Source organism: Filicampus tigris, chromosome 15 (assembly GCF_054856515.1).
Source record: "Filicampus tigris isolate MCC_2025a chromosome 15, RoL_Ftig_1.0, whole genome shotgun sequence".
NCBI classification, from domain to species: Eukaryota; Metazoa; Chordata; class Actinopteri; order Syngnathiformes; family Syngnathidae; genus Filicampus; species Filicampus tigris.
The window spans coordinates 15,004,664-15,248,456 of record NC_141231.1 but is presented as its reverse complement, the minus strand read 5'-3'; the positions used below and the strand labels follow the sequence as shown (position 1 = coordinate 15,248,456).

At 41.8% G+C, this 243,793-nt stretch overlaps 9 protein-coding genes and 2 long non-coding RNA genes across 19 annotated transcripts; 6 read left to right on the top strand and 5 right to left on the bottom strand.

Moving 5' to 3' along the window:
• Positions 1-3,781: 3,781 nt before the first annotated feature.
• On the bottom strand, positions 3,782-59,130 carry rimbp2a (RIMS binding protein 2a). Its single transcript, XM_086052901.1, has 27 exons — positions 58,747-59,130; positions 58,166-58,491; positions 57,012-57,173; positions 56,316-56,459; positions 53,090-53,227; positions 32,729-32,818; positions 29,861-29,983; positions 27,623-27,703; positions 25,834-25,884; positions 24,161-24,368; positions 21,772-21,929; positions 21,561-21,646; positions 21,378-21,487; positions 19,264-20,082; positions 18,398-18,421; positions 17,593-17,744; positions 15,777-16,520; positions 15,528-15,683; positions 15,152-15,298; positions 13,584-13,686; positions 12,386-12,514; positions 10,473-10,636; positions 10,143-10,311; positions 9,962-10,062; positions 8,958-9,029; positions 8,308-8,472; positions 3,782-5,570 (listed from the first exon to the last, which is right to left on the bottom strand). Exons 3-27 carry the CDS (start codon positions 57,138-57,140, stop codon positions 5,346-5,348), a joined length of 4,488 nt encoding a protein of 1,495 aa, XP_085909027.1. The 5' UTR covers positions 57,141-57,173; positions 58,166-58,491; positions 58,747-59,130; the 3' UTR covers positions 3,782-5,345.
• A 150-nt stretch (positions 59,131-59,280) lies between these two features.
• Positions 59,281-64,432, bottom strand: noc4l (nucleolar complex associated 4 homolog). Of its 2 annotated transcripts, XM_086052902.1 has the most exons (15): positions 64,188-64,408; positions 63,996-64,116; positions 63,800-63,906; positions 63,617-63,724; positions 62,959-63,108; positions 62,747-62,849; positions 62,646-62,680; positions 62,512-62,562; positions 62,295-62,406; positions 61,763-61,823; positions 61,233-61,343; positions 60,980-61,143; positions 60,815-60,897; positions 60,112-60,225; positions 59,281-59,560 (listed from the first exon to the last, which is right to left on the bottom strand). In XM_086052902.1, exons 1-15 carry the CDS (start codon positions 64,338-64,340, stop codon positions 59,441-59,443), a joined length of 1,593 nt encoding a protein of 530 aa, XP_085909028.1. In that variant the 5' UTR covers positions 64,341-64,408; the 3' UTR covers positions 59,281-59,440. The 2 variants fall into 2 exon arrangements, 1 of the variants encoding a protein (XP_085909028.1); XR_015089760.1 differs by lacking the exon at positions 59,281-59,560 and having other exon boundaries at positions 60,160-60,225; positions 60,980-61,162; positions 64,188-64,432.
• Positions 64,433-65,127: 695 nt separating this feature from the next.
• pus1 (pseudouridine synthase 1) lies at positions 65,128-67,877 on the bottom strand. 2 transcript variants are annotated; one of them, XM_086052903.1, is made up of 6 exons: positions 67,539-67,877; positions 67,254-67,468; positions 67,040-67,177; positions 66,448-66,550; positions 65,420-66,120; positions 65,128-65,349 (listed from the first exon to the last, which is right to left on the bottom strand). In XM_086052903.1, the coding sequence occupies exons 1-6, from the start codon at positions 67,600-67,602 to the stop codon at positions 65,317-65,319; spliced, it is 1,254 nt and encodes a 417-aa protein (XP_085909029.1). In that variant the 5' UTR covers positions 67,603-67,877; the 3' UTR covers positions 65,128-65,316. The 2 variants fall into 2 exon arrangements, with proteins under 2 accessions (XP_085909029.1, XP_085909030.1); XM_086052904.1 differs by having other exon boundaries at positions 67,556-67,877.
• Positions 65,863-69,923, top strand: LOC147135717 (uncharacterized). Its single transcript, XR_015089761.1, has 3 exons — positions 65,863-66,055; positions 66,905-67,189; positions 69,124-69,923. It is a non-coding gene; the product is annotated as an uncharacterized LOC147135717 (long non-coding RNA).
• A 2,202-nt stretch (positions 69,924-72,125) lies between these two features.
• atp2a2b (ATPase sarcoplasmic/endoplasmic reticulum Ca2+ transporting 2b) lies at positions 72,126-91,808 on the top strand. 2 transcript variants are annotated; one of them, XM_086053002.1, is made up of 24 exons: positions 72,126-72,813; positions 73,103-73,120; positions 73,203-73,285; positions 75,874-75,978; positions 77,728-77,866; positions 80,732-80,812; positions 81,561-81,646; positions 82,473-82,628; positions 82,721-82,862; positions 82,996-83,162; positions 84,350-84,438; positions 84,535-84,637; positions 84,728-84,859; positions 84,967-85,086; positions 85,170-85,388; positions 85,538-85,661; positions 85,847-86,058; positions 86,157-86,377; positions 86,481-86,683; positions 87,391-87,476; positions 87,593-87,726; positions 87,853-87,970; positions 88,273-88,393; positions 90,414-91,808. In XM_086053002.1, exons 1-24 carry the CDS (start codon positions 72,696-72,698, stop codon positions 90,425-90,427), a joined length of 2,991 nt encoding a protein of 996 aa, XP_085909128.1. In that variant the 5' UTR covers positions 72,126-72,695; the 3' UTR covers positions 90,428-91,808. The 2 variants fall into 2 exon arrangements, with proteins under 2 accessions (XP_085909128.1, XP_085909127.1); XM_086053001.1 differs by having other exon boundaries at positions 72,127-72,813; positions 88,273-90,106.
• A 573-nt stretch (positions 91,809-92,381) lies between these two features.
• bcr (BCR activator of RhoGEF and GTPase) lies at positions 92,382-174,139 on the top strand. 5 transcript variants are annotated; one of them, XR_015089783.1, is made up of 25 exons: positions 92,382-94,627; positions 135,306-135,490; positions 141,863-141,967; positions 143,044-143,229; positions 149,220-149,327; positions 150,750-150,810; positions 150,908-150,960; positions 151,344-151,484; positions 159,708-159,829; positions 160,669-160,834; positions 160,915-161,034; positions 161,506-161,581; positions 161,664-161,768; positions 162,085-162,159; positions 162,383-162,480; positions 163,961-164,092; positions 165,667-165,726; positions 165,894-166,003; positions 166,198-166,337; positions 166,425-166,559; positions 166,644-166,749; positions 167,668-167,830; positions 168,833-169,929; positions 171,553-171,606; positions 173,591-174,139. XR_015089783.1 is itself a non-coding variant. In XM_086053110.1 (23 exons), exons 1-23 carry the CDS (start codon positions 93,055-93,057, stop codon positions 168,920-168,922), a joined length of 4,110 nt encoding a protein of 1,369 aa, XP_085909236.1. In that variant the 5' UTR covers positions 92,382-93,054; the 3' UTR covers positions 168,923-174,139. The 5 variants fall into 5 exon arrangements, 1 of the variants encoding a protein (XP_085909236.1); XR_015089784.1 differs by lacking the exon at positions 171,553-171,606; XR_015089781.1 differs by having other exon boundaries at positions 171,553-174,139.
• Positions 157,714-161,111, bottom strand: LOC147135715 (uncharacterized). Its single transcript, XR_015089785.1, has 3 exons — positions 160,720-161,111; positions 159,677-159,809; positions 157,714-158,890 (listed from the first exon to the last, which is right to left on the bottom strand). It is a non-coding gene; the product is annotated as an uncharacterized LOC147135715 (long non-coding RNA).
• A 2,240-nt stretch (positions 174,140-176,379) lies between the features above and the next one.
• Positions 176,380-181,073, top strand: adora2ab (adenosine A2a receptor b). The gene is made up of 4 exons (XM_086053111.1): positions 176,380-176,612; positions 177,648-177,779; positions 178,477-178,580; positions 179,925-181,073. The coding sequence occupies exons 1-4, from the start codon at positions 176,413-176,415 to the stop codon at positions 180,749-180,751; spliced, it is 1,263 nt and encodes a 420-aa protein (XP_085909237.1). The 5' UTR covers positions 176,380-176,412; the 3' UTR covers positions 180,752-181,073.
• Positions 181,074-183,296: 2,223 nt separating this feature from the next.
• On the top strand, positions 183,297-185,933 carry snrpd3l (small nuclear ribonucleoprotein D3 polypeptide, like). Its single transcript, XM_086053480.1, has 4 exons — positions 183,297-183,394; positions 184,653-184,792; positions 185,021-185,213; positions 185,726-185,933. Exons 2-4 carry the CDS (start codon positions 184,667-184,669, stop codon positions 185,788-185,790), a joined length of 384 nt encoding a protein of 127 aa, XP_085909606.1. The 5' UTR covers positions 183,297-183,394; positions 184,653-184,666; the 3' UTR covers positions 185,791-185,933.
• An 819-nt stretch (positions 185,934-186,752) lies between these two features.
• On the top strand, positions 186,753-202,732 carry camkk2 (calcium/calmodulin-dependent protein kinase kinase 2). 2 transcript variants are annotated; one of them, XM_086054201.1, is made up of 17 exons: positions 186,753-187,072; positions 189,682-189,982; positions 190,737-191,054; positions 192,777-192,824; positions 194,396-194,449; positions 195,581-195,632; positions 195,711-195,844; positions 196,030-196,066; positions 196,206-196,227; positions 196,328-196,416; positions 196,872-197,071; positions 197,207-197,260; positions 197,343-197,416; positions 197,506-197,593; positions 197,737-197,868; positions 198,469-198,566; positions 199,844-202,732. In XM_086054201.1, exons 2-17 carry the CDS (start codon positions 189,746-189,748, stop codon positions 199,914-199,916), a joined length of 1,710 nt encoding a protein of 569 aa, XP_085910327.1. In that variant the 5' UTR covers positions 186,753-187,072; positions 189,682-189,745; the 3' UTR covers positions 199,917-202,732. The 2 variants fall into 2 exon arrangements, with proteins under 2 accessions (XP_085910327.1, XP_085910328.1); XM_086054202.1 differs by lacking the exon at positions 192,777-192,824.
• A 1,054-nt stretch (positions 202,733-203,786) lies between these two features.
• Positions 203,787-237,454, bottom strand: nsmfa (NMDA receptor synaptonuclear signaling and neuronal migration factor a). Its single transcript, XM_086054203.1, has 14 exons — positions 237,126-237,454; positions 225,735-225,796; positions 224,585-225,496; positions 223,403-223,469; positions 216,921-216,973; positions 215,230-215,319; positions 212,288-212,418; positions 210,680-210,763; positions 210,573-210,606; positions 208,783-208,853; positions 208,356-208,435; positions 207,943-208,045; positions 206,890-206,965; positions 203,787-205,911 (listed from the first exon to the last, which is right to left on the bottom strand). Exons 1-14 carry the CDS (start codon positions 237,194-237,196, stop codon positions 205,814-205,816), a joined length of 1,932 nt encoding a protein of 643 aa, XP_085910329.1. The 5' UTR covers positions 237,197-237,454; the 3' UTR covers positions 203,787-205,813.
• Between the last annotated feature and the right edge of the window lie 6,339 nt (positions 237,455-243,793).

Genomic DNA, 243,793 nt, shown 5'->3' with positions numbered 1-243,793 from the left:
ATTAAATGACACTGTTGCTTCGATAGGCCGAAACGAGCGTTACACGGGCAATCGGAGCGTTTATGGAATATTCGGAAAGGGCATGGGGAAGATGGATGTCTCCTGGTGTCCCACTCTGATGGTGGGCGAGGTGGCAGGTGAATGATGGAGAGTTTACAGCTGGCAAGAATTTTAAAACTAGACCCTCCGGGGGGTGGGGGTGAGGGGTGGGGGGGGGCGGGGGGCACACGAGGATGAAGAGGTGGGTGCAGTACGGAGACACAAGATGCAAGAAAATGAAAGCTAAAGCCAAGGTGCTGTTACAAGTTCTTCATTTTAGCAAGGACAGAAGGAGCGAATTTTTTTTTAAATAATTATTTTCTCCATAATGGTATAATGGTAGCTTCTGTTACATCAGGAGTCTTCCGAAAGGGGAAACCACTGCTGCCCCCTTGAGGTCTGTGAAGTAACTGCATAGGATAAACAAACATTAATAGCGACAATCTTTGTATAATTGACACCCATTATAAATAAATGCATTGGGGAATGGATGGATGGATGGATGGATGGAGGGAGGGAGGGAGGGATGGATGGATGGAGGGAGGGAGGGAGGGATGGACGGACGGACGGATAGATAGATAGATAGATAGATAGATAGATAGATAGATAGATAGATAGATAGATAGATAGATAGATAGATAGATAGATAGATAGATAGATAGATAGATAGATAGATAGATAGATAGATAGATAGATAGCAGGTTGACCAAGTGCATGTCTGCCTCACAGTTGTGATGTTTGGTTCAAATTTCAGTTCTTCCGGAGTTTAAATGCATCTAAGCAATATTATAGCAGATATACGTAGTTTTTTCTTTTTACTTTGTTTTATTTACGCTTTGACATTTTTTTGTTTGGTGGTGTGCAGTTTCATGTATGTGCCGTGACTCAGTAAAGGTTGTCAGTCTAATTCTTGAGGTATGTGAAAATGCAGGATGCAGTGCCATCATGTGGTGAAAATGACAAACTACAATCTTTCAAAACATCCAGAGTGACCTCTGATTAAGGAAAACCAAGAGTCATAGTTACAGCCAAAGAGTTATAGTACACTTGAGACCGCTTTTTCTTGTCTTGTTGAAATTGGGCTAAAGGGGACGATTAGTCAGCTATCTTCGCATTAACCACACTGCTGAGACTATGGGTGAGCGCTGATTCGGTTACCATTATGACAGGCGGTCTATATGGCACATGCAGTGAAACAAGGTTAAAATAGTTTGAAATAGATTGGGATTTTTAATTATAGTTCGTTTTTATTTCATTTTGACTTTTTTTAAAATTGTTTTTTTTTTGAGCAGGTTTGTTAGTTTTTAACTTTTAAAAAGGCTCGCTCAGTTGAATTTTTATTAGTTTTAGTATAGGTTTTCATTTTTTCAACATATGGGGGTATTTGATGAGTGCAAGATAAGAAAAAAAACGTTTCTAAGTATTGTCTAATAAAATAAATTACAATTCTCAAAACACAGTTTGACCTTCCTTCTTCTGTATGGACGTACCGCAATACTGAAATAAAAACAAAACTCGGGTATGATATTGATTAAAAAAGAAGGACATTTTCACTATAGTTATCATTACTTTTACAAATGTAAGATATGGTTTCACCTAGTTTTCTTTTTTTTTTAAGCATTTTTGTTTATTTTATTGACAATTTTTTTTTTCCTTAACAATTTTCCTTAATAATTTGGAGGGAACACATCCCCACCGCAGCAACGCCTGCAGATGCTAGCGCTATATTAACAAGACGAAACACCAGTATTTGGATACTAGAAAAAAAATTATAATAATAATCCAGTTTAGTAAACCACAGACAGCTTACACAAACAAATGCAAACATTTTACAAAATATCAAATTTATTTAGGTTATAAAAGTCTGCTTTTTTTCACATGCACACCCACACAATCACCATAAATACTGCCCAATAATTTCTTGTTTTTTTTTTCTCCGCAACTTTGATCACAAAGATAGCACATACGGTGGACTATACATCTGATTTCAAAAGACACTATGAGAATGTTTGCGATTATTATTATTTTTTTGTCGACTCAGTGCACTGATAAAAGGCTGTCATAAAATCAAGTAGAAACATTTTAAAATGATCTTCAAATGGATCTGAGTACAAAACAACTACAGCGTTCACACCAAAACACCCATTCGTAAGTAAATGATTATGATAACTTTTCTTTTTTATACTTTGTGGGCCACTAAGTGAGATGGAACAAATCAATATGTTGAATTTTGCTCTAAAATATTCATGAGTGGGTATGATTTTTTTTTTCTTTTAATCATTATTACTTGGCAATGATCTTGATGAGTTTTGGTCATTAACTCATTCATTACCAGACATATTCAGACCCTCTTTTACGCTAACGTTTGAAAAAAAAAATTGAAAAAAGTACAAATAAATTCCTGGGATTGAATGCCTGGACTGTGAAAAGACATAAATACGTCTTTGGGATTGAATGAGTTCATCAATCAGTCGATCATGTTTTTTTATGTAGATGCTACTGTCAAAAAGCAGTAAGTACAATAAGTAGGTAAAATATTTTTTTCGACATGAATACAGTAACCTCTGCGTTATGTTGTGGAGGATTAATCACTTTCAAATTCGTACATTTGGGGGGAGGATTTCAAAGGTCGGTACTAGTTTGAAAATTGAACTTTGTTTTCAGTACACAAAAATGATTAAAGCAACAAGTAGCTAAAAGTCACAAAATGAATTTTGCTCTGGGGCTCCCCCTACAGTTGCTAAGTGCAATTGACTTTCACGTCACAGTGTGACAAATCCAATGGCATTACTTGAAGTTTGTTTAGCCAAGGCAATGAATATGCGTGCTAAATGTTATAACATCATGTCGTGAAATAAACATTGTCTGAGCATTTTAGTGTGCGTCACACATTTGCACAAGCGCTGCACTCACGCGAAAACAACACTCGAGGTGTCCGCTACAGGTCACCATGGCGATGGCAAAGACTAATATTTTTATTAGAAGGCAGTGAGCCATCCAAATTTATTTGAATGTTTTTTTTTTTTCAAGGTCAAACTGCACTTTATGATCACCGGAATAAAGAAGTCGTGTAAGTCCTAACGTGTAAGTACGCACATACATGACCTGTACATACTGTAAATATCAGCTAGAAAAAGTTCACTTACATAAAAGAAGTGATTTTTTTTTGTTTTTGTTTACTCACACAATAACCAACCCTTTTGATTTGTCCCTTTTAACGAGGTTTTAAAGTGGCCTTCTGCTTATGGTCTATATTCTGCTAATATTATGACAAATGAATTTGTGATTGCTACGTCACATGACCACATGAGCAGAGCTGGGCATTCCGTCTATGTGACGGACCGGTCCGTCTATCCATCACTGACGCCCAATTCTTAGTAAAATGCCCAGCTCCGAACATGAGCTCTCGATTTTAACGCGGAAGTCAACCCAAACATATTTTTTTCAAGTATATGTTCCCAGCAGGCCCACAAGTTGAAACAAGGCATTCTGATAAATATTGCGTTTGTGGAATAAGAGTTAATGGGCCTCTTTTTAGCCATCTCAGGGGGCGGCCATTTTGTTGACTGAAAATGACATCACAACTGCTCACGACGACCAATCAGGGCTCAGATTCAGAAAACAGGTCAGCCGTGATTGGTCGTCGTGAGCAGTTGTGATGTCATTGTCAGTCAACAAAAGACAAAATGGCCGCCCCCAATGATGGCTAAAAAAGGGGCCTATTAACTCTTATTCCACAAACGCAAAATTAATCAGAATGCCGTGTTTCAACCAGTGGGCCTGCTGGGAACATATTGTTGAAAATATGTTAGGGTTGACTTCCGCTTTAAGTGGGGAACAAAAAAAAAAAGGATAAAAACAAAAAAGGTGCAAGACATGAGTGTATCACATCAAACAAATATTACTTTCCAAGCGTCATACAACTTTGTGCAACAAAAAAAAAAAAAAAAGACATTTTGCTTTGAACAAGACGTGCCATTCCTTCCTTTGACATCAAAAACAGTTTGGTCCAAATTTATCCGGGCGATGAATACGCCGATGTCATTGTTCAAATAATTATGGACCCAACTGATGTGATTTGAGGTTCAAGGATGAAAAATCAACGCAAACGAGGAACGTCACACTTATGCTGTTTTGGTAAAGGCCACTGAGAGGCTCGCCTGGTGCTCCAAAAGCTCTTTTTGCATGAACGCTTCATGATTAAACCCATTTCTAATCAATCTTTCCATACCACATCTGCTACCGCCTCTGTACAATATTGCACTGAATAAAGCCTTTGGACTCTATTTTCGTAGACGGTGCACTTGCGCCTTGGCGCAAATGACGGCATGTCCTGATTTTTTCGTATGAGCGTGAGGCCTGTCTGCCAATTTGGCAGACCGGTTTTCCACCAAGCTGGGCGAAGCGAGAGCGTGTCCTTGGGGATGTGCCTGGCAGAGGGACAATTTGATGGCAGAAAGTGCGACTAAACGTATGCCCGCTCGGACCGCGTCGAAATCCTGGCGCAGCTGGTCGAACGTGATTTTGGTGAAATTGTCAGGGGACACTGGCATATTTAGAATATGTGAACAGCGGCGATCAAACCCTCTTGAATCACCGACTAAAATTCATGGAAGGCATTATTATGACGACTATCGTCGTTATTATGTTTGTTTTTCTTAATCACGCCACCGGTCGACACAGATTTTGGGTCGCGCATGAACGATGCGGGGCGAGGGCAGTGTCCGAGCGCCCACTTAGCGGCGCAAATTTGCTTCAGCCTCGTCGAAAGGAGCCGCTCCGATTGGACGTGATTGGAGTCGACCGTGACCGCACCCGCTCTGGCGCGGCCCTCCCCGTCGCAGATCCGCCGGGCCCGCGCTCATCTGCGAAATTGGCTTCTGCGCTGGGATATGCCACCCGCCGCGCTGGATTTACGCCGCTGACGAAAATAGAGCCACTTGTGTTAGCAGCTTGTATCACTCCCGGCGTTGTCCTTTTCAACCTGTTCTCATCCGAAAACATACAGTACAAAGTATGCCACCGTTAGCAGGTACCCTGCGTGAAAGAATGTAATAGTTTCCACAACAAAAAGATTCAACTACACTTGATGAAAACAATCGCGATTTAAAATACATCACAGTAATGTTGTTGTTTTTTTTTTTGTTGTTGTTTTTTGTTTTTGTGGTCGCTTCTCTCTTGATTTTGGCACTATACAGAACGTCATTGATTTGGATCACAGAGGAACTGAACCGCACTCAGTCCGCCTCGTACGGTCCCGGAGAAAACATCAGAATGTCGAGTGGCTACACTGTACACGCCGGCTTTTATTTGGCAGGGGAAAGTCGCTTGAGTAACTTCTTCCCCTTGGAGAGGAGTCCTTTCTTCTTCTTGTTTGCTAAATCTTGAGGGTTGCGGGGTTCCAGGGGAAGGCTGGGGGTTCCCCTTGTCGGGCTGAGGGGTCTCATGGTGCCCGGCAGCAGCGGGCGGACGATGGGGGACGGCGCGCGGACGGGTGCCACGTCGTTATCGACGAGGGTTTCCGTGGCGATCTGGGGAGAGAGGCGATGGGGAGGGAAGCAAGGAAGTTGTTGGACAGTAGAATGTTGTCTCCTCGGGAACACAAGTTGATTTCCTTATAGGTAGTGATCATTTTTAAGACACGTCTGCAAGATTTACAGAAACATACAAATATACAGAGTGCACATAGTGACTTCAGGTTTGTCGCGTCCACAACACTTCCAGCTGTGAATTTTCCGTATTTATCGCTGGAGCCCGTCCCAGCTGACAAAGAGGCAGCGTACACTCTGGACAGGTCGCTAGTCAATCGCAAGGTACATATAGACAAACAATCATTCACACCCATATTAAACTGTGGGCAATTTAGAGTGTAAAATGAACCTTGCTTGTGATTTGAAATGTTGAAAGAAAGGTGACACTATTTTTTTTTTTTTTTTTTTTTTTTTTTAAAGCGGAAGTCAACCCAAAAATATTTTTTTTCAAGAATATGTTCCCAGCAGGGCTCACTACTTGAAACAAGGCATTCTGATAAATATTGCGTTTGTGGAATAAGAGTTAATAGGTCCCTTTTTAGCCATCTCCAGGGGCGGCCATTTTGTCACTTCTGCCAAATGAAAATGACATCACTACTCGCCGAGGGTCTGTGATGTCATTTTCAGTCGACAGAAGTGACAAAATGGCCGCCCCCAGAGATGGCTAAAAAGGGGTGGATTTTGCTGCATAACTCATATTCCATAAACACAATATTAATTAAAATTAGAATGCCTCGTCTCAACTAATGGGCTTGCACAGAACATATTCTGGAAGAAAATATGTTTGGGTTGACTTCCCATATTTAAAGATAGATATTTTGAGATGTTTGCGTATTGGTAACAGAACATTGTGCCAAACACAAAAAGGTAGGATTTATCAAAATAAATATCTTAACAAAAGTGTAACATTAATGGTTGAGCTAGACAAATAAAATTATATGGTGGTTTATTTCCTAATGTAGAGGGGCCAAACTCATTTTTTCCGTGGGCCACATCGTAGTTATGACTTCCTTTGGAGGGACGTTACGAATGTGAACCCGAATAAATGTATGATCGCCTCATATTACAAATAGACAACAAAATTATGAATAAAAAGTTTTGAATAAGAGGCCATTAAAAACAGTTTGTTCAAATATTATTACATGCATTAAAAAGAGGGATTTGGTTTCAACAGTGTTCAAATATTATTACATGTATTAAAAAGAGGGATTGGGGGAAAAAAAATTGCTTGCAATATCGCAACAATTTGCAATTTTCAAATTTCAACTACAAACATGAAGTCGATGCACATAATCTGCTTTCGCGGGCCAGATTTGGCCCCCGGGCCTTGAGTTTGACACCCACGATATTTGAACTTGAACCGTTTTCTTTCACGTTTTAATGTGCTAATTACGATACGGCTGTGATTTGGGACGCACCTGCTTGTTTGAACAAAAGGAAAATGTACAAATGCGGTAGAAAGACCGAGGAAGAAGTTGAGTTGGACAGAGCCAGAGGAGTCCACCACCAGTCGGCCATGAGGGAACATACAGTAAGAGTACAGGTCTTAGCAAGTACAACACCCAGGGACACAACTATAGATACCAGGCTTGTATTCTAATGCGTTAGCTCGACGCACTCTTTTGTTTGCACTATTTTGAAGTGAGACAGTAGTACATTGCTGTTACTAAAAAAAAATAAATAAAAAAAATTAAAAAAAACTTTGTGAGTTCAAGCTGGAGCGCATTAGAGCTGCTAGTTTGGTATCTCAAGTTGCTGACTTACTCTACGGGGCAAATGGTGTGAGATGAACAATTTTCCTCCGTTTTTTTTTTTTTTTCTTATTGTTGGACAAGCGGGGTGAGGGGGGTAAAATGAAAAAAAAAAAAAAAAAAAAAAAAAAGGAAGAAAATGTAGCAGCGTAAGTCACCATCAGAAAGAACCCACATACCACAACGCACCACAATGAAAACATTGACACACACAACAACACAGAGAGCACCAAAAGAAGGTTTTTAATATCCAATTTTTTTTTCTTTTTTCTTCTCATTTCTTTTATTGTTCCTTTATAACAATACACTTCGGATGTCTCAGTGCTGCAGTTAATTTTGGCCTCAAACAGAGCTGGAAAATAGATTGATGTGTGTGCAACATACATAAAAGAAACAAAGCCTCTTTTCGGGAAACACAACAGTCAAGAGTCATTAGAAAATGGAACCATTATGAAAAAGGCATGCTTTTTTTTGTGTGTGTGTGTGTGTTTTCCTCCAATGCTTTTTTTTTTTTTTTTCTCAGTGTAGCAGTTAGGTGTTATTAAAGCACTTGTCATTATTGTTGCCATACACAATAACCACGATGAGATTTTTGTGTTTCAGTGCAAAGAGGAACAAATGGAAGGAATGAGTTGAGCCTCCTCAAGCATGCAAGAACCCCCACTCCCCTTCCCCGCAGAGTCTATCCTCTCTCTGTCCATGTCAGGCTTTGCTTCTTCCTTTCTCTGAGACTCAGAAAGGTGTTACACTCGATTGTTTTTTTTCGTTTTTGGTCGCCCCCTTTTTTCCTGACGGTGACGGAGCAGGGGGGAGGAGTTGTTAGTCAGTCACCACAGCCACCACACGGACAATAAACACACACGATGGAGAGCACACACACGGCAACGTGGAGCAAGCGAGAGGCGGAAATCAAGAGAAAGAGAGGAGACGGAGGAATGGATGAGCACAGGGCCTTAGCGCTGGGAGCGGCGATGGTGATGGTGTACCCGTTTGCCCTCCGGGACGCTGGCGGCAGAGTTGGCAGGGGGCCGGTTGGCGGGCTCCTCGCGGGGGAAGTGGGAGGGCGTATCGGTCAGATACACCTCCACGTCGTCAGGCACTTCTTCCAGGAAGTTGGAGGGAACCAGACCGCGGTGACCGTTGATCTCACCCTGTGGAGAAGATGGAAGAGAACGCCTCAGAGGCCGGAGTTTGATCGTAAGAATCTGATTCCGAATGCCCGTCATCGGGTATGTGGAAAGTGTTGGGTTGTCTATTTCGGAGTAATTGAGAAAAATATCACGGCTAGCCTGTTTGCTAACATGAGCAGGCAGTGCTATGCTTCCCGTGATTAATCCCGCCCCCCCCAATATTTTAAAAGACCCAGAATCAAGAGGAAATTTGTACCAGTGTCCAGCAAAAAAAAACCACACAAATATTACATTCTTCTCAGCACTAGTGACGAAAAGTAAGTACATTACCTGAGCTCGTATCCTGCAGTTGTAATTGTCCGTATGTCCGAAATAGACCATTACATAGACGGGAAAAAAATGAGCTTCCGATTATGCTTAGTCCAACTATTTTTTTTTTTTTTTAAGTTTCCCCGTCCATCGCCAACAAAATGGGCGTCCCTCTGACGATTAATGAGGACACTCACATAATAGAAGCCATCTTCATCAATATCACCAAACACTGCAATGATGTCACCCGTGCAGAAGGTGAGCTCAGCCTATCGGAGGAGGGAAAGAGTTACTTGATATAGAGTAAAAAGTGTTTTTTTTTTTTGTTTATTTTTAATACAGTAACCTATGAGGTGTCATTCCAGAATTGGGGGACATTTTGAGACATTTTTATGAGTACATGCACGAAATACAGAAAGATAACTTGAGCAAATTTTCCTGAGACAAAATGTAGGCTGTGTGAATGTAGCACCAACTAAAATGGCTAATTTCTCATCTTGCTCCCCCTTGATGGCCAACTTGCATATCAAATATAAAAGAGACATTGCTTTTTAAATCTGATTGTTTTGGAATTATTGTGTTCATATGTCTCCCTTGTAATTGTTAAACCACTTTGTTTTATCACCGACATATTTTATTTTTTGCTTTGGAATTGTGGTTAGTAAGTCAACTGAGTGAAAATTCTATAATCTGTGTTCCATTTTTTTTCCCAATATTTTCTAATGTAATAGTGTGACTCAAACAATGCAACACAATTACAGGATTCATATTATCAGAAAAATGTATTCACATCAAAGATTTTCTTTTCTAATACATAAAGTTTGTTCTTAACTAGTTAGCATAGCAGCTAACAGCTAGCATGTACTCTTCAGCAGAATCTCTACCATTGGTCTTCATTTGCAACCCTGTAACTAAAATTAAACTTGTATTCAAGTACTTTATTTCATTGTAAAGCATTTATTTGGCAATATTGTTTAAATATATGTTTTCAGGTGCATGAGTATCTGCAGCAGGTTTGTACCAAACAACAAAATACCTTGAAAAGTATACTGCTGATGGCTGAGCTAGACGAAGCAAATTATATGGTGGTTGATGAACTGCATTTCTTGAAAACATAAAGGTCAAATTTCCCAAAAAGTTGGTGCTTAAATTGCCCTCCAGTTGTGGAATGACGTACGATGTTGCTGCTGATTTGTGATACCTCGACGTCGACATTCGGCGAACTCTCTCTGGGGTCGTAGTCGTACAGAGCCACCATCCTCCTGGAGGCCTCACCTCGGCGGAGGCCTCTTCTGTTCTGCTCTGAAAACCATGATAACTGACTTTCAGAACATCCATCATTTAGCCATCACTTCAGGCACAATTCATTTTATGTTCAGTACCTAATCTGTCCACCGGGGTGCTCAGAGGCAGGAAACCTTGTTTGATGAGCTGATCCATGGTTTCGTCATCCTCCGCTCGTATTTCGGACACCATGTTGCACGGGATCAGCCCCATCCTGCCCCTAACTTCACCTCTGTAGAACCCGTCTGTGTCTTTATCACCGTATATCTGGAGAAGAGGAGGCAGCAATGCATGACATGTGTAAAGATAATTATACAGTATATGTACACATTTGTCATTTGTATTATTTCATTGCTTTACCGAATGAGAGTCGATAAGGAATTGGATGAACACTTAAGTCAGAGCGTGTGTGAATCTGAAAGTCTCACCCTGATGATTTGGCCCTCTTTGAAGGGCAACTCCTCATCGGCTGCGTCTGGGTTAGGGGACATGGACAGAGGGTCGTAGTCAAAGAGCGCCACAAATACCCGGAAGGCTTCCTCTGGCTCCGACTCATCAAAGTAGGTGGGGGAGTGGCGATCCCTGTAGCCATCTTGAACACACAAATATGAAATAAAATAGTGGCTGAAAACTCAAATGAGATGGAGTAAAGTTGACAGCACTGGAAAAAAATGTATGCATTTATGAAGAAATAAAAGTGCAATTTGACTGACAATGTGATTTGTTTGGGCCACGGGCAAAATGATTGGAAATTATTTGGGACAAAAAAAAAAAAACAATGGCATACACATATCAATGTTCTTCAATGAACTATTGCGTAACAGCTTGTCAGCATGCTGAAAATTGCCATTACCAAAGTGCACAAACGGATTAAAACACACATTGATCACATATTTGGTAGTGTAACGGACAAACAAGGAGCATGACAGACCACGGTGCAACACACAGGAAATGACACACAGACAAGACACAACATCATGAACACACAGTGCTCCGACATGCACGCAACATAAAACGACAACTGGAACTCATCAAACATACAGTACATCAACATATTAACACAATATCCTAATGCGTACAACTTCAGCAGTATAGTCCACACAGAACTTGTCAAGTCATTTCTTGGCTATGCCTAAAAACTCAAAGCATGATCACTCCCTAGGTATGCCTATGCCCCAAAAATTAGGTTGATTATTTTTGACCCTATCAACATCAATCCCAAATGCCCAATCAAACTCAAAGGTTCATGCTATAATGCTGCCAAAAGTGTCACGAGGCCTAATAACGCAAAGAGGGAGGGTCTCAGCAGGCATCGGGATCTCAGTGCAGTGAGGGGAGCGCTCTCAGTGCAAACAGTCAATTACGGCGATCGCCAACTGTGAACAACCCAGAGCACTTGAGTAGTGGGTCCGCCATATCTGTGCAGTGCAATCATGCCATTCAACTGCGTGAGTATAAGAATCAAAGAGGAGGAGCCACTCGCTTCTAGGGTTGCAAAATTCTGGAATTTTCAAAGTTGGAAGCTTATACAAATTATTAACGTACCATATTTCATAAAGGTACCTTAGGGTGATATTGACTCTAATAATACATCATTCAAATGTTATTTTATATATATATATATATATATATATATATATATATATATATATATATATATATATATATATATATACATATATACACACATATATACACATATATATATACCCACGTATATATACATATATATACACACATATATATATATATATATGATTAATCACACAATTTTCTGTTGGCGCGATTAATCGCATTTTCCTATTTTCTACAAAGCCTGCAGCAGATAATTTACTTGAGTAAAATCGTGGAATTAATGTATAATCATCAAATAGACAGTATATTTGGATTCAAAGACTGTTCAAATCGCCTTTTTTTTTATACTTGAATTCAGTTCTTCTCCTGTAAACTACAACCGATGAACAAAACTGACTCATACTCACAGTCATCTTCCCTGTATTCTTCTCATAGAAAGAATTGTCAAAACTTCTCGCTTACAGGTTTAGTTCTGCCCTCGCGCACCACACTCCAGCAGCATTGATTTGCAAGACCCCGTGGAGGTAACTTGAGCAGGGTATTTTAAAATGAATTCCATATGTTCTCATCAGTACATTCACAATGTAAAGTTTCCAACTTGGAATATTTCCAAAATCATCCCAAAAATGGCGGGAAATTTTCCGTCCCTTTGCAACACGACGCGTAAGTGTCTCCAGCTCCTCCTTGCCATTTGCCAACTTGCTCATGGCGTTGTGCTTGGCGTGCTGTGGTGGCATCAGACAGGACTGCAGGCTGCAGCACGTACCATGGGGAGACCTGGTGCCGCCCCCGTGCCTGCGGGAAGACCTGGTCCTGAACCGAGCTACTCTGCCACAGTTATTCTCCTCGGTGACGGGGGACATGTTTCCCTCACTGTTATTCTCAGAGGTTACTTCTACAAGAAACACCAATCAGAAGGTGCCGGGGTTACAATGTCAACATAATTCCATCCAAAAGGTTAACTGGACATGAATGTAGGAAGACAGAATCATGTGGAAAATAGAAAGACATTTAGAAAGTTCAGGCGGTCGGTCAAGGTTATGAGCAGACGTCATCACAGAACGAGGACGAGAAGCAAAAAAATGATAAATTAAAAGATGTATTTATGTATGAAGTATAGATAGGTTGGTATCAAAAGTGTATTCATTTAATATTTGTACAGAAATACTATCCTATAAATGTAAAAAAAAAATTTTAAAAACATTTTGGGTATGTGTGGCAAGAAACAGTGGATTTAAAAATTCTGCACACCCTCTTCTAAATGTTTTGGGTGATAAATGACAAAAAAAATATACCATAGATATTTCTTTTCAAAACATTAACGTGAGCTGTAGAACTAATTTTTAAAAGATTTTTTTTTGTCAGCATTTAAATTGAATAGAATAGAATAAATGGCCCGAAATAAATTTGTAGCAGGCTTTCCTGACATTTTTTCCCTCTTTCTATAAAAAGCCTGGAGGTTTTGTGGTGACTGGTATTTATTTGGAACTCTTCATAATTCCCTCCACCTTGATTAAAGACCCATCTGAAAATAAACAGCGTTTGCGACAAACATGCCTTTTGTAATTATTGTCAAAAAAAAAAATGCAACCTTGCTTTCAGCAGACCATAACCCATTTTCCCAAATTTGGGACATTTTAAGTGTGTTTTTGAGAAATGTTGAAACCAAAGCCCTGCTATGTTTATTTATAATGAAAAAAAAAAAGAAGCTGATGTTATGTATAATGGTTGCATATTTACAGAACGGATGTTGTAAATACTAGTTACACATATTTTCATTTAAATTAAAAGATTGGAGGAGTTGAGTTTCTGCGATCTCCAAGGCAAAAAAAAAAAAAAGATATATTTTGTACCACCTTTTACATTTACACAGCATGAAACATCACCAACCACTTAACAATGATGTCCAGAATCTGAAGCATGGAACCTTGGTGGAAACATAAATGAACCCAGGTTATACTGACCGATGGCAGGGACCATCAGAGGTCGTCTCTGAGGCTGCGAGCCACTTTGATGAATCCTTCGGCCGCCATCCCGGTCGTGACGGCCTCTAGAGGGAGTGTTTAACTACAATGCAGAAGACAGGACCTATTCACACGCCGGCCACAGACAGAAGTGAGCTCACTTCCCTACAGTCGCGTTTGTGAACAAATACACGGTCATGTGCATTGACGTACTCCAACAAATTGTATGTAAACAAACTCATGCAGCGCTCGCAGACAGGCACACTGAAACACAGACACGCTGACGCACACGCAAACGCACACAAACAAGCCCACGAGAAAGTGTATTGTTCCAAAACGGCAATTCTAATCCTTAGGTAGGAGTTGTGAAACCGACCAAGGCTTTGTTAAGTGCCTCCTTCAATGTTAGCCCCTGATTTTTAATCGTTTTTACACCCCCTCACTTAGGACCGATGCAGTGGAACATCCAAAGTCGAACGGCACACAAGTGGTGAAAGTTGGAGGCTAAGCAAAATTCTCTGGGAGCTCCAAAAATCGAATGAGACCAGAAATACATATAGAGCGCAATAAGAGCAATACAATTAATAAACACACAAATTAATTCTACCAAGTAGATGCTAATGCTCAGTATAATGATCCTATTTGGAGATAAGGCCCAAAAATCCAACAATCCGGAGTAATTGACAGCCCCCAAAAATGTCATTTCCAATAGATGCAACAAGATGGCGGCAAAGCACTACATGAAGCTCCCGAACGCACTACCTTCGACAGAATTCCTTTTCAGCCAACAATGGAGAATAGATTAAAAAAAAAAAAGAAATGTCAGTCAAATGTCACCCCAGTCATCAAATCTTCGGACCTTTCAACCACTAAATGGCGGCAGCAACCTTCACAACATCCAGCCGCCCTCAATTCACATTTGTTTCCTCACAGTGGAAGGATAATATCAGTCGGTGGCGCTAACGTACCGTTAAACTCGTTTGCCTACCAACAATAAATCACACAGAAGAAGAAGGAGGACGGGCAATCCATTAGATAAATTTTCCGTATTTGCAGGTTATGTGGAGAGCTAACTGTGTTTTTATACCGTGCAACACTGATGAGGGCATTTTTTGTTGTTTTTTTTCAATTAAAAAAAATGTCGGTAAAAATGAATTTTGTTGCTTTAACTGGAACGGATCATCTGCATCTTAATTCATTTCAATGGTAAAAGATGATTTGCGGTATGAGAGTAAGCGCGGGGCAAATTAAATTAGTCCGTCGCTAGTTTTACGCTATCCTAGATTGATTAAACGTTGTTTACGTTGTCGGCGGCACCGTTTTCAGCCTCGAATAGTTCCTGTTTTGTTTTGAAATTCTAACGTCGGCGTCACAGAACGCTTTGTGTTCGACTTTGGAGGTTCCGCCGCACTTCATCTACACTCAGCGCACACGCTAACAACACATATCAAATGCAAGGAAAGGCAGCAGTGAAATATCTGCGCCTGTGCAGTTCGCTCAAACCAACAGTAAATTTGGATGCTCACGAGTCTCTCTGCTTTAAGTACAGCAAGTGCAAAGAACTGCACCTTGGGTGTGTTGTGCGAGTTGCGTCGGCGTCCCTCGTCCAGCTGCATCTCTGAGTACAGCTCCTCCTCATCCTCTTCCATGATGTCAGACAGGTCAGAGCCGCGGCTGCTCTCGCTGTGATAATCTTCATTGTGACTATAGTGAGGCTTTTGACAGTCACACACAAACACACAGACCCGCTTGTTTAAGTCCACACACATACAGACGTGCACACGCGCCAGACACGCATGACGGATGAACGCACACACAGTGACGCCGGCACGGCCGTGTTTGCATGCAGCCAGTTTTGCACTCACGCTGGCGTAACGGACTTTGCGTCTAAGCTCGGGCTATTTCAACGTGATGCCGCGAGAAGGCCCGCCGCGTTTCACATACCGGCCTCCCGAGCTCAGAGCCTCGGAGGAACTCGTCGACCGAAGGGCCCCTTCGTCGGCGGCGCGCCGACCCTTCCTCGTCCTCCTCTTCCTCATCCGAGTGACGCTGGTGAAAGGACTGACCCTGTTCGCCGTAGCTAACAGGTCTGCGGTCCCCCTGAAACGTGAGACGGAAGGGTACCGTTGACGCGTCGCCGTGACAACCGTGAAGGGCGCCAGCGCCATCGCCTTCGCCGCGGCGTGGTCAGACCTTGCCGCTCTCCGCCGCCACCCTCTGCGCCGCTTCCCGGGCGATGGCTTTGGCCACGTTGTCCGGGATGAGAGTGCCCCTCGGCTGTGGGAGAATCCTCTGAGGGGAGGGGGAACGTGGATTGCCGGGGGGAGGGGGCTCAAGGGTGTGGCCCTGCATGGGCATAGGCGGCTGGGACGAAGGGGAGCGTGCGAGGTCCCAACCGGGCGGGGCGGCGGCCCCGTGGTGGCCGGCTTGCTCTTTGGCATCCAGGTCTCTGGCACTTACTGGTCTCTGAGGTACGGGGTGGGGATGGGCGTGGGGCTGCAGAGGCAGTCGGTGCTGGGGCCTGGGACCTTGGTGGAGGTGAAGGGCCTGCGGATGAGGATGGGGCGGTCGACTCTGGTTTGGCTGGGGCCCGCCTGGGTGAGGGAGTCTTGGGTGGGGTTGAGGGTGCGCAGGATGGGGATGGCGTGGGAGCGGTTGTCCGTGGGCTTGGGGTGGAGCAGAAAGCTGCGGGGTGGCGTGAGGGTGGCGGGGGGATGTGAGGTGGGGCTGGCCGAGGGGATGGGGGTGCATCGGCGCTGGCAGAGGAAGGGGAGGTAGAGGCACGAGCAGGTTGTTTGGAATGAGGGCCACGTGGGAGTCCTGGGACTCTCCCTGTGCGGACAGCGTCCTGACTATGACCTCCCTGGCCTCCAGGCACTGTATCCTCGTCAGTTCCACGGTCACGTAGTCTGCCATTGGGAACATCACCTCCGCGATCTAATTTCAAGACACGCACAAGCGATTGGCAACGGCAAAGAAAATACTTCGGACCCCATCTTTCTCATCCGATCCATTATCCGACAAGATCATTCTCAGGGATCATCGGTGGTGCGGGGTGTGTTAAGAGTGATTTCCCTTCCCTATCGTTTGTGAAACGGTCAGGCAGACAATCGTAAACGTTAAACCCGTTTAATGTTCACGTGAACAAATCTTTATGTGTGCGGTTAACGCTGATTTCAGACGAGCCACAGACTCCGCCATTGCGACATGAAACGGAACGATAACTAGGACGCGAGCAGAAGCTCGTCCGCCGTTGCCCGGCATAAATCGAGAAGGAGTGTTTGTGCTACATCCATCCCAAGTTGTTGACCACAATAAATATAACAAGGTCAAGAGTTTGCGACCACAAGGTACACATCACATTATTTGACAGTTAGCCTAGCTCTTTCTATTTGCTCTTCGATTACTATCATGTCTTCTTCTCTGTATTTTATGGCACTATGAATGTCCTGCGGTACCATGCTGCCCCTCACAGGTCAATGTCGGTACTACGACAGACACCTGGTTTAGGGGAGGAGTCTCCTAATCGATATTGTTATGAAAGAAATGTTCACAGCACATTTGCTGATTAACAAACCCTTTTCATGTGTGGAGTCTATCACATTTAAAAAATGGAGAAGCTCCACGCCTAACGAATGAAAATGTGCCGATAACGGTCATTTTTGTTTCGGCCACTTTTCTATTCGGTTGACTGAAGGGATCCGGCTGACGAGAGAAGGCAGACTTGGAACCGCGCAACAAACTAAAGGAATACACGAAAGAAAGAAAAGCATCTTTTCAAGTAAATGGTTGAGTCAGTCTTGTCGTCACCAGAGGGCAGAAAAGGCTTTTCTAAGTAAAGAGACCAATCCTAATACTGAATCAAAAATGTTACAGTACAGTAAAGCATTGTTGGGGTTGTACGAGCATTAGGAATACAAATGGACACACTTGGACACAAATCCTCCCAACACTGTAAGGAGAGTCCTACATGACCAGGGTATGGGTAGCAAAAAAAAATCCACCTCACCTTCTGTCCTTTAGTGCAGACAGCGTAGCCAAGGACATTGGCACCATTGGATGTGCCTGTGGGGGACAACAGGGGGGGCTTCCAGCGGACCTGTAGGACCCCAGGTGCCTGCCCACAGAGCACCTGTACGTCTTGCGGAGGCAGGGGAGGACCTAGGAAGTAAGAGAGGACGTGTCACGGTGATTTTCTCTCGTATTCAATCTACCGTAGGTGACGTACAAACAAGAAAATGGCTCTAAAGCATTCCCCAAATGCATCAACATGCACGGGAAGGGTGTGATGTGGTTGCGGAAGTCTCAAAAGAAGTAAATGGGTTCATTTATAACTGCATGCTGCATAATAAATGTGCAATATGGCGATCATGTGACACCGCCAGTGCGCTACATTCACGTTAAAACACGGCTGCGTGACACTAAATATGCGATGCGTCAAAATAACAAAGTTGTATCATAGTAGTACTGTTGCTGTATCTCAATCAGAGCGCAGTCACACAGTAGTTTTAATTTGCATGCAAACCTGCATTTATGCAGAAACAAATGCAACACAACACTGCCGTTCCAGCGAGTCGCTGTTTTAAATTACGTAATGGTTAAGCCGGGCGACGCTATAGGCAAGGAAAATGACTCATCGGGATAATAAGCGATCGTATCTGGTGGTGCTTGGTTTGGTGCTAATTAGTAATGTGCCTCGAGGAAAGCTGAGTAAAATTGCACAGCGATTTCATTTAGTGAATAGAAATGCCTTCGATCATTCGGGAGTGAGACGTATGTGAAACCCAGCTCGGGATTTGATATTTGATTCTGACCTGTTCTGCAATAGGGTGTCGGACCTAGACAAGATACAATACACAACAATGGCACAGTAAGGACAATGTTGGACCCGCACGATATTGCCCACCCACCAGTCACAACATCGGGCGCACGTGCTTACTCTTATGAGCGTATTTTTAAAATCCTCCTTCACAAAGACAAGTGCAGGCTTCCAACAAGGCCAAACGCCTGTATTCCCAGTTTAATTAATGAGCCAGCGCTTTTCAAAGTGTGGCAGAGTGAATCAGTTAGTGAGGAAACAGCTGTGCCCCGCCCCCGCCCCCCCCCCCCCAGCTCAAGAAAATAAAAAAAAATGTTCCTTTGCCTCCTGTGATTGGCTGAGATCGGTCCAGGGTGCCCGAAGTCAGCTGTGATAGGCTCCGCCTCCACGTAACTGTTAACCGTATAGAAAACGGGTAACTTTCTTTATTTTTCTCGAGCTGCTGTGCCTTCCCTTCTCTGGCGCAATAAATGAAATCAGTTGAGTAGTTTTTGAGCTGTGCTAGTAGTGTGCCAGTGATGGGAGTCCTTGGCTACCACAGCAGTCATAACAAAACTGGGACAGTACGTAGATCCGAACAACATTGTGGGTCAAATTGAGCATTACTATCTCTGTAAAGGTGAGATTATGGCTACAGAGCTTGTATTGAATCGCATTGGGATGGTTTACCTAATGTTGTGACTGGTAAGCGTACACACAAATTGTTATTGTATTAGAACCAGATAGTAAACAGAAATATGCATACACAGCTATCTAGAGTATCCATCTGTTCTAAATCCTAAATAGAAATATTGACAGTCTATTGGGGACTATGAAGCTATGCATACATTATTGATACTGTCTCCATGATGCGGTGCTGACCTGCAGCCTGAGTGCAGAATTCCACTCCCGCTTCCTTCCTCTCCCTCTGCTCCAGAGGCAGTTGCCATGGCACCTGGTGAGGCTGTGCCACCACCGTCACTTTGTACACCGTCAGCGGCTTTAGGTTGAAGAAGCGTAGTCTATACCTCCCCGGCTTCAGCACTGCGTGCTCTACTCCGTCCAGGAAGACGGTGTGACCATAGTTGCTGTTACTAGGCAACCAGGAGAGCTCGGCTGTGTCCCGCTGGATGTCATCCACCCGGAGGCCGCAAGGCGCCACCACCACGTTGGCTCCCACCAAAAGGGTGCAGCGCAGCTCGTCCGACAATCCCCTGTCGGTGACGCTCTGCACCGACACGCGGTGAACGCATCCGTCCAGGTCCAGTTTCTCCAGCAAGCATTTGGTACGCCCGCCGAACTGTACGCTGGCCCGCAGCTCGCCGTCCGCCAACACGTTGTAGCCAGAGATGTTCCCCCAGCCCAAAGGCACAACCGGAGGCTCCCAAGCGACGATGACGCTCCGCGCCAGCTGCTTGATCAGAGTGATCTTTCGGGGATAAGGCACAACGTCTTCAGCCAGGTCGTCCGGGTCCAGGGGCCCCACGGTGCCGTTGCTACAGGGTACCAAGGCGTTCGCCGAGCCCAGGAGTCCATCCTGGCCAGCGCCTCCATCCGCGGGCATCAAGGCTAGGGGTGTATGCTCGACTGGGCCAAGATCTTCTGCTCCGTCTCCAGCTTGAATGGACAGCTTCTCCTTGTCCTGGACAAACTCTACGAAGTTTGATGGCACAAGTCCTCGTTGGCCATCCAGCAGCTCACCTGTGATTAAGAAACAAGTCAAGAGCGATGAGTAGAAGTTGCGTCTGAATTAGGGGTTGAGCAGATTAGTCGACTAGTTGGGAAGTCGACTAAAAGATAATCAAACGGATTTGGCATCGCATCGCTTCCAGTCGGTCAGTTTGCAGGGGACTTTCAACTCGGACTGGGAGACAGGGAGAGCCAAAGCTAGCGAGGCAAACCGCTATTCTCATCCAGATCCGTACTCTCTAACCTGCGCGGACCTAACCCAGATCGGTTGTCAACTGGTTTTACACCAGCGGCACAAACATCAGCTCTGTGAATCCAAGCTTCTCACTTGATGCCTGTCCGTTATCCAGCCTTTTCTACCCGTCCGTACCGCCATACTTCAAGTTGGTCCTAGTCATCACGGAGACCTTATAGCTGACTATGGCCACGATGGACTCTGTCTGAGGTGGAAAGGAGGGCAACTCCATATTGTCTTTGATTGTACTGTGTAATAGCAAGTGTGTGCTGGTACTTTGGTCCATGAAATGTACCGCTTGCTTCCATTATACACTGAACTGGACCTTCAGTTCACAGCTTATTCAAGGGACACCTCTTGGCGAGAATATTTTTTGTCATTGGAAAAGCTCTCTATAACCCTGCCACTGACTCGTTGAGGCCGCGCGGCCGTGTGTGTGTGGGTGGGTGTGCCAGCGTGTGCGTGTGCTGATGATTAAGGCGAGCCCAGCTGGATTAGTCATCAAGCTAAAAGGAACCAAGGTCCCATCTTGACAACAGCTTGGTCTGCTGCCTGAGTCTCTCTCCTTCATGATAAACACACATCGCCTCCTCCACGCCGCCATCCAAGCCCACCGCCCCCCCACCCCCCCACCCCCTTCCAGCTTTAATGAGTCAGTGCAGCTGAGCGCAACGGCGTCTGCGGCATCCTGCGCTGGCCCTGAAGGCTTGCTCGCTATTGGGGATTAGCATTGCGCCTGATTGAGAGGCCATCATAAGGCTTTGGAGATTTGATAGCAAATCTCTCCAGTCAGTTGTCAAGACAGAAAAAAAGAGGGTAAAATGGATCGTCTCCTCAGGCACAAGATGCACGCGTATACTCCGACAAGTTCAAGAACAGAAAGCAAAACAAATACAGCATCGATTGTGCGTACGGTCACGAAAGTACCCTAAGGCCCATGGCCCACAAAGCGATGCAGCCGAGCACGACTGAAGAAGACCGTTGCTAAAAAAAAAAAAAAAAAAAAATTACAGTCGGCGATTCTTCGCCGCGCGCTAAGCGACTGAACGCCAGAATTGATTTTACATCTCACCTTCATAGAATCCGTCGTCATCCATGTTGCCGTATACGTATAAATACTTCCCAGCCACAAGTGGGAGCTCCGCTTCGGGATGTTCGTTTGGTCCATCGTAGGGATTATAACTACAAGAAGAAATGGCAGCTTTATTGATGGATTCCAAACAACAAAAAAAAGGAAGAAACTGAGGCTCCTCACCTATATCGGGCAGTGCAAAGGCGGACCTGGCCTGTGTAGCGAGGCTTGGACCGGGGTGATGGGCTTGGTTCATCCTCCATCTGCGGCTGGACAACAAACCCCAAAAGAAAGTCACCAGTAACTTCCCAGCATACAAAGATCCGAATAGCTCAGATGGATCAAATCGACATACTTCCTTGACACCGGTCGAGCCCAAAGTTCGACGACTCACCACTGATGGGGTCAGCCGCTGAGCGCAGCTGGCGACTTCCGTTTTCACGGCGCAGGATTTGACGGACGGCCAATCTGGGCTTTCCCCGTCTCCAGTCTGCTGTGGGCGCTGCAAGAACTGGGAGATCAGTGGCGGTGCGTTTGGCGCTCTCTCATCGCCTGGGAGAAATTGATTTCCATCACAATTAAAGAGCAACTGTCATTCCTCCTGCAAGCCATTTGCGTCTCATTGCACGCCTATTGATCTCCTGTTAAAGTGAGCGAGCAGGCAAACACCCTCCGCGGCCCAGGCCGGTTCGGCCCCGTCGACGAGCGCATGCAGCACATTTGTCCTTAAATACCATCAATGTCCTCGGGGCTAAGCACATGAAAAATGCAGGGAACACAAATTGTAGTGTAAGGGTGCAGACAGATGAATGGCCGGAGGGAAATTAGAGCTGGTAGACAGCACTGTATCACTGAGCTCTTGTGGTCAGCGTGTGACTAATGCGATGCATTTACACAAACGCTACTTAAGTGTATCACCACAGCGGTGCCATTTGCAGTGCGTATTTTTTTTTCTTCTACATATTCTAAACCGGGTGCGAAGGCCGGCAGTCTATAACAGCGTACGTTAGAATAACATACGGCAGCAACGTCATTAATTAGAACGTGAAGAATTAAACAGTTTGAGCATCGTGATGAATTGATTGCGGCTCCCTCCGGTTTGCGCGGCTTGACCATCGGGGGCAGTGTCACATGGTCACGCGGACACAAAGGAAGAAGAGTTTCACAAGTACTTTAAGTGCTTCAATGTCAACGCACCAGTTGTACCATTTGGGCAGCTGTTTGAGCATTTGTTCGATAACCTTGACACAATAAAATCTTACGAGCAAACTACTGTGTTTGTAAGCCTACTGATCAAGGATACCTTGTAAATGTCCACACTATGGCTACGACTACTGGAACTTTTTTTTTTTTTACACAGTTTATATAAAAACAATTGTGGATCTTAGATTTACATACACTGATATACTGGATTTTAGCATGTTACTGTAAATACATTAAAGGTGTATAATGTCAAAGTGGCCCTTGCTTTTTCTGTTTGTGGCCCTTGGAAGAAAAATTTTGGACACCCTTGGTATACTGTAACAATGCAAAATGGGAGTTTTCAAGATTTCAAAAGGCTTTTGCAGTGGACCGGCTCGAACAGACCTACATTGTTGATCTGCTGGCATTGCAGGTTCCGCTGTGTGTTTTTAGAATACTAATATGTTCAACCACATTCAAGTCATACAACAGGATAGTGATCAATTAGGGTAGATATTGATCTGGGGCATCGTGTATATTTGCATTGATAACATGCATCTGAAGAGGGAGATGATAGCCAAGTCAAGTGGGCAATAATTCACGCATTTTATTTTGTTCAAATTTCTGCTCTCATTTAATATGGGCAATGTGTTCAGAATGCAAATGCAAATTGTTGCCATGACGTTGGTAGGAAGAAATTGCCTTGAATCACAAATGTACGATAAAAAAAAAAAATCAGATAAAGACAGAACTAAAGATTGATTATTTGACTGATTAAGAGTTGTGTCCCAAGACTTTTGTCAACGTGGTGTCTGTGGCAGCAGATGGGCCACTTAATTTGTATGCGTGTTTTATGTAGACTGGCTGTGATTTCCGCATATAATGACAGAACACATTTACAGATTAGAACAGTGGCCCACTGAGTAGCACTCGCCAAATCTACAGCGTGTACCCACCATAAAGTGTCAAACAAGGTGGCGTATTTGTGGCGCTACTAATAGACACCAATTTCAAATATCACAAGAAAGAAGGCAGAATGCGTATTCTAAGAAAAAATATATATAATTTTACAAGAATGACGTTAGAATATTCTGTGAATAAAGTGGGAATAACGACTAGAAATAAGTCTTAAAATACAGTATTTTCCAGACTATAAACCGCTACTTTTTTCCTAGGTTTTGAACCATGCGGTTGATATAAAGGTGCGGCTATTCTGTGGATTTTTTTTCCACCGCTAGGGGTATGCTAACCGTAATTAGAATCAAAATTAAAAAAAAAAAAAAAAAATCAATGCAAAGAAGAATACGCTACTTATTTCATTTTTTTTTTTTTATGTCTTATGTAAAGGTGTGGCTTATAGTCGAGAAAATACAGTAATAATAATTCTGGAGAAAAAGAACAGTTTCACTTCATAACATCAGAGAATCTCGTCAAAATATGATGAATAATTAATAGGGAAAAAGTTTTAATAAAGACATTTAGATTTTACACAAGTCAAAATATTACAAGTAAAAAGTCGCAATTTGACAAGAATAAAGGCCGAATAGCAAACAAATATCATTTCACTTTTCAATTATTTAACTATCAGAAATTGAGCCTACCTGCTTCTGTCTGGGTTTCAAATCCGACAACGACTTTTGGGAGCTGCTCCTCCTCCGCCGAGAGGAGATTGGAGGATTTGGAGGGGGCTTTACTCAGGACGATCTCCACAGGATGGGATTGTAAACGGAAATTCAGCAGCTCCTTGGACAGCTGATTGAAGCGTTCACTCTGTGACCTGCATGTCTGCCCCAGGTCACAAATATGGACCTTTACAGACAAAGGATGAGAGGAGGGCGTTAAAGGGCAAAGCACTTACCCATACATCGGGATTGAGTATACACACAATTGACACCTATGAGTCTTCTAAACAGAAAGTTACAAATCTGCCAATGTCAATCCAACAGAGAAGCAATTCGAAAAAATGTCCTTCAAGAGCCGAGAGCAGCATTTTGTGCTGAATCCCACCGCAGTCTAATCAACATATGTGAATGTGTGAAGTCATCTGCACCGCTGCTCATATACTGGATGACGCAACTTACATAACATTAAGCGCCGCTAAGCGGTAACTGCATTGTGTAACCTATAGACTTTAAACAATTCATATCATAAAGCTACTTTCAGGAAGGTACGGTTCTAATGGTTTCGTTTCCATCAATGGATCCTTTTTCATATGTTGAAAACTCACACACAGAACTCGGAGGCGGAGATAAAACTGATCGCAAGAGGGAAAGAAATAACTGAAACATTCTGCACTGATTGTTCTGCTCGGAAAAAAAGAGGGGGGGGGGGCAAAGTAAAGAATGAAAATGAATTAAAAAAAAAAAAAAAATCATGCAGAACGTGAACAGAAATGAATGCAGTTGACGAGGAATAAAAGTCGGTTGAAATGAAAGCAAAAACATTGCATCGTGGGATCAGCAAAATGTACAACACTTAAGCATCTGCATGCAGATGGGGGAGGCTTCTATTAGCGGGAATTACAATGCTTGTCAAACAAATAAGTCACGTTCCGGAACATCCATTATCATAATGCGTAACACGCAAGATTTGAAGACACGTTTGAAGTCAGATGTGAGATTATTTTTCATTAGTGGCGCATAACCTTGATTTTTGACTGATACACTTTAACGGAAGGGCATCGGGAAACGGCGTAAATTATGAGAAATAAGAAAAGCAAAAAAAAAAAAAAAAAAAAGAGGGTAGCGTTAATAAAGCGTAACAGGCTTTATAAAACCGGCTCATTTCTTTACATCCTATTTTGCTGTGTTTTGTTGTAGTTTGCATACAATACAGTTCTGGTTACCTCTAATAAAAAGAGCCCCAAAAAATGTTAAGAAAATAGGATTTTATAAAAACATACAATCATCTCATAATTATCTAGAATGTGAAGAATTAAACAGTGGATGCATCATGGTGAATTCATTCCTTGGCCACCAGGGGGGTCGTATAACACAGACGTATGGATATACACAAAGAAAATGGTCACAAATGCTCAGTAAGCTGCAGTATTTTTCTTTTTTTCACAGAGGATAAAGAATATATGCACGTGAGTGTTGTTATATTGTCATATGTTGCTGCGTCATTTGTGTTGAAATATTCACGGCTTAAATGGATGTGACAACTGATGATAATCGCTAGCCCGTCTATGGCGTTTTGCATTGTGCATCAGCATTAAACTCGTGGACTTACCAGAGGCAAAGTTTGACATTTTTTTTTGTTACTGTTACTGTACCTCTAACAGTTGTACGGCTTGGTCATGGTCACGGTCAGCTTGAAGCCGGGCCTGGAAGAAGGAGACACACACTGACACGTGACACAATAATCAAGATTCGTGGGCTTAAGAGGACAACACACACCTGACATGCTGTCAACTCTGTACACTCAACAAGACTCACCACAGAGACAAGCTTGTCTTGTACTGTTTTAATGAACTGTCGCAGATTTGTTTGCCGGCATAGTGGCGAGTACACCAAGTCTAAGTGGGGTATAACGGATTTAAACCGTAACAAACTGCTTGGAAAATGCTTTTCCTCACTTGGCTTGAGATCATTTTTAAGTGTGAAACTTTTCATAAGATGTGTCTTTGGGGGGGGGTGAGGAACACACTGTACAAATGGATAATGGTTTGGAATGGTCACCCCTGTTCAGTGATCCCATAATCCCAGTGGGGCATTCACAAATTTGCCTATTTGCAGATTTTTGTGCTTAGGCCTTTCAATTTGTTGAATTGTGGCTATGGCGCATGTTTAAATATGGTCAGTTTAAAGTCATACATTTCAAATTCCACCACTATTTTAAAGACCTAATCACGCACAAAACTTGAGTTTAAACCGGTGTCATGCAGGACATCATATGAGGTCTGTGAGCAACAGAGAAATAATTCTTCGTGGGGGGTATATAGAAAGAAAAAAAAAAACGATTGCAAACAGAAAAGATTTAGATGTGAGTGCACCAAATCAAATTGAATCGTTCCACAAAAATAATATAAATATAATATATATATATATATATATATATATATATATATATATATATATATATATATATATATATATATATATATATATATATATATACATATATATATATACACATACATATATACATATATACACATATGTATACACTACACATCCTTCTGTATGCTTCATTGCATTTGTATTAAGAGGAAAATATAGATGAAATATATTCGCACACTTAGTATCCACTATAAATTGTCCCTTGCTATCAGGGACGAATAACAATGCGGTCAAGGTTTAACATCTGCTAAGGTATACTTTACATCTATGCAGGTGCAATACAGTGCATTATTTTCCGCTTTGAATACTCATTTGCAATACCTTAGTGAGTCACAGCACATCAACAGAACATAATTAACTTAAGCAACTGCGCCCTATAATTATACACGCCGTAGGTGGCTAAATCTATCGCAGTTTACATAATGCACAAGCAGATTCATGTGACAACATCTTAACACACTCGAACACCTCCAAATTCAATTGTGATTCACTGAGTATCTACTGTGTGTCTGAGGATTATTATTATTATTTTTTTTTACATTTCCATCTGCATACGATGCAGAAATAAGCAATAGTAAATACTGTCGAGCTGAGTGAAACGTGCAAATACGCTGAGAGTACTAAACGCCATTCATTTTACAAATCAATGATCACCAGGAGGATTTGGTTCATTGAGTACAACATCTTAAAAGATAGGGGGGGGAAAAAAAAAGTGTGTAGGCTGCAAGAAGAAGAACTTGAAAAGAATGTAAATTTAACAACAAAAAGGACATTTTTAGCAACCCAAGAAGTAGAAGCGATGCAGCAACAAGCTTGTATTTTCTATCCGAGACCAACTGTGACTCAGCACAAACAATCGGTCCTAATCAGGAGGACCAACGTCATACCATCATTAAGACGGATTGTTTTAACATCGCAGGTAGCTCTACCAACACAGAATTTTAACATTAAATCCAGCACAACTCTGATTCCACCATAATCCCGTTTCTACTTTTCCCATACCTTTTGATGGATCTCCTTCTGCTTGGCCTGCTCATGCTCTGTCTGTGGCCGCTGCTTCTCCTTGACAGTCTCGTGCATATGCTGGGAATGTGTGAGGAGACCAGAGTGCGCATAGAAAACACGCATAAGCACAGGGAGAACGTGCAAAACTAAATACAGTAAAGTCCGAGCCGCGATTCAAACCCCGAACCTCAAAACTGAGAGGCGGATGTGCTAACCACCATACTTCCAGTGACTATTCTAATGAATATAAGTGTTGACGGTTTAACTTCCATATACACATCAACAACTGAGTATTGGGATGAATTTGATACTTAAGCAAGATATGCTACACTCTTAAAAGTGGGGGTCAAAAAGGTCAAGGTTTTGATCCAACCGGGGGGAAAAAAAACTACCCATTGTGATGACTTAAAGCTACGAAGAAATGGCTTACCAGGTTATCAATACGGCTGTGGTTGAAAATTAAACTAATTTGACTAATATTATCAACATCTCCTAAGCAAAGGTTGCAACTTGGCCTTGTCAGGGGTCACTCACCTGATACGTTTGGCGCAGTTTTTACAGCGGATGTCCTTCCTGACACAACCCACCCATACCCAGATCTCTGTGTGCAAATAATTTACCTAGGAAAAGTAACGCAAGCTGCTCAAAATCCAGAGCTACCCAGTGAGTGGGGTTAGGCAAACAACCGGGCATTTTTTTAGTTAGTATTGCGTAATATGTTAGCAGGACATCTGGCACGTTTGGTATTGAATTCAAATGGGAATATTTATTGTTAAATATTTTAGCTAATTTGTGAAGAAAGATTTGGATCAAAACAAACAAAGAAAAAACATAAAATATGCAGTGGCCTGGCACGCAGCTTTATTTGAAGCTGAAACTGAGAGGAGGTCTTGCACATGTATGAATACTTGCAAACACAATCGAGGATTTAGCTTTGAATACACTGATGGATTTAACGCTTTCCTACAATTTTTATCGTCTTTCAATCAGTTCCAAACGTGTATATCCATCCTTTTTCAAGTTAACCAAGACTTAACAGTATTTGGCCACTAGCTCGTCATGACAGTTCAGTGTTTCTTTCTACCTAAGAAGGAAAGAAAGCAACGGAAGCTGTATCGTTCCTCGTTTTTTTTTTTTTCCCCCTCTCTCTCCAAAAGCCTTTTTCGCTCTCAGAGTGGCTCGGAGGTGCCCCCGAACGACAGCAGGCAGCAGCCGCTTTGCATAATCGCGGAGAAGCTCTAAGCTACAGAGGGCTGCAACCGCTGAGGGCCAGTCTACAAAGCCTTACAGAAAACTTGTATTTCTCTTAACCCCAGCACGATCACAGCATTGGCTCCCGCCGCATGTTTGTGGCGCAACACAACAGCAAGAGATGCTCGCTTCATCGATTTACCGTTCCGAGAAAGATGTTTTTTGCGTCTGCCATTTGAATGGAAGCAGCAGCTTTCCTGTCACCGACGCTTCCGAGCCGGACGGGACGTAACGCCGAGAGCAAAGTGAATCACATTTGGCATCATGTGGGAAAATGATCTTTTAAAGATCTTTCTGTTTCAGTAAATGGAGCGATATATGATTATTGGACTGCCAGGAAGGCGGCGCACCCAACAAGCTGTGGCAATACAGGACTGCACGATACAAGAAGCATTCGCATTAGTGCGTGCGTAAGTCTCCTTACCCGCAAGTGTGCCAAAAATGTCCACGGCACCTAATTGCGTTTCCATTTCTTAATAGATTTGAATGTAATCACTTTGCAGAGAATTGCATTGAAAAACTGTCTTTGCACTTAAAAAAAAAAAAAAGAGTCCATGGTAATTATCACCTCATATAATCTTTTGTTTTAGCGTGAGGATAAAAAAAAGTAGGCCTTGTGCCTATATTTATCGTCCATGAGTCATTTTAGAGGCGCTTTGCTGTTTTCAATCATGTCGTGTTTCCTCCGCTTCTCCATCCTCATCGTCCTGAGCAATTTTCCTCAAAACAGTCACTTTGTCTTCAAAATCAATACACAATGAGAAAGTGACAAAGCTTTTTTGCCGTACCGGGGAGCAGGTGATTTTTCAAGGTGGAAATAAAACCTAATGAGCAAGACATGGAAAAGGAACACAAGGAAATGACCTAACATAAAAGTAAAGTAAATGTAATCTAAACAGAAACAGATTGGGACAGCGCGCATAAAGAAGAGCATTCACGCCTATGGGTAATTGAGAGTTTATAATTGTGGACGAATGAGCTCACCTTTAGAACCTGTTCCAGGTTCTCGACTTTGCCTTGAAGTTGGCTGCGCTGCTGTTGGGCCGCGTCTCTCTCCTGGCTCACCACAGCAAGCGTCTCTTTCAGCTGATCGAAGTCGGACTGCACCTACATGTACAACATTGACGTGAATCGTGAAAACGTACCGCCGAGCAGAATTGCAATCTATGGCTCAAAGACCTAAAATGATCTTTTATTAAAAAAAAAAATAATTAAAAAAAAAAAAAAAAAAAAAAAAAAAGAGATTATTTTTCCGCCGTCCGTCTAATCCGCCATTTTGTTCGGTCGGAACAAATGGTAATCGCCTATAGGCCGGTCCGCCTAGCATTTTAAACGGGCTTCCGCTACCGTTTCCGTCTACAAACTTCGAAGCAACTTTCACTCAGCAGCAGGTGGATTTTTTTTTCTTAAAAGTCATAGCTATAAATTACAACGCCTGGTAGAGTCCGTTTATGCTTTTATAGGTCAAACCTAAAAACCAAAAAAAATTAAATGATCTCAAAAACCTAATTTGCTCAAAGGAAAAAAGTTTTTATAAACGTTTGAAAGCTGTATCACTTTAAATTAACGTACTCTTTTAAGGAGTTTAAAAATATAGTAGGTGACTAATAACATTATAAAGGTACTACTTTACAATATAGGCAACCCGATAAAGGGTTTGTAAATAGGTCACTGTACACCCTGGTAGATCATTAATTAACGTGTAAATCTACATATTACAATTTAATGGTTAACTCAAACTAATGTATAGATATACCGTGTTTATATGCCCGCTATAACTAGCCAAAGGGAGCTTTTTTTGTAAAGTGTAAGAAATCAACGACAATGTTGAACAAATGCGGGCAAAACAGTAGCGCTAAGTGCAGGCTCACTATTCAGCAAGTAAGACTTTTTTTTTTTTTTTTTTAAATCTCATGACATTTAACAGTGAATTAAGACAACAGATGACAATTAATAACATCATGTAACCAATTAAGGGGAGCCTTATTGAAGTGATACCGAAATAATGAACTTGAACTCATTTATTTTGATCTTTTCTGTTTCCAGTTGCGTAATTCATCTCTCTTGTGTTTTAGTGATTGAATGAGAACTAGCAAGTGATTAATACAATGTCCGTCCCCACTTGTTCCAATTATTAAGGGAGGCAGCTTTAACTTTTGACTGCGGGGTTGATTGGGGGTTCACAGTCGGGAGCAGGAATTCATCAGCACATTTCCATTTCGCCTTGATGAGAGAGCGCTGCTGACGTGAGCACTAAGTCTGCCTCCCTTCATCACTCAGGCGCCTTAAGCCACGAAGTTTTTCTATAAACGTGGCCTCGTAGGATCCGTCCCGACTCTGTATGTCAATCATCTCATTAATTAAACGAGTGCATGAGCCCACAAAAGATAACTCCGTGTATTTGAAGTGCACAAAACTTGCGGGGAGAATTTGCTCACTGACTCTTCAAAGTTATCTCATAATAATTATGGAAAATTCTCCAAATGGGCATAATAAAACAGCCGTAATTATTTGAGCTGTTTAACTAATTGGACACACAACCCACACAAATCTTCAAGCCCGATATGCAGACTTTACCAATAATATATCGTTGGCATTGGGCTAAAAGCTTGTACTCCCGAAATAGCGGCTTTTCGGGAGACCCCAAAAATGGTACGTTTCTTCAACTATGAGCATTGTGTCGTGAAAGAAAGAAAGCTATATTCAACACTTTAGTTTGGTCGATTATGTGTAAAAGCAACACCCACGTGTGTGGACTGACCAATAGTATCGATTTTTGAAAACATTTCAAATTCACCAAAATGTGACTTATGAGGTTTTGCCCGACGCCAGCGATAAACTTGGGGAGTAACGAAAATCGATTTGAATCGGAAAATCCGTTTTGATTTCAAAGATGGGAGTGCATTAAATTGAACTGAAATTAATAGTTACCCCGCCTTTAGCCCCACCCTCGTGGCATCATGCCAGGTGAATTATGTTACTTCCGGTCCCGCCATATTTGGGCCCCTTTGCATATATTTGAGGTCAAGTTGCACCTGTTTCCCACCCTACCCTTCACCAACTTTCAAATTAGACCAATTATAAAAAATCCCATTAGCAAATACTTAAAGAAATTTGGTTTGAAATGTCATACATAGCCATTTTGACTGCAGAGGCTACAGTCACCTTGGGTCAAGTTGGTGATTTTAAAAAACGTCAAAGAACTAAAACGGCGCTGAGTGTCTTCACCTGTTTCACACTCTACACGGCAGTGAATTGAAGTATTTTTCAAGAAATACTGGAGTTTAAAAAAAAGAGTGTGTACACGAACGTGCGTCCACACACTTCATCTGAGATACCGTTTACATGCTTCAGTAGGTGCTGCTGTTTTCCGTTAGCAATAGAACGAAGAATGTGATCCAAATAAGCTTTTTGCCAAGGGTCAGAGGAATTGTCCGCGCTTTCCATTCATGCAATCTGCCAGATTGGCAGGATGTTGGCCCTGCCTTCCACCTTGTTTGTGCACAGATGGAACCTTTTTGTGGAACAAAACACTCAAGCGCAAACCCTTGGATGGATGTCAAGCGCAACCCTTTTGTGAAACACACCAGCCAAGCTTATCACAGATCATCACAGGTGGTCACTGTCTCTTCTTCACATGGATGAATAATTCGAAAAATAATCAGAATAACATCTTACTCAGGCTATTTGAGCAAATTAGTTTTGTCAGATGTGTGTCTTAAACTGCTAGCCTTTTGCGTTCATCGGTATCCAAGAAGTAGCTCTCGATTTCAAAAAGGTTGGTGACCTCTGATGTACATATGTGTGTGTGTGTGTGTGTGTGTGTGTATGTATTTCGAGTGGAAACATCACCTGGTCATATTTGGATGCCTTCAGGTGACGGCCAATCAGCTCGAGGTTGAGACGATTTTTTTCCTGCAAAGCAGTATGGAGATTTGCTCTCTGTAGAGGAAAAGGGAAAATAAAGTGTGCTGTCAGCATTTCCGTCCAACGACATACTGCATGTTGTTCATTATGAAGACTCGACGAAATCACGCATGCTGTGTGCGACTCTGTCTTGAAATGTCTTATGTAAGCGACAAAGGAGGCTCAGGTTCCTTCTGCAGGGGAAGTGCGCCTAAGCTTTTCTTTCGAATGAGGCCTTGATGACAAAACCCCATAGCAGGAATGGAAAGAGGCAGCGAGAGCAAGGCGGTAAGGATGGGGAAAGCGGCGAGGAGAGTGACGGATGGTGCGGTAAAAGATTTGGTTACTTGGATGTTTTTAAGAGAAATTGGAAAACTTTGAAAGGATTATAAAACAAGAACAGCTCAGGCAGGAGATAAATGACATGCTAGGGAAGGACTATTCGGGCGAAACATGTCAAGTCAGGAGGGAAAAAAAAATTGTAAAGTGACAAGAATAAAGTCGGAATGTTATTTTATAAAGTTGTAATATTCTGAGGGAAAAAAAAATCACAATGGGATAATACATTTGGTTAAAGGTGTATCATCACCATTCTGCTGGTAATATTATGACTATTATTTTTTTTCTCATGATATTAGATTTAAATTCTCTTAATAGTCTAATATTATTCAATATTGAAGTTTATTATCGTATGCACAATGAAAAAATAGATTCAAAAACAAAAATTCTTATTTGCACGCATCCCTTCATAAGAATAGAAATGATGAATAAAAATACAAAATAATGAAAGAAACAAATCATCACAATATTAAAAGAATCACACAATTTTGATTGTCATATTAGAACATTTATTCTCATTTATTCAACATTGCTGTTGTATAATTGAAATTGAAAGTACAAACTAGTATTTTAATACCCGACACTATCGGATTGTTCTCATAATAAAAGTTTTATTTTGTAGTTCAGGCTTTATTGTTGTAAATCAATTCTCTTGTACTGTTCTGACATTTTACTTGTAATATCAAATTATTCTATATGGATTATGCTTTTTTTTTTCAATAACATTTTGACTTTATTCATATATAATAATTACCGGTACTATGTTTTGGTTTTTTTTATCAGGTCTTCCATCCATTCATTCCTAGTTTACTTTATTGCACTTTATTCTAGTAATACAATATTATCAGTGTGTGTGTGTACATATATATATATATATATATATATACATATATATATTTTTTTTTTTTTTTTATGTGGCCCTAATACTCTATTGTACAAACCATAAAACTAAATGAGGATGGTGATATTGTAGAGATAAATTTGTGTATCACAGGAAAGAGATGAGCCACTTTCTGTCTGCTCTCTGCACTGCTCACATTCATAGCCACAAGTTGTCATGCCGCTGGTGCTGCAGGTACTCAAGCATTACATAATTACGCCGGACTCAAACTAGGGCAATGCTCTCCTCCTGTCACAGCTCGGAGCACTGCAGAGTGATTTCAATGTGACTGTCCGGTCATACTGTATCCCGGTACGGTAATGCAACTTCGTGTAGGTTCGAGAGGCTACAAAAACAACGACTCACCATGCAACAGGAAACAACAACACGATGTCTCCTGACAGTGATTAAACTGCAGAATAATGCATTAGCTTCCAGAATTAGCTTTCTGAAACACAAGGAACATCAGGGGAGGCAGAAACTCATCTGCATGTGAAGAATTAAAAAAAATAATAATAATTACATGAAATTCTGTTTCATTTCAGTTTTCTGGTCTTTGTTTTCTATTGATTTTTTTTTTTTTTTTTTTTGTCTAATAATATCCATACCTTCATCATTAAATTTGCTGAATTTGCATATTTCCTCTTCATATACAATCCCTCACAAAAAAAGCAGAAATATTACAGTGCAACACCACCATCTACCGATAAAATGACTGTACTACTACCGGAGGAGGCGATTGGCAAGTGCCTGTTTGCTCTCTTCACATTTCCAACATGTTTTCAGACCCTTCTAATATGCTTTCCGTTTGTCCACAGTCAGGCTGACACATTTCATATTTGCGTGTTATGTATTTAGTTTTGCTGCTCTGACTAAACGGCAGATGAAGCACAAAGTGAGGCACACAGGATTCTGCCTCCGCATGGTGGCAGGCAGCCTCCTTCGGTGTGAATGTCAAGGCCACGCTATTTCATACAGAGGCAATATCGTGTAATAATCAATATCAATACCAATCAGCCTTCCAAGAAAAAAAAATGTGAGATGTAGGAACATCGCAGGTGAGGCTCATCAATCTCTTAGCGTGGAGAGCAGAGAGACAAGCAGAGAGCAGACAAGGACAACAAGACATGGGGACTGCTGAGCGACTTTGCTTCTCTTTTGGTGTGCCGCCGCCCGCACGAAATCTCTGCGGAGTGAAAGCAAAGCGCCTCGAAAACCACACCTCACTATAGCCAATATCGGTCTTGTTCGTTTAACCGCTAATTAGGTGATCCGGGCTAATGTCCCGGGACGTAAGGAAAAAGGAAGGAAGGCTTCTTCTTAAAGGCCTCGGGAATAGCGTACGTCTGGCCTCTCGTTCTCATTTTCCAGCGAATCACACTTTCACAGCTCGGCTCAACACCCCCGGAACATCTTGTAAACAAATCACTGCGCCGCAAAGCTGAAGGACACACACTGGACGTAGTGCCAATTTAAGCTATAATTAATACACAGACGCACAAATAAACAGAGTGATGTGGTTTGCATGTATTAAAGGGCTGCTAATGGCATCTTGCGCTTAGTAATTCATTTTGACGAAGGTTTTTATTCTTGCTTCCTCTATGGCCCTGTCACCTCTATAACAGCCCATTTTCTCAACTCATGCTGAGTAACATTTTCTTGCTGAACAAATTCATTTAGCCTCCGGCCCTAAGTCTGTTCACATTAGCCAGCACCTCAGCAGGTGTGCGAAGTTCACTCAGAATCCCTTTGTCTTAATTTAGGTTTACGTAAAACGTGTACACAAGGGTCCTAATCCCCATAATGGCTCACAGATGTAAAAAGTTTGATTTCAGTGATCAATTAAGGTCCGAAAGAAGGAGAAGCAACTTTTTTTTTCCCCCTCCGTTAACGACATTTACACCTAAATCTTCGGCTCAAAAACGAACAAAAATGGAAACGATCAAAACAAAACCACTGCTGGTCAATTGAGATAATATTATCGTTATAGTTGTGCATCGATCCTGTGTTCAATAGTACTAAATATGCAACCCCTGCCCTCTCAGGGAAGCTCATGAGGAAATCTTTATCAAGCATCCTCCAACCGGCAATTACACTCACACTCGGATACTACATGAAGGTTTGTGTCTGCACCCTATTCTTATCCGACCGTATGACTCGATTTATTTACGGACTAATTCATGTTTTCATTCTGCGGCTGCGAAAGGTTGACTAACGGGAATTAATTGCAACACTGAAATGAACATGATCTTGGATTAGTGTAAATTGGAAACCAGCGTGTGTAATTACAACATAACCGGAACAATAACGGAGTTCAAATAAGCCAGCAGCTATTCGGAATAACACGGGCCGTATAAAACCCAACCGCCAAATGGTGAAATCTCATTTTGTGTCCATCCCACAAGGCCAAATAGATTGAAACGTCAATTAAGACATAAATAGACGTACATAAACGGAGGCCATATTGCTTCTAATTGCTTCCACCGATATACCTGCGTGCGTGGTCTGCACTTGTGTGATTGCAGATGGAGCCCAATGGAGCCAGAACCATAACTCAGCCCTAATCACTGCAGCGGCATCGTCTTCAGTCCTTTCTAATGACGCTTTCGCGCATAACGTGACAACAGGACGGCTATACTGTGAAAGGCCATTATTCCCAACGAGCTGCGTAAAGCCAGTCAGACACTTAAGACACATCAGCATCAAGCCATACGGTATAGTTTGCAACAGTGAACCCTATTCTGGCTTGTGTCTCCGTCAACGATGACAGCGGTGAAAAAGTGTGGCGGTGTCACCTGGCAATGAATTTGATGACAAAGCAGATCAGAACACAGTAAACAAATGAAGCGCGATCATTTTTTGGTTCATCGGTCAACAGACCGCGGGCTAGGTAAAGACTTGACTACGCCGCATTTAAATGGGAAATCGACTCAAACATATTTTTTTTCAAGAATATCATCTATGCAGGCCCACTAGTAGAAACACGGCATTCTGATTAATATTGCTTTTGGGGAATACGAGTTACGCGGCAAAATCCACCCCTTGTTAGCCATCTCCGGGGACGGCCATTTTGTCATTCCTGTCGACTGAAAATGACATCACAGTTGCTCAGGTAACAACAAATCACGGCTCGGCTTCAGAAAACAGAGAGCCGTCATTACCTGAATCCTGCGCAACTGTGATGTCATTTTCAGTCATCAGAAGTGACAAAATGGCCGACCCCAGTGATGGTTAAAAACTTATTCCACAAGCGCAATATTTATCATATTGCCTTGTTTCAACTAGTGGGCCTGCATACAACATATTCTTGAAAAAAATATGCTTGGGTTGACTTCCACTTTAAAGCTTGAACCCGACTAATCGCTGTGTTTTGTGTTTTAGGCAGGAGTTGTACGTTACAACAACCAACACTGCAACACTTGTGACGCTTTACGACACTGAGGTATACTGCCGATATGATACAAGTTCATGGAAATATTTTATTAAAATGAGACATTACAAAATAGGCAAAACTCTTATACAATCAAAGTGAAACACAAACACGGAATACGTTTTTCTTAGCCTGTGTAAAGATTCTCTGCGGCTTTTCTTGATCTTGATTCTTATCAGTCAGTCATAGCTTTTAATCAATACCTTACACTGAACCTCAGCTGTGTAGCTGCTGTTAATTTATACATGAAGTGCCGATTTATTTATAACCTTGTGTACCAAACCTACGTTGCTTACTCGCAAGGTTGCTTCAAGACAAAAGCAGGCACCAATCTCAGAATGCAAAAAAAACAAGCAAAGTTGGTGATTGTATGCGAAATTATGAAGTGATCTATAATTCATTTGCTATCTCAATGGCTTTACGTGATCTGCATTATGAAAATCAATTCAACTTGACAGTTTGAACAAATGCCAGCAACGCCAGAGGTTAATGGAGATGTTGACTGCAAACTCTCGTGTTAGACATTCTTCCTTTCTGCAAAATAACGCGCCACTATGTGATTAACACATGCGCACAATTAATGCGGTGCGCCACGGGGTGGATTTTAACCGGTTCTATCGGCGCACCAACACCCTAATGTCACGGATAGATAATTCATCATTAGTGATTTTACTTGTGTATAGGACTAATGTGTCTCTACAGGTGCTCATGCATTAAACATTAATAAGGGGTTAATCCGGTTTGGAAAGCAGCACAAGGGTCTGCATGGGAGCGCGGGTGGCTGTGTAAATAAACGTACATATATATATACACTCGGCAAAAATATAAACGCAACACTTTTGTTTTTGCTCCCATTTTTTATGAGATGAACTCAAAGGTCTAAAACCGTATACACAATATCACCATTTTGCTCAAATATTGTTCGCAAACCAGTCAAAATCTGTGGTAGTGAGCACTTTTCCTTTGCCAAGATAATTCTTGGGCACTCAGAAAACCTGTCAGTATTGACTGGTTAGTTAGTAATAGTAGTCGTAGAGTAGTAGTAGTAGTAGTAGTAGTTAGTAACAAAAAAAAAATGCTAGCAATGTCTTAACGTTATTAAAAGTGAAGACAATGTTCAAAAGGGAAGTAGAGTGGCCAATTTTGTCATTTTTAATTGAAGTGCAGTAATGAATAGAGAAAAGGGATGTCTCTTAGGCGAATACTGGTCTAAATCAAGGTCTTGCTGCAGGCTTGGCATATAGGGGGCAGCCCATTGTTTGGCTCAGCACTTTTCCTGATTCATCAGTGCAACGGGGAGCCAACATCCAAGAAAGGGAGGTTCAAGGAAGACGTAAGTGAAGGCCTTTCGTTTGGTGCCAAAACATCTGCATGTTGTTATAAGCCAATGCGATGTATCATCTTTTATTGATGAAGTTGGTGGATATTTGGATTTAGACCACTATTGCAATAAACAGTTTATTTAATCCTAATTGAGTCATTTTTCAAAAGAGTGAATTGAAGTTACGGTTACAATCCACTCTAGCTTTCAGCGGATCAATTTTGGTCGAGATTACAGCAAGAAATGTGAGGCGCACACACAAGTTCATAAAATGATGTGGTGGGCCAGATCTAGCCCCCCGGACCTTGAGTTTGACACGTGATCAATAAGATAATTTTTTTGTATGGCTGCTAATCCCATTGTACACTGTACAAATACAAAAGAGGCATTCCATTCTATTTTATCAACTTTGTTTTTCCACTCGATATGGCCATAATGTTGTCCATATACGGTTGGGATTTTCGTTTTGCTTTTTGTGCAAAATCCCCTAAACATACTCCTTGTGAGATCAAAACGGGACTCAAATCCGTACAGAAACCGAGACGCCTCTTGGATATTTATTTTCTGCGGTCACGCTTGCTTTGAATGCTCTTGTTTTGTCCACGCCCAGAGAGTGTGCGATGTGAGTCTGAGACAAATCAGTCTTATGGGTTAAAAGGTGACAAAGGAGTGGCAGGAAGAGGCCGGGCGCTGGCGTCAAGAGAGATTAACTTCTCCGCCACGTATAGCGCGCGCATCGTCATTCGCCTCACTCTTCTTCAGCATACCCCAGTGAGTCATCCCCAGCTCACTTCCTGGAACGTTTGTCAGTGTGCTATTCATTTTTTTCCTTTAATCCTCCGCTGTCATGGTCACATGATTTGATTTTCTCCTGTTTGCCATTGAATTCCCTTGATTCTCTTTTATGCTAATTGTTTTGTATAATTAATAAATTTCAGCGATTCCTTTTCAGGAGCGTCTTGGTGATCCAGACACTGCGAAGATTTTGGGAAGATAGTGAGATGAGGATCACGGGTAAACGGTAAAATACAGTGGTGCCTAGAGATAAAAAGTTGAATTTGTTCTGTGACTATGCTTGTACTAACTCAAATCATCTTTTCCCATTGAGATGAATGTAAATGTCATTAATTCATTCCAGCCTCCCGACAAAAAAAAAAAAATCTAACAAAACTAAATCAACATGTTTTTTTGTTTTTTTTTTTATATTGTGTTTCTTTAAGAGAAATAACACTCTTTATATAAACATATTGTAATAATTGGTGACTGGTCGTTACCTTTGCCCTGAGTAGTTGTGATGTCAAATTCAGTCGACAGAAGCGACAAAATGGCCGCCTCCTGAGATGGCTAAAAACGGGTGGATTTTGCTGCTTAACACATATTCCACACACGCAATCGGAATTCCGTGTTTCAACTAGTGGGCCTGCTGGGAACATATTCTTGAAAAAAATGTTTTTCACTTGATTTCCCCCCCCCCCCCTTTAAATTGGGGGTTTTGATCTAGATCACGTGTAAAGAGGCCACGGATGAGAGACAAACATGTGCATAACGTCTGAGCCTTCATGTGATGTGTATACGCTGCAGCTAAACTGTATGTGGAGCTACCTCAGGCTAAAACGTTGACCTCTCTTGGGAATACAAATGCCTCCCGGGAATACGAGGGCGCAGGAGTACCGGTATCTATAGTGACGTGTGTATGCTGTATGTACTGTACAGTATGTCACGGACGAAGACTATGGAAGGAGTCGATGTGTGTGAAAGAGCGAGACAAAGCCTCCAGTCACATTGACGGCAAAACGCTTGATGTGAACGGAACCTCGCGTTCCCCTGAGCCGCACAAAGCACATCACAGGGCGGTTGAAGTAAGTTCGGAGGAAGATCAGTGTAATGCTAATGAGGAGCCCAAAAGCTGGTTAGGGATTACACGTGCTTGGATGGACCTTCATGCGTGCTCACAGAATGCTTGGGTGGCCTCGGATGGGCTCTCATGCTCAGAACGCACACACACACCAACAGGCGATGGCATCTCAATGATCGAGCGCACACAAAGCCAGGAAATCATCTCGCGCGCAAAAATCTTCAGGCCGCTTTACACAAGACTCTGCGGGTTCACATAGAGAGCCACAATCTACAAACACACTGGCGTGACCCCAATTTTCTGCGAAACATACGACAAGCATTCACAGGAGCTAAATAATGTACGCCTGACCCCATTGCACAGTTGCTAAAATGCAAAGCCTGCTTGAAATACACACAAAGCATCCAAGCATGGCTTTATTTTTTTTTTCAATGGTTTTCTGCAATCTGGATCCAAACAGACGAGTTTATTTATCTTAAACAGCAGCCGTTTGTATATCAGCATATGAGTAAACATGGAGAAACAAATCTGCAATGCCAAGTAGTGGAAAATGTGAATTTCGTCCTTGCTTTATATTGATATTTGGCAGAATAGAATTGCGATAACTGATTAATTGTCCGGTTATTAAAAATATATATGAAAAATGTAATATCTTATTTTTTGGTCCCCTAATGCTTATAACAATAAAGATATCAATTACAGGCAGAACATTTGATTATTTTACAATACGCTACTTTGTCTTTAACAAAGAGAACAATACGCAAAAAGAGGCTGATTTGGGGGGGGGGGGGGGCGTTTTCATTACCTTTGTCGTATGATAATAGATTTAATCTATTTTGAAAGGGCTAATGTTGGCCAATTAAATCGGCCAGTCGATTACACTGTCAGGCTCAAGTTAAAACCAAAGAAAAAGCAATACTTTCTGTTGGCTTTTAATGAAAGTGGTGGTAAATTTACAAATACAAGTGATGCCTTCACATTAGTGCAGTCAAGCAATTCCATTTTTTTTAAAACTAATTAATCGCAAAATTGTCCATAATTGATCGCGATTAATCATATTTTTCAACTACAATTTTTACAAAGCTTGGAACAGATATTTACTTGAGTAAAATCTTTGAAATAATGTGAGAAAAAAAATGTCAAAAAAATTTAAATTCAAAGACTGTTCTAATAGCTTTCTTTGATCTTTGAGTATGATTCTTTTCCTGTGAAATACAACTGTTGAACGACACACCAGAGACGTACAACTATATATATAACTAAATACGGAATTTGAATTTGTCTTTGCAAAGTGCGCAAATTATTTCTGAGTTCTCCAATGAGCTGTCGAGCAACTTGCTCAAGTAAAATTACGTAAAAGTCTGTCTTTGCACCAGTGACTCTCCTCTAAGTTTGGCTGCAAAGAGAACACAGGTCATCTGCCACAGGAAGTAAATAAAACGGAGTTAATTTATTTCAACACGTTATAAAATGTAAATTAATCTCCATAGTTAATGCTTTAACTTTGACAGCCCTATTTGAGATACAACTCTAATTAATTCTGTGACCAGGTCATAACTCCAAACACTCATACCTGAAATCATCTTTCCCCGTTGAAATTAATGAATATGCCAACCATCTGTTCCAGTCTCGTCTTTCTCGGGTTAGGGACTCGCAAATAGTCCGTCTATTTGGGTTACCTAAAGGGGCCAAGGGCTACAACACCACCATATTGAAGCAATGAGTTACCACGCCGTTGTGTTGTGCATTGTTTTGTTAGCATCGGGCTAAATGAACTCGTTTTGAAAATGTGTCATTTTCTTTCATTTATGTTCTGTGCCAAACTACGACTTGTTGTGAAGTGAGTTAAAAGTTGAGTTGACTATCTTACATTTGATTTGACTTTGATTTATTTCTGACGCAAGAAATGTATAGACAAAGACGGTGCCAAAAGGCTGCGACATAAAAGTGGATAAGACATCATAGAGGGAAGCTCAGGTGTTCAAGCCCCAGTGGCTCGGAGCAAATAGGTAAGCGTTACAGCAGAACAAGAGCTGTCATGTCACCTGGAACAGACGGCTCCGTGTGACATTGTGAACTCCTCTCTGCCTCCTCCCCTCAATAGATGCCCTTTCAGCACTGTTCACTCCACTAAAGCCTCCAACCGCAGATGCTATCAAGAAAGACCGAGCAGCAAGACAAGTAGGAGTGAAACAAAAGCGCCTGCGAAGAAACACTAAAAGGGGAGAAAAATTAAATTACCAGGGGACACCCGATTAGTGATGTGGAATTAACAGATCTTCTATCAGCATGTGTCTTCCCTAAAGGGTTCCTCTCGCCTGGCGTGGGGAGATTATGTAGCAAAACAACAACAAGAAAAGTTATAAGAGGGCACTTTGAGCTGTGGCACGATGCTGTGCCAAATAATGCAAGAGATCGTATCACTTCGGGGTCACTGAGGCTTTGAGTGATCCACGGGAGTCTCCTCACTTTGAATTGATTCTCTGTAAGATGATGACGCCGTACGTCCAAAGAATCACATTTGTATCCACCCACTGACTGCTCAGAAGCCAATCCCAGGGAGCGTAGACCAGTGATTCTCAAAGTTGAGATGTTGAGTACGAGTACTGCTACTGGTAGATGGGCTCCCTCTACTTTTACGCCAAGGAATCACTGAATTTTAGATACATACATATATATAATTACATACATATACAGTATATACATACATATATATATATATATTTTATACACATATATACAAAACTAAAATGAAGCCTTAAAAAAATAAAAATAAACAAATTAAAAATGAACAAACCCGTTCATAAAATGAAATCTAACTAAGTTTAAAAAACAAAAGTCAAAACAAAATAAAAACTAACTACAATGACAAATCCAAAACCATCATAACCCTGGTCCACATGCTAGCTTCTCAGACATTTTTCCCCTGTTGCTCAACGGCCTCTCTCTCCGTGATGCGCGCATACTCACGGCAGACAACGTGGCGCTCTAAAGCAGTCACGGATGATGCATTTTCGGCCCCAATTCAGTTTTATTACTGACTTTCATCCAACAACCACTCTCTTTCGGCCCCGCCCGCTTCCATTTTCCTCCCGCAGTGCTCCATCTCCCCTTTAAATATGTCTTGTGTGCATGTTGAAAAGCTGCCAGGAAACGTGAGGAGGAAAAGTTGCTTCAATTTCATTCCCTTCCGTGCTCTTCCCGCCGGCTAAATGCGTCGACATTTATGGCGTGTACACTGGCAATCAATATGGCACTCGCTCATCTTCAGGCTCAACTACGGGAGCTTCACATGTTGCATGGACACACACGCAAAGAGGGGTTGGCCTACGGGGAGGGAGGGGTGAAGGGGTTGCTATAGAGACGGTTCTCTTGCAGGTATCTGGATGATAGAAAGCAACATTTGACATATCTGATGCTCTTTTATATGGTTCAAATTCAAGCATTCCAAACAAGGCTTTGAAGCGGCTGAATGACTCACAGAATGTTTAGTGTTTCAACTCAATACATGACACCTTCTCTGCATGTGTATTTTTAAAAATGTTTATGTAAATATGTCCCCACTCCGGGGGCATGGATACATTATCCGTGTCAACAATTTGCAGCATCGCGCATGTGACAAACAAAAAAGACGACGCCATTAATGCTAGCCATGAGACTCTTTTTTTTAAATTGTTGTATTACAGTATAAGTAATTAAAGCTAAAGGAGCAGTGAACTGGCATTGCACCCCATTTTTAATGGCCAATGCTTGGAATGATCATTAACGCCATGCTTCACCCGCATTAGACACTGTAGGCAAAATAGATTTGCAATTTAGCGTCGCCCATATGTCAAGCATGCACACTTCGGATTGGGGCTCAAAATCTCCCTCCCAACTTTTATTTTTAGAGCACTTGAGAAACAACATCGCTTAAGCAATGTGCTGTCCGTAAATAAAAATGGAATGTAAAAGATAAGACGATTGAGCATAAGATTAGATGAAAACAAACGTGGCACTAAACTAAGGGCTCAAGTCTCATGCTGTATTGAACGCCAAGGAATAAAAATGGGTTTTAAAGCGCAAGTCAACCCAAACATATTTTTTTCAAGAATATGTTCTATGCAAGCCCACTAGTTGAAACAGGGCACTGTGATAAATATCGCGTTTGTGGAATAAGTGTTAATCCACTCGTTTTTAGCCATCACTGGGGGCGGCCATTTTGTCTTCTGCCAAAAAGTTGGGTCGCTCCCTTTTTGACCCACATTGAGTTATTTTGATCCAACTATTTCCATTCCTTAGGTCTCAGTCAGCAAAATGTGATAGTATAAGACACGGAATAATCTTGTAAAAACATCGACTATTGCAGAAAAGCCGTGAGCGGAGCCTTTGTGATTCTGTGACAAATGACATGAATGTGCAATGAGAGCATACAGTGTGCATGCGTGTAAATAATAGAGTGAAAACGTGTGGGTGTGTGTATGAAGAAAGCCGCGATGTGGAACGTGTGCAACTGTGTAGTGCTGCCGCAACCTGCGACTGGACCGCAGTTTGATAGTAACTGCTACAAGTTTTTAAATATCAATCATATTCTCTCCTTTTAGCCCTAAGGCCAACCACATTTAGATGACAAACCACAAGGCGGAAAAGAATGACGCAAGAGGAACCTTGGGGAGTTACAGCATAGAAAGAAATCGAATGGATAAAAGCAGAATGAGGTGCCATTACTCATGCAAAAATAAAAAAATTTCAGAAAATACCGCAATATGAGAAATCGGCAAAGCTGTCGGCACAAGCTTTCTTTCTCACTTCCCCGACGTACTTCTTGTTTGGCCTCTCAACCGCCCACGCAGCCATCAAGCATATGCACTGTGTAAGTGTTTAAACTCTATGTGTGCTTACCAAGCACTCATCAATAAGTCTTTTTTTTTTTTTTTTTTTTTTTTGCTGCTGCTGACATAATCCATCCATTTTCTGTATCTGTGTCTTCATTAGGGTTGGGATTGAGCTGGAGCCTATCCCAGCTGACTTTGGAAAGGGTCGCCAACCAATTAGGGCACATACGGTACGGATAGACAAGCATTCGCACGTAAGGACAATACAGAACCTCAGAACTGTGAGGCGGCCGTGCCATCCGCTACTCGATCACTCTGCTGGCAGCTTCCAAAATGACGCTGATGAATGAGGATGAAGCGGAATCAACAAAAGTTCCTTCCAAAATGTCTTCATGACAACCCTAAAAAGCTGCCGTGTCTAGCCGTTCCTAATAAAGTGAGAGTAGTGCGATTGTGGGAGTCATGAGTGGGAGAGACAAGGCTATTATGGTGAAATAACTGGAACTAAAATTGAAAAAATATTTTCATTGAGAAAATAAATTGAAAAACAATAGTGTTTTTCTTTTTTTGTTTTTTTTTTAAGATAACTGAAACAACAGCTTGGTTTTATAAAACTAAGTCAAACTAACTATAGTTACCCGGAAAAAAAAAATTGTCTTTCATACATGAGCTTTTGGGGTTTATTTTAAATGTATACATTTATTATTGCAGTCGTTTTGTAGTTTACTTTATTACATAATAATTAGGGACTCTTTTTTATCCTGCAATCCACAAAATACTTCATATATTAAAAAAACTCAACTTAATACAGAAACCAATAAAAATTCAACTAAAACAAAGCATTTTCAAAAAATAAAAACAAATAGACCTGCTCTAAAACCTATTAAAAGTGCCTGAATTTAAAAATAAAAAAAATTTAAAAAGGCAAAATTAACTATAACGAAAAATCCGAAGCCATCATAACCTTGGTGAGAGAGACATGACATTTGTGAGTTAAAACTCCCAACACCTGCCAACCTCGTAGCATGCGGGAACCAGGAAAAGCTCAGGTTACTAAAGACAGATCACGTCAACGCACACACACACACTACGCCCACTACTCACACACACACGCACGCACGCACACACACCCACACCCACACAAGATCAATTTGTTTGACAGAGCGGCCACGCATTTTCCCCTGCATGCTTGTGAACGGAACGTGTACGCATGTTTCCATACTGATAACGTCACTCCCTCTGCGTGCGCAAAAGAAAAAAATACCTAATATGATTACAGCTAAAGACAAACCCCACCCCCTCGCCTTAAACACACACTGCACACACCCACACATCTCCAAACAGGTGTCTCATCTTAAGTCAAGAAACACAGACGCTGGCTATCGCCCCCCCATACCCAAATGGCACAAATGCAGACTTCTTCCATCTGTCAACTGGACGTCCCTTCCTTCCTCCTGATCGCACATGCAGTCAGGTTGCTCCCGTGCAGCTGCCGGGCTATGCTAACCCTTCATCACTATAAATAGGAGGCAGCTAGATGAACCACTTGAGAACAATGATGCGGAGCAGCAGTGAAAAGACAAGCGGAGAGAGCTCGGTTGATATTTACCGCGCGAGGCTAACAGCGGCACATGTTGACAGAAGTGTCCTTTCCTTCCCCTTCCCTTTCCTCTCCTTTCCTTCTCTGGGTGGGGAGTCGTCACACGGCTGTAGCATCAGCAGCGGCATCAGTGCCAGCTCCAGGGCCTGCGTCTTTCTCCCTCCCTTCCTCTCTGTCTCTCTCACTCTCTCTGTCTCTCTCTTATCTCCGCCTCCTTCGCCCCCCCCCCCCCCCCCCCCCCCCTCCTAAACACCCTTCCTCCATCGGTTCTTCCCCTTCACTCTTCCTCTGTGCTCAATTTCCTCTCCTCGTGCTTTTGAATGATAATCAGCAAGCCCCACCGGTGGGCTTCTTCTTTGGATGTACCGGCAATATGCCGCAAATAAGGAGGACCCGACTCTCCCTACGCTCTCATTAGCGTCGAGCCTTTCGGCGTGACACTAACTGAGCATCATCTAGATTGATGCCGCATTCGCTTTATTACTTACACAAAAGGCGTCCTACACTGATGACTCTCTGTGGTATTATTAATAGAAAGAAGATCCAAGCCCATCTCCAGATTTTAGAGGAGGCAGATTTGGCAGATACACAGCCAGAGTGCTCTTAATTTACTCCGAAATGTGAACCCAGCTCTTCGCGATAATCGAATACAGACTTCAGTGTAAAACCCTTCAAAGAGATTCAATGAGACAAAAGATTATAACCCTGTAAATGCAGAATTATTGAGCAATAACAAGGCACCGAAATGAGGCATTACCGCAAAGGACATTTCGTCTACGTGGCATTTTTTTTCCCTAGCGAACAGAAACAGGTTTAACTATTGAACTTCTCTAACCCTGCATTCAGTTTGAATTCGGCACCATCGCGCACGGACATGTGCACTCTGGGCGGAATGCGTTCTCCCAAGTGCCCGCTTCACAGATTTGTGATCTCCCTAGTCAACTTTATATCATCCGCACGTCAAGGTCTGTTTGCAGTTCCTTATAAACATACTTTGCGCACCTTAACCAGCAACAGGATAAAAGCAAGTCATTTTTTTTCTGAATGAGAGGAGTCATTTGGGTAGGCGGCTGTGTTCATTCCCACAATGGCGCAAACCTCCTTTTTTTAATGTTCCACAATGTGCCTGCTTGCAGGGCTCTGCAAAAATACCTCAACTTAGTCTAACCCGCCCCTGCACACATTTAGACCACACCTCGCACCAGATTTGCACTGGGCACGAAAATAGGGCTCATAGCATTAAACATCTTTTCATCATTTTTGTGTGACTACATTTTGGTGGGCGTGGCTAAAACAGCACCCAGTCACACACTTGGGTCCGATATAGGTCGCCCCTCAAGCACAACCTCAAAAATACTTGGCTCTATAAGTGATATCATACCGCACTCAAATAGAGGAAAATAAATTCGTACTTAAGCAATTGCTTTGCACAAACAAAATTATTGAAAACAAACTGGATGCATATTCAATGTTGTAAATTGTAGTTGAGTAGAATATTCTAGATTAAGATGTGTTTCCTCAAGTGCTTTTTATGTTGACACTATGTCTGTTTTGTAACACAACAAAGCTCAAGCCTAAACTGCGGCTCAGCTGAAGCCCAGTGTGATGACTTTCTGTTTGTTCCAATTGTTAATCCTCACAGTTTAACAGTTTGTAGCCCTCAACGACAAAACAGAGCACACTTGCTATCACACTGCCTACGCCGCCTTGTTATAATGACTAATTACATCATATTGACATCAGTTTGTGTGTGTGTGGGGAGGAGGGGGGGGGCTCATAGATGTTTTTGGGACGTGTAGATCATGGTTGGTCCCTAAAATTATATAATCCAGTTAATAGGATTTCACATTAATCCAAGATGATTATTGTTGCCCTATTTAAATTACAATATGACAAATGTGGAAAAAAAAAAAGAGAGACCCAAATGCAGATTCACATGTTTTTTGAGAAATGGGAAGAAGACTACGAAGAAAAAGATGAAGAAGAAGACAAAGGGAATGGGCCACGGTTGGAGATCCTCAGCATAACGAGGAAACACAGGGGCAGGAAGGAAATCTTTTCAAACAAGAGGAAACGATCAGATCTAGCTCACCCGTGATGCTAACGAGGATAAGTGGGACAGAAAAGGGATGGACGGGCGGATGGACGGACGGTTGAATGGACAAGCGCATGGATGAGTGGATGGACGGACGGCAGGTTGGAAGAATGATTGGATGATGGCTGGATGGACAGATGGACGAGTGAACGATGTGTTGGTTGGATGTATTGTTGAGAGGATGGATGGATGGACGGACGGATTGATGATGGTTGGATGGAACGGGTGGATGAATGCACACAGGGAACACGTTACACACAGTATGCATTTTGACACTTCGTACTGTAAACAAAACAGCCTCGCCTTGCCTTGAAACTTGAAGCCAGATTCGTCAGGTCGGACTTAAAAGTCCGTTGAAAGTATCAAACAGAACATGTTGTCGCGGGTCAGGGAAAAATGTCCAATCACTAATACACTGTGTGTAGTAAGCAATAATATATAAGATAATGATCAAAGTGTGTACTTGTTACTGTGGTTCTGTGCTTGCGGCAGTGACAATCGAGTTCCATTCTATTGTATTCTAGTCCGCCTGCACTGGAGCCACAGTCGTGCTGCAACAGAAAAGTGCCCTCCTGATTCATTCATTCACCAAAGCGTGCCCATTTCGCACATTTCCCGAGTAATAAAAAAAAACAGCGCAAGCTGACATAATACTGACATTTAAAGAGGATCCTTTTACCCGGTCAGGATGAAAACATACTGTTGCCACACAACTGCAAAACCAATATCGAGATTAGGCGGCCAGAGGATACCCGGGCTTTAATTTCAGACTGGCAGGAATCACTCTGATTTACTTCGCATCAAGTTAGCTTCTATCAGGCACGAAGCTGCGCAGGCCTCACCGAGTGACCTCAGACCACCCCCCTCTGTCTGAATAGGAGCTACAGGAAGCAAGAGGAGGGAGGGTAGACCAAATAGGCATGAAAAGTGCTGTAAATACATGGGAGCGAGAAGAGGGTAGGAGCGGAAGAAGCAAAAAAGCTATATTTGTAAAGTAATTGGGTGTTCAAATCAAAACAGAGCCAGCACGCCTCACTGTGTGGCGCACATACAAACACGTGATTTCTCCCAGCCAATCGGTCAAGACAATTTAGGGCGCCTAATAGTGTCATGATAATGATATATCGTGAAATTGTAATGATAAAACAAAAGTCATGGAAGTGAATAGGTCATTTAAAAAATGTCATTTTTCTTTATTTGTAAATGCACGAGCTTGAATTGAATGTTTTGCAGCCGCACAGCATGACACATTTTGTTGGGTAGTTTTGCTCACAATCAATATCATATAGCACTGGTTCTCAAACTTTTTACACCAAGTACCTCTTGAAAACATAGTTTGCTCTCTAAAATATTACCTAAATTAATATTTGGAAACAAACAGTTTCAAAAAATTAAATGCAACTGTATTGTACTTGAAAGTTAAATACAATGGAACTGTACCTAACAAATACACTGTTCTGGATTGAAACAAAAAAAAACATGTTTCAGCCATTATAACATTATGCACGGTGTGGACATTTAATTCAGCGTGTTGTTATTTGTTTATTAACTTATTTTATGATGTGCAATATTTTACATCTGCAGAGTGTAAAGCTTCTTGGATAAATGTTCTTTTGTCTGGCTTTTTTTAATGTACTTACTTATTTCTACATTTTATATGTATTTGTTTATTCATGTTTAATATTGTGTGGTAAAATTGTTTCAGCATAGATTGATGTATTTTTCCCACACAGATTAGCTCAATTTTAGGTCGCAATTATTCAATACACTTTTTTTCCATCAAGTTTGTTACTCTTTTATGCATGTGTTTTTATTTGCTTATCATTGGTCATTTCCTTTATTTCGTTTGTTCTTACCATGTTACACTTGCATAGCATGACTCACTATTTATAACGTCGCTTTGCTTGCAATCTTAGCTAAAACCAATCCAATAGGTGCTTTTCAGTCAATTTTAGCCTTCGTGGAAGAACAGTGTGAAATGAATCCAATTAAGGAAAGAATAGTGTGATATCAGTATTGCCTCCAAACGCCGACTTTCCCAAATACACTGTGGGCGGTGACGATGTCAGCAGTGGCATTCATGTGATGTGTGCTGCAATTGGAAGCTAAGGACTATTATTAAACTCAATAATTGTGTGAAAATCTGTTATCAGAGGGAGTTGAAGCATATATTACTTGGTGCGCCAGGGTAAACAACACAGCTATCGAGGATTAAAGACTAGACTGTTATTCCGATTTAATGCAGAACAACCCATATGATCACCAGGTCTACTGTATACGATCGTTGCCATGGAAACATCATCCAGGGTGACAGCTGTGGCCTTTTAAGCAGCGGCCGCACAAAACACAGGTCACCTGATACAACCAGGGTACCTTTCTCTAACTGTCTATCACTGATTGTTTCCAGGCAACCGGTGCACAGATTCTGTTTTCTTTCCGGGAAACAGTCGCTTTTATATGGTTCTTTGACATTTACAACAAGACAGTACATTGGTTTGAACAAGCGCAGATACAAAAATCTAATTGCTGTGCCCAAACTGGCCTGCAAGCCATGTTCACTGGTGCATCTTTTCTCTGGAGAGTGTTCATTTGTTTGCCTGACCAGAGGCTAAAAAGCAGAATTCATTACATGTACATGTACTGTACATAAAAGGATCTCAAATTGTATTTTTTGTTAAACGGGAAGTCAACGCAAACATCTTTTTTTCAAGAATATGTTCTATGCAAGACCGCTAGTTGAAACAAGGCATTCTGATAAATATTGAGTTTGTGGAATAAGAGTTAATCCACTCGGTTTTAGACATCTCTGGGGGCGGCCATTTTGTCACTACTGTCGACTGAAAATGATATCACAACTACTCAGGGCTCAGGTAACGATCAATCAGGGCTGACCCGTTTTCTGAAGCTGAGCCGTGATTGGTTATCTGAGCCCTGGGCAACTGCGATGTCATTTTCAGTCGACAGAAATTACAAAATGGCCGCCCCGAGAGGGCTTAAAACGGGTGGATTTTGCTGCTTAACTCTTATTCCACAAACACAATATTAATCAGAATGCCGTGTTTCAAATAGTGGACCTGCTGGGAACGTACTCTTGAAAAATCTATGTTTGGGTTGATTTCCACTTTAAGTTTGAAGCTAAACATTCTTAACAGAAATTCACTTTATTCAACTAAATTTAGTGAAGTTAACTGCTCCCATAAACAGCATGGCCGCAAACAGAGAGGAGCTAGTATACAATGTGGCCTGTTGTGTACATTTAGACTTAAAGTCACCAAATATGGTTCCTTGCCGTAGAAAGGTTATTTAAAAGCTACAGTAATTACAATTCCACTGTGAGTAGTCACAACTACTGTAATGTGAGGGGATGTGAAAAGTTATTTGAGCACCATCCAGTGGCAATTAAAATTACAACATTAAAAGTCAATATTTACTTCCCATGCACAGTACATACCCGCCCACTCACAAAATGCATATTTTAAAATAACTCAAATGTCAACAAATATGAGTGATTGTGCAAAATGGTTCCAGGGGCACAGTCTGTGCCACACAGATATACACGTATGATTGATGTAGAAAACCGGATATTACTGGGTCAGCTTTTGCATCAGTGTCAGCCATCAAGCCGACTTCCCCTCCGCCATCCAGCGTGCGCTCGAATGGGCGTGTTGCCAGGGCGACCGTTCACACGCCTTGCCATCCGAGACCACCTGGGAGAGGCCTCTACATGCACCAATGCGCGCGTGAACGTACAGTACTAACAATGCCAACGCGCCCACACACAGCTGTGCACAATAGCCACTCCACCACATTTCCATCCACATCTATAAATAGGCACGCAGATCGCAAGCACAATGCAGTTGATTTGGTTCAACGTGCGAAAACAGAGATTTCAAAAAAGCTGCATACCAAAGTGAGTTGTCAACAAAAACTTAACATTGCATGGCAGACGTATTAACTGCGAACAGTACTTTACCAGTTGGCGGTACTGCAGCTTCTCTTGGCGGAGAGCAGCCACTTCTTGTCTCAAAACTCGATTTCTCTCTTCCAGGAGGCGAAAGCGACTCACATTTTGAATTGAATAGCCGAGCTGGGATGACACCTCTGACTTCGACTGGAAGAGAAGAAATAATATGAGGTAAAAGTAAACAAGGTCATAATGCAAATCATGTAGTATGAGAAATGCTGTCATTAATTGGAAAATAACAAAATATATTTCCAATTAATATGGCTGCAGAAAACAAACACTGTGACCAGTCCCAATTGTGTCATCCACATTGGAGACCTCATCCCTTATACCGAAGGAAACAAGCAAAGCTCTTCTGACAGGAGCTGCGTCAGAGTTGGGCAACAATGACGTGCTCATTCTCTTTGCGGTCATCACAAGTACTGACAAAGCTAAAAGCGAGAAGGGAGATTTAAAAACAGTCAAAAAATGTATACATTTGCGCATTGCGGGCCGATCAACTATATGAGCAATGGTTGTGAGGATCACATAAATAATAACAAATACTATTGGATTTACATACAGACAGGCTAAAATTCAGGTGATCAAAAGACATTATTGAAATTCTATTTAAGTCAGTTTAGTGTAACATTGTTAATCAATGTTTAAAAGTAAGTAAAACATAATAAAATTACATTTGCAAAAAGGTTACACCCATGGAAAATTAGATAATTCACACACCTGGAATTCTGAAAAGACGCCATTAGAGGAATGAAGTTATAATATAACGTGGGGGGAAAAAAGTATAGTATGGGAATTAAGTAATATAATGAGAAAAAAAAACATTTTTGGAAAAAAAATCTAATTTTACAAAAAATGAAGCTAATGAAGTGATGTCATCATTTGTGTAAAAAAAAAAGTCAATTCTACCAAAATAATTTTAAAAATTATTATTATTTTGCAAAGAAACCTAAACGCAAGGGTTCGAGAGCAGCAGCTCAATTTGCATAAATGATTTTTATAAAGACAATCCTGTTAATGATTAAGACAAACGTTAGATCCATCGGATTTATCCCCCGAGGTAATCTCAGTCTTGACTAGGAGTCATTGAAATAGATCATCATATCGCCATCTGGTGAGTGAGTGATACACTTACTTGCATCACTGCCGCACCGAGGCTGAGCACATTCAGGCAAAGGCGAGAGCATTCATTCAATCAAACCCATAAAGCCTTGACATTCTAAGAACATCCTCACTCTGAAATCCTTCCTCTTGCTGTTCACTCCCTCTCGTGGGTGCTGCTCCCCTTTTAGCCACAACGGCGCCCAGTGCATGAAGACAATCCACGGTGCATCCTGAATGAGGTAGTGCTGCATAATGTGATGCCTTTGCTGATGCAGTGCCTACCTTACAGGCCGCGGTGCCGCCCTCGACTCGGCTCCCTTTCCCGTCAAGTCAAAATCTGGCACATGATGGGGATCTGTGTGTGTGTGTGTGTGTTTGTGCGGTTACGAGACCTCTCTAATCTGCAGCTTTAATAGCGTGCCGAGTGTGTGCAAAGCTGTAGCTGGCTGCGAGTCAGTGTGAGCAAACACACTTGCAGTGGCTTCATGTCACTGTCGCTGTCACACACGCAGACATTCCCTCAGCCCCCCGTCCCTGCATGAGTAATTGGCTCAAACTCGCTTGCTCCTTTACCCAGTTTGGGCTTGAACGCCCACTCGCCCCTATCGCACGGCCCTGTTGAGCTCTTGCATGCATACAAGTGCATGCCATTCTCAACCGACCTGCACGTGGAATAAATAAATAAATAAATATTTATATATATATACACACACACACATACACATATATATACACACACACTGAGAGCATGAGTTGCTGTTGTGTCAGTAGTCCTTGATGGGACCTAGGAGAGGACAGAGGGAAGGAGACACTACAGTGTGCGTGAGTGAGAAGAGGAAGCAGGAACGCACGATATGTTCCACTCTGTTACCTAGCAACACTAGCCGGCCGCCTGTTCCCTTTCCTTGCTCCAGACGCATTATCTTCAGGCATGACACAGAGCCGTGAGAGTCGGGATTTAGGAGCAGATGGAGAGCCGGATTGGCGGGGAAATACGCCGTGAACCCCTCGAAGTCGGGAAAATGTCAAGGGCCAAGATTCATTTAACCAGGTCAGCCTGGTACATTAGCCTCAAGTGTTGACCTGCACCCTAGCTCAACTTTGATTGGAACACTTGGCAACTGAATTGTGCCCCTCTGAGTCATTCAACAGGAACACTAAAGCCTGCCTCTTGAAAACACTAAAATCAATAGACAGGATATTCTAACCCGCGTGAAAAGAGGACTTCCTAGGGGGGGGTTAGATTATATATATCCATTTTGTCTTAAGTAAGTTTGTTTAAGATAATCTATTTTAGCATGTGTTTTATTGCTATGACGAGAGTAACAAGCAATAACTTGCCCGTGATCCAGGGGCGCAGCCATGGGTGGGCCTGAGTGTGCACAGGCCCACCCAGATTGACAGACTGCCCACCCAGTGAGATTCATGAAAAGAATATACTTTCAATTTTTTGTAAATGACGTTATTTTAGAATTTGTGTTTTGTTGTGTTTTTTTTATTGTATTGAATATCTAAGAATGGCATAATTGTGGTTGTTTAAGGAAGAGCTGAACTTCATATTATTCACTTTGTCATTTTATTTGAATATACGATGTGGCAGGAAAAGAAGACTGTGCTCAGTGAGAGGAATATTCAGGCCCACCCAGATTTTTCCAGGCCCACCCACTAGCCACGTTTTGGCTCCGCCCCTGCCGTGACCTATTTATCTAATTAATAGAACTGTTATTTTACATATTAGCTATTTTGAGGCATTCAATGCAGGCCCACTAGTTGAAATAAGGCATTCTGATTAATGTTTCGTTTGTGGAATATAAGAAATCCACCCATTTTTAGCCATCTCAGGGGGAGGCCATTTTGTGATACAACTGTGATGTCATTTTCAGTCGACAGAAGTGACAAAATGGCCGCCTCCTGAGATGGCTAAAAGCGGGTGAATTTTGCTGCTTAACTCATATTCCACAAACACAATATTAGTCAGAATGCCTTGTTTCAACTAGTTGACCTGCATAGAACATATTGTGGGAAAAAATGTTTGGGTTGACTTTATCGTTAATGCAAAGGTGGCCCCCTCTAAATTATAGCTTAGTGGCGCTAAAATTGAACTTTGGCCTGCATTAATGCGGATCAGTACCTTTGCCTTGGGGTGCACGTGGTGATGGCGTGTTTTCCTGGCAGCGATCATGGTCAGCTGTCTCTGGATCCACTGTAACTCCATCTGAGAGTGCCTCAGCAGCTCTTCCACATTAACACCGGATGTGTGATCCCGCATTATCACCTGCACAACACACAACACCACCAAAAATATACACACGTGAGTCACCATGCAAAAGGTGTCATGACAGCAGCATACAAGCACATGGTTGTTGATTAAGCAAAGGATGCGTATGCATGTTTTGTTAACATCCAGGTTGTTTGTTTATATGTGCCCCACAATTGGCTGGCAATGAGGGCGTACCACACCTCTTGCCCAAAGTCAGGCTGCATCGGGTCACGCGTGAGCTGGCGCCTGATGAGTAAAAGCGCTGTTGAAAATGAAGTGCTGATTCATGAAAACAAAAAGTAAAATTACTTTTTTTTTTTTTAAAGTTATATAATGGGGGCAGGGGGCAGTTTCTAATAGAATGTGTACATGGTTTTGTTTTGATTTTTAAATAGTGCTGACATGGGGGAAAAAAAACTACTCAATGTAATTAGTAGTTTGTGTCAACTATAGGCATAAAATTAAAAAATTAAAAATTAAATTTCGGATTTAGTAAACATGCAGTGCCGGTAGCTCCTGTCACTTAACTCTAGAATTCCTGCACTTTCTTTCATTAAAAGCACATACCTTGCTCTCTTTCAGGCACATAACAAGCATCCGTGACAGGTTGTTCACTTCTCCGTTGAATGTCTGGGTCAGATCACAAGTGCGCATTTGAAGAAGCTGACTGAAGTGATTGATACGATGCACCAACATCCATGCATGTGTTGAGGGAGAGGCCGAGCTCCACTGCGGTTATATAAGAGAGGATTACAGTAACTCTCTCAACACAATTACAATAACATTTATCTGATGCTGCTAAATCCCAGTTTATGTCATCCTTCTTTTTACGTCTGCACGGACACTTACTTCAATTTAGGGACTCGCCGTCCCCAACAGTGTACTTATTTGTGATTCTTGTAAGTTTTCCATCCGTCCATTTTCTACAAGAGGGGGCCATGGTATACTAGTGATGCATCAGGGATGCAGCGGTAAATTATTCAATTTCACTTGTCTGAAAAGTATATGACAAATCTACATCTGTTCACCTAAGTATGGCGCCAGCATATTTTCAATAATGGCAACGGGTACAATAAACCTATGTCTCCACTTGTTGCCATTCATACAACATACAAGTGAGTCAATAGACAGTAGACAAGCAATATGATCCTAAGAAACAAGAGAATTCATATTAAATTTTGGTGTATCTGGATGGACATGGATGCAGATTTTTTTTTTTCTGATGATGCAGGAATCTTAACAGTTGCTGACATGCAAAATTAGGTTTGGCATAAAACCATAATCAGGGTATTAGTTATTTCTTTTTAACATTCCAAAAGTTAAATCTGTACATTCAGTAATCAAGGAAAAAACTCTTTTCAGCAGACCTATTCCTACTTAATTTCAATAATAAAAAGTTATTGCTTTTTTAATATTGTAATAGCTTGAGATTGAGAGAGTAAATTGTGTCATCAAAATACTTTTTTTTTTTTAAATCACTCTGTAGGATACATAATGAATCGGACAAATATGAGTTTCACTTGGATGAAACTACTGAAATTATTCAAGTATTCCAGTTTTCCACGATATTCAAAATTGATTTAAAGATGCTCCTGTAGTCATGGGAATTTTGCTTATATTTACACAGTGTGTGAATGACTTAAAGCTATTGTCACGAGGATGAGGTAAATAAAAGAGTAAGCTTGCAAACATGAAAATGTAACAAGATTTCAAACACTTACCTTTCAAAGGATCTTCTGTGGTTGCCTGCATCATGTTAAGCAACGCTGCATTCGTCTGGCACCTCACCCTCTTGATCTTGGCACTTGACCATCTTCTATTCCTCTTTATGCAAAACCAATATTAAAAAGCGATATAAACTCAACACACAACGATGCCTTGTGCTGCTGCTGCTGCTGACACAGCATGACTAGAAACGCATACATCCCGCGAGCAGTTTTTGGACGGCGTCTCCCCGACGACTTGCTCTTTTGAGACCCAAGTCCCAAATTGTTTCCCACAGTGTTCTTCGGCCCAAAGGTTGCCTGCTGCGTGGCCATATGGCACACTTAACAAGGAGAGGGATACAAGATGGGGAGAGGGGCATTTGAGGTTGAGCTCACATGTCAACAGAAAGTTAAGTTATGCTTGTTAAAATGACCGAAAGGCCTTTAAACAAATATGATATGCTTCATTACTTTTGTTTTATTTTGGGGCATGTTATCCCACTGTTGCTTGATGGTTGCTGTTTAAAGCGGCACTGGGCAAGAAATCGACCTTAATAACATTTTTTCACAACTCTTTTGATGAAACATTGACTTACAAGTACAGTAGTGAATGGGACTTCATGCCCTGAGGGGGTCTGTATCGTTTTTACTGGCACTAAGCAATTTTGAGGAGGGTAGGCTATAAACTGGCACACAAAAAAATACAAATGTCCTGAATTGCTTTACGGCATACTCACTTCCCCCTTTCGCTATAAGGACGGCTCAGGATTTCAGACACTACGCGCTGGCACGCATGGGAAATGTGGTTGATTTTTGTCAAAACACTACCGCTTTTGTCCACATGGCACCGCCATAATCAACAAAAACGGACATATGACCCAGTGTTGCTTTAAATGGTAAAACAACAAACATGTACTACAAATAGTAAGTAACAATATAATATGCTGATGTTTTGAAGTGGAGGGAACAATATGACATATCTTACAATATATGGCCAAAAGTATGGGTTCAAGACGAAGTGCATGCGTCCACCCATTCATTTGTGAAGTCATTTCATGGTGTTTCATGGAGTTAAGTTAGAGATCACGATAGAAAAATCTGGAGACTGTGATGAGTTGCGTAAAAAAAAAAAAAAAAAAAAAAAAAGAAGATTTTACTGATATGAGACACGTCAGCATGTCTTTGCATCATGCTGGTCTTTACACTTTTATCGAAGCAAAGGCATGTTCATGCTGGGTTGCAATGAACCTGTACATATTAAACGGTCGCCAGTATTGATCCAAAACTCTTTCACTCCAGACAGAAGTGCTGTCCCATCACATCTTTGCCAACGCTCAGCAGCTGCGTAGCAGTTTCAAACTCCAGTGGGATGCTCTTGGTCGATGTCTGCTTCAAGTCTCGCTCCATCAGCTGAGTGCACAGAGAACATTTATTGTGCTGCTCACATGGCAACGGGGATTAAAAACAAGATGTTAAGGTTAGCAGCAGACAACAAAAAGTGTGAGATATGGTTCCGCCTCCATCTGATACTTGAAACTTGACTTGAATCACTTGAAATTTACATGGAAATAGATCATGTATGGTGGTTGACGTCTTTACGAGCCACCATCTTTAAAGCCGAAGTTGGTAAAAATAAAAATGTTGCTAACCATAACCGTTGCTGACCATAGTTCACTTAATATAACGACCACCATGTGTGGTGGTAGATGTCATTACCACGGCACACACCGCCTACAAAACAGACATGCCATCTGTGAAGCTGAAGTTTCGTAAATGTTGTATTAAAAAAAAAAAAAAAAAAACTGTATTACATGTATTGTCAATTAAGAACAGCCACAAAAACCGACTTTGAAAGTAATTCATTCCTTACCACGTGATCATTTCCACGATATTAAAAAGTAGACGCAAATTATTTGTAATGGTTAACACAGACATAAAATGAATAAAAATAGCTACATCACCTCAAATGTTGTTATCTCAAGCAACTCACTAATGTCGTCCTCCTTTTGTGACAAGGGTGTGTTGATTAACATGGCAGTTTTGGCCACATCTGGATGGTAATGCCTCTGCAGTGCCTGCAGAAAAAAAAACAGAAGGAACATGACAGACACTTAGATTCAGCATTCAAAGTAGCTCGTCAACCCTCGCTATTCACAAGCGTACAGGGACAAAGCCCGTCTGCGAATAGCAAAAATCCACAAACGATTAAAAAGGAGTTTGTAATTGGGTATAGAAGTCAAAAGATTTCAGGAAATCACTTAAACCATCTGAGCATGAACACGATCATTCAACACTAACAAACCACCTTCGCAAACTGACCTGGCAGTATACAAGGGCACACAAATTTGTGCATAGCACTTTAATATTTAGTCATCAAACTCACCTTTTGGCATTTACAGAAAATAATAAATGCTAAGGCAAATTTTAACTGCAAAGTAGACTATAGAGGCTATTTGGAAGCTGCATCGAAAGAAAAGCAGAGACATACTTTCAGTACTTTCAGAGCATGAGATGCATTCAAGAGCCGCCAACAAAACATGAAATCTCATACCCAGGCGAAAAAACACTATCAATGTATTAAACCTAACGATAACAACAAGATTTCATTAGATGGCGCCATAGTAATACTTTGCAGTCAGTGTCAGGGAATGACAGCTTACACACCTTAATTTCCCACAGGCTACTCTCTACGGCATGGCACTGAGCGGGATCGTCCTCATCCATTAGATATGGGTCTTCCAAAGGCTCTGTCATTGTGAAACACATTTTACACACAGATAGGAGGCTGCTGCGGGCTTTTTCCTATGCCCTTCATATATAAGACCATACCATCTTCTGCGCTAGGCTTGTGAATGAGGACCCGACACGACGGGTGGCGGCGGATCAGGTTGTAGATCAAGGGCAGCACGATGAGGAGCGCGGTGGGCGGGGCTGTGAGGGCCAATCGGGCCAGGCGTTTGGCAAAAGCAGCCACGAGGTACACCGGCAGGTGGCTGGAGTCGAAATGTATCACTAAAGTTCACGTACGGTTTCATTTAATGAACTTTCATCACAGTCATTGGATGGTGTATGAAGACTTTACCTGGAACTAAGGAACAGGTTGGCCAAATGGAAAAAGCGGGCTCTGTACTTGACATGGAAAATGGAAGGTTCAAGGAGATTATATAATTTCTGGTAGAAATCAGGGTAATTTCTGAAACACATCAAACCCAGAAAATGTAAATATGGGATTCAACAAACTCATTTGGCACAAAACAATTCTGATTAATATTACGTCTGTGGAATATGAGTTGAGCAGTAAAATCCACCCGTTTTTGTCCATCTCAGGGGGCGGCCATTTTGTCACTTGAGCCGTGGCTGGTCGTTACCTGAGCAACTGTGATGTCATTTTCAGTCAACAGCATGTGACAAAACGGCCGCCTCCTGAGATGGCTAAAAACGGGTGGATTTTGCTGCTCAATTCATATACCACAAACACAATATTAATCAGAATGCTGTTTTTAGACTAGTGGAGGCGAATAGATAATATTATCAAGAAAACATTTGGGTTGACTTTCCATTTAAAACTTTCTGACTATTCAAAATTTTGATAATAATGCATATAATACTCACAGGTTATGCTCATGCATGAGGACAAAAAGTCCATTGAGCGCCAACAGGCTGATGGCTCCACCTATTCCAAAAAGACAAATAGTATGTTTTGCATCATGGTGACCTTACACATGCGAAAAACAATGTGAGGGTTTTTTCTGCGTATGGTTGGATTCATTAGCTCAACATTACAAGCCCTCTGTCACACCTGTTCTACGTGCAATTATGTGTGATGGAGGGTTGAAGTCGACCTGCAATTTTGCCGGCTTTCAAAATAGTACGAAAGTGTGCGTGTGTGAGGAGAGTGTGAAGTTTACCATCAAAGACCCACAGCCCATTATATCGAAAACAATTGACGTTGTCCGCGCTGACGTCATCAGGCTGCGAATTATCTGAATGTGTGACCCCGCAAAGGCAGCGCAAATGCACAAAGGATGCCGCACCGTGTTGCTAAAGCGAATTCCGTCTTCAAGCGACTGTCTACCATTACGCATATGATGCACCAATTTACTGGGGGGTCGTGTGAAAGCGAAAGAAAAAAACAACAACACACCAACATCATAGGCTGCAGTCAAGAAGTCAATCATCAACGTGGGTTTGCTCATGTGGGGCAAAATGGAGTCATGGAGGATCACCAAGACCTTTTTGTACATGTTACTTGGCAACTAAAATATCACAAGAAACAGATGTGACGGGTAGAAAAGTTGAGTCAGCGTCATAGACGTGTACGCACACAAGGCGAATTTGCTCAGTGCCACATTTCACGTTACCTTATACTTGAGGAAGCCGAGCCACATCCTCTCGAATGTCCGCATGTGTTCCTGCCATGAAAAAAGAACATGAAACTCTTTGAGACAATTACAACATGGGCAACAATGTTATACGTCAAGAAAAGCCTACGTACAATTAGTTTAGCAGCTTTCCAGTCCTCATGTTTAGCTGAAATGAGACACAAGACAATCAGTGTTTTTTGAATGAATAACAGAATGAGAAAGCCAGTCTCACCTTCCTGTTTGACCATGAAGTTGGAAAGCTCTGACTCCTCCCTTGGCATGCTGATGTTGGACATGAGAGTGAAAACGTTGTGTTGATATACAGACATCACTTCCTGGAGCGGGAAAAAAAAAAAAAAAAAAAAAAACACCAGACACATTACTTTATTGATACTCTCAGATTGACAATAAAAAGTACTGTAATACACCGCAAAGTTGTCTCACCCCTTTGCTTTTGTCCATGACTTTTCCCATGTTCTCACGGATGGAGCTCATGACGTAATAGCGTACATCATCTTTCTCCAGGAACTCATGGAATCGAGATATCAGCAGAGACGTGTCCATCGTTCGGGACAGCAGTCTGTCCACTATCGCCTACACAAGACATGCAGAAAATAGAGCTCCTTATAGAAGAAGTAAGATTTGAGATTATAAAGGGGCAAAATGGAGGACACATTAAAGTGGAAGACAACCCAAATATATATTTTTTTCAAGAATATGTTCTATGCAAGCCCATGTGTTTGTGGAATAAGAGTTAACCCAACCGTTTTAGCCATCTCCGGGGGCGGCCATTTTGTCACTTCTGTCAACTGAAACTGACATCATCGTGTCTCAGAGCTTAGGTAACGACCAATCACAGCTCACCTGTTTTCTGAAGCTGAGCCATGATTGATGTGTGATGTCATTTTCAGGCGACAGAAGTGACAAAATAGCCGCCTCGTGAGATGGTTAGCTGCTTAACTCATATTCCACAAACGCAATATTAATCAGAATGCCTTGTCTCAATTAGTGGGCCTGCACAGAACATATTCTGGAAAAAAATATGTTTGGGTTGACTTCCGCTTTAAGAACACATTACACAAAAAAACAAACAAAAAAATACCTGCATCAGTTCCCTAGGGAAACTGTAGTGTTCACTCCAGTCCAAGTCCTCAAGGGGATGTTGTCCTTCTCCTGCCGCAAACTTCATCAGGCAACACAAGGAAACTTCCTATGTTTGAAAAAGTATTTGTCAGAAATAGTCCAACGATTTGGTTCCTCAATCTTCCCTTTTGTGCCAACTCACCTGGACCGCATGAAGTTCATGACAAAGGTGTTCAAGCAGCATCTCCACGCAGTTATTGTAACGGTGTCTCATGAAGATGTGGTATTTGTCTTCAGCACTATAATCACCTAGTAATGAGAGGAATAGGAGTTTAAAATACAAAGTCATGACAATATGCAGTGGAAAATGTTGTAAGCCTACACACGCATAGACCCACCACTTAGCGCGTCGTCTTCTGCTGGCAGCTTGCCTTGAAAGAGCTCCTTTCTTTCCAACAATGTGCAAAATAAATTGCTGCACGCATCGACAGCCTTGACAACATCTTTCTCCTTTTCTGACTACGAGAAGACATTCATCAGATCATAGCTTGAAATAACAGCGTGTTTGCATAGCAGTGTGATACACATACCTGAAGAAACTCAAATACGTCGAAAACGTCATTGGCGTGTTTTTTACTCTCAAGTATTCTGTCGACTTTACTGTTTAAGTCAATTTTAGCAGTTTTAACACTTTGTTCTGCACCTTTCGCCAGCTTCACGTTGCGTTTCTGGGAGGGCGCCATGTTTGTGTAGGGAACGGGGCTGTCGTTCTTCTTCTACTCACTCTTCAGGATAGTACACTGCTGCTCCCCACAGGCCATTTGTAGAACGTTTTTGAGCAGCAGTTAGGAGTTAAACAAATGTATTTAATCATTTAAATGTAATGTAACGTTTCAGTAATTTAATAACTATGTACATTGATAATAATAATATATCAATAAACAAATGTTTCAGTAGTTTAATTCAAACATAAAACATCTTTATAATGAAAAAAATGTTTTATGTAATATTCTAACATCTTGAAATTGTGGTTTGGATTCTCGTTATGAACTATAATAATCAAAATCGTATTAAAAATCATTTTACTGCCTGTGTAGAAAACCTGAGTTTTGAAATTACGTTTCTACTTTACAGTACTGTACTCTAATTTGAGCGGCACCTGTATTTATGCAACAACCCTGCCTATAAATTGCATCCTTTAACCTTAATAATCCAGCCATCCATTTCCATACAATTTCTCCTCTGCAGGGCCACAAGTTGATTAAAAAATAAATAAAAAATTAAGGTGTTTATAAATCTAATACAATATGCAAAATAAGCTCCAGTGCCATGGAAACCGCCATCAGTATGTAGCACTCTTTTCTTCATCGTGTATTTAAACAGTATTATATTGAAGCATCCTGACACTAATCCATATACTGTCAGTCTCCCATTTTATGCATTTTATGTTGCTCCGCATTGGAAATTTTATCAATAATCAACATTTTTAGGAGGTTCATATTGGCATAAACTGTAATTAATTGGCCATGGTGGAGTAAAGAAAAGTGTTTTTATTTTTATTTTTTTTGTGTACAGTAATTATGTAATCTGTGTGATAGAAACCATAAACAACATCCCAATGAGGAAACCTAACTACTTAAAAAATATAATAAAACTGAAATACAAAGTTTGTAAGAGGATTTTTTTTTATGGGAAAAAAAAAAGTCTGTAGGTTTCTTCTTAATCAGAGTCATTTGCAATACCTGCATCTTCCTGGAAGAAAAGAAGCAATAATTAGAAACGATAAATGCACCCAAAAATATTCCTAAGTATTCCGTGATACCTCTTTCTGCTCTTTATTGCTCTGTGTTTCATTCGCTGTGCCTTGAAAGTCATGTATGGGCAGTGTGGCCATCCAGCTGCGCATGGAGCCCTCCTGACACTCCGTCTCCACAATGGTGGGATAAATATGAGCCTCCTTGAAGGCCTTGATGGCTTCCTCTTCACCGTCCCATTCGAGACGCTCGTGTAGACCGTCCCCTCCGAAGCGTTTGTTATACCTGTCGAAGTGGACTCTCTCCAGGACCAAGCCGAGTCCCGGAGCTTTGGGCACATCCACTTTGTCTTCTTCCCAACTCCGGTCCATGACGTTTTCTTCCGCGTATCCCTTAATGATGGCGATCACAAGGCCGATCATCTTCCGGATTTGGTGCATCATAAAGCTCTGGCCTCGCACCTTGATGACGGCAAATTCGTTATTACTGAGGATAAAAGGCTCTCCGCAGGACATCTCTGTGATGTAGCGACGGGCACTGGGGTCCTTTGGAGCCTTCTGGGAGGTGAAATTGTGGAAGTTGTGGGTTCCCTTGTATCGCGCAAACAGAAGGTTGACCCTCTGAAGCGTCTCCGGATCAAGGCGAAAGGATGCCGTGTCACTCGTGTCGTCGTCTTTATGAGAAAAGCCCACCGTTGGAAGCAGGTAAGAGTATGTGCGAGCGTCACAGTTGTTTTTGGAATTGAAGCCTTGGGTCACTCGTTTCAGACCTTCGATTGGAGGGCCAAACAAACATTGCTGTTAAGATACGGGTTTAATTCATTCTGCGGTCATTCATAACTGAAAACAACTAGACCAATTTCACAAAATCTGGCAACAATCTTTAATCCGCATTTTTGAAGAATTGTTCAATATCTGTGAATAGCCGCTTGTGAAGTGAGTTGAGTTCGCTACCACTATAAAGCGATCGGGAGGAGTCTCCAATTAAACACTCAATATGAATAAAACAATGACTTGACCTCCAACATGCCGGTGTGTGGCATCTCTAATTATTATAATATACTCTGTAGAGATAAATAAATGAAAACATTTCTCACCAAGGATTCGGATTTGAGGTGGCAGATGCTTGTTGATTTTTTCAACAATATCTTCAATCAACCACAGCTTCAGAGACACCACTTGGCCTGCCGCTGACACACCCTAAACAACATAAAATAGTAAGCAGGTCCTGACAAATTAGTAATCGATCTCATTTCAAATACAAGTGCTATAATGTGCAGCAGGGATGCAGAGAAATGTGTTAAATTTGTTAGGGAGTTTTATTAATAATATCAGTGTTAGAGGACAGTCATGCGAAGCAGGTCTGCCAAGTGGTTTGCCCGTCTGCTTTCCAATTTTGAGGCTCTTCGTTTGAATCTCAGCTGTGGCCTTCCTGTGTGGAGTTTAAATGTTCTACTCTTGGGTAATCCAGCTTCCTCACACATTCCAAAAACATGCATGTTATTTGTGAATGGAGGAATTTGTGTTAAAAGTGTGTTTGTGTCTATGTGGCAGATACAGTAGGTGGCAAGTAGTCCAGGATGTACAATGTCTACGGGCCAAAGTTAGCATGGATAGGGTCCAGCTCACCCGCGACCTGTATGAGGACAAGCACTGTCGAAAATGGATGGATGGAGATGACAGTCCTACCTTATCAGTCCTGGCACATCTTTGGAAAGACATCTTCTTCATTTCATCGCCATGGTTTTCAGGAATGCAGCCTGATTTGATAAGAGCTGCAACGAGATCATCTTCTATTGTCCTGAACTGAGTGTTCCCAGGATTTCGCTGAACAAAAATGTAAGGAATTAGGGCGGGCGGGGGCTAGAAGTGCTCATAGTTGGGAGTGTTGGGTTGTTTTTACCTGCATTCCATAGTACCCCTTGCCACAGTATGCCATAAGGAGGATGACTTTCTTTTTGGGGTATCGCCTTTCCTCTGCTGTGTTGTCTCCCTCAGGTTTGGCTCGTTTTGTGGTTTGAACAACCTCATTTTCTTCTTTGGATCGTTTCAAGAGATTGGCAGCCGGTGCGTTTTGTGACGCTTCACTCATTTTGGAAAGGAATTTAAAAAGCCCACCTGGAGGACGATGCATTCAAACCTTTACAGAGGTGTGTGAAAAGTGAAGTTACACTGTGGAAAAGCTTACCGTTTGTTGCTACTAACCGTCTATTGGCAACTAAGGCGCTCAGCGGCAGTATGGTTTTGAACATGTCCCCTAAACCATTTGCGGGAGACCACACAGCCAAAGCGATACGATGCAAGGTGAAGGGCTAACGCGGAATAGCACAAGACATCGTAATAAAACCAAATTAACTGAGAACGAAGGAAAAACTTTTCAACGTGCTACGCCGGAAAACGTTTTTTTTTCCCCACCACAATTCAACGTTTTTTCATGTTCAATAATTGAGGAATTCTATTATACATCTCCACCATCCAGGCACATGGAAAATATCAACTTTGACCCCGGATGTAAATATCGCGGGAATTGTTTTATCGCGCGACGTGACTTAAGCCTCTCTCGAACATAGCGTTTATTCTTGCAAAAAACAAGCTCTTACTTATTATTAATTACTAGTTTTTATCGTATTGTGCTTGATTTAAACGTATGATTCACTTAATACTTTTTTATCATAATACGTTTTATTATTTTAATATTAATGTCAACATTTGTATTAAAAAAAGTTATATTCTTTCGCCAAATCTACCTTGAACTGTATAGACTATACTATATTGTACATTTCATCCATTGTTTAATGAGGGTATAATCAAACATCCTTGCCTTGACAGTTGATTTAAAAAAAAGACAACTTAATTATTTAAGAGATGTTGTAATCTAAATTTATTTCAATCAATCATAAAAAAAAACCTTAACCAGAAAACAAAAATTAAAAATACAATGATTTGGCTAAGACTGTCACAACACAAATGTGGAACATTTACAAAGTCAAGGTCATTCCAGGACTAAGGGCCAAAGAAAAGTAGGCTTCTCTTACTGGCCTCACTTAACACGGACGACATTTTAAAACGCACCCTGGTGCCGTAGCTGAGATTAGTGATTGATTTGATGACGGTTGTACAGTGTGTATCATTGCCCAGTGCTCAGAGTTGGGAATAAACAATATATGCAAATGAAAGTTACAGTACAATGAAGAGAGAGACCGCACACTTGAATATACGAGTACGAGTACCGAAGTATGGAAATGACGAATGGGTGACCACATAATATAGAGAGTGTAAATGATTTTTTTTCTATCACTCAATGTGCAGCTGACTGAGCTAAAAGCGTTTGTGAATCTGTATGCAGTAAACATTTTATCCACTGGAGCGCAGCAAAAGCGTGTAACACTGCTTGAATCCGACTTGTTGCTCTACTCCAAAATGTTATTCGTATCATAGGGCTCCTGCATACTGAAATAAAATTAATTAATCATTAATAATAACCAAGAAGTTTTTACCAAGAAGTCCAGCACATTCCAAACAGAGAGGTGTCTATATTGATGTTATTGATGTTTTAACTAATTGTTTGCCAAGAGGCAGAATGTAAACCTGTTTCCAATTTTCTAGGGTTTACACTTTCAATATGTTACTACACTTACATGAGCCAATAAACACATGAGCCAATAAACTCAACAAAATCAAATGAATCTCCTACAATGAAGGTTTATAATAAATAGACGGGTTTTAGGAGGTCATTTAAGATTAATTTCCTTGTCTCTCCGTACTGCCTGAAGGTGTTCGCTGATCAGCTAGCTCCAGTTTCACTCAGATCTTCACTGTCCCATCCTACTTCAAACGCTCTGCCATCATCTTACTCATTAGGAAACCTGTAATTTCTGAACTAAATGGCTACAGGCCTGTCATCCTGACATCTGCATCCATCAAACATTTTTATAAATTGCTTTTTATTAAAATGGCAATGGCCCATCACAGCTTCCAGTGCAGAGGGCTCCCTCAGAAAAAAAGAATACTCAAAAACGTATAATAAATCAATGATAAATAAATATTAATAACTAAAAGCTTAATTTAAAAAAAAGTTTTGAGCTTCCTTCTCTGCGGAGGTGCTCTTGCAGACTGTCCCACTGACGGGACCGTAAAACTGATACGATGCTCGACGTGTCTTGACTTGAGGAATGATTAAAAGGCCAGAGCCAGATGACCTCGGGGTCTGCGTGGGGCCATATAGGCTAAAAGCAACTCTGAAAGATAAGAAGGCCCAAGACCATTAGGACACTTATAAACCACAAAAAGAACCTTAAAATTGATTCTGAAACACATGGGGAAGCAATGCAGTGATTTTATAATCTGTGTAAAGTGCTATCTCCGCCTGGACTGTCAGTCATGAAGAATTGAAAGTTAACATTGTTTAACGTTTGTTGAACATTTGTGTTCATGTCCTAAATGCATATTCTGTTATAGTGGCTTTTTGCTGTAATTCTCGAGCAGCTCCAACTACAGAGGATTTGACCTGTATCTTGTGTTTTAACATACTGGCCAATAAAGGTAATTCTGATTCAGGTTCATATGAATCTCACTGAATTAGTCTGAGTGTTTCCTTACAGGCCACATCGAATATAAACAAAAATGAGGATCAGCAAAGTGACAGCAGAGGAAGATTTTCCACATCCTCAAATCAGTAACCAAATTAGCAAGGGCAGAAGCTTTCTGCCTCTTCTGCCTCCTCAAATAACCGAGATAGCAGATAACAGCTGTTGCACCATGCAAACAGTTCTTCTTCAACTGAGCAACTCAAACTCATTAAGAACACAGGTAGGAAGCATGAAATGAGATAGGGAATTTAAGATTGCTACATTTTCAGACATAAAAAAATAATACATGTTGACGACATTTTTGTTCTTGAATTAAAATAAGTGATGTGACCAAATATACTCAAATGAATTCCTCAGAAATACAAGCCCAGTTAAATTAAGAACAAATTTGCATTGTCATCAAGAGTGAAGTGATATTTTTGGCTGCTACTGCAGTATGGTAGTGCTTGGAGGTATGGATGCTGTTTCGGGGCATTTGATGTGCCCCCTCTGTCATTACTTAGGATGAATATGAATTGGAAATACAGCTGGATAGAACAAGGTTCGAGAGGGGACAGACAGAAAAAGCAGACCAGAGCAAAAACATCAGAGAGCAACAACACCAAGTATACACAATAACATTGTAAAGGAGATTAATAGTGAGAGGACAGAGAAAAGAGAGAAACCAGACCACACGCACACACGCGCACACACAAAACAAACACTAACACTGTAACAACAGTGAGAGTACAGTTCGGGAAGACAGCATACCGTCATCATATGAGCTGTGTAAAGCAATCACAGTGGTCCCACACCAATCAACTAATTCTCACAGGCATTAGTCAAGGGAGACATAAATAGTGATATTCATTATGCTGTTTGCCACTAGATACAATCACTAAAATAACCCTTGGATTTTTGTTGTGATATGCACAGACTACAGTAAATGAGAATCACCCTTCCACATCAGGTCTTGTTGGTATAATGGATTTACTTTTTTTTTTTTTAATGTGGTTATTACTTTTTATTCCATGTATTTCAGGACCTTTTTACACTGCCTATCCCTGTCAGCAACCCACCACATGTCGCAAGTCGCTACATTACCCAGACTGGAGAAATCTGAAGATAATTTATCTTTTGGATAGGCATCAGACAATATAGGCAGCATAGGTATCTAATTTGCAGGTTTTTTTAACGATAGGTATATATGTTTTGAGAACGTCTTCTGAAATTAAAAAAGAACCTAACGTGTTACATTAATGTACATACTCTGGAATCATTTCAAATGCAACTTTTGAAACAGTACTGTACTGCATTTATGACACCCTGAAGAATATTCGAGGGCAAGTGATGCAAGTTATGCCATTGGCGCTACTTACAATTCCAGTACTAATTGAAACATTATTCTTTTTCATCTTTTTGAGGTTTTTTTTCTTAATGGAGAAAAATATGTTTAAACTCCCAATGGCATTTCACAATTAAATCATTTGGCCTACAGTATTATAAAGTAATTCAAGTATAGTTGATCTGTTGAGTGTTGTTGATTAAAGGGCTAGTGATATGAGCATAGACAACAACTGTGCTTAGTTGCTAACCTCCATATTTGTTTAACAGTAAATGTTCCTATATTTAAGTGACATGTTAATGTTCACGTATGCATATGTCTTACAGTCATACTAAATACTGTTTTTCGGAAAAAGGTCTCAGTATGATTTTGATGAACACTTGGGCCTACTATGCAACTGTATAGTTTCAGGTGTCATGTTTGATTTCATGTCTTATTTATTGAAATATATTCTTTGTGTTTAAATATTGTTACCATGAGTGGTAACGGAATACCATTCATTCAAGAGCTGCTGTCGGCTACAACTCACGCCCACACACCAACTAACTTGAGCCGACGTCAAGCGGCAATGTTCCTCTGTTCTTTCATTTCTTGCCAACGTCACAATCCAATTACTCTTCAATTACCGCCCACATGTATTCACAATATCTTTGTAAAAAAAAAATGTGAGCAGTAAATCGTACTTTACATAAATAAGGACAGGATTTGTGTTTTATTAGTGGATCAATTCAAATTCGGCACCACAGACAACAAACGGTGGAGAGTGAGGTATTTTATTAATGTTTTTTTCCCCAAAGGAAATTAAGATGGCGAGTGAGGGAGTTCCGGTTTGAGTAACCAATCGGGAAAGAGAGTGTTCTGGTTTGAGCAACCAATCAGAGGGTTCCACATGCGGACACCGAACACCGCATTCGACTCACACGAAGGCTGCGGCGGACAAATGCAATTGATAGCGAAGAGGACGCTGGTGAATCCGCAATAATACACAGGCAAAGCAGGCTAGGTCTGAGCTACATAACAACCGCGTGTTTCAAGAATTCGACTGTGTATGTTTTTTCTCGAGCTCCGTCGTTTATACAGAGGGAGGCGTCATTTACGGCGGTGATGATATGAATTATCCGTTGGAGGTTTCTCGGGAGAGCGAGCAAAGCGCGACCGGCGAAATCAAGCCAGAGCTGAATTGCTAGCTTAGCTTTAGCGGCTATCTATTCGTTAGCACCTTAGCCGCTAATTCGGCCCCTCTAAGCAGACACCTGCTCACTGTTTTGTTCTCTGTTTAAGTAGTTTATACGCAACACCACAGCGATAGGCCGTTTATTTTGTATTTTTAATTTATTTTAACACAAAATACAGTAGTGTAGAAGGAAGGACCGTGTCAGGTCGAGGTCGGGACCAGCAGAAGCAAACGGGTCTCCTCGAGTGGCCGTTCACCATGGACAACGCGCACACAAAGACGGTGGAAGAAGTTTACAGCTTTTTTAACGTGAACGAGAGCACCGGCCTGAGCTCGGAGCAAATCAAGAAACAACGGGAACGCTACGGACCCAACGGTAAGGCTTGTGGATTGTTCAAAGCGCTTGTCGTGGCATGTAACGTTGTCTGGCCCGTGCCACCGGGCTTGTTAACGGACGTCACGTTTAACAAAAGTAGGTTGACGTCACGCTGGCGTAATGAAATGCTATAAACGAGCAACGGCCTGATACGCATTATGAATAGTCATTGTACAGTAAGAATAGTCATTGTCCAACTGCTGTACGATAGCCTATTTCTTATTGTATACTGTCTGACCTCAATTTATCTTGCTTTTCCTCACTGGGTTTCCTTCATGATGACGTGCAGAGTTGCCAGCAGAAGAGGGTGAGTACACAATTAGTATTCGTTTCAAATAACACGTTGCGAAATGTGCTTAATTTAATTGTAACTTTTTATCTCTTGAAAGGCAAGTCCCTTTGGGCGCTGGTGGTTGAACAGTTTGAAGATCTGCTCGTGCGGATCCTTTTACTGGCTGCCTGCATATCCTTTGTGAGTATTACTCTTTTAACTGCTCTTTTTGGAAGTGAACGGAATACAACAATTGATTGTTGATATATTGACAAAAAGAGCCACTATGGCATCCATGTTTCAGAAGACAGGAAATTTGCGCATCAGCAAAAAATGTAAGAAAGTGATGAAATATTGTTCTGTAGCCCGCATTAGTCATCTGGTTATATTTGTGATAAATCCAGTTTGTAGCTGGCCCTCAGCCAAATGAACAGAGATATTTTCTGCTTCACTTGTAGATTGCATTCATCTAACACCATTAAAACTGTCAGGACAAAACATAATGAAGCACACATCTGTCATTTTGTAAATGCAAAGGAAACCATGTTCCGTTAGCCAAGGTGGATGAGACGTAGGCGAGTCATGTCTCTTTACTCTGCACAACAAAACTGTTTTTATTATATCAGGCAGGCAGCCACTCCCTTTCGACCCTTTGTATATCAGACTCTTACTTTGAACCCACAAATATGTCGTCACTCTCTTAAAATAATGGCCTAAGTCATATTTTGACAGAAATAAAAAATGTAAACATACAACAACGCCAGGGAATACAAAGCCAGTTTGTGGATGTAATCCGCCGTAGATTTAAGAACATGCTGTTTAGTAGAAGAGCAGACAATTTTGGTTTAAAAGCAATTTCGTACTCACGAAGAGTGCAGTGCTTTAAAATGTATTACAGAAATGATTGTTTCCAGTCCCCTAAAATACCAGTTCCATTTGGTGAAACAAGAAAAACCTTTGCAATTTACACTTAAACTTGTTACTGTGTGCACAAGCCTGCAGTTGGAGAGAACTAGTTTCTTCCTAGGACATCACAGCCCAATCCAATGCTAAAAATCTGGTTTAGAGAGTTGGATGTCTGACAACAGCAAATACATTTGAGTCACAGTCCACCACTTTTTATTAACAAACATAAATCCTTGTGGATTAAGCGCGAGTGCTGCAGAGTGTACTCGAAAGGAAGAGTTTTCTTGCTCTTAATGCAAATCAAACATAACTATGTCCTCTCTGAGCCTGTGTTGTCTCACAACAGAGATGTTAACACAACTCAAGTCGGGGCTTTTGCGCTTGGGCGCGCGTTGTTAATCAGTGAACAGATGAATATATCACCTATACATGTCACTGAGATTAACAGCCTGTTGATATAAGGGCCATTGAAGCCTTAAGGGGGAAATGCTTAGGTAGTACTCTTGAGCATTGGTAGACTGATACTGTATAGTATAAATGAAAAGGTGGCATACAGTCATTGTGATGGTTTAGCCATCACCAACAAATAAAGGTTATTTGTTGTCATGGGACGATTGTGGAGAACACGGCCCGAAATGTTTCGAGTGCTTCCTTTTTGAGGGATTGCCATCTTGTAACCTCCTAACTGCAAGACTAAATACACAATAAGGGAAATTAAACATTGTGTATACTGACACAAACAAGTATTTCATCTTGCAAACATGTAGTGCTATTTCTGCTAGCTTAATGCTCACGAATAGCATCAATGCACTGTATAATCCTTTTAAAAATAATTTATTCAAATCTAAACATGTAAGAACAGAACACATCTTATCTTAACTCCGCTTTACATGGCACTTGAAAAGAAAAATAGCGCACAAAGAGCTGTCCAGAGAGATCAAACATAAAACAGTAGATAATCATAGTAATAATGATAAAGTAATAATGATAATACAGAACATTTTTTAGTACATTTATTCAGATTTGAAAAAGTGTTTTGTTTTGAAGAATATTTTGTGTGCAAAAGGAGTGTTCAATTTTTAAACTTCTTTGGTGTCGAATAAAGTGTTATTTTTAACAATATTTGGTTGTTTAAAGAACGTTATTTAAGTGAAGCCTATGCCATGTCCAATAAATTGTTCTTTTTAACAATATTGTTTTAAAGTAAAATATTTTCATCACAATGTGAAAACAAAATGGCATTATCACGTATCTGTACACCATCAGCGAGTACTCACCTAAGTAATTGTACTTGAAAAGTGATATCAATACACCCCTATATTGAAGCCAGCTGTATACTGTGTGTTGTGACTCCCGTTCACACATGCAGATATATTCACAAATCCTCCCTTGTGGACCAACGTTTTTATTTTGTCACAGATGTAGCATAAACCTTTACTTAAATGAATTGTAAAAATTGTATTTGACTCTGTGCTGAAATAAATTAGTGTAGTCTTTGATTTCCTCTGATGACGTAAATGACAAGTCTTCGAAAGTGGTTATTATCAGTCACTGATGTGACGTTCTATCGCACTTAGCCCAGTTTCCACCACCTGTTTCAAAATGTCTGCATTTTTTTTTGTAATTAAGGCAGAGAAGTGACTCATCAAATACTTGAATTGCATCCTGGTAAATTGGTATGACGTAAATCGTGCCTTGTGTCAGCTACAGGAGGGAAATAAGAAAATAGACGAACCTGGTTTTATGTACCTGAATCACATTTAACTACTTCACCTAATTACCAATTCAGACACTGCAGTGTCTCATCCCAACGGGCGATTTCAATTCAAGTGGTTCTATGCGATTTGTCACTGCATTTAATGCAAATGTTTCCTCTGTTCTAGGTTCTGGCCTGGTTTGAAGAGGGAGAAGAAACAGTAACAGCTTTTGTGGAGCCTTTCGTGATTCTGCTTATTCTTATAGCCAACGCCGTTGTTGGAGTCTGGCAGGTAAAAATACACAATCAAGTCATAGACTGCATTTGCATGCAGCCAATAAACCGTTTTAAACCTGAATATTGGCAGTATTCGGGTTTTTAAAAGCCATGTAAACGCGTGCAATAACCCGAATATGCCCTTATTCTGGTTTTGAAAATTCCGAATATCATGCCTGGGTTACTCCCTTCGTGCATTTATACGGCACTCAGATTATACAAAATTCACGGGACACTGCGCATGCTCAACCGCAAGGAATCTTGTATTTTGTAGTAAAGGAAGTGCTTGTATGCGCACCGTTTGGCACGCAACCCACCGGAAACAAAACGTTTAGTGATAAACAAAACATGGCGAAAGCTAGAGTAAGTACGACACCACACTTAAAGCGAGGAGGAAACTGACTGCTCCATTCATGCGGTGAGTGACATGAATATAATGTGTTTTATTGACGGAAGCAAGTAACAAGCGGTGATGACGTAAATTGCGAAATGCCGTCCGTGCGTCGCCGTTTCAATAATGTTATCTAAATGTGGGGTGGTAACTCTCTCTGCTCAAGCCATGTTAACGGGTTTTTCCGAATGAATCAGAAATCGGAATTTTGACCTTAGCCCAAATATTGACTGAATGTAAACGTAGACATACACCCTTTTAATTACAAATCATGTATATGAACAAATGACAGTGAGACGGCACCATGTCTGACTTTTCCTGCCCTCAGTAAAATCTTTCACATCACATTTTCAGTTCCATAAAAGAAATGTTTTGATGACCCCAAATATGTTGACACTGTTGACGGAGAAATGTCAGCCATCCAGGATGAATGTTTGTATAGAAACAAAAGAAAGCTAATGCATTCTGTGTTCAGTGACTCCTCCTGTATTCAGTCAGAACAGCATAGAAAAGGGCAAAACTTGAGTCGTTTATGACAGATGGGTTGATGGTGTGATGTGTCTTTTTGGTGTTTGGTTACACCCAAACCAGTGTGGGTTACAATGAATGTCTAATGCTTGTCATTGTAACACCTTTGAGTAGAGATGGGCCAATATATTTTTTTCAGGGCCGTTACCGATTTATTAGTGGTCAAGGAGGCCGATAACCAATATTTCGGGCCGATATTCATTTTCAACAAAAAGGAAAATATTGGTGTCAAAATATAGATTTTTTTTTTTTAAACTTTTGACTTTGTTGAAATCTTTAAGCATAATGTTTATTGAACAATTTTTCAGAGCTGCATAGTGTATATTTTTTATTATTATAAATGTTTGCCAATATACATCTTTGTTATAGTATTCTAACAAGTGAAGCTCCCAGGTTCAGGTGGAAGTGATGGCTTGACAGTTTTGCAAAATCAGCTCAGGCTGGGTTGATCACGGTGATGGCTTATTTTTAGTAATTGTACCCCCCCGCCCCCCCATTTTGGAATACACAGCAGCCATTTTTTGTGCTGCTGTATTTTAAACTCTCTTTCAATCACACAAACCAGCTCAACTAGTGCCATTAATTTGAGTGACTCTATTGATATCACATATAAAAAGTCCCTGTGTGCCTGTGTGCCTTGGCAGTTTGCCTTATCTTGATGTGTTGCTTACTTGCCTGTCAGATGAGATGTTGCTCCTAAAACTGTATCCTAGTATTGTGATCCGCAAATCACTCAAAGGAGTCTGAAGTGTCAATTATTTTCATAACATTTAAAAGTTTTTATTTTTTACAGGCTTTGTGTACAGGTGTCAACCATCATAACTTTGTCCCAATTTCCCCCATCAGGAGCGAAATGCAGAAAATGCAATTGAAGCCTTGAAGGAATATGAGCCAGAGATGGGAAAGGTGTACCGCCAGGATAGGAAGATTGTCCAGAGGATCAAGGCCAGGGACATTGTACCTGGGGACATTGTGGAGGTTGCAGGTAAGATTCTGAAAAAGAAAAAAAAAAACATTCTTTATTCTATGCAATATTTGAACATTTTGCCTTGGGATTTAATACGTGATCAACAGGGAAATGTACTTTGTATACAGACACATACACACACGCAGAGCTATTCCTCTTCAGCGTTTTTACTGTCAGAAATGTGTCTGTAAATAGAACAGTTATGTAATAGATTAACATGTCCCAAACTCCTGGCTGTCCATCCCACTCCTGCATATTCTGCTTTGCCCGACAATCGTTGCTCCGTTATTTGAATATGCTGGCGTTTTACTGACAGCACCGTTTATCATGTGTGGGCTGGATTGTGATCTTTCCATTCATGAAAAGGGGACAAATAGTCTCTTGAGGGCCTGAGTGACCCTGTGAAAGGTCATTGAAGGCTGTCGGCCTACGTGCTCGTTCTCCACTCCAGAAAGCATCATGGAACAAAATAAAAAAAAATAAATAATTCCAGTCGCAATCTCAGTGGAGTGCGAACCGCGCCCCCTCCCCCCAGCACCCAATGCTAGGAAGTAGGTGGATTATTTGTAGGAGGGAGATGCAAAGTGTGCTCTTTTCCATTAAATTATGTTTTTATGATCATGTTATTTTTGTTTTGACAGTCCGGCCTGGCGACGTTCTCAGTTTTGAAAAGACCTGAACGATTCGCAATTTGTCTTATTCCAGGGATAAAACCAAAGATAATCTGCTTTGTTCACATTGGGGTGAAGAAAGGTCCTCCTCCTCCAGGCCAACATGTTCCCAGAATAAGCCAAGCTAAAAATATATCTCCAAAGTTTTGGCTTACAACATCAAAGTTGGTTTAAGAGAGAAAACGCTGTATACACAACGATAATGAATTGTAGTGTAATTCCTCGTCGTTTCACTGGCTGTGATTGTGGTAGCTTGAGCTAATCTAATCGGAACCCCAATGCAGATTTGTGTCTTGACAGATGCCTGACAGCCTTGTTTGTCTTTGACTGTGTCCTGTCTGTTCAGGGATCATCTCCAAAGTAGTTTGAAGGTAGGCAGGCGGTGATGAAGAGCTTCTGACAGCGTCCAGTATAGCAGCAGGCCATATTTGGTAGTTCTGATGCTACTGTCTTGTCTCAAGAGTTTTAAGTCAAAGAAACTCTGCATTGGCATTTTACAGTGGTGATACTTTAGTAGCACTTCTTAATTGTTGTTTCTTCTTGTGCTATAGATTTTTTTAATTTAAAAAAAAAAATAATACTCACCCCTTCTATCACGCCTCATGAGAATGTTGGCACGTGTGCTAACAAAAAAATTAGTCCTGCCCCTTCAATCCACTAGAACATTTGCAGCTAATCAAAATAGTTTTCCCATTTTTGGATGTGCGTTTTGCGGGACTCAATCGAGTCTCATTCTTGTTACATCCTCCCTTCCCCCTCCCACTGTCTCCTCTGGGTACTTGAGAGGCTCAAGGGTTTACATGTCTGTCTTCACTGTCCACACTAGAGTCTGTGTTGCCTACAAGATTACAATTTTATATTGGCCCCTTGCTGCCACTTTTGTGATATTACCGTAAGATGTCGTTTTTCCCCCTCCCAAAAGCCATCCCTTCATCATGTGACGAAAAATGGCACAAAGCACTTTCTGATCTGTTTGATCAGGCTGCTACACAATCACTGTCAAGTGTCAGTATCTCTTTCCCTTGCTTGCTGTACTACTTTCTATGGATGAAACGCTCAGGGATTTAGTGTATGTTTACGTTTAGATTTACAAGGAACGGCTGAACTTTATTGTGGAAAGGATGCGTAATGGATTTGGGTCCTGGATGGTTCATTAACTCATTCACTGCCAGACATTTTCAGACCTTCTTTTACCCTAACGTTTGAAAAAATAAGAAAAAAAATATAAATACCTGGGATTGAATGGCTGGACTGTGAAAAGAAAAGAAAAGTAAAGTTGTCAATGGCAGTGAATGAGTTAACTTAAATTGTACTTTGACTTGGCTTATGGGTTTCGTCTGCACATTTGACACAGTTTTCTTCGATCACTTTTGTAGAAAAGATCTGAATGCTGATTGATTTAGCCACATTAAAAAAAATAAATAGATATGTGGTCAAGATCAAACCTATTTTCATGTATTGAGGTGGAGAATCTCTGAATGTTCTGAACTCCCGCCAGCCTCTCAATTCCACTTTAGTATTGAGCAGAATATGCTCTCGAGAGGAGTTCTGTGTCGAGGTAGCTCAGCTTCCTATAGCTGAGTTAATGCACCTCTTTAGACAGCACAGTAATTGTGACTATTTATAACATTTTGTCTCGGGTGTTTTGTCTCAACAATCTGTTCCACACAATCAACTGCATTAACAATCAAATAATCCATTATTATGCCCATCCGTTTGTGTTAGCTGCAGATTAGAGCTAATAGGCGGGATTGAATCATTGGTCATAATTTGCCAATCGGATCTGCAAAATAAGACATTGCAGCAAACACAATCTCGTCCACTCCAAGTATGTTCTGTGTTGCCATTGTTAATAATGCAAGGCTTCTCAGCATTTACAACTGGATGTTTTTTCCCCCCAATATTTTAAAATGCTTTTCGGGGGGGGGGGGGGGGGGGTCGCCAGTCCCAAACCCCTGCAAATAGTGTGCTGTGCTGTAAATAAACCAAGAGTTTAAATAGAATGGTACATCTTGTGATCGGTTTGGTTATATTTTATTTGATTATTTTTAAAAATATTTTACTTGCCATCTAAAGCCTACTGCAGATGACTAAAAATTCTGAACAATCTCAAACTTAAAGCATCCTCACTCGGATAAGGTATTTTGCCGATTGAAATTGAAAAGTTCCTTATGCATGGAATGCTGCAAATGAATTTTGTTTTTGTCCATAGTTGGTGATAAAGTCCCCGCAGACATCAGACTGACCTCCATCAAGTCAACCACGCTGAGAGTTGACCAGTCAATTCTAACAGGTAAAAACAAATACGTAGACTGTTTCTTGGTTTCCTCACCTAGATTTAAAAATATTCTTGTATAACTGCTAGTTCATACAGATCTGATCAAGAGCCAGCCCCTGACCCCATTTTCAAGCTAAAACACTGATGGGGGGGGTGGGGATTGTGGGGAGGATCTGCCTCCCTTTGCCGCACATCCCCCGTAAACCATCTTTGTAGTTATGACTACGCAGTCAATACAAAGCAATCAAACCTGAGAGATGTGGATGAAAGGAATGCTAAATGGAGGAAGCAGTGGGTGGATCATTTGGACAGCATTGGAAAATATTCAAATGATGTATGTGGATGGATGCCGCACGTGAGAGTAGTTTTATGTGAATCAAGGCCTTAAATCTCTTGTCCTTCTCAACTGCCTTAATTGGTCGCAAACTCCACTGGGTATTTTTAGTGTTTCAGCTATTTTCCCCTCCGCTTCTCTTTTCCCCATTCAAGGCCATATGGCCTTCAACCACTGCCTGTTGCACCCTATCAGAACATGTACAAGACCTTGCTGAGTTGATCATAACACAGTGCAGCGACTTCATCAGCGGCCCTCCCAGCTATCATGTATCCCCTATGAAAGGCACCAGTTGATAGTTGTCATGCCTGCTTAGACAGCTGGAAAGACTTTTCCCACACTCTACAGCGCTGCTAAAGTGTCAACAAAGCTTCACAACTCTGCACATGTGACCGTTCAGTGCCACTTCATGTTCTTTTATCTGTGTAGGAGAGTCGGTGTCTGTTATCAAACACACTGACCCAGTGCCAGACCCCCGTGCAGTCAACCAGGACAAGAAGAACATGCTCTTTTCTGTAAGTGACCTGCGCGATCATTTTTTTGGTCTCAAACATCTAATGCTATGAAACCTCCCAAGTTGATGCTCAAACTGTCACCGTCATAAAATATATAACTAGATCAGCAATGTTGAAAGTCTAAAAATGTTTTCCTAAGCCATACTAGTTAACCTATATAATGTGCTTGGTTAAAATAAAGTATGTAATTGACATTTAATAGTCTTGCTCATATTGTACTTAGCAGTCAGACTCTTTTCTCGAAAAGCAAAAGACACCTCTGCACTATCATCTCTTTAAATTGCTCATTTGGGACAAGTTTGTTTTAATTTCCCACTTAATTTGTGTTTTTCCAAAAATCTTTGGTTGTATTAAAACTTGTAACACTTTTGGTCCAATACTAGTGCACACATCTGATTTTTTTTTTTTTTCTATCCATATTGTTGCAGCAACTTTTGTTCCTGGTTTAGGAAACGAATTGTTTGTATAGTTGACTGTTTTCGTGGTCCACACTAGGGTTGAACCGATTAGTCGACTAGTCCCACTAATCACAACAACCTCATTCAGCGTAATGATGCATTTTTTTTTCTTTGTTTTCTTTTTTAAAATGTGTTTATATGTCGGCCTTTTTTAAGTATATCTGTGAAACAGATCTGTGGCGACAAAAAAGTTGGGTAGCATTCCACAAGGTTCAACTTTCATCACATTATAATCGACTACGGCACGTTATAGTCGACTACAAAAAATCCGTAATTGTTCAACTCTTAGTCCATATCTCAGTATAGTCGTCCATCCACTTTCATGCTTCCACCCCGGAACCTAATGTGTAATTTACCTTTCCTCCTAGGGCACCAACATTGCAGCCGGTAAGGCTGTCGGTGTGGTGGTGGCCACAGGTGGAAACACGGAGATCGGTAAAATTCGCGACGAGATGGCTGCCACGGAGCAAGAGCGCACACCACTGCAGCAAAAGTTGGATGAATTTGGACAGCAGCTATCCAAAGTAATGCGCTTATGTCGTTCAGCGATGCACAGTTTTGATTTCTTACTACGCACGTAAGTAACATTTATGATTGCTTGCTGTTTATGTACCAGGTCATTACACTGATCTGCATCGCTGTGTGGATCATCAACATCGGACATTTCAACGATCCCGTCCATGGAGGCTCCTGGATCCGTGGGGCTGTTTACTACTTCAAGATTGCTGTGGCGCTGGCAGTGGCGGCGATCCCTGAAGGTAAGTCATGCCGTTTTTCGAGGTAATCAGGCCACGTGTGAATCAATCATAATGGCAAGTTTTTGATTGCCTGACATGATATTACTGTACTGTCTTTCTGTTAATGAATCCCCCCCATGTTGTTGCCCTTCAGGTTTGCCTGCCGTCATCACCACTTGTCTGGCTTTAGGCACCCGCCGCATGGCCAAGAAAAACGCCATCGTCCGCAGTTTGCCCTCTGTGGAGACCCTCGGCTGTACGTCTGTCATCTGCTCTGACAAGACTGGCACACTGACGACCAATCAGATGTCTGTTTGCAGGGTACGGAAACGGCGGCACACTGGGACACACCATGAATTGGAAGCCTTCGCTGTAGCTTGGTCAGACCTCCATGTTTTATACTGGAGTGTGTTGTGGTTTCTTTTCGAGCTTTAGGCAAGAGGAAAAATAGTTTTTTTCAAAATCATTTCCTAATATTCGTGTTACGAATCCTGACTCAGTTTGACCAAATCAGTGTGGAAAGAGTGAGAGTATTCCAACAATTCGAAGAGAATTTCCCAGAAAAACTATGTAAAAAGGTTCAAGACAAGTTGAAACCTTTTCACTGGAATCTTACGAAAACCTCTGGCTCACCGGCTGTATCAAGCAAAACTCTTCTCACTTTGTGTAATCTGTCTTTTTATGAGTTTACTTGGATTAGTTGTCAGTAGTAGAATTGTCAATGTTTGTTTCAATCGAATTAGCACTATTTTCCTCAAGACTTGGTTTTCCCCCTATAATTCACTTTATTCATTTATATACTGAAGTCATGTTTGGATGCTGGCCCCCGCCCCTGTCTTTTTAGAGTCCCCACCTCTATACTTTCCTCTGCGACATTCTTTTATCACCCGGCTCCCCATGCACGGTCAGACAGGATGTTGATCAGTATGCGGGAGTTCGTCACTTCCAGCACAAGTGGCAGTGAAGTTACATAATTGACCTTGTGTGAAGAGAGGTCCCTTCTTCCTGCCTCTCTGGCTTTTTCTTACTCACCATGTCCGTCAAAAAAAGAAAAAAAAGGAAGGCGAAATAGATAGAATTGTGACCACGCAATTTTGATCATCCAAATGCTGTTTAATGGCGCTTCTAAGGGCACAGCACTTTCCTGTTATGTCCTTAATTGTGGGGAAATGTGCTGGTATCATGTTATCACTTTTGTGGTCAATACACAAATTCAAACCTCCGTATACAGTTTGAGAATATGCCAGACTGTGTTACTAAAAATCTAAGATGAAAATGTATTTTCGGCACCACCGTGCTCAGTCTACTACAGATCTGCTCATGCTGTGGGGTCTTAAAGATGGCTGCTTTGCTTTTGTGGCAATGTTGGTAGACTGCTGCCATCTGCTGGATACTGTCAGTCCCATTTTCCTGCAAAACCCCCACACGTCTGATTTGTATGATTGAATTACTCCGTTGTTAATGTGACATGTTAATTTTTTTACCTTGACAATGTTTTTGTTTTGCAGATGTTTATCATTGACCAGGCTGATATTAGTCATTGTTCCTTAAAGGAATTCACCGTTACCGGCTCTACATATGCTCCAGATGGACAAGTGTGAGTCTTAAGTCTTTTAAATACATGAAAGTCGTCCTCTTGACTATGTTCAGGCCTAGTTGGTAACTGACCGTTCTGCCTTGTGTGTTTCTTTAGGTACCAGGACGGCAAACAAGTCAAATGTTCCGAATATGATGCTCTGGTGGAGCTGGCCTCTATCTGTGCTCTCTGTAACGATTCCTCATTGGACTATAATGAGGTGAATTGGCATATGAAAATGCACGTCTACACTGCTGTTGGGTGATGGCCGATGTGATTTGAATATTTTTTTTTTATCTCCCATTTCCAGACCAAAGGTGTGTATGAGAAGGTTGGTGAGGCCACTGAGACTGCGCTGACGTGCCTGGTGGAGAAGATGAACGTGTTCGACACAGATTTGAAAGGCCTTTCCAAGATCGAGAGAGCCAATGCCTGCAACTCTGTATGTAACATTTCCATTTCCTTGATTCAAAATACGGAAGATGACGGACCAGCTCTGTTGCGTTGTTAAGTGAAAGCACATGCGCTTGACTTGTTTTAAACATGCAGGTAATCAAGCAGCTGATGAAGAAAGAGTTCACGTTAGAATTTTCCAGAGACAGGAAGTCCATGTCTGTGTATTGCTCCCCTAACAAAGCCCGCTCATCTGCAGGCAAGATGTTTGTCAAGGTAAGTTAGATACAAATAAAACCCATTTGTACCCGACTTTTTAGACGTGCGCAGATTTAAACCCCGTGTGCTCCTCTAAACAGGGTGCCCCCGAGGGAGTGATTGACAGGTGCACGCACGTCCGCGTAGGCGTCACCAAGGTGCCCATGACCCCCAGCATCAAGGACAAGCTGATGTCTGTGATCAGGGAATACGGAACTGGCCGGGACACTCTGCGCTGTCTCGCTTTGGCCACCCGAGACAACCCCTTGAACAAGGAGGACCTGGTCTTGGAGGACTGCACTCGCTTTATCGACTATGAGGTAAATGCAACTGGCTTTTAAACGTTGGTATTGCCATCTTAGTGGTGGAATTTGGTTTAGCCTCTCAAAACTATTTAATCGGCGGTATAATACTTCTATTTTTTTTCTTCTACTTCTATAAAAGTTCGATTTTGTCTTTATTATCTCAGACCGACCTGACCTTTGTGGGCTGTGTGGGCATGCTGGATCCTCCCCGGGCGGAGGTGGCGGCTTCCATTAGACTCTGCCGTCTCGCAGGCATCCGAGTAATTATGATCACTGGAGACAACAAAGGTATGTAGCGAGTGCTTTGTTACATCCCGTGTCATTCCTGAGCTATGCATTGTCCCTCTTTAAAGTCAGCTAGCGTATGCAAAATAAAGAAGAGTTATTGTCACCGTTTACCATTCCTACAAATCGTTGTTTTTCTTCCTCAAAGCCCCAAGATGTAAATGATATCCTCCCGGTGGTCATTACAGGCACGGCAGTTGCAATTTGCAGACGCATCGGTATTTTTGGCGAGGACGATGACGTGGCCAGCATGGCTTTCACGGGCCGAGAGTTTGACGATCTCACCCCTTCTGCACAACGCGAAGCAGTGGTCAAGGCCCGCTGCTTTGCTCGCGTGGAGCCGTCGCACAAGTCCAAGATTGTCGAGTACCTGCAGTCCTATGATGAGATTACAGCCATGGTAAGAAGGGCTGACTTTTGGTGATCTCCGACGACTGTCAAAATTTGGAGGTTTGTCGATTACTGCGGTTCTCACGCGCCACGACTGTTTCATTTCAGACTGGTGATGGAGTGAATGACGCCCCCGCTCTCAAGAAGGCAGAGATTGGCATCGCCATGGGCTCCGGAACGGCCGTCGCGAAGACGGCCTCCGAGATGGTGCTGGCCGACGACAACTTTGCCACCATTGTGGCGGCAGTCGAGGAAGGCCGGGCCATTTACAACAACATGAAGCAGTTCATCAGATATCTCATCTCCTCTAATGTGGGCGAAGTTGTCTGGTAAGAGGGCGCACACAATCTTATTTTTCCTCCGCGCGCGCGCAGTAGCTGTTTTGAATTGGATTCTATTTTTGTTGTTGTTGTTTTTGCACGTGTGTTGTAGCATCTTCCTGACGGCGGCCCTCGGCTTCCCCGAAGCTCTCATTCCAGTTCAGCTGCTTTGGGTCAACCTGGTGACTGACGGTCTGCCCGCCACCGCTTTGGGCTTCAACCCACCAGACTTGGACATCATGAACAAGCCCCCCCGCAACGCTCGCGAGCCCCTCATCTCTGGGTGGCTCTTCTTCCGATACCTTGCCATTGGATGTAAGTCAAGCATTGTGTAGGTGGAATGAATGCAGAGTGGTGTCCGTGTAAAATAACTAACAACAACCACCATGTCTGTATAAATTACCTGTCAGTATCTCTCTGTGCTTTTTCCAAGTGTGATAATGTTCCTCCACACATCGACCCCCACTCTTAAAATAATGGCGTATGTCATATTTTGACTTCTTTTTTGCCTTGAACTTTGCCTTAGAATTCTGCTAAAATCGGCTACATTCTAACATTCACAGATCATTCAATTCTATTTGAGGAAGATTATTGGTATTCTGAAACTATGATAGATAAAGTGGGTCTGTAAGTACCGTATTACGTGTTGGACATTTTGTCCCAATTATTTGCTGGGAGTGTCAAATGTGTCCTTTTTGTCTATAAATATAAAAATATGCTTTTTTTTCATCCCAGGATAGTAACTATTAGTAAGCATGCAAAATGATCTTTCAGATTCTCTTTAGTGTTGAGTCTTACGTTCAGTATGAAAGATGACATTGCGCTACATGGAGGCGTCTTTTCTGGCAGTTAACCACCCAGCAGACTCTTGACAGATGTTGCGTTTGTTCCAAGTTTATGTTCTGTGAATCTCCTCGTCTTTTAGTCAGTCTGCCTCCGGTTCCGCCGTTTCCCTGCACTTCCATTTCCTCATCAGAGCCGGTATCACAATGTTGTGCATGTGCATGTCTGTGCATCACCAGGTTATGTAGGCGCCGCCACTGTGGGCGCCGCCGCCTGGTGGTTTGTCGCCGCAGAAGACGGACCAAGAATCACATTTTACCAGCTGGTATGAATGACAAGCCTAATTTCTATCATGCCAACTCAGTGCGTCAACATTCTGCCTTAATTTCCAACTACAAATGCAAAATCATTGCTCTATTATTATTGTTTTTTTGCTTACAGAGCCACTTCCTGCAGTGTGGGCCAGAAAACACAGACTTCCAGAATATAGACTGTAAAGTGTTTGAGTCCCCTTACCCGATGACCATGGCCCTGTCGGTGCTGGTCACCATTGAGATGTGTAACGCTCTCAATAGGTTTGTTTTGTTTTTTGAATTGAGCTTTGTCACAACAATTCCATAAACATCTGGTTCAAAAGGGATTGTTTCCTTTTTCAGGGTAGCTTTTTAAGATTTCAATGAATGTCTTGCTTTATTTTTCAGCGTGTCTGAGAACCAGTCTCTGCTGCGCATGCCTCCTTGGGAGAACGTGTGGCTGCTGGGAGCAATCTGCCTTTCGATGTCCCTCCACTTCCTCATCCTCTACATGGAGCCTCTTCCGGTAAGAAGGACATCTTTTCAGGGCGTACTCGGGGGCTGCACCTGTAAAGTGTTTATCGAAGAGAGTGTTATGAAAATTGGTTGAGTTATTGAATCCAGCGCATGCAGGTATTATTTTTGTCTGTTTAAGGATAGCATCTTCACATTCCACTGTCGTCTTTGTGAGTTTGAGTGTGTATGGCTTTAAAAGTGACGTAGGAGTCAGCTAATGAGTGTTTGGAATTTGCACACACACACACACACACAATTGGTCATGCGACTTCTATATGCCACTCACACGGTTTTCGCCTGTTACCCTGACAGATAATCTTCCAGATCACTCCCCTGAATCTGACCCAGTGGCTGGTGGTGCTCAAGATCTCACTGCCGGTCATTTTACTGGACGAGGTGCTGAAATTTGCGGCCCGGAACTACCTGGAGCCGGGTAAAGAGCTGGAGAAGTCCGCCAGCTCGGAAGGTTGCTGCCTGGCTGCATGCATGGAGGGCATCTCCTGGCCCTTCGTGGCCCTCTCCCTCCCCCTGGTCCTCTGGATCTACAGCACCGACACTAACATGGCCGACATGTTCTGGTGCTGACTGACTTGAGCACAACCTCGACTTTCCCATCACCACCCACCCCGCCCCACGCCTCCCTTTCGCTCCACCCCTCCCCCCATTCATCCCACTCTGCCCGCCTCCACGTGCGTAGCTTGTGTGTGTGTGTGTGTGCGTGTTGTTTGTGGAGTTAGTGTGCGTGTATGAGGAGGAGCAACTGTAACCCATGAAGTGCAACGATACTCTAAATTCCCTTTTGAGAAGTCACCTGATTTGAGTTGGCCCAAGGCTTTAGCTGACCATCACTCACATAGACGTGAACTAGATTGTTTTGACAGTTGCCATGTTTCACTTTTACTTTTAACATTAATCTCAATGCCTTTTTAAGATTTATCCTTTCGGTTTTCTAAGGGTGTCATCGGTCCAGCGGCACTACAGTAACTATTATTTAGCGCAACTTCCCTCCTTATGTAAAGAAAGTTGGGGACTCAAGAAAATTGTGGATCTGTACAGAGATTGAACACTATTTTATGCAATTATTATTTTTTTTTTTTATGGCTTTGTAAATTTGTTGGACCAGCGTGGCTTAGACGTACTGCCTTGTTGTTTTCTTTTCTAATGTTAACCATTGTGTCTTCAGTGTAAACGTTTTTCAGAGGACAAGCGGCGTGTGGCAGACAAGAACGGGTGGGGAAAGGTTTGGGAGAGAATGTTGGAATGCTCCGACTAGATGATGTGGGGGAGAAGAAAAAAAAAATCCAGAAAAAAACTAAACTGCATGTCCTGTGACCAAGCATGAACTGTATGTGGTTGCTCATTTCTAATTTAATTGTGTGCCCCTTCTACTCTAAACGCAAGACGAGAAATTAATGTCATGGATTCTTTTCTTTACTTCTATGATTGAAATAAGTCATTTTTTTTCTGCACTGGGAAGTTCACAGCTACCTCAATGTGATACAAATGTTTTTTGTTTGTTTTTCTGTTAATCTCTGGATGCTTCCCCACAGTCTTGCTCAGCTGTAACATCTGAGGTGTGCCCCTTGGGTTGCTTGTGCAGAAAAAGGAACAGTCTTACTTCCCTCTAACCATTTTAGAAAAGATTCATTTTGCGTGTGTTTTTTTTTTTTTGTTTTTTTTTTAACATCCATCTTCTTGAGACCATGTAGTTTGTGTACATAACCGTCTTGATGGCAATTGATTCAAAGGACAATAATATAAAGAACCGATAAGTATGACTCAATATGGTTTCAAATGAATACCCCAGTTTTTTTTGTTTTTTTTAACTTCAAAGAAAAATACAGTTATGAATCCTTTGAATCAAAGTGTTTGTCATTATTTCATCTAAGGAACATTACCTGTGTGCGCAGAGTATGCTTGAATTTCACATAAATGCTTGGCTTTTAGATTAGTTTGGTTCCAAATATTGACCATACTTGGTGTGAACATGTTTGAGTGGTCGTCCAGTTCACTGCATTAACACTGTGGAAAAAGACATTGAAAGCATGCTAGTGGTGATAGAAGCCTGAATGTGTTTGTGTACCACTTGACAATATGGTGTGCTTTTCTTCCTTCAATGCCCTCCACTGGCTCCCCTGTCACGAGAGTGAGTATTTCTCGTTTCTTCCCCCAGATTTAAAGTTGGCAGAATAACTCAAGACCAAAGTTGTCAACGTCACGTTTTATTCCGTCGACAAAAGTTGATATTTGCTTAGCCTGAGGCGCGCTTCTCGCTGATAAAGGGTGCCAACATGCGATTTGTAATAGGAATCCACAGCTGTGTCGCCCACATGCTCACATTGTGAATGTCACTTGTGTGCCACCCCTCTCCACCTGCCCCCAACCCTTGCTTTCGTGAAATGATCCATATAAACATGAATAGCAATGATCTGACATCGCTTCTCTCTTCCTAGGTTGGCTGTCCTAAAAATCTTGAATACTTTGAGAGGACCAAGCCGTCGTCATTCATTCCGCACTCCATGACAACTATGTATGTACACTGAACAAAAATACTAAAGCAACACTTGTTTTTAGAGATGACTTTTACTGAGCATGAACTGAAAACATGGACTTTTGTCAGAGTACACAAAAGACCCATTTCTCTTTCGCATTTTTCAGATAACTGCCTGAATCTTAGTGGGCACTTCTTTGCCACGGCAATCCATTCACCACACAGATGTCTAATGTCAGGATGCTGATTCGATACCATAAATATTGCGCAGGTGTGATTGGGCTCCCCACAATAAAAAGGTTGACCACGTACCGTTATTAAAGCCCTGCTGCATTGTCAATCATATTTTTAATTCAGCATTGTATTTCTGACCGCGCCCCCAGATTGACTGCGAAAACGCAGTTGCCACACCTGTGAGGCGGATGAATTAATTCGGCAAGGGAGACATGCTCACTAACATGGCTGTAGACAGATTTGTGAAAACTGAGAGTAATGGGCCTTCTGTGCATATAGAAAAATATTCACCTCATGAAAATCTAAAGCAAAGACAAATCTGATGCAGTTTATATTTTTGTTCAGTATGTGTGTTCGCGCGCGCGCGTGTGTGTGGTTTTGGTGCACAGGAACATTTTCACAGGAAAGAGACCAAATACATGAAGCATTTAATATGCTATTTATTTTACATACACTTCCATTTTAGTGTACAGGGACGTTCAACACCCTCAACATGTCCCTCCCTTCAAGCATGAAGTTTTTCCTTCCCTTCTTCCATGATAGTTTTGACGTGAAGGGACTCCTTAACATGGGTGCATTGGTCTTAGCTTGCATTTTGTGTACAAACATCATGCATGCCTTGCAGCTGTATGTAGGCTTTACAGTTTCTAATTATAGATTATAATGTATAAATACTATTACATTAAGACTTAAGGTTTTAAGATGGTTCTAATCTATAGTAGACTTTTTGGAAATCACTGATTTTATTGTAACGTTTGCACAATTAGAAATGACACTCATCACAATGAAATTGGCTGTGCACTTCTTGAGTTGTAAGCCAATCCATTTTCTGTCTAGTGATTTATTCATTTGTAGAGGACATCCCTGCAATACAACAGTTTTCCTGTTTTTCTTTTTTTGAATTGCCTCTATAGGTCTCTGTGATCCTGTATGTTTGGCAACTGCTGTAAAACTGTGATCTAATAAGAGGCGTACTGTGCGGTCCCTTCAAAGGAACCTGGGTTTAAAAATATATGTATATTAATCATCTGTAAAAATGACTATCGTTATTTAATTCTGATAATGATTGTAGATGCATTACAGAGGTTGTGTTTTCAGGTAAATAAAAGATATTTGAACTTTGTGTATGGCTTCTTTACATTTCTGTTTTTAAGGCAGGTGAACGACTACACTGTCAGTGAAACCCCACTAAAATTTCACCCAGAAATACTACAAAGATATGAGAAAAATTAGTTGTGTGAGCTAACGTTATTTCAGATATTTGGTATGGCCACAGAAGACATCAAATCAATTGACCCCTGTTCTCTCATGAGCACATTGTTATCTTGATGTTGGCTGCAATGACTCATTCATCCAGTCGGTGGCAGTGTTGAATTAAACACGCCAAGAGAAGAAACGCGTTTAGTCTTTTGTATGAAACCGCCTTGCCGAGACCCGTTCATTTAGAACCTTTTGACTAGCAAGTTACGATCCTGCAACGAAAAAAGAGTAATCGTAATGTCATCAAGTCAAGCTCCGACAACGAAACAAACATACTTGAAATGTAATTCATACGAATATGTAAATAGTACTTGAGTGGGCGGGGAACTAGACGTACATGCACTGTCTCTTTAAGCAACTGGATCGGTGTCACTGGCCCCGCCCACTCCCGCAGCCTCCGCTCTCTCTCTCTCTGTGTTCACTTGCGTGAGATGGGAACGAGCACAGCCGCTCCATCACGGCCCAGCAAGTACGACCAATTTGCCGGGGGAAAGGCGGACTAAAAATATCATATTACCACAAACACGGGGTAAGAAAATGAAGCGACTAACCGAACGGTTGACTCCCACCGGACCGCCGCCTCGGTTTTTCCTCAAGTCCGATGCCGCGTTTGCTTGCGTTCCGTCCTTGTGATCCTTTCTCCGTACGCTCTGCCGGTACAAAGGCGCAGCAGCACCTGAGATTGGAGCCGAATGGTATGCCAAGAGTGAGCGGACCTGTCGGTGTTACCATCTCCGGACCTACCGACACAACGCCGGCAAACCAAGAGACGTTTTGTTTCTTTGACATTTTCTTTCGGGATTCGTTTCGAGCTGACACTTGGACATAAAGGAAGATTTGTTTCAATTCCTTCTTTAAAGTGACATATGCCGGAATAATGCCAGTGGGGAAAGACAGCTTTTTCTCTTCCATTATGTCTCATTCCCCTTCATCCAGTCCTCCTCATGAACAGCCGCTGTGTTGTCCACAAATGGATGTGTTGCCCACGGCAAGTGTCATCAATTTGTGTTGGTGAGCAGGTCAACTAAAGGCCTGTTGAAAACACTATTTAACCGCAGGTGAGCCGTTGTTAAGAACGATTGTGTAGGATTGGACAAATAAGCCACAATATGGTAGAACCAGTGGGATTCATCGAGGCGTGGAAGGCTCAATTCCCAGAGTCGGAGCCCCCCAAGATGGAGCTGAGGTCTGTGGGAGGTATTGAACACGAGCTGGAGAGATGCAAAGCATCCATCAGGAGATTGGAACAGGAAGTGAACAAGGAACGCTTCCGCATGATCTACCTGCAGACCCTCCTGGCCAAGGAGAGGAAAAGCTACGACAAGCAGCGCTGGGGCTTTAGGAAAACGCCTCTCAATGAGGGGGTGGACCCCGCTGCCTCTCAGGGGGCAGAGTCTCAGCAGCCACACATGCAGGAGACCGGCGGGGTGGGTTGCGGCAGCGGCGGTTACGGTGCAGCGCCTATTGTGGACAGAAGCCGCTACCAGCCTCACGGAGATGGAACAGGCAGATCCAAACCGAGACCCCCGCCGGCAAGGAAGTCAGCATCCCACGGAGACGGACTCGAGTCGGCTTTCGAGGCCCCCCAACAGGCCGAGTCGACGTCTTGTGACAACCTGGATGGCCTCTCGCCCTCCAAGCAGAGGGGGGGCGTCTCCGCGTCGCCCCGAAGGCCGGCGCTGCCACCCCCGGACAAGGATCTGCCCTGCGACCCGAAAGACAAGCTTGGGATGGGCCTTGGCGTGGCTGCTCTAAGATCAAACTTCGAGAGGATCAAGCGGGCCAACTCTCACTGTGTGGGCGATAAAGGTCAAGAGAAGCAGCCGCCGCTGCCGCCGCTGCCGCCGCCGCCTTTCTACACCAACATGGAGTTCCACCACGACAGGGGGCTGGTTCGGGTCAATGAGCGCGAAGTCTCCGACAAGATCAGCTCCCTGGGGAACCAGGCCATGCAGATGGAGCGGAAGAGATCCCTGCACTCGCTGCCTGGCAACCTGGCAACCGTGGCGGGGGAGCTCCGCGCCAGACCCGTGTACAGGGGTCGGTCCACCGAGAGCACGTGTGGCTACGATGCCGAATACGAAGACGGGGAACCCAATCAGAGGCATCAACGATCCAACGGCGGTAAACCTCCGCCTCCGCCTTGGCAACCTTCTGATTTCCAGGCCTACTCCAGCGTCTACGTCGGCGGCGTGATGATGGGCGAAGGTGGCGGTGGCGACGGGCGAGGCGGTGTCCAAATGAGAGACCACGGCGGGGGCGACGACCACCTCCTGACGTGGCCCCGCCGCTCGTACTCCCCCGGCAGCTTCGAAGACGTCGGCGGGGGTGGCGGCTACACGCCGGACTGCAGCTCCAACGAGAACCTGACGTCCAGCGAGGAGGACTTCTCGTCGGGCCAGTCCAGCCACGTCTCGCCCAGCCCCACCACGGCCTTCCGGCGGCCCTTCCGGGAGAAGAGCCGCTCGCCCTCGCAGAACTCCCAGAACTCGCAGCACTCCTTTGACAGCAGCAGCCCCCCGACGCCGCAGTCGCAGAAGCGCCACCATCGGCAGCAGGGGGGACACGTGGTCATGTCGGAGGCCACCATTGTAAGCGTTCGCAAGACCGGTCAAATCTGGCCACCTGCCGTACATCACGCAAGAACCTCGCACGATAACAGTTTCCATGGAGACCACCTCGGTGAGTGACCTATGTGTTAAACATTTCGCTCGTGAATGCAAAGCGTGTGCAGACATACCGGGTAGCCTCTTCCTCAGATATTAGCCTCGCGTGGGAGAAAGATCTCCTGCTGCTTATTGCCGGAATGTCACTCGGGTGGGAGAACAATGCCGTCAGTCTGTGTTGAAGCAGACTTTTCTCACATGAGATCAGAGTCTGGAAATTCAATCACAGTAGTCTGTCCGACTAAGCGAAGCCTTTGGTTCAAACTCAGTATAACTTCTGTGTGATTGTTTCTGCGAAATACACGTTTGTTGGCTTCCACTTTAGATGTTTTTTTTTTTTTTTTTTTTTTAATTATTAGTGATGGGAGTGGGGTACATATAGAGTAGACAGATAATCGGGCCTAAATTGAGCATTCTCCCCCTTGTCTGACCCAAGTTCGCAAAGGCCAAATAATGTGATGTCTCTAAAAAAAATTATTCTGTGGTGCTGTATGTGTTCAGAGTGACTTTTTCTCCCCAATCAATTCAGAAAACTGTTGAGATTGGCCATCATAAATGTTAGCTCCTTGTGTGTGGTTTACACCAGAGGTGGGCATTCGGTGACGGTCCGTCAGTGACGGACGCCCGTTTTGCTGGCGATTGCCGACAGGACACATTTTGAAATCGACGGACTGCCGAATGATGCAACTGGGTTTTCATCCTTCGGTGTAACCGTCACTGACGGACGCCCGTTTTTCGTAACTGATGGACTTAAATGACGGACTGAGTGACGGATTGATGGACTGACCATCGCAATTCCGTCCCGCAAGAAAAATGACGGACCGATGAACGGCGGGACGGGTACCCTGGCCGCTGAATCACGGACCAGCAAAATTTTGTAAAATACCCCCCCCCCCCGGTTAACACCAAGCTGGGATTCCAAGGTATGTGACGTGAGACAAAACGATAGCTAATTAGGAAGCGAACTTGAGCTCAGGCTGTCGCCGGACAAAATGGAGAAGTGGCAATTACGTTGAGTGTTTGCAAAATGGGTCGCCCAAGTCATTCACTCCAATATAAATGACAAGCAGAGATTACAACTACAGCCGTAGATACGCTAACAGATAGCCTAGCTTAGTTCTATGACTACTCTTTTTTCTTTTATTATATTCCCCGGCGGTCTTGATGACCTTTTGGCATTGTGCTGCCCCCCGCAGGTCAGTTTGGTACTACCACAGAAATTTGCTTTTGGGAAGATGTCTTTCCTTGCGATTGTTGGTGGAAATATGTGTGTGTGGTGTGCTCTACTGGTCATCTGGAGGACACCGCACACAAACCTTTTCTCTTCTATGAGGTCTCACACGATTAAAATATCGCTTAAGAAGTTAAAAATCATTGTGTGTATCCCGCACTGGAGGTAAGAATTGATCACTGTCTTGTATTATTGTTCTGCCCCGGTGGAGTTTCACGCCGGTCTGGGTGTTTCATTATCTTCATTCCGACTTTTAAGTGCTGAATTTCGTTACATTATGCAGCTGCTGTACCAAATGCTGTGTCTATCTTTGGGTTTATTGATAATGAGGGGCACACTTTATCCTAATTCCAGAGTGAGTGCATATTTTTCACATCGTTATTCTGGGATGTGTTACAGCCTGAAATCAGATAGCACTCATTGCCTAAATTTCCCGCAGACGAGTCTCCTGTCTGTGCATCTATAATTCATTGATTTGAACTGAGGTGCTGACATTGTGGCCCTGGATGAAATCAAATGTGAACGTTTTTTTTGTTGCTTTTTTTTAAAAATTTGTGTGTGTGTGTGTGTGTGTGTGCTTTGTTTTGCTCCCCCAGGCAGGATGTGATGGGCAGAGTAGTACAAGAGCTCACATCCTGTATGGAACATTTGCAGTCAATGTGAAAGATGTGTTGAAGTGATTTTCACAGGAAAAAACATTGCCACAACCATTAAGATTGTGCACAGTTAGCAAAAAAACAAAACACAACAGCAAATGGAGCTCGGTTACAGCTGCTGCGTTGAGGATTATCACCGCGCTGTCTGCTCTCTTTGTTTTAGCATCTTTTCCACCACGATGAGCCCTGTGGGGAGGAAGATGGAGGCTTGGGTGGGTGTGGTGTGGGAAGGGTGGGGATATGTGTTTCAGACTGATGTATTTAGCGGGATTATCTAGATTGGTGAATAAGAAGTTGGATAGACACCCTGCAGAGTCGGACCCAGCTTTCTCCCATGCATGTATAAAGCTGACGAGGGCCAATGGGCATCGTGTTGACAGCGAAGGTGATGATGATAAATATTGCATCATTTCAGGCCCTGATGTTGCCTCACCGGAAGGCTAGCAGTACACTTTGAGCGCGCGAGGCAGAGCTGTCGTCTCTCGCTCGGCTGGTCAAGAGAGGCCCAGATGGGAAGATCTCGCCCGTTACGTAACGGGAACACACACACACACGCGCACCAACACAAACAGAGCGAGAACAAGACACGCGTTGTTTGCTTGAACACCTTGAAGCCGCTTGGCCCTCAGCGGTAGCTGTGCAGGTCATTAAGATGAGTTCGCAGGCGGCAGGGGGACGCCGTCACCTCTCTTTTTACACGTGTGCGTGCCGAGGATGGGTAGCAGCGACATAATTAGGGTGAGGGGATGTTGTCAGGCACGTCTTTTGTGATAATGACAGATAGCAAGAGAGCAAAAAATGTAAGGAAAGAATTTATAAGTGTGTCATTCAGCTGGAATGCTTTGAATATAAAGACAAGGAGTAACAAAATAGCGTGGAAGAGGCTTTATGATGTATTACGTCGGACATGGAATGAGATTTGTTCTTTTATACTACATGTCTGGGACTTTCAACCTGTTCCGTCAGGGATTGAAAGGGCAAGTCACTTGCATGATTCGTTTGGCACAAGCCACCTTTTTTTTGGGGGGGGGGGATTGGGACCAGCAGTGGTTGGGCATCGGAAGATCGGCTGGGAATCAAACCTTGGCACTGCACTAAAGACAATAGTGTATATGGTAATATAAGGTAGTAAAAAGCAGATAATAAAGAGGAAATGTCCCTTAGGAAATGATGGAAATACAAATCAATGGCGTCTTCACGTAACGACAATGACAACATACGGCGTAACAAACAACACACAACAAACTAGATCACACAATGGCCTAAAAATACATCATACCGGTTTCAAAAAGTCATAATTTAAAAACCGCTCAAACTTTATATCATTGATATGAGCTGTTGCAGCTTGTCCCTTTCCCAGCGTTGGTACTAGCAGTCAGTGAGTCTTACAAATGTTTTCCTTATCAATTTTTTCGGGTGCCGCAGCTTCGTAGAGGAAGGTTATTATATTACGCTGTCTTCAAATAAACATTTGCAACCAGCTACAGGGGTTAGCGTGTCTACAATTGCTGATATAATACTATAGACTCGCTACTGAGGCAGATAGCATGGCTAACTAGCCAGGCTAACATAGGTCCGTTTCCATCCTGACATTGCTTCACAAGCGACTAGTAGAGTCGCATGTGTTCTGAAAACGTTGTACTTTTCCGCTTACATTTTGATTTTATTATATAGAAATGATTATATAGTTGTATAAATTAACATTTTCAACTAGCTACGCGAGTAGTTTGTCTACGATTTGTGAAATAAATGCTATTGCCTTGCTACTGAGGCAGGTAACAAAGCTAACGAGCATGGCTGACATCAGTGTGTTTCTGCTCTGACCTTACTTGACAAGCAAAGAAGTAGCTCCTAATTTTCTGAGAAATTAGTACTTTTACTGTTACATTTAGAAAAAAATTTTTTTTACATTTACTTACCTACAGAGTAGGTAAAAAGCGGAAAACTAGTTATTTACTTTAACATTTCAGAAAAATACATTTTAAAGAGTAAGTACTAGTGTACAAAATGTGTATGAATGAAAACAGGCTTTACTCATTTTAGTCTGACAAAATTTTTGATTATTTGAGTTCAGATGCTATCATATCATTTCAAAATGATGTCAATTTTTTTGGAACACTTTGTACACGAGATTTCTAAAAGTGTTTTTCCCCTAATATTTCCTGGGGTTAATTTATGTACGGGTTAAATTGCAAAGTGATGTGCATTTGGCTAAACATGCGTTCAACAAACACAAAGCCAGCATTTCAGGAGCATTTCAATGTGTGCCGGGAAAGAAGATGAGATCAGATTTGTGGAAAGGTTGAATGAAAGTGATTAAGCCTCGGGAGGATTAGTACTGTTAGCAGGCCTGTCCACCGCTATTATTTTGAAACATGATGTGACATGGACCTTTTAGCAATATTGCTAGTTGCTAAGAAAGCCCACTGACTCTCTAGTCTGTTGTAGTGAATCAAGTGGTCACTCCATTCATGTTTATGAAAGGCGTCCTAACTGTAAGCCACCTGTGGCATTGCGTGTCTCCAGGTGAGCCGAATAAGCTTTGCTGTTTCAGCATTGCATTGTTTTTGCATTTGAATTGAAGCAGCTGGGATAGGTTCGTCGTCAGCCTAACCCTAATGAGCATGACCGTGATAGAGAATGGATGGATGGACCTCATGTTGTTGTTCTTTCCACACCAAACTCAAGCCTCTGCTGTTAGTTTTCACTTCCTGTGTCCAGATATTTTGTCCTTAAAGTGAAGATAGTGCTAAAGAAAACCAGAGCTGCTTGCGTGTGTATCTGTCTCCGGGGTGTGAGGGATTTTCTCCACAAATCCTGTAAGAAGCTAGCGATGAGTGTAGGTGACTGGTGACTGGCTGGCTGCCAGACTGGATCGCTGGAGGTCTCCTGGCACTTCTTCCCTCGGAGATTTACTTTGTTTGTCTTGTGTGTGTGTGTGTGTGTGTGTGTGTGTGTGTAAGTCCATTTATGTAGGGGATAAAATCAACATTGACTACACACTGAGACAGAGCCAACGGGAACTCCAGCAACAGCTCCACGTGCATTGCCGTAGTGGCACAATGACCCTCTTGTCGCGCCAATGGAGGATGGGGTGAGGTGTGCAGCGAACTTGGCACCGAAAGCCTCCCGTTACCTCCGAGTGAGACAGCATTCGGGAGCTGCTGCGTCCATTCGCGAAGCAAAAGAGTGGCAAAGCACGGCTGGGTGTGGTGTGTTGTGACTTTTAAGATGAGGAGTTGTAAATTGGAGGGCCGGAATGCGGCTCTCCTTGCCAGCTGGGCGCCCAGCTCAGCCTTTTATATGGGGCCACTGCGAACCTGCTCATACCAATTGTGCTAAAAACAAGACCGTCTGTTCACCTTCATGCTTGGATCACACATGGACACACTGCGCATCATCGAAAAGAACACCATGCAAAGTCAGTGTTAGCACAGGACCTTCAGGCTTGACAGTTTGGCCTGAACCTGATTTTTTTTTTTTTTTTTTTTTTTAATCCCCAAATTCCTATGGGAATTTATTATTATTATTTTTTTTTAACCCAAATACTGTAAATTCATCAAACAGGCTGGAACATATTGTGTTTTACCTTCGATGTTTCACCGTCAGAGGCATGGCAGTTTCGAGTTCACCAATGTTTTATAGTACCCGTAGTTGAGGGGTCCGGGAAAAAAACCACCCCAGCAAACCTAGGGAGTATTTATTGGTGATAAGGGAGAATGGCAGAGTGCAAGGAAATAATCATCACAGGAGAGTAGCGACATGCCACGCCGAGTCTTCCAGTTAATAACTCCAGATGAAATGGACATTTTCTTCTCATTTTAGCATCTGCCTGAATATTGGTTGTGATGGACAGCCCTTGTCGTAAAATGCACTTGGAAAATCCCTTCTGGTAACTCACCGCAACCCCCTTCTTTCTTCTCCTTCCTTGCCCACCTCATATCAGCTGCTGAGTTTATGTGGACTGATCCACCGCGGGCCTTTTGCTGTTTTTCAGATTTTCTGTGTATCCTTGGTAAGATGCACAGGGTCGTAAAACACAGCCAGCTCTCTAAAGGCATGGGGGATGGTGTGGTGTGCAAATATGCGTGTGCGCGTGCGTGTGTATGTGTGTGTATATAAAGACCTGCTTTATTTACGGCACAGATCAGAAGCTGTGATGGCTTCTTATGAAAATGAATAACCGATTGCGCCTCATTCGTCTTCATTATCTGCCGCTCCTGTCTAGACATTAAAGGGGCATCCTGCCTATTTCACATGCAAATTTACAGCATGTCGGCAGCTTGTGAAAACTGTTGTCGGGTCTCTGAAGCTTTGTCAAGTGCGGTGGAACCTCCCAAACAACATTTTGATTTCGCAGGAAGTATTGGTCCGATTAGAAGTCAATTCATTTGTTACAGCCTTGCCATCGTAAAACAGTGTTTTGATGAACAGTTTAACACCTAACTGTCGTACGAATGTAGAGAAGGTAATCGCCGAATAATAAAACTAGAGGTAAAACCGCTAGGGATGGAGGCCTACTGATATCGGTATCGATGGGGGTTAATTGTGATGGATCAGGAAGGTGGTTGCACCGCTGCTATTTATGTTAGCATCTGCAGCTCTTCCTTTCCTAGCTTGGCAGTATGGTCACGTTTCGAAAAGGTGGTTATTATAATGTCTGCTTTTTGCCGTGATCGCTATCCTTTCCCCTGCTATGATCATTATTTGAAATTCCAGTTTTGTTTAACTTTTGAGGCAAGTATTTTTTTCAGAAGACCTTAGTTGGACTCCATATTGTATCACTAGGCAGAAAGGCATAAAAGATACACTAATTGGACATAAGTAATTTATGCACTATACTATAATGCAAAATAGAGTGCATACTAATTTGCTATCAACATAAACAGTCAATGGATTTGTCGGCTTCAGTTTGTTCAGCAAGTACGTAATTTAATGATTAAAGTAATTCCAACGTAATCCACTCATGGACACGAGCAGTCACTGCTGTGACATACACGTCGCCCACATGTTGTCTTCTGGATTGGGGCTGGAGGCGGGGCGGTCAATCCAAAAGCAGTCTAGTCATGCGAACGTGTAAACTTTAATCTGCCCCCTTTTGTCTGGGAATTACAAACTAATTCCGATTAACATTAGCCTTTCGCCTCTCTCATGTAACACACCATGCTAATGCGCCATGTCCTATATATTTCACATGGGATTAGCACCAAGCGGCTAGCTTGTGCCAGCGTGCTAAACAACTGTTTGCTTGCTTATGTGAGGTTAACAAAATACACTAAAAGCATACTGGAACTAAGGTCAAATAAAGGGATGGATTTTCTCTATCTATCTATCTACGGTATATCAGTTGATTATGACAAATCGAGTTTGTGTTGTTTCCAGTTCATGTACAATGTTGCATCTTCATTGTTAAATTAAGGTGGAGGTCAACCAAAACATATTTTTTTTCCAATAAGAGTTAAGCAGCATAATGCACCCGCTTTTAGCCATCTCAGGAGGCGGCCATTTTGTCACGTCTGTCGTCTGAAAATGACATCACAGTTGCTCAGCTAACGACCAATCACAGCTCACTTGTTTTCTTAAGGTGAGCCATAATGACCAATCACGGCTCACCTGTTTTCAGAAGGGGAGCCATGGTTGGTTGTTAGCTGAGCCCTGAGCAACTGTGATGTCATTTTCAGTCGACAGATGTGACAAAATGGCCGCCCCCTCAGATGGCTAAAAACGGGTGGATTTCTCATATTCCACAAACGCAATATTAATTAGAATGCCTTGTTTCAACTAGTGGGCCTGCATAGAACATAATCTTCAAAAAAATGTGCAGCTTGACTTCCTCTTTAACCATTTATCTCCATCAGAAACACAAATGAGATAAAAGCTTGGCGAAAACATAGCTTTACAAAGTCACCCTTGCGCCTTCATTTACAGCTTAAAGGGTGTGAGGGGGTGGGAAAACCAAGGAGAGATCAAACTCACGACCCCCCCTACAGGAGCGCTACAGGGCTCCTAATGGCCCGGTGGGGGTTTAACTGCAGAAAGTCTATAAAGCCACATGATCAATGGCAAATGTCAGCAGTAGCAGGCTACTTTGTTACAGAACAGCTTGGACCGGGTTGGGTGGGTGATGGTACTGCACACACCTCCGATTTACTTGGTGACACAAAACACTGTGCTCTTTTAACCAAAACACAGCTTAGAGGCATGGAAACACAAACATCCCTTTTTTTATGGTCATTGAACACATCGTGAAATATTGAAAAGGACTTTTTTTTAAAGCATTTGGAGCTACAAAACACCTTAAAGGGGGAGTCAATCCAAACATATATTTTCAAGAATGTGTTCTATGCAGGCCCACTAGTTGATACAAGGCTTTCTAATAAATACTGCATTTGTGGAATAAGAGTTAATCCACTCGTTTTTAGCCATCTCTGGGGGCGGCCATTTTGTCGCCTGTTTTCGACAGGCTGAGCAGTGATTGGTCGTTACCTCAGCCCTGGGCAGTTATGATGTCATTTTCAGTCGACAGAAATGACAAAATGGCCGCCCCCTGAGATGGCTAAAAACGGGTGTATTTTGCTGCTTAACTCATATTCCACAAACGCAATATTAATCAGAATGCCGTGTTTCAACTAGTGGGCCTGTTGGGAACATATTCTTGAAAAAAAAAAACATGTTTGAGTTGATTTTCCACTTTAAGGATGATGTTTATTTATTTGTTTATATAGCACATTTCATACACAAGGCAACTCAATGTGCAACTGGAACAGCTTGTTAGCAAGACTGCCTCTCCAGTCCAAAATCGGTGACCTTTTGCTTGCCAAATGTTCACTAATAATAAAAGAATTCCCACGATTTACTCCAAACTATTTATAGAAAGTATTCCTAGAAGAGTTGAAAAGCAGACTAACTTCATATTTTCACTTCCTGTTGGTATCCAGGTGTCCGGATACTACTGTCAACGCAGCGTACACATTGACGTCACTGTGGCCTCGCCGCGCTCCAATCTAATTCTCATTGTGCTGTGTTTGCTGTTGGAAGCTTGATGGCTTTGCTCAATAAATAGCAGTTGTTAATCACTGCCGGTGCTTTTTGTGTGCGTGCGCGCGAGAGAAGTGGTGGTAGCGAGACTGCAGGATAAAGTAGCCATGCTGTAAAAATAAAAAACACATTATCTGGCTAATGAGCAAAGTGGCTGGCTGTTGGCAGCCGACTGTGTTCCTCTGGCGAGTGCAGTGGAGCAGAGTTGGAGGAAAAAGGATTCAAAAACAACACTGTAAAAAAATGATTGAACTACATTTGTTCCAGGCTGGGCACAGAATTTGATTCCCGCTGCATGTCGTAACTGCATAGTTTTACTTTAAGAGGCACAGAAATGGATAAAGATGATACATTTCGATACAACTGATACAAGTCAGTTTTGGCCTGACTTTTTAAGTTATGAGGATAACTTTCACGTAATTAAAAATGTAACCACCAAATTGTTTCCTTTCCGGAGATGCTTTGTCAAACCTTCACTGCTGCTACCTTTCACTTGCATCTTGTTTGTCCGTCTCGCTGCCGTCGCATGCCTCAGTATCTGAATTGAGATCAGGCCTTTGACTTGACCATCAAAGAGGATAGTACTTAATTTCTTTTCCTTCCAAAAGTCTTAAACTGTTTTCAGAGTATGTTTATGGTCATAGTGTAACCAGGGTTGAACCGACTAGTGGACGCCCGGACCTCTCCACCCGGCATTGACGCATAGCACTTGAGTCGACTAATCGCCAAGCACGTCTTTTGGCATAAAGCAACAGGTGTCGGTTCTGCGCAGCAAGCTAACAGAAAGTGGAAATATTTTTTCTAAAAATGAGGCCGATAGCATGGTCACGTTCAAAATATTCGCGTCTAAAAAGCACAAGTGCTCTATGCATGCCATCTGAAAAGGCGCCCGCTAATGCTAGCTGACCGAGAGCCTAAATCCTCACATCAGCTGTCCGTTAGCAAATTCACAAAAGCCCTCCTGCATGTAACAGTCAATAGACTGGCTAAGTGTAATCTGCCTTTCATGTACTTAAATGTTAACAGTGTATTTTCAGTTATAAAGACATTTCCTGGTTGGTTTATTTATTTATCATCCACTTTTGTTGTCTTATTGGGAGTTACACCAAGGACCTTGTCAAGACTTTTTGAAGGAATAGAAATTGAATAATCTTTAATGGGCAAACCGGTTTTCTGTTGTCTTAACCCCCCCCCCCCCCCCCCCCCCCCACCCCCTATACTCACTGACTATGAACAAAAGTGAAGGCATCAAGAATCACAAACAAGCAGCAAGTGAAGGTGGCTGCAGTAAAGGCCAGAAAAAACATTTCCAGGAAGGGAGGGACGAACTCTCTGAAAGCTGAAAATCGTAAACGTCCCATTAGTTGAAATCCATTGTGGTGGGGTATAGAGGAAGAATCATAAAAACCAATGACTTCTGGACCTGACTGTATAATTAATGCAATTTAGTAGGAACTAGCGGTGGAGTAAATTTAGACTTCAGGGGACAGCGTCTGTTGTTTTGGTTGAGCTTTAGTTGCCTACACAAACAACCAACGTTGGCGTTCAACGAATAAACTAATGATTTTGCTTTCAAAAGCTCTCACGTTTTGACCTGTTTTGAAATGTTTTGTGTCATTTAAATGAATGGCCAAAACGACACGGTTTTTAATGCATTTTCACTTAAAAATAGTGTCGTGTAAACAGTCTCGACCACAATCTGGTCTTGGCGGCGGTCTGCCCACTACTGAGTGCTCTTGTTTAAATATTGTGAATGAAGAAGGCAAGTCTGCAAAAGTTATTATGGTGGAACCTTAAAAAGTTTCCTGGGTAATTTACGGAGCAGATCAGAAGAGGAGGAAACAGTGTAAGTGGAAGATTCTTCTGAAGCAGAGCGGGATAGATGTTGAGATACTTATTCAGTCGAAAAAAAAAAAAAAAAAAGATCATTTAAAGTTGACATTTTCATTTGTTTGGTATTTGCAGCGCTTTTGCTGTAGAGGGAGTGGATAAATGCGAGCTCCTGGGGAAGATCAGATTTCATGTTGTGATCTGCCTCCCCCCCATCTGTTCGCTGAATGGACTTGGGTAACAACCATCCTTCCTTCGGCGACATCTCTTTTATGTCACTTTATACGCTTTCGTCATTCCGCCTCCCCCTTTTATGTTTGCCTCTTTTGGCTCGTGCACTGCCTGCAGCAAACTTTGCAACAAAAGATGCAGATTTCAAGCCAGATTTTCCAATGACAACTGTGAGAGTTCACTTCAAGAAATGGCACTTTTGTGTGACATACAAGACACTTTAGGAATAATTATCATTTCCGGCTGCACAATTCAGATGGAAATGATGAGTATTTGGTTCATTTTTAGGCTTCTGCAAAGTTCAAGTGTACTTTGAGCAGGTTAAGAGAAAAGGGAATGGAAGTCACTTATCTGCAATCAGTCATTAATCGGGAGAGTTTTAAAGGCCTTTTATCCCAAAATATATGGTCTCTTAGTCTATTGTTCTCTGCTTCTTGTCAGACAGGCAGCAAAATCTGAGCCAGCGGCTTTCGGGCTTATTTTTCTTCTTACCTATCTGGCAGCAAAATTGAGATAAAAAAAAAATATGGATGGATAAATCCCTTTAAACAGTCATCGTTGAGCGGATAATTTCCACTATTTAACTTTCAAATGAAGGACAAAAACCTATGCACTCTGGAGAAAAATATTAGTGATGCCTAATTTATTTTTCCATAAAGGGTTCTTTACAACGTCAAATGAAAAAGTGATAAAAAGTTGAATAGTTTTGAACAACAGTAAGTAGATCCATTTTGCACCTTTCCCACTCTACAGTACTGACTCAGCTCATCTCTCCTTTGTTTAGGGCGGCCGGTTTTCCACTTTGAAAAAATTCTGCCGTGGGATATTACACAAAACAAAACTGCAGTGAACACATCAGTCAGATCGCTAACATACAACAACAATTGAATCATACAACTTTCAAAATGAAAGCGCCCACATTTTATGTGGAGATACCAAAATTAAAATTCAGCAATCTATGGTGCAAAATACTGCAGATGAACACATCACTAATATACATTTTTAAATATATGATATATTTATACACTTTGTTGTGACTGATTCATTTCCGGTCGTCAGGCATGTCTTGTGTGCCTAATTTGTAGCTGTATTCTTATTTTCTCTCATGGTGCTAAATTTATCTGCTCACTTGCTGTTCATAGTTGGTTACTCTCCACTGTAATGCGGGTCAGATTTCTATTAAAGGTGTACCACCGAAGCAAATTATCTGGGTTTTCGCTGCTCTACATTTCACGTTAGCTTAGCGGTTAGCATGGGTTGTCTGTCTCATTTATGTGATTTCCTCTTTCTCGGAGTGTCGTATGCAGCACTTCTCATCAACCTCTACTGATGATACTTGTCAGAAGTGTCGCTTCATTGCCGCCACGGAGGCGAGGATTAGTGACTCAAGAGTAGCCGTGGTAGGACGTTGTTTAGCCAGTCGCAGCTCGTGTGGAGAAAGTTAGCTAAGTTAGCCAAGCATTCCTTCAGTTGTCCCTGAGCAATGGGGAAAGCGGCAAGGATGGGTGACTGACTGACTGTTTGATGCGGGTTGTTTGAAAAAAAAAAAAAAAAGGGCGCTGGCATCTTTGTGGTCAGACATGCTTGTCGCCATTTTCGCACGGGGCAGATGCAATGACATCATCAACAAGTGCTAACGTGATCGGTCGGTTGAGTCTGAATGCATAATGTGATTTGTAGTCTATTTCTGTCCATTTTCCTGGATGTGTACTGGCAAAGTGTACTTTATATTTGTATCCATGGCATTTTGTGAACAGACGGCAGAACGAGCCAACTCAGTCTAAATGCATCGCCCCGCCTCTATTACGGAACACTGGAAAGCTATTTGGCATCGTTTTATCTGGCGTCGTTCAGTGTAAACAAGCAAAGTGGTGACGATGACGTTTTTGTGTTATTAGGGAAAAGACGCCTTTGGTGTTAACCCCAAAATATTAAGGCCATACACAAGGTGCATGATGTTTGCAATTGTTTTGGGTTGTCTTTGAGTCATATAGTTGCTAGCAGTAATGTCTGTTTTCCCAATAGGCTCACTTTTAGACACCCTCTGATTATGTTTTATGATGTGATTCTGCGTGTGATTCTTTATTGTGGGATTCCACACTTCCTGCCAAGTGTCCACATGGTGTCCACATGGCCAAAATGGTCTCATTTTACAGAGTTTTTTTTTCCTTTTCCTTCTCTTACTCTCAATTCGTCTGCGCCTTCCATCAGTTCAATTCATGTTTTCCTCCTCTTGTTCTCCGATATCTTTGTGTGTCACTGTCTCTCATTTGGCCCACTTTATGAGCCTATAAATGGCAGCACTTGCTCAAGGCTAATTGCTTTTGACGGGACCCGGAGACATTTTCTCTGTCACATCTACGAGGTACAGTAGTGGCTTGTCAAATTGGCGAGGGTTTTCCGGGACTGCCCACGAACAAAGAAGCCTTGGGGAGGTTGGAGATGTGAAACCTAAGACTGAATGCCTTTCTCTGCCATTCATTATTGATGCTGCTCCACTAGGATCTGGCTGTTGCAACATGGGGTGTTGAATTCCTGCTTTGCGCGGCGCACCCCTGGGTCACGCTGGCGTAGTAGCCCGTGTGCCTACATTCACACGTTACACAATATCGTAGAAACCGAAGCAGAAAGTCATTTGGTTTTCAGCGCAAACTGTGCACGAAGGTAGGCTTTAATGCATTTGCATCAGCAAATATTACATTTCGAGTTTCACTTTCTGAATTTGAGAGCTGCAGGCTCGCACTGTGCATCACAATATAACTCGAGGTTCAAATTGTTCAAATGTCAACAATGAGAAATAGTGGTGAGCTTGTCTGCGATTCAGGTTTGGAGCTCATTGGAGTTCCTGTGCTTGCGTGGGTTTGTTCTGTTTATCCCAAATTGCCCATTCCTGTGAATGGTTGATGTCAAAATCTGTTGTTTTTTTTTTTGTCTGCAAGGAAGAAAGAGTGAAGATGACTAAAGTAACTGGCTGACTGCTTCATCCAGCATATTGTTTTCCACGGCTCAAAAATTGGTTCCGATGTAAGGGTGATATGGGAGCACTGTGCTGGAGAAAGAAGTGACTTCAGTATGAAAGCTGACCCAGCTGACTTAGTATCATATATCATCATTCACAACGTTGCATAGTGTGCAAAAAAAAAAAAAAAACAGGAATGATTTGTCCCACAAAGTATGTGAATATTTAAAATGTGTTATGCAGCTGAAATGTGCAGTTTTCAGATGAAATAGCCCACAACATGATATTAATATAACTATCACTATTCCATGTAGTGTATCAGTTGTTTTGTTTTCTGCTCTTCTGCATTTTTCTAACATTAAATAGTGAGGCATCGTCACTTCAGTTTTTTGGTTCTGATTGATAATTGGTCCTCAGCCCTAACATTTCTCTCTTAGCTGATAGTACCTCTAATATAGTGGATATAAAAAGTCTTCACCGACCAGTTTAAATGCCAAGTTTTATGATAGTAAAATGTGGTTGTACAAATGTGCACAACATCCTAACTGATGTGACAGTCTTCGGAATTAACCAATGATATCGCAAACGGTTGAAAGGGACTCAAATATATTTTAGCTGTTGTAGACTTTTCCTGACATCTTTTTTTAAAAATCACTTTCTAGCAGAAGCCTGAAGTTTTTGTTCCAACACCAACTGCAATTTTGAACTGCTCATACTTCCGCTGAATTTGACAAAGGTCCCAGTTCCGGCTGAAGAAAGAAAGAAAGAAAGAAAGAAAGAAAGAAAGCACGATACTAGAAATTGAGTCTTAGACAAGGTGGAGGGGAATTATGAACAGTTCCAAATAAGAGTGTTAGCACAGAAAAACCTTAAGGCTTCTGCTAGAAAGCAAAATAACTGAGATGTATTAATTATGATCAGCTAGCGGTGCACGATCTCAGTTGTTTGATTTTGCTCCCCCCTCAAAAATATGTACAAATGTGTACTTTTTAATTGACTTGAACAGGCTATAAGCCATATTAATACTGGGAAAAAGTTTTGAAATCTTGATCACATTTTTTCCCGTCCTAAAAACATGGATTAGAACAGGGGTGTGTAGACTTTACATACAATATACAGTGGATATTGTATTATGCAATGGTCTGCAACATAGCATGTTTACCATGCAAACAAGGCATCCAGTAAGCCCTATCCCGTTTTCACAACTCCTTATTTAGCAGTGAACAGCAAAAAGAAGGAGCCTGTGACATGAGGCCACCATGAGTCACACGGCAATACCTGGGAGTCCGGCTGGAATTCTCGCGCTGCGGGGGGACGGTCGTCTGCTTTAGTCTGACATTCGAATCCATCATGCGCGAATAACAGGTCACACACGCCTTCGCAGCTGATTCAAAGCTGGATGGCTCTGACGCTAAGCTGTAAATGTGTCGTGTTTACAACCAAACCGTCACCGTGCGTAGTGGCAGCATATGATTCCACAGTCGTTTAAATCATAGCTTCCCAGCCTTTTTGATGGCACAGAACCGTTAGGAAATGTCAAACCTCTCGACGGACCGGAGAGAGACCTCGACTGAGTCGTACTGTCGTAAAAATATGCTTGGAGTCAAGTAAAACAAACATTTCAACTTGAATCACTGTACAATATGGACAAAAATAAATACTGACTCACCGTTAGTCTGTGCCCTGAGTTTTGTTTTCCGGTGAAAGGGTGGTCATAGCTTGGTTCCGTGTACAGGAGGGAATATCTCAACATACCATATACGGTATGGTACCGTTTTTTTTTTTTTTAATAAGTCATTCAATACTAGGTTTTTAGGATTGATTTTTCCGATGTTGTTTTCTTCCCAAATAAAATAAATACAAGGATCGGCATGTAATTTAAAGGAAACCACTAAGTCATGCCAAAATATGAAGTAATGATATAATATTGAAAATGACAAAATGAGCCTATTTCACGTTCGAGTTAAAAGGGAGATGTGTTCAAACATTTCACATGACTTATTCCCATCACATTTCTTTATTCCTAATATTACATTATGTAATTTACCCAAATTTTTTTCGCAAATGTACACTTTGTTTAGGTAAACAAACACTTGATCCGAAGTAAAAAGGCCATACTGTAGTCACTTCTGTCTAAAAATGCTCGTGCCACCTGCTGTTGAAAATTTGTTAGGCGTGAAAGTCTGCTTGTAGTTAAAGCGTGCGTCTACCACCAGGTTGACCTCGGTGAGACAATCTATAGCTGCAGTGCAACATTGTCTGCGCCAAAGACTAAAAGAAAATTGAATAGCTGCATTACCGAAACACCACGGCAACAAATATTCATAAGTGTATTGATCGTTTAAGTGGATTCATAGCGAGGTCGGCCATCAGAAGACCTCGATGAATCTATCAGCAGAAAGAAGACGGCGTGGCCGTTGCGGGCGGAAAGCTTTCACTTTCATGTGGCGCACCCCCACTCCGGCGATGGTATTACAGCTGAGCTGCAAAAGAGAAATCCCTTCACGGATCATGAATTTGCAAAGGGAATCTATTTTTACACCATGTGACTGGACATTAAATGGCAAATGCATGTCACGTGCAAGAAATGAGCAGTGCTGAATGAACGTCTAATTAAATCTGGCCTTGTGGTTGTGGCACTGTGCTCATGGTGACTTTTATATATCCAAGTCTACATGAGCATTCAGAGCGAGTGCATAAAAAAAAAAAAAAAAAAAAAAGTAAAATAAATCTCATGAAAATCAGATGGCTTCATTTTATCAACTCCAGCAGGAATATTATGTGTTCAGCATTTGTGTGTTAGTTGGTTAGCACGATTGAGCAACTGAAGACCATTTCATAATATTTGCAGACAAAGGGTACTGGGTGTACTGATATACTCAATGATTTACCTAAAAAAAAAAAAATCAAAATTACTCCAGTGCACAGATTTTATATTACCAAAAACTAACAAAATAGCTCAAACTAAAATTGAAAGAATAAATAAATAAAATTGTTTGCAAAATAAAATATATATTTTTTAAAAAACAATAACTAACTTAAACTATATTTTATGTTTATAAAACAAAAGTAAAGTAACTACAGTATAATCATAAATGAGATTTGGGGGTTTGTTTTAAATGTATTTATTTTGATATTACTTTATCATACAGAAGAAAGAAGGTTGCACAGTCATTATGGGAATTGTAGTTTGAATGTACTTTACTTTATTTCATAATACTTGGTGACATTCTTTTTTTATCTTAAATTCTACAAATACAACATACATACATATACAAATAACTAAAACTAGCACCAAAACTAATTAAAAAACTAAACTAAAACAAAGCCTTAGAAAACACCGCAATCCAACTCTAAAAACTCATTAAAACTAACTGAATTTAAGAAAAAACCCAAAAGTTTAAAATGAAAATAAAAGCTAATAATAATGAAAAATCCCAAACTGTTTTGAAACCTGCCCCAGTGCAACCTTGGAGGAGGATAAATGGAGTGACCGTCATAAATATTTGTACAGCGTAGCCACTTTTAAAGGGACAGACAGGTAATCAATCTCCATCATCGGCTTTGTGGAGGGCATTTTCTCACAAGTATGTAAAAATGTTTTGCTTGGATTGTCGTTGAGTAATTTAGCAAAACTAGCTAGCTAAAGCTCTAAAGCGTGCTATTTTACCATCAGAAGAGTATGCCTCTTTTATCAACAGCCACATCATTCTGAGCGGTGATTAATGCAACTTTTGTGGTTCCCCTAAGTGGGAAACCACCCACCCAAGCCAGTTCTGTATCGTGTAAAAGCGACATTTGACACAGCGTTGTTGTCATGCTAGCAGACACACATGTTGAGCGCTGTTAAGTGGAACATGCACATTGCTGGCATTTTTATGGGTCCACATTGTGGAAGAAGAATGTCCTTCTGTATTCTGTCAATGGAAAACATGCCGGTGGCAGTCTCCTCGCATACCATTTGAAAACATGTGACGGGTAATTGTCATTTATAGCGTCACTTGCGGTATCCCATGGTTACAGGCGACGCATTTGGGTGCGTTAGCTCTATGGTGTAGCGGTTCAGGATGAGGCCTATGCACACACGCCTCAAACATTTGGACTTTTGGGACTTTTCAGAGAGAACACGCAGATATGTTTAGCTCTGACAAGGCGTCAGATTAAAACTAAGGTGGCATCTTTCCACAAATACTGCTGGAGCCTTTTTCTGTCAGCCTCAGTGTTGTGATCAGAGTGACTAAATCTTCACCACCGCCTGTGAGGATGTCTGGGTGTCGTTTAAGGACTACGACTTTTAGATGATTTAGCTAAGAAACCGGTTTTGAAAATGGAGTATGGAGCCTGGAGTATATTCTTGAATTCTTGAGTTATTTTGCTAGGCATCATTTTTTTTCACCCCATAGTTATTCCCATCTTTGGTCATTATTTCACGCTCCCACTGTCATTCGTTGCTCATCAAGTCTTGCGAGATTTGCAGAAGTCTCTCCTGACACCAGTGTTTTACTTCTGAATCATATTTTCAAGAAAATGTTTTTCAGTTTCTCAATTTTACAAAATTTAAGGTGTATGAATGTTGAGGTTCCACTTGCTGAAAAGTCTTGCGAGCTTTTGCAGCTTTTGAGGCATATTTCCATCTGAAAATGTTGGTCTTTTTCCAGAATGCAAAAAAATTTCGATTGTTGAAGTCTCACAAAATTAGTTCCATTTTATATGGTATTTTCGGTCTTGGTAATAGAAATGTAAAGGTTTCTGCAGTGCACAAACATGCTCAGATGAACATTTTACCCCCCCTTTAGAGCCGTCTTCATCTCTCTATTCACTCTCTCCATTACTTTACTTTAAAATTCATGTCCCTGCTCAGCATCTTACGTAAGTGAATTCAAAAGCAATGTAGTGCTTCATTCTTCTCGGCCCGTTTGTGTTGTGGGAGTTCTCTCCAGCTGAGGGAGCGCGTCTGATTTTGGCCGTGAATCCGCATGTTTCGGACATGAATCAGCATAACCTTGATGTGAATTCCCCCGTCCCAAAAATGCCTTTGATCAAAGTGAGACTCGGTGCTGTAAGACTTGAGTGTTTGCGTGTGTGGACTCAAGCACTTAAACGGGAGGTCACATGCTACTAAGAATAACCCTACTGAAACATTCATCGATCTCTCTGACTTAACAGCCTGTGTATTTTAGAGCAGCCAAGGTTAAAGTGAATGAAAGTGTGATCGTGTGCAGGTTAAAGGATGCTAGGCTACTCAGTTTGGATAGATTTGTATCAACTGCGGGACACTGAGGGCTGATCTTGCTCCTTCTACTTACTTTTAACATCACTTTAAGGGGAGGATTTGAAAGAATTATAAATTTGACCTTTTTTTAAAAAAAAACAAAGATAGTCTATTTGAAATGCCAGAATAATAAGCTGATATGTGTTAAATTTGAGTTCTCGGCAAGTTCAGTTGTTCCTACCTCCAACCTCTACGCAAACTTCCAAGGCGAGTGACGTGTGATGTCAAGCGGGGAACGTGGGCAAAACCGAATTTAACTTTAACACATCAGATAAGCAATGACGGGCCGCAAAAAGCCACGGGAGCCGCTCGCCATAAAGGGGAAGTAACAATGTGGCATTTGGAGACGAGTACACACCACATAGCCCAGCATACTAAAGACATGAGCCTCTAGTGATGCAACAGAATCCAATTAAATCCCATGAATAGTGTCAGAATCTAGACAAGAAATGGGACGCCATAATGATGCTAAACGCTATAAAATACAGTACGTTACCCAAAATATAATTCCTTGCCGAAGTATCGGCCAAACAAAAGTTTTTGCGATAGAATTGGTGATGAAGATGCGCTGAAGCTCATGGCACTTTCCCACGACCTTCTCTATTACTTCCAGTACCTCCCTTACTCATCACATACTCACCCACACACACACACACACACACACACACACACACACCTACACTCCAGCTGGATTTTAGTCGTCCCTAGTTTTGGGTATCAGTGGTCTACCATTGGTGAAAAGTGGGTCACTCGCCGGTCTTGGCCAGCTATTATTTGTTGTCACTCGAGTGTAGCGAAGCCCCGCTGGCCTTTGTCTCACTTCTCAAAGGATAATGGGCTCCCTCTCTTTGTCACCCACAACCCCCCTCCCCCCCTCTGGTCGTTCGTCCTTGACCACTACCGCCTCGGGCTCACTGCCAAGGGCTTGCTGTTCAGTGCTCTAAGGTGAATTACTCCGGCACGGTGCTTTGACAACACTTTCAATTTGTGCATTTGTGTCGACTTGCACGGGCTTGTATGCTAATTTGATTGACTTCCTAGTAGGGGTGAGGGATGAAGATGAGGACCTTTTTGGGGGTCGGGGGGGGGGTGGTTGTTGCAGCTTTTTTCAGGGATTGATTGTTTATTGTAGATTTCAACGTGGAGCTGTCATCATATCATTCATCTAAAAACATGTCATCATTGTCATTAAAGAAGAGATTATTGTTCAGTGTAAGTCCATCCATCAGTTAGTCATTTTTCGTGACGAACCGAATTGTTATCGTCAGTTCGTCAGTCCATCAGTCCGTCCCCCCCGCAGCCCCTAAAAAAAACGTCAGCAAAATGAGTGTCCGTCAGTGACGGAGAGACAGACTGATGGACCGGTCCGTTAGTCTGACGGAATGCCCACCTCTGAGTATAAGCATATATTAGTTCTGGATGACACACTTGTCAAGTCAAGTCAAATGTATTTACATAGCCCTTAATCACAGGAAAGTCTCAAAGGGCTTCACATATGCACCAGATCATATACACGACATCGCCTGATCTTAAAACTTAAAACAACTATGGTGGACCACAGTTAAGACAGATCTTCAGTGAAGTGTACATGCCTGTAGTGTGCATTTATTTCCATGTACAGTACTAATGCAGAGGAAGAGTATTGAAAAGAAAGACCCAGGAGGATAATCAATGAATCTATTAGCTGATCATTAATAATTCTGTCAGTTGTGGACTGTACTACATGTGGTCCTCTATTTGCGGTGGACTTTGGATCGATTTGCCAACCTATTGTAACTTGGCAGTAAAATCGCAAATTTTGTTAATATTTGATCGGAAAACAGAAGTTTCAGGAGTAGTGCCACTAAAGGTATATTTTAAACCCAGACGTGAAACAATGTGATTTCTCATTCATTGAAGTCCAGACGTTCCACCATTCTCGTAGCGGCGATGCTTGTGGCTGCATCACCATGACAACATTACTGCTCCCAATGCCCTGAGCATCCGACAAGGAAGAAGGTAACTAAATACAAACGAACCGAGGAGACAATGAGGAACAACTGGACAAGACACGAGTGGCTGAGATGATTGGTAGACACAAGGGACGATGCTCAAGAGTACGGAAGCGTGGAACTGCCATATATGCAAATACCTTCAAACTTATATGCAAGTACGTCAGAATATATATGCAAGTATGGTCAAACATATATGCAAGTACGCTCGACTGTATATGAAAGTATGTTTGAACGCATATGCAAGTACATTCGAACGTATTTGCAAGTACATTCGAATGTGTAAGCAAATACGTTCAAACTTATATGCAAGTACGTCAGAATATATATGCAAGTACGGTCAAACATATATGCAAGTACGCTCGACTGTATATGCAAGTATGTTCGAACGCATATGCAAGTACATTTGAACGTATTTGCAAGTACATTCCAATGTATATGCAAATACGTTCAAACTTATATGCAAGTACGTCAGAATATATATGCAAGTACGGTCAAACATATATGCAAGTACGCTCGACTGTATATGCAAGTATGTTCGAACGCATATGCAAGTACATTCGAACGTATTTGCAGAAACGTATAATTTTTCTCCATAATGCCACGGGGCATTGATTAGCGCATGTGCAAGTAAAAAAAAAATAAAAAATAAAAAATGCTGTTTTTCGGCACCCAGCATTTGACCGTCATTGTGCATGACTACATTACAAGTAAGTAAACAATTGTAACATGTAAATATTGCATGCGGTACACTTTAAGCACTAATTTGAGTTAATTGTTTCCATGCGCCCGGCTTCCTCTCTTGCCCTCGCAGTTAAAACGCAGCGTGAGCCGGATATGGGTCTCCATCTCCTTTGACGTGCATTGTGTGAGTTTTAAAAGTACGTGCGGGGTGGCGGACTGATATCTCAGCAGTAGTGAGGCGCTCTCTGCTCTTTCTGCTCATTGTCAGCGAGACACTCGCGCTATTTAGGAGGCTTTTGTCTGCAGATAGGAGCTGGCTCCCATCAAGAAATGGTTGGCAACTCTGCTATTTGGGTGGAAACATGGCAAACCACTTTAGCGTGTGTCATCATGAAATATTCACGTTGCGAAGAGACACTTGGCCTCTCTGTTCTGCCCTTTGGTAATGACCCTGTTTGGTTTTATGACATTGTATCTGCTCATGGAGATGTGTTGTCACTTTTGTGTATAAAGCTCTGAGCACATTTTTACATTTTCTTGGTCCTAATGGGCTCACACTGCCGGCAAATGACTACGGAAGCGTTATTACGCAATAAATTTGGGGTCTAAAGGCGGAATTTTGGACTACTAGAGAAGTGTAGAATGGTCTGTGTTAGCCTAGCAAAATACGGTCCCAAATTTACCATTTTTTGAGTTCTTTTTTTTGGAGTCGGCTGTTTGCTGAAGTGGACGAACAGTCAGTGCACAAGTTATTTGGTCAAACCATTTTAAGTTGAGGCCAGACCCTGTGGGGACACATTATATGAACAAATAATGCTGGCACATGTACAGTACATTCTTCCCCTTTTGTCTCCTTCCTGCTGCCACCCTTCAGACGCTTCAGCGGGCAGATTGGTGGACTGCACAACACCCGCAAGGGAATAGTTGCAGTTGTGGTTGTTCAGAGTTGATTTGAGGACCTTCGGGAGTCTCGGGCTTTAATTTGATTTTTTTTTTTTTTTTTTTTTTTTTTTGTTCTTCGGGCCACACTGCTATTTTCAGCCAGTTCATGATTTCTTTTGCTTGCCTTCAATTTATCCTCAAAACGGCCTTTTGCGCCCGCTGCAGCGATGTTGTGGTCGAGTCGCCCATGTTGCCTGGAAAAAAAAAAAAAAAAAGATTTCATTCTAGCCACAACTTTAAGCGAATGGACTTTGTAGTCAAGTCAGGTTTATTTATATAGGCCTTAATCACAAAAAGAGTCTCAAATGGCTTCACAAGCCCACCCGTGTCCTGGTCTACTCCCCCCACCCCACATCCAGTCATGCAAAAACTCAGAGAAAACCTATTTGGGGGCAGAAAAAACCGAAACCTTAAAAGGGATCACAGATGAAGGGATCCCCTTCTTTTCCAGAATGACCAGACTGCAATGGATGCAGTGGGTGACATTAATCACACGATGGGTTGCTAGACAACATTCGTTTTAAACAACATGAGAGTCAATTTAAGTAATGAAAATAATGCCCTGGTGAGCCGATGCAGAATCGACCACAGCAGCAACCTCAATTTGTTCACGGTGGTCCCTTCTCGGCTGAAAATGTAGAGGGGAGGAAAACGGAGAAGCGACAGCAAAACAGGCCAAAATCCTGACATTGGAATGGATTAATGGCATTTAGTATTTATTTGCTACACAAGGAAATTAATTGCCTGGTCATGGAACAAGTTCAACTTGAAAGTCAAGGTTGACCAAAAAAAAAGTAAGAGAATTATTAAAGCGCCTGGGAAGTGTTTTAAATGGTGACAAAATGCATAATGCATCATGTGCAGGGATCATCAGAGAAGATGCTAAAAATACTTCATCCCATCCCGCTGTGCGTTAGTCTATCTTGTTTGTTTACCTTTGTGCATACGCTTGTGTCAGCTATTCAGGCGTACGGAGTTTGCCTCTGGGTCGTACAAATGTGTGCTTCCAGCTTAAATGGCTTCGCCTCTCGTGACAGCTTAATGCTCTGAATATTGACACTCGCAGGAGAAAAATACAGTCCGCCTATCTGCTTTGCAAGTTAAGCGGGTTGACGGAAAATATGGCGCAGAAAACCGCCGCGCGGGGAGAAGACACCTATGCCCTGTACCATAAAAATCCCACAAATGTTGTTGTCGTATGATGAGCCGGAAAGGGAATCCGGGTATGAAAAGGGGGTGTGGCTGCTATAACGTTACTCATCTACTAGAAGACGGTTTGTGACCAATATTTTTAACATTTTTTTACATGTTGTGTATTTTTTTGTACATTATATTACTTTTTTTGTCTGTTTTTTTGTTTTTTTTAATTCTTATTTCATTTTCGTCAGGTATTTTAACATTATATGTTTGAAATTTTTGTATTCCGGATATTTTAATATTTTCTGTAATGTTTTTTTTTTTGCCCTATATTTTTTGCATTTTTACCAGTTTTTTTTACGATTGAAGGATTAATATGTTAAGCGCTAGTGTACCTCATGTTTTAACCCTGGTATGGCGTTCGTGTTTTTGTGACTCAGCCAGTGTTGATGGATCAGGTGGACCCGCTTAAAGTTTTGGGTTTTCAAAACAACACAATCAAATCATTTTCTGTTGAAAATACTCAACAGATGTTTACTACATCCCAATTGCAAGTCATGTGAACAGCAAACATTGTTAATATTCACCCTTTACCTTTGTTTATGAATTAATGTGCTACTCCTTTTTTTTTTTTTTTTTAAATGAAACGTAATAAATAAAAAAGGAAAACCCCATAACAATGTGTTATCACCACGACGAGGTTTCAGTTTTCTGAACCCAGGTCCCACAGACCCGAACACCATACGAGAGCTAACTTGCCCCATGAGCAAATTCACATTCATATTTCTTTTTGAAATCGTGACAATCATAATGATAATCACGATCATCTTGCTCGTGATCGTCATGATATGAAATGTTCATGGAATGTCAAACACAAAGAGATACTCAATGCCGGTTGAGACTGCTATCAAACCAACGGTATTGAACAAAAACAGGAAGTGGAAACCTGTGCTACCAAAATAAAATGCGCTAAAAAGACAACAAAGGATAATAGACACCTTTGAGATTGATCATTTGGATTTATCAGGTGTTTTGTGACTCATACATAGCTAAATCTTGCTTGTGACTGACTGACTGAACGTTTGGCAGCGTATTCCTCTGTGCTTCCCGCCAAACACACATGCACGCGTTCGCACACACACGCACACACGTGGTGGTAAGATGCGTCTGATTCATTGTCACACATGCGCCTCACGGGCATGATGACTACTTTGTTCTTCTCCTGCAGTTCTTCCTCTTGAGCCGTCTGCCGTGCAATGTGGCAATTGCATGTCTGTGCGCCGACGTTTTTTTTTTTTTTTTATCTGCGTGTTATTATATTTCGATCCTCAGCATCCCACCTTTTAATGCGCGGAGATTTCTCTTTCGGTGGATATTTTGGCTGGACCGCATAAGAAAAATGTTCCATTAGACGGCGTTGCATGTGTTCGTGCGTGTGCGTGTTTCATAGCTACGAGCATGTGGGACCGTGACTCTCTGCACATCTGTCTGGCGGTGGGGAAACCATTTCCACGAGAAGCTGCCCCACCCCCCACCTGCTCTACCTACGCTAGTCACTACATACACGCGCGCACGCGCACCCCCCGCCCCCTATGAGAATTTGTCTTTGTGTGAATGTGTACAAGAGGCCCGAGGCTCTTTCCTTCACTGTGAACACTGACTGCAATAATGTGATATCTTGACTTCTTTTTATTTTATTTTTTTTAAATCCTCTTTTGTGCTTTTTCTTTTCACAGGCAGGAAGGGTGGGGGGGGGGGGTTCCGCTCTTGGCTTCGCAACGCTTCTTAAGTGCCTTTTGGTCAGGCAGTAGACATTTTAGTCAGGCTCCAGAGTTCTAATGACATGTTTGACGCCATGCCTGATGCCATTTCTGGTTTTTTTTTCTTCTCCGTAACACATCCCATTCTCGATGCGTTAACATGGCTTTAAGCGCCTGTTCTTCCAAAGCATGATCCCTCTCTGTCTATTCTACATATATTACCCCCACCACTGTGTTTAATGTTTTCTTTGTGGCGCAGTAGGCATTCACCGAGCTTCCGGTAAGTGGAAAGGTGAATTGTTTGGAAAAGAAAAAAAAAATGCTGTATTTGTTTTCATCCTTGAAACCATATGTTAGCTCGCACATGGAAGATGCTATTACAGCCTGGATCGTATCATTTGTGATGCTAGCAGGGATGTAACGATTCACTCAAGCCCCGATTCGATTTGGTTTTCGATTTTCAGTTCCCGATTTTCGATTCGATTCGATTTTTTAAAAATTGCGACCATGCTTTTCTCTCTGCACTAGTGTGGTTCTGCTGCCATCCACAAACACAATACGCAACGATGTTTGGCGCAAAAGCATCATTTGACCTATGCATTCAAAATGTGCTATGCATCCGGAATGAAAAAAAAAAACGTTTCAAGACATAATTTTCTAGACGAATCGAAACAACTCGATTTTCGATTAATCGAATCAATTAATCGGGGTGACTCGATTTTAAATCGATTTTCGATTCATCGTCACATCCCTAGTTGCTAGAGTGGAGGGAACAGTTGTCATTTAACTCATTCACTGCCATTGACATATTTATTTGTCTTGTCAGCCATTCAATCCCAGGAACTTATTTATATTTTTTTCAAACGTTTGGGTGCGTGCTAGGTCAGTCCGCCACACTGGATATTTGCTGAAATATGCCGGTGTATTCCCCCCCCCCCCCCCCCCTCAGGCAGGCGCATTTTAAGCTTGGAAGTGGCCGTAGCTAGCGGCGCTCGAAAAGTACTTACATGGCTGAATGCTCTCTTGTATATTCGAATGGCACCCGTGGGCGTGCATCTCTATATGAGCGGTGCCATGCCCTCACCTGCGTGTGGTGTCACCTTACATAAGCATGCTAATGTTACCGCTGGCGCCACAATAACATGAAAGCAAAACAAAGCGGTGAAAGAGGAGCAGAGGCAGTCAGGCTTCGAGGTTTGATGCGCGGCGGAAGACGATACAAATAACAAGAGATGCAAAAGGATTAAAGGAGAAGAGAAAAGGTACAATAAGAATTTTGAGCGACAGGCAGCCCTTCGTCAGTTTCGTTATTTATTTATTTTCGTCCAAATTGATTTATTTTCCCCTCAAGGCGTCAAGATAAGAAAGTCACATGGATTCCTTTGTGTCTTGCCTTAAGCAGTTTATACCTCCGGGAAGAATGCACTATTTAGCTTTTTTTTTTTTTTTTTTTTGCATGGGAAAACTCTAAAGATGTGCGTAATAACCGGGCAGCACAGTGGAATAGTGATTAGTGCTTCTGCCTCACACTTTTGAGGTCCGGGGTTTGACTTTTCTGCTCCGGCCTTCCTGTGTGAAGTTTGCTGGTTGTCAGCATGCTTGCGGCCCTAAAAATAAAGGCTTTGAGCCCTTAAAATAAAGGCTTTTTACATTTATTGTATCCAACAAAGTGCCTGGACCTGGAATTCTTCCCAACTTATTTTGATGAATATTTAGCCCTCCCAAGTACTCCAGCTTCCTCTTTTTTTTTTGGTTAACATGTTCATTGAGGCACTGGATCATGAAGTGACTTATCTGTTTTTGGATTAATGGCACAGGTGTGCTCTTTTGTGAGTCAAAAGTAGATCTTCAGTTTTGAACACAGTATTTTTAGATTGATTATTCCACGATTGTCCCAGCGATTCCATCGAGTAGTCGGGTAAAAGTGAGTTGCGCAGTGTTAAACAACAAGCGCCCTCACGTTCCACACTATAATGTCTGTGACGGCGAGTGTGCGCGGGTTTAAAATTTAGGACATTCTGTGAGGTCACGGTGTTGAGAAGTCGGCACTTTTAACTGACAGGCTTCATTTGTTTAACCGTAATCAATTATTGATGTTTGAGCTTTGCTAGATTAAAGAGTGGCTGAAGCACACCAAGACTGATTATGATGTCGCACTCTGTTTTCACTCACTTTTCCTCTTCATGAGAATGAGAGCAGGCCTCCTAACTTCAAGCCACGCAAGAGCAAAAACATGACCACCTGTGGACAATATCGAATCTCCAGTTCAATCTAACGCGCATGTTTTTGCAACGCGACAAATGAAGTGAACGTATTTTTGGCGTGTCGACTTCTTGACCCTTCTTTAAATGCATTTTTTAAATGCAATAATTTCACAATCAATCATGAACCATTACAAAAGTGCAATTGTTCAACGAAATTCCCGATAAACACTCGGTAGTTGGTAATATCTGCACTTGAGTAAATGGCCACTCTAAGAAAACCAAGAGCTGAAAACCTTACCAGCTATCAATCCGTTCGTCCGCACGCATTTTCAGGGGGGGAGGGGGGGGGGGGCTTAGATAAAGAACAAACACACATATACACATACACCCTACCCTGAACTTCCCGAGCCGTGTCCTGTTGCTAAGGAGACCGGGCCTAGATTGAATGCATCCAATAATAAACACCTTTGAGGGGAGGAGCTTCCTTCAACCATATAGCCTTTATCATATCACATTGTTGGTCCTTCCATCAAACTCCCACGAGACATATGGACGTGCCTTTTTATTCTCGGGTTTGTTAGGTTACATCGTTGTCACCGTATGTATGTAGACATGCAAATGTGTTTTTTTTTTTTTTTTTTTCACGATCGGGTTCTTCCCCCCTCATAGGTGGGAATTTGATAAGACATTGTCTGCGGCGGGGGGGCGGATGTAAATGATTGTTGCATGTCTGTGAAGGCTATTAGGCTCCATAATGGCTCCATGCGAGCGTTTGTTGCAGGTAATATGATGCTGGGATGCGTTAAACTGGCAGACAGTCTGAGTGGCACAGTGCCAGTATAAAGAGGGTTGACGGGGGGGGGGGGAGGGGGAGGGGAGATACGATGAGAACAAGTTTTCATGTTTGGAATACACTGAAAGGATTTTCAAAATAACTTTTTTCCCCCTGTGCAAGATTGCAAACATTTTGGAGGAATAACAGAGTTTGTTTGGTCTTTTGCATCCAAAATAAACTAATTGCATATTCCTTTTGGGATGTTTTTTTTATTTTTTTTTAAACCTGGTAATGTTTACCACTTTACGACTAATCGGCGCGAATAAAGTCTGTCTTTCAGTCTGGCAGGGTACCTAATTGGAAATGAAATGCTCTTCTTGTTGGCTGCGGTAACCCCCGGCAACAGTTCCCCGGGAGACAGGCTTTGGCAAATCTCTATGGCCTGTTTAGCAAATTCCAAATTCGTGTCCCCCTGAACAGCGCGGGCAAAAAGCGTCGGCGGTTTATGGCCCTGAGCAGCAATGATGCGGCGCCTTGTGTTTGACCAGCGATTAAGCAGATTGAAGCCCTTTGTGCTGCCTCGGCTGTTTGTCCGCGATAAGTGTCCCACTGCAGGCCTTCGCGGCTCAGACAAAGGCGAAGCCCTTCTATGCCAGTTGGACGCCGCACTCTTACATGAGGCCTAATTTAAAACGGGGTTTACTACATGGGAAGCAGTTTGCGCAAGGTATCGCGACACCTGTGCTAAGACTTTAAACATTTGTCACCTAACAAAAATCTGACCTTGTTTTTTTTTTTTTTTTTTACACATTAACACATTACAGCACAAGACAAAGAAAATTACATCCCTCCCCCCCCCCCCCCCCCCAAAAAAAATCGGCCCAAAAATCGGTTATAGTTAAAACGGCCTCTTATTCGCATCGGCCATTTTGTCACTTCTGTCGACTGAAAATGACATCACAGTTGCTCAGGGCTCAGGTAACCACCAATCACTGTTCACCTGTTTGGTGAAGCTGAGCCATGATTGGTCGTTGTCTGAGCCCCGAGGGTCTGTGATGTCATTTTCAGTGGACAGGAGTGACAAAATGGCCGCCCCCGGTGATGGCTAAAAACGGGTGGATTTTGTTGCTTAACTCCTATTCCGCAAACAAAATATTAATCACTTTCATGATGATTTCACTGAAATTCATTAAGAACATAATTGGAGTACCTGTACATCGAAATGAAAAATGGAGATTCGAGACATCATAAATCATAAATAGTACTTTGGACGGATGTTGCGTTACAAACGTTTTGTCCATTTTTTCCCCCCAGTTTCTTCCCATTTTCATGTCATTTAATATACGGGCAAAAAAGCAAGAATCGATTTTGAGCAATGTCTTCCAAATCTCTTCAAACTGATCAAATAAGTCAATTCCATAACAGAAGCGATTCTCTCATTTGAACGATCACACATCCAAAATGTCATTGCGGCCATTTTCGTTATACTTTGTCAGGAAATGAACCAGTCTAATGATGAATGATTTTTATTGATAACATAATGTAATGAAGCTCCTAATCAGATTACGGATTATATCATAAAACCGGAAAATCAAATTATGCCTCGCAGACAGTCTATGCGGTTATTTAGAACTGTCCCATTTGGGAAGAATAAGAAATCTTAATATTTCTTACTTCAAAAGCAACGTGGCAGGAGAATTGTCTTGGAGATGATCTCAAGAGCAGCAAGGCGACGTTACTTGGGCTACAAGACTCTTGCGATACAATCCGATTCCGTGTGATTGACGTTGCGGCTTTCTGAGGCGAAACGATAACGGGAGCTAAATATCATTCGCCACAAAAGACATGATGTGGATTTGTTTGCCAGAAATGCGCTTTTTGAGTGCGAGTTGTTTCATTGATTTGTAAGTACGTAGCGATGCTGTGTGGCATTTGGATTACAATGTCTCCTCATGTGCGCTTGGTTTGCACACGCTCACAGCAAAAGCTCATAGTCGCAAAAAAAAAAAAAAAAAAAAAAAAAAAAGTCAATGTGACCTTTGTCTCCCACCCTTCAGTGCGTTAACCTATAACCTTGCACCTTAACTCCAGATGGGCTCTCGAAAACCTCTGGCATCTGATAGAAAAAAAAAAAAATGTGACTGAATTAAATTATATTTGTATTTTTTTTAATCACATCAGGATTGACTGGATTTTTCGGGGAGCAGAATCCCAAGTTTTTGCAATTCATCACGGGACAAAAATTCCGTCTTTAATTTTGATGAATTTCTTTGATCGTTTATATTTAATGACAACTGCACGTAGAACAACTGCACTCTAATTGTGGCTATGCATTTTTCCATCACCCCCAAAAATAAGAAACGTCTTATTTATAGATTGGATGAAAACTCAAAATATGGACATACTTTTCTTTTGATAGTGAGAAAATTGTATTTATGTTGAACATTTTATTTTATTTTTCTGAAGTGACGTGAAATTGTCAGAGTGAACTATATTACCGCCTTCAGATTTTTAGCCACGCTTAGCTTGACTCCAATCTGAAGGAATTTAATTCCACGGGTTGTTTTCACTTTTCACTGTCACGACGTAAATCCAGATTGCCGCTTGAGAGCAAAAAAGTGCACCGTACATCAAGCCAAAATTTGGATTTGGAAGTTAGTGGACTTACTCTATTAATTTGAGAAAAGCAAATACCTCCACCAAGGCCCCACATTTCTTCGATAAGCACCAACTTGTACACGTTCGTAGATAGGGATGTAACGCTGAATTTGAAAAAGTTGATTCAATTCAGCTAGAAAATGATGTCTTGAAAAAATTGAATCGAATTGAAAATCGGGAACTGTGAAAATCGAATCGAATCGTGGCTTGAGTGTATCGTTACAATCCCTATTCATAGATACCCACCTTTGGCATGTGCCAAAATCTTTACCGTTCACTGAGAAATTAAACGATGCCACATTGCTGACACACCAAAACGTAGGTTTTCCACAAAAAAAGAAGAAAGTTAGTCACCTCCGGCAAACTTTCAAAGTTACCGCATGTTGCTTGTAGTTGGTTAGAGTGGGTGAAGTAAACCCCCCCCCCTCCACACAAGCCACCCCCCACCCACTTTCTCAGCACGATCAAAGATAGAGTAAATGTGGAAACATGCAATTAGCGTCTCAGTCCGATCCATCCGTTCTATTTTTACCGAGCGCATTTAAAACCCACACGAGTTGAGGATGTTTTGCACACAGCCGTGGAGATTGAAGTGCCAGCTTTCAGTCTTGCTAAATTAATGAGACTGCACGCCACCCTCGCAGCATCACGCTCCGTCGCCACGGTGCTCACGATACATTAAAGAGGGAGGCCCTCGAAACGGATCGCCGTTGCAGACTGGATCAACGAAAATAAAGTGTGAGAAAAGCTTGCTGACGCAACAGGGAGCGAAAGGTTGGTAGACCAGGAAAGATAAAGAAACTAATTGCAATAGAGGGAGCAGAGTTGCATACAAATAACTATTACCATTTGTTTTCTTTTTCAGGCAGCAGGATTGTTACGAAAAATCAAATAAAATACAACACTATTAACTGATTTGTACACATCTTCAAGGTACCACCATGACCAAAGATTCCTCTTTTTTTTTTTTTTTTTTTGCTGCAGAACTGCAGATTTGGATAAAGTTGGCATCGAAAGGCCAACGTACTCGTTGACCTCAGAATTGGGATTAGTACTAGGTTTGGGTTAGGGTTGGATTTGAGCTTTGAGTTAAGGGCGACAAGGTTGTCGTGGTTTGGTAGGCTTTGGGGTCATGTTTGGGGATTGGTCGAGGGCAGCAAGGGTAAGGGTTCGAGGTGGAGGTTTTGTATTTTGTATTAATGGGAGTGTTACAGGAATTTACAGCAATTCCTGAACAGTAAATGAATCCAATCCAGTTCACAGCATCCGGAATCAAAACGGGCACCGCCGCCTGGTCAAAACACCTTCCATGAACGTGCAAGTTGTGTTATTGTTGACTACTGTCAGGTTCACACCGATTGAGACATTAAAACATGACAATAAACTAAGACCAAGTCATAACCAAGAGCAGAGCAATGCGACACTCAATCAAGTACAAGACTAGGTCGATGCTTGTACGTATAATAACACTTGGAGAAATCTACAATATGATAACTTAAACCGCGGAATTAACCTCATTCCGTACATGCGGACTCAATACAGGCTATGAATGTGGTATGAAAACGTAGTTGCCAAACTATCAAATAAGTGGTCTCAAGAGTCAAGATACAGTAGTCACTTAGCTTAGAAATCATTTTTGGTTGCTTTTGAGATTGAGAAACCACACTATTCTGTCATGTAAAAAAAAACACAAAAAAAACTCTTCACTGATGGTGAGGTTTAGGGACTAACCACACTGTGGAATCAGTTTTGGTTTTGGTCCAGAACAGAAAAAAAGTGTCTTGAGTCATTGAAGTATTTGCTAATATTTGTCACACTGCATCGCTATAGCAAAGCCATCACTACAGATGTGTTTGTTTTTCTGAGTACGAAACACAATTGAGTTCAAATAGAATCGATTCAGGAATAAGACCAAAAGTGTACTGCATCACCACCCGAAAGTAAACCGCTAACCGTCCAAGGGATGGAACCAACACAGGATGCTCCGGTCATACTCTTGTGTCTTGTGCCTAGCTAGATGTCTGCAGTCTTTTCGTTCTTCTAACCACTTTTCTCATATGTGAATACTAGAACACGATTTAAGGCCAATCAGCTCCTCTCTGCAAACTGAAACCAAGCATCTTCTATATTTCACTAGCTTTGCCAGGACACCGTGTGGACTAATGAGAGTGTTCCATAGTCGAGATGGTAATTTAGTACGGTGTATTATTAATCAGAGTCTCTGCAGCAATTTGAACGCTCTCATAATAATGCCTCGGGGCTCCAGCCTAATGAGTCTTTTTCCTTCGGACTTTCGTGGTTGACAGCGAAGACACGACAGACGCTTACGGAATCAAAGGTTTGTCTGGCAGGGAGTGTGTGCGTGCCAGTTTCCGCGGAGACACAAGCGTGGCTTCTCCTCCGAAGCGATCAAAGGAAGTTGCAGCGGGAAAGAGAGCGAATACGAAAGAGCGATGTGACGAGGATGTCAAATACTGTCCGGGAAAGCTGACAGGACTTCGACACTGGCTACGTTTATGTCGATGGACTTACAACCATCATGTCAGTCACGATGATCGGTTGTGTAATTATGATCACGTGACTCAACGGCTGAAGAGTCTGTACTGAGTGATCTGCCTGCTGTAGTTGTACTTCTTTCTTTTCAGCAAAACACTTTAGCCTGTCTTCTTTTGCAGATTTCATGACCTCTGTCAAGGCGGTTAGCTTTTCATTGATATGGATTTGTTTGTATGGAATAGCCCTTTGTCTTTTTGTTCTTTGGATATTCTTCGCCAGTCTCTCCCAGGGGCATATTCTCTCGTTTTCGTACTTGAGTCAATTTCTTACGCGGCTTCCTCCCATCTCCGCTTCTGACACACCCAACATGCGAAACCCGGGCATTCGTGCGTCCATATCATGGAGTTTTCCTGAGACGTGTGAATTCCATAGAGGGCTAGAGATCCATTTGCAAAATACGTCAGACTTGAAATGTGAAATTAACTTGCGTAGTTAACCTCAGTTTCTTCATCACCAAAGTGCAGGTATTCGCGGACCCTAATGAGGGAAAAAAATACATTTATCAAATTAACAGCCGTCAAGTGCCTGCAACATGCACAGGGGGTTTGCGCCAGAATCACCGCTTGCGCTCAAGTTCATTTAATATCTTGACGGGTGTCGCCCCCGCCCCCAGCCACGCTCTATCCTAGACTTTGCTTTCATTGCCACGGCTTTCTACTTTCACTACCAACCCCCACTGCTAGGTGCTAAATTGTCTTTAAATTGGATACTTAGGGGATAAAAGAACATGCTGTCACTCCTCGCTCACACACACAATATATGCACTGGGATGTAAATTACAGCCTTATTCTGGCTGGGAAATCGCAGGATTGTACGATGAAAACGGGGTTTGCATCTTTATTTTTTTCACTTCCAGGATCCCGGCTCCATCTGATTAATAACATCAACCCATTTGACATTCTGTGCAGCTTTCAAGGGAGGAGGGAGGTATCCTCTGTCAACTTACTGGGTTAATTATTCTTGTAGTGTATGGTAGGACCTTGTACAGGTCTCTGTACTGTGTATTGCTGTTGCGGACTAAATGATCTTGATTGACTATGGGGAAATGTCACTCCCCTTTCGATGCTAACGCTGTATTGATCAGGCTAATGCTGACCAGAGCAGTTGCTATAGGAGGGATCTTCAGGGTTGCTAAGGCCACGTTTCTCTTTTTCAGATGGCCGATTATCCGAAACTGAATCAACTGTGCCTTTGTTATCCCCGCAGACTCTCTAGTCTCCGCTTTGCCGTCGAGCTTTGTTTTCTGGATGCCCTTAGTAAGTCTTGGCTAAAATGTGTCGCCTTGAATTTCACACAAGAAATCTAGATGTGTTACAATTCCAAGATGTACCGTTGATGAAAATGTGGCTAAATGAGGCTGGGTGGGTGCATTAATGTGACTGCTTATGTTTGTGCGAGGGGTGGCGCTATATTAGCATTGTTAGGATGACAGGTTTCCTCCCAGAGTCCAATAAAGGTGACGGCGCCTAGAACAGATTTATGGCAGCCATGTTGAGTGCCTGAGGGCGGGGGTGGCGACAGGACCCCCTTGAGAGTCTCCCCACCGCTTCCCTCCCCACGCCCGTTTTACAATTTCTCTCCAGCTTCATTTTCTCCATCTTCTCTTTGTTAATAATCATTTCCTCACTGATGAGACTTGAGAATTAGCAACGGCTTGTGTCGTCTCTATCATTTTTCAGTTTACTTCCACCTCCTTTTTTTTCCCCCCCTCCGGGCGACGCTTGTCTTCTTTGTGCGAAGGTCACAGCTCCCTTGATCTCAGTTGAACTCAGACAAGCCTTTTAAGTGATGCTTATCTCATTTATCGCTTTATGCTAATGCACTTTTGTGAGTATGTACAAGGCCATTATGGCTCAGAGCCAAATAGGACGGATTGTGGCACAAACAAAATAAAAAAAAAAAAAAGGGATCGTATTCAAGCTGTATCTTAATGAAGAAACCATACCGAGAATGAAATGTGGTTCCATCGGTACTCAATTGCTCAAGAGTGTAGCTCTTTATATTCCCACTTCTGACAACCAGTCTGCAGCGAATAGACACATACCCGCAGTATGAAATTTTTGCCCGTTTGATTTAAACGCGTGGCTCAATTTTTTTTCAAGCTAGTAGTCCTGGTGTGAGCACAATGGGAAACGGCTAGCCAACTCACTACTTAACAGATTGTTTGATTCATTCGAATAAAGAACACATGTTGGGTAAGTTTATATGTTACATAACAAGAGGGTGTGGGTTTTTTTTGTTTTGTTTTGTTATTTTAGCATTGGGAACACCCAAGCTAGGTGTGTGTATGGATAATGTTAGTCTAACCATTAGCTAGCACCAACTAGCTCTGGCTACTATGCAAGTTATGAGCAGGTACTCATGGTATCGTTGAGAAAATGCAAATGCAGTCAGTGGGACTATACCATCGACATGTATAAAATATAATAATCTAAAAATATAAATATATATATATATACATATATATATATATATATATATATAAAAAAAATATATATATATATATTTCTATTTCTATTTCTATTTATTTATATTGCCATGACAGTCGTACTCCACCTATTCCCAGTGTGATTGTTGTTTTCCACCTGCAGCAGGAAAAAAAAGGCCCATTCGCCCTCCCCAATGCTTGTTACCATGTAAACATTGGACAAGGAATGTGGGCGTGTACATCGGTTCACTGCTTTTATTTGTGTGCTTCAACGCAGAATTTTGCTAGTACCTCTAGGAAGAAATCAATGCCTTGGCGGTCTTTCATGCAATCTCTGTTGGGAATCTGTGTGTGTTTTCCTTGCTCTCTAGGCTTTTCTGTTACATCTGTAGAGGGGGGACGGGTGGCTCGGGAGACGCGAGGCGTGGGAGGAGGGGAATGTAAGGAAGATAATGTGCTGTGAGGAGCATGAGGATGCCAGCTGTATATGCCGCAACATCAGAGGATACGCGGGCGGTTTCATAGTGAGGGGAAAAAAAACAAGACATTGGATCAAAAAAGACGAGGCGGTATATACAGTCTACTGTATACTTGGATGCTTAAGCATGCAGACGTGCGGCGTGAGAAATGAATGGTTGACTCAAGGTGGTGTTAGAGTACGCTTTTGGGCAGAATGAGGTCAGAGGTGGACGGACTGAAGCCTAGGGTCTGTCATTGGAAATTCCAGTTTACACTCTGACATTTTGAGTACATGTGCATTTATGCATTGCCGGAAATAAACAGAGGTACTCAGTAGAATGAAGTCATCTGGTAAGGCTGAACATTAAGGTAGCAGATTACGCCCTCTAAGATTTGGGGCTAGTACTATAGCAGGAAATAGCCAAGTGGTGTTATTCTAAATAAAAATAAAAGTACAATTGCATTCTCATAGTACACACCCACATTTTGTGGAGTAGTTTTTTTAGGGGTATTGTTGCTGTGCAAGGAAAAGCATGTGTCTCCCAAATGTTGCCTTGCCTGCTTTTTATTCAATTTTTCTCAGAAAGGACAAAGATTAGGTTCCGTTTTGTAACATCGTACATCTGGACTACTTTTTTTTCGGAATTTTTGAAATGTTGCCTTATTTTTCCGATTATAAAAAGACAGCTGTTTTTCAAATACAAAAATTGAATTGAATTATAAAACAACAATTTTTCCCACAAAGGCTAACAAATAATTTTGATTTCTGAATATTAAAAAATGCATTAAAAAAATGAATACAATTAATTACTATTGGGTTCATGTTTTTGGATGCTGTTGTACTGTCCAGTGAAAACAGTTTTACCTCCTTTTTTTTATTTTGTTTTTCAGAAAAACATGTTTTTCACTGTTCATTTCCTTGTCATTTAAATCGTTTATATTAATTATCGGGGAGGGAATTTAGATTGACATGCTTTTCATTAGCCTGCAATTTTATGCTACGTGCATCAATATGAAGGCAAATTAATTTGTTTAGAAAAAGAAACTACTGGGTGGCTTTATGTCACTAATTAAAGACTAGAAGCCCAAAGTTGTTTTGTTTTTTTGGCGTTTCCCAGGAGATTCACGTAAATATTCCTCTGACGCACGTCATTTAGTCAACACCGCCGTGATTCATTTGACACTTTTTCTTTCCATATTTAATTGACGCTTGAGCATTATTATTCATTATGTGGTTTAAGCTCTCTGTCTGTGCTGCTTTAAAACCAAGAGGTGGTCACTGGTTTGAAAAAAAACAAAAAAAAAATGTTGTGTGGATGCTCTGTTTTTGGCCTGCGGGCACTAAAAGGCATTCCACACACAAACACACGCACACACAGTGTGTCCCGTGACTACATTTTTCCAAAGCTAGGTGGACGGAATATGAAGTTGTGCGGCTATTTTGGAGAAGCGGCAATGGGCTAATATTTCCAGAGCCACATTCGTGTTTTATAAATTCCACCAGTTAATTCTAAAACCACGATAACTTGTTATTTCTCTGAGTCGTGAGAAGTCATGGTAATACTTTTGTGCATTTGTTTATAACGATACACAAGCACAACAGGGGCAAAAATTACAATGAACAAGTAGTACTAGACTGTTTGGTTTGGTTGAAGGTTTGATTTTGCGTATAGAGGCGAACTATGCACACACACACACACACACACATTGACACAGCCTCTATGTTGGTCCTGCATGGCAGACCTAGTGGGAAGCCGCCACCCACAACCAGTCGCGAGTATTTGGACCAAACGGTGGGTGGGCTGAAGGTCACATGTCCCCTGGACACACACACATTGTTTTTGTGTCTCTTTTGGGTGCCCGACATTAAGGAGGTGGAGTCGCTCTTCCGCCAGTTCGTGTTGGCGGCTCTAGCCTTGCATACCCTACGACTGCGTCCTTGAATAAAACACTGAGGGGGCGTAGACACGAGAGTGTTTTGAACTGAAAACAGACAAAAAGTGTGTTGTTTTGGCCCCTCGTTTGTCAAACGTACCTTGTTGAAAACCAATGTACATTTTTTTTAAACTCTTGGGTTAGCGGTTCTCTGAGGACGTACAATACATGTTGTGTTTTTTTTTTGTTTTTTTTGTCTGGGCGTAGCTAACACAAACAGAAATACCAGAACATAAACTTTAGTTTGTGCTTCCTCCTCTCAAAGCGTATATTTACGTCTGCCTTGAGTCACATAACTTAAGTCTTCATGCAGTACTGTAAATAGCATAGACACTGACAAGGCTATTTAAAAGACAAGGCGCATTTGTGTGGTGTTTTTGGAACACTACCAACTACTGGCCTTGCATGGATATTACATTTACACTCTTTTTTTCACCCAAGGCTGTGTGATCAGGTATTGCTTTGACGCAATTGACACCTGTACGTAAAAGTTACCGAAACATGTCCGCTTTTACCAGGTTGTTGTCTTATAAACATGCCGTAACGTTCAAGACAGACAGGCCCTTTAAAGCGGAAGTCAACGTAAACATGTTTTTTTCAAGAATATGTTTTATGCAAGCCCACTAGTTGAAACACGGCATTCAGATTAATATTGCATTTGTGGGTTAAGTTTTAATACACTTGTTTTTAGCCATCTTTGGGGGCGGCCATTTTGTCTTCTGTCGACTGAAAATGACATCACAGCTGCTCACAACGACCAATCACAGATTCACAGAACAGGTCAGCCGTGATTGGCCGTTGTAAGCAGTTGTGATGTCATTTTCAGTCGACAGAAGACAAAATGGCCGCCGCCAGAGATGGCTAAAAACGAGTGCATTTTGCTGCTTAAGGTATATTCCACAAACGCAAAATTAATCAGAATGCCGCGTTTCAACTAGTGGGCCTGCTGGGAACATATTCTTGAAAGAAATATGCTTAGGTTGACTTCCGCTTTAAAGATACTCAACATTTCTTGCAACCAACCACAAATGGACAGAGGCATTTTACTACATTTTGCTGGTCCGTCATTCGTCAGTCCGTCATTTTACGTGCCAAACTGAATTGTAAGCGTCAGTCCGTCAGTTAAGTCTGTCAGTTAGTTCGTGTTTTTCATACAAATACGTAGTGCTACAGTTAGCGTACGTTGGTAATAAGACTACATTTTGTGCTGACTTGTGTACAAATAAACCGAGGACTGTGTGTGAGAAGGACTTTTCGGTTTGCCTTGATTTTATCAGCTAAGACTAAATCTTAAATGTTACCCTGGCCCTAATCCAATTTAGGATTTCCTGAGCTTGTTGAAGGTCTGCGCTCTACTTAGTGCTATAGTTGTTGCTCTTATCTGCGTCGTGTTTATGTGATTAGTCAGCACATGGGAGGCCAGGCCAGCTTTTGTGAGAAGTGATGCTTTGTTGAAAGTAGAGTAGTGGGAGGCGGAGAGCAAAATATCGTTTGTGATTCTCTCAAGGATGCTTGAAGTCTTCCCCTCAGCTGTTACACACCACATTCCCAGAACTGCTGACTCTCGCCTCCTGAAGTTTGGAACCATTTTAACACGCCAAAAACTTTTTCTTTTTTTTTTTTAATGTATGTGGAAGCACACCAAGCCACAACGTTGAGCTCCAGCGAGGATAGTTGTGACACACTAAAGCGTGTCGAGGTTGTAGTTTGTTCCAGCTCGATTACCTTTGTTTTTCTTGCCCATTTTTTTTTTTTTTTTTGCAAGGGGTAAATATGCATAATGATAGACACTTCATACTGGCTCAACAAAACAACAACCAGTAAACCATAACTCTCGTTTTAACACTGGGTGGTATTTAACAATGCTGCCTCAGTTTTACAGCTTTATTATTTACTTTTTCTTTTTTTTTTTTTATACTAACCGAAGTTTGTTTGTGCCCATTGACAGATGGCCACTACACCGGGACCCCGCCGTCTTACGGCTACGACGCCGACCGTGCCGAGGAGCAGCGGAGGCACCACGACATCCTGCCGTACATCGACGACTCGCCTTCTTCCTCACCTCACTTGAGCTCCAAGAGCCGAAGCAGTCGGGACACCCTCTCCTCGGGGTCGCTGGAGTCCTCCAAGTCGGTCAGTGTGTCACTTGGTGTTTCCCGATTTTATTAACTCAGCGTTGCCATAGAATGAGGTCATGGCTGATTTGATTAAATCTCATTAGATCAGATTGTAATTTGTTGTTTACCCACCCAATATCTGTTCACTTTATTCTATTCTGGGTGTCAGGGGGATTAGACTCTATCGGAGTTTGTTTTACTCTGCTGTGTGCCGCAAGGTCGGCATTGTAAAAGAACCTCGATAAATAAAGGTTAAAGCAACCCGTGCGTGGACCAAATCAAGCGGTGGTCATGAGAACGTGATCGGATCCAACTGCAGATTGAAGGAATCAGTTTCGACGTTCAACTTCAATTCACAACTTTCTACACTTCTTTGCCTCGTATCTTCACGAGGTTAGCATCGTCGCTTTAGCATCCATGCGGTTCCTCACGTCAGTCCTGAAGAGGATGAGAAGGGGGTTATTTTACGTGGTTTGTTGTGAAATGACATCCATACGAGAGGGTGAAACAGACCGAGTTGCTTAAACCCATCAACTGATTAGGACCAGCGAACTATCGGGATGGACCTGGCCCTGGAAGATTGACAACTCATATCCAGATTTCACGGAGCTAAAACCAATAACGGTTTAACTGCACCATTGTGAGTTGGCTCGCTCTTAAATTACAATAATCGTCAACACTTCCTTTGACCTCAATACATTCAGGAAGTAGGCTAATCTATTTTTACAGGAATCCGGTCTCATCAAAAAGCTGTAAATTGACAAGGAATCGAATCTGCCATTTGGGAGGATCGCTGTCTTGACTTGCAGCCTCGGGAGCTGTCATCCGCAGATGGAAGTCATCCCTTTTCAGAGGCCGGCTGCTTCGCATCTCAGACAAATCAGGCAAACGTACCGCTGTCTCTGTTTCGCGTCCGAGGGAGAAAACCATCAATGACGTCTGATGAAAAGCTTGCTAAGGAAACGCACATTAATGGAGGGTCAGGGTAGATTACGCGGCATTAAAATACGTATTATTTATCTTGGGAAAACGTGTCTCGCATGTGACTTTGGGTTCGATTTAGTCATTCTCCAATGAGCATGAGCTTTCTTTAGGGTGGAGGGGTGTCATGGGGGATTGGAATAGGCTAATAGCGCGTCTCGCCAGCGTGCCCTTGGAAGAAGTAATCGCATCAGTGGTCATGAAGCAATATCAGAGGACGCCGCCCCACCGTCATCCTCTGCTCACTGTGAGGCGGCGAGCTTGATTGACGTCTCGGGTTCTGCCAATAAATGATGAGTCGGAGTGCAGGCCACCTTTGACCTGCCTCCTTTTTATGAACGTGCGTGTATAACCGTGCGGTGAGTAGAGTTGAGATTTTAAAGGGGATTTATTTAGCCTACGCCGTTCCACAATTATCCGTCAGATGAAATTCCCACAGTAGCCTGACACTCTTTCAGTCAGTGTCATGAGAGTGGCGTTAGCACATCCTTGATTTGCCCTTCACAGACGCCCCCCCCCCCTCACCCCACCCTTTCATCAGTCTGCTTCTACAACTGAGTCAGAGCTCACGCAAGCTGCGGTTGGCTCATTATAGAGTTGAGGCTTTATGACGTCACTGTGATGAGTCATCACCATCTGAAATAGTACTCGTGTCGTTTTTTTTTAACCGTGGCTCCTCTTTCCACTATAATCTGACTGGGAGAAAGGCCATGGTCAGATGATGTACAGTATGTGTGCTCTGTGGTCTTTTTATCGAGTTTTAATAAGAAATGCACATCTTTCATATTTGTCATGTGGACTTTAATCGTTTTTTTTTTCATCAAGGCATTGGTGCTGTAGTGGTTCACATTCCTTGGGGCCTTAAAAAGTGATTATGCTTTCCATGTCAAGTCAAAAACGGAGCTCTATGGCTTGTGTTTCATTTGAGTTGAATTTCTGCACAGAGACTCGTGCTGATATTCACAAATCTGGAGGGAAATAAGGCTGAAAAGTCAAGCAAGAATCCAGGAGCGGCAAAAATGCAGATCACAGGATTCATTTGATCGTTCAAAAGACATTTTGTACAATATCTTAACTGGTATATAAATCACTTAAGAATACTACATACTGTAGAGTTTGTATACACATATCCATTTTTTGTTTACCTAAACTTTGGAATTGACATTGACAAGTGAATTCCTTTAAATATGTCAGAAAAAACTTAAAACAGAAGCCAGAGTTTCTAGTTTGCCCCCAAAAATATTTTGGAATAAATCTCAGCTGCCCATTCGGGTTTGCGTGATTTTTTTAAAGTCGACACACGATGAAAATCGAGTCTGTGTTGACTAGTCGCCGATGACGCCGTTGATATTTTTTCAGTACAGTACTATATATTTTATTTAGAGCACAGGAGGAAGGGAATTCTCAGCAATAATCTATATTGACCAAGAATGGACAACTCATACACCAATTTCACGGAGAACATACACGTTAAAAGGCAAGAGCACCTACGTGGTCTGAATGAAGACTCCCATTGTTATGTGATCGTATTTCCTGCCAGAGAATAAATCTTCTTGCTCAGTGTGCTAGTCGCAGGGACAGCCAGGTAATGTAAATTAATTAATCCGATGGAGTAATTTCCTACGGTGCACTCATCTGTATATGCTAGTGACTAGTCAACTAGTCGACTAGTCCGTCCAACCTCTAATTCCTAATTTGAATTGCAATTATTATTCTGGTCGGAGAGGTCGTTGTACACATCTGCTCCTGAACAGCCTTTCCAACATCCATCGTGAAATATGTGTTGCATATGAAATTAAATAAGCAGAAGTAATGCCACGTTGAGGAAAATTTCACCATTTTCTCCTACAGCTGAGGCTGGCTCCGGGACGACGGCTCCATTACAGCGCGGACGCGCCAAGAGACGGGAAGCAATCTCGTTAGGGATTTCAGCAGGCAAGGGTTGTCAAAAGAGGGATGCTAAACAGCTTAGACTACGAGAAATAGAAATTTTGAACGGTTAATAAAGTGCATAACGGGGCACGGATTGCAATTTGAGTGTTTATCGGAGCTGACGTTCTCCAGCACTCTGCGGAAAAGGGAGGCAGAGGTTGGGAATAATGTTATTACAATCGATGCTGGTCAGTTTCCAAATGCGCCTCCCGAGCCGCAGCTGCTTATGGGCATTTGAATACATTTTCCTTGACCGACTATCAGGCCTCTGTTTGGCCAAAGTGAAGGGTTACCAATTGATTGTTTTTTTGTTTTTTTAGCATATTTGTATTCGGATGGGAGACAACTTGTATTCTTCCGATTATTATGTATGTCCCCGAATTGACTCTTTTTTTTACTGAACCATTCATCTGGATGATATAACCTAACATTCTGATAACAGTACAAATTGAATTCATTCACCGTGATGGTATTTATATATCGCAATATAAACATAAGTGTAACATTTCTACTGGTACAGCGTAGTGTGCAAAAACTACGATGACGCCATCAACAGGCGTTATGGCAATTTGTCGGCAGAGTCCAAATCGGTCCCGTAGGCCAAATTTATTCCATCTACCGCATATGTGCAAGTGAGAACATTGACACACAAAGCTAAATGTAGCATAATATTGTGCTTTTACGACACCGCAGTGTGAAACCAGAGATAAGACTCATTAGCGTTGAGGTCAATGAATAAAAGATGATATGTCTGGAGATGTGGGTATATCCTCGTCTGTGTCTGGGCTGCGTATGGCTCCTTTCTTTGTTATCGTGCTTCCTCGTGGCTAGATATCCCTTCCTCGCGCTTGCCCTCGATCTTCTTAGCACTTCCGGTGGACCCTTGTGCTACTTTTCCGGCTGTTGCAGTTCTGTTGAGGTAACCTCAGATACAGTATAGCTCCAGCTGACTCGTTTAGCTTAGCAAGGTTGACATCAATTTTTTTCACAAAGAGCCGCCAATGCTGCCTTGGGCAGTTCCTTTTAACCCCCGCTCTCTAGAATGTGATTTAATACTTTTAAAAGCCATCATCACAAATCGCTGTTACATGACTTATTCAACTTCAAAATCCTTTACATTTCACCTGTCTCAGAATGTTGATACATGATTGCCAATTTGTGCTGCTCTTGAGGGATTGTTGCATGAAGTGCAGTGCCATGATAATAAATACATTTATACTTCACTTAAAAGGGAAGTCAACACAAACATAGCCCGCTAGTTGAAACAAGGCATTCTGATAAATATTGCGTTTGTGGAGTAAGAGTTAATCCACCCGTTTTTAGCCATCTCTGGGGCGGCCATTTTGTCACTTCTGTTGACCGAAAATGACATCACAACTACCCGCTGCTCAGGTAACGACCAATCACGGCTGACCTGTTTTCTGAAGGTGACCCGTGATTGGCCGTTACCTGAGCCCTGAGTAGTTGTGATGTCATTTTCAGTCGACAGAACTGACAAAATGGCCGCCCCCTTGACATGGCTAAAAAGGGTTGGATTTTGCTGCTTAACTCATATTCCACAAACGCAAAATTAATCAGAATGCCGTGTTTCAACTAGTTAATCCACCCGTTTTTAGCCATCTCTGGGGCGGCCATTTTGTCACTTCTGTTGACCGAAAATGACATCACAACTACCCGCTGCTCAGGTAACGACCAATCACGGCTGACCTGTTTTCTGAAGGTGACCCGTGATTGGCCGTTACCTGAGCCCTGAGTAGTTGTGATGTCATTTTCAGTCGACAGAACTGACAAAATGGCCGCCCCCTTGACATGGCTAAAAAGGGTTGGATTTTGCTGCTTAACTCATATTCCACAAACGCAAAATTAATCAGAATGCCGTGTTTCAACTAGTGAGCCCGCTGGGAACATATTCTTGAGAAAAATATGTTTGGGTTGAGTTCGACTTTAAGGAAGAATAAAAAAAGACAGTGAGAATAATGACTATAAGAAGCACTTTTATGATTAAAAGTGTATTTAATATAATTGCAAGCCGCTGAAACATTATGCTGTTTTAGCAGTAACGCTGTGCTTAAATTTTAAAAAATGTAAACAGCTGCACCCAAATAAGGATTCACCTGCAAGTGCAGTTCAGTTGTATTAACTTTTAACTTTTTCCACCAGTGCCACTCTACAGTATTTGTTTGATTTCCTACCATCGATATAAATGAAGAAAATTGTCCCCATTCAAGGCGTAGTTTTATTAGCAACATTTTTCGTCTGCTATATGGGTAAAAGTTTGGGATGATTAACTGCATCTTTTTACTATTCAATTTTGTGTCGGTGTAAGATTACAAATTTACTGATTTGTTTCATTTCACACTCGATGAGTGGGCAGACGCTGCGAAGTGCGGAAAGCCAACTATTCGTATACAAGCAACTGAAATGTTCAAATATGTCGACGTTTTAAAAGTGATTTAAAATCATTTCCCGTTTTTGCCACTTTGCCAATAATAATGAAGAAAATCTAGGAATCGAACTTATCGAAGGAAATAATTCCAATGGTTTATCTCGGGGGGGGGGGGGGGGGGGGGGAACGGCCGCTACTGTGTACTACATTGCATTGTACTTCCCCTCCGTATTGTTAAGAAAAACCAGAACGTTTCAATAGCCACCATTCATTCCACACCGTCTTGACCTCCCCCTCCCCCCCAATACATACACCTTATGTGATGGATGCGTAAGCAAACATCAGCAACGTCCCTGGGTAACTTCTGCTGTATTTCAGAATGTGTGCACACCCGATAGTTGGAGATAAACATTTTTGAGCCGCAACTCTTGTTGCCTTTGTTTACAATGCAAACAGTAAATCCCGGCGGTGGACTTACACGTTCAGTTGTCAGTCCTCTTTCTCCACTTGTGTGTACCGTCCCTTTTTTTTTTTTTTTTTTTTTTTTTTTTTTTTGTCTCAAATGAAGAGACAAAAAGATGCCGGGTCTTATGTGTGCCGTTTTTTTCTTGCGTGTGCGCGTGCATGTGTGTGCGTGTGCCCTAGTCTCTGTCTCCTTCTCTTCCCTCTTCTCGTAGCCTAAAGGACGGGATGCTTCCAACCTGCCTTTGTGTGTGCGTGTGTCTATACTCTTTCTCATTCAGCCACACACAGGTATTTATACACCAACCTTCCTCCACCTCAGGGACATCCTGCCTGTTTGAGTTATTTCAAAGTTCACGGCAAAGCAAGGCAGCCCGAGGAATCTCGCTATCTGTCTGTCTGTTTTCTTTCATGATTGTTCTACTCGGCGAGCTTTGACCAGCCCCGCGGCGGGGGAGTCCGGATGAAGGATTTCTCGAAGAAGTGTAGACCGTCTGATTATGTATTGCTGTTTTTTTTTATTGAACAGTGTTAATACCACATGCTTTGCCCCCCCCCCCCCAAAAAAAAAAAAATACAAAAAAAAAAAAACAAGGCATTCATTTTAATGTGCTTTGTTTGTTGCAGACGGAATGTGACCTGGAGAAAGGTTTGGAAATGAGGAAGTGGGTCCTGTCTGGAATTTTGGCCAGTGAAGAAACATACCTCAGTCACCTGGAGGCACTGCTACTGGTGAGAGCGCGCGCGCGCGCGCGCACACACACGCACTCCTCATTTCCTCTATTTAGCAATCTCTGGTAGATCAGTGACTCATCTACTCTGCTGTAGTCTGGAGTTATTTGACTACTTTTCTGACCCTTGTTCATGAAAACCGTTGTGAATGAAAACCATGTCAAAGATGCCTGCAATTGAAATCCATTTGTGAGTAAGGAAAGAAAATACAGTGACAGTTAAAACATAAGAGACGATGGAAAAGTCTTGTAGAAAAGACTTGATACAAACTAGGGATAGACCGATTATCGGCCAAGCCCATTATCGGCGCCGATATTCGGCGTTTTGATGAATATCGGCATTGGCCTTTTTTAAAAATCTGTTCGCCGATAATAAATCCATGTAAAACTGTGTTGAAATCAAAACAAAGATATGTGAAAGTTTGACTTTTCTGTCATTTTGAAATTTTGGAGGACTTCATTTACTGGAGAAAAATATATGGAGCTATTTTTTTCAGGTTTCATTTAACTTTTTAAGACATGCTAACGACCCTGGGTGCTCCCGGAACTTTTTGTTAGAATTTGATAACAAGGATGTATATTGTCAAAAATGTATAGAATTAATAATGATTAAAAATATATATATACATTATGAAAATTCGAAAAATGAGTCCATAAACATATTGCTTAAAGATGTTTCAATAAAGTTAAGAGTTTATTTTTTTTAAATTTTGATGCCAATATTTTCTTTTTTACTGTAAATTAATATCGGCTCCAAATATCGATTATCGGCCTTCTTGACTACAAATAACGGGTATCGCCCCTGAAAAAAAAAACATATCGGTCCAGCCAACAATCCAGTCTGGTCGCTTGTCCCGAATTGGCCGACTTTCAGCCAAACCAACCAATCACATCCAAATTCACACAAAATTTTGTCTTCAATGAACCTGACATGCAGATTTTGGAATGTGGAACAACAAACAAACATTACCTCGATGTGCTTACGTTTAGAGTTTCAAAATGGTTGCTCAGTTCTTATATTGGTCATATTTATAAGACCAAAGCATGTTCACACCTCTTGGCTTCCCTCCCTTTCAGCCCATGAAGCCTTTGAAAGCGGCGGCCACGACGTCGCAGCCCGTGCTCTCCGTGTCCCAGATCGAAACCATCTTCTTCAAAGTGCCTGAGCTCTACGAGATCCACAAGGAGTTCTACGACGGACTCCTGCCCCGCGTCCAGCAATGGAGCCACCACCAGAGAGTCGGGGACCTCTTCCAAAAACTGGTGAGGCTGAGCAGAATGAAAGAGTTGTCTGTGTGGGTTTCCTTGTTGAACTGCCCGCCACAGCTGCTAATCAGTGAAAAGCCTCACCCCCCCCCCCAAAAAAAAACGTTGACAACACCGACACTTAGCACGTCACAGCTACTTTTCCTGATCTGTGAACGCTGTCAAGCAAAATGAAAATGCTCGGCGGTTGTCGTTTGGAACTATAACGCTGTGTCGGCCCGCTAGCTACTGCAACCAATGATGCCGCAGCTGCGTGCACACTCAAGACCGATATGCTTTTTTTCAGGGCCGATACCGATAACCGATTAGTCGTCAAGGAAACCGATATTCATTTTCAGTGAAAAGGAAAATATTGGCATCAAAATCGAAAGAAGAACTGACTCTTAACTTTGTCGTAACATGTTAAGCATGTTTATTGAAAAATGTTTCAGATTTGCATAATGGTGATTTTTTTTTTTTAAATCATTATTACAAGAAATTTTTGACAGTATACATACATCTCTGTTATAAAATTTGAACAAAAAGTTCAGGGAGCACCCAGGATTGTCTTAAAAAGGAGAAAGGAAAACTTAAAAAATAGCTTCATGTAGTTTTTTCTACAGTAAATGAAAATTTCAAAATGACAGAAATGTTAAACGTTCACATATCTTTCTTTTGATTTCCACCATTTTAAATGGATTTATTATCGGCCAGCAGAGTTTCAAAAAAAAGGCCGATGCCGATATTCGTCAAAAAGCCAAATATCGTCTATCCCTCGTACACTCCTCTTCTTAATCACTTGCACAGCGGCTCAATTAACCCACAATGAATTGGTTGTTAATTCTCTCCAAAATGCTGCTGCTCACCCACTGCTGTTGGCCTCATCCGTCCCCCTTTTTGTCTCGCCCTCGCACTCGCTCTTGCTCCGGCACACATGCATTTGCACGCGCACGCAGAGAGGGGAGGCGCAAGCTTGTTTCACAATGCTGCCTTTTTGCCTCGCGCAGCTGAGACCGTCGCTGCTCTGTGTGCTTTGTGTCTCAAAGACACGGCGCTCTCTCTCTCTCTCTCCCTCTCATTTGTCGAATATTTATTTTGGGATATCTAATAGTCAAATTACCTTCCTTCCTAATGAGATAGCCTTCACTCGGCCAGAAATTAATCTCAGTAAACTGTATGTTTGCGGTTTAGTCCGAAAGTGACGACGCAGCGCTAAAATAATCACATCTCCCATCCCCGTTGGCCGACTGTGCAAAAAAAAAAAAAAATAAATAAATAAATAAAAACTGGACCGGGTTTAATGGCCTTGACCTCTGTGGAGCAGATGTACTGAAATGTTATGGTGTAAAATATGACCTGGTATCTGCTGAACAGACGGTCCGCGACCCATGGAAAATACTAGCATGCCATTGTACCTGCAACCGTAGCAAAAAGTCACGGGGGTGGTTATTGGCCCGACAGGGGGTCCTCGGTTTACGAGGCTTCCCGGCATATTGAGTTGAGAGGTTACGAAATGCGCGCCGTGAAGTAAGAGTCGCAGCACAAGAAGACACGCTCACTTACTGCCTTGTTTGCTGTTTTTCATTAATGGATTGTTTTCTATTATTGGTCTTTGGGACTAATAATATTCCAATTCATTCTGTGGGAAACTCAAAACTATGCCACATTGAACATGTCAGTCAGAACAAGGCGCGCTAATCAATAGCAGCGATGGATGAGAATTTTATAGAAGTCCAGAGTTTAAAGCGGAATTCAGCCCAAACATATTTTTTTCAAGAATATGTTCCCAGCAGGCCCACTAATTGAAACAAGGCAATGTGATTAATATGAAATATGAGTTTAGCAGCAATTTTGCCCGTTTTTCGCCATCACTGGGGGCGGCCATTTTCTCACTTCTGCCGACTGAAAATGACATCACACACCCTCGGGGTCTAAAATAACGACCAATCATAGCTCAGCTCCAGAAAATAGGTGAGCCGTTGCACATGTAAATAGGAAGGAATTTACTGAACGTTTAGCTCTCACAGACCGCAATGATATTGTCCCACGTTGTAACATTGGAAATGCGCAGCCAGAAAACAGTCAGCTGACCACGGGATTCGGCTAGTAGGACTACATTTCCCATGATTCTTAGACACAGAAGCATGGCGTAGTCTAGATCTGGTATACGAAAACATATCGACGATACGATTATAGATTACAAGGCCAAGTGAAAGGATTTGAAGTGTGCCTTATGGTCCGAAAATATAATACCTGCTTTCGCCAATTGGTTAAGGTAAAGGCGACCATTTTACCACTCGACACTCAAACGTGACATAATTCCAGTAAGCCCGAAGATTGTTTCACGCTCCACAGCGCGTAATCATTGGCACATAAACATGTTTCCCCTCAATGTATGCATTAGTGCCCCCATGTACTTGCTGACATGCACTTACTTGCCCAGATTCTTCCACTTTCCCTTCAGCTAGTGCTCATTTGCTCATTTTACCATCAAAATAAGCGTGAAAGTCGACACAACAGTGGCTGCGTCAGAGGATAAGATTAGATGACAGCCGCAGAAGCGAGGAACGTAGGCGGAGATTTTAAGGGGAGTCATCTTGAGCCGAGTACGGATAGCAAGTGGATTTAAGGCTCGTGGCTTCGACAGGCTTAGGAATCATGAAACATCAGAACCAGGAGGAGGACGAGGCAAAGCGTCGGTGACAGGTCATGAGCATGAGTGTCAAAGGCGCGTGTTTGAAGGCTGAAAATAGGGTTCAATTACGCCGCGGCTGCCGCTCCTCCGAGGATACGCTTGACGCGGTGCCGCAAAGTGAAGCTTTAACCCTACGGAGCCACGCAGGAAGCTGCATGTCGGCGAAAGTCAACGTTTCCGTTCGTGTTTCTCCGCGGAAACGGGGGATGCATCTCACCGCGCGCTGTTCGTTTCTCTGCGGTTGCGGCTAATTGAACAGATGGTAGTGAGCACCATAAGGACCTCTAGGATTGTGTTTTGTTCTTTCGAATGGCCGCGTCGGGAAAGTCAAATGTATTCGAAACATTTGCCTTTGATGCTTTGCTGGATTCGTAAGCTTGAACGAAATTCACATTCTCCGGTGCGATGAGTTGTTTATGGGTTATGGTGATGGATAAAATGCATTGAAACTCAATATAAAAGTTACAAAATGTCTGAAATAGTACAATTTCGATATTTTTAAATCCTCTTTTGTATGCGGGTACAAATCATATATATATCCAATGTGTCTGCAATACGGACGCTCAATTTGCGCTCATCTGATCTATACGTCATCAAAAGCTCGATATGCCCCTGGTAGTTTGTTTTGACCCATCCACCAAATAGTAACTTGTGTTTTGCTCGGTATTAACATTTTATAACTTTTATATTGCATGTCTTGTGCGTTTTTGACTGATATTCTATTTTTCAACAAACAACCATACAAATTATAGACTGCCAATGTCTTTGTCTACAAATGTATGTACAAATGATTAGCTCCCCCGCTATACACTGATGATTTAAATGGTGGTATAGTCCAATTCATGTATTTGTTTGACATGTAGTACCCCACTTGGTTACACGTTTATGGAATTTAGAATCCATAATTAAAATGTTCCCTTACTATGAGCAAACGGCTCTTATATCCAAGCAGTTACTCCCAAAAATATCCAGCCATGATGGTGACGCTGTAGCAACATACTTTTTTTTTTTTTTTTTTTTTAAGTCTGACTAAACAGTCCGGCTCGCTCGTCTCCACGGCGAAAGTGTCACTTGTGTGTCCCTGAGACAACAACGCTTCATAAAATGGCCTCTTGCTTCTTTTATGGCGATGTATGATTGCTGTGCTAAACTTGACCAGCCTTCTACTAAAACACAGGACATGTCAACAATTTGAGCACTCGGCGGGATCACTGACACGTAATGTTTACAGCCATGCGATTTCATTTATTTAGACTCGTATATTGTCTTCAAACTAAAGGGAAGGGAGTACTCAATGGTTTCAATGGACTTTTTATGTAATATAAAACACAATGTGTCAAATCCAGGTGCGCCATATGCTTGTTTTTTTTTTTTTATGTATTTTGAAGTAAAGCTGTTTATTTTTAAAATTGTGTCACAATTAAATGAAGCATATAATACAAGTGATCTAAATGTTTTATGAAAGTCCTTAATTATGATCGTTACTGCTTGCGCTTTACGACTATCTCAATGCTAATTTCTGCTATTGGAGTAGCTACAGTTTTGTTATGCTAGTATTTGCACCAACCGCATGTTGTTGAACCAGTTTAGCTTGTATTAGCTTGCTCTTTAAAATATACTCAAAAGGCAGGAAAATATGTGAAAAATGTATTATATGCTATTTCAAGGAGGTTTCTTTGTTTTGAAAAGACACATGCAACAATTACAATATAATTGATTGATTCATCTACCCACGCTAACAGAATGAGTGCAAACATTGTGTGGAAACCTTGTGACCACTCATTCCTGCCTCAATCAATTGTCACGCACTGCCGTGACGGCAGAGGCTGGTTAAGTTTGGGGGTCAGACCTAAATAAAGTACCAGAATGACTTTTTAAAGACATCAACTAGATTAGTGGTTCCTCAAAATTATGACACCAAATGCCCTAAAGTAGATATTTAAAGAGGGAAGTCAACCCAAACATGTTTTTTTATCAAGAATATTTTCTAGGCAAGCCCACTAGTTGAAACAAAGCATTCTGATAAATACTGCATTTGTGGAATAAGAGTTAATCCACCCGTTTTTAGCTATCTCTTGGGGCGGCCATTTTTATCACTTCTGTCGACTAAAAATGACATCACAACTACTCGGGGCTCAGGGAACGACCAATCACGGCTCAATTTTAGAAAACAGGCAAACTGTGATTAGTCGTTCCCTGAGTAGTTGTGATGTCATTTTCAGACGACAGCGAGTGACAAAATGGCCGCCCCCTGAGATGCCTGAAAAACGTGTGGATTAACTCTTATTCCACAAATTTATTATATAAATATATATATTTATATATATAAATATACAGTATTTATCAGAATGCTTTGTTTCAACTAGTGGGCTCGCATAGAACATATTCTTGAAAAAAAATATGTTTGGGTTGATTTCCGCCTATGCCAATTTTTGGTGTGTTCTGATCAGTAATAATCACATCCGGTCTGTAGTTCAGGTTAGTGCGAGAGTCACAGAGTCAAAACTAATTGCAATATTCTAGAAAAAGGACCAGGATGATGAGTGAGGTCCTAATGAGTGTGCACTTACTGCAGATTATTTGGCTAAACTGTAGCCTCTTTTGCATCCTGCCATTTCCCTGATTACTCCCATTTTATGCACAGTCAGGTTTTTAATCGCAAGCAAATACTTTGGCGGGCGCAGCGGTCCGGCAAACGAAATACATCGGAAATATCCCAGCTCATTTCCAGCCCGGGAAATTCTGCAATTAGTTAAATCATGTAGGTCGATACACTCGTGCAGGTTTCTGTGGGAGCCGAGCTCGAGCTATCGTTCAAAGCCGGTCAGGCGCTGCTCGAGTGGCTCATTTTGTCTTTTGTTGTCTCACCGATTGATTGTCCTTTTGGCTTTCGAGATGAATTCCAGCTCCCTGAATGTGCTTTCATAGCTTCAGTCACGCACGTTTGTGAGTCGCTATGGCAATGGACACCCCGTGAGGTTGCCCTGGTTACGTGCTGTTGTTGTGTCATCATCATAGCTACGTAAGAAGTTACACTTAGGAGGGCATGACTGTCAATGTTCAACCATGTATGTTCTACACAAATGCTCTACAACCGTGTATATATATATATATATATATATATATATATATATATATATATATATATATATATATATATATATATATATATATATATATATATATATTTATTTATTTTTTTTTTTTTTTTTGCCGCATATGATGGTTTTAACACATTATTTGTCTTTCTTTGAGGCTTGTTTCGGGGCCCACATCATTTCGTGTACTTAACGTCTGCTCTCCTCCGTTTCAGGCCAGCCAGTTAGGCGTTTACAGGGCGTTTGTGGACAACTACGAGCTGGCCGTCGAGACGGCCGAGAAGTGCTGCCAAGCCAACACGCAGTTTTCAGAAATCTCCGAGGTAATTAAGTCACACTTCAAGCGGGCTTTAAAACCGGAGGCCTAAATTGACACTGAGAAAACGGATAAAGCATAGAGATATATTTTGTCAACTGTGTAGTAATGTCAGACATGATTAGAATGTTTCTATTCATTTGTTTCATTGTCATCAGGACATAAATCGAATATGATTATTATTAGAAGTAGGAGTAGTGCTGAAAATATCTTACTGTTTTTGAATGATGAAATGATTCAACAGTTTTGACTCATATACTACATTAACTTGAATCAATGGCTACGTTTACATGGACACGCGGACACCTGATCGGAATAAAAATGCTTCTTACACACACCCCATTCTGAATATTCGGACCCGATCATGCCCATTCCGATAAGATTTAATTCCAAACGAGGGAGGTGGTTTACGTCAATTAATAATACGATTGGCGCGCATGAATACACTTCTTCCAAAAATTCGGAACAACACGTTTTTACCGACATGTTTCTGTTATCGCCGGAAGATAGTAGAAGAACGAACGAAAGTCATGGCGGGCGTAAGACTGAACTGGTACGTTTGCAGCTCCAGTGGGAAGTGTTAACTTGACGTAACAGCACAAACGATAAAAATATGTGAAATAGAAATGGGCGGAGCGATACGTACTTTGTCGACACGGAAGTCGCTACGGCTTCTTCTACGACAATTTCCGGTATATTTTGGTCAATCTGTGCATGTTAAAATAATTTGGGCGCAAGACTGAATTGGTACATTTTCAGCTCCGTCAGGAAGTGTTAACTCGATGTAATAGCAGAAATGGGAAGAAAAATAAGTGAAATAGCGCTAACTTTTAACCCCGACTTCTTCTAATTTTTTCGTTATATTTGGTCAATCTGCATTTGTCAAAATGATTTGTTCCGATCGAAGTCCGAATCGGATCAATATTATTAGCGTCCATGAAAACAGCGCATCCGATCATAATTATAATCCGAACTCCGACCGGATCAAAGACATTTTGTCCGTGCAAACGTAGCCAATGCCATACGTATAAATAAACCTCGACCGCACCCCTTTTTCTAAGAAATTTGACACCCTGCCCACCTCGACAGTATCAAAACAAACCGCCGTTTGTTATTTGCAGCCTAATTGGCTCACTCATTAGGCAATATGGCTCGCAATTTTTCAAAGCATGTGCCAATTTCATACATCATCCTCCGTGGGTTTTAAGATAGCATCGGGGGCTGCGGTCTGCACGCGCAATGAGGTATTTATCTCCAGGCGTTGTTAATGGACCGAGTGGTGACGCATGACTCTGAGCCACCCGAGCAAGATGGTGGCGCTGAGGGTGGCATTGTTCATGTTGGGAGTGGATGAACTCGCAGCTTCATTGAGCAACCCTGCCATGCATCCAATGCGCTCATCGGGCCTGCCTTTCTCTCGTCCAAACAGAACTTGAAGGTGAGAAGCCCCAAAGACTGCAAGGAGCCGACAGCAAAGAACTCCCTCGAGGGTCAGTCACCTTGATTTGTGGTGTTCTTCTCATTTCGTCGAATACGAATGTGGATTCAGATGTTTAAACGTCTGCTTTTTCTATGTATTGCTGACAGCTTTGCTTTATAAACCAGTGGACAGAGTGACGCGGAGCACGCTGGTGCTTCATGTAAGTAAAACTGCATCGGCGCACGCCGATGATGTATTCATGTCTGCAACGTCAAATGAAATTAAACAAATGCTCTCAAATAGTGTTTGATTGCCTTGTCACCGTCTCCATAAATCCTCGGATGAAATAGCGAGAGGATAATATTAAATTACTCCAATGTCAGATGAAAAAAAAGGATTTTTTCTTGTTTATGTTCGACTTTTTTTTATTTTTTATTTTTCATGTTGGAGCAGAATTTTGTCAGCAGCAAACAATTTCAATATTCAAGAATAGCAATTAAAAAAAAAAAAAAAAATCACCAAATTTACTGGCCACAGGAGCGAAATGCAACTATTTAGACGCAGTCTGGCGCCTGTTTTAGATGTCAACTTTTCTGTACTCAGGACTTGCTCAAACACACGCCCACAAGCCACCCAGACCACCCACTTCTACAGGACGCCCTGCGCATCTCCCAGAATTTCCTATCCAGCATCAACGAGGAGTCCACACCTCGGCGCCAGCTGATGACTGTCAAGAAGGGAGAGGTGAGACATTTCAAAGCCGACGCGTTAGCATCTACCACCGTGTTTTCCCGTTCGCTCAGCCAATTGCTTGTGACTCAAAGCTGCAGTGAGTTTCAGGCGATAAAATAAACACTCACGCTATCCGCTTATAACACAGGTGTCAAACCCAAGATTCACCCGCCACATCATTTTATCTGGCCAACCTAAAGTAAATGACGTGTATCTACTTTGTTTCTTGCAAAACATTCTTACAAAGTGTCTCCAGTTTTAATCATATTGCGCTATTACAAGCAATTTATTGTGACCAAACCTCTCTTTAAAATAAGTTGAACAAAAGTTGAATAAACTACTGTATTTACCATGACTTCTCAACTTAAATGGTAAACTTGGTATGTTTCTTGCTTAGTGTTGTGAGCCAACATTTGAGTTACAGGAGAGCTTCACATAGGTGAAGTAAAAAAAAAAAAAAAAGGAGAGTGCGGAGTGGGCGGTCTCCTTGCACTGCACATAATTGGAGAGAAGGATTTGAATTAAAATTAATAAATACAAATTAAAATAAAATAAAATAAATAAATAAAAAACATTTTTTTTAAATAACATATTTTTTTCCTTTTTTTATATTTTTTTATATACTATATAGACAGGAAAAATATATTATTTTAAAAATACAATTAAATAACTTTTTTTTTAAATAAAATAAAATTAAAAAAAAAAAAAATATATATATATATATATATATATATATATATATATATATATATATATATATATATATATATATATATATATATATGTATATATATATATATATATATATATATATATATATATATATATATATATATTTTATTTTTATTTTTTTAACTCAAATCCTTCTCTCCAATTATGTGCAACATGATGATGTCAAGACCCCGCCCTCCAAATGACCTTGGAGTCACCATTAAAACGAGAGTAGCTTTCTAGCTTGTCACCAATCTGCAGCCTAAAAGCGGAGCTCATGCCCTTATATGGTCACGCCGCGGTTGGCTGTTTGAAGGAGAGGGGGCTCATCCTCCACTTGCCCGTCGTGGTTTCCCAAGCGCTTAATATTCGCCCCCCACTTGCCCCCCCCCCACCCCACACGCACACACACACACAGAGCACCCCCCGCCATGCTGTCTGTCATCCCTGGAGATGACTTGATGCACATGATTGGAGGCTTCTTGATTGAAAGCTTTCGTGACACGGCCGTACATAATGTCGGTAATGAGCCGCCAAGCCGCCGCTCCGACGGGCCGATCCTAAGTTAATTATTCATAAATGGAGGGTGTGAGCTAGTGGGTGAAAGAAAGAAAAATGGCTGAGATGGCTCCTCCCTCAGCTCACACGCGGGTCACGACTGCGTCCGCTACAAAGACACGCTTTAGTCACACACACACACACACACACACACATACGCACGATTGCTGCCTGTCCCGCCCCCTTACGTATTCCTGCTGGACTCACTTCCATCCCAGTCTGTCCACACCAACCACACCAGGCATCAAATATTTATGATTGATACATGAAAGCTGCACATGGAAATCAATGATGCTCATTACATTGCTACTCACTAAAGCTTGCGTACAGTATTTGATATGCCCGAGGTTATTACAGGTTATACAGACTTCAATTATTGGATTTTTTTTAAAGCCAGTAGGGAGAGGACGGCTTACAACAGGACAAGCGTAATACTTGAAGGAAAAATGAGGGGATGAAAGATGGTTTCGGATCTCATCATCATACAGAAACAGTAAAGTTAGAGATTAAAAATTAGATTAAGGCGATTTTTTAAAAAAATGACGCTTTAAATGTGACTGTAATTAATTGATCGCAATTAACGCACTATTTTGTCACCCCTAATTATAATTCACTCCCATATATTTGATTGTTACCAAAAAATAATTCTATAGTACAGTATTTATTTTTGTGCTAAAAGGTTGCCTTGCGTTTGAAGAGCATGGCCTGAATTGCATGAAAATGGCAAAATTAACTCAATGCGGTCGATTAAAGAAACTAAGAAAAAGGATTAAATATGAGCGGCTTGAATTGCAACATTGTAAATAACGTATACAAAAAAAATCCAAGCTAAAAAAAAAATGTTGCGTTAAAAATGAAACAAATAACTTTCATCTCTGTTTTCTTGTTTTAAAGCACAGCATTGTGCTGAAATGTCTTGCTTCCCTCACCGTTTGCCTGCCTCAATTAACGATTTGATTGGCTAAGACACGTCTGCATACACAAACTGTACAATTTATTGCTGCTTAAATGTAGACTACAAAAAAATCCCCCAAACGTTGTTGCTGGTTAAAGTACAATAGCGTCAATTCTTGCCTGCCGTATTCAACAATTCAAACATGTTACTTTAAAGACTGTAGACTGTAGCTGCGAGTAACCTGTCGTTTGTTGGGGCATTCAGGAGCAGACAAGTGCACGAGTGGCCCCCAGGGACCTTTGGCCTGACCATATTGGGGGTTGGAGGGCAAACAAGCAGATGCCGCTTAATTAAAATGCAAACAATAAGGCTGCCAAATTCTCAGTTTACCCTGTCAATCAGATTTGTTTGCCTTTTCAGTCACGGTATAAGTGTATTATTCTCGGTTTATTTTGTACACGTTCACAAGGATAATGACACAACGTAACGATTAAATTAAGAGGTGTTGGTTGAACGATATATTTGTCATTGCGGTTGTAGTGGTATCAAAGTGTACTGCATCCTAATGAGAGTTGTTTCTATTATTTTGGTTGCCTTGTTTAGCGATGTATGCGAGAGTGCCACAAGAAACGGTCGTCAGTATAATGCAGTACGATTACGGGTAAAAAAAAAATATTCATGATTATCTTTGATTGATATTGAAATCACAATAAATAAAAACGATTATTCATTGATTTCAAAATGCAGGCCGAGCTAGTTGAAACAAGGCATTCTGCTAAATATTGCGTTTGTGGAATAAGAGTTAATCCACCCGTTTTTAGCCATCTCAGGGGGCGGCCATTTTGTCACTTCTGTCGACTGAAAATGACATCACAGACCCTCAGGGCTCAGATAACGACCAATCATAGCTCAGCTTCAGAAAACTGGTGAGCCGTGATAGGTCGTTACCTGAGCCCTGAGTAGTTGTGATGTCATTTTCAGTCGACAGAAGTGACAAAATGGCCGCCCCCACAGATGGCTAAAAACGAGTGGATTAACTCTTATTCCACAAACGCAATATTTATCAGAATGCCTTGTTTCAACTAGTGGGCTTGCATAGAACATATTCTTGAAAAAATATATATGTTTGGGTTCACTTCCTCTTGAATCTTGAACTCTCGATTATTTTTTTATCACGTATGAAATGACCTTGTAAATATGTGAGTTTCATTCTGCTGCAGCCACACTTTTGCTTCATCCACATCATTGCTGCAATGCATCTTTGCACACATTCAAACCACAAATAGGCATCTCACTTATCTCTTGATTGGATTTATTTTGTTTTGATTTACACAAGTCTTGTCACCTACCGGGCTTACCTGGGACCTCAGTTATCGTATTTTGTGCCATATCGTGTGGAAATGTGTGTTGGTACGAAAATATGACCCCTGGAAGTCAAAGCTAATTTCCCGTCATCAATGGGATTTTAAATGGACTTTTAAACCCGGTGGGGATGTCCAGGCATGTTTGTATATGGCAACCGAACCAAATGTTACGACAGCTACGAACTGTTTTGAATTGGGAACATTTTGCCTGGTACGTGTATTATCACATCCGATGTAGTCGTGAGTGTATTCTGTGTATGTAAAGCCCAAATGTCCACGAACTTGCTCTATTATGTCATGAACACATGTGCATGTAGTCACACTGCAGCTTGTATAAACAACACTTGGGCGCAGAGATGCCCCTTTAAGCGTGCGTTGGGTTCTAAAAATACATGTGGATTTTGTAAATTCATGCGATTACTCGCGTACGCGCTCTGAGCGAGGCCGCTCCAGGAGACGTCAATATTTAATCTGTGCTCTGCGAGGCCGCGCTTTCTCGGTACACGACGTCCACATTCCTCTTATTGGCTGTTTTTTTTTTTTTTTTTTTATTATTAGTTTGTCTTCCCACAGTAGCAGAGCAAGACATCAGAGTGCACTCACTTTTACATTCATCACGGCTTAGGCTCAGGACCAGAAATGTAAAACATGAATCTTAAAATTCTAAAAAAAAAAAAAATAAGAATAATAAATACTTGAGTGAGTCAGGCACCCAGTGAATGAATGAAAGCTGCATTATTTTGACTTTATTATTTTTCGGATCAAGTGCTCAGGAAGCAGGAAGGCATCTCAAGGCCAACAATTGCCAATTTCTACATTTTTTGATCCAGAGCCAAGTTCTCAAGAGTTATTGCTGACCCTCATTTCTATTGTTTGTTGCAATAAATTTGCCATTTGCGTTTGTCCAGTCTCTTACCCTCAAATGAATCCCCAGGCGCAACGCTTGAATGAAGATTTATCAGTGATAGATGTAATTAAAAGTCCCCCGTTTGCACTCGCGTAGGTCGAAGACTGTAAATACGGTTCATTTTTTTCAATGCGACATCAGCATTCGAGATTTACACGGAGGCACGGTGCGTAATAGAACGGATCATATGTTTCAGCGCTTTCTGAATATTAACAACACCTAATCACCGTGCCGTCTTTTATGTATGATAGTCAAATCAATAATTCATGTCAAACATTCAATGTGTCACATTAATTATGTTTTCTAATGAATTTTACTTGTCTAAAGTGCTTTTAATGGATTTAAAAAAAAAAAAAAAAAGAGGTGAATGCAATTATGTTTTGCATTATATGAGTAATATAGCTACAAGTACCGCAGATGTGGTCTTATTCGTTTTATATTGGCATGACATCTCACCTTAAAATAAAAAAAAATGTTTTTGATTGACTTGAATCAATTTTTTGTAGTATCCAAACATTGTGATGTATTACAGTGCATGCCTCTACAAAAATTCTAAATATAGTGCGACATGAAGAGTGACAAAAGTGGAGCTGGATGGAGCTTTGTTGTACATTCCATTTCGAAAAACAACCTCGTGGGATTCTGATACATGTTGGAAGGCGCACGGGGCCATCGTATTGATCATGTTCATTGATGATGATGATGACAGTGACCACCAAGGTATGGACGGCTATTTGTAGAACTGCTCAATGGTAAATGCTGCTTAGGTATTTATTTTGTCTTCAAAATAATTATTACACGCACCACTTAGAGAAAAATATCAAGATAAAGTCTGTTGCCGGAGCCTTGTTAGTGGATCAAAAGATTTGGCTCCATCTGGCACATTGGTATTTTCTTTTCATCCAACCTAGTCTTCCTCAGATATTCAGGGATTACTTCTTTGCGGTAAAGCGGGAACCATATCAGTCTTGAATGACACAAATGTTAGAGGTAGCTAAGTTCAAAACTTACCGTAGATCAGTATGGCCTTTGGCGGTCTTCACATGATCGACGAAATGTCAACGCTTATTGTTGTCGACGCAACCGCCCTTTTGTTTTTGAACACGCGATGTTTGCGAGTAGTTGAGCGGCGAGCCGGGAGGAAAAGACAGAGAATGTCCAAAGTTTGTCATCTTTCTTTTCACGCTTAAAGCGAAAAGTCAACCCAAACATATTTTTGTCAAGAATACGTTCTATGTAAGCACACTAGTTGAAAGAGGGCATTCTGATAAATATTGCGATTGTGGAATAAGTGTTAATCCACTCGTTTTTAGCCATCTCTGGGTGCGGCCATTTTGTCTTCTGTCGACTGAGAATGACATCACGACTGCTCACAGCGACCAATCACGGCTGAGATTCAGAAAACAGGTCAGCCGCGATTGGTCGTTGTGAGCAGTCGTGATGTCATTTTCAGTCAACAGAAGACAAAATGGCCGCCGCCAGAGATGGCTAAAAACTAGTGCATTTTGCTGCTTGATTTGTATTTCACAAACGCAAAATTAGAATGCCGTGTTTCAACTAGTGGGCCTGCTGGGAACATATTCTTGAAAAAAATATGTTTGGACTGACTTGCGCTTTAGCAAAGAAGTTAACGTGCATTGTGTCCCATAACAGCTTGTCTACGATAAGCAACACAAGGTAATATATTGATGTTAGCTCATTTAACCTAGCCTACCATTGCTACTTACAACATATAAACTCAAATCAAGTATTGACACATACACCGGTGCCTTTCGGTTGCTTTATTGAACAAACGAGCTGCCGATGAGTTGCTCAACAAAAACTGGCTATCAGCCAGCTAGCGCTCATTCACTGGCATCCACGTCACTCACCAGTCCAGGCCCCACCTTTTAAAGTCAGACACACTCAAAAATCCCAGATACTGCAGTAGAAGTGGATGAAACTAACACTTATTACTCGATTAATTGATGGGATAGTCGGTAGAATACTTGAATCTAGAAATGCTAGCTGCAGTCTTACTCTCTCAAGGATGTGAGTGACTGCATACCGCAACCATAAACTGCCTGGCCAGTGGCGAGTCAGGAATTCGTTACCCTGACGACAGGGTTTGTAGCATGCGGAACAGTTGGCCGGAGATCGCCGTGGAGTGTTCGCCTGCCGCGTTTCCTTTGCTACACATTCTTTCTTGCATTCTGCGGTGTTTCTTGTTTTCTTGATCAAAGCGGCTTGAAAGTCACCTCTCGCGAACATCATGCGTTGTCAAAGTGGGCTTCCTACACGTCCGAGCGAAGTGGCTTATTGAGCAGCCGCTCTTGATAAATACGCACAAGGAACTTTGTAATGCTTTGAAATGCTTCGGATGAACGTACGAGGTGACGCCCAGTGTCGTTCCCTCGCGAGGATGCGCTGCAATCCCGTAACACAGCAACGTCCTACCCTACTTGAATGCGGCTAACAAAATATAAAGCTAACAGAAGCATAGACAGAGGAAACACAGAGACAAGGCATGTCTGAGTTGGGGGAAAAAAAAAAACGGTCGCATCAAAAATACCCGATACATCCATGACGACACCGTTCCAATCCCTAGAAGAAAACACTCAATTTTCAACTGTATGAAAACGGGTACAAAATGTTGGCCTAAAAAAAATCTTAGGGAAACTGAGATTACATTGTGTACAAGGCATGAAAAAAAAAAACAATTCCATAATTTGTCCCCGTCTATGGTGTGTTGGGGTCAAACAAAGGGAGTCCTGCTGATATTTTTTTTTTGAAGCAGAGATCTTCATCAGATTTTCCTTCTGCTCTTTTTACTTGGAACAGTTATTGCTGTCAAAGCAGGAAGCCCTATTGCTCTTTCTATGATAGACGACAGAAGATGGCCACTGTATCCAAAGATGATGATGCTCATTCTCTTTGTCTAAGCCTACCTCCCATCATCCCTCAGGCGGTAACTCTGCGGTGGAGCTCTTTTGTCAGCTGTTTGCTTTCATAAACAAAAACAGACACATCGTATGCTCTTCAGTATGTTCTGGCGGTGACACTATGTGTTCTTGAAGGAGGGGGTGGGGGGGCAGCATCGTGGGGGGGGGCACTAAAATGAAGATGATGATGTAACCACTCCTGAGACAAGCAGCAAAACATTGCAAGAAAAAAAAAACGTTTTTCTTAAAAATATTACAAAAAAATCAACATGTTGCTCAGCATGGATTAACAAAAAAAATTCAACGTGTAATTAAAATAAACATACTGCATGTTTATTCTCTATCTTTTTTTTCTTTTAATTCTTCCCGTGTAGCCGCTTGATAACACTTTGAAAACATGAATGTTATATTGTAAGCGCTGAAATGTGGACTTAGGTTCTGTTAGTCATCCTTGTAAAACGTTTATCTTGACATCACCGCCCTCTTTCGATCAAGTTTAGTACTGCAGCCTCATTACATAGTCTGACATCAGTGAGGTGACCAGAACGGCCGAAAAAAAATGTTTTTTTTTTCGTCTTCTCCATACCTTGTTTCATTCTTCTCTCTCCCCGACTCTGACTCACACCATTCATAGAACATTCATCGAGGAATTAGATCATATAAATTACTGTATTAATTACTAGGAAGCTAGTTTTTTTTGTTGTTGTTGTTTCTTTTCTGTTGTTTCTTTTCTGTCTAAGACAGGTGTGTCGCATGTTGCGCTCATTAAAAACAAGTTGTGAAAATCCTATTTGTGCTTTTTGATTCTTATGAGAAGTAGAGATAATGATGCGTTCAAGAGTATTTACCTGTGAGTGTGTCATTGTTTAAAATCCACAGAATCGCCAGCTACTGAAGGACAGCTTCATGGTAGAGCTGGTGGAGGGAGCCAGGAAACTGCGACACGTTTTCCTCTTCACCGACCTGCTGCTCTGCGCCAAACTGAAAAAACAAATTGCAGGGTAAGAGAAATAAGCGGACAGATTTGAAAGAAATTATTCATCCACGTCAGCACAGCTTGAAAACACAACATACCAAATTACCAAATTAAAGTTTGCTGTCAACATAAAGCAAACAGCATTGTGACAAGATTTCCAAAAAGGACAGTGTGTTTGGAAAGTGGACATTTCAACCTCAATACAATGCAGCAAGAATTTAGAACATTTTGTGACGGCTTCCAGAGAAAGTAAGGGTTGTGTGTCGTGAAAAAATTGCCTTTTTTTTGGGAACGTTTTTGTGCAATGTCGCCTGTAGTAAATCTGGTCTTCCCCGGTTGGCTGTAAAGTTTCAGTGAAGAATATCCACCGATAGCCTCGTATGGACGGAAATTCTCCAAATTGATGCGTCAAAATGACTGTGACATTTCAAAGGGCACCACTTGCCCTGAAAACGTAATTTAATTAGTGCGAAGACGTCATTAATTCTGAGAAGGTCAAAGTCAAGAATTTTACATTTCAACTGCTTATTCCATGTTTTTGTTTTTTGTTATTTTAGAAAATTCCACAAAGATGGTGGCCACTTTTCTTGTCCCTAATTACACATTGTGTATTTAAAAGAACCACTAAGTACCTTTAAGTCCACTAGTTCAATGCTAACACATAATGGGAAATGGTCGTGGCCAGGCTAACCAATAGCATTGGTGTTGCAGTGTTATAACGCTTTATAAGCTCTGGTTATTTGAACATAAATGGTGCAGCAACACACTTAAACAGATAATTTAACAATCGATACAGGCATGCATTCTTTATCCTCTGCAAAACATGACTAAGATTACAGCAGATTCCCCTCTTTCATCCTACAGTAAAAACCAACAGTATGACAGCAAGTGGTACATCCCGTTAAGCGAGCTCACCTTCCAGGGGCCAGAGGAGGCCGAACCCCTCACCATCCCACAGGTCCCGGATGAAGAGTTGGATGCCATGAAGGTGAAGATCTCGCACCTGCGCAGTGAGCTCCAAAGAGAAAAGGTAAACCAGAAGGGTTGTAGAAGAAAGGAGGGTGTTTAGCTCAAGCTTGCATGCTGAAATATGTTTTCACGTCATTTCAGAGAGCCAACAAAGGTTCAAAGGTCATAGACCGCCTCAGGAAGAAACTCTCCGAGCAGGAGTCGCTGCTGCTCTTAACATCTCCGAGCATGCACCTCAGAGTCTACAACAAGAGCGGCAAGGTAAAGACGTTCTTCAACTTGCTTCTGTCTGTATGTTCTCCTTATTTTTGGCGTTTGCCAGTGATTACTGGTGTCCCCCAGGGCTCTATCTGCAAACCCTTCCTGTTTATTTATATTTTTTTATCTCAAATTATTGAGATAAAAAAGAAGTGTTATTAGAGAATGTATAATATTGCAACATTAAAAATGAAATTTTAACAGGTGAAGTGAATTTCAAAGTCATTCTAACCTAATTTTCTTTTCCATGCAATCAACGTATAACATAATTTACTTATGTGGTTGATGACCCATAATAATAATAATAATAATAACTTTATTTTCATGAAATTACAACTTATTTTGTTGTGTGGCCCTAACTCATTCATATCCTTCAGACTTGACTCATTTTGTTGAAATTTGCCTGTTGACGTTTCTTCGGCAAGATATGTCACTACGCGCCTGTCCTTACAAATAAATTTTGCGGCATTTCAGAGCTACAGCTTCCTCATTTCGTCCGACTACGAGCGTGCCGAGTGGAAGGAGCTCATCAAAGAGCAGCAGAAGAAATGTCAGTTTTTCCATCAACCCACCATACTGGCTGATCTTTAGATGATGTCCTTCTAAAATGCTTTTGATCATTTCTTTCCAAGGTTTTAAAGCTGCTTCCTTAACATCCGTGGAGCTCCAAATGTTGACCAACTCGTGTGTCAAGCTCCAAACGGTCCATCACATCCCACTTAGTATCAATAAAGAAGGTGAGGGACTTGCTGTTGCTGTTTACCCAACTGAAGTTGCTTATTCAAATAAGACGGCATACTCTGACTGAATTCCTATTTTCAAAACATATTAAAAATGACAAATTGAATCGAATTGCTTCAGTCTAATAATTGTCAAGCCAAATGTTTGATACACTGCAGGAATGTCATCACCCCCGTCCCCCCGCCCAATCTTCTTCCGTGTCTGATCTAGTTCCAGCACAAACACAGATCGGCATGTTTTTCTAATCCTTCTTTTCTGTTTATTGTATCTTTTTTTTTTTTCTCTCTCTCTCTTCTCTGACTGTTTTTCCAGAGGATGAAGCCCCGGGTCTCTGCGGGTTCCTGAATGTAATCGTCCACTCTGCCTCCGGCCTCAAACAGAGCTTGAGTGAGTCACACAGGCAAAACCAAACAGATCAGATCAAATTAATGTTAAGTTCTGACTAATTCGCTTGACCGAGGACTCAGGTTCAAGATAAATGCCGCCTTTAACTGTTAGTCTGCTACTTTTACCACCATGATCAAATCGTCCTTATGACCGCCTGTCTTAGAAGAGACACATTTGACCACTTCGTAGAAAATAATGTGCTCGTATAATGTATTTCTTGCAGATCTCTATTGCACATTGGAGGTGGACTCTTTCGGCTTCTTTTCAAATAAAGCCAAGACGAGAGTGTATCGATACACCACTGAACCCAAATGGAACGAGGTGAGTGACTGGCATACTGCAGCCTTCTGTTAATTGGACAAAAGTAAATAGGGCAAACCTCTTCATATTAAAAAAATACTTAAAGGTTGGACTAAACCCCCTAAATTGCCCCTAAATCATAATTATTTATCTTAACAAGGATATTTTGGACAATTCCATAGTGGACGAAAGTAATGGGACACAACCTCCATCATTTTCTAACCCGCCTTTCCCATTCACTACCCAAATGGTGTCCATTGTTGGCGTCATATCATTTACTGTTCTATCCTTGCAGTTCCCGTTGACGTTCATGGTGTGACATTCATCTCACAGGAAAAGTAAAAAATAACCCAAGCATAGCATACACAGCCCCTGCGAACATATAACACCCATAGCGGACATTCGCGTTCGTGGCACAGCTGGATGTGGGAGGTCAGACACAATCAGCTGCTCGGGGCATCTGCGGTGAAATGTTTGGCCGTCACGGGCCCGATGTCTCGGAGGAGTTTGTTCAGCAGAGTGGAAGTAATGGCAGCTAATGAGGAGCTGCTGGTGATGACTCGCATCTGTCCTAATGTGAAGTGAACCAACGCCATGTGCCAACCATATGCAGAGGGCTCTCTCGAAATAATTACAAGGGAATGTTGGTGGGCGTCATGCTGATTTTGTATGTCGCTCAGGAAGATGTCCAATGCAACATTTCCACACAGAAATGCCATAACCGAGATTTGAATCCCAAACTGTGATGCAGACATACAAACCGCTAATAGTACAGTGCGGCTGACTGACAAATATCATTAGTTGGAATTGTTTTAATAAATAGATATGAAATCTTATCTATCTACCTATCTATCTATCTATCTATCTATCTATCTATCTATCTATCTATCTATCTATCTATCTATCTATCTACAATCTAGCTAGCTAGCTTGCTACCTATCTAGCTAGCTAGCTTGCAACCTATCTATCTATCGATCTATCTATCTATCTATCTATCTATCTATCTATCTACAGTATCTATATCTATATTATCCACAATCTAGCTAGCTAGCTTGCTACCTATTTATCTATCTAGCTAGCTAGCTTGCGACCTATCTATCTATGTCTATCTATGTATCTATCTATCTATCTATCTATCTATCTATCTATCTACAGTATCTATATCTATATTATCCACAATCTAGCTAGCTAGCTTGCTACCTATTTATCTATCTAGCTAGCTAGCTTGCGACCTATCTATCTATGTCTATCTATGTATCTATCTATCTATGTATCTATCTATCTATCTATCTATCTATCTATCTATCTATCTATCTATACAGTATCTATCATCTATCTATCTATCTATCTATCTATCTATCTATCTATCTATCTATCTACCTACCTACCTACCTACCTACCTACCTACCTACCTACCAATCTAGTTACACACAACACCTTTTCCTCACAGATGCATTTTGTTGTCCTCGGCCTCACAGATGCATTTTGTTGTCCTCGGCAGGAGTTTGAGATCGAGCTGGAGGGCTCGCAGACCCTGCGGCTGCTCTGCTACGAGAAGTGCTACAATAAGAGCAAGCAGAACAAAGAGGACGGCGAGAGCATGGACCGCATCATGGGGAAAGGACAGATCCCGGTATGACATGACGTCACCTTCTATTCCGCAGAGCCGGGGCCGGCATGACTCATTACAGGCAGTTATCTGCACCGCTGCCGCGGAGCATGAAATCCACGTTATTGTCCTGTGAATGACTTAAACCAAGCGTAAATTGTCTGATTAGATCACTTTGCCGTCATTATGTAATGAGAGGACACTCGGGGGCGGATGGACTGAGAGAAATTGCTCTCACGGCGCATAATTCCAATGTTAATAAGCGGGTTTCTTTCGGGTTACAATGGAGCAGGAAAATCAGAAGTATTTCTAATAGAATCATTGACAAGAGGCTTGGATTTCATTTGGCGGAGCTCCCACATTGAGCCGTCTCATCTCGCTCTTGCATTCTAGTAAAGCATCCTCACAGAAGGAAATGACACCAGTAAAAGTAAGATGACACAAGCTTGTAGAATAATAGCCAATACGTGAACAAAGGGGAGAGAAGCAAAATGTATTACGTTTGTAATACTTGACATATCCCAAGCTGAGTGCTTTGTATTTGACTACGTGAAATGTCTGCATCGACAAAGAGGGGAAAATGATTTGAGATATCGGATAGAATTTAGCTGCACACCAATGCAGGCTCTGAGTTGCTGAAAGTGTGAATGACAGCGCCATCTAATGGTCTCTCCTGTCACACAATCACTCTATAGATGATGTCATTCCAAGCACAATGATCTGCGCAAATCCCAACATCAGGAAAAATGCTGCACAAATCACAGCAATAAGTTTGTCCTTTGGAAAAAAAAAAAGCTGCTTTACAGACGGATTGGTCAAATGCATTGTGGTTGTAGAAAACCAAGAAACAGTCATTTCTTTTAGACAGTAAAATAATCACCGTCACCACCATCGAGGTGGAACAATAGAAAAACCAGCTGACACAGGCGATTCCTAATATTGTAATGTATGCTCCTCTTGAAAAAGTACTATTCACTCCACAAATGCCCAAATATGCTTTTTTAATTTTATTTAGATGTCTCTTTTTGATACATTTATAAGTAAATTGAGTAATTGTAAGCATAACAAAATACATTCATAATAATAAGAATATGATTGTGTGTTCCAAAAATGTTGAAAGCACGAGTCAGCTTTGCGTGCGAGCAGATGGGACGCTAAATAAGCAGCGTCGAGAGAGAGAGAGCCACTGTCGCAAAGATGGACTTTTATTTGTATTTATTTAGTTTTATTTTCAAAAAGTCGCTTGATGGCTCATTGGAGAAATCCAAAATAATTTGCACACTTTGCACAGCCAAATTCAAATACCATTTCAGTCGTACATCTTTGGTGTAATGTTCAACTGTTGTATTTTACAGGAAAAGAATCGTATTCAAAGAAAGCTGTTAAAACAGTCTTTGAATTGAAAAGTACTTCCCCCCCCCCCCACATTAATTCCAAGATTTTTCTCGAGTAAATATCGGTTCCAAGCTTCGTAAAAAATTGTGGTTGAAAAATGCGACTAATCGCGATCAATTATGGAAATTTTGCGATGAATTAGTTAGAAAATGTTGTATGTCAATGCTGACACGTTTTGTTTCATATCTGCTCCCACCACTCAGCTGGATCCTCAGGCCCTCCAAGGAAAAGACTGGCAAAGGACCGTCATTCCAATGAACGGGGTGCGTCATTAAAACTCTTTTTGACTTTTCTCCATCTTTTACATTCTGCGTTCTCGCGTCTCTCAGTGCACCCCGGCAGCCAATCGGAACTTGGCAGAAAAGCGAGCAAAGCGTACCCCTTCTGTTGTTTTGTTATTTATGACGCAAGTCCTGATTTGCTGCGACAGATTGAGGTCAAACTGTCCATGAAGTTCACCAGCCGTGAGTTCAGCCTGAAGAGGATGCCCTCGCGGAAACCCATGGGTGTGTTCGGAGTCAAGATCTCCACTGTGACCAAGTGAGTTTGCTTGCCACGCACGTTGAAGCTCCTCTAATCATACAAAAAAAATCCCAATCTTGGGTTGGAGTTACTCCGCAGGTCCAAATTCCGATTTCTTCATTTGAAGCAAAACAAGCAATCTGTGGCGAGATGTTCCTTTTGGACCCCGCGCTGGGTCACGCCTCTCCTTATTTTTCTTTATTTGCATCCAGACGAGAGCGTTCCAAGGTGCCCTACATAGTCCGGCAGTGCCTGGAGGAAATCGAGAGGAGGGGAATGGAGGAGGTGGGCATCTATCGAGTTTCAGGAGTGGCCACCGATATTCAGGCCCTCAAGACGGCCTTTGACACCAGTGAGTACAGTAGACCTGGTTCACGTTGGAAACGCGTCGTTAGTGTCCCTGCCCAACGCGAGCCTGTCGCCTTCCCGCGATTGTTAGATCACAAAGACGTCTCGGTGATGATGAGCGAGATGGACGTCAACGCAATCGCCGGGACCTTGAAGCTGTATTTCCGAGAGCTGCCGGAGCCGCTATTCACCGACGAGCTCTACCCCAATTTTGCAGGCGGCATCAGTGCGTTGGCCTTCGGTCAATTTGGTTCGATTACCGAGGCGAAAAAAAAACGCGGTTAAGTTGTGATTGGCTTGTCTCCCGCAGCTCTGTCCGATAGCGTCGCCAAGGAGAGCTGCATGTTGAACCTACTGCTGTCCCTCCCGGAGCCTAACTTGGTCACCTTCCTTTTCCTCTTGGACCACCTGAAGAGGTACAAAAGAGTTCGGTGTCATTCGAAAAAATTCAAAACACCTGATGGTTTTGTTGATGCTTAACACATAACAGGGTCAGAAATTCTGAATTCAATTGAGAATAAGCCCTGAATTCCAATTCAATTCTTGAACTTGAATCGCGGTGGCAAACAGGAAGCAGAGTTGCAATTGAAATTCAAATTGTAGGAAGTAGAATTGGAATTCTGTGAAATGCAAAGAAATTCATTCATCAAAATTAAAGTGTATTCAACAATTAAGGTTCGGCGTATGTAAGCCTACTTACGAAATGATTTTCAAATTTTTATTTTAAAGGGGAAATCAATCCTAAGATTTTTTTTCAAGAATATGTGCTATGCAGGCCCACTAGTTGAAACAAGGCAATATGATTAATATGAAATACGAGTTAAGCAGCTAAATCCAGCCCTTTTTAGCCATCTCGGGTGTCGGCCATTTTGTCACTTCTGTCGACTGAAAATGACATCAGAAATGCTCAGGGCTCAGGTAATGACCAATCACGGCTCAGCTTCAGAAAACAGATCAGCCGTGATTGGTCGTTATCCGAGCCCTGAATGGTCTGTGATGTGATTTTCAGTCGACAGAAGTGACAAAATGGCCGCCCCCAGAGATGGCTCAAAATGGATGGATTTTGCTGCTTAACTCACATTCCACAAACACAATATTTATCAGAATGCCGTCTTTCAACTAGTGGGCCTGCATAGAGAATATTCTTAAAAAAAAAAAGTTTGTTGGAGGACTTTGTATATGCAAAGAACTGAATTATAGTAAATACTAAATTGTAGTAATTGTTTGTATGTGTTGAATTTAAATTACGCTGCAATCAGTTGTCTGATTCCAGCCCAATGCATTCCCGTCCGTCGCATTGGAGAGACATTGTGTCTTGCTTGCTTCTGTGTCAGGGTGGCAGAGAAGGAGAGCGTCAACAAGATGTCCCTCCACAACCTGGCCACCGTGTTTGGCCCGACTCTGCTGAGGCCCGCCGAAAAGGACAGCAAGATCCCGACGAACCCCACGCAGCCCATCAGCATGGGGGACAGCTGGTCCCTGGAGGTGATGGCGCAGGTCAGCCACCTACTCGGCGCTTTATCTCCTCACTTGTGGAGAAGCTCTGAACTCGTTTTTTTTTTTTTTTTTTTTTCCTTTTTTTTTTTAGTTACAAGTCACGCACAGTTACATAGTCAAAAACTAAACATCACACTTGCCTATTTGCCCCTAACATTTCAACGTCATTTTGGGATGGTTTATTCACTTCTAACAATTTTAAACGATTATGACTCGTTTTCTTGTAACATAGCAACTTTCTTTTTTGGATCATTGCGCGTGTTTTTTGCATAGCAGTATTTTTTTTCCCATTAAATGTGTTATTTTTATAATACAACTTCATTTTTGTACCATTTACCGGTATTTTTTTCTGCTAACATTACTTTTTTTTTCTTATTGGTTACTTTATTTAGCTGAACATTGATTACACCTTTTTCCTTTTAACGATTTTTAGGGTCGCACCGATACTGATACTGTTCATCTGTACAGTACCTGGTACTAAAATTACTGGTAAACACATTTTCATCACAATTGCAACACATGATCAATTATCAGTACTCTATCACCGAGTACTCTAATGTAAGTATGGATACTTGAGAGGTATCGGTGCATCCTGACCCAAACAATGTTACTCTCCTAAATTTACCACTGTACTTGTTTTCCATGACATTTTTTTCAAATTTATCTTTAGCCTCATGACAGCACAACTTTTTTTCTTGTGACTTGATGACTTTTCTTTTTAAATGACAAATTTATTCTCATAACTGTATGACTTTTTCGTGCCACGTTTTTAATACCCTTTTGACATTTTTGTACCAATGCAACTTTTTAATTGTAACAGAAATAAAATCCCGTCAATCCATTTTTTTTACATTCAACTTTTCTTTTCTCCTATTTACCCCTTAATCCACTTCTTTTTTTTTTTTTTTTTTTTAGAAAATATGTCTTTCTAATGTTTTTGCCTCTGTGCTCATATTTTCCATGAAATATTCACATTTTTCTTCCACAAACTGCATTTTGCAGGTCCAGGTGCTGCTGTATTTCCTCCAGTTGGAGACGATCCCCACTCCAGACAGTAAACGACAGAGCATCCTCTTCTCCACGGAGGTATAGAGACGACTCTGCTTACCTTGAGCACGATGGAGCCACAGACCGAAGGATTTAAGCTCCAAGTGAGCCTTACTGTAGTACGTTTTTGAATTGACTACATCCCGTGCCGCTCACGCAGCCGGGAAGGATTTTTTTTTTCCCGACCACAAGAGGATGCCATTGAGCCTCTAAACGTGTGTCCATACGTTCCTGGGAAGCCCATTTTCTTCCATCTTCATGGCCTCTCTTTTTCTCCATATTAGGCACACGAAAGCTAAATGTCAATTCATGCTTGGAATTACAACAACAAAACACTTGTTGCGTTTTGGGCCTCAATTGTCAGACATTGGTCGAGTCAAGACCTTGACAAAATGTGTCTGTCCATCTCAAACATTTCCAGACTTCATCTCAGCACATTTGAGCTAAAAGATGAGAGGAATCGGGGAGTTAAACAGAACTGTCGACTTCTCCTGCTCCGTGCCGAAGCCTACACTTCACTTGTGTACTGTAGCTGAAGTCCAATTCAGCGACTTGAGGGACTTATCGAAGGAAGATGATTATTCCTAATGGACCACAATTTCACTGCCCGCAGTTTGGAACATTCTCTCTATTTGTGTCTCCAGTTAGCTTAAATATCCGGGAAGCAATATATTTTCTATCATGGGAATTTTCCCTCCTCCTTGTCACATAGGACATCCTGTCAAATGTTGCTCATGTGTTTCTTGTTGTACATAATCTTAAAAGTTTTTCTTTTAATGGTATAATCTAAGTTGTTCAATGTAATTTATTCCAGCATCCTGGAGAAGAGACTTTTTTTTCTATGTTTACTTAAGACGGTTTGATTACAGCGGCGGGCGGCTAGCGGTTAGCCTTGACTTGAAGCCTTGCGGTGCATAAGCAGGAATTTAGCCTTGTTGTTTTCGATACTACCGTTCTGTGCTACAGTGGCAGACTGGCATGCTGCTGTGGAGGGAAAAGGCACAAGCTTTTCTTATAGTGTCTGACATCCTGAAAAGATCACCTGCGCAGCGGTGAGTGTAACGCCGTAACGTTCACATCCAAACGACGTCAGCTTTTAGCGTTATCTCGTCTCTGGCAGAAGAAGCGCATGTTCGAGTATCGCAGTTTCCGCTCCACTCGCGTTTTCTTTGGCTCGCGGGCTGCCCGTACTGTTGAGAAGTGTATTGACTTTTAAAACCGATGTGGTAAATGCGTTTTAACGATATACACGCCCGGTGAATGTATGTGTGGAACAAAAATGAATCTACGCACCATTATCACATTGTCAGATCATGTAGCTTGTGGAAGGTTTTGTACAGTGGAACCTTAAAGGATCATATTGTCAGGCGAAATCCTCGCATCTCCGAAATGCCCACTTTTCAGCGAGTGACTAAGTGTAACGCGTTAATGAATCTACATACAAACTTAACTTTGTGGTCGACTATTTCATTCTGCACTGAACCATTGCAGCAACCCATTTTTAACAAAAGAGGATTACTGAAATGTATCTAAAATAACAATTTTCACTCGGTATTGTCGAAAAAAAGCTATTTTCCTCACGTTGAATACGCTAATAATGCCTAAAAATAGCAGAAGACATGGCGACTGAGCAATAGAATTGCATTGCGAAAAAATTTTACATTGACCTTATGTGGACAAATGGAATTTCCGCCCTAACTTCAGTTTACTATCAAAGTATATAGAAAGCAGAATACCCCAATGCTAGCAGCTAGCCGCTGACTGGCTAGCAGCTGTCATTGACTTCGCTTGTGAAAGTTAAAGTAAATCTACACACTCTTAAGCAGTCATTAAAACGGACTATTTCGAGTAGTATAATACTATCAAGGTTAACTTATTTTACACTCCAGTGAATGTTGAGAATGTTAAAATGCCACTGCGCAGGTAGTAAAGGTTTTATGATGATGGCGGATCAATTTGATTTCCTTTGACCATGAAGGGTCCACTGTACAATCGCTGCCGGCTAACAATAGCGCTTAATGCTAACACGAGTTGATAGGTTTCCACTATTATGATAGGCCACTCACGCCCATTTACCCTCAAAACAAGGTCTACATTATTGATGCTTTTAAAAGCCATTCAAATAGATCTCTTTTTTTTTCTTTTGTCATTATTACCTAATTTTATGTCCCTGTATTAGCCCCTTGCACTAAAATGTCACAGTGGTAAGGCCACGATTAACATGCAGGCATGTTATTTTATTTTGTTGTCCCTGTACTTAACAAGTCTATTCCATGACAAAATGTCCAGCTACATTGTATACTCACTGTACACACAGTTGGGTTCAAAATAACACAATTTTGGGTCAAATTGGACCAATCCACAAATTGGGTCAATTTGACCCACCTTCTTGCATTGTTTTGTACAGAACAGCTCAGTTCTGGGGGTTGTTTTGTACAAAACTACCCATTTTTGGGATTGTTTTTGCAGAAAACAACCCAGTAGTTTGGGTCAAATTGGTCCATTTTTGACCCAAAATTGTGTTATTTTGAACTGTTTTTAGAGTGTGCACTATCATTATCGAAGCTACAATTGGTTAATTAATAATATGTATGGTTCCATGTTATTTATGTTGTTGTTTTTTCAAATTAATTTTTCATACACATTTTAACTTATTTTTTTGTGTCTCATCTTAGACCAGGCCCATCTGTCCATTTTCCAAAAATCCACGGCGGCCCTTGAGCACAAAGGTTTGCCCACCCCCTCTGTAAACATATCATTGATATGAACAATACAGCCTTGTTTGTGTTGTCGAGCAAGGGGAAATATGGATACATATCGCACATTTCAGTGCTTCAATTTGCTCGTTCTAGGATGTGAATGTACGACAAGCCCCGTCAAATTAGTCACGCGATCCGAGTGGATGAAAGCACAATTGCAGTAGCGTGTCCGTCAGTTTCACTTTCCATGAGCATTATTACGTGTTGCCACCGTCGTTTACTAGCACATATTTTGGCCTTGTGTAGCACGCGCACACTGTTTCAACATCCGCGTCGGAAGACACGCAGCGGCATCCGTCCCTCCGTCCCGATTGCCTACACCGCTCTGACCCTGTCGTGCCTCAACGCAGCTTTTTTTCTTTAGCGAGACGCTGACAGCGGAAACTCCCCTGTTGCCTTTTTTTCGCCGAAGACAGCCACACGTCTCTCCTCGACTAAGACAGGACCTTAAAAGAAAACAAACAAAAAAAAAAAAAACTCGGTCTTAGCTCCTGACGACCACCCTCATTCTCACGATGATGCTGTAAATTGAACTCTTTAAGTGTAAACGGGAGAAAGGATAGTAAAACTCTTGCCTGTGTCCTTACTTTAGCTCCTTTTATGCCTTTTTACTTGTATTTATTTAAGCTTTGTTCAAGTCTTGGAATAGAACGTCTGCTGGGTCTATTTATTTGTAATATCTTGAAGGAATAAATTAATGTAAAGGTAAAGGGGGGGTGTACTTGTTTGTGAGTGTCACTGCCTGTTGAAATGACTGAAGTTTTTTCACTTGTTTGTCCTACCTGCCTGCCCCCTAAACCCCCGCCCCCTTTTTACTGGCTTATTATGACCACTGCGAGTGATTTGTGTTGAACAACAGACTGGCCACTGTGATTGTTCAGTGCGAAGAACGTGCAGCTTCTTGTCGGTGTAAAAGGGTATATGACGCTTCCGAGCTGTTTGATACGGTTTTTAGTAGAGCAGGGGTCACCAACCTTTTTAAAACTGAGACCTACTTCACGGGTACCTATTAATTAGGGCCGTTGGAAATTTGGTTTGGATTTAAAAGATGTGAGTTCATCGACTGAAAGCGCATCATTCCGATTGAAAATGTACCGTTGTTGAATCGTGTTGCACCCCATGTATCGAAATATGTGTGTATGAAATTGTCTTTTATTGGAGAGATGCACTGCACACCCCTTATATATATATATATATATATATATATATATATTTTTTTTTTTTTTTCTTTTGAGGGGGACTTGCGACTGGCTTGTCATGTGCTACGATACTGACCTTTGAACTATTGACAATTTTGTCATTTCCAAATTTACAGCAATGCAAATTTAAGTTAACAGTAAACACAGCTCACTGGTAAGCGGTGCTATGTATTTATTATTTGACAATTGTAACACAAAAGGACATTCATTCATCTCACCCGTGAGTTTAAATTTTAGAACTGGCCCACGGGTTACTCATTGGGTCCTTGGGGGCCACCTGGTGCCCGTGGACACCATTTTGGTGACCCCTGAAGTAGAAAGCGGTTCAGTTTATTGTGGCATCCACCACTGTACTAGTTTGGGCCAGGCTGAAAAGACAAAGAAAAAAAATGTACGAGAAAAAGAACGTTTCAATAATAGTAATGTTAATACGTTTTAAAAATTGCAAAAAATAAATTGAGTTATTATTATTACTACTAGCAATAATAATAATAATAATACCAATAATAGTAATACTCATGATGTCCTATACATGAGATTAATGCCAAATTAACAAACTTCTCGTATTCCATGAGTAAGTAAATACGTTTTTTTCACATTCATTTTTTTTCTAAAATCATTGTCATATTTTTACAAAAGAAAAAAAAAGCTTTTTTTTCGCTCTCGTTTGTAATTTCCATTTTCTTCCAACTATGTGTTTTCCATAATTCTAAAATGATTCTTGTGACTTAATTTTACCTTTTTTTAATTTTCAGTATGGCCCTGCTATTCCTTCACACCAGAGGTGGATGCATCTTCGAGGAGAGTTTGGGAATAAAAATGATTGTTTGGGGTCCGTTTATGGTCGCTCTAACCGCTTGTACCCCTCCTCAATACACTCTCACTACAACCTCAAGCTTACTTTTTGTACATGACGACGTAACTACAATAAAAGGGTTTAGTTTTCTGCGGGAGAGGCAGGCTGAAGATGGAACACGAGTGATTTAGGAATAACTTTACAATTGCAATTCAGTGTTGTTCTGAGAATGCCGCCTTTCCGCTTCTTCACACGTCAATCTTGTCTTCTTTCGGTTGCTTTGACCTTTCAAATGAGGTCAATCCGTGGATGGGACTTGCTGGCCAATCACAAACTGTCTTTTTGTATCCCCGCCCCCTTCGATTTTTGGACTCTTGTTCTCTATTTGGCGTTCCGCTCGTAGAACTGTACAAAGTAATACTGTACTATGAGGACAAACATGTTTGGAAAGAATTTGCAGCCAATGTTTGTACACAAATGTTAAATAAAAATCTCCTGTATCTACGTACATACAGTAAGCTGCGTATTCTTCCGCTTCGGTTTCCATCTCCCTTTTTACGATTGTTTGTCAATATTGATCGAATAATCCTGAAGCGTCAGTGTATGAGTTGCACTTTACTCGCTGACGCTTCTGCACATGCATTCTGACCTACTTTCTACTGCAGTGGTTGTCAATTTACGCCTCAAAAAAAAAATTTAAGAAAAATGCTAAACTTCCCAAGTAACGCCATCGTGACAAATTCAAATACGGCAGGCCGAAATGTTCATCAAAAAGGAGGCAGAGATTTTATTCCTTAAATTATTTTCAATTGAACTGTACTAAAAAATGTATTGCACTGAAGTGCACAGTCACATTTCATTTGGTGATTCTTTCACGTACCACTAGAGGGAGCCCACGTGCCACAAGTGGTACTCATACCGCACTTTGTGAATCGCTGTTAGTGCTTACGTGTTTAATACAGTAGCACAAGTTTATGTTTATATTCCGCAGATACTAATACGTGTTAAAAAGCATACTCAAAGTAGGTAAATTCCATCAAAAAAGTATGCCAAATTCACATAGACTGGATATGAAAAGTCTACACACCCCTGTTCGAATGCTAAGGTTGTGTACTATTAAAACATGAGACTAGGATAAATCATTTCAAAACGTTTCCCATTATTTATAACCTGCACAACTCACTTTAGATTCTCGTAAAAACTTTTATTACTTTTGTTATAATACTTGTCAGCATCAAGTAGACCAAAACTTGTATCCACTTTTTTTTTTCTTTTTTACATTTTTTCACACTCATCACTTTTTTTCTTACATACAAGTAAACCAAAACTGTATATTCGTCAGTATGAGTCAACTTTTCTCAGCATATGGTCATTGTGAGGGGAATATTAGCATGCCTACTTTTCTTTTTTTAACTTGAAAATTTGAGTTCATGTTATGGGTGTGTTTTCTCTCCTAGTGACACATACGCACACGCAGCGCTTTATTGTCGCGCTGTGAGGGGCGACATCGATTGACAGCGCAGAGGCAGATCCACTTTATCAGGATGTGCAGGATGTCCTTATCACTTCCTCCAAGCCGACAGCCTGCATGATCATCGCCAGCTTGTGTGTTTTGTTTTTGCCCAAGCAGCCATCTGGAAGGAGGACAAACAAGACAGCTATCCCCCGATCACTATAGTTTCAGTCGCAGCCTGAAAACATCACACTCGGTCCAGGGAATCCACAGCATTGTACTGTAACTTGACATCATTCCTGCTGATATAGAATGGCACAGCCTCTTTTTGTTTGACCCCCCCTCTTTATTGTTGTACGGCTAGATCAAGCATTTTTGCAATTCCTGTAGGTTCTCAGAAGGATTCTGACGTGGGAACAAAAGGCAAAGTAGGACTTTGGTCCAGTGTTGGTGTCAATTAGGATCAGCGCAGGCTTTACCGTGTGGGCCACCAGGCAGTGAAAGGACAACAATGAATGGAAAATGTGCGCGCGGGATGCAGCCGCCACCTAACGCAGGTAAGGAGTGTTCATGTGAATGCTGATCAATTAGTAAGTTGTGCAAAGTGGACTTTAGAGCAGTGGCGCAATTCAAAAAGCGAAACGTCTAGATTCCAGATTTTTTTTTTTCTTTTCTTATTTCTTCACCTTGCGCCCTTCAGGACGCTTATGTTAAAATCCCTTCATTTAGTCGTGTTATTCTTCACACTTTTTCTTTCATACGCGATATGGAGTGTGACTTCACACGGAGTGGAAAGCCGTCTGGACAGTCTCATTCTAACCTCACCTCCACCGCTTGAAGTGGAATTTAAACAGTACAATAATAGCACGAGAACTTGCACATACCGCTGAATTATTTTTATTGTGTCATTATCAGTAAAGGGGAAGGGTCGAGATTGATACCGTACTCGTGTGCTGCGGTTTCAGGAAACACGTCCCCAGAATAAAAAAGATGTATTGTCTGCTTTGGTCCGGCGTGAGAAGCAAACTGTTCCCCCTGTCACGGAGAGATAGATGACTTTGAAATGTGTGTGTGTGTGTTTGCGTGCGTGTGTGTTAGTGGGGAAACCTGTTGTTTGTACAGGAGCTCAGACTGTGTTCTCTCTGCTTCCCTGGCCAGACCACCACCCTTGAATCGGCAGCCAAATCCTCCCCCCCCCCGAACAGAAACTGAGTCATCAATCCGCCGGGGAAAAAGGTATGGGCGACGTACCAGGTGGCCGCTTGCCGCCCCTTCCGCGAATGTAGCCGTGGGATGCCCAAAAAGGCGGCGAAGAGGACAGCAGAACCATGCTGAAGAATTACCAGCTGGTCTACATCGGCCTGGAGCTGGCGATCGCCTGTCTGGCCGTGGCCGGGAACATCCTGGTGTGCTGGGCCGTGTGCCTCAACTCCAACCTGCAGAGCATCACCAACTTGTTCGTGGTGTCGCTGGCGGCGGCCGACATCGCCGTGGGCCTGCTGGCCATCCCTTTCGCCATCACTATCAGGTATCATTGAAAGCTTTGGCGTTGGTTTGGGTGGAGGGCGAACTTATTGCAGGGTTTTTCCTGGCTCAAACTGAGGCAGAGGCGATATCGTTGGGATCACCTGCGTAGGTGTGTGGGGTAGGGCAGTGTTTTTCAAACTTTTTTGAGTCAAAGCACATTTATTTCATTGAAAAAATCCACACCGCCAGCTGAAATAGTGAACAAAAAAAACGTATTTTAACAACATAAGTGTAATATTGTTCATATAAACATTTTTTAACATTGAAGAATGACGTCATATTATAACGTCTTGAATAGGAATTAAATAAACACAAAGAAAAAAGTATATCATAATGTTTCATGTTGATACTTAGTGTGAAACATGGGCCTGTTTGGATAAACATGGTCACTAATTCGCTCGTCTCTAAACAAAGACAATTAGCTACCCGCCGCTGCTGTCACCTGCTGGTATGAAAGAGTACTACATTGTAGTAAAGACATGATTACGCTGCCATGTGCTAGACCGCACAGGCACACAAATGAGATCATTTCCCACGGCACACCTGACAATATCCAGGGGCACACCAGTGTGCCACGGCACACAGTCTGACTGTTGTCGTGAAAGTCGAGTCAAACGATATGGATCGGAAAATTAGGTTTCGATTGAAAAGATGTGAATGCATCAAATCAAATCATTCCACTTTCCTATCGATATACTATTATATATATATATATATATATATATATATATATATATATATACACATATATATATATATATATATACACATATATAAAAATATATATACACACATATATATATATATATACATATATATACACATATATATATATATACACACATATATATATATATATATATATATATATATATATATATATATATATATATATATATATATATATATATGTACACAGACGCGGTTAGTGGCGTAGGATTTTTTTTTTTGTGTGTACAAATGAGTCGGTCCTCTTTTAAAAATAGAACCAAAAGGCCCATTTTTAAAATGTGTTTTGCATGAACCCCAACACCAGTACTGGCTTTTGCGCCGACTTCCACGGATGCCTCTTCATCGCTTGCTTCGTCCTGGTGTTGACCCAGAGCTCCATCTTCAGCCTGCTGGCCATCGCCGTTGACCGATACATCGCCATCAAGAACCCACTCAGGTAAGACGATGCAAGAACAAGTAGTTTGCGACTTTTAAGTAGGGCGGCGCCACCAGATGCTTTTCCGTACGGTATCTTATATTCAATACAGAGTAGGGATTGAAAAGCAGCTTTTGTCCATGTAAATAATGACCAGAACTTAACTTTGTTCATCTAGAATTAAAAATCACAGAACTGTAAGGCGGGCGTGTCAACTATTAATCCGCTGTGCTGCCCACCACCGATTTCCCTTCCCCTTAAAACAAAACCATTTAAAATGTTGGTATCCATTAAAACGAGACACAGCTGCATGAATCAAAAGCAGGCGTGATACTTTTAAGAATGTCGTTGTTTCGCAATGGCACGCCACTGCCTCGTGTTGTTTAAACGTGCTTCATTAAAGCTTTTGTTTTGACCCAGAGCTACAGAACAATCTTCCACCCTGAAAGGATATTCCGTCTCGCTTAAGCCACTGCAGGTGACTCATTTGCATAAGCGGTTGCGTAACGGCTTGGTTTTGCCGCCGGCTGTAGCATAGTGGTCAGGGTGTCAATACGCAGGGAATATGTTGCACACGAAAAAAATATGCCGGTATAACCACAAGGGCTCGTAATGTACAAATGATATTTTTTCAGCAATGTAACCTCATGCCTTCATAATAACAGAAATGGAGAAAAAAAAAAAAAAAACGACATTTGTATTCGTCCCAAATTTTCAGGTACAACAGCCTGGTAACCGGCCAGAGGGCGAAGGGTATCATTGCGTTGTGCTGGCTCCTCTCGGTCGGCATCGGCCTGACACCAATGCTGGGCTGGAATAAAGGTTGGTTGACTTTCAGTATAATGTCATGAAAATCCCGATGGAATTAGTATGAAATGTAAAATGGATAAAATGGTCGGGGGATCAGAGCTGACTGCTGGATCTGGTTTACATTCATCCGATTTCTGGTCCTTGTTAGAAGAGTAGATGTTGATTTTCTTGGTCATCCGTAAATATCTCATTTGGAACACGAACCAAAAGAAGTCCAGTTGCCTTTATAGAGCACCTGTTTAAAAATGTACTTAGAAATAGATACACATGCCAGTTTGTCAAATACTATGACATCACTGACTCTAATACCAACAAGCGCGTGGACAAGGAAGTATGTGTGTGTATTATTGATCCACTCATTGTGGTGGTCAGTTGCACGCTCACATGCTTTTCCATTAAGTCCCGCCCCTTGTTATTGATACAACAGTGTGGAAACGTTATCATCAAACCATAAAACGTGTTTGCTTGATTTGGGTCTTGGATCACGAGGCAGATCGACAAATGCAGTAGGTATTTGCTTTAAAGGATGAAAAAGACATTTGTACCTCGTGAGTTTCTCAAATGGAATAACATAACCAGGGATTTATGGAGTGGTTGCCGTTTGTGTTTATTTTGATTGAATTGTTTAGAATTCAATGCGCTCTCCCATGGGTTCCGCATTGTGCGTCCACAGTGCGCTGATATAAAAACTTGAGCGCCTTGTTTCATATCAGTGGATTGCGTGTTACTTTGTTGTTATTATTAGGCCAATTTCTACTCTAGCATGCAGTGAGCTAGCAAGCTAGTGTAGGTCTAAGCCCTGAAAATGCATCTACCTTGAATGCCACAATTGACAGAACACCTTTGTGTCCTTATTTAAATTTTCAAGCAAAGAGGTGATGCTGCGGACGAACGGAAGCGTATTAGCTAACACGCTAGCTGGTGGCTAGCGCCTCTTATCGCACCATAGGAAGCCCCGTTACGGCCCGGCGGGATTCCAATCACCGGAGGCTCGTTTTGATTTTCGTAACTCAAACATATAGAGATGTGTAGGCATCATAGAGTTGCTTGACAAAGTAGCATCCATTGCTCAGCGAGGCTTTACACATTCAGCGGATGCGCCCATAGCATTTGAGAGCAACACGGGCTTGATTTTTCACGATTCATAGCCTCCGTTGAATTTTTTTTTTTTTTTAGTCATTCGAATTTGGCAGGATTGTTAAAAACACTTTTCTCTGTGGTGTGTCAAACTCCGAAGACCTTTTTATTTTCACTCGACGTGGACTTTAAGATCTGTTCAAATGAGCCCAATGCTACAGACTTATTCTTGAATTTTGGGATAAAAGTTATTCCCATCTGCTTCATCCTTTGGACTAGGGTTGAATTCCACCACCGCCGCCTCCAGCAGTTGCCCCGAAGGCTTGACCGAGTGCCTCTTCGAGGGAGTGGTGACGCTGGACTACATGATCTACTTTAACTTCTTTGGCTGCGTGCTGCTGCCCCTGGTGGTCATGCTGGTGGTCTACGCTCATATTTTCATGGCTGCCCGGCGCCAGCTCCGTCTGATGGGCCTCAAAAAGGTGGCCCCGGCTCCCTCTCGCGCTGAAAAAGCGTCGTCTTCCTTTCGCTCCACCCTGCATAAGGAGGTGCACGCGGCCAAATCCCTGGCCATCATCGTGGGCCTGTTTGCTTTTTGTTGGCTCCCCGTGCACGTCATCAACTGTTTCAACTACCTGTGCGACAGCTGCCAGCGTCCGCACATCTGGGTGATGAACATCGCCATCATCCTCTCCCACGCCAACTCCGTCGTCAACCCCTTCATCTACGCCTATCGCATCCGAGAGTTCCGACAGACGTTTCGGAGGATTCTCCGCCAGCACATTCTGGGCCAGCGGGACGGCCACCGCGGCGATGGCCGAGACACGGGGAGCAGCAGCGTCAAGCGGACTTCCTCACGCATCAGTAAAGATGACTCGTCGTGCGGCACCGTGGTCAACAGCTACGTCCTCGACTCCAGCCAGTGGACGTCGACGTTGGGCGCTCTACCAAACGCTTGCATACCCAACGGAAACCTAACAGCGCAGCATCCGGGAGGGACCAGCAATGAGGAAGTGAGAGGAAGTGGAAGCTGTATTTCCTTTGTCAACGTTCAAGCGCTCTCCTTCATACAGACCCACTCGACGGAATTATCAGAAGTGTCATAGACACTACACAGCTTATCTAATGCACTCAAAACAAATGTTCCGACTGGAAATAAATGATAATAGAAATCCAGGGCGGAATTGCAGCCATCATGAAAAACACTGCAGAGGCAACATCACCATTAGGGACCTTTGAAACTTTCCCATTTCATCAAAAAATCCAAGATTTTTCCACTGAACCTCCTATTCATTCATTTAACGCAGAAGTCAACCAAAGCATTTTTTTTTTCAAGAATATGTTCCCACGAGTTGAAACAGGGCATTCTGATAAGTATTGCGTTTGTGGAGTAAGTGTTAATCCAATCATTTTTAGACATCTCTGGGGGCGGCCATTTTGTCTTATGTCGACTGAAAATGACATCACGACTGCTCACAACGACCAATCACGGCTGACCTGTTTTCTGAATCCGAGCCGTGATTGGTCCTTACCTGAGCAGTTGTGATGTCATTTTCAGTCGACAGAAGACAAAATGGCCGCCCCCGGAGATGGCAAAAAATGATTGGATGAACACTTATTCCACAAACGCAATATTTATCAGAATCCCGTTTCAACTAGTGGGCTTGCATAGAACGTATTCTTGGAAAAAAAAATGTTTGCGTTGACTTCCCCTTTCAGTATATGATGCTGTTAGAAATGCATGTGTCAAGCACTTTTTTTTACAGAAATAAATTAAATGCAAACAGATAATGTACACACCAATTGCAAAATATGGGAGAATGCTGACAGGGTGGACAATGACAGAGTGGACCTTTTGGGAAAATGTTTGCATTTCACCAAAGTTATCTCTCTACCCTCAGTGCCTTGCCAAAGTGAGTAAATCGTAAAAATAATGAAACACCCAGTCATAATTTTAATTAGATGAGGGTTAGCCGCTTCACAGATTGACCTCGTTCGTGTATGTCACGTTATGGTGAGAATTGAAGAAATATAAAAACAAAAATCTTCCTCAATCCTGATACCATGTGATACGTACGGTGATTCTAAAAAGCGCCCACAAAGTCAAGAAAATACAAGCCACAAATTCATCTTTTTATGTTGGCAGAATTAAAATTGTATAGTTCTGAATTTGTGGAAAAAAATCAAGAAAATATCAGTCTCAAAAGTCACAAAATGTGAACATGCAGATTGGAGCATCAGACAAGGGCGTACGGACGGAAGATTTTTCTGGTCGACATGCGTCTGGTGTATTGCCCGCAAAGTTTTGGGGGGCTGGCCATTGAAATGTCGCCCCTGCCGTCAGACCCCCGATCCCCCCACCCTACCCCGCCCTTCAACACGCCACCTGACTTTTAGTGGTTCTGTTATGCGTTGCCTGATATCAATGTTGGCATACTTGTCTGTTGCAATTTCACCATTTTGCAGTCTGAATTTTTGGGTTGCATTAAATAAATGATGTCCCTGTTGCATTTTACCTCCTTTGTCTTTTTCAAAACCTGACTTGTTGACACAATCGATATTTATCAACGGTTTTATGAAGTGTCAATAAGTCAAGTTGTGGAACACGCGATGTTTACAGGGAAGTCATCTGTTACCAAGGGTCTTCTTAAATTGTGACAGTCTGAGAAGTGATTTGATAACTGCTAAGCAACATGATGCCGCTTCACTGATTTTCTTACGCGGAATTCACCAGTGCATCCAAAACAAAGAGCTTGTTTTATCAGGTCAAATACGAGACCATATGCCTACAACGGGACGGCTTTCAGAGTCACGTTTGTAGACATAGACAGCAGTGAAAAAGTCACACACACACTGCACACATCAGCCTACACTACAGACCACTCAACAAGAAGTGTTTACAGAGCAGCCTTGCACTGACGCCAGCTTTAGAACTTAATGCAATGGAAATCAAATGTAGGCTTATTTGATGATCTCTTTTATTGTGCCATTACACTTTCTCTTTCCTCATTAAAAATCCCTTTAACTTTGAGAAAGACTGGCATTAAGCAACATTTATGTGCCTTACAGGCCGGGGCATGTTTCCCGGGATTGACATACGTGTCCGTGTAGCTTTAGCATTGCAGTATTTACAGTATTTGTATGCTTTTATTCATTTTTTATATTGGCTTTTATATCATAAAAATAATATTCATCTATGATCTACACTTATAGTCTTCAGGATAATAACTACTGAAAATGACACTGGCTAATTTGACACTTTTTTCCCTCACACAAACTTTCTAAAATTAGCGAAAGATTCCCCAAACTACGTTGTTGATTGTTTTATTTATTTGAGTAAACACTCAAGACAAGATATATGTTTCATGTAGAGTATATTGTACATTTAGTTGGTGGTTTGAGATTTTGGATTTGATATTACTCAATACTGCCATCATCTGTTAGTAAATGTTACTGGACAAAGACCAAATCTGAGTTCAGGTCATTTTAGAATTATAATGTGGATTTATTAATTGAATAAAATGCAGAATTTTTTTTGCTTTGTACCATAACATTATTAAGTAAATAAATGCAAAAACATCGACATGTTTACAGGGATTCAGAGGGTGGATATGTTTAAAAAATACAAGTCCCTTAATGCACTACGCTACAAAACCGGAAGCTCGTGCTGCATTGTGGGTAGGCGGAAAAAGGCTCCAAAGGACGCAAGAAATCGACGAGTGCACGTTGTTGAGTTTTTGGTGAAAATAGTAAGTGGGAAGTGTTTTTTAAGCTATAACAACACAAAAACTGAGGAACAGACCACTAATATATTTCTAGCTTATGTTATTGTGCGTATTAGGTTGAAGGAGCGGCGGTTGTCTTTCATTCCTTCCAACATGGCTCCTTCCATTCATGTGTGATCTGCGTAAATAATTACCATTCGCGTTTCATGAAACCAACTCACAGACTGTGATTTGCATTAATGAGTCACCATTCTTAAAACCGTTTGTCGGGGGATTAAATTTAAGTTTCTTACTTTTTTGCTCGGTTAAGTGTTCGCTAGCCGTTTGTAGTCAATGAAGCTAACTAGCGATTGTTAGCCTCATTTGGTTAGCACCTACTATAAGCGTTTTAAAAGACCAACGGGAGTGCACAAATGACCATTTTCAACGGCTAGTTGGATTATGAAACTTCACAGTTCGTTGTTGTTGTTATTTTTCAGCGTTTGCAACGACAAATTCGTTTTTTCGCTAACGCCAACAATTTTTTAAAATGGCATTAAAACACAAAGTGACGTTCGGGGGAAAATACAAAACTTCCTTAAAATATATATATATTGTGGGGGCGGAAAACACGAAAAACTGAACCAGATTCTGATTTCGTTTCAGGAGTAGAATTGATCACATTCACTAAGAATGTTGCCGATTTTAGCAGAGGTGGCCACAGCATCCCGAAAAGATGTTTAAGGCAATATTTTTTTGTTAGGCGGTGGATGTCAAAATATGAATTAGGACATTATTTTAAACGTTTTTTAAAGTATTTTTTAATGACGTTATATATAAAATATAGTGTGTATGGTGTACTGAACAATGCTGTAGTGCCGAAACGACCAGTGAGAGGCAGCATTGCTCTGCATTTCATCTAAAATGACGAAAAATATAACGAGAATTAAATATTAGAATAGAAAAAGGTAGTGTAATTGGTGACATATTTAGCAACCACAATCTTTTTTTTGTTTGTTCAGTTTTACTGTAAGTGATGGTACACAAAGACTTGACAGTTACTTCTTTATAATGTGAGTATATTTTCTCATTGACCCCAAAATGGATTTGGGGGAGGGGGGGATCCTGTTTCCCGAGCTAGATAAAGTCCTTAAATTCCGATTAAAGGATCAACTAACAAGTGAATCATCTCAATACTTTTAAAAGCCTCACTCGTTTCACTCACTGCATGCTCCTTGGCTGACACTGACACCTGCATGCCAAAGAGTAACGAGACGATGATCTCTTGCTGGATATTTTGTAGGAAAGTAGCTCAAGATGTCCATTGGCGTGCCCATCAAAGTCCTGCATGAGGCCGAGGGACACATTGTGACCTGCGAGACCAACACTGGAGAGGTGTACAGAGGCAAGCTTATTGAGGCCGAGGACAACATGAACTGCCAGGTGACACACTGCCACGTCGTACTGTTATGCCTCACAATTTGTAGATTATCATGTCTAGCTCTCCTTCAAACGGTTGTGGACAGACTTGTAAAATGCCAAACTTGCCCTGTCGGCATGACGTCGTCTAACCCCTGAACAAAGCCGTTCTGTTTTGTTTACCTTCAAGATTTCATGAGATTTCCGTTGAGTTGTAAATTTGACCTTGGTGTTTATTCGCCTGCCCCACAGATGTCCAACATCACGGTGACCTATCGGGACGGGCGGGTGGCTCAACTGGAGCAGGTGTACATCCGCGGCAGCAAGATTCGCTTCCTGATTTTACCGGACATGCTCAAGAACGCGCCTATGCTGAAGAGTATGAAGAATAAGAATCAAGGCTCTGGTGCTGGCAGAGGCAAGGCAGCCATCCTCAAAGCACAAGGTGAGTGACACTCTTGGAGACCCAAGTCATGGGTGCTACATTGTCGAACATGAGGATGGTGACCCCAAGTGGACAGAAATGGGATATGCGATACACATCCATATTATCGAGATAACTGCAGCCCGAGAATCCCTTTTACCCTTCAAATGTGTGTTCCATGTAAGGGTCATTTTACGTGACATTTTAAATTTACCACTTCAGTTAACCACCATTGCTTAAATGAGAGAGTATTCACGCAATTAACTAATGTCGCCAAATATGGCAATAAAAAAAACAAGAAAAAAACCCTCTTATTTTTCTCCCTAACTTGTAAAGTCCTCAGAGGGCCATACGCAAGAATTCTGTTTCAATTATGGCCATTTGTGGGTTTAATATTGTGGGCTATGATGACTGTTCCTCTGTGGCTTTATTCGATTTTAGAACTGAATCTCGGGGGCTTGCTCAAATGCTTCGGTGGGTTGATTTGCACAGTGCTATTGTCACTCGCTAAAACAACTCTTGTTTCTCTACAGTGGCCGCAAGAGGCAGAGGGCGTGGTGGAATGGGAAGAGGAAATATGTTCCAAAAGAGGCGATAATTGCTGCAGCCTTATACTTTTTGTATAGTCTTTTTTTTTTTTTTTCAACCTTCAATTGGTCATTTTGTTCTTGATCTTGCGTGTTGCAGTGTATTGCTCCAATTTCATTTTTTTTAATGAAAAATAAACATGTTTAAATTTGATAGACTGTTGTTGTTGTTTTTTAAAAAAAACTGAACTCCACTTTTGTAATTTTTTACTTTTACCTTTTGTCTTTTTCATCAACACCTTATCTGAAAATTTCAACATGGACCCTTGTCGAAAATTGACTAATTTACTCTGATTGTACTGTACATATGGGTCGACTTGAACAGTTTATTCATCGTTAACCCAATATCATCATTGCCCGAGGCGTTTTTGAAAAACTAGAGACAAACTCTTCAAACAAAAGTAGGCCAGTCGCCTCGATTCGACTTTTGTTGGTTATCATAACCTGGATTACTGAGAATCTACACAGAAATAAACAAAAACAAATTGCAAGCACGTTGGTATTCTTTGTTTTTGTCACAGGAAGTTAAACATGATGTGGACTATTAGACTTCCGGAATGTGGGGCTACGAGTTAAACACGCTCCAAGGCGTCTTGGACTAATTGTGTTATTTTAAGGCTCCAGAGTGGCCAAAAAAAGCACTGTGGAATTCGAAGGAACTGTCGTGAAATGTTTTTAAATCTTTTTCTATGCGCTTACAGAAGCGCTTATGGTCCTCTGTTTACGTCGGACATTTTGAGGTTACAAACGGTGCACAAATCACCAGTTTTGCACAGTGGTGTAAGAATACGTCATATTTTTAGCAAACTTCAAGTACAGTACTAACTACTATATCTGTGATCAATTAAGACTTTGCATTCGAACTTGTTTCGTCTGTAGCAACGGAGCTACGTCGTAAAACGAGGATGTCTGGGGGTGTCTCGAGTTTATATTGACATGCAGCTCCCCAATAAGCCACTAGGGGAGCCGTTGGAGCACCGATTGAAGCAGAGATTCCCGAGAGCCAAGTATAAAATTTAGGTCATAAGATAAACAAGATTTGTACTAAAGCCAGCACAGTATTTCTGGGTGGGCGTCGTTTTTTGTATTCGACTTACTGACTGTCCTCCCTTTTTTTCTTTTTCTTTTCTTTCTTTTTGCGAATATACTTCAACGTTGTGAAGCACTTGCTCCGTCACAACATTGCTCGGTTTCACTCGGTTTCACGAAGCTAGCTGTCACATCTCCACCGCCTCTGAAGAGGCGACACCACTTCGCACGTTTTCAATGTGTAGGCCTAAACAACACGACAAGGTAAGCTTTTTATTTTCGAACCAAGCGGCCTTTTTGCTTCTCAGTCTGTAGTTGTCACTCGGACGTTGACGCTGGCATCCTCGCCTGCTGTGTTAACATCTGGACCATCGACCGGGGGAGGCAGCGGCTGCTAACGTTAGCCGAGTTAGCCTGATGGGACGTTCGGCGACGGGAATCATGCTTCAAAATGAATTACGTTATAACACCTACGATGTATGCGTGTTGTTTAATTGACATTCAAAGTGACCCATACGGCTCAACGTAGTTGCGTTCTTGGACTGAGTGGTTTACATCGACAGGAATTTGTATTATTGAACCTAAAGTGGTCGTGAGAAAGAGGAGGACATTGAACGCATCATCGTATCACACGCTCGTGTTGACATGCAATGGAAACACTATGATGGAGCACAACACTTTAGTTACACGGCTGGTGTTTTGTAATCCACTATATGCGTTGGATGTGATATACTCTGATTAACCAGTGTGTCCGTGGTCGAATTGTAGCATTTTACGATGTATTGTTGAGTTCTGATATATGATCAGTTCAATTCACTTTGGACATTGACGGTTAATGACTGAGTCCTTAATGAGCTAGACCTGGAATCACTTAAAACCTGTTTGTTGTGTTCTTAAAAAGAGAGTTAGTTGCCAATTATAGTAATGAGCTTTTAACAATATTCCACAAAGACAAATAAGCATTAATGAATTTCCTCATATAGTGGCTGCAGGGTATGTTTTTTTCCTTTTTCTTTTACTCAACTACAGAATGCTGGCTGTTTTGTGTTGTTTTTTGTTTGTTTTGTTTTTCTTGCTCAGGTTGTTAAGGTGCCCCGCGACCCTTGTGAGGATAAGCGGTATCGATAATGGACGGAGGTTGTTATGGTGTTTATTGGGAAGGCTCGGTCCTTAATCAATGACTAAATAGAAAAATGCATTTTTATACACATAAATACTTTTATTACAACATAATATCATACTCATCTCGAAAAGAGTGCCATTTTTTTGGGCATGGAGATATTAGGCTTGATTTTAAAAGTGTTCATAAATTTTCATAATCATATTTAACAACCATATCTGAAATACTTATTTCCTCATCTAGGGAGCATTGCTCTTTTTTTTTTTTACTCAACTTGAGATAGTGCCTGCCTGGCATGTGTGGTGGGCTGGGGTGATCTGTAGAAAGTAGCATACAGGCATCTACTTGGAGTAAGGTGTTTCCTGGGCGAGGCTGCTTTATTTATAAAATTTTGCATCCGCTGATCCATTTTCTGTACCACTTATCCTCACTGTGTATTTTTTTTAATGAAATATATTACATACAGTACTGTATTTGTAATACCTTTGAACTAGAGAATTACAAATAGAGATTATAAAAATGCATTTTTTTAAATCACATGACAAAACATCATATTAAATAACTGGATTACTACATTTCTCATACGTGGCCTTTTTATAAAAATACACATTTTGTTCATATTCGTCATACTTATATAATAATATGGAATCATAGAATCATGTTTTCTCAACACATACACGATAACAGATTAAATATGTAGGCCTCGAGCGATGTATGGTTTATTTTGCCATGTATTCCGCTGTGATTATATGTTAGTGTTTAAATGAAGTTGGCCAAGGACGCTCATCCGTCCATTTACAGCAGCTTATCTCTTCCGCGGATCACTCTCAGGGTCGCCTTGTTGATCTCTTAATGAAGCCGTGGATCCTCCTCTCATCCAGATGGCCGCGTGATGTACATGTATGTCTTTCGGACAGCGCCCATGTGCTTGCATTTCCTCTAAGCTGCATATGACTTTGCTCACCACCCTCACACAAGCGCCGTTAACCCAACCTTACTCCCCTGTTAGAGAATGTCCGACCAAGGATTTTTGTAACAATAAGACGCTAAGTAGATCATCTGGGGCTGGGCAGCCGGTATTTGAAAAGGCTTGAATCAGACTGCTTTTTTTGCCGATTTTTCCATTGAGCTGCTGTGATCACAGCAGATCAGTAAAGCTAAAGGCTGAAGACAGATTTTCAGTAGCCGTGATAGTGTAGCCCGGCTTCAGAAATAGCCACAAAAATCATTTTTTCTTTTCCCCAAGACACACAGGGATTCTATTGAACGAACGCGGCGGTATCATGTCCTCTCTTGTAATAGGATTAGTAACTATGTCCCTTGTCATCCTTCTCTCGGATATTGTGATGAATGACAAAGGTCTCCAGTTTGAGAGTCCGTTGAGAGGAAAGGTGCGAGCATGGCGGAGGCTGGAAAATAACTCGTGGTTGACTCACTGGAGTCAGAGGAGGACCGAGGAGGCGGACACTGGTGAAACTGCACAGCATCCAAAAGTTGTTTTGTTTACTTTGTGAATACCAGAATTCAACAGTTTTCAGTGTACCTTCCAAAAATTCAATAATAATTGCTCCACAATTAGAATCCCAGTGATTCTCTTGAGTATCTATCACAAGATGGCTGACGTCAATGCGCACCTGCTAGCGCTACTCATAATTTCCATCCCTCATGGTCGTGCGTTAACATATCACCTGATGTTTTGGGGTTTTTTTTTCTCAGTGTAGTTTTTTTTTTTGGTTTTTTTTTTTGCTTTCAGGCGTCATCCCCCTGATGTTGGCATCTGATGGAGCAGTTGTTGTCAGTGTTTGCGAAGAGCCACCATGTTCCCTTGTCACGTAACCGCCTGGCCCGCTGCTGAGCCCGTCGCCTCCTGCGGCGGTCATGCGCCAGCGCCGCAGCCTTCACAAGCGCTCCCCGATCTGCTGTGCAGCTGCCCCGCGCCGCCGTCGAGCGCCCACTGCGAAACGCCGTCGCCAGACCCCATGGAGTCCCTCATTGTGGTCACGGAGTGCGAACCCAGCGGACCGTCTGGAGCGCCTGGCGGGGGGGAGGAGGAGGTAGGATGAAAACACACCTAACATAAGACATGTCGCAAAAGGTACAGTGGAATCTCTTGAAGTAAATGCCCATGACATCATTCTTCTTTTATTCTTTCCAAAAATATTTCAATTTCTTCATCTCCCCAAGCATTACCTTACTTTATCGTCCGCAGCTATCGATTAATTTTTTGGCAATTTTTTGCGACCATGTGCGACGTAATATCTGGTCAAAACATGCAACATGGTATTTGCTCCTGTCATCGTTTCTTCATAAAACCCTCTTTCCTTTTATCAATACGCAAAGGCTACCCCCTCCGAATGTAAAAACCTTTTTTACGAATTGTAGGCCTTTTTTGGAATTCCTAGCGTTTCCATCCAGGTTTTTCGCAAGTCTTGAAAATTTGAATAAAAAGACTTTACTTTTTTTTTTTTTTTTTTTATCAAAAGTCCACTTTTGAGTATTGTTTCACAGCCCACCTCAGTCGCAGTCTGCTGGTCTATTTACTTTGTCCGGGTTAGTTTGTTGAAATGCATTTCATTTCAATTTAAGGATGTGACGTTTGTTGACTATTTCTTAGCTGTATGCAATTTTGACTGGATAACAACAAAAATGAGCTCAAACTTGGTACAGTCAACTTTTACAACAACTTTTATTCAGCTTATTAGCTTATCCACACGTGTGTTTGAACTTAGAATTTCCACTGTAAATACAACAGTATTGTTAGATAGAAATGTCTGTTCTTCACTGCCCACATACCCACTCACTTCGCAGGTGGAAGAAATGGACAGCTCCGAAACGCCGCCCTTGCCCACTCCGTCCTGCGACCTCCTCTCTCACGCGGTCGGCCGCTCGGAGGCTCTGCTGGCGGCCGGCGAAGAGCAACGGGCGCGGCTGAGCCTGTCGGACAGGAAACTGTCGCTGCAGGAGCGCTCGCAAACGCAGACGTCCCCCTGCAGCTCCCCGGGACTCAATGGCCGTTACATCTATCCGTCGTTGCCCTACTCACCCATCACGTCACCTCACTCCTCCCCACGTTTGCCACGTCGGCCCACTGTGGAGTCCCACAGTGTGTCCATCACAGACCTCCAGGTATGGCACAACCGGCACGCTATTAACATTTCAAGCTTTCAAATGTTGCGTGTGTGTTTTTTTTTTTTCAAAGGAATAGTTTAGGTCAAGGGGTAGTGGTATTTAAACTAAATATATTTTTTTCAAGAAGATGTTCTATGCAGGCCAACAAGTTGAAACAAGGCATTCTAATTAATGTTGCGTTTGTGGAATATGAGAAATCCACCCGTTTTTAGTCGTCTGAGGGGGCGGCCATTTTGTCACTTCTGTCGCCTGAAAATGACATCACAGATGCTCAGGGCTCGGGTTAACGACCAATCATGGCTCAGCTTCAGAAAACAGCTGATTGGTCGTTACCTGAGCCCTGAGCAACTGTGATGTCATTTTCAGGCGACAGAAGTGACAAAATGGCTAAAAATGAGAGGATTTTGCTGATGAACTCATATTGCACAAACGCAATATTAATCAGAATGCCACGTTTGGACTAGTGAAGGCGCAGAGAACATATTGCAAATAATTTTGGGGGCTTGGCTTCCACTTTAAACGTTTTTTTAAATCCAGTACAGTACTTTTACTTACTTCGAGTTTTAATCAGGTACTTTTAGGTACAATACAATTTGCTTTTTTAAAACTTTACTTTTAAGTACAAATTAATACATTTCAATTGAATTATTAAGTACCGGTACAGTTTTTTTTTAGTCTTGCTATCTTTTCGTCCAGTCGACCTGCGCATACTCGCAGTTCGGCACCCATGTGTTCGCATATTCACCGATTTTTTTTTTTTTTCCCCCTAATATTTATTACTTTTTTTTTTTTTTTTTTTTGAACATCAACTAATCGTGAGCTAAATATTGCAAATTGAATTGTTTTTAGAGCCTTACGTAGCATTTTACCTGCCATCTTCATTTGTCTCAAAAGCAGCAATGCCACTGGTAAAGCGTGATGTTTGCGGACGCAAAGGTAAGGTTTTATAGTCGGTAGACATTAATCAAATCAAATAAATGAGATAGAAATTGACACAACATCCCGCCCCGCCCTTTAGTTGAGACTTCCTTACCCAATGGTTGGAACAACCAGTAGGTCCCATGTGATTTTTTTTTTTTTTTTTTTGTCGTAAATTTGAATGGTGGTCTGTCAAACAGACACGCTACCCTTTTTTAAAAATGCAAATAATGCAGAGTTTGTTCTGCATCTTATACTTGGAGCGCACAGCACTTTTAGTCCGCCGCCTCACCCGCAACACTACATTTAAAAATAGCAGCTTGCTTAGTCACTGTATCCCTCTGTGGCAAACTATTCTCTGTAGTCTGGCTTCAGATGCTTCTCAGCAGTGTCTTTGTTCTCATACGTCTTTGGCACCTGCTGTTAAAAAAAAAAAAAAAGGCCGCAGGACAAAATGTTCTTCAAAGCTGCGTCATAAGTCTCGTCTGTGGAATCGCAGACGCGCCGCATAATAAGCAGAGAATGATTCTGTCAACTGTTGAGAGTTGTGCATTTGTGACGGTAGCTCAATCCGTGATGTTCCAAATGCTTGTAAACGTTGAAGTATTTTCTCCCAAGAGCCGTTGAAAGCATTTGACGGACACAAAGCAAGCTTTCTTAGGATGTCCTTGCCCTTCACATTTTGTAAGGACATTTTCAAAAGCTTTTTCCTAAAAGCGTCATGACAACTGCTACATTTATTTGAAATCGAACATGTTCTGCTCCTCTTTTTCTCACCTATCTCTCCGGCTGCTCCTCAAGGACTGCGTTCAACTCAACCAGTACAAGCTGAAAGACGAGATTGGAAAGGTATCGTCAAATTGCTCCCATTCGCCAACTCCGTTCTCACTTTCTCCCCTTTGGCCTCTACCGCAAGTCTGTCGAGTAACGTTCATCATGGAGGACAGGCAATGCGCTCTCTGACGTCCTCCTTTGCCGATGTCCTCATTTCCCGAGCTTTGTGTGAGCCGGGCCGGTCCACTGGAGAGTTGCAAGATGGATGAGGGGCTGGTATAAATAGGACTCTCCAAAGAGTTGTGCTAGACTCAGTGGATCTTGCTTGTCAATGTAGATTTACAGCACTGTGTGATGTAAATGAGTCCTGATTTTTAGAATAAAATCTTGGGACTAGTGTTTGACTATCAAGTGGAACTCAGATTTAACAGACTCATTCGGGGACGGCTTGTCCATTGGGGTCAATTGCCCGTTACATCAAAGTACTTTTTTCGTTGACTAAAAAAAAAAAAAGCTCAGTACGGTATAAAATGATTGTGAATAAATATAAAAACAAAAGCATGAAACTGTTTGAAAGTTGATCCAAACTTAGCTTGTTGGTGCTTGGGGGAGGGGGAAGGATAATGGCGTGCACGTGAGCCATGATATTGGGGCTTCCTTTTTTCACCTCTGTTACAATTAGGTGCCATAGATAACGGCTTTACAAAAAAAAAAAAAAAAAAGCAGTGTACTGTACCAAAAATAGCATGGCTGAGAGACAATGTACACTAGTCGCTCCACTTAAAACGACAGTCATTGATATAAATAGCCCGCACGGCATGCTCCTTTTAAGCTAGCCTCGTGCCTTTGGCGGATGCTAAGCTAACATTTATACTCCATTAAATTTGAAGCGTTCATGGCCGCCCCGTCTGTTCATACATTGTTTTGACAGGAAAGTCGCCCCTGCCATTGCCAACATGGCCGACACATTGACGTGCTTTTAGCCTGCTCTCGTCTACTGTTACCTTTGTTTATCTATGATGAGAGAACAGCACAAGCCAGATAGCCGTGACTAGTCTCTGTCTGCTTTACTGGCACTATGGTGGATTGCGGACTAATTTCTGTCCATTAGATCCAGATTTCGTTGGTTCCTGAGACAGGCTGTGGAGAAAATGAATATTTATCCATTATTCGTTATCATAATTAATTGACCGCTTGTTTGGGAACAAAAATACTCAGGAAATGGCCTTTTCCGCAATTGTAGCTTTTCTATGTAATGTTTTTTTTAGACAACAAAACTATCGCTGAGACCGCAAATGTTAGCTCTAAATTGTTGACCAGGAGACTCTTGTGAAACAGTGACCTGGCCATTGCCCCTCCAATCTGCTCGCCTCTCTAGAAACCAAACTGCTTCTCTCTCCCTCAGGCATGTAAACCCGAGTCCCGTTTTTACTCCGTTTTTGTTCCTTAATTAGCCTGAAATCAGAACTGGAAGACAGAGGGAGAGATGATGCTAACGTCGCTATTGTTGGTTTCAGATAGCTGGTGCAGTCTCGCTGCGCACAGCCCACCCGCATCCTTCATGCGTATGTTTGTGTATTTGATCTCGTGTGCTAATCTTCGCATGTTGAAAGCATTGACAGCTGCTACCCCCCCAACCACTACAGGGCTCCTACGGTGTTGTCAAGCTGGCTTACAACGAAGACGACAACACCTACTACGTGAGTCACTGAAACGCTTCGCACGTACGCTTCAGCACAACACGTGACGCGACATTTATTTTCACTCTCTCGCCGCTTGTCACGCGACCTTCTCGCCTGAGCCACGCGCACGTGAAATTCTCACACGAGCAATAACGCATCAGTGCAACGTTCGCTGCGCTTCTCGTTAAGCAGCGTGAGGCAGAGCGAACGTGACTTAATGATTATTTGAATGACTTTCCTAAGTGACAGATTTGCTGATTGTATCGCGATCATATTAAACTAGGGCATCAATATTTATTAATACGTGTATCGCGGCCTTTTATTGTTTTTTATTTATTCTGTTGTTTGTAAAGTGCTTTGTTACAGCTCGAGCTGTTATGTAATGCGCTATATAAACATAATTGTATTGTATTGTATTGTATTAAGGTTATTAAAAAAATGTTCCCACAAACAATGAAGCATGTGATAAGGTGCAGAGAGAGTACGGTTGAACCTCCAAGGTCGAAGAAATTTGTTTTGGGATGTATGTATAATTTTAAATTATTTTCACGTAGAAAACGATCAATATTGGGGATAAAAAATAATCCCTTCCCAAACTGTGGCCATCATAAAACTTTTATTAACTGCGCAGGCAATGTTGTAAGTATAATTTTAACATTCTTAACGGTCATACAAGACAGTGAAACATGTTATGTTATTTTATCACATTAATTAAAAATATTATATATATATATATATATATATATATATATATATATATATATATATATATATATATATATATATAAGTATTTTACAGGAAAAGAATTGTATTCAAGGCTCAAAGAAAGCTATAGAACAGTCAAAATATACTTGTCATTTTTGTTCCCACATTCATTCCAAGATTTTACCCCAAATCTGTTCCAAGCTTTGTAGAAAATTGTAATTGAAAAATGTGATTAATCGCAATCAATGAAGGAAAACGATGCCATTAATTTGTTTGAAATAAAAAATGTAATCGTTTGACAGAAATAGAAATGATTGAAAATAAGTAAGATATCTTTGAGCAGGCGTGAGAAACCAGAACCGGGCATAATTCTTTCAAAGTAATCGTACCTGAGAGGACCCGTGTGGATGTTCTGTCATCGTTTCTCTTTCAAATCCATGCAGGCCATGAAGGTTCTGTCCAAGAAGAGGCTGATGAGGCAGGCGGGCTTCCCACGTAAGTCGGCATACAGAAGTCACCCGTATCCCTTCGACTCCTTCTGACAACTACTCCTGTGTTTTGTCCCCCTATCAGGACGACCGCCACCTCGGGGAGCCAAAGCGGTTCCTGAGGGCCCCCCTCAGCCCAAGGGGCCCCTGGAGCGAGTCTACCAAGAGATTGCCATCCTAAAAAAGTTGGATCATTCCAATGTGGTCAAACTGGTGGAGGTGAATGACAGTTTGGATGTCCGAGTATTTTGTGTTCAGTCTTAAAGTACACTTTATTATTATTATTATTAATACGCCACAATTTAGCATTCTCACATGCCGTATTAAACGGCAGATATGTGTTGTGTGTGCGTGCGCGTGTTGTGTGTGCTTTTCATTTTCATCTCTGTGTGATTTGGTGCCAGGTTTTGGACGACCCCAGCGAGGACCATCTGTACATGGGTATGTCGTGACCAGGCAACCTCACCTTCTGCACAATACAGTCCATGCACACACACATCCAAATTAAAAAAAAAAAAACGTTTTTCTGTTGTGGGGACCGCAACGCTTTGCTTTTACTGATCACATGTTTGCGTTTCAGTGTTTGAGCTGGTCAAGCAAGGGTAAGCGTAAGCCTCTTTTATTGTCGTGCTTGTGACACTGGAGTGAATTCGGTCTCATTAGTTATGATTGCTAATTGCGTGCGTGCGTGTGTGTGTCCAGGGCTGTGATGGAAGTGCCGACAGATAAACCTTTCAGCGAGGACCAGGCTCGCTTTTATTTCCAGGATGTGCTCAGGGGAATCGAGTATTGTGAGTCCGGCACACATTCGGTTATATTTCGACATACACAGAAAAAAAAAAAAAAATGAAAAAAATTATCTCGTCGAGTGGTGGCACAAAATAAAATCATCAGTATCCAGAAATTTTTAAAGCAGGTGTATAGTCTGCTTCAAAAATATATATCTGGATTCAGATGATTTTATTTCGTGCAGCCACTTGCTGGAATAAAATTGAGTAAATGATGCACAGCGTTTTTTTTTCGGTGCTCTCCCTCACATATTAGCCTTGACGGCGCCATCAAGCTTACTTTCCATTTTTCTATTTTTATTTTTATTTTTTTTTTACATATAATACATTTCAGTACCACGCAAGCAATGAAGATGAACGAATATTTCAGTCCTTGAATCTCAAATGCTTGTCATAGTGAAGTCTGAATCCGCCATGATGTCACGGCGGAGGTTTAACGTACTGCTCCATTTTCACAGTACATTATCAGCGGATCATCCACAGAGACGTCAAGCCCTCCAACCTGCTGGTGGGAGAGGACGGCCACATCAAGATCGCCGACTTCGGCGTCAGCAACCAGTTCGAGGGGGCCGACGCCCTCCTGACCAGCACCGTGGGAACGCCCGCCTTCCTCGCCCCTGAAACGCTGTCAGAGACCAGGAAAAACTTCTCCGGCAAGGTGAAGTACATGTCAACTGACTCACAGGCGCCCTCTGGAGTTGATGAGCAGTAATACAAGACAGTCAACATTCATACACCCTGGTCTCAGACTAACACAGTACACACATTTTAAATGTCTTCCCCCCCCCCTCAGGCTTTGGATGTTTGGGCAATGGGCGTGACACTTCATTGCTTTGTCTTTGGAGTGGTGAGTTATTGCATCATTTTTATGAAATATTCTCGTCTTTGGAAGCTCAATTGCAACCAAAAATGTTTGTTTTCATTTTCAGTGTCCATTTATGGATGAGCGCATCCTCAACCTGCATCAGAAAATCAAGACTCAACCAGTGGAATTACCTGAACAGTCAGTTTGTATTTTTTATTTTTTTTTTATTTTTTAACAGCGGCTCGTGTGGTCACATTTACAATGAAGAAGTCTTGTTGTCTCAACAGTGCTGACATATCGGATGACCTCAAGGATTTGTTGCTGAAAATGCTGGATAAGAATCCAGAAACCAGAATATCAATTCCACAGATTAAGGTAAAGAAATGGCAAAAGTGTGAATATTTTTCTGCCGAATACCGATAACTTGACAGCACTTGAAGTGCTTTATCTTCTTTTGCATAAAGTCGATTTTCGCGTTGTGTTGTTTGAGTATTTTCGACCGCTGATTTTGCGTTCAGGTCCACCCGTGGGTGACAAGACACGGCGCAGAGCCCCTCCCACCGGAAGATGACAACTGTTGTATGCTGATTGAAGTGACGGAGGAGGAAGTGGAGAATTCGGTGAAACACATCCCCAGCCTGGCAACGGTGGTACGACTATGTTTGGCTGACTCCAAAAACTGAATCATGAACAAAGAACGCCCTGCTAAATTTACACCATAGATATTCTTTATGATCAAATTTGCATTCCTTGTTTTTCTTTTGTTATTGTTTTTTTTCTGTGAAAACCCCCAAAAAATTACAAATTAAATGAAGCAATAGTTAATACTGTGCAAGAAAATTGCATTCATCGTGATTGGCAAAACTGTGAGAAAAAAACGTTGCTGTATTTGGTATGATTTTGCATGTGACAAATCCATTAGTCTAATAGCATAAGTATACGGTACGCTAAGTCATATTTGAAAGCGGGAATAAAAAAACAAAATAAATTGAACCAACAGGAATAGTCCAGTTGCCTTGAATTCAACCTTTTGCGAATTACATGGCCTGGATGACTTTTCATTAATATTGTGACCGTAAGTTAAAAATGACTTGCGCAATTATGCTATTGCGCTAACAAAATGAATATATGCACCGCTATGTTCAGTATATAAAATAGATCCCTCTCTGATAGGGATCTGTTTTGCTTTTTTACAAACTCAAGCAATATTGTGTTGTTGTTTTTTTTTTTTTTGTTTTTTTTTTTGTCAGATTCTGGTGAGGACCATGTTGAGAAAGCGCTCCTTCGGCAACCCCTTCGACTGGGCGCGTAAAGAGGGATGTAGCAACTCGTGCACTTCGGGACAGACGTAAGGACACACGCGCGCACACATTCAAGTCAAATCTTGGCCGCTCTTGTATCGCGAACCGCAGCAACCGTGAGCACCTAATGAGCGACGGCACCAGAAGCCAGAGTTTCTCAACGATTTCGAACTTTTAAGAGCTACTTCCGAGCACCTTTGCCAAACCAAAAGAGCAGCGCCCCATGAAGCACTTGAACAAAACATGAAACCAATGCGGCCGTTGTTGCCGATGTTTTCCAAAATCCCGCGTTACATAATTGCAAACAGGTTGAAAAGGAGCAAAAAGAGTTTATCGACATTAGAGATTTACCTTTTGAAAATACGCCAGTTGAAGACACGGTGCCGCTCTGCTCACGCAAGCTAGCAGACGAGCCTGGCTAACGATTCGAGGCGAATGACAACGCTTTGCTTTACGCCGCCGGTGTTACCGTCGGAATCCTTGTCGGAATACGCCAGCTCGTTGAAGCATTGCTAATGGTCGGTGATATTTCCAATCATTTGTTTTTGAAGAGATTTCTCCATATGAAAATGGAAGTGGCGCTAAAAAGTTTGCAGACCGTCGCCTTTAATAAAAAAAAAAAAAAAAAAAAAGAACATTTGAGAACATTTGTGCGTGTGTGTGTGTGTGTGTCCATTTTTGAAATGTCAGTGGTAAGTAAATACTTTCACAATTTTATGATGGGTTTATTCGTCTTTGAAGTATTATTGAACTTAAAATGCCTTGACTCAGTGAGTTAAGTACACATACTGCGATAACCGTCCCACGGTAAAATACGGGAATTCATATCGATTGTTCTGGAAGTGATTTTTTTTTTTTTTTTTTATAGGTTGGCATCTCTGAGTTTAACATTCAACCAATGAAACTCATTTTTTCTGTTGAAGAATGCAAAATCGCAACCATTTGACATATTCATTAAGAAATACAGTAACCATGTGTTTTAGTTTTTTTTTTTTGTTTTGTTTTGTTTTTTGGTGAAGCAGCACCTATGAAAATCCCAAAATCCTAATCGTGGAAAGCTTAAATATGGCAACTTTTGCCGCATTTTATCCGTGTCTATTTTCCTTTAAACTTAGCTCATTTCTAACAGCGCTCATTTGAGCAAGAATATTCTGTTATTGGACAACAAAATGACACCATCTCCGGTGATATCTTGTCGCCTTATCCAATTTTGCCCCTTGACTCTGACCGTGTGACTTTTATCCAAAGAGCCTTGAGCGCGCTTTGCACACTCCAAACATCGGCCGGTGGCGTTGCCTCACTTCTTGCGTGTGCTCTCTTCAAGGAAACAGCAGCCCGCAGAGAGCATGAGGAGCATCGAGCTGCCCTACGTTGGCGAAGACGAGGCTCTTTCCTGATGCAGTAGGTTTTATGTTTTTGTTGGGGGTTTTTTTTTTTTCCCGCGCGCGTTCTTCACGACGCCCCTTTAGTCGTCGCTTTTCCGCTTTTCCCGCGAGGGGCGAGGAAACGAGGGGCCGCTCAAGGCCAGAGCGTGGGAACAACGCTCTTCTTCTCTTTGCATGCGTCTTTTAGCGTTAGCATGCTCGGTCTCAGGCTTCTGTGTGACCCATGCTAGTTTAGAGCAGCCCCGCCCACAAACTGACGGTTCTTCTTTCTCCTTACTTGATGACTTTTTCAGGTTCGGTGGGAGGAGGAGGGGGGGGGGTGTAGGCAGTGATGACAGCACACACTTTTAGGAAGTCAGGGAACAGTTCTCAGTCTTACATCACTTTAAATCAATTTGAAAAAAAAAATAATAATTTGCCTCACTCTTGCGTATGAGTGGCAGCGTTTAAATATAACATTTTATTGAAGAAGGAGAGGGTGATAAATTGTTTACTGACTGCATGTGTTCCTTGTGGATTTCTAAGCTATTGCAACTTTTTTTTTTTTTTTTTCCGGAACTACCATTTACTAACAATAGAAAGCTTTAAAAATCACTCGGTGTCGTGCTTTGTGAACAATCTCACTCTTCGTCTTCATGCGAAATAGTAGAGGCGCTTCTGTTGAATCTTTTGGGATGAAATGAACTCCATGTTGGGCGTTCCAAAAGCCACCAGGCACTTTCGGTTTTCCAGAGGCGTGCAGTCAGGGCTTTCGAAGCCTTCTCTGCTGTGGCCCAAACACTTTCCAACGCTATTTTGTTCTCATCCAATCAGATTTGAGCTTTGCTGGCATGGACCACACACACACACACACGCAGGTGAAATTGCTGTTTCTTTTTCAAACGATTTTAGATTCACAAATCCTCAGTCAGCATTTTTTTTCGCCCTTTGATGGTTCAGGAGGTTGAGTTGAAAATACGCACTAAAGATTGATCTACGGGGAATGATAGTGTCAGACGTGATTGAATGTGAATGTGATTCATTTTCAAGGCGCGCTTTTGAAGAAAAACTGGACTGGAAGGTGCAACGTGACTTTTGGGACACCCTTTCTGTATAATCTCTTCTGGTTACTCATGTCGTGTTTGTAACGTTTCAACTCCACGTTAGTCCTCCAATCGTTTGGGCTGACAACACTTTTGCTTCTCGAACCCCAAGTGAAACTAGTGAATGTTCTGATTTGTGTTTTGTAAAAAAAAAAAAAAAAAAAAATAAAATAAAAGGCACTGATGTTCTTTTACAATTGCACATTTTAAAAAAGACACCAAAAAATTGACTGTGCATATTTTTTTTTATGTAAAGCAACTGAGAGAACCTTTAAATACATTTTGAAATACGGAAGTAGTGCATACGAAAGGCTTTTTTGTACAAATCTATGCATGACATATCTAGAGGAGAAATAAAAAAAAAAAACAAGATGTGCCATGTCGGGGTGGACTTTCTAACCAATATTTATTAGCTGTGATTTTTTTTGAATTTGTGAACCTTTTTTCATGATTTGTTACTTTCTGTTCCATTTTCACCGCAATATTAGAATCAGATGAAATCACCGGATGTGTCTAATTAAGATGTCACAATGATATTATATTTAATGCTCCTAACACAATGACTTCAGCACGTGTGTGTGCTGAAGGTATAACAAAGGGAAACTTCTTTCATATTACTCTGTGCTGCGAGTCCAATTTTTTTTTTTTTTTTTTTTTTTACATGAGCACTATGCACTGGTATTTTTTTCTACTCTTAGTGCAATTTAGGTTTTGTGTCAAATGCAGCACTATGAAGACGTGTTAGGGCCACAGTGGAAAAAAATATAAACTAAGACTTGTGTATATTAGGGGTGGGAATCTATGGGTACCCCACGATTCGATTCGATTCCATTCCGATTCAGAGGCTTATGATTCGATTCCATTCCGATGCATCACTACCTTGCCGTACAGTTTGTCCACGCAAGACATTTGTACTCTTTTAAAAACTCAAGGAAGATCAATGATTTATATTTCACACTTTGACTTTGCTGCGCTCATATGAGGTTTTGCTTGTTCCGCCATCTTGTCGCGTAATAGCTTAGCCTAGCACAGGCATCTGACGTACAAATGCACTTAATCACTTACGCAAGCTTTTAGTTTTTCTATTCAAACTTTGAATCGCGATTATGTCAATTCATAGGAATTGAATCCGAATCTTTTTAATATGCCGATCGATGCATCGAAAAAACGATTATCGTTCCAACCCCTAGTGTACATAGTAGTGTGTGTGCGTTACAATTATCAACATCTTGAGCTCTTCCGCCCAAAAATTGAAGATGACTTAAAATTCTCTTAACTTTGCAATTTGCTTGTGGCCCTAATACTCCAATCGCGATGGCTCACAGCACAAAACAGCTGCTGCTGCAAAAAAACAATAATTTGTGAGAGATATTCCAAATATACTGTACATCGTTGGTCATGTTATCGAATAGTGATGTCAGGGTGAAAACTTGAATGTTTTGGCGCTCATGGGAAGCTGAACAGTATTTTAAACTTGTTTTATTATGAAACATTTACAAGCAAGCGCTTCTTAATCATAAGGTCCTGGCTTTAATTTCAATGTGTGGAAGTATCAGTCAGCTTGAATTATTTCATTAGAAAAAAAAAAGAAAGAGGGTCTTTTTCTCTTCAAAATGCATGCAAACACAAACATACACTGTATTGTCATAGCATGAGATGCCCTCGGCAACAATAATGAGACTAAGAAATGAAAATGTTCTATACTGTATCTTCTTAAACGTTTGAATAAAAAGATGACTACCTTTACTTTGGCTCTATTTGGCATCTGACAGACCTTGTGCGTGTGTGTGTATAATGTGTTTTTTTTGTGGTCATGGTTGGTTTTTTTTTTCCCCAGAAAACGCCTTACTATACACGGTCATTTAAAAAACAAAAACAATGCCTTTGAATGCAGCGTTGCAATTCTTAAAAGCACTGTTAATGCTTTTAAGAGTTCTTATTGACCATAGTTGAGTGGTTAGAGAACAGGAGTGTGACATGGATAAGCAGGGTTCGATTCCAGCAGAAGACAGCGTTCAGATGAACATCTTGTTCATCTCAGATTTTCACGTTTAAAATTGTTTGATTGTTTAATTAATTATGACTGCACATCATTTGAACCTTACTATACATTGTTGTTTTTTTCCCACAAAAAACGCCTTACGATACAGTCGGGTTTTTTTTCCCAAAAACGGCTTATTATACATGGTCATTTAAAAAAAAAAAAAAAAATCGCCTTACTATAAATGGTCGTTTTTTTCCCACGAAAAACGCCTTACGATACGTAGTCGTTTTTTTTCCCCCAAAACGGCTTATTATACCTGGTCATTTAAAAAAAAAAAAAAATGCCTTTGAATGAAGCATTCGTTGGAATTCAACATGAACTGTTAATGCTTAAAGAGGTGGTAACCTTCAAGTTGACCAGTGGTAAGCGCGGAGGACTGTAACGTGGATGAGCAGGGTTTTTTGGGGGAAAAAAAACATGGGTCTTTCTCTCGCTGAAAGCGCCGCTTGCTCCTCTCGCGGTCGCCACCTTTGTTTTCTTCTCTACACATGCGCGGGGGGAGAATCGCGGAGGGCAATTCGTGCGTAGTGAAAATTCAGTCGTAGAAGCGAGAGTTGTCTTCACAAAATGCACTCACAAAAAAGTCAAACTCACAATTCTGATTTGTACTCAAAAGAAAAAAGAAAAAAAAAGTCAAACCCTCACAATTTTGATTTGTACTCACAAATGATTACTAGTACGGATACAGATCGTTAATCACACATACGCCTTTTTGACAGCTATCATACTCCATAAAGCAAAAAAAAAAAGACCACAGAATGACATCATCTTTAATGTGTTGTTCCTCAAACACCACTGAGGACACGTTAAGAAAATATTCACAGCCACATTTGTACAGCCTGCTCGCCCCTTAAATGTTCAACATTTCCTCTCGTCATCCAAGCCCTTTTGTTTTTGTCGCTCCGCAAATTTGTCACCTTCCGCACATCACATCTCCATAATCGATCACGTGATCGTTAACAAGTCTGTGGATTATCACCTCTCAAATAGAGTGGTCTGTTGTCTGAAGACAACTGCTGCTGAGCCACAGCCACCTTTTGGAGCGGAGTTCAGAACATTGACAAATTCTACCATCCCATTAAAAGTAATATTTAAAACCAAAACAAACAAAAAAAAACAACTAATAACAATAATCATAGATATAGTAATCAATGAATCCAAGAAAAGTTGTCAAATGCCCATCCTTGGGGTGTTAGCAGTACTTGCTTGAAATTGAGCAAACATTCGGATGGCTATTAGATCCCCTCTTGACATCAGAGCGGAAACATGAACACATTGAGCTTTTCACAGCCGCAAAGAAAACGCACAAGAAATTCATCTTTTTTTTTTTTTTTTTATCTTCTTTTTTTTTTTTCTCCCAATGCTAAGCGACCACATTCGCAGCAAAAAAAAAAAAAAAAAAAAAAGACAAAAGGATGAAGAGTTACAGTACATTTGTGTAGCGCTAATAGTACATTCACTCCCAGCGAGATGGCGATAAACATTAGAAGATCTTCCATCGACACAATTGTTACTTTAGTGGCTAAAACCTGAGTTGTTCCAACGCATGTCTGTAAGAAAACCGCACGGCAATGGACATCAAAAAATAAACTATACGTCATTGATCCCATCGGGAGGATTATTATCTGCATGACTGAAGCTACGCCAGAGACTCAGGATTCTTACCCGGACACAAAGGATGGATTTAGTCATGGATGTCTACAGTGGATCGAAAAACTCCACACGCCTCTATTCAAATGACCGTTTTTGTGGTTATAAGGAAATGGAACCGATCGTTATCATATCATATATTTATTATTTATTGGTTTAAAAACACCTTTTGTCCTATATGTTAAAAACCGTCTGTATGACTTCACAGTACTGTAGATTATTATTCAAACAATCTTTTGGAAAAATGATCACTCTCTGGCCTCTTCATTTGCCTGCAATTGAATTTGTAATCGTTTCTTAACTTATCACGGCGTGACTCAAACTTGCCAATCAGAGGCTGTCGAAAACCAAAGGTGTGACACGCTTTCGCAAAGCAGACTAACATGAATCGGGTCATCGGGTAAGCTTGTCATGTTTTAAGTGATTTTCCGAAAAATGTTTTTTTTAAAAATACCAACATCAAACCGGTAACATTTCATTTTTGGCAAAGGCGAGGAGTTAAGTGAGGCTACATTCAAATCTTGCTAGGACAGGACTGCAAACTCTAACTTTAAATTGATGTTAAACCTGTACAACTCAACTGATTAAAAAAAACAAAAACAAAGAATCCTTCCATGAGGGGAAGTGAAATTAAAAAAAAGAAAATAAAAGAACAACTGATCTTCATTTAGGTTTAATCGGAGGCACTTTAAATGGTGGCAGGTGTGTGCTGACTGCCATTTAATATGAGCTTGAATGTGAGTGGTTCATTTTGAACACAGCCACACCCCATTTATAAGAGGGTGTGTATTTTTACATTCCCTGTCAACAATCTTGATTTTTTTTTTAAGATCACAAAAACCTTGCATTTGAACAGGGGTGTGTAGACTTTTTCTATCCACTGTATGTAGGAGACACAACCACACGTCCTTGCAACCAAATAGTGACTTAAATGGGCTTTGTACAGATGACTTTTTTAATCACTCCAAATAAAAAGAGCAACAAAGTCATTGTTTATTTTCATCATTTTTTTTTTCAATTCATTCAGGGTCCTTGTCCCTTTTTCACCGTGGGGGGAAAAAAAAAAAAAGACGGCAGGTGAGCGAAACGTCCATGGTCGCTGCAACGCGAGGGCATCCTCGTCATATTGGGCGTCACAAAAGGTCCTCGTAGTCCAACAGTTTGGAGTGCTGCCGCGTCTTCCACAGGCGGTAGAGGCGGAAGTCGAAGTACATCTCGATCATCTCTTTGCCTTCACAAGAGAAAGAGACTTTTCTCATTAAAAAAAAAAAAAAAAAAAAAATGGAGGTGTCTTTAGTCCGTTCTGGGCCCTCCCAAAAATAAACATTCTTGTTACGCATCTAAACAAGGAAAATAGCTTTCTATAATTTTGTGCTTGATGAAAACATAAAATACTAACAATTAAATAGTATACAAATGTGTCCGTTTTTGCATCATGGCTTAATGCTTCAATTCAATTTGTTCTGCTGCTCCTTCTGGAGCGCCCACCTTGGCCACCAGGAGGCAGTATTATACAGTCCTACAGACACAAATGAAGACTGTACAAAAATACTATACTATTTTTAGTATATGAAAAGGCAAGTTAAATTACAAGACTTTTGAATTCCATTTGAAATGAAATTTAAAAGCAACTTCGCAAGGTGCAATGTTGTCCAAAGTTGCTACAGTACATAAATGAAAAAGTATATCCGCTATTAAAAGCCCCCACCAAAAGCACATCATTGTTTTGCTGTTGCTTCTGCTGTCACGACTATGTGATGAGAGACAAAATTATTTTCAAAAGAATATCATTTGGGGATGAGACTATATACAATCATCAAGTCATACTTAAAATTTAGCATGGAAGACGTTTGAATGATTGATTCAGGGCATTTTACTGCCAATTCAGGCCTTGTAGGACTTTTTCAGGATCCGTGGGAACAACTGTTGGAAAATTTGCCGTGTCACAGTGTGGTTGGGAGGCATCGCTCTCGTATGCATTTAGGATCTCTGAGTCACGCTATTTATATGTCATAAATGGGTTTACACGTCATGTTTTGCGTTTGGGGGAAGAAGCCTTTGTGCGGTGCTGGCACCGGCAAAAAGGTTTTGTGGGTCATTTTTGGTCATGTGCTGCCCTCTGCTGGATGGAGACGGCTTTTGTTGTGTGCGCGTGTATGTAGATTTTGGTGTTTAGTGGCGACATGAGTGCCGGCGCGCTCACACCCACCCTGCGCCGAAAGCTCCAGCGGTGACTCGAACTCCACAGAATAAGGCCTCATCAGATTCTTCAGTTTCTGGAACAGCTGTTGGGCGCAGATAAGAACGCAAAAGGCCTATTAAGCTCCTTTCCACTCGGGTACACGCTCAGCAGGGGACGGGCTGCGTCGCTTCACACAACTTGCGAAAACATTCGCAAACACGCACACTTGATCCGCGATGAATCTTGTGAGTTATTGCCAACAAGATGTTGGACCACGAGTTGCATCTCGTTGTGACGTTTTGTTGTTTCAGTATTGCATGTAAAATGTTACCAAAAATGTGACCTTGTGCTTAATAGTTCGAACCAACAAAATTGTATATAACAAATATACTGTACAGATTTGATAGTTAATATGACTAAACAAAAAACGTGAATGTTTTTTTTTGTTGGTTTTTTTTCTGTCTTAAAGCAGCAGTGTTTGTTTGACGAGCTGGATAAAAAGACGACAAGATCCGTAGTCTGTTGTTCTTCGCATCAAACCCTCCAAATTGATGTAACATTTTGGCAGACACGAGGACACAAATCGCCGGCCTGGGTCGATGTTTGCTGGCATGCACACGTCCACGGGCGCCATTTGTTGGCTTTCTCCGTCATGCATATTTTTAGTGAGGTTTTTTTTTTTTTGCTTGAAAGGAAAACGTGTTTGGTGATGTGTCTAAAGCGTCACTTACATAAAAGGTCCCAAAACGGCAGAGCCAATTTTGGTTTATTTATAGGGTTGAGGATTTGACCCAGCACGTTGGGTCAAGATTTTGATCCAACAATGGGTAAAAACTACCCATACAGATCAGTTAAAGGTGCCAAAAAATGGCTGTGGTTAAAAATAATCATTTTATTACCAACATTTTTTAACAAGAGGAAGCAACTTTCCCAGCAGCATTAGCTCTTCAGACCGTCCAAAACCAGTATGTATAAACCAAATAACGAACCCAAATCTTGAGTAAAAGTAACCCAAACAGCTCCAAATGCACCCAGCGAGTGTGTGAGGGAAACAAGGCAGCATTTTTTTGGAGTGTGTACCTTCTCTCCATTGGGGTTCCCCAGGACGTAGCATCCCATTATATGGATGAGGTTGGGCTCCGGGTTGACTTTACTCATCATTCTGCTGAGTCGTCTCCAGAATCTAAATGAACCCAAAAAGGCTTCAGATGAGGCCGACTTTCCTCTTTCCAAGACGATATGAATTAAAAATTGCCAATCAAGATAATAACTTTCTTGGTGCAGTAGCATAAAAGCAGCAGTATGACGCAACATTTCTGCAATCACCTTCAAAACAGAGGTTTTGGGTAGAGAATTTAACAGTTAAGGTAGATAAAATAAAAAGGACAAAAAAAAAAAACACATTCTTCCACATGTTCTTAACCACACTTTGTAAAAGTAACAATACCACTCTTAAGAGTTATGAAAGTTATGAAGATAGGAAATGGACTCACTGGCTCATGTCCTCCTCCTTTTCCACTTTAGCGAATGTCGCTACTTTATTCTTAAGGAGGTACAAGTGACCCGGGCCTCCCTAAAACACACAAAACACACCTTGATGCTTAAGTTCCTTCTTTTTTTTTTTTTTTTTTTAACTGCATGCAAGAATTGCCATCTGCTGCTGCTGAAAAAAACCAAACAAACATGTAAATCAAATTTGATAGGCCCTGCATCTCCACTTTATAGACTTTTAGTCTGTGCTTGTTATGTTTCATTGCTTTTACCTTTGTTATATATATATATATATATTTTATTTTTTGAAGCATCGCGTTAGATAAATCTAAATCCGTGCTCGTTATTAGAAATGTTTTTAGACGGCGTCGAGTAACCTTCAACTGCGGCCACAAACACAGCATCCATTTCTATCTCGGTCCTCCCCACCTGGCAAAAGATGAGCATTCTCCAGAACTTGCTTCCCCTCCTGTAAGCTGTGAGCTTCTTCTCTATTTCCTCTGCGAGAGAGAGAGAGAGAGAGGAGAACAGTTGGATTGACGCCAAGGTCAGGGATAAGTGAACATGGCGAGTGAACAAAAAGGAAGGCTTGACGCAAAGCTGTGACAAAAAAAAAAAAAAAAAAAAAAATCACAACAGAGACACTGGGAGAACATGGCGTCGTTTCAATTTTAAAAGGTGGCGCGGCGAAATTAAAAGACGACGGCGAACGGGTGACCCGAAGTGAGTGGGCGCAAATGAGTCTTTGGCGTGCGGCCGATAAAACCGCGCGGGCGCCGCCGCGCCCTTCGACTTCATTATCCGGGAAACCGTTTCGTTGAAGCATCACTTGAGTGGCGCGCGAGGCCAAGTGTGTTTGTTCATTACGCAGAGCTTCATTTGCACCGCACGAGACCATTAAAAGCAAATTGATGTTGATTTTGATTGCAGGTCCATTTAAGCCCGGGACTACTTTTCCTGGCCCTTGGCGGTTTCTCATGTTTGCAAATGTTTTTTTTTTTTTTTGTTTTTTTTAAATTGTATTCGAAATGACATTCTTCAAGCTGAAATGACACATGAAAGTGTCAACCGTGCGCATTGTTATCAGCGATCATGAAAATGCCAATGACAAGCCTGATGGGTGTTTGTTGGTCGCTGAAGAGAGGCACGCTTGACAATCACGGGGCGCATTTAGACATGAACAAGACGATTATTATCCCTGATTTTTCACCGCTGAAAAGGATTGCGGTATATTCAATTTTCATCTTTGGATACTTTCTTCATAACTAATTTAAGGGTATACAATAATGAGGTTAGATGATACTCAACTTGGAAGTGTCTTCTGAATGGCATTGAATCTATGAGGGGGAGGGGGGGGGGGATTCTTTACGTCATTAAATTGGAATACTTTTTTGGCCCAGAGTTGAGTGTCAACTAGAGTGTGTCCTGAATAAAACTGGTTTGTGCACAAAATTGTTTTTTTTTTGTTTTTTTTTTTGTAGTTGTGGGCGGACAGCCACGAATGCATTGTTGCCATGATGGGATTATTAGCACGAGTGTTTCAAGTTCAGCAAGTATAATTGGTTGACGACGTGTCAAGGCGTAGCCCGCGGAGATTTTCTTTTTTTTTTTTTTTTTTTTTTATAAAGTCTTCATTCGCTGATGCCTTTGAAGCATCTTTACGTTTGTCAATCACAAAAGGGTGAGCTAAAGGTTGATGGGAGAATCATCAGTTTACCGTAGTAGTGAAGAAGACACTATGATGGAGGCTAGGGCTGCGTGGTATATACGGTATAAAAGGTAGATGGTATAAATTTGGCCTACGGCATACTGTAGATTTGGATTTTTTTTTTCTTTCATTTTTTAAATGAATTTTTCTGTATTTGGTCACGTGTCATTTTTTTTTTTTTTTTTTTTTTCCTAATGACATAATATCCAATTTAACAATTCCATAACATTTTCTTTGTCAATTCAACAATGAACAAAAAATGGAAACAAAATTTAAAAAAATTAGAAAATATGTACAATCAATCAGACATCCCAATACAATTCTAGATTTGGATTCTATTAACCAGTCGCGACGCTTTGGTGACATCGTCACAGCTGACTGTGTGAAAATGACTTTGTGTATATTTATATATATATATATGTATATACAGTACAGTACATGAAATAAAGCAATAATAATAATGCAACAGTTTTATATAGCAGTCATTAAAACAGAGGGAATACTGACTCACCCAAAATGTCATCAAAGGTTGCATGTTCATGGTCCTAAGCAGCAAGAGACGCCATTTATTTGAAAAAGACATTGTCGCCTTGACGGCATTTTGAATGTTTGACTCACGTAGAGGATGGGGATGATGGACGGGTCATCCCTGCGGATTATGGTGGGTACGTACTCCGCCTTGGGGACCTTCGAGGAGATCAGCTGAAGGTGAAGCAAAAGGGAAGGTTGGTTAAGAACCGCGAAGGAAACTGTTGACGATCGGTGGAAAATGAAGGTGAGAAGGCGGGGAAAAAAAAAAAAGGCGAAACATTCATGATTGCCGGGGAAAGCTGAGATTCATACCATATTCATAGGTTGTCGGAAACATCGGATAGTCCTGCCAAATGTTCGCAAGCAACTATTAATGAGATCCTCCTCCCCCACAACTGCACTGGGGAAAACTGAGGGAAAGGCCTTTCAACCGAACAAAGGCCAACTTAAAAAAAAATAAGGTAAAAAATGACTCTCAGCAGAATAGCTTTTGTGAACAATTTATCGACATGCAAAGCAGGTTGTGTTAAATATCAAGCTTGGGCGACGCCAAATCGATTTACCCTAATTTTGATCATAAAAATCCGATTTTTCTTTTTCTTTTTTCTTTTATAGCGTTCCATTACTTTTTTACTAGTCTAATGTGTGAAAAGTCCCAACTTTCCAGTTTTGTGCAATGCAGCATTACAAGCCTGTGATTACTCTGCCAATCATTCTGATAACACTCTGTCAGCAAAAATGGGTCAGGAAGCATTACGGTTCGGCGACGTTTGGTTCAGTGCGCCTGAGAGATGAGCATCATAATCAATAAATCGTGGCCTGAAATAATTGAGGCCAAAAGGGAAGGCACTAGTCGGCTGCAGAAATGATACAGTGGAACCTCAAGTTACGAGCTCAATTAGTCCCACGAGCCTACTTGTAACTTGAAATGTTCATAAATCGAGGTCATGTTTTCCATTGACATGAATGGAAATGCAATTAATCCATTCCAGGAAGTAAGTTATACTTGCTTTTTTTTTTTGTGTGTGTGTGGTTAAAAATAAATATATTAGTTATTTTAATCAGTAAAATAGATGTAAAATCAGACAATATTCTCATCTGGTTTTGAGATTATCATCGGGAGTCCTTTTGTGGCAATATTGATGCCACAATTTCTGATGTGGAAAAACATCAGCATGAAGTGCTGCAATGTATAATAAAAAACAAAGAGATGTTTCCCGATTGAAATTCACCATGCCTCCTTATCCTAGCAATATAGAAATAAGTAAAAACACACTATTATGGAGAAATAAAACACTTAAAAAAGGGAGATTACAGTTCATCAATTGAAAAATAATCTTCCGAAATAACATTGGGAAATTCTGATTCAAGTGTTTTTTTTGTTTTGTTTCTTTTCTAATTTATTGGTTGATTTTGGTATATCGATCCAGGGAAATGTGTCTTTTTCTGTTAAACCCCCCCCCCAAAAAAAAAAAAAAAAAGTAAATTAGAATATCACATTGTCATTTAAAAGATTAATTTCTGACATTTGGATGATCAAAAATGTGGAGCTGGAACTTCTGCTTTACGCAGCAGAGGGATACGCATCATCGTTTTTCAGTTTACGGCAATGCCGTCACTGCACGTTGTCAGTGATGGCTGAAAAAAGTTTCGTAGCTCGAGGTTCCACTGTTGAGGAGGCGTAGCGTGTCTCACCATGATTTTGGGAGGGACAAAGTCGTCCCCCTCACAGGCAAGCCTCTCCATCTCTCTCTCCTCCTCCCAGTCGGCAGCTTCGTCAACGCCGCCCTCGTCGAGGGTGCCGCAGGAAGTCTGCAGGTCCCCGCCTTGGAAAGAAGAATTCGCACACTAATGAGCATTGGGGTGTGGCCGGAGGTAAAGGCGAGAGCGTGTATGCGGAGGGAGGACATATTCAGAAGATGCAAAATAGTTCGCTGGAGGGGGGGGGGGGGGTGCTATTAATGGATGGTGTTGATGTTCGAAAGTGACAGATGGAAAACGCAGCGACAGCTGTCAGATGTGTAAAAAGAATGATTGGTGGTGTGGGGAAGCAGATTTTTATCATAACATCACAAAGGGAGTGCTAAAACGTCTCATAATGAAGATTTTTTTTTTTTTTTTTTTTTGGGAGGCTTCCAGGTGATGGGTGAAACATTGCAAAAGCAAAGTATCGCACACGGTTATTTTAAATACCACAAAGGCGCGGTCATAATTAGCATGTTTTTATCCATTTCAACTCTGTTGGACGTTGTGACAGAATGATGATAGTCGTTCTTTGATATGCGGAAATTCAACAAATTTCATTGGGCTCATTTGCAAAAGACATTTGACAGTCATCCGGAAATAAACACAAATGATGAACAGCGCCTTTGTCTGATTTACCAGTTTGGCGACTGAGTAATTATTTTTGCGTTTCGTTGGAAATGTGATTACTGAATAGTGAAACCCAAACAGCGGTTAAGCGGTGTTTAATCACTGCGATGACAAAATGAGTCGAGTGTTTGAATTCCGCAGTGTTCTTTCCTCGTCATTACCCTCCGCCGTTATTTGCTCCTCACAGTCATTCAGCTTCGACGAGGCTAAAACGACACTTAAAGATCTTGGACCTCATTTAGATGGAAAGCGTGTCGTTGAGAGGATACAGCAAATGGCTTCAAATAAAACAAAACAGTGAATCGGAGCTCATAAACGATGATATGTGAATGTGTTCATCTGCGTTTTGGAAACCACTGCGTGACGTTTGCGTTCTTTGAGTTGAGCATCTAATTGCTGGTGAAAGTCGGCCGAAGTTTGCAGTCGGAATCGCTAACGGACGCTCCGGATCAGAGCCGAAATGGGCAAGACGAAATCGATCTAACAAAGAATGATTTTTTGTGATGCAATTTTACCTCCTTTTGCGGACTTTTCCCCCCCCCTTTAACAGTTATATTTAAATATCTTCTTGCAGTGTATTTTGAGGTATTGAATATATCTTACGCATGTTCTAGCCAAGATGTTTGCTGTTAGCTACGCGGAGTAACGTTAGCCTGTTTTAGCAGGCTTTACTGTACAAACTCTACTGTCATATTCCTACATCAATTTTACACAAATTATCCATAAATTACCCATTAGCCCAAGTGTGATTGACAGGAAAAGTGGTGTAGAAAATGGATGGATGATTTTTTTTTTTTGGGGGGGGGGGGGGGTCAAACATACACTGCACAAACACATTAGAAATATTGACAAGGAGACAAATATAAAAGCTAGACCATCACCGCGACTCCTCCAGCAAATGCCGACACCATTTCTTCAGGAAAGAGAGGCAACTGAACATTAGCACAACATTTTACGGTACATTTATCACGAAACTCACACTCAAGATGGACGTGGAGAGAAAACAGAAAACCACAAAGACACAAAACGCCGACAACAACAGACAAAGACAAAAGCTACGTACGCCACAAGCGATCCACGCTCACTGCCGGTTAGACTCTTTCGTTCTGGTAGCAAATGTCGCACGCACACAAACGCACGCACGCACGCACGCACACACACACACACACACAAAGCATTCTGGGAGACATACTCACAGAGAGCAGCACAAAGTTGAATTTGGGTCATAAAAAAACACAGACTGACAGGGGCAGATTTAGCAGCAGAGACAGCGAGTTTGTGTTTTACGGCCATTCTATTGTATGTGTGCGCGCGCGTCCACTCTTAACATCTTTAGGCTCCCAGGCACTCTAAAACACAAATACATATAGGTTTATTACGTGAAATAAAATGTTGCTGTTTGACTGTAGGCCAAGCACTGACATTTTTTGGCAGCGTTTTTACGCTGGAAATGAGTTTCTTGGCGCAACCCAGCCACAATAGTGGCCGAGAAACGATGAATAACGTAAAAGGTCGCGCTGGGGGATGCGAACGTTGGGAAGAAAAATGGGAAAATAAAATCTCATTTCAACTTGATTTTTAAAAAATTAAATCTCACCTCTGAGATTAATTACGATTTGTTTATCAAAGTGTTGAGTACACGTGACAATATTCGAGTGTCGACCTATTACCTTTGGCCGCTATTTAATGCAAACAAGAAATGAAACGTATCTCCAAGACTTGAAACATTATCTAAAATTATTTCCCTTTCTTTCTTTTTTTTAGAGTGTTCAGAAAATGGATGGCTTGATATTATAAAAACATACCAATAAAAAAAGAAACCAAAATTGGTATGAATATTTGAATACTAGTAGCTAGCTAGGCTAACCGCTATTTTCGTATTCTCTAAACTACGTGGACGTATGAAGACGTCACCTTGCTGGCCGGACATTTCGCTGCTCCGCAGCGCGGCAGACGGCGGCGAATTGTAAGTCTTTTGTCGATTCAAAATCAAAAACCGTGATTAGCACTTAGTCGACTTCGATTTAAACACCCGTGCAGAGTAGTAAAGGCAACTTGTTGACTATTTCCACCACTCGAAAATCAATTCAGAAAACGTGGCTTTTACAATGGTGGCACAGATTATTCCGATTTCCATCCAGTTAAATGACGTGAACACGACGAATGAGACCGTTTTTCTTCCATTGTCAGGACACGGCGAAAGTGTGTGCGTTGCCTTTTATGATGTTAACGTGCGTATGCGTGTCCATGCAGTGTGGACTCACTGTCTCTGGGTTCATGAGGAGAGTCAGTCTTGACAGGGGTGGGGTCACTCCAGGAGCGGCTGAAACTCTTCGATCTACGCTCAGCGAACGCTAGTGCAGGCGGGGAGAGATCGTCACACGCGCGCGCGCACGCACACGCACACACTTTGGAACCCACAAACGACCACAAGTGCAGAGGCGGATGCAGCTACAAGTGCACAAATGAAGCGAGCGTGCACTGGGAAAACACACACGCGCACGCGCGCACACAAGGGACAAAGGCACATTCCTTCAGTTGAGATTTTCCACACTAAATTCATCTCAGCATGACTTTATGGACCTTCCCCAAAAGCGGAGAATAGTCCAAACTGTCGCAATGGTTGTTGGTCTATATGTGCCTCGTGATTGGCTGTCCAGGATGTATGCTCCGCCCCCACTTTGCCATAAACAAGCTGAGGCGATAGAAAATGAATGGATGGATTTCGAGGAGATCCCAATGTTGCTACAGGCCAGTGGCGTGCAAAAGGGGGGGGGCGGTATTCAACCTGAGGGGGGCATCCACCACCCTGCTGAAGAAAAATTTTGAATGGGCAGAAAAATGACATGGGCTGTTCAATAGATCATACACGTGTAGTCGACAGGGAATGAAAAATGTGCCGTCTGCAAAAAACCTGCAAAACATTTCAACATTGACTCGAAAAGAATGAGCGATTATCATAGCTAGCACTCCATTTTCTATAACTTGTCTATATTATGACTCAACCCATGGGCCTGATAAGAACAAGCAGTATAAGAATATGAAGGGAAGGATTATTTATTTAAATTTACTGTCATAAATGTTTTTTCTTTATGTCTTTCATTTTCAGTCGCTCTGGGAATCTGCAAAAACTTAATTGAGGCAACTGGACTCTTCTTGCTTGTTGATTTTTTTTTTTTTTTTTTTTTTTTTCTCCCATGTTTTCGGAAACCATTCCAAAATGACTTGCGCCATTATGCTATTAGGATAACGCCATAAAAATAAAATGTTGCATTATTCAGTATGTTGATTACAACTCTAATTCACACCTGGTGCTTCTCTGCATCCCAGTCAATAAACGCCTACAGCCACCCACGTGAGGAAATGCAGCATTTATGGGAGGGAAATCAAAGGTGGCAACCCCGAAACGACAGAATTAGCTTTCTTCATTCCCATTTGCAACAAAATGCTTCATACTTCAAACTGAAACTGCAATCGGAGACGAGTGTTATTATCGCAGCCACCAACGTTTCCCTAATCGGCAATTTCAGGGAGGCGGGCGGTGTTTGTGAGGACGAAACAAACGAAAACGATCAACTTTAGTAAACGGTTCAATGAGTTCCTTTTTATATGAGCGTTCAAGCCATTTACTTTAAACACACACATCCTTTGTCTGTGACTAAACCCGTCATACTCTGGAGTCTAAAAACAAACATTCAAAGCCAAGCCAGAGGGAAAAGACCACCTGCAGGGTGGACACGCATTTCTTCTCAGATCCACACACACACACACACACACACACGCGCGCGCGCGCAAATCCCGGAAGTCCCCAAAACGCAACATTTGCAGCCTCACATATGCCAAACCAGCGGTAAACCGAAAAAGAACACACACACGGATGAAGGCGAGGTGAACAACACCGACGATTTGCGCATCATCCGTCCATCACACGCGCACGCACAAACATGTGACTCACTCTGTGCTTTAATCCTCCTGCTGCCCACCATACGAAGATGCTTCCGGAAGTTCCTTTGGGCAGAGAAAGCACGGAGGAGGCAGCCAAATATAAGGGCAGAGGAAGCGGGTGGGCGGGGAACAACAAAGGGTTGGAAGACAAAACAAGATATTATTAAGTCTCCGGCAGCATTATTATTAGAGGTAACGCGCTTGTCAGCGTGGGTGGGTAAAGGGCAGTCGACTCGTTCTTGGAACGACGGGGAAAGCCCTCATTCTCCACAAAGCATCTCGTAACCCATTAAAGCCGGCAGCGCCGTTGCGTGTTTCTCCCTTTATAAGTCCGGGGAAGTCAACGTTAACATATTTTTTTTCAAGAATATGCGAGCCCACGAGTTGAAACGGGGCATTCTGATAAATATTGCGTTGTGGAATAATCCATTCGTTTTTAGCCATCTCCGGGGGCGGCCATTTTGTCTTCTGTCGACTGAAAATGACATCACAACTGCTCACGACGACCGATCACGGCTCAGATTCAGAAAACAGGTCAGCCGTGATTCAGTAAGCCCAGATTAATGATATTTGTTGTTCTTTGCGGAGGATAAAGAATACATGCCTGTGAATGTTGTTAGAATCTGGCGACATGTGTCACTCACATTTGTTTGTACCGGAAATATCCGTCGCTTAAGAGGGTAATAGCATCGCTACGCAGCACATGCTATTTGTTAGCAATGGCTTTTTGCATTTTGCGTGTTAGCGTTAAGCTAAATTGACTTTCCTAAGGAAAAGCTATGTGCTAGTTTTGAACACACGACATGAAATCCTCTTGTTTGATGTTTAGTTTGACAGTAAACTTCACCTGGAAGTGGCATCAAAGCCTCTTTTTTTTTTTTGAAGAATTATTATTCACTATCCGACAAATTGCGACTTTTTGTGAATTGATTTTTGAGTTCACCGCCACCTTGAATTTTTGTAAGTCAAAGCCCCAAATAATCGGGCAAAGGACAGCTTGTATCTCAAAACTCAAACGATGCGTCACTGCCACTGGTATCTTATGGCACCGCCGAATTTTTGCAGGATTTGGCGTCAACCAAAATCATTTGCACACAGATGACATTAAATCAATATTTTATTTTTTATTTTTTTAAAAAGCATTAAAACGTCACTACTTTTATTATCTCCTCTCACGATTGATCATCCTCCATGTTTTATCCTTTTTATTAGTCTATACTTCTTTTAGTGAGGTGGAGCCCATCAAACAAGACTTGATCATGATAATGACTTCCGCTATCAGTCCTCTTCATCGCACATCGGGAAGACAAAAACCTCAACTTGTTGTTGAGATAATACACTGTTTACCTTTTATCGGGGATTGGAAGGACGGCTTTATTTTGGCAAACATAGCAAGACAAACCGCAATTGACAACAGCAGCAAAATGGAGACAAAGCTCGAGGCTGATGTTCGAGACAATGTGCTTTAAAAAAAAAAAAAAAATCACCGTTGCTCACATTTTAGAGACGACGACACGCGGCATCAAAAGGGGGAGGTGATAGAAAAGCATGCTGCGATAACAGCATGATAAAGCGCCGGCGGACTGCGATTAAACTCTCTTTGTTGTTCCAAACTTAAAAGTGGCCTCGTTATGTTGGTCAGAAATAGTATACACACGCGGGCAAAAACAGACACACACACAGCAGGTGTCTCCTGTATGAAGGGTGTATCCTATTTTCCTTGCGCAGAAAAATGCTCTGCTTTTTGGCAAGTTCTCTGCCGTTATACATGCGTATCGTATGCAGTGTTCTTACATACACACATATATATGTATGTGTGTGTGTGTGTGTCTTTGTGTATATATACAGTATATATACACGTATATACACATTCATATATACATACACATATATACGGTACACATATACGGTATACTGTATCGATACATTTATACACACACAAATACGTACACACTTATATGCAGGTACACACAAATATATATGTATACGTATATATGTACATATGAAGTAAACATGAAATGAAAATAGATTATTATATAAACAAATGAATTGTAATGTATAAATACAAGCAGTTATAGAAATTTGAAGAAAAAGAATATGATAAGTTGAAATAAAAAGTTTTTAAACAGGAACCTTTGCCCATAGTGTAATCAAATGCAGAAAAAGGGGGGGGGCACTGAAAGAGCAGAGAAGTCTGCCAACATGTTATAGATCGTACCATTTATTATGCCAGTAGTCCTTCAGTCTATATATATCGATGTCTATACTGCATATGGCTGACTTTTCATAAAAAGTCCACGTCTCAATACATTTTATCACTGCGAATAAATGTTAACATGAATATAGATGAAATTCAGTTTAAATGCCCGCTCACACACGCACAACACACACACACACACACGCACACACAAAAAAAAACAAAAAACTGTCTTAAGCCAGAAACGTTACGAAAGTAATGAACTGCCAACTTATTTGGATGAGCCCCAAATTGAATGGATTCGTCCTTGGCCCAAGTTACACCCGTCCAGGGAGGCACTAATTAACTAACAAGCATACAAGTGGCAAGAAAAAAAAAAAAAACCCAAAAAGGATACTTTGTCCAACATCTTTAGCATGGCCAATTAAAACATGACACCTCGACAGTAATTGGAACAGTTCGGCACCTAAATACCACCTCAGTTTAACGCCATTGTGCTTAATCCTGACACAGAAACAAAAAAAAAAAACAAAAAAAAATCCACTTCAGCTGAGGTAATAAATAATTAAAGAGATGGTGTCAGGTATCAGTGGAGTTTACTAAAAGTTTGTTGCGACCACTCACTTTGATGAAAGAACAGGCAACGCGCGTCCACACTGCAGATGGATGACGGCGACACGGCAGAGGAATTGAGAGGCGCTCGCTTGGTGTCAAGTGTCCCATCTGCCGCTGTGTGTGTGACACAGCGTCTGAGTTTGGATGATCTCAAAGGCGTTGGAGATGATGTCACCTCTTGCCAAAGTGCTTTCCGAGTTTTGCCAATGTGTTACTTTGTCCTTGACGCCCTAACCAATGTGTGGAGCTCCAACTTAAAGAGGTTTTTAGAAAAGGGTTGGGTTCGTTTGATCAATTTCAGACACCGAGAGCTTTCCGACTTTTATATTTTAGACTTATTTAGGCGTATTATTAGGTGCAATATCAAGGAACGGGTCTATTTCAGTAGATTTTTTTTATACATAAGGCGCACCGGGTATAAGGCGCATTATTTTTATGAATCATTGTATGTTGAATAGTTTATTCTAATGCTGCCATATCGTCACTCTCCTGTGAAAAACACTTATGTCCAATTATTTATTTTCTTTTAATTTTCACGTAAATGCGATGTCTGTAACATGGAAACACCATTCACGTAAAAATAAGAAAACTGGAAAAAAATGGAAGTGTTTTTCACAGGACCGACGATATAGAGTATTTATTTGATAGATTTGGCGCTATTATGCTAGGTTCAGGCCGGACCCGAAATAGCAGGTAGCGCCATGCGCGTGCTTTTGTTCGCTTTGTATCTACATGCGGGTTTCTTTGAGCGGAGAAGAGGAGGGGAATTATTGTTTTTTTTTTTATGAACATCTCTAGTCAATCTGGTGACCGGTGGTTATGTTATAACTTTGGCTAATGCTAAATGCTATCTCGGTTGCTAGTTCAACCGCTGAAAACAAGTCAACGCAGTCACCATCATACAACCTTTTTTTTTCCTTTTTTCCCACTATTGGAAGCTAGCTGTGTCGTTTACCTCGCGGTCCCGCAGACCGCAACGATATTGACCCGTCGCAACATTGGAAACGGGCCGCCAGAAACGCTCAGCTCGCGTTGGGTCTGGCTGGCCGCAGCATTAGGCTGGTGGGACGACATTTCCCATCATTCTTGGAGACGGAAGCAGGAAGTAGTTCTAATTAGCCGCAATGTTGATTTTTGAGGGACTGTGTGTAATATATATCATGAAGAGTGCGAGAGAAATCGGAGCTAAAAAAAAAGGCAATTTTCCTACTGCGTCGCATACCAGAGTGCGACACTCTGCTCGGAGCGTCACCCTCTTCCTCTCTCTTCGCCTTAGTCAGATTAGACTCAGCCGTGGGTATCAAAGCCAGCAGACGAGCGCAAACGGCGTGTAAGCAAAGCCTGACGGGACACTTCGCACCTCTGGTTGACTTGTGCTGAATCCTGCTCCCTCTCTCTCCTTTTTCTCGGGCCAAATCCCCGGAAAGCCCCGGCGGGATGCGGCGCAGTATTTAAGGGATGAAAGAGGGAGAAGCGGGCGTAGCGGAGGGAGGGGGAGAAGCGCGCATGGAGGCCGATGCCAGGGTTTTTTAGCTGCGGGGTTTAGTTGAGCGGCGGAGGAGCTCGTGTCTGCGGGCAGCTGCTACAGTTTACAACGGAGCGTCGACTGTCGCCATGAGCTTACGGCTTCATTTTTGTCAAAACGCTTGGGGTACGGCAGTGAACTCCGACAAGTGCGTGGCGGGAAAAATGATGCAACTCAATCGGTTCCATCATTATTTATTAGGGATGAGCAAGTCATGGAATTCGAATCGACTTCAAATGCAGTTTTCAAACTGAAAAGGTTGCAGTTTTGAAGAAAAAATAAATAAATGTCTGCTTTATTTTGGTCGATCAGTAATTCTTTGTTTTGTTTTTTCTTTATGTGTATTTATATATTTTTTTAAAGCGAAACTGGGGCGTTTTTGATTATTTAAAAGTGTCACAAACTGGAATATATCCCCAAAATATTGTTTATGTTTTATTATTAAAGTTTTACCAACCATTTCAATCGAAAATTTGTGCATTATTTTTCACAGTTCATTGTCTCAGAAGGAAAATGTTGTTATTTTTGTTATTATCAAAAAGATGGATGTTAAAAGAGGAAGTCAACCCAAACATGTTTTTTTCAAGAATATGTTCTATACAGGCCTACTAGTTGAAACAAGGCATTCTGATAAATATTGCGTTTGTGGAATAAGAGTTAATCCATCCGTTTTTAGCCATCTGAGGGGGCGGCCATTTTGTCACTTCTGTCAACTGAAAATGACATCGCAGTTGCTCAGGGCTCAAGTAACGACCAATCACGACTGACCTGTTTTATGAAGTTGAGCCATGATTGGCCGTTATCAGAGCGCTGAGCAACTTTGATGTCATTTTTAGTGTACAGAAGTGACAAAATGGCCGCCCCCTCAGATGGCTGAAAACGGGTAGATTTTGCTTCCCAACTCATATTCCACAAACACAATATTAATCAGAATGTTGTGTTTCAACTAGTGGGCCTAAAAAAAAAAAAAAGTTTGGGTTGATTTCCTCTGTATGCAAAACTATGTGAGATTTGTTGTTTGTTTCTACCTATTTATTAAATGAGTCAATTTGACCAACAACACAGCAAGTTTACATATGGGTGTCTCGTGAAACGTGACATGATGAGGTGAGAAAGCCCAAAAACCTAAAAGACTGCAAGTCCAAAGTTTTATGAAGCTAACAATTCTAATTGAAGTAGACAAATAATATTTTAGCAAAAAAAAAAAAAAAAAACTACAAGCAGTACAGTAAATCCGCCAATTACTGTCAAGGCACATTTGCACCACCGGAACTTTATCACGGTACGAGGGACTTTTGAAGGATCAATTGGACTTTTCACACTGACTATCTAAAATGGCTTTTCACGGTATGTGATTGGGTGACTCCTAGTTGCATTGTAATTCCGGCCTCATGTTTAAAACCCCTACAGAGATTCCTAAGACGGAACAATATGGATGCCAAAAAAAAAAAAAAAAAAAAGTTTAGGGCAGATGAATACTCACGATATCCTGAGTTGTTTGTTGCGGTGTTAATTAGCATGCGGGAGGAGAAGGGGGGAAAAAACACAACATAGTCGTCAGGGTGAATCAAGTCTATAAAAACACAGACAGAAAGAGCAAGAAAATGTCATAAAAATGTAAGTTTGACTCCATTAAAACAGTCAAACCTATTCAGTGATTATATGATTCTAACGTTTGCACTTAACGAGCATCTGACTGATAATAATAAAAAAAAAAAAAAAATGTAAATACAACAGTATAAAACACAGAGAAAAAAATAGGAAAACAAATGTGTACAAATGTTCCTTGAGTGCCAAACTACCCGTGAACGCATCACAAAAAGTGCTACCGGAATCGAACCCTACAAATAAAACGCTCCCATAATATTCAATAAAATTATAAAACATGTCATACAATCTAATCACACCGTAAATTGAAATGACATATTTACTGTGATGTGCTGCATTCCATTGGCCGAGCTTTAAGGATTGCAAACTGCCATCACCGCTTTCTAAATTTAAAGTCGCTGGCAAGCAGAGCGGGAGATCCGTCTAAAAGCCTATAAAAACGACACGGCGCAATAACGTGAGGCTGCACTCGGTATCGTAACCTTTGCGTGAGGCTGGAACACGAGGGCAATGTATGCATGTTTGACGTGTGCTTCGAAACACTCACGCCTGCATGGTGGTGGTAGCGGTTTGAAAGCTGAACATGTTTTCCTTGGGGAACCAGTTCGCATCATCTGCAATAAGAGACAAAAACGGTAAAAAAAAAAAAATAATAATAATAATTCATGAAAAGTGAGGCAAATACAACTCAGGTTGTACAGTAGTATGTTTGAAATATGAAAGCACAAAAGCAGCACCGGCACTTCACAGTCCAACACTCCACAAATGGAGAGAGAGGAGACACACAGGAAGAGATAGCAGGGAAAAAAGATACAATGGGACAAAAAGTCAGAAATATACAGCCAACATCAAACCCCGAGTGCTCATCAAACCAGTGAGGAAATAGATTTTGAAAAGGTTTACCTTAACAAGTCAAAACAAAATATCCTTAGGTCGTGTTATTTTTCATCTGTGTACTTGAGCTACGGCTGAACATCATTGTAATAATAATAATAGTAGCTCGTAATGTATTGAACTCGTTGATTCGTTTCGGGTTGCTGTATCTAGCTTGTGCTAGCTCAATATTAGCAATGTTTTAGCCTCTGTCATCAACACTTGAATTGCTAACAGTCTTGGTTAGCTATTCGTATCATTCTATTTCAGTTTAAGGTCGTTTGTGTCTCTTTTAACTGCATGTTCGGGGAGTGTTAGCGCTACGTTAGCACTACGATAGCTATCATACGATAGATGGTGTTTTAGAACTCCATATTTGCTATTTGAGCATCAGGGCTCTCATTATGTAGCCTTTGTTTAGGAGCAAACGGTGGTCCCCAAGCGCCGGTCCGCAGCCCGTACATTTGGTACGGGGCCGCGCAGGTATATTAAAAAAATAATAATCATAAAATGAAACTAGCTTTTTTAACTAACTTTTTGTAGCCTAGCATATATATGCCCCACATGTACGTCATCGCCCAAGGTGCTAATGTTTGCTGGCGTGAGTTTGAAATGACGTTCTGGTGTTTTGGTCTCACAGTTTGTGGGTTTGAGCTATTCATTATGATGACTCGGGGCCCTATCCCCCGTGAATCACGTTGTTTTTACTTTATTCCTTGCACGAAGCGATTTCCCAAAAGCTATTCCTTGTCTGGTCTGAAGCACATAGAAGGCCTTCATGAAGCCCTGAACCCACTTCCAAACGCATTTGTATTTTAGTGCCTCTCCTCTTCCGTGTGTCCCCCGCCCCCCTCACCTCTCTCCAGCCCAGTCACCCGGTCCACACTCCACATCCTCTCTAGGCGTCGGTGCTGCTTGCCTGGCTCTCGGGATGCGCTTTCTAAGTCCAGGGATCCCTGGCTGCGAGAGGGGACGGCGCTGCACGACTCACAGGCCAGCCCGCTGCATTCCGCCTCCCCTTTGCCGCCGTCTCCCCAGCCGCGGATGTTGTGGGCGCTGACGGAGGTTTGCAGCGGGGGCTGGGCCAAGTGATGGTGGTGGTGGGAGTGGTGGTGTGCGGCGTGGTGGGCGTGAGACGCCGAGACGCTGGCGGCTTGCTGGTTACCGCTCCCGCTCGGCCCGCAGGCCCCGCCGCCGCTTGAGGGTCCCGTGTGGTGGTGGTGGTGGTTGCCGTGGTGATGGTGGGCGCCGCCGCAGCCGCCGGCGCCGCCGCGGCTGCTGCCGGTTTGGTGGCATTGGGTCGGGGGCGAGGAGGAGGACGAAGGGGAGGTGGAGGGCTGGATCGAGGCAGTGTGGCCACCTGCGCCGCTACCTTTGGGCGCCGCCCCTGCGCTCCCCGACCTCTCCTTTAAGACATCCAGCTCGAGGCTCTCCTTGCTGCCCCGGCCGCCGCTCATCAGCATACCGTGCTGGGTGGTGATGGTGTAGACGCGAGCAGGCTGCAGAGCGCACTCCACGCCCTTCTGCTTGTCCTCCTCCGCCGAGAAGCTGCGCTCGAGGGATAACCGCGCCGGCTTACTGGGAACGGTAATGGACGGATGCGGTTGGCGGTGTGGACCCAAAGACGTTTTCACCACTAGGTCCTGTGAGCTATCTTTGGAGTCCTTGGCGTTGTCGGAGCGCAGGCGAAGGCGGTTGCTGTTGGGGCCGGCGGTCTCAGTTGGCGACTCTGGGTCAGCGGCCACCAAGGTTTCGCACAAGAGATGAGCTAGAGTTTCCAGAAAAAAAAAAGGGAAGGGAAGGGAGGCAAATCACTAGACGCTCAAGGTCAAGAAAGCCCAAATGCTGGAAGGAAGTTGGCGATGACAAAGCAAAAAAAAAATCACTTCGGCGGAGATCACAGCCCTTGCTCTTCCTACGGATGGCAAAATGAAAGGGGGATGGAAGGCCGGCCGCAACGGAGAGCGAAATGACGCAATGTCAGGACGGCCAAGGACGGCGCTGACCTGATCCGTTGCGGTTGTCGGGGTGCGCGTGGGACAGGTACTCTCCAAATGCTCGCGCTGCTCTGTGGACACACACGTAAAGCCATCAATTTATGGGCGCGTCGGAAAGGATGGGCGAGAAAAAGCCGGAAGCAAGCAAGGGTAGGGAAAGAGAGAAGGGCAAGCCGAGTCCAAATTATAAACCTAATTGTCTCCTTTGTAGGCTCGCGCCACCCACAGATTAAGATGCAGCTGTTTTATCTGCATACTTCAGGCCGCCTCGGAGTGAGGGTGAAAGAGAGAGAGAGAGAAAGGGACAGCGGGGGAGGACGCGGGGTGAATGGTTTCAGGTAGACGACATTTCAAAGCATGACCTCCGTTTATAGCCGAGGGAAGCCAAAAATATGTTGTTTTTCAGCTTTCTGCGTTCTCCCAAAAAGTGATGCTAAGTGGACAACAGTGCATGAAAAACCTCTTCGCACTGCAAACCAAGTATCCAAACCACTCCTACAGACAGATATAGCTAAAGCCTACCCTAGAACCCCAAAGGACAATTCCTGCCGAATTTGCTCGCTCAAGCCAAAACGCCAAAGACGCAAATGGTGGCCACGTCGACATGGAGCGGAAATCCCCAGGTACTAGGGATGTAATCAAGCCCCGCCCCGATTCCATTGGGTTTCCAGCTCCCGATTTTCGATTCGATTCGATTTTTTTTAAAATTGCTTCCACGCTTGTCTCTGTGCACTGGTGTGGTTCTGCAGCCATCCGCAAGCGCACAATTGAAACATTTCAAAGGCACAACAATTTTTGAGATGAATCCAAGCATATTATCGAATCGATTAATCGAATTCTCGAATCGATCAATCGACTTTAAATCGATTTCCACCTGTCGTTACGCCCCTACCAGATACGGAAAACGTGGTCGGCATGGGGATGACATCACAGCAATGCGGTTGAATTCTGAAGCCACGTACAATTCACTTCACCACAGTTCAGAGCTCTTAAATTCTGATCGGGCTTGCATTCCAATGTGACTCTATTAATATTAATAAATCCCGCTAGCAATTCTCACGCGATAATTCTCTCTGATTACGCCCTTTGCGGCAAAAACTATTTAACCAATTTCCATCAAAATGTAGCCGTTCGGGCCAAGAAAGGGCGCGGCAAATTTTGATTTAAATTCAAGATGCATTTTTTGGTTGACATTAATAAGCAATCACAACCACAATCATCTTCATTGGACAGCGTTTTCTAACTTATATTGAGCCAAAAGTTCAGTATACACGAACGCGCAAGGTGCATATTTATTAAGCAATATAAACTCAATTGACTTTGATTTATTATAGCACTAAACCACAACAGAAGGCGTCTCGGGGCACGATGTACAATATATGGAGTAGGTCTGGGTAGCACATTTCTCATTTATTCGGAGACCAACTGAACCTGACATGAGCAAGCATTAACGGTGAAGAGCAAGCTCCTCTAAGCTCACTATTCATTGCCTCCTTAGCGGCAAAATTAAGAACTACAAATGTGAAAAACAAAATGGAATGACTCCTACAATGATACCACAAAACTTTGTAAACTTGAATGAATTACCCTTCTTTGCTAATCGGTTGATCAAATGCCTCGAACGCTCACCTATAAGCAGCCCTTCTCCAAATGCTGTCTTGATACGCCCGTAAAGTTGCGAAACTTTAAGCTAGCCTGCTCTGCATCTGGACACCAGCCAGAAAGACTGTGAAAAGGACCCTGCGACATTGCCAAGGGTCAAAGGTTACCGCCGCCTTGCTTATAAGCTAAACTTCCGGCAAGTATCGTTCCCACAAAAGGAGGGGGAGACTTAATTAACGGGAGAAGGAGACCCCGTGCTAACCGCTACGCTATGCTTGGATGCTACAGCGGAGGTCAACTCAAACATATTTTTTTCAAGAATATGTTCCCAACAGGCCCACTAGTTGAAACACGGCATTCTGTTTAATTTTGCGTTTGTGGAATATAAATTAAGCAGCAAAATGCACTCGTTTTTAGCTATCTCCGGGGGCGGCCATTTTGTGTTCTGTCGACTGAAAATGACATCACGGCTGACCTGTTTTTGGGAATCTGAGCAGTGATTGGTCGTTGTGAGCAGTTGTGATGTCATTTTCAGTCGACAGAAGTGACAAAATGGCCGCCCCCAGAGAAGGCTCAAAACAAGTGCATTAACACTTACCTCCACAAACGCAATATTTATCAGAATGCTCCGTTTCAACCAGCAAAAAAATGTTTGCGTTGACCTTCTCTTTCAGGATGTGAGAGCGTGTGCAATAGCGCAGTAATACTGATGGAAAACTGAATTGATGATTGCCGAGGAGCGACGGACGGAACACAATCATAATAGCACTACAGAGATGTGCAAAATGGCAAAGTGCCACAATGAACTTGTGAGTCAATTTTTTTTGTTTAAAAAAAAAAAAAAAAGTCAAGGACAAAGAAGCCGTATGAATGTCTGCTGGTTTCATAACCGGTGATATAGTCCTCGTCTGGCTCATTTTCCAATGCTCGACTCGTCCTTAGCAGACTAATGAGCAGTAACTGGCGTCACCGAGTACCCTTGGCTGACTAGTCAACCTGCCGCGAGTCAACATGCTTCTTTTTTTTTTTTTACTGAACTGGTGTCATTATCTCTAATTGATCAAGTCTGTATTGATGTCCTCCCGGACTATAATCTGACATGTTCTCAGCAACAGCAGCAGTATTACCCTGCCGTATATTTTAGGAAAACGGAGGTGTTTTCCCTTTTGAGTGTGCTTGGTACCCAACGCCCCATTCGACCCAGCAACCCGAATTACAGGAAAACCACTAAGAATACGCCACACGCAAAAAAAAAAAAAATTCTCCGGCGCACTGATCTCGTCCTTCTCTCCCAAACATTACAAAATTTGACTTAATGCATTTTGGTGTCTTCTAATCTCCCGGTTGCCTCTTCTGTCGCCCGCTTGCTTGTCTGCGGAGTCCTCAAGGGACAAAGTGAGTGAACAAAGCTGCTCTGCGTGATTAAATGAAACGGCGTTAAAGATGAACTCGCAGCGAACTCCTATAAAGGAGTCGAGTACACGTTTTGGAGACGAAAACAAACGGGTTCAAGCGCTTCGGGGACTCGGAGAAGTTCGGGAATTTTTCCCCTCCGCAAAAGTAACTTGACACTCGAGGAAACGCTTCAAATGGCCGGGTTTGCGTTACGTGGTCCAACTGACACAATTGCAGGGGTTGACATAATCTTCAACTAATTGATTTATAGACCAAAAAAAAAAAAAAGAAGGATATAGGCACTGAATGTGAATTGAATAGCCTCAGAGAATTGAAGCGAGTGACTCGGGTGTTTATCCTCAGCAGTGAGCATCCGCAGTAAACCAGACTCCCCTTCAGGCTAGGATGTTAAGCGTCCTCGGAGACTTGACGTGTGTTACAACCACTCAGCCGCAACGCAACCCAACTCTAAAAATAGAACATCATGCAATGCCCCTGCAATCCGGCACATGGTGAAGGAATGTTTTTTTTGCGTACTGGCGTATCCTTACGATGAGTTCATCTTAAGACAAAGGTAGAAGAATGGGAAGACTAGCCACTGTAGACACGAGATAACCCAATTTCGGAGGTTAGGGTTGCACATTTAAAAAATGCCGGGTTGTTTTCAGAGCCCACTCGCTGGGTATCTGTGGATTATGAGCGGATTAGGTTTACTTTTCTACCCAAGGGTTGGATTGTTATTTTGACCCGGCAGATTGGGTTGAAGATTTGATTTGGGCAAATTGAAGAGATTAACCTGGTCACCATTTTGGACAGGCGCACTGAAATTGAAGTATATTTAATGTGAAATTCTTAGGGAATGGTGGTTGCGAACACGCTGACTTTGGAAACACGGATTGGGGTTCGAATCCCAGTTAATGTGGACAGCGCACCCACAGAAAACCACCCACAGCGACCTCTGATGGAAGTTTAAATTTTTTGTTTTTATCCCTTTTTGGATCAAAATCTTGACAACAACATTAGGGATGTAACGATTCACTCAAGCACCGATTCGATTTTCAGTTCCCCATTTTCGATTCGATTTTTTTAAAATTGCTACCATGCTTGTCTATGTGCACTAGTGTGGTTCTGCAGCCATCCACAAACCCAATAAGCAATGATGGCGCAAAAATTTGATCTACACAAAATGTGCTATGCATCTAGAATGAAAAAAATCTTTTCAAGACATCATTTTCTAGATTAATTTAATCAACTCGATTTTTGATTAATCAAGTCTATTAATCGATTAATCGGGGCGAATCGATTTTTAAACCGATGAATCGTTACATCCCTACCCAACATGCTAGGTCAAATCCTCAACCCAATGCGCTGGGCGTAAATAACCCACCATTGGCTCAGTCCCTTTTGGACCTAGCACTAGGTTAGCTATTCCATCCAATTCGGGTTACTTTTGACCCACCAGTTTTGAGAGTGTAGACTAGGTTTAAAGGTCACGGGTACTTCACAAAAGTCGGCGTGGGGAAGTGTCTGTGACGTGCGAGCGGCCCCCGTCCACGGACCCTCAGGATGAATGCGGCAGCCGCTCTAATCCGGCAGGTGTCCCTCTGAAGTCCGACGCTCGCGTTGTATTATTCAACAGGTCGCTCGATTGGAATCCGCAAACAATGGCGCTGAACGCTCGCCCTCATCATGCATCATGTGACGGGAAATGGAGAATGAAACGGAGCGAGCAAGGCGCCTCTCAGTCAGTCCATTAAAACAAATTCTTGTTTGGTTTCTTCACGACGAGGAGCGGAAGAAGTGTTTGACAGGCAATTTGAAATGAAATGCATTCTGGGAAAGGAAAGTATTAGCACCGAGCAGTGGAGTGATTAGGAGGGGGCATGGCGATTTATGGATCGGCGTACGCTTTCGTACAGTCAAATACACTTTTGAAATGTTCTGGTTATCTTTACGACTTTAATCTTGTACTATTACAACTTAATTTTCGGAACTTTATGACTTTTTTTTGTCATTTTAATTTTTGTAATATATGACTTTTATCATTACAGAACATTACAACTTCAATCTCCTAATATTATTTTTCGTATTTTATTCCACTTTATTCTCGTAATATTACATCTGGGTATTATTACGTCAGGTTTTATTATTAGCATAGCAAAACATACGTTGTTTTTTTGGGTTTTTTTTAAACAAACTCTCATATTACGACTTTAATTCGCATCGTTCTCCTCCTTATTATACAGTGCGAACACTTTATTCCCATTGTGTCATGAAGACTTTTCTCATATAATAAAACTTCTTTTTCATGTCAACTATTCTCTTATTTTACCTTTTTTTTTTTTCCTTGGGGAAAAAAAACAACCTATTTCTCATGACATCACAACCACATTGTTGTTGTATCGCATTTTTTCACTTTCAGACTTTATATTGCCTAATTTTACTTTCTTTTCTTTTCAGAAAGGCCCAAACAAGCCTTCGTAGTTCGTACAATGTTAAGGCGCAACTTTGCCGGCAATTCTTTTTTTTTTTTCTGAACATCACATTTTCTGCCCACCTCAAATGCCCTCAATATCAAACGTTATTAGCGGGCATAGTACAATTAAGAAAAAAAAAAAAAAATTGCCACCGGTGGAAACGGGCTTCTCCAATTAATTTTTTAAAAATGTATTTATTTATGTATTTACTGGCGGGAATGGGCTTCCATACCGAGCAGACGTTTTTGGCGAGGGGAAAGCTTCCACATTCCGTAAATCTTGACACGTGCGCATAATCCACACGATGGATGGTGAGGTGGCTCCTCAGCTCCACGCGTACATTTGCGGGTAGACACAGAAGGACACTTATGATGAACGATGCCGCCATGGGCACTAAGTCATCACATTATCGACTCACGTTTGATTGTCTCCCGGCTACGCCCGCTGCCATTTAACACAGTGACCGTATATCTTGAGGGGACAGGAGTCTTGTGGTTAAAAAGACTTCCTGGCAGCGTTCCCATTGGTCTGAATGCCATGGGACCCAATATCCCTCCAGGCGTCTTCGCCGCTGTAAACAACGGGCTGCCGGGCAAACAGATGCCTCACTCTCGCCGCTCTTTGATTCAATCTCCTCAACCTCTCGGATGGACTAATCGAATGAGGTCTGCTGAGAGTTTGTGCAGTTTTGCAGCAGGAACCTGTTGAGAGGCCTGCTGCGTGGGCTCTTTTTTTTTTTTTTTTGGGTGATTGTAAGTGAAGCAACAACAACACTTGATGAATGATAAAACAATCAACTCCAACGATTACTAGACACAATTTTTTTTTTTTTTTTTTACATGGATGTGTTTGAACTCAGCTACCTCTGCCGTATTGATCCAAGTAGACATCTCAACCAAGAAGCTACATGTTCTGACATGGGTCAATAATCAGTCATGGCATTTTTTTTTTTTTTCAATCGGTTTCTGGTTCCATTAGAAATATGGTGTAGGACCCAAATTTAGGACCGAGTCTGAGAATTGTTGTAAAACGACATTTCTTTCCTAACTGCCTAAAGATATAAAGTCTGAATGTTTTTTTAAAATTTTTTTTAGGCAATAACAAGCGAAAGCAGTTTAGATACTTTTGAGTATGCCTGTTTTGTTAAAAATGCATCACTGTACTGCTTTAATAAAATAATGTGTTAATAAAGGTGATAGTTGACCAAATCACTCAATATTTCCGAGCGAAAACCTTTCCAACGTTTGCAAATCCGAACAACTGGGAGCATCCCAGAACAGCTTATTGATTTGCTTATCCGGTTCTTGCTAAAAAGTCAACCCCCAAAAATTCATTGCAATAATATTTTCCATGCGTCTTCAGTAGTCTGAACACAGCATTCTGATTAATATTGCGTTTGTGGGATCCAAGTTAAGCAGCAAAAACCCACCTGGAACTAGACAGCTCAGGGGCGGCCATTTTGTCACTTCCGTCGACTGAAAATGACATCACAGTTGCTCATGTAACGATCAATCACGGCTCATCAGTTTTCTGAAGCTGAGCCGTGATTGGTTGTTACCTGAGCAAGTGTGATGTCATTTACAGCCGACAGAAAGTGGCAAAATGGCCGCCCCCGCCCCCCCCCCCCCCCCGACAAGAACAAAAACATATTCCGCAAATGCAATATTAACTCAATGACATATTTATTTGTCTTTTCACAGTCCAGCCATTCAATCCCAGTAACTTATTTACATTTTTTTTTTCCCCAATTTTTTCAAACGGGTCAAAGATGGACTCAAAATATCTGGCAGTGAATGAGTTCATCAGAACGCCGTGTTTCGACTAGTTGGGCTGCATAGAACATACTCTTGTAAAGAAAAATTTGGGACTTCCTCTCCAACAGAGGCCTAAAAAAAAAAATCACCCTAGCGAAAAGAGTGATCTCTGATGGGAAGGACTAAACTTGAGTTGGCGTACGTTCAATAAATCTGCACTGCCCCAATAAAAATTCAGTCAGTCAGTCAGTCGGCACGTTTCATGGCGACACATTTATAGTCGGTCTGCAAAAGAGAAAGAGGAGGAGGACAGACGACGAGGAGAATGTGCCGGTTGAGATTGTTAATCAAGTGAGGACCCTTCAGCACTTCAGCAATCGAAAAAGTGCAACCAGCATCGTTGATGAAAAACGGACTTCAGAGGCTTTCTTCTTTACGTCAGTGCGTATAATTTCAAGGCGGAGGGAGGTGGGCGGGGGGGGGGGGGGGTCATTATGCAACCAAGTAGAGCGGCTCGCGACAATAGGAAAGCACACCTGTCGACCATCGTGAATCCACTAAGGATATTTCATTAGCATCCTCGTGTAAAATCCTTTCATCTGTCGCACCCTGGCAGTGTCCGGCGGCCTGGGGGGGGCGCGACTGCGACTGCATCGGGCCTCCTCTCGCCATCAAAGCTTTTTTTTTTTCCGCAATCCGTGTGACAGCATTGGAGAGCCTCCATTGAAGGCTCTCAGTGGCTCATTGTGTCTCATCAGCTGCTGGAGGCGAGCGAGCGAGCGGCCCGTTTCGTAACTTGCCATCCATAAACATGAGGACATACTCTCTTTGCCATAGAGTAGCTTTTCCTTGCGCCGCAATGTTTTCAAAAAGACAGAATGGTCTTCTTGTCCTGTGCCACTTCCCATGACGTCACGGGGTCGGCTGCCAACAGCTTTATACGAGACCCGGATAGCTTAAAGTGGGAAGTCAACGCAAACGTTTTTTTTTTCAAGAATATGTTCTATGCAAGCCCACTAGTTGAAACAGGGCATTCTGATTCACATTGCGTTTGTGGAATAAGTTAATCAACTCATTTTTAGCCATCTCTGGGGGGGGCGGCCATTTTGTCACTTCTGTCGACTGAAAATGACATCACAACTGCTCACAGTTTTCTAAGTCAACCCCCGTGCGGTCAACGCAATGACCAATCGCGGCTCGGATTCAGAAAACGGGTCAGTCGTGATAATATAAGTGAAGCAGAAAAATGCACTCGTTTTTAGCCGTCTCTGGGGGCGGCCATTTTGTCTTCTGTCGACTGAAAACGACATGACAACTGCTCACAACGACCAAACGACCAATCGTTGTGAGCAGTTGTCATGTCGTTTTCAGTCGACAGAAGACAAAATGGCCGCCCCCGGAGATGAAAAACTAACTAAAACCGAGTGCATTTTGCTGCTAAGTTTATATTCCACAAACGCAAAATTAATCAGAATGCCGTGTTTCAACTAGTGGGCCTGCTGGGAACATATTCTTGAAAAAAATATGTTTGGGTTGACTACTACTTCTTAATTGTAGCAAAGGTCAGACGTCCTTCCTGACGCTAATCAGAGTTTCAGGACGGGTATTAAATGAACTTATTCATGAAGTAAAGAAAAGTAGTAAAGAATAGCAGAGCAGAGCTGCGCTGGTCTTGACAGAAAATCCTGAGTCTGGCCAGTTCGAGACTGAGAAACAAGACCTTCAAAATGTGCATTTGAGCCCAAGACCGGTCGTGTGTGTGACAAGACTGCATGCCTTCAAATTTGGCTCTCTGAAAGATCATCCTAAGTGATAATCCTGTGGCGCGGAACATTAACGTTAAGTGAATTTCCCCGCCGGCCCGTTCGAAAAGTGGTTCACTTGAAGCTATTGAATGGAACAAGGAGTCAAACTGAGGCAAGATGAAAACACTCACAAGGAGCATGGTGCAAAGGCGAACATCCACAAACCCGACGAGGCACACCAACAAACGGATGTACCACAGAGTATGTGTGTGTGTGTGTATATTAAAATATAGCAAAAAGCACTTTGGCACGCTTGCCTCTACATTTTCAGGGTCATGTGCCGGTGAGTAGCTAATAAATATTGGATGTGATTGAGCGGCATTTCCCATCAGCAGGAGCCGCGGTTCATAGCGCTATTAACGTAGCAAAAATTAAACCGGCCCGTACGGCTGACTACTTTTACTGAGGATTTTTATGACATAAGCCGCTTCAATTAGGGACAGGGAGTGTTCGACTGTGGACAAAAGCTGTCCTTAAATTTGGCTAACCATGAAATATTGGGGCACGCGTGACATTTTCTTTCATGAGCACGCTGGCAGCTTATTAAAATGAAATGCAAATGCCATTAACCCAATCGAGCCCCACTCCTATACAATTTTTGTAAAGTGCTTTGAATGAGAAAAATAGCACACACAACTTGACTTCTCGTTGGTCCGTGACTTCAACTATTGCCGACTGTCAAAACAAAATCAAGGAACCGTTATCGTCATCGCGATGGAATTGGAATAGCACAGTTGCGCAGTTGTGTCTGATTAATTGATATGAAATGGGAGTTAAGTAGAAAAATCCCCCCATTTTTAGCCATCTCTCGGGGCGGCCATTTTGTCACTTCTGTCGACTGAAAATGACATCACACCATCAGGGCTCAGATAACGACCAATCATAGCTCAGCTTCAGAAAACAACTGTGATGTCATTATCAGTCGACAGAAGTGACAAAATGGCCGCCCCAAGAGATGGCTAAAAATGGGGGGATTAACTCTTACTCCACAAACGCAATATTTATCAGAATGCCTTGTTCCAACTAGTGAGCTTGCTTAGAACATACTCTTGAAAAAAAATATGTTTGGGTTGACTTTGATTTTAAGATTGTCCGTCTAAAAGTAAAGTCTGTTGTCATTACCACTCCTCAAGCGCTTGCAATTTGAAAGACACCGGACCCATAGCAACGTTATCAAATGACATAACGCAACCTTGGCACTGAAAGTTTGGCTTGTAATGCACGACTTAAATCGTGCATGGCAATCAATGAGTTAAATGCATCGGGCACACGGATACGAAAAAAACCAACAGGATATACTATACATTTAATGCTTGCCCTTAAATGAGATTTTCATTTACTGCTGGTACTACTCTTGATCTGGCAATCCAAAAGCCCTGTGGCACCACGCTCCCGTCCACAGGTCAGACTTGGTACTACGACAGAGATCTGGTTTAGGGAGGAGACCCGGGATTGTCGTCGAGTACAACACATCAGGTCATTTTTCTCCTAATGAGTTGTATCGGGTGTTGGAAATCAGAACACATGTACTCCAAATGTCTACATATGTGGCAATGCCCTACAATTTTATTTTTTTTTCCCCTCACGCGACGGCTATCGTAGAACCCAGCCATGAACCGACTGGCGTACACGAGAGTCCATTTGAAGAATGGAAATCTCCGTCGTCTCCCGCCGCCTCCCTAACAATGCAGGCTTCCCACTCAGGACAGCCTGCGCAGCCACTCGCCAATCTGTATGAGGAACACATCCCCTCCCGAGGCGGCACACATACAAACGCAGCGCCGCATGCAAACAAGGCTGCGCGGGGTTAAAAGACATGAGCGAGAGCGAGGGAGAGCGGAGCAAGCTAGATGACGTAACAGCACGTCGGCCCACATGTGCGATGCGAGAGTCAAGGTCATTCATTGAGAGAATTGGAATGATTCGGCATCACGGGGACGAGACGCTCCACGTATGTTAAACATTTTTTTTTTTTTTTTTTAAATACGCATCAGCCGATATGGACTGCCGCCAAAGTGTCTGCTTTGCCAGACTGACGTGAGAATGATGATCACTTCCTGATTAGTTGATTGATTGACACCGTTCTGTTTAAACTGCCCCCCCCCCCCCAAAAAAAAAACAAAGTCATGCTGTTTTACAGTGCAGTCCCCTGCGTGACTTTCATTACACAATGACGCTTCATTCACAAACACGGAGACTCGAGCGGACAGCGTGTCCTGCTTTGGACTCCCTATGACAAGAATTTTAGTGCGCCATTTAGGACGGGACAAGAAAAAAGAGCACGCTCAAACATGGTACATTATTAGAACATAAACTTTAAACATGGGCACGGAAATGAAAAAGGGAGCCAAGCTGGCTGTCACTCACCTAACTTTTGCCGCCACGGACGATATCGCGTCGTTTCTCAAATTCCTCCTTTTGGACGCGGCGGTTCCCATGCTGACATGGAAACGACGCAGACGGAAAGCAGATCATTCCCAACGCTAATAATGAAAAAAAAAAAATTAAAATTAAAAACACACTCTCTCTTTCTCTCTCTCTTTTTTTTTTTTTGTGGCCGGATGGAGGAATGCGACAAAGAGGAAATCCGCCAGCTAAAAAGAAAAAAGCAAGGGAGCACGTGCGGAGGAGTCCGCGTGGAAACACACGCGTGGGGGTCCTCCTCGCTCTCTGCTCCGTGTCTCATTGACGTGGATGCGCACCGAGAGAGCCGGAGAGAGAGAGAGGGGGGGGGGGGGAGGAGGGAGAGGGTGGAGAAATCATCACACCATCAGCAGCAGCAGCATTTCCAGAGGGGAGGGGTCATGGAAGTTGCATGTGATGGACACGAGTGGTGGCATTCCCCGCAGGAACCCCTGCGACGTGCGGGTCGCCAGGGAGCCCGGCTGTGTTAAGGTATCATCACTGTAGACGCTGGTTGATTTGATTTGTTCACATTTCCGCACAATTTCCCCCATCAGGGAAATAATAAAAATTGAATTTATCCGTGCCAGGGTCAACCTGTGGCCGGTGTAAAAATCGTTATGAGCTGCCCCGGGCAATGTTTAAGGGAGGAGTTTGCGGAATATAGCCTCGCTTCGGTTTAGAGGTGTGGAAATGAATCGATCCGTCGACAATTAATCGATCATCGATTAATCGATCATCCTATTATCATCGTTTTTACTGTAACGTTTGAAAACATTTGGAGAAAAAATATCAATAAATTCCTGGGATTGAATGGCTGGACTGTGAAAAGACAAGTAAATGTGATAATTTGATCATCGAGTAATGGCTTATGACCATTGCTTAACTTAAAATTGTCAAGATCTCTGATCTGCTTTTACTTTGGAAAATAATGACCGAACCAGTGTGTGAATCCGTTTCAAAAATGTTGTCGAGTCCAACATCAATCACTCTTGTGAGATATTGTTTAACTAGCTTGGTTGTTGTTGGGTTTTTTTTAATCACTAAACAATATCGAACGAACAACAATAATTAATTAATAAAACATTCATCAGGGAAAAAAAAATGGTTTTGCAATGCACTTTAACGCAAAATAAAATTGTTTCCGATTATTCGATAGAACAATCGATACAATAATTGATTCTGAAATTATTCAGTAGTGAGAGTTCAGTTCCTCCTTTTGTCGCTCCTTCTCGTTGCGAAATGTTTGCCGAGTTGCTGGGAAACAAGGGATGTGTTTTGTTTTTTTTATTCTCCGTGTGCCCGCAAATGCACAGTAAACGATTGTCACAGCCCTGGCCACACCTTCTGTCTTTGATTGGTTGTTTTTCCTCGGCCGCGGTGGTTTCTTACAGGCGTACAGGTAAAAAAAAAAAAAAAAAAAAAAAGAAAAAAAGCATGCAAGTGAAAAAGAAGTTAACCATTACTCACTTTTTGATGCCATTGAAGTAGGAGTGCAAGGCTCATTTTTGTCCTCCTTTGTACCTGTCAAACAAGTGTAAAAAGTAGATAACAGTCACATGATAAAAGGCAAACATCACTATTCTAGTGTAAAAAAAGTGACTCGCCGTATTGATGTTACAGAAGTAGCAAGCTTTGCTAAAGACATTTTTTTTTTATACATTCTTGGCTGCCTTACAAGTTTAAAAAAATTAATTAGCCGCATGTTTAGGGGGTGGTTGATACCTGTGCATAGGAGTTAAGGCTCTTCACATCAAATAAAAGCCCATTTTAATTTGCCTTTTGAAGCCGGGATTCATCCACCATTTTTCCGCATCAATGGCGACACGCATCCAATCTGCTTCGGGGGCTGTAAAATTGAAACGCGTCCCCTGTCTTTGCTGGGACCTTCTTATGCGGCCACTGGGTGGAATTAATCTGTGTAAGTAGAATAGAAAAGAATAGAAAACCTTTATTGTCGTTGCATAGTGCAGATACAATGACATTGGGGGCTAAATAAAAGGCTAAAAGATTAAAAACCAAAGCTGATTTCACAGTCCATACAGATAATATTCACACCGCTTCATTTTTTCTATTTTTTTTTTTTTTTTTGATGCATACAACGCTTTTATCCTTTGTGTATTTTCTATGGATTCAAACGAATTGCCGTCACCTCTGAGTCCAATCATTTGAATTAATTAAGTGTAGAACCAGAAGCTCGGGAGGCAGTTCTTATCGTGGGTGTAAAAGAAACATCCCCAAATATGCAGGTAAACTCATCACGCAAACAGATAACAGCCTGAGCAGGAGACAAATTGCGCCGTAACGGCCGATTAGCCTTCCGACATCAAGCCGAATGCTGCTTCAACCCGCGGGTCAATTCAACAGCATCGCAAATTCCTAGGCCATCCTTGTCCTGTCCTTGGCCATCTTATGGATTTTGCTATGTGCGCACATACACACACATGCCGCCGTACGCAGGGACAGAGAAGGGAATGAAAATCGATAAATAAAGCAAAAAAAAAAAAAAAAAAAAAAATCCCATGGGGGTGAGCTCCCGTAGACCATTCAGTAATAAATTATTTCAGGCGAGTTGGACCGAGACGGTGCGATAGTGTGTGCCGATGGACTGCGGATGAGGAGGGATGAACGAGAGGAGAAAAGGCAGAGGAAACAAATTAAGAGGAAGGGAAATGTGAATGGACATCAGGGGGGTGAGGGGGGAGGACCGTTTTTGTTTACCTGCAAAAAAAAAAATGGAGGGGATGAGAAAGGCAGTGAAAATGGAAGGCTCTGTCATAAATTCGCATCTAGCAAAGATATTAGTGTCTTCTTTTGACCCTGACCAGTCAATGCTTGACTGATTGCGATACAGATCAATGGAAGAGTCTGCAGCGCCCATGACGGCAATCAGTCAAGTGTGGATTTCATTGCTTTGTTTGTCTTTTTTCTGGTTAGCAACATGAACAACAAAACTATCACTGTACACTGACTATTACCATTCAAATGTGGTTTGTTTTTTGTTTTTTTCATACTTTTACTTGTGTTCTGATGACGTTTTTTTTCTTCAACATGTATTATTATTCAGTTTTATTTTAAGCAAACCATTGGAGCTTCTAACATGAAAAGAAAAACTACTAATGTGAAATAGAAGTACATTTTGTTAAAGCCATGTCTGGGGGCGGCCATTTTGTCACTTCTGTCGACTGAAGATGACATCACAACTGCTCAGGTAACGACCAATCACAGCTGACCATTTTTCTGAAGCTGAGCCGTGATTGGTCGTTACCTGAGCACTGAGCAGTTGTGATGTCATTTTCAGTCGACAGAAGTGACAAAATGGCCGCCCCCTGTGGGTGGCTAAGAATGGGTGGATTTTGCTGCTTAACTCATATTCCACAAACGCAATATCAATCAGAAAGCTGTGTTTAGACTAGTGGGGATGCATGGAACATATTGAAAAGACAATTTTGAGGTTGACTCCAAAAATTAAAAAGAAAAAAGAAAAGAAAAAAACAACGACAAACTGCAAACACTCGCCAAATTTTTACAAGTGCATGTAAACTGCTGTTAAAGAAAGGGTTAAAAATTGACTCCTTGCTTGTCAGCAGAATGTTTCATTTTAACACCCATTGTAGTCACTAAAATAATTTGACACTGATGAAAATAATACAAAAAAATGACTAGAAAATAAGTCATGAATATCAGGACTTGCTTTAATTGTGTGACCTAAAAGAGTCGGGTAAAAAAAAAAAAAAAAAAAAAAAAAAAAAAGAAAAAAGAACATAATTAAGTGGCTTGACAAAATGATGATACCCTTGACTTTGTAGAATATTTTGTTTCAAAACACATTGAGACAATTGCTGCAACAATCGAACCATTTCTCAATGAGACCTAATTCGGGTATTTTGGCCTATTACTCATGAGTAAAGCTCCATTATCGCTTGTATCAATCCGCCCCGAAACATCACCTGTCTCACCTGCGAAACCCGGATCTTCCAAGATCCGTGCTTTATTTGCGCCACAAACGTTAGCGTGCTCCACCTAAATCAATTTGTCACTAAAGGCCACTCTCATGACAGAGGCGGGGCTGGAGATGAGGGACGACGCAAGATGATGAGCATTAGCAAGGACACGGTGAAGATTAAAACGCTGCGAGGGAGACGTATGTGCGCGTGTATATGGGAGAAAGGAGGAGTGGCGTAGCATTAGGCGGCTAACGTCTCGTGTGACTGAAAAGCCGCCGCATATTACACTGGAAGCGAGGGCACGCTGCGCGCTCACCTGCCATGGCGGGGCGGGGTCAGCTGAGATGGATGGCGGCAGTAAAGTGACACAAGCGAGGCATAGAAATGAAGTGCACTGGTGGAAGGAGAGACTTTCACGGGCGGATGATTGATAGTGCAATCCGTGGGCAGGGTGGAGTAAATGTGTGTGTATAGTATGTATGAATGTATATATTGTGAAACTGGATTTGAGACTATCCCTCCACATATCCTCTAATTTGGGGGGACTAGGGCGAGGGGGTTGGTGTCACGCCCCGAGAACTAAAAACATGGCAGGAACATTGGCTGGAAAATATTTTGGGAATATATTTGGTTTTGAAGCATTGGGAAGCCCTGAAAAAAGGCAATTCAGTAGACCAAAGAATAAACGACGAGCAAAAAAAAAAAAAAAAAGATTTCAAAAGGGCCTTTTCACATGCTGTGCTCTGGCTCTAAAAAGCACACACCCTTTAGTCCTATCTCATAAATTCCTCGATGAACCACTGAGTTCTTGTTTTACCCTGCTCCGCCCCCACCCCACGCTAGTCCAGCTGCAGAAGAAAAATCTCAAACAAGGTCAGCCAGCAGACATTTATCCCCTCTGTGTTGGAGGACTCGTGCCAGCACATCAATTTTGCCGTAAGAAGTACGAGTGCATACAATTACAAAGGCAAGCCGTGATGGATAAACGGAGCGTGAAAGCGTCCGCAGGCAGGCAGTAAGCAGGCTTGCTAAGAAATAAAGTGCCATACAGGCAGATCCTTATCAAGAAGTGCCAGTGGAGCGAGCGCACGCTTCATGTTTAGTCGGGCAGCTGCCAGCAGAAGTGAAAAACAGCTCCATTACGTGTGTACATGAAGCTAACCTTGGAAGTAGGTTAGCATCTTGGTGAGGGGGCCATTCTCTAATTATTATACATGGGCCTTGCGATCACTTTATCTACCTGGTCGGACGGGCCGCAGGAGAGCGAAGTGAGAAACCTCCAGAAACAAACAACAACTGAAAGAGTCTGCGGTAAAAGGCCTGGAAAAGCATTTCAAATGAAGTAAGCAACAGTCTGGTGAAGTCACTGGGTTGCACGCTAAGTGCAGTTATTGGAAATCCAGCAAATATTACATTTTATAATTTCATATTTTAATATTAAACTTTAAAGGAAAGTCTACCCCCTAAAATATTTGCACTAATATGTTCTTTGCGCCTAGTCTAAATATGGCATTCTGATTAAAAGTGCATTTGTGGAATAAGAGTTAATCCACCCGTTTTTAGCCATCTCAGCGGTCGGCCATTTTGGCACTTTCTGTCGACTGAAAATGACATCACAGATGCTCAGGGCTCAGGTAACGACCAATCACGGCGCACCTGCTTTCTGAAGCTGAGCCATGATTGGTCATTATCTGAGTCCTCAGCAACTGTGATGTCATTTTCAGTCGACGGTAAGTGGCGAAATGGCCGCCCCCTTAGATGGCCAAAAACAGGTGCATTTTACTGCTTAACGAGCAATCACGGCTCAGATTGAGAAAACAGGTCAGCCGTGATTGGTCGTTGTGAGCAGTTGTGATGTCATTTTCAGGCGACAGAAGACAAAATGGCCGCCCCCAGAGATGGCTAAAAAACGAGTGCATTAACACTTATTCCACAAACTAAAAAATAATCAGAATGCCGTGTTTCAACTAGCGGACCTGCTGGGAACGGTTGACATCCGCTTTAAGCAGCTAGCCAGTCGCTGACTAGCTGCTTAGCACAGGAAGCTAACATATCAGTCTACATCTTCACCCAGCGCTCCTTCTTGTCAAACAGCACAAACAGATGAGGCTCAAATGCATGAGAGCAGCCACAAAAAAAATCCAAATCAAAGTCCTTCAGTCACCAAGAAATTCAATACCAACTCCAGTCCTATCAAGCCAACTGGAATGAACCAAACAGAAATATAGAAACCTACCAAACTTAGAGCAAGAACGGGACAAAACAAAACACTTCTGCCCAGTCATTGGCATAAATGGTGGGGAAACCTCTGCTGCGTTCTCTACTTTGCGTGCCATTCTGTATTTACAGGCAGTATAAAACTTCCTGCTTGGGGGAAATTAAATACACCGAGCTAAGAGAATAAACAAAGTGAAGTATTGTACAGAGTCATTGTCAAACATGTCCAAAATGCATCACTCCCTCCTCCAGCTTCTCCCCTGCAGATTGGGAGCACATCTCCCAGTATTGAATCATCGCAGACAGCTAACCTGAACTCCCTCTCATGATGGTGACTCATCTCTCTCTTCCGCTCTCTCTCTGCTGTGCGCTTGCCAAAAGTCGTCTGGGTGGTAATTGTCATTCCGCCCGGTTAACGGGAATCCCCGCAGTCACGGAGTCCACCCACCCCCGACCGGGGTGACATTC

Excerpts from the sequence above, each read along its gene's own strand:
- atp2a2b (XM_086053001.1), top strand. The coding sequence starts at position 72,696 with ATGGACAACGCGCACACAAAGACGGTGGAAGAAGTTTACAGCTTTTTT. Across the intron at positions 75,979-77,727 it reads CCGTTGTTGGAGTCTGGCAG|GAGCGAAATGCAGAAAATGC; the intron begins GTAAAAATACAC and ends TTCCCCCATCAG. Across the intron at positions 85,087-85,169 it reads CAGGCAAGATGTTTGTCAAG|GGTGCCCCCGAGGGAGTGAT; the intron begins GTAAGTTAGATA and ends TCCTCTAAACAG.
- rimbp2a (XM_086052901.1), bottom strand. The coding sequence starts at position 57,140 with ATGTTGGTGCATCGTATCAATCACTTCAGTCAGCTTCTTCAAATGCGC. Across the intron at positions 25,885-27,622 it reads AGAAGGAGATCCATCAAAAG|GCCCGGCTTCAAGCTGACCG; the intron begins GTATGGGAAAAG and ends TCCTTCTTCCAG. Across the intron at positions 24,369-25,833 it reads AAGCCGTACAACTGTTAGAG|GTCCATATTTGTGACCTGGG; the intron begins GTACAGTAACAG and ends TTGTCTGTAAAG.
- nsmfa (XM_086054203.1), bottom strand. The coding sequence starts at position 237,196 with ATGGGAACCGCCGCGTCCAAAAGGAGGAATTTGAGAAACGACGCGATA. Across the intron at positions 225,797-237,125 it reads TCCGTGGCGGCAAAAGTTAG|AGCAGCGCGAGCATTTGGAG; the intron begins GTGAGTGACAGC and ends GTGTGTCCACAG. Across the intron at positions 206,966-207,942 it reads GGAACCCCAATGGAGAGAAG|CTGTTCCAGAAACTGAAGAA; the intron begins GTACACACTCCA and ends TGCGCCCAACAG.
- adora2ab (XM_086053111.1), top strand. The coding sequence starts at position 176,413 with ATGCTGAAGAATTACCAGCTGGTCTACATCGGCCTGGAGCTGGCGATC. Across the intron at positions 176,613-177,647 it reads CCTTTCGCCATCACTATCAG|TACTGGCTTTTGCGCCGACT; the intron begins GTATCATTGAAA and ends CCCCAACACCAG. Across the intron at positions 178,581-179,924 it reads AATGCTGGGCTGGAATAAAG|GGTTGAATTCCACCACCGCC; the intron begins GTTGGTTGACTT and ends CCTTTGGACTAG.
- noc4l (XM_086052902.1), bottom strand. The coding sequence starts at position 64,340 with ATGGCGCCCTCCCAGAAACGCAACGTGAAGCTGGCGAAAGGTGCAGAA. Across the intron at positions 63,109-63,616 it reads TCCCTAGGGAACTGATGCAG|GCGATAGTGGACAGACTGCT; the intron begins GTATTTTTTTGT and ends TGTCTTGTGTAG. Across the intron at positions 62,563-62,645 it reads GGAAAGCTGCTAAACTAATT|GAACACATGCGGACATTCGA; the intron begins GTACGTAGGCTT and ends TTTTCATGGCAG.
- bcr (XM_086053110.1), top strand. The coding sequence starts at position 93,055 with ATGGTAGAACCAGTGGGATTCATCGAGGCGTGGAAGGCTCAATTCCCA. Across the intron at positions 94,628-135,305 it reads TTTCCATGGAGACCACCTCG|ATGGCCACTACACCGGGACC; the intron begins GTGAGTGACCTA and ends GCCCATTGACAG. Across the intron at positions 166,560-166,643 it reads CAATTTTGCAGGCGGCATCA|CTCTGTCCGATAGCGTCGCC; the intron begins GTGCGTTGGCCT and ends TGTCTCCCGCAG.
- camkk2 (XM_086054201.1), top strand. The coding sequence starts at position 189,746 with ATGTTCCCTTGTCACGTAACCGCCTGGCCCGCTGCTGAGCCCGTCGCC. Across the intron at positions 196,067-196,205 it reads CGAGGACCATCTGTACATGG|TGTTTGAGCTGGTCAAGCAA; the intron begins GTATGTCGTGAC and ends TTTGCGTTTCAG. Across the intron at positions 198,567-199,843 it reads TCGTGCACTTCGGGACAGAC|GAAACAGCAGCCCGCAGAGA; the intron begins GTAAGGACACAC and ends GCTCTCTTCAAG.
- snrpd3l (XM_086053480.1), top strand. The coding sequence starts at position 184,667 with ATGTCCATTGGCGTGCCCATCAAAGTCCTGCATGAGGCCGAGGGACAC. Across the intron at positions 184,793-185,020 it reads AGGACAACATGAACTGCCAG|ATGTCCAACATCACGGTGAC; the intron begins GTGACACACTGC and ends CCTGCCCCACAG. Across the intron at positions 185,214-185,725 it reads AGCCATCCTCAAAGCACAAG|TGGCCGCAAGAGGCAGAGGG; the intron begins GTGAGTGACACT and ends GTTTCTCTACAG.
- pus1 (XM_086052903.1), bottom strand. The coding sequence starts at position 67,602 with ATGTTCAAAACCATACTGCCGCTGAGCGCCTTAGTTGCCAATAGACGG. Across the intron at positions 66,121-66,447 it reads ACCTCAAATCCGAATCCTTG|GTCTGAAACGAGTGACCCAA; the intron begins GTGAGAAATGTT and ends CTCCAATCGAAG. Across the intron at positions 65,350-65,419 it reads GCAATAAAGAGCAGAAAGAG|GAAGATGCAGGTATTGCAAA; the intron begins GTATCACGGAAT and ends CTTTTCTTCCAG.